The 247,427-nt window shown below is 34.5% G+C and overlaps 20 protein-coding genes across 34 annotated transcripts; 11 read left to right on the forward strand and 9 right to left on the reverse strand.

The window, feature by feature from the left end:
* The first annotated feature begins 13,228 nt into the window (after positions 1-13,228).
* On the forward strand, positions 13,229-20,699 carry LOC110823868 (UBX domain-containing protein). Its single transcript, XM_022054361.2, has 10 exons — positions 13,229-13,529; positions 14,220-14,347; positions 14,449-14,559; positions 17,498-17,690; positions 18,547-18,624; positions 18,721-18,789; positions 18,904-19,047; positions 19,142-19,244; positions 19,875-20,143; positions 20,307-20,699. Exons 1-10 carry the CDS (start codon positions 13,428-13,430, stop codon positions 20,469-20,471), a joined length of 1,362 nt encoding a protein of 453 aa, XP_021910053.2. The 5' UTR covers positions 13,229-13,427; the 3' UTR covers positions 20,472-20,699.
* Positions 20,700-21,760: 1,061 nt separating this feature from the next.
* On the forward strand, positions 21,761-23,937 carry LOC110823768 (uncharacterized). 3 transcript variants are annotated; one of them, XM_088213985.1, is made up of 2 exons: positions 21,761-22,592; positions 23,560-23,937. In XM_088213985.1, the coding sequence occupies exons 1-2, from the start codon at positions 21,950-21,952 to the stop codon at positions 23,859-23,861; spliced, it is 945 nt and encodes a 314-aa protein (XP_088070111.1). In that variant the 5' UTR covers positions 21,761-21,949; the 3' UTR covers positions 23,862-23,937. The 3 variants fall into 3 exon arrangements, with proteins under 3 accessions (XP_088070111.1, XP_021909932.1, XP_021909931.1); XM_022054240.2 differs by lacking the exon at positions 23,560-23,937 and adding an exon at positions 22,819-23,158; XM_022054239.2 differs by having other exon boundaries at positions 21,762-22,592; positions 23,548-23,937.
* A 2,710-nt stretch (positions 23,938-26,647) lies between these two features.
* Positions 26,648-27,223, forward strand: LOC110823576 (defensin Ec-AMP-D2-like). The gene is made up of 2 exons (XM_022053974.2): positions 26,648-26,807; positions 26,903-27,223. The coding sequence occupies exons 1-2, from the start codon at positions 26,744-26,746 to the stop codon at positions 27,058-27,060; spliced, it is 222 nt and encodes a 73-aa protein (XP_021909666.1). The 5' UTR covers positions 26,648-26,743; the 3' UTR covers positions 27,061-27,223.
* A 1,748-nt stretch (positions 27,224-28,971) lies between these two features.
* Positions 28,972-31,101, reverse strand: LOC110823879 (Pentatricopeptide repeat (PPR-like) superfamily protein). The gene has a single exon (XM_022054376.2). The coding sequence runs from the start codon at positions 31,036-31,038 to the stop codon at positions 29,191-29,193; it is 1,848 nt and encodes a 615-aa protein (XP_021910068.2). The 5' UTR covers positions 31,039-31,101; the 3' UTR covers positions 28,972-29,190.
* A 15,023-nt stretch (positions 31,102-46,124) lies between these two features.
* Positions 46,125-59,179, forward strand: LOC110823645 (uncharacterized). 3 transcript variants are annotated; one of them, XM_088213988.1, is made up of 15 exons: positions 46,125-46,392; positions 46,500-46,674; positions 47,909-48,451; positions 48,681-49,895; positions 50,055-50,382; positions 50,640-50,892; positions 51,004-51,220; positions 51,340-51,692; positions 51,863-52,399; positions 52,607-53,807; positions 54,254-54,607; positions 54,736-54,973; positions 55,449-58,048; positions 58,142-58,293; positions 58,618-59,179. In XM_088213988.1, the coding sequence occupies exons 2-15, from the start codon at positions 46,531-46,533 to the stop codon at positions 58,979-58,981; spliced, it is 8,499 nt and encodes a 2,832-aa protein (XP_088070114.1). In that variant the 5' UTR covers positions 46,125-46,392; positions 46,500-46,530; the 3' UTR covers positions 58,982-59,179. The 3 variants fall into 3 exon arrangements, with proteins under 3 accessions (XP_088070114.1, XP_088070112.1, XP_088070115.1); XM_088213986.1 differs by having other exon boundaries at positions 46,125-46,338; XM_088213989.1 differs by lacking the exon at positions 46,125-46,392 and having other exon boundaries at positions 46,518-46,674; positions 47,893-48,451.
* A 919-nt stretch (positions 59,180-60,098) lies between these two features.
* Positions 60,099-61,762, reverse strand: LOC110823884 (Protein prenylyltransferase superfamily protein). Its single transcript, XM_022054381.2, has one exon. The coding sequence runs from the start codon at positions 61,537-61,539 to the stop codon at positions 60,532-60,534; it is 1,008 nt and encodes a 335-aa protein (XP_021910073.2). The 5' UTR covers positions 61,540-61,762; the 3' UTR covers positions 60,099-60,531.
* Positions 61,763-62,425: 663 nt separating this feature from the next.
* LOC110823710 (PPR containing protein) lies at positions 62,426-92,396 on the reverse strand. Of its 4 annotated transcripts, XM_088213992.1 has the most exons (10): positions 92,237-92,396; positions 91,744-92,121; positions 90,697-90,820; positions 90,231-90,572; positions 89,708-89,870; positions 80,541-80,655; positions 80,161-80,226; positions 73,344-73,601; positions 66,357-66,448; positions 62,426-62,984 (listed from the first exon to the last, which is right to left on the reverse strand). In XM_088213992.1, exons 2-9 carry the CDS (start codon positions 91,924-91,926, stop codon positions 66,359-66,361), a joined length of 1,341 nt encoding a protein of 446 aa, XP_088070118.1. In that variant the 5' UTR covers positions 91,927-92,121; positions 92,237-92,396; the 3' UTR covers positions 62,426-62,984; positions 66,357-66,358. The 4 variants fall into 4 exon arrangements, with proteins under 4 accessions (XP_088070118.1, XP_088070116.1, XP_088070117.1 ...); XM_088213990.1 differs by lacking the exon at positions 66,357-66,448; XM_088213991.1 differs by lacking the exon at positions 66,357-66,448 and having other exon boundaries at positions 91,744-91,959; positions 92,237-92,394.
* A 13,703-nt stretch (positions 92,397-106,099) lies between these two features.
* Positions 106,100-113,347, forward strand: LOC110823706 (uncharacterized). 3 transcript variants are annotated; one of them, XM_022054143.2, is made up of 8 exons: positions 106,100-107,180; positions 107,825-107,924; positions 109,674-109,730; positions 109,976-110,093; positions 110,919-111,001; positions 112,196-112,251; positions 112,363-112,459; positions 112,877-113,347. In XM_022054143.2, the coding sequence occupies exons 1-8, from the start codon at positions 106,849-106,851 to the stop codon at positions 112,931-112,933; spliced, it is 900 nt and encodes a 299-aa protein (XP_021909835.1). In that variant the 5' UTR covers positions 106,100-106,848; the 3' UTR covers positions 112,934-113,347. The 3 variants fall into 3 exon arrangements, with proteins under 3 accessions (XP_021909835.1, XP_021909836.1, XP_021909834.1); XM_022054142.1 differs by having other exon boundaries at positions 106,101-107,180; positions 112,190-112,251; XM_022054144.1 differs by lacking the exons at positions 112,196-112,251; positions 112,363-112,459.
* Positions 113,348-114,006: 659 nt separating this feature from the next.
* On the reverse strand, positions 114,007-119,207 carry LOC110823727 (inactive leucine-rich repeat receptor-like serine/threonine-protein kinase At1g60630). Of its 2 annotated transcripts, none has more exons than XM_022054191.2 (3): positions 118,757-119,207; positions 116,356-118,383; positions 114,007-114,962 (listed from the first exon to the last, which is right to left on the reverse strand). In XM_022054191.2, the coding sequence occupies exons 2-3, from the start codon at positions 117,704-117,706 to the stop codon at positions 114,304-114,306; spliced, it is 2,010 nt and encodes a 669-aa protein (XP_021909883.1). In that variant the 5' UTR covers positions 117,707-118,383; positions 118,757-119,207; the 3' UTR covers positions 114,007-114,303. The 2 variants fall into 2 exon arrangements, with proteins under 2 accessions (XP_021909883.1, XP_021909882.1); XM_022054190.2 differs by having other exon boundaries at positions 118,503-119,207.
* Positions 119,208-121,505: 2,298 nt separating this feature from the next.
* On the forward strand, positions 121,506-121,868 carry LOC148268950 (2S seed storage albumin protein-like). Its single transcript, XM_088212271.1, has one exon. It carries the CDS (start codon positions 121,506-121,508, stop codon positions 121,866-121,868), a length of 363 nt encoding a protein of 120 aa, XP_088068397.1.
* A 263-nt stretch (positions 121,869-122,131) lies between these two features.
* LOC110823773 (zinc knuckle (CCHC-type) family protein) lies at positions 122,132-126,571 on the reverse strand. Its single transcript, XM_022054249.2, has 5 exons — positions 126,166-126,571; positions 125,832-125,954; positions 125,015-125,114; positions 124,502-124,614; positions 122,132-122,809 (listed from the first exon to the last, which is right to left on the reverse strand). The coding sequence occupies exons 1-5, from the start codon at positions 126,457-126,459 to the stop codon at positions 122,507-122,509; spliced, it is 933 nt and encodes a 310-aa protein (XP_021909941.1). The 5' UTR covers positions 126,460-126,571; the 3' UTR covers positions 122,132-122,506.
* A 494-nt stretch (positions 126,572-127,065) lies between these two features.
* Positions 127,066-132,338, reverse strand: LOC110823818 (glutaredoxin-like protein). Its single transcript, XM_022054300.2, has 6 exons — positions 131,009-132,338; positions 130,001-130,056; positions 129,667-129,897; positions 128,550-128,841; positions 127,828-128,024; positions 127,066-127,664 (listed from the first exon to the last, which is right to left on the reverse strand). Exons 1-6 carry the CDS (start codon positions 132,155-132,157, stop codon positions 127,511-127,513), a joined length of 2,079 nt encoding a protein of 692 aa, XP_021909992.1. The 5' UTR covers positions 132,158-132,338; the 3' UTR covers positions 127,066-127,510.
* Positions 132,339-141,342: 9,004 nt separating this feature from the next.
* LOC110823724 (transmembrane 9 superfamily member 2-like) lies at positions 141,343-146,294 on the reverse strand. Of its 3 annotated transcripts, none has more exons than XM_022054186.2 (9): positions 145,673-146,294; positions 145,358-145,577; positions 144,985-145,142; positions 144,514-144,554; positions 143,836-144,418; positions 143,610-143,747; positions 143,377-143,533; positions 142,792-143,276; positions 141,343-141,607 (listed from the first exon to the last, which is right to left on the reverse strand). In XM_022054186.2, the coding sequence occupies exons 3-9, from the start codon at positions 145,131-145,133 to the stop codon at positions 141,388-141,390; spliced, it is 1,773 nt and encodes a 590-aa protein (XP_021909878.1). In that variant the 5' UTR covers positions 145,134-145,142; positions 145,358-145,577; positions 145,673-146,294; the 3' UTR covers positions 141,343-141,387. The 3 variants fall into 3 exon arrangements, with proteins under 3 accessions (XP_021909878.1, XP_021909876.1, XP_088070122.1); XM_022054184.2 differs by having other exon boundaries at positions 145,358-145,583; XM_088213996.1 differs by having other exon boundaries at positions 145,358-145,437; positions 145,649-146,294.
* Positions 146,295-146,559: 265 nt separating this feature from the next.
* Positions 146,560-151,414, forward strand: LOC110823734 (transmembrane 9 superfamily member 2). Of its 2 annotated transcripts, XM_022054199.2 has the most exons (7): positions 146,560-146,814; positions 147,216-147,256; positions 147,924-148,509; positions 148,603-148,740; positions 148,858-149,014; positions 149,107-149,591; positions 150,863-151,414. In XM_022054199.2, exons 1-7 carry the CDS (start codon positions 146,663-146,665, stop codon positions 151,080-151,082), a joined length of 1,779 nt encoding a protein of 592 aa, XP_021909891.1. In that variant the 5' UTR covers positions 146,560-146,662; the 3' UTR covers positions 151,083-151,414. The 2 variants fall into 2 exon arrangements, with proteins under 2 accessions (XP_021909891.1, XP_088070120.1); XM_088213994.1 differs by lacking the exons at positions 146,560-146,814; positions 147,216-147,256 and adding an exon at positions 147,310-147,732.
* A 1,108-nt stretch (positions 151,415-152,522) lies between these two features.
* LOC110823756 ((1S)-1,7-diacetoxy-luvungin A aldo-keto reductase-like) lies at positions 152,523-154,954 on the reverse strand. The gene is made up of 4 exons (XM_088213997.1): positions 154,427-154,954; positions 154,081-154,321; positions 153,792-153,974; positions 152,523-152,883 (listed from the first exon to the last, which is right to left on the reverse strand). Exons 1-4 carry the CDS (start codon positions 154,762-154,764, stop codon positions 152,659-152,661), a joined length of 987 nt encoding a protein of 328 aa, XP_088070123.1. The 5' UTR covers positions 154,765-154,954; the 3' UTR covers positions 152,523-152,658.
* A 3,932-nt stretch (positions 154,955-158,886) lies between these two features.
* On the forward strand, positions 158,887-161,011 carry LOC110823830 (7-acetyl-epi-neemfruitin B aldo-keto reductase-like). Its single transcript, XM_088213998.1, has 4 exons — positions 158,887-159,253; positions 159,345-159,588; positions 159,690-159,869; positions 160,611-161,011. Exons 1-4 carry the CDS (start codon positions 158,952-158,954, stop codon positions 160,833-160,835), a joined length of 951 nt encoding a protein of 316 aa, XP_088070124.1. The 5' UTR covers positions 158,887-158,951; the 3' UTR covers positions 160,836-161,011.
* Positions 161,012-165,622: 4,611 nt separating this feature from the next.
* LOC110823829 ((1S)-1,7-diacetoxy-luvungin A aldo-keto reductase-like) lies at positions 165,623-168,192 on the forward strand. The gene is made up of 4 exons (XM_022054312.2): positions 165,623-166,008; positions 166,104-166,347; positions 166,445-166,624; positions 167,794-168,192. The coding sequence occupies exons 1-4, from the start codon at positions 165,707-165,709 to the stop codon at positions 168,016-168,018; spliced, it is 951 nt and encodes a 316-aa protein (XP_021910004.2). The 5' UTR covers positions 165,623-165,706; the 3' UTR covers positions 168,019-168,192.
* Positions 168,193-189,839: 21,647 nt separating this feature from the next.
* Positions 189,840-191,404, forward strand: LOC110823646 ((1S)-1,7-diacetoxy-luvungin A aldo-keto reductase-like). 2 transcript variants are annotated; one of them, XM_088213999.1, is made up of 4 exons: positions 189,840-190,255; positions 190,406-190,598; positions 190,694-190,873; positions 191,202-191,404. In XM_088213999.1, exons 1-4 carry the CDS (start codon positions 190,137-190,139, stop codon positions 191,253-191,255), a joined length of 546 nt encoding a protein of 181 aa, XP_088070125.1. In that variant the 5' UTR covers positions 189,840-190,136; the 3' UTR covers positions 191,256-191,404. The 2 variants fall into 2 exon arrangements, 1 of the variants encoding a protein (XP_088070125.1); XR_015817223.1 differs by having other exon boundaries at positions 190,351-190,598; positions 190,767-191,404.
* An 18,927-nt stretch (positions 191,405-210,331) lies between these two features.
* Positions 210,332-214,160, forward strand: BRL2 (BRI1-like 2). Its single transcript, XM_022054348.2, has one exon. It carries the CDS (start codon positions 210,588-210,590, stop codon positions 213,999-214,001), a length of 3,414 nt encoding a protein of 1,137 aa, XP_021910040.2. The 5' UTR covers positions 210,332-210,587; the 3' UTR covers positions 214,002-214,160.
* Positions 214,161-219,471: 5,311 nt separating this feature from the next.
* On the reverse strand, positions 219,472-222,501 carry SGR5 (C2H2-like zinc finger protein). The gene is made up of 3 exons (XM_022054350.2): positions 221,957-222,501; positions 221,468-221,867; positions 219,472-220,524 (listed from the first exon to the last, which is right to left on the reverse strand). Exons 1-3 carry the CDS (start codon positions 222,069-222,071, stop codon positions 219,771-219,773), a joined length of 1,269 nt encoding a protein of 422 aa, XP_021910042.1. The 5' UTR covers positions 222,072-222,501; the 3' UTR covers positions 219,472-219,770.
* Positions 222,502-247,427: the final 24,926 nt, after the last annotated feature.

Here is a 247,427-nt window from a genome sequence, read left to right on the forward strand (position 1 = left end):
TGTTTTTCTTATTAATGATTCTGGTATTCAAATGTCTACCTTCTGGTTAGTATTACTCCTAATATTTTTTATAATTTTTTTTAGGGTTCCATACTGTCCGTGTTGGATTGGTTTTAAACTATATCCTATTTCATATTAGTGAGGCCTAAGAGTTTATTTTTCTATGGCTGCTATTATACCAAAATCCAAGTAAGAACATGCTCTTTTGTTTTCATCACCTATTTCGTATTCGGTTTCCCGATCTATCAATATCTTTCTTCCCAACCCTGTTAATTTTCCTGGAATCTATTGTTGCTGAAAGTCTCACCAAAAGAACTAGATATTACTTCTACAATGGATATTAATACATTTGGCTAAGACAGAAAGTTTGTCTCCAATTTCTCCCATCATACTTGTTGTTTGAGGCACTTCAGCTACCCTCCAGCCATACCCTTCTCTGGGATAATTATTCCCCTAATTTTATCGTGACACTGGCTCCCACCACCCAGTGTTACTCACAAATTTCTTATAGATGGCACCGCCATTAATACATTTAAACCAAAACATAAATTATTCAAACCGTCTTTCTCTAATTTTTGGGTCTGTATGAGGAGAAATATTTATGTGAATTTGTTTTCTACATATACATGTTACAACGATAGATCAAAGAGGTAAATAATCCTTACATTCTTAAGTCTTTAGTGGTTGAGCTTTGATCACAGTGGTGATTTTCTGCTATTCCCTAAGCTGCACTCATACACATACAATAATCATGTCGTTGCGAAATCAAGTCTAAAAGGATATACACGTTTTAGATTCCTTGTAGGAAATAAGAAATGAATGGTCATCGTGATATCTGCTCACCCTCTCATCACGTTTGTAGATTTTTAATCAACAAACTATCACAATTTTTTGCTGTAATTTTAGAGAGAGAGGGCAAAAAAATAGAGTATGTGTATGCGGAGTTCTCTGTTTTCTTGTTTCTCTTAAACTGCAGAAATTTTTGGGAGGAAGGAACTAACTTTTTATTGATTGATTTGAAGTGGTATTTAAACACATAATTAAATTAGAGTCCTACTCAAAAAATATAATTCCAATTCTAACCAAAAATAAACTGTAAACACATAATTTAAAAACAATCCTAAACCGCATATATGTCGATTTTCTATATGTATTCTGCCACCTCTCTGTTTAGAGCTTTATTTCAAATAGATTTCTATTATAAATGAAATCCTTACGTCGAACACTCCTCCTTAAGGATTTTATTCATCCCAACATTTTCCTTAATTCTTCAAATTTGCCTTTCAGTAACGACTTGATAAAATGCCTGCTGCTTGATCTTCTGTCGCATAGTGTACTAGGCTTACTTTTTTCTCCTTTTCTGCTTCCCTTATAGCGTGGAACTTAACCTTTATATGCTTAGTCTTTCCATGCAACACCGGATTTTTTGCAATAGCGATTGCTGATTTATTGTCGATGTAGAGGGCCGTAGGTTCAGTGAAAAGCATCTGTAAATCATCTAGTATTTTCCTTAACCATTGAGCTTGATTTACTACTCCTGCTGCTGCTATGTATTCAGCTTTGACGGATGACTGTGCAACAATTTCTTGCTTCTTTGACGACCATAAAAACGCACTAGAACCAAGTGAAAAAACATATCCCGATGTGTTTTTAGCATCCTCCACACATCCTGCCCAGTCACCGTCCGTGTATCCTAGAAGCTCTCCTTCTGTGTGAGCTTGAAAATGGATTATCATATCAGTGGTTCCTCTTATATATCTTAGGATATGCTTAACTACTGCCACGTGTGATTGTCTTGGTGAATTCATAAATCGAGATAATAGGCTGGTTGCATAAGTTAGATCTGGTCCAGTGGCAGTTAGGTATAGTAAGCTGCCAATTTTACTCCTGAACTCTTTCTCATTCACGATTTCTTCTTCTTAAGCTTTTGACAGTTTAATATGTGGTATGAGAGGGGTATATACAACTTTGCAATTTTCAAGCTTGAATTTTTTGAGCAATTCCCTCGCATACTTATTTTGTGATATAAAGATCCCTCTCTCTATTCCCATAAAATAGGTTGCTCTCCCAAGGTTTGACATCTCAAATTCCTGCTCTAGTTGTGTTCTGAGTTCCTCCATTCTTTGTTCATCATTTCTAGTGATGAGAATATCATCAACATACAGTGATATGATGACCATTTTTCCATCATTTAGGTGTTTAACATATAGGGTTGCTTCGTTCTTGCTTCTTTTAAACCCACAGTGGAGCAGGTATGCATCAATTTTGCTATACCATACTCTGGGAGCTTGCTTCAAACCATACAGTGCTTTATGTAATTTATACACATAATCAGCCTTCTCTTCTACTTCAAATCCAATCGGTTGCTAGACAAATATATCCTCTTCCAATTCACCATTTAAAAAGGTAGATTTTACATCAAGGTGCAAAACATGCCAACCTCTTTTTGCTGCCACAACAAGTAGAAACCTTATCGTTTCATGTCTTGCTACTCTGGCAAATGTCTCCCCAAAATCCACTCCCGGCAATTGAGTATAACCTTTCACTACCAGGCGTTCTTTGTACTTATTGATTGAGCCGTCTAGGTTTATTTTGAGCCGAAAGACCCATTTAACTCCGATTGTATTTTTACCTTTTGGTTTGGGAACCAGAGACCAAGTGGCATTTTTCTTGATCATGTTCAATTCTTCTTCCATAGCTTTTCTCCAAACCTCATGTTGAGCAGCTTCTTAAAAAGTTGTTGGCTTTGCAACAGTAATGTTGCATTGAGCATAGATGTCATATAAGCTTCTTGTCCTTTTATTTTGTGATTTTTCTGACTCTTAATTATTCATTTCTTCATTTTTTTTTTGAGCTTGTTTTGAAGTAGAACTTAATCATCAGGGATTATCTTTTCGTCTTTTCAATCCCTGTGAGATGCTTCATCAATTACCACATCCTTTCTGGTCATAACTTTTTTAGTCTTTGGATTGAAGACCCTGTATCCTTTTATTTCTGTACTATAACCCAAAAAAATACAAATTTCTGCTTTGTCATCTAGCTTCTTCCTTTTCTCTTATGCTACATAACAGTAACAGATGGAACCAAACACCCGTAAATGCCGTGTACCCAGCTTCCTTTCACTCCAGCATTCATATGAGGTTTTTCCCTCAACAGCCCGAGAGGGAAGTCAGTTCAACAGGTATACAAAAGTGTTCATAGCTTCACACAAAAATTGCAACGGCAGCTGTTTATCCTTGAGTAAGCTTCTTGTCATCTCAACTACAGTTCTGTTCTTTCTTTCTGATACTCCATTTTGTTGTGGAGAGTAGGGGGCTGTAAGCTGTCGTTTTATGCCTTCTTTAATACAGAAATATTTAAACTCCGTTGAAATGAACTCCAAACCATTATCTGACCTCAAACACTTCAGTTTCTTTCCACTTTATGCTTCTATTTCAATTTTGAACTCCTTGAATTTTTGCAGAGCTTCATTCTTTGTTTTTATGAAATAGATCCATGTCATTCTGGAGTGATCATCAATAAACAGGATGAAATACCTATTATTTCTTAGTGACTCTGTACTCATAGGACCACATATGTCTGTGTGGAACAATTTAAGCTTGGTATTTGCTCTTCAGGAATACTTTGAAGGGAAGGGTTGTTTGTGCATCTTTCCAAGTTGGCAGATTTGATAGATCCAGTTTTCTCCCATGATTTCAGGGAGATCTAAACTCAATTTTAATGAGTTCATCTTCTTGAGGGCTTCAAGATACACATGTCCAAATCTTCGATGCCAGAGAATGGTGTCGTTTTGAGTAGCGCACCTTAGTTTTTCTTAAGCTCCTTGCAGCTTCAAGGTGAAGCTTCTGTTGATAATTGGAATGTTTGCAATTTCATACCCACGTGAGTCTTTTATGGAACATGAATTTTCCTTGAAGACCATGGTGTATCCCCTTCTGGTTATTTGGCTCACACTTAACATATTTTGCCTCTGGCCAAGCACATACAGGACGTCAGGTATGACCCTTTTTCCTTGGTTCATGGTTACTGCGATGCTTCCTTTTCCTTCTGCTCTTAATGCTTTTTCATTACCTAGAGTTATGTTGAGTTTTGTATCCTTGTTAAGATCAGAAAACATTCTTTCGTTTTTGCACATGTGGCTTGTACAACCACTGTCAATTATCCAGTGAGTGTCAACTTCCTTTGATTGCTCGCTGAGTGCCATAAACATTCACTCTTCTCCTTCGGTTTCTTCGGTATAATTTACTTCTTATTGAGACTAATTTTGAGTAGAAGAAGCAGATGTGTTCCCTTCATATTTTTTCTTCCATCGGCATACATTTTCAACGTGTCCACCCTTCTTGCAGTAATTTCACTTGATCGGGTTCTTCCCTTTATACCAGCAGTCTTGTTCTAGGTAGTTATTACGAGCACATATTTTGCAGTTTGGTAATCCCTTTTGCTTCTTATTGTTGTGCTTGTTTGAATTTTGTGTTGATCATGTAACTTGATCATCTTGAGTTCTTCTTCCTCCTCTTCCTCTGCCTTGATTCTTGCTTCTGCTTTGTGTAACTACTAGTGCTCTTTCAGTGGAGTTTGCTTCTCTCAAGGCTGTTCTGTGCTCCAATGTTTGTAGCTTGCCCAATAATTCTGCAACTGAGAGTGTTTTGAGATTGCACGTTTCTTTAATCACTGAGATTTTTGCCTCGAATCTTGCAGGGAGACTCACCAACATTTTTTCAACTACTCTTCTGTCTTCGAAGTCTTCTCCGAGCAATCTGATCTTGTTTACTATATCAAGTAGTTTGGAGGCATACTCCTTTATGGTTTCTGTCTCTGCCATCTTTAGTGTTTCAAATTGCTTTCTCAGATTCAGAACTTTCACCATCTTGATTCTTTCATTACCTTCAAACTCCTCCTTCAACTTATCCCATACTTGCTTTGGGTTTCTCAAGTTTATTATTCTAGAGAAGACCGAATATGATATTGCCGTATACAAATAAGACAGAGCCCGAGGTCTCTTAGAGATATCTTCTTCATCTTCTTTAGTTGGTTTATTGTTGTATCATCTTTCAATGATGGTGGTTTTGCATCGTCTTCCACAACCTTCCACAGGCTGTGGGCTCGCAGGTGCATCTCCATCTTTACTTCCCATACGTGATAATTTTCTCCTGTAAATAGAGGAGGATTTAGTGTGCCAGTCGGGTTTGTTGCCATGTTGTATTTTATTTTTTTTTTATTTCTTCTCACAGATCCCTTTAGATCATACAGCTCGATACCACTTGTAGATTTTTAATCAACAAACTATCACAATTTTTTGGTGTAATTTTCGAGAGAGAGTTTAGAGAGAGAGGGCAAGAAAACAGGGTATATGTATGTGAAGTTCTCTGTTTTCTTGTGTAGAAATTTTTGGGATGAAGGAATTAACTTTTTATTGATTGATTTGAAGTGGTATTTAAACACAAAATTAAATTAGAGTCCTACTCAAAAAATATAATTCGAATTCTAACCAAAAATAAACTTTAAACACAGAATTTAAAAATAATCCTAAACCACATATATGTCGTTTTTCTATATGTATTCTACCACCTCTCTGTTCAGAGCTTTATTTCAAATAGATTTCTATTATAAATGAAATCCTTATGTTGAACAACGTTGATGCTTACGGGTGACAAAGGCACCCTCAGCTTGGACCTCCGCCGCCCATGCGTACTTCTATTCTTCTATTCAGACTCGCAACACTTCCTCTTCTTTCTTCTCCTGTTGTCAACCATCTCACCCTTCCATCCTTTTTGGATCGTGGTGAATGATAAAATTTTAATGTATGGTACTTCACGGGTGTAAGATAATTATATTTATTTCAACTTATAATGGTAGCAAACGGTATCTGGCAGATAAATTTGTGATGAATTTTAAAATTATTGAATCGGTAGATTACATTTTTTCCCTTATACCCCCATATAACATACTTAATTCAATTTTTATCCTCGCAAATGAAAACCCTATTTTCTCTTTTTTCCTTATTCACGTTGCACAAAGGGAGGACCAGACAGCTTGAATCTTATTCTTCTCCGAACGATATCTGCTTATTCTTCTTCTTTGATTACTTCCAAATGTTGGGTCTTTGATTCTACTTCTGATTTGCGTTCTCCACCTTTTCGATCAGTAAATATTTTTGTATTTTTTTTAATTTTTTCAGGATCAAGTTCTTTCATTTTTTCTTTGATTTGCATGTATTATCTCCACATTCTACTGATTGTTTTTATGATTCTTGTTACGGTGGAGCTTTTTATTAGAATGTCATGTAGGATTGGTCCTAGTCCCATACATATGCTTTGCTTACACTCCATATATATGGTTACTTGTCTTGCAACAGAATTTGTTCCTTCCCTAAAGATTCTTTTGTCATTTATAGTGTTGGCATTTAGTTCCTATTATACATATCCTCATGAGTTAATTAAGAGTGTGGTGTGTGAATCAAGAGCAGAGTGAGTGTTACATGTGTTGGCTTCATGTATTATTTTGTTGTTGGCTGCATTTGTGTTTAGAAGAGTATAAAATAGAAAATGTGGACAGAATAGAGGTCTGAAAAATGCAGAAAAATAAAGGACAAAGAGCAGCTGAAAGTGTAGAAGAAGAAAAAATATGTGAAACTTGAATCTACTTCTTCATTGAAAAATAAACTTAAATACTTCTATTTGTCCATGACAACTTTTACATTCTAGAAAAAGAAAAAATGTAACATGAACCAAGTTAACTTCAATTAACATAAGCATACTAACAAAGGTTTGTCAACTGATACAAGCATCACAAAAATCATTATTCTTTAGACTAAAACCAGAGTTGTGACAAAACAACATTTCTCTTACTTGACAATGTCATGTGTTCTTCTTAGCTCTTCAAAGTATGTGTTTAGGTATTTTTCAAATTTATGTTATTTTTATGTAACTATAAAAAATTATTATAAAATTATATATATTTTGTGGGCTAAAATTTTAGTTATTTTAATTATCTAATTTAACTAAGTCGTTTAGCTGAGTTTTTTCTTTTAGAATAGTATGTTTGGATCACTATCATTTGTTAAGTATGAAATCTGTTTGCTTGAAAAATATGCTGTTGAGTCTTGAATTACTCTCTCCCTTGATGGCAGAAGGCATGACGATAGGGAAATACTTGTCCCAGTAGGAGGGTATGGTTGTTGGATATAATGGTGATGATCTGCGAAGTTTTTTAACTTCTTGCATCTTTGTTGGTTTAAAGTAACCATAAATAGGAGATTGAGTAGGGTCATTCTATATGTTAATTAAAATATATGTTTTGACTTGCTTTGATTTAAAATAATTATATTCATTGTTTCGTTTTGTTTCAGGTATTTGGTATCGTTTTTGTTCACACATTAGATAAGAAATATGAATATTTTGAGACGTATAGTTAATTTAGTATGCCAGTTTATCATACTTCTAGTAGTTCATAGAAGATGCGATATAAATTATAGGCTTACTCTTGAATCAAGACTAGAGGGAGAGAAAACTCGAGATAAGCTCATGCAAAATTTGTTATCAAGTGAGTTTTGTTGGCATATAATTATGATGAGAGCTTCATCTTTTATGAATTTATGTCGTTTACTAGTTATAGATGGTAGACTTAGGCATACCATTCGTGCAACTGTAGAAGAACAAGTACTTAAGATACTTTTCCTATTAGTATACAATGAGAGAAATCGAGTCATACCTTGAGTTTTTTGACGATCTGGAGAGACGACAAGTCACCATTTTCACAATGTGCTACGATATATAGTACACATGACCGATAAATTTATTAATCAGCCAAATGGATTACAAGTTCCTCCAGAAATAGCCAACAATCCCATATTTTTTCCATTTTTTAAGGCATATATATAAGTTATATATGTTTAATTAATTCTTTTAACATAAGTGCATGTTTAATTAATTAGTAAATAATTAATTTTAGGATTGTTTTGGTGCGATTAATGGAACACATACGTGTTAAGTGTCTAGAAAGATACTCCATGATTTCGCGGGAGAAAAGATTTTTCCACCAAAAACCTGTTAGCAGTTTGTACATTTGATTTGAAATTTTTATACGTCTTAGCTGGGTGAGAGGGGACTGCATTAGATTCAAGAATAATAAAAGATGCATTAAATAGAGTTGATGATCCTCTAGTAATTTTTTAAGGTAATTAAAATATATTTAACTTCAATATATAATGTATACTTTTGAAAAAAAATGTTATAATTTAATTTATTCATTGCTTATAGGTAAGTTTTACCTTGTGGATGTTGGGTTCATATTGCGGGGTGGACTAATTACACCATATAGAGGAGAACGTTACCATTTATACTTGAGGAATCCACCATGCAAAGCTTGTAAACTATTTAATCTACGACATGCTTCTTTGCATAATGTAATTGAATGTGCCTTTGGAGTTCTAAAGAAATATTTTATAATTATCCAAATCTTGACTGAATCTCATTATCAGATTAAAACTGTTAATACCATTATATTTGCTTGTTGCATTTTGCATAATTATTTACAGGGAGATGATTAAACTAATGAACTTCTTCAATAGGTTGATGACGAACTCCGCAACGTTTCTCCAGACGAACTAAGTACATGTAACTTTAGGGACAATACTGAGGAAATGAGAAAAGGCGAAGCAATTAGAGATGCAATAGTAACTGATATGTGGTCTAATTATATTTTGTATAATTTATGACATTTATAGAGTTTATGATGTTTGTATGGTGTATGACATTTTGTATGACTTATAATGTTTGTGTAACTTAAATATTTTAATTGAATGCTACAATTTAAAATTTATTTTTTTGTAAACATATTATATTTTTTTTGCATATGATTATATTTGGTGTTTTCATATGTGTTTTAGAAAATGGCTAGAAGGAACAGTCATATAGATAGAGGAAGTAAAATGATCCACTTATCAGATCACATGGATGACTTCTTAGTAAATTCGTTTTACTTTCAACATTTGTATGGTCATAGATCGGGTGGGACATTCATATCCCATGCCATTGATTGTGTACTTAAAGAATTGAGGAATGCATTTCTAGATCTGTACATTGATAAAGAGCGGATACACAACTACATAATAAATTTAAAGAGACAATTATCAAAATATTATGATGTTTTCAAACATAGAATGAGTGGTTTTACTTGGAATCCAACAACTGAACAATTTGAAGCATAAGAGGAAGTTTAGGAGTAACTAATAAAGGTAAATCTCTTAATTTATCATATGTTGTTTGCCATTTTTTATACTCTTCAAATATTAATATATTTATTCATTCTAAGCTCAACCTGAAGCAACGGAACTGAAAAACAAATGTGTGCGAAATTATGAGAAAATATTAGAAATGTATGAAAGTGATAAAACTAGTGGGTCTACAAGTGAGACATCTTTAAACTACTGAAGATAAAGGAAGAGGAGTAGTGATGAATATGGTATGGATGCTACAAGTGAGACACCACTTATCCAAGATTTAAGTGGTAATTTTAATTTTCATAGTCTAGATAGTTCATGAGGTGTAAGGATCTTTCACGAGGCTTAAACACCCGAAACTCCTACTTCGAAATTTGAACATGAGGTGCAAAAATCTTTCACGCAGAAGAAAGTGAGACGTTTGACAACAGTCTATGAAGAAAAATATTTGGCTGAAGTTCGAACTATTTCAAATTCAGTAAATAAAATATTAACAATTTCAAAAGCGTTTATTTTAATAGAATAGCTATATCAAAAGATTTTTCGTATGAGATTAGATCCCTTTCTATAAATAAAAGATTTTATTCTACTTATGAATAAACCGAACATGCCTAAAGTTTTAATGATTTGTCCTCCTGATCGACATAATTTTTTCATGACTAATTTACTTAATTTACCTGGTAATAACTAATATTACATCTCAAGTTCGAATATTTTTTATTTGTTATTACTGGTTTTGATTCTTTATTTTCTTTGAATTTTCAGATAATTAAAAATGGAGGTTTCTGTTGTTGAAATGCAAAACTATATTATGGTTTTAGGAACCTTTGTCAAACTATGTTGGATGTTTAATGAATGAATCTTATTATTTTCGTGGACTAATTTGTCGTTTTGTATTGATTAATTTATGTTAAATGAACCAATATCTTATATCTTTCTGTACTTATTTGTGAACAATATTTTTTACTATTTATATTTTTAAAGCAGTTTTGGTTTAATGTGGTATTTGTTTAATTCTCAAGTAAGTTGGTAATAGAATATAAATATTATTATATTATTGAATATGAATACAAGATATCTACATATGTATATATATACTGTATATTTTTGTTAAAAAAAATGAATTTAGAAGTTTGAAACTAATAAAAAGAATATGTTGCGCAGATAAAATTTTATCAATAATTAATTTTTTAAACAATATTAATTAATAAATTAACTCATGGTATGTGATTATTTCAAGCACATTTTAATTTTTTATTTGTTGAAATAATTTTAGATTTAATATAATAACATATAATTACAACCATTTGTTTCTAATATATAAATAAATTTATTTTTATTAAAATTAAATTAATGTGATAACATAAATAACTATTATTTATTTTATAAAATATACAAATTTAATTTGATTATGTGTAATAATTATTTCTTTAAATATAAATGTAATTATATTGGTAAATAAATTTTTTTATTACATATTTATTATATATAATTTACTATTACATATGATAGGTATGGGTAAATTAGTAATTTGACTAAAAATACAACCGTACTATTTTATCATCTAAACAAAAATATATCATTAACATATATTAATATATAATCATACAAACGTAAAAAAATTTTGTAATTCCAATATTGTGATATTATCATTCAGTCACTGTTATTGACATATATCAATTAACTATCACTAAAATTTATCTAAACAGACTGTTAGAGTTTTACTTTTTTTAATCTATTTTTTTGTCAAATAAAGTTAATTTATGTATTATTTGATGATTCGATCTCGGTCGTCCAATAAAAGGTGAGATATTGGTGGTTCAAATTTATTCCTCACCATGTAATCTGTCACATAATGTACGCGTGGCGAAATTAGGTCCATCCAACATGATTATGACGTGGTCTGCCGCTTGTCTCTCTCTGGTTGGTTTTTTTTAGGACACCCTAGCTGAGGTGTCAAACATTTATTAAGTATTTTAGTTTTACCATCATCTTGAAAATCTTATTCATTTAGGTCCTTCTTAAAATATAGATTTTTTTTTTTTTTCTTTTTAAATTTGATTTCTATGATATTTTTTTTAGATTAAGAATATTGAACTCTGAAATTTAATTTTGGATCATTGCGTAGAGTGCTACTAAAAATTGCTTAAGTGATTAAACAAAGGTTATGGGCCTATTTGAGGTCATATAAAACTTTATGAAACTTATAGATATGATTAGGAAATTATTTATAGAAAATATTGTGGGTTATTTCACGTACACATCTTCGTTATTATTCTCGTGAAGGAAAGTTTTTGAGATACCCAACTACTCACTATTCCATTGAGAAGAGACAATAAGAAAATAAGGGCCCAAATGGCGGTGTACTTGGCTACAAAACTAAAAGTATCTTTTTAATATATTCGTTCTTTTTTGTTAAAACCCTTAGCGAAATACTTTATAGCCATCAATATTGTTATTAGGGTGCTTCCTAATTTTAAATACAAATTTGTTCATAACTAAGTTATGATTATGAAGTTTTAAAACTATTGAGTGCAATTATTAAAGAATAAGTTAATTATAGTATTAAAAAATTAATAAATTAGAATGTAAAATATTCTATTATATTTTTCATATAATACATAGAAGAAGGTAGGAAAAATCTTAATGTAATTATATCACCAAGTTTTGGAGAGATCTATATGGGATGTACATATTAATTAAGGCTATAACTTTTGTGTTATCCCAAGCAAAACAACTTATGATGTACATATTGATACATATTATATTATTATTTAATCCAAAAACTACTTATAATGGACATAAACATTTTTATGAAGTACTTAATCATTATTATTTTTATGTGAACACAATTGTAATAACCAATAATGTACATATTAATTACCCAAACAAATTTTTTATTGTAATTTCCTGGATTATGATATTCAAAAAATTCATAGTGGAACTACATACAAAATATTGAATTTATTTTGATAATCATAATATATTGAAAACAAATAGAAACTGTAAAAATATTTGATAATCATAATATAGTTAAAAAATTAAGTCACTAATTTATTTATTTTTTTCTTAAGAGAATTACATCAAACTAATTTAATTGAATGGTCCAAGTTAAGATGGGCATAGTGGTGAATTACCTACTAAATCATGCCAATTTGTTTCTGATAAAATAAATATAGATTTATAAATAATAAATTACGAAATAAATATGAATATAAAATTATAAATTTAAAACAGACAGTATACGAATATAAATTTAAAAATGTATTCATTCCATACCCGTTATATATTTTATTAATAAAACTTTATTTTTATTTGTAGTTCTATTTAAATTAATTAAATTGTAATAAATAAATATTTAATGTTATTATTATATTTGTTGTTAGAGTTAATCATGTTTAAATGTTAATTTAAATTATTTTATTTTTATTAACACCTAATTTTTTAATTAACTATAACTACTTATATAAATATTTATAAAACTTTAAAAATTAAAAAAATTAAATTAAACGGATGTTTTCGAACAAATGCCTCTATAAATTTACAGTTTTGTATAGAAATGGACGTACCAGTCTCGTGCCCCGCCATGAGCTTAATTTAAGCCCAATTAAACTGTCCCTTCATATTTATTAGTAGTTATTAAATTCAGATATGCACAATTGAATAATTACATCATACCATGATGTCACTATTTGTAAAATCCTAGTTGCTTCAATTGAAAATGACCTCGCTTAATTATGATTAGCGAATTGTAATAACGAAGCCCGAAAACTAATAGTCACTGGCCCAAATGACCCAAAAAGTTTGGGCTTTTGGGCCTCCTCCGCAGGACCCGCCCCGCCGTTTTAACGAAAGACGAGAAGATATTTCCTTACGGTAACCTATAATTACTAAAATATCCTAAACTTTATGACCTAATTACACTCGTACCAGAATCACCTTTCCTAAGTAGGATGCGGATAAAATCGTAATTTCAAACACGCTTTAACAATTTTCTCAATTTCCTAAACGGAAAGGAATATCCTACCTCCTAACCCTATTTATGTCTTCCTTCCCAATCAATCTCCTACAGTTTTGATTTCGTCACTGTTCTTTATCTGTCGATCGCACTGAACTTCTCTATATATACGTGTATGACTTGTACCCTCTGAACATCCCTCAACTCGGCTTTTCTCGCTTACATTGACACTAAGAAGAAGAACAAAATATGGAGGACATGTTGTCAGCTAACGACGAGCAGAGTATGGTGTCTTCCTTCCTTGAAATCGCTGTTGGCCAAACTTCCGAGACAGCCAGACAATTCTTGCAGGTTCTTTTCTTTTTCTTTCATATCTTTGTGTATGTCTCTCTATGGTTAATTGGATTTCGGTTTTTCCAAGGCTACAGGTTTTGGAATGATAGATTGAATCTTTTTTTATGGATTGGCACTTTTTGCTGTTTGCTTTTGGTGCTTGGAAAGAATTTAGGTGATTAGCAGTTTTTGTGGATTTAAGGGGTGCTACGTGATTTCTTTTACTGATAGTTAGATATCGGAAGAGCAAGTGACTGGTGACGAGGGTTATGATCCGGATAGTAGAGGATTTTGATTATGAATGGTATTTCGGATCTTAAACGGGTCTGTTTTCCTTTAAGAATTTACCTAATAAACCGGACATTTATCTTTATAGCACTAGACAATCTAGTTTGCCACCAAGTATGCACAATGTGTGGGCATGAATGTTTTGGTTGAAGGTTCTAATTTAGCTCAGTGGTTTACTATCTTGTATTAGATGTTGCCACACCATTTTTAGAGCTTGGCTGTGTAACCCATATGTTGTTCTTTTGTTCAAATATTGGTGACATTATTGTTCAAACTTTCTTAAAACTGAACCTTTTAAGTCTAATTTTCTGCTCTATTTTTTTTATCTTCAGTTTTTCATTCCATTGGATTCTAGCTATACCTTATAACCTTAAATTATCTATTGGTGTATGCAACTTGATGGTGGAATTTGTGGAACAGGCGACAAGTTGGAAACTTGAGGAAGCTATTCAGCTTTTTTATGTGGGCAATGAAAGTGGCGCAATGTCAGCAGCTTCACCCTCTCCAGTTATAGACAATGCTGTTTCTTCAGCAGAACAATCTTTTAGGTATGCTACCTTTCTGTTAGTTCTATGGTTTGTGTCGTCAAGTTTGTTTCTTCTTCAGTTTTACAGTACTTCTTATTTTTGGTTTCTATTTGTTCTCTTAGAGGATTGAATGAGGCGGTGAATGCTAATGTGGAACAGATTGGTGAAGATCAAGTACGCGCGCCATTACCTGTCGTTAGGGAGACTCTATATGATAATGCCATGTTGTATGGGTATGTTTACTCTCAGTTTGTCTTTTTTTTCCATTTCCTTTCTATTGATTGTCCGATCTATATTTCTGATGCTTTTCATTGATGTTCATTGGTTATTTTTTAATGTCAACTTGTAAGTCTTTTCCCCTCTATTTCACTTGAAGCGTAAATTTTGCCTCTTTTTGGTGTAAATAAGGCAGCACTTTGTTGTTATTATTTTTATTGTTCTTTTTGTTATTATTATTTTTATGATTTATATTTTGGAGTTTCAGGATAGATGCTCTATTCTGTGGTTTTTCCATTTGGAAGGATAAATGTTGTCAAAAATGATCTAATTTTTCCTAGTGTCTGTATGAGTTTCAGCTGTTATATATGTATATGGCATGCTAATCTGTTTCCTTGTTCTCCAATTATTTGACTGCTGCATGTTAATTTTTGTATCCTTTTAACTGCTGCATGTTAATTTTTGTATCCTTTTAACTGCTGCAGATGGTTGATCATTATTGTAATAGTGTTTGGCTTAAGATAGAGCACAATGGGTAGAAACAAATATCACTCGATAGACTAAATGAGAAAATGAAGTATTTGGTGGATACAAATATGGACAGTACAAAGCAATATATAACTACTTGAATACTCTTTTTCTATTTAACTTTTATTCTGTATTTTAATATATATTATTTAATTAATATAATTGATGTACTTTAATATAGTTAGATGTAATTTCTGTGATGAATGTACAATCGACTAAAACTAATCATTATTAATTATAAATTTTATGAAAATCACAAACATTATACTTCTTTGATGTAATGCTCCTGTGTTTTCACAAAAATATGTATGTTCAATTTAAAAAACAACTTCAAGCTATTGTAAAAATTAAACATAGAATAAAAAGAAATAATAGTTTGATGCCACTTGAGAAGATTGGAGAGAAGGGGGAGGGGAAGAGAACTTTAGGAAAACATTGTTTGTTGTAATCAGAACAACTTTGTGATGTAAGACAAAGAGAACGCGAAGACAAAACTTAGAGAATTTTTATGAAGAACCAAAATTTTGGAGAACTTGGGCCTCAATATTCAAAATAATATCTCGATATTTGAATAAAGGAGTTGCATGAAGCTGGGTCTTTTGCACCACTAAGGGTTGTCATTGCTCTCATCCAGAGTCATAAGGGATAAAGTGCTTAACAATTTGTTATTATTCACCTATCTTCTAGTCATTGAGATTTCTCAATACCAAAACTTGTCATTCCTTCTCTCCATCGCCCACTTCCATAAAAGAGCCACAAATCCTAATATTTTTTTTGCTGGGCTATGCCGAAAATATGAGGATATTGGTCTCTGAGGGTTATGCCTTCCAACCACTGATCCTCCCCTAGTCTAAGTCTGTCCCCCTTGCCAACCTTCCACCTGATACACACCTAGAGCCTATCTCAGCCTATATCTATCTTGTTCCATGCCACCAAATGATATCTTCTTCTTCCTTCCGTGTCACACCATAAGAACCTGCTTTAAAGAGATTCCAACTTTTTGACCATATTCACTGGGATAGTCAATAGGAACATGTAAATAGTTAAGTTATCCAGTGTGCTTTTAATGAGTGTGAATGTCCCTCCTTTATACTCTCTCCCACCTGCTAACCTCTGTCCAAACCTATCCACCACCTGGTCCCACATTCTTGCCTTTTTTAAAATTAGCAGCAAGAGGTAAGCCAAATATTTGATTGGCAAATTGGCAATCCTAGAGCCCAAAGCTGTCGCCAAGCCATCCAAATCTCTCATAGACCCCATTTTTGCCATCTCTTATTTAACAAGATTAATGCTGAGCGCTGAAAGCGCTTGAAAACCCATCAAAATACACATGAGATTGAGCATAACTCTCCTCTTCGGTTGGGAAAAAGCATAATATCGTCAGCAAAAAATAAGTGGATAACCTCCTCAACATGATCCAACACGCCCACTTTTAGGCCCCTTAGTTAATCATATTCCCCGACTCTTACTAGCATTTTGTCTAAAACTTCCATAGCTAAAATGAAGAGCAAAGGAGATGAAGAATCCTCTTGCTTTGGTACCAATTGATGTAGAACAAGATAGAGCTTGACTAAATTTAGCGATTTTGAATCTTAATAGTTAAAATGATATCTCAATATTTGAACGATAATCATCAATAGTTTATTTAATAACTAAGCCGATGTATCTTATTTATAGGCATCAAAATATAATTAAAAATAGAAAATTTAAAAAACTTAGTAAAGAAGAAAATAAGTTGAATGGAAAGAATTAGGAAAATAGGAATCTATAAAATAGGAAAATAAGCTAAATAATTAACTAACCTATAGCAGAAAATAACTAAATAGCATCCTAATTAAATATGAAATAATAAACTCATACTAAAACAAGCCTATAGTTAATAATTCGTAAATAAGCTATCTACCTTAATAATAAATAAATATTACGATATAAATAAATGTATCTTATTGTATAAATATGTCCATTTTAGGTCCTCCCTGTTCTTCATCACTTTGTTCCACCATTTTGTGGTTACAAGATTGTTTCAACTTTTATTGTATTTTTGTTGCTATTCAGTTCCTACATGTTGCATAAAATAGGAGTATATTAATAATTCCTAAATAACCTATCTACCTTAATAATAAATAAATATTACGATATAAATAAATGTATATTATTGTATAAATATGTCCATTTTAGGTCCTCCCTGTTCTTCATCACTTTGTTCCACCATTTTGTGGTTACAAGATTGTTTCAACTTTTATTGTATTTTTGTTGCTATTCAGTTCCTACATGTTGCATAAAATAGGAGTATATTTCTTTTCAGTCCTGCAATTGTCATATTAGTAAACACTATCATTAGCAATTTTCATGTTACTAAACACTAATTATAGAAGTTTTTGTTTGTCTTTAGTAACGTTATGTTTTCTATCACCTATCTTCTTGTAGGACGTCAAGGCCATATACTCCAAACGAATCTAGTTCATTGATTGCATTTCGTAATTTTGATGAGGAAATGAAGCGGCCTGGGGTTTGGGAATCAGACCAGGGCACTACATCTACAGCAGATGCGCCTCGAGACAATCTTGCTTCTTTGTACCGTCCTCCTTTCCATCTGATGTTCCATGGTCCATTTGAAAAGGTAACTTTTGTTTTGTATCTGTTTATTATCTATATAGATATACACTAGTTGACTGAAATAGTAAGTTGTGTCAGATTTTAGTAGCTTTGTTATGTATTTTGTATCCATGGCCTGATCAGTTGTGAGATAGAAAAAATTATGTTTTAAGAATTGAAATTCATTGCTGATGTTCATTCTGGTGTTTGTGTTATTTGAAGTGCAGAGAAGGACATTGATATATTTCAAAAATCTATGGGGGTAAAAAATAATTGAATATATGCTAGTTGTATTAATCTAGCTTCAGATGTTGCTAGCAAAACCATTTTCAGGTTGTTAGATTTCGTTTTTTGTTTTTTATAATTAGTGTAGCAATAACTGTTGTCTTAGCAATACCAAGGACGCTAATGTTGTTTACAATTATATGTAATTACTTGAATCTTGATTTATGTACAGCCTGTGAGGATATATGTTGCATTGGCTATTTTACTGCTAGTGGTGGGATCCAGTTCATCTGTGTGTCTGTTATTCTCTCTCTCTCTCTCTGTGGCCCTCAGACACGGATTAGTCTTTATGTCTCATTGCTGATATTCATCATGGTCATTGAAGAACTCTAACAGGAGGATCCTTATCTATTGGACACTAATGTCCTCTTATTTATTTGTATATAATTGCTTTCGGAGCCACTTTCTTAGTTTCATTTTACAATCTGAGAATGTGGAATTGTTTGGAACATGATTGTTCCTAAAGCAACAGAAGATGGTATTTTATTTCATCTTTATCTGTTTCAATGCTACCTGGAACCTTTTGTTTGTTCTGCCTATATTTGCCCACCTTCTCTTTTCTTTCTAGTATAAATAAATTATCCAATGAAATGCAGGCAAAAGGAGCTGCATCTGCTCAAGATAAATGGCTGCTAGTGAACTTGCAATCTACAAAGGAGTTCAGCTCTCACATGGTAACATTTCAGTTGCTCCTCTTGTTATCAGGACTACCTCAATTTACTTTAAAATGTATGTTCTCACTTTTTGATTTTACGTGTTGCCTCACTTAGCTTAATCGAGACACATGGGCAAATGAAGCTGTTTCTCAAACTATTAGCACCAACTTTATCTTCTGGCAGGTTAGTAAAATGCTTTCAGAACCTTCCATCTATAGTTTTCTTCCTGGTATTTTCTTGTTCTATTTCCCACATTATTTAGATGTACATGGAAATGATAGTGGTATATCTATACAGGTTTATGAAGATACAAGTGAAGGCAGGAAAGTCTGCACTTATTACAAACTGGATTCTATTCCAGTGGTGCTTGTTATTGACCCAATTACAGGCCAAAAAATGCGCTTTTGGTCTGGAATGGTTCAACCTGAGAGTTTGCTAGAGGTATCCATTACAATATATTGGTAAAATTTCAAAATTTTAATGAGGATCAATTTGTATTATCTATATAACTTTTGAATTTTTCCTAATTGATTAGGATCTAGTGCCATTCATGGATGGGGGCCCAAGTCATCATCATGCAACTCTTTCTCACAAACGTCCACGTGGAAGTTCTTTGACTCCTCAACAGAAAATTAAAGGTAAGTTGTTAACATACCTTTTTCTTTTTCTCCTATATTAAGGAGAGGGGAATCATCAGATCGTGCATGTTTGTAGACATGTGAGGCATAAGATCAGAATAGTTAGCAAACAGTTACGTAATGACATCATATATAATTTCAGCTCAAATTTCCTGTTTTCCACTACTCACTAACGTGAGAAGATCTTTTTAAGGTCACATACTATAAGCGATAAATACTTTAGAATGTAATTTAATGCAAGCTCGAAACTAAAGCATATATTGTTTCTCAAAAAGAAAAAAAACAAAAAGGTAAAATATATCTAAATTATTATCTTGAAAAGAGGAAAAAGTTCTATACTCAAACATGGGTAATTCATATACTTACAGGTTAAAGTTGGGGTTTCTCCTCTTTTGAAGAGATTGAATAAGATTGTTATTTCATGCATGCAAACATGAAAAGACCCTGGTCTTTGGGGATGTCTGTGCCTTCTAAGTAGATCTCTGTAATATTTATGTATTGTATATCTGATGTACAAGCCGATATATATGAAAAGACCCTGGTCTTTGGGGATGTCTGTGCCTTCTAAGTAGATCTCTGTAATATTTATGTATTGTATATCTGATGTACAAGCCGATATATATGCAACAGTGTCCCCTGATGAGACTTATGACGAAGATGAAGAAATGCAACGAGCACTTGCAGCTTCTATGGCAGTAGAAGACAAGAAAGTGGTGACTTGCACTGATAAGGACATACCTGCTACCGCGGAGGAGGAAACATGTTCATCTAAGAAGCCGGAATATCCACCTTTGCCTGAAGAACCCAAAGGCGATAGAAACCTCCTATGCAGGGTTGGTGTTCGTCTTCCTGATGGACGCAGGGTTCAAAGAAATTTCCTGCGAACTGATCCAATACAGGTAAGAATATTTTGGGTTCAGTGTCTTTTTGCTACATCTGTCAAGCACACGTGTATCTAAGTGGAAAAAATTTGGAGGATTTGACAAACAGGCGATATTTTTGTTGGTTAGTATTTGGACTACATTTGATATGTGGTTGCTGATTGGCCTTGTTGATCTGCAGCTGCTGTGGTCATTCTGTTACTCTCAACTGGAGGAGGCAAAGACAAAAGCGCTTCGCTTGACACATGCAATCCCGGGTGCAACAAAGAGTCTAGATTACAACAGTAAATTAACCTTTGAGGAATCGGGGTTTGCCAACTCGATAATATCAGTAACTTGGGAGTGAATTCTGTCCTGGGCAAAGAGTCTTCAAGAGAAGGTAGAAGAAGAAAGGAGGAGCTTTGCCAGCGATGAAGGCCTTGGGTTTTTTAACATCTGCTATATGTTTTAATTTTTTTGGTAGTTGGTTTTGTTGCCTGAAAGTTAATCTTTGAAAATAATACAAGTTTATTTATAATTTGTAAATTCTCGATATGATGTTGGATAAATGAAATATTAGTGTTTATTTTGGTTACATTCAGAAAGTAGAAGCGCCGACAGATAATGGATAGGTTGGGTACGGAGATGCTTTACTGGATGATGCCTTAGAGGTGCTCATGGACTGAGTGGGTCTGTCTGTGGCGTACATAATTTCAATGATGCCCGAAACGCAACCACCAGGCCTGTCCCCATTGAGAGAGGGTTTAGGTCCCCACTGACTCAACGTTGAATGGGGGGGGGGGGGGGCATCAGTGGTGGAGGGTCCCTACGGGTATTTGTATTAAGTTACTCGGACAATTCCTTGGTTGCCCCTAAAACGGAGACAATGAGAAATAAGGAGGCACGAAGCCGAAGTCGTTTCAATTTTAAAATTTGGGATAAAAAAAAAATAAAATAATAAAAAGTCAATTTCACTTTTGAATTGATTGCTCCGAGTTGGGGTGTGAACGTGGGCTAATAAAAAGTTGGAAAGATACGGATCATCTCTTTCAGATCTCTTCTCTCCCAGCTTCATGTAAATCTTGCCACGTGATATTTTCTGCATTACGGGGTCCTCATTTTTGTCACCTTTGGGAGTAATGATTCAACCTAACTCCCCGTTACCATTTTTTATTCCACTTGTTTTATGGAAAAAAAAAATACTCATGTTCATACAATCTACTGTAACCATGAAAGCATACACAGACGACGTTTTGAAGAATAGTTGTGTTCTAATCTGTAATTATTGATGCATTGTACGAATATTAAGATCTTTTTTTTTTTTTTTCTTTTTTTCTTTTCGGGAAAATGAGTATGCGGAAAGATTCTAAAAGAATCGTATTGTGGGACGGGTGTTGGGTAAATTTTGTCAGATTAAAATAAAATTATAACAGATTTTCTTCCCAGAATATAAAACCATCTGTTGCCAATATTTCATTCATAGAAAAAAAAAAAAAAAAGCATCTTCTCATGTAATATGCCTACTTTACTTACCATCTAATCAAAAATAATAATAATTATACTTAATTTTACAATTATCGAGTTAATTATTATTAATCAAGACTTTTAAAAGTAACATAGTTAACAATGTTACCTTAAAGAAGATCGGCAGTACGGTTCGTCTCAGTCTCAGCCTATCAACACTCTAGTTTTCTCTTTTACTTCAAAAAATTGAAAAAGGCGAAACTCTCTCTGCTTGTCAGCACTCAGTCTCGTAACCCACAACACAAACCAACAAAACCTATTCAACTCCTACTCTTCTTCTTCCCTCTGTCTCTTCCCCCTTGTTATTTTTTCACAACCACCATGTCCGATCCTCCACCCCCTCCGCCGCCACTTCCCCCACCCATTACCTTCCATGAACAGCAGCCACCGCCACCCACCCACCAGCCCACCACCCGCGACTACCGAAAAGGTAACTGGACCATCCAGGAGACTCTAACCCTCATCACAGCTAAGAGACTCGACGATGAGCGCCGGACCAAACCCACTCCGATCTCCAAACCCGGAGAGCTCCGGTGGAAATGGGTCGAGAACTACTGCTGGGCGCATGGCTGCCATCGCAGCCAGAACCAATGCAACGACAAGTGGGACAATCTCCTCCGTGACTACAAGAAGATCCGTCACTACCATGACTCTTCACCTCCTCATCTCCCTTCTTACTGGTCGCTAGAAAGGCACCACCGTAAGCTCCATAATCTCCCCACCAACATGTCGCTCGAGGTCTTCCAGGCCCTACACGACGTCGTTCAGCGCAAACACCACATCCTTCCCAAGCCTCCTCCTCCTCCGCCGCCCCCGCCGCCGCTACCACCTCCTCCTCCTCTCGCTCTCCCTCCCGCCCCACCACCGCCACCTCCACAACACACCGCTGCTTCCCAACAACCCCCGGACGAAACCATCCCTCCGCCGCCCGACGTGGCTGCTCCCCGCGACGACGAAGCCTCAGGTCCTACTCTTACTCTCCTTGTACGCATCACATCACTTGCTGATAATTACTTTTGTTTTTTTAATTGTCTAAAGGCTAAATTAACAAATTAATTTAATCAGAAAAAAGAAAGAAACAAGTTTTTTTTTTTTTTGTTTTTTTTTTTTCTTCTTCTTCTTCTTCTTCTTCTTTGTCGTTGAGCTTTCTTAATATATTATTGCAAATTTTTTCTCGGTCAAACGTGCAGGGTTGAAAACTCTGCGACATTTATTAGGACCCCCCATTATTCTCATGCTCAAGTACTGTCAATCGCATTTTGATTTGATAAAGTGTAAAATATGTACCGTTGGATTATATGACTTTTGTTTTCTTTGTAAAGCGGCCGCTGGATTTGGACACAGACGATTTGTGTAAGAAGTAAAATCCGTGGGCCGTGGCCCTTATATATTGGATGTAGAATGTAGATTCTCCATGGTTAAAAAAACTGTGTTTTTTTTTTTTTTTTAATTTTCTTTTTTCTCATTAATTTTCTCCCTTGTCTTTTAATTAAAAATAATTAAATAATATCAGTAATTCAGTTCTCGAGAGATGAAGTGTGAAACAATCATTGTTTTTGCATAAAAATATAATTCTTCTATTAAAAAATAATTATTTATTTATTTTTAATCAGATTCTATTTTAGATTATTGATTAAAACTTTTTAAAGTAATATCGGTTGCTGATTCCAATTGAACAATCATTTTCTGCTTAAACTTTATACGATACACACACACATATATACATACATATTTACAATTCTTGAAAAAACACAATCATGCAAGCAGTTGTGTTTGGAACTTGAACTCTGGTGACAGCATGATTGTTAGTAATTTCTACGGCTGCAAGAAATTATCAGAGCTAAAACAAAAGAGAAAGAGAAGTAATCAGGGAAGTAGTTGTGTTGTAAGTAGTAATTAATTTGAATGTGGATTTACAGTGGAAGTTTCAGATTCATCAGAGACAGAATCCAGCGGAAACGATCCCAACAACGAAACAAAACGAAGAAAAGTTGGGAAGATAGGGGCAAGCATCGTCCGGAGCGCGTCGGTGTTGGCGAAAACCCTAAAGAGCTGCGAGGAGAAGAAGGAGAAGCGGCATCAGCAGGTAATGGAACTGGAACAACGAAGACTGCAAATTGAAGAGAGTCGAAATGAAATGAACCGACAAGGGATTGCCAATCTCGTTTCCGCCATGTCCAATCTTTCTGGAGCTATTCACTCGCTTATCTCCACTCATTACGATCAAACTTGACTTTTCGTCTTCCTTTTCATTCATTTGTTAAATACATCTCCGGCTGATCTTCTTTAATTAAGCTTCATTTTTCCAACGAATCTATCTATTATATTCTTTTTAAAAAAAAAAAAAACAAAAACAAAAAATCAGCTTAAGAAATATTGCTTAGTTAATGCTTATTTATGGTTTTTTTCTTATTAATTATTTCATCTCACATTTTCTCATTTGATCCTTAGTTAGGTATATATGTATATAATGCTATATATGCACAGTCCTTGATTAATCAAGATGAAGATGTTGTTGGTTACAAGTTCAGTTTCTCATTCACATGCATGCATGCACGAGCTATAGCTGGGACAAGTAGAATGAAGTCAGGAGAGCATAAAGGTTAATTTATATATCCCACAGTTGGAAGGATGGATATTAGAGGACGTATTAGCAAGTGCCTCAATTCACAAGACTCCTCTCTTATGTAGGAACTACTATATATATGTATAGAGGAAGATCTCTATGTATTCGATACATCTAGCTTAGTTTAATTAATGAAGGGACGCAAAAAGAAGAGAAAAATGCTTGAAAAAGCGCTTACCACAACAAGATAATAGGCACTAGTAATTCAAAGGCACCTTAATCCTCATCTTCTACAGTAAAAATTGTCAATTGGAAGAAGATTCTATTCAACTATCCAAACCCAGGAACCTTCTAAAAACCATGGAGATTGGAGAAAATCCAAATTAATTATGACTTACACGAAACACCATGGTGAGAGGAGACGTTCAAAATTATATTTTGTAAAGATAAAAATGTTGAATTGGGTAATTTTTTTAGTTGTCCGAGTCTCGTAAGAGAGTGGGATATTTGATGTTTTGAATATACGAAACTGGATTTAATAGGAAAATATAAAATATGATTCAACATTTAAAGAGATATATGATTAATTTGGGAACCAAGAGGAAAGATAAGACCCATGAGTTTTGGTCAAAATTATCTGGTGAGTAATGCCAAAATTATATGCTTTAATCTTCTTGCCAATGAAAAGGATTTGATAATTTTGTGGAAAATTTCATTCTTAAATCAACATCCTACTTATTCTCAATACTCACTTTTCATACAATTACCCAAATATCTCATAATAATAATGCTTTTTTTTTTTAATATAATTTAGAAAATAAAATACTTAATTGAGACATTATAATATATATATAATAAGAATACTGTGTTAGAATTTAAGATCATGACTTTTCATATGATATATAAAAGGTCTTCCAATTGTGAGTTTCTTATTAAGACATATATGAATTTAAAACAAGTCGTCAGTTCATATATTAATATTATAAGATATTATGTGATTCAATGACACATAATAACTCTAATTTAATTATATTAAAAGTGCATATTAACTTATTTTAATAAATTACAAAATTCTTTCTTAAGTAATATTTAATTGAGTTTTTTTTTAAATAATAATAAAATATATTCATAACAATATGAATACTTGAACCTCTATTGACCCACTATGAATTAGACTCATTCATTACCTTTAGTTTGAGTTAATGAAATTTAGACTTTCTATGACCACTCTTCTTGTAGAATAAGCACTTGACAATTCCTTGATGGCATTATCAACACCTCCAACATTACTATTGTAGAATTTCTATAGTTTTCAATTATTTTCAGTCTAGACTAGGAAACAAAATTTATTCTTTCTCAAGTACATATTGAGAGATTAACAAATCTAATATTAGTAGTTTTTATATGTCTAAAGAGTTCAACGCATATTGAAGAGAAATATCATATTTTTAAATTCGGATTAAATCTCTCAATTCTCTATCAATATTATATAAGTTTCAATTTTAAGAGCTTATAAATTTTGTATATTTTTTTTTAAAAATAAACTTATAAACTCTTATAAAATAAATTAGCTGAAATACCCCCCCTCAAATTTTCATTTTAGCTGTAGATTAAAATATACAGTATATTATTTTGAATTTATTACTGGTTCACAATTCTAGATATTAAATTTCAAATACACTTAAAATTACATGCATCATAACACTAATAACATTGTTTATAAAAATTATTTAAGTTAATAATTTATACTAAATATAAATAAATATTATATTTAAAACAAAGCATGTATAAATATTTAAGAATATGTCAGACAAAGCTTTGGGCTTAATTAAACTAAATGGGCTAAGGATGATTAATATTGAAAATTTGGTCAGCAAGATCAACTATTTTAGTTTATAATATGATTTAGTTACGAGAAATTACAAATAAGAATGAAAAAATTCTAATTAAGAAAAGATGTTGTAATTTCATCAACTTAAAGATACGTAGCAGAAGCACAATGTGAGTGTGTGTAATGATAATAAAACAGGTGTAAGCTGAATTTGGGATAGGCAGAGACCAGGTAGAAAGAAACTGTAGCTAAGTGGAAGCCAGATTAAAGGGTTCATCAAAAAATTTAAATTATTAAGAAGTCGTGTTATAAAAAATACCCTTTAAATTCATTCAGTTAATTATCTTATAATTAACTAACTAAAAGTTTATTAAATTAATAATTTTGTAATTATATTAGATTAATATTACAACATAGATATAATTAATAAATGTAATAATATAGAAATAAAAAGTACTTCGATCTGGAAAAAATGGTGAAAAGAAAAAAAGGCTGACACTGAAATAAAGATGAAACGCCATTAAATGCAGAGTCAGAGAAATACAGCGCACCAACGGGAAAAAGCCAACAGAAAGAGAATCATTACAATTTTGATTTCTTTTTCCGAAAAGAATTGCTCGAAATAATTCAGATTCCTCCACTAACCCCTTATATAAACCCCTCTTTGTGATTGGTTGTTTGTAGCTCTCATCATTTAATCTCAAATCTCTCCAAGAAGATGAATCGCCAGGGGAAGTTGTTTCCAGCTATCTTCGTCCTTCTCTTGCTTCTCGTTGCAACAGGTTCCTTTTTTTTTTTTTTTCCACTGAAATTCATATTAATGGTTCTCTGTTCAAATCTTACTCGTCTACGGTAACTTAAATCTGTTTGTTGACAGAGATTGGAGAAGCAAGGACATGCGAGTCGCAGAGCCATAGGTTCAAGGGAGCATGTGGGAGCAGGAGCAACTGTGCCGCTGTTTGCCAAACAGAAGGTTTCCACGGTGGTCATTGCCGTGGCTTTCGTCGTCGTTGCTTCTGCACTAAGCATTGTTAGTTCAATGAACTTGTCTTTAATTATTAATAATGTCTTCTTCATCAGACTTCTTCTTTCTCTTTTTCTGGATTCCTAATTTCAGTTTGTAATCTCGTTGTCTTCCACTGTATTGTGTATATCTCTGTGTCGTATGCATATGCCTCCTCTCTGTTCCATGCTTCAACTCTCTCCCTATCTCTCTCTTTCATTTATTTGCATTTAAGTTGAAGGTAATCCGTATCTCCTTGTTTTACAGCGGATTCAAAATGTTTTATGTTTCAAACAGTTGGTAATGTGGTAACCTAAGAGTTTTCAACTCCTTTGACAAGAAATAAATCAAGAAAAAAAACATTACCACTTCAATAACTGGTCAAATTACACTTACAGTGACCCTGTGCTGTTGACGAAATCTGGTCAAATTTAACTGGTAGACAATTTCAGACAAAACTAGGAAATAATGCAGTTGATGTGAACTCTGAAATTATCTGAAAACCCATTGGAAGAAATTAAATTGAAATGGGTATTTGCCAACTTAAACAGCAGGACCAGAAAAATTAAAATCTTGAGTTGACGGAACCAAGTTACAGGATTCACGTAGGAGAAGAAAGCTATGAAGAAATATACTAAACGAAGTGAGAAATTGAGCCATTCGAGGATGAATGAGCCATAAGAACAGCTACCAGAAAGATGAAACCCAATTGTGTAGACTTGGGACAGATTTTAAGGGTGCAATATAAGTGGGAGATGTTTTGATGCATAATTTCTCTGTTTTCTTCATCTTATCCATCCGTAATAATCTAAATAAACCATGTTTGCCTGCAACTTCATGTTCTTGTGTGTTCTTTTTCCATGTAAAAGACAAAAAAAGTTACAACAAATAACTTTTATCGTCATACGATGATATTGATCATATATAATAAAACCAAATCAATATAAAGAGTACCATTTAGAGGCGAAGAAAGGGAAAAGACAGAAAATATAAAACATTATTACATGTGCAGAAAAAACAAGAGAGATGAAGAAATAGACCGAACGTGCTTCGAGGACGAACAGTTAAACCCCTCCAACTCAAAACCAACTGGAGTATATAATAATGGGGAATATGAAACCATAAAATCTTTTAACATATTTGTTAACTCAGTAATATATTTAAATGTGTGTATATATAATGTTGTATAAAATGTTTAAATGAAAGGGTACCAATAATTTGATTTTAAATATCACTTCCTTTGTATCCAAAAAATTGTTCTGAGCATAATAATTTTTGTTACAAAATATACAGTTCAATAATTTTCAGTTAATACAAATTTACACCTTATAGAGTTTTGAATTTTGTTTCACTAGTTGAACATTTTTCATTGAAAGTTAGTACTATTTCAAAATTTAGCCGAGTCATCTTCAAATAAAAAAATAGTATTAAAAATTTAATTTCATTAGACACCTAGTAAAGTTCAAAACTAATTAAGAACTTACTTATAGATATCAAATAAAAAAAGAAAAAATAAAATAAAATAAAAAGCTCAATCTCATTCTTCATTAAAATATGTAAATTGATATTGTAACTGAGTTTTTTTTTTTTTTATGTCCCTTTAATTTAGACATTTATAATATCTAACATATTTTATATTTATTATTTACATAAAAAATATTTATGTATATATTATTTACTTATATTTCAACTCGGAAGGCATTAATTTGGGATTACCCTCTTCTTTTCTTGTGAAAGCCAAAAAAAAAAAAAAAGAGTAAAAAGAAACAAGAAAATAATTTCATAAAAATGGGGGGGGGGGGGGGGGGGGGGGAAGCCTTTCATCTTTTTTCATTACAGAGAATTCTTGGCTTGTCATCCACTTTACAGTGCGTGCAATATATAAAAGATATGGGCCATTTGGCTCTCAACTATCCACAAAACTAAAGTCACAGCACAATCCATTGTTGAACTCTTTACTACATTATATCTTTCGGTTTAATCAAGTGCTGGCAACACAGGTAAGATTTTAATGGCAGCACCTTCAATTGAATAATAGAAAAGAAGAATTTGGAGGTTAATTAATTTGTTGCTTCTCTTCCATTTCCTGTAAGAAAAAAAAACATGTAGCATTTCTCTTGTCTACAATCAAATATTGACAGCCAAAGCAGAGGATGAGGAGTCTATATTGCTTTGAAATTATTTTGCAACCATTTGACCTGCACTTGCAGCCCAGCATCTCTCAAAGCATTCAAAGCAGAATAATACAGCCTCCCATCCATCTGGGTTCCTTCACATTTCATGTCCTGCAAAAGCATCACCAACTCATCCACTCGACTCGTCTTTGAAAAAACACCCACCATGATTCCTGCCATCGCCCTATCAATTACACCTCCATTCCATCTAAACTCATAGTAATAACTCACACACACATCAAATTCCCTTGCCTTATTGTATGCACTTATCACACTTGTGTAAGTAACCTTGTCAGGAGCAACTTTTCTTCTCTTCATTTCCTTCCATATCTTCTCAACTTGCCTCAAGTTCTTGGCCCTTCCTTGCATATCAATCAAAGAATTGTAGATCCATACATTTGGTTGACACCCTTTTTGCTTCATTTTGGCTACAAGCTTCATTGCATCTCTTACCCTCCCTACTTTCCCATACATGGCCACCATGCTAGAGTAAGCCACTACACATTTATCAAACCCCTTTTGCTCCATTTCTAAGAATAACATTTCAGCTTTTTGGTACAGACCAAGACGGAAATAGACATTGATTATGCAAGTATAGGTCACTTGTCCAGGTTTACAACCTTGTGAGGTCAACTCCTCATATACCCTAATTGCGGCTTGATACCCTCTTCTTTTAGAGAAGCCATTAACAATTGCACATAAGATGCAATCAGAAACCTTTATGTTCAGATTCTTCATGGCATTAACAACTTCAAGAGTTTTCTCCACCAACCCTTCTTCAACATACATCAACACAGTCTTGAGAAATGTTTCAGGGTCCCTCAACAGCCTCTTCTCTTCTGCTTCTTTGAAAAGCTGTTCAGCTACCTTTACTTCTCTGATGTTAGCAAAAGAGCATATCAAACAAGAGTAAATTGAAGAATCCTCCAAAATCCCTTTCCTTCCCATGTCTCTAAAGTACTCAAGAGCTTCAAAAGCTCGACCTGATTTGGCCAAGGACTCACATAAGATTCTGTATATATCAGTTGAAAATGGGGTCAAAACTAGTTTCCTGCTCTCAAGCTCATGAAATAAACCTACCACCTTCTCTGTATCGCCAATTTTCTGGTATGCTTCCAGTATCTGGCAATAACATCCCGGGTTTGGAACAATTCCAGCAGATATCATCTTCTCGAAAACCAAGATTGTGCTCCTGAACATGTGCAATTTGTTGTAGCCTCTCATGGCAGAATCAAATGCGAAGACAACTGTGGTGTCATCTGATTCAAAAACTTGAAGTAGACTCTGCACAACTCTGAATTTCCTAGCTCTAATGCAACTACTAACCAATCTTGAACAAGTATAAGCATCAGGCAACACGTTCCAATTCTTAAAATCCTCAGAAAGATATAAAATTGTATCCCATTTCTTTGCTCGCACCAAGTACCTGATCAAATGCTTTAGTGTCGATTTTTCTGGTCTGAACTCTGGCCTTTCTTTTGCTTTCTCGAAGAACTCGAGTCCCTGTCGTCCATTTTGAGGATCCTGCAACAACCCACATAGAACTTGGTTCAAATCATCCTCATCTGCTGCTGAAAACCGTCCTGGCTCTTGAAAATGGAGCTCCAAATCCATGGTGGTTAACTCTGTTGACGTCGTTTCTTCCAGGATCGGAGACCAGCAACCAGAGGAGTTAACATGGAAAATCAAGGGACGAAGCTTGGAGGAACAGGGCGATGGATGAGAGAAAGCAAAAAGGTTTTTGCATGTTGGGGTGAAACCAATTATACGCTGAGCTCTCCCGTAGGTGTTAATGGACGCAGTTAACGAACGGTCAAAAGAAGTCGCGACTGCCATTAATGGAGAGATAACGAGCTTTAAGCAAAAGAAATATGGAAGTGACGATGGTTGCTGTATCGTATGGTAATTCAATGGTACACCTCAACGTCTATATGATGAATTCTATCATGCATCTACTGAACCACTCTGTAGATGACACGTGGAATTTGTGGCCCAATATTATCATAAGGAAATTCCAATTGCCTGTGCAAGTCTTTTTTTTTTTTTTTTTTTTTTTTTTTTTTTTGTTTAGAAATATTTTTCTTTTTTGAAATTCTTTTTTTGTATATATTTAGGAAAGATAATTTGGATGGATTAGATTGTTGCCATGAGGATTATTAGCTAATTGGTTTTTATTACATTTTAGTGTGAAAATTTAAATATTTTTAAGTATTAATATTAAAATAATTAATAATATTATAATTTTTCAATAAAAATGTATAAATTACACAATTTAACTTAAATATACCCATTAACAAAATAAAAATAAAAATATTCGTCATTCAATTAAAAAATAATTGACTTGGTTAATTAATAATGGTGAAATTTATTGGGGTTGGACAGGGCCTACTAATTGCTTTCTATACGTTTGGTTCTTTTTGAGTGTTTGGTTAAATTTAATAACATTGAATTAGTCTATCACATTAAGAGCATGTGTGGTTGAATGTAATAATCCTAATTTAATTGTTGAAAACAATGCACTCCTTTTAAGTTCTAATAGTATTTCGATTCAAATATACTATCCTTTTTCTATCTCTCTCTTCAATTTATTTTAAAAAATATGTACATACTAATTATTCTTTGACTAAATGATAGACAATTTTACTTTTTTATTTTTATTTTATGGGAGTATGAGTTTGGATCATGAGTTACATATTATTTATGTTAAGAAGTTGGGTTATGTGTATTTTTAGTAAAAATTGTATTTTTTTTAAATGCGTCACCTAATTAATAAAATATAAATTTTTATTTAAAAAATTATATATATTATAATCTCTTATGGTATCTTAATATCTCTATTTGTCTTAATTCTTAATATTATTGTTTGTACTAAAAAAACAAAAGAGAAATTTTACTTTATTATTAAATTGTATTATTTCATTAATATAATACTCCTTGGTGAATTTAGAATGTCTTTTTATATTCTCTTATAGATTTAAAGAAGTATACTTGACTACAAGCACAAAAGCTTAATTAATCTCCTTGCATAAAAACCTAAAATTTAATGAAATGAAAATATTGAATTGAGAAAATATAAGTAGAACATTTGAGAATTTTAGAGTTACATTCTTTGCACAGTTAAATCAGAATACCCAATAAAACTACGAGAATGCATCTTAAAAGAGATTAAAATAATAGAAATATAAATGCAACTAAAAAACTAGAGGGCTGACCTCCACAATGTAACTCTGATAAAAAATGGGAGGTAACCTTTAGTCGCTAACTTTTTTACTGTTCAGGATCAAGATCTTAGTCGTCTTGATTTGAAATGGTTAAATAAAAGGAATGAACTACACTAGTACAGTCAAACTACCAACACTTAACAACTTATACGAAAAATCAAATATTTGTAAAAATCATAAAATAATCAATAGAGTCATTTTCTCATTTTTTGGTAAATTCATTTAATTTTAAAAACGTAGTTCATACTCACCTTTTAGGTCCTTAAATAAGACTCGTGAAGGAAATAATTAAGGTAGTAATTCATTAGACATTCTAAGAAACAACAATAATCAAACTTTACTTTTTTTACTTACTTACTGATATTTCTGGGGGTCCATAGGGGTTCCTCCTATACATTGACTTAATATCAAATCTATTAAATAACCAGTCGTCCCCATACCCCCTCCGGTAATAGATGCCAAATGTACCACCATCTCAATACATTGTTTGGTATGAGAGTGAACAAATGCTTCCCAATCCCTTTTGGTATAGGACTTCTCAGCTCCGTTCGACTGAGATAATGTTCACGGTAGGGTTTGCCCTATGTACCAGGTCCGTACACCATTTTTCATGACACTCAGTAAGCCTTCCATATACATATCTTCATTATCAACTAATCATCAATTATATACAAAAATTTTATTTCATAATTTCATAACATTATAACGACAATATAATTTGGTACTTTAATCATTAAAAAAAAGTTGTCAGAACATTTATTTCAAACTAATCAACATATAAGGATAAAACAGTTAAGCTAATGAACGAGAAGACAATTAAAATTAATAAATTAAAGCATACAATATAACAGTAAGCAATTTAGACAACATAGATAAAAATAGGTAACACAAATAAACTATACACTGACCAACTACCGGCTCCATCGATGACCTGTATTTTGTTAATAAAAGATTGTCAATATTCACAAATTTCACCATTTATTATTATTTAAACTTTAATTAACCGTAATTGGAGAAAGGTGAGAGATTTTTACCTCGGGTCGGTATTCGAAACACCACTTTTTTCACTGAAATTCTTAGTGGTTCCCAGATTTCTTGAGTTTTTTCTGTAAAAATTGAAAACACGTGTCACATATCCTGAAATACCCAAAAAATGCAGAAAATAAGGGTTTTAGAATTTTTCAACTAGTTTAGGGTTCTGGCACGGCACTGGCTCTGCCCGCTACGACAATGTCTTCTCCCAGTTTGGCCAGTTTAGGCCGGTTCTGTGTGAAAAACTATAAAATTTGAGATTATGTGGCATCTGTTGGTCAGAAAAATGAAAAAAACTGAAGGTTACCAGCGGGGTGGTTTTTCGATGCGACGGCTTCGTCGTTCCTCTCTCGCAGCTGGGGGTTTCTTTTGGTCATCCTGTACCAAAAAAGGGTTAGAAATTCAATGATCGAAAAATGGAAGGGAACATGAAGGATAATCGGGCTCACCGGAGAGGTTTTGGGCTACGAGTGCAACGGTTCGACCAAGCTCTCCTCTCAGTTTTCGGCTTCACTTTTGGTTTTTCGGCACCAATATGGGTGTGGAGAGGCTTAGAATCAAATTTTAAAGTGAAAGGGGGAAAAAACTCACATCCTTGGTGTCGGCGGCGCCGATGGTGCGACAGCAACGGTGGTCAACATTCCTTCCGACCGCCCTTCTTCTTCTTCTCCGACGAGGTTAGGTGCAGCTAGGGGTAGGGTTTCTGGGAAGAGGAGTTTAAATACTCGTCTTCATTAAATTTAGATTGTCCATTCAAGGAGACATGGTTCATTCCCAGCTGTTGGATCGATCCTATCTAAGGAACAAATTTGGACTGCACGATCAGATGCAATCAGGGTCCTTCAACCACGTCTAAAGAGAAAATGATTTTTGGACCGTCCGTGCATGCGGGAGTATATATGGGCCATCAGATCTGTTGGCATGCGGATTGCCTGCGTGGCTTCCTGCGTGGATGTGTGTCCATGTGTCTGCCATGCGGCACACGATGATTGGTTGCACTGCTGACGTGGCGGTCATACGTTGTCTTTTTTTTTTATTTGCACTTTTACCCCGATTTTTTAATTTTCTTTTTAAATAGATCCTTTTTTATTTTCAGTTTGGTCATGACTTTTGAAAATTATTTTCAAATATACCTAAAACATAATTTTCTTCCAAATTTCAATTAAAAAATTAAAAATTAAATTTTTTAAATTTCTTTAAATTATTTATTATTATAATTTGATTATCCCGGGTTTAAATCCAAGCCCAGACGTTACACCTTGTATCATTTAAGTAAAAACCAAAATGAGATTTTCATGTTAACTTATTTCTTTATTATTATAGTAATCAGTCATTTCTAAATAAATCTATTGCTAATTCCATCTAAAGCTTCTTTGCCACTTGAATTTAGATATCTTGACATTGATATCTTGCACCTATCTAAAAATATATATTTAAAAGAAAGTGGTGAATCGTTCCTTGAAAGAGCTAGAAAAAGTTCTTCTCTATATGGGGAAATATAAAGTATATAGTACTAAGTGTGTGAATATGTAACAACTGAGAAGAAAATATATATATAAATAAGTGAATAAATAAATAAATAAAATAAAAGAGAGAGAGAAGAGTGAAAAAAGGGATGATGTAGATTAGGGAAACAGAAAGGGACGACTGGGATAAGGCACAAGGTAAGTATAAATAGGTTGAAGAGATAGAAAAAAAAAGGAAAAGAAAAAGAAAAAAAGAAGAGGGAAAGATGGACATCGGTCGATGAAGAAGGGAGAAGGAGTGTGCCGAAGAGGAGAAGTGAATTCAGGCGAATTGGAAGAGAATTATTATTGAACTGAGGATGATAGAGGCAAGAGGTAATGTAAATTCAAACATTATAAACATCAAAATGGAATTTGGCATTTGAATTTCTATGGTGTAGTAGGGACAATGTAGGGAATTGGAGGAGGAGACAGCTTCCCGAAGGAATAGGAGAGCAAAGGAAGGATTACGGTTATTGGAAGGTTCGATTAGGATTGTGAGTGAATAAGAGTGGGGGAATCCATGGGAGGAGAAGTAAATAGGTACGAGAAGGGTGAGTCGAGAAAGAGGAAGAGCCATTATGCAAAATACGTATAGGAGAGTAAAATTTAGATGATTACCATGGGGGAAGAAGATAAGAGATACGAGTATTTGGCAGAAAGAGAGAATGTGTGTGTGCTCTAACCGATCATAAGGAAAAGGGAGATATAGGGAAAATATATCGAAATTGGGTTACAGAAGGGGAACTGAGACACAGAGAGGGTCTAGAGAGGGTATTGGCGTGAGGAGAGAGACATTAGGGAGAGAGAGTCGGAACAGAATGCAGGGAGCGGATTTTGAATGAAAGAGTGGGGGGTTACGGGGTGATTAAGGATGATAGAGAGAAAAGTGCAATGGGGTGAGAGAGATAGAGGTGAGAGAAGGGAGATATAGAGTGTAAGAGCCCGAAACTTAAAAGAAAATAAAGTCATGAATTAAATGTAAAAGTGAAATAATAGAGTTTAGAGTTTACATTCTTTAAACAATAATTTAGAATGCCCAATAGGGTTACGAGAATGACCCTTCTAAAAGAATAAAGAAAACCAAAGAAATAAATAAAAAACAGTATGTTGAGCATTCTAGGACTACATTCGCTAGCTTTTGAAGAGAGTTTGGATAGTGAACTATTCACAATCCTCTTATTCATCGAGATCTAGGTCTTGATCCTCTTGATCTGAAATAGTTAGTGAAATGGTGAGCTACACTAGCTCAGTAAGAATATCACACTACTCACCGATACAGAAATTAAAAGTTGGTAAAAGTCATAAAAACAACCAATTGAGCTTTTAATTTAAGTAAATTTATTTATCATGTGAATATAAATGTTAGAAAATATGGAGATTTTCAGAAGTAGGGGTAAAGGATTGGGCTAATAATGTAGGCATTTAACTAGATTATATGCTTTGTTCTATGTTTGAATTTACTTTACTAGGCTTATGTGTGCTCATTATCTCTTATTTACAAATGATGTAGAACATAAATCAGGCCGGAACTTCTTTCCTCCGAGCTTAGCACTTAGAGGAGACTGCTTTAGGAGTGTGGATGTTGAATTTGAACTATTGTGTAATTGACTGAAAGTAGAGTATCTAGAGAGGAAAATTTGGTATACGTGACCTGTGATATGGATAATTGTATGATTGAGGAAGTTTGATATTAAATGAATGAATTAGTAACACTATTTTCATATAGATTCACATTGAACTGATTGATTTGAATTGTGAAATGGGATATGATCTTCCATGTATATCATGATGGGATCTCCGTAATGCCCGAGTTAAACTAGGGTCGTTAACACTAACACTGGTTGTTATCTTGCAAGTAGGCTAAGGGAAATGATGAAGATGGGCCGAGGCTGTCCCTGTCGGGAGCCCATCCCGATTTCACAAGATCCACCGATGACATTGCAACGAGTACCATCATTCCACCAAGTGCCCCTTTCGGCTTTTCAGGGGTCGTCCCCGTACCAAGTAAGCCCCCCCCCCCCCCCCCCCCCACCCCACAACAAAGACCCCAGGGTGCTCCACCGGCATCACGGGTGAGGCAATTAATGGCCTATCAGGAGGACTTTAACCGGATGTGCAGGGTGGTTAAAAGCTTAGCAATGATGGTCTCTGAGAGAGAACTACGCGCAGAATCATCTCTCTTTCTGAAACAAGGGGTAAATCATTGTGGAGTAGATACAAGTAACATCAAGAAATATCAAAAACAACCCCCCAATATTCAATGGGGGCTCTGATGCATTGGTAGCGGAGGATTGGATAAAGGAAACAGAAAAACTATTTGATGCAATAGAAGTGACAACGGAACAGAGGGTACTGCTGGCCATATTTATGCTAAGATGACTAGCAAAGCAATGGTGGAATTTGAAGAAGGGAGCCTTAATCCCTCCTATCACTTTGGAGGTATTTCTTGAAGCCTTCAGTGCATAATTTTTTCAGATTTTCTCAAACAAGGAAAAAGAGGCAGAATTTATGGAACTTAGACAAGGGAGATTGTCAGTAGCCGAATATGTAGAAAAGTATATAAAGTGGGCTGGTTTGCTCCCGAGGTTATGATGAATGAATCGAAGAAAATAAGGAGATTTGAGAAAGGGTTGAGACCCGAACTGTACCACTAAGTAGTTGTATTTGCGTTGCCCACGTATCAAATGGTATTATAAAATCCATATTGATAGAGACACTGCATAGAGAAGATGCTGAGTATAGCAGAAAATTATCTGACTATAGATGACCGCCACCAGTGCCTAAACAATAGAAAAAAGATAGAGAACTGTACAAGATCTAACTCCAAGCCATCAGATACTTGCAAAAAATACAAATTATGAGCAACGTGGTAAGAACCATGGAGATCATCCATGTATGGGTGGCAGTCAGTGTTATTACTGGTGTGGTAGTTCTCAGCACTTTATACGTGATTGCCCTCGGCCTAGGGAGCTCAACAAGCCAGTGGTTCAACGACGGGTGTTCGCCATGATGGCTCAAGAGGTAGCTGCGACTCCAGAAATAATACAAGGTACACTTTATAATTCGAGTTTTTCCACTAGAGTCTTAATTGACCCCGGGGCCAAGTATTCATTCATTTCATCTATGTTTGCATCCAAGATAAAAGTAAAACCAATAGTCCTAGATCGCATGTTTGTGGTATCCAAGCTAATTAGTGGCGTATTGTGTACCAATGTTATGTTTGAGTCATGTGGAGTAGAAATAGCAGGAAGAAAATTAAAAGTAGATTTAATTTTATTAGAGATAGAAGAATTCGATGTAATAATAGGTATGGATTGGTTTGCCGCACATCATGCCCATGTAGATTGTTTTTGTAAAAAAGTGGTGTTTAAGATCCCTTATGAGGAGTTTTTTACAATACATATAAAAAAATTATAAATAAATAAATAAATAAACAAATAAATGATTTTTTGTATGCATGCCTTTGTTGACAGGGGTGAGTAATATATTTAGTGATTGGGTTCCTTTTTCTCTTTTTTTGATTGGTATGTTTTTTTTATTGGTACGCATGGCAAAAAAATTAATAAATAAATAAGTAAAAATGGGTTCAAGATACTGTACTGAAGAGTCATGAATTAATAAATGTATAAAGTAAATGCCTTACGTGTGCCTTTGATAGGGAATGGGAGTAAGAGGCCTATGCTCCAAGAGATACCAATGGTGAGAGATTTTTTTGATGTATTTCCGGACGATCTTCTGGTCTTACCACTAGACCGAGGTCTAATTCACTATAGATTTGTAGCTCGGCACACAACCCATTTCCAAGGCTTCATACTGGATGGTGAGGTCAGAATTACTAGAGCTGAACAAACAGCTATAGGAGTTATTGGATAAAAAATTCATCAGGCTGAGTGTATCACCATGGGTGGCCCTAGTGTTATTTGTCAAGAAGGACAGAACTATGAGAATGTGTATTGACTACAGGGATTTGAATCAAGTGACGATAAAGAATGTTTACAACAGGGGTTAGGCACAAAGTTAAGTTTTAGTACAACCTTTTACTTACAAACAGATGAACAGACAAAGAGAACTATACAACTATTGGAGCACATGTTATATGCATGTATTCTTGATATCAGGGGTGATTGGGAAGATATGCTACCCTTGATGGAATTTACTTATAATAGTGGTTACCATGCTAGCATTAGTATGAACCGTTACAAGGCTCTTTATGGTAGGCCCTGTAGGTCGCTGGTTTGTTGGGATGAAGTTGGGGAAAGACAATGGATAAGTCTAGAGTTAGTGGAAGAAGCTACAACAAAGCTGTTAATAATACGAAAAACTTTACAGGCAGCAGAAAAATAGACATAAGGGGTATGCAGACAATCGTAGGAGCGATTTAAATTTTGAGGTAGGGGATCATCTATTCCTAAGAGTGTCTCCAATGAAGGATTTGTTGAGATTTGGGAAGAATTGAAAGCTAAGTCCCTATTTCATAGGGCCTTTTGAGATTCTTGAGAAGGTGGGTATTGTTATGTATAGGATAACACTCCCTCCATAGTATGACGGGGTTCACAATGTATTTTATATATCTATGTTACGAAAATATCAACCTGATCCGAAACACACTCTACAGTATGAGTCATCGCTGCTAGAGAAAGATTTGACCTATAAAGAAGAACTTATTCGTGTCCTTAAATGACAGAAAGGAAACTGAGAAGTAGAATAATACCTATGGTAAATAAAGTGGTGACATTACACAAGTGAGGAAGCAACCTGAGAATGGGAGGACGAGAAAAGGAACAACTACCAACAGCTCTTCGAGGTAATATACCGAAATTTGAGGGACTAATTTTTCTTTAAAAATGGGGGATAATGTAATAACTGAGAAGAAAATATATATATAAACGAATAAATAAATAAATAAAATAAAATAAAAGGGAAGAGTGAAAAAAGGAACAGTGTAGATTAAGAGAAAAGAAAGGGACCGCTGGGATGAGTCACAAGGTAAATATAAATAAGCTAAAGAGATAAAAAAAAAAAGAAAAAGAAAGAAAAAAGAAAAGAAGAAGAGGGAAAGAGGGACACCAGTCGAGGAAGAAGGGAGAATGAATGGGTCGAAGAGGAGGAAAGAATTCAGGCGAATTGGAAAAGAACTGTTGCTGAGTTGAGGACGATGGAGGCAAGAGGTAATGTAAACTCAAACATTGCAAACATTGAAATGGCATCTGGCATTTGAATTTCTACGGTGTCGTAGGGAGAGTGTAGGGAATTGAAGGAGGAGACAGCTTTCCGAAGGAATAGGAGAGCAAAACAAGGATTACGGTTACAAAAAATCGAGCCAGAACTTCCTTCCTTCAAGCTTAACACTTAGAGGAGACTGCTTTTGTAGAGGTCTAGAACTTAGAAGAAAATAAAATTATAAATGAAATGCAAAAGCGGAATAATAGAATTAGGGTTTACATACTTTACACAATAGTTTAAAATAGCTAATAGGGTTACGGGAATGTCTTTTCTAAAAGAACAAACGAAAATCAAAGAAATAAATAAAAAGTAAACAATTGAGCATCCTAGAACAACCTTCACTAGCTTTTGAAGGAATCCGAGTTGTGAACTATTCACAACCCCTTTATTGATCGAGATCTGGATCTTGGTCCTTTGATATCGAATAGTTAATGAATGAGTGAGCTACACTAGTCCAGTAAGAATATCACACTACTCACCGATACATAAACTGAATGTTAGTAAAAATCATAAAAACAACTAATGAAGCTCTTAATTTAAGTAAATTTATTTATTATAAGTAAAATCATTTATTGCATAATTACCATTACAAGATTTTCAAAACCGACCTATAGAGACAATAGCTCAATAATATCATAATTTCATATTCAAGTAAGTAAGAATAATAATTTTTTCTTTTTATTTGTCTACTGGTATCCATGGGGGTCCATAGGGATGTCCCACTATGCGTGAACTAACATCCAACCTTGTCAACTAATTGGCTGTCCCCATACCCCGTCCGGTATGAGCACCAAAAATACCATTCCTCAATACCCCGTCTAGTATAAGGGTGAAACAGGTCGTCCCCATATTTCGTCTAGTATGAGCGCCAAAAATACCAATTCTCGATACTCTGTTCGGTATGAGACGACGTTCATGGTAGGGTTTTCTATGTACTTGGTCCGTCCACCATCTCTCAGGATATCTAGTAAGGCTATTATTCATTCATTCACTTAACCAATCAATTTTATGTTTACATTTAATTTTTAGTTTCACAATTTAACCATAAATCAACGCAAGATAAACAATACATGTATCAAGAAAACCACAACTGAATCATTTCACTAATTCCAGTATATTATCATGTATTTAAAGCTGTAAAATCAAACAATCGGTTAAATAGAATAAACAATAATAAATAATCGGTTCTGCCTCCATTAGTAATATGTAATTAATTCTCGAAGTTTTTAAATTACGCAGAATACCTTATTATTAATAATTAAACTTCAATTCTATAATAGAGAATAAGGTGAGAGATTCTTACCCAAATTGGTGTTTGAAACACTGAATTTTTTACTGCGCCTACTAGTGGTTCCTGAGTTTCCTAAATTTTTATGCGGAGATTAAAACACGTTTCATGTACCTAAAAATACCCTAAAAAATCAAAAATCGATGTTAAAAATTTTTTTCAGCCAATTTTAAAATTTCGGCACAGTGGCACCGCCGTGCTTTGACGACGGCACCACTGCCCGCGGTAGCAGTTTACCTTGAACTGGCCGTTTTCGGCTAATTTTATATGCATACTTGTGAGAAAACACAGTAGGGGGTCTCGATTAACCCAAAAAAGTCGAAAAATAAAAACTTATCGGCAGTAAAATTTTTCGGTGCAGCGGCTCCGCCAGTTCACCTAACAGCTGAGTATTTTTTTTCGGTCAACTTTTTTTAGCGGTCGGACGTGGCTCCAGCACGACGGCGGGTGGCCGTCGGCTTTCTTCTCCGGTGACTGATTCTTCTTCTTTGGCAGGAGACTGGCGGCTAGAGTTTGGGTTCGGTGTGATGCGAGATATTTATACCTGTATTCCTTAAATCTGGACCGTTCATCGTGTTTGATCTCGATCTCGACTGTCCATCACGTTTAAAGAAGAAAATGAATCTGAATCATTCATCGCAACTTGATCTCGACCGTACGATCGCGTTTAAACAGGAAACAAATCTAAACCGTTCATTGCATTTAATCGTGATCATCTGTTCGCGCTTGATGATGGAACGGATCCGGACCGTCCATGCGCGCAGGAACGCATCCAGGCCGTTCAATCGCCGGCACGCGGATTATCAGCGTGGCCTCCCGCGTGTCACCGAGTCAGCGTGCCTTGCCACGTGGCGCGCTTTGGTTCGTCGGGCTGCTGATTGAGCAGTCCTACATGGCGCAATTTTTTTTAGTTGCGTTTTGATCCCTAGTTTCTGATTTTTCTTTCAACAATATCTTCTGAATCCCAATTTTTACATTTTTTTTCTAAAATTATTTTTAATTTCATCATCAACCTATTTTTTTTCTAATTTTATATTAAACAAAATTTAAAAATTTAAAAATTATATTTTCATATATTTTTTTAAACTTTAAAATTAATCTCAGGCCCTATCCCGAGTATTACAGTTTTGGGAGTGTGGATGTTGGATTTGAACTATTACGTAATTGACTGAAAGTAGAATGTCTAGGGGGTACAATTTAGTATATGTGACCTGTAATATAGATAATTGTATGATCGAAGAAGTTTGATATTAAATAAAAGAATTAGAACACTAATTTCGTATAGATTCATATTGAACTGATTGACTTAGATTGTGAAATGGGATATGATCTTCTATGTATATCAGGGTGGGATCAACGTAATGCTCGAGTCAAACTAGGGGCGTTACAGAATAGGCTGTAGAGACATATTTATAAGTCACATTTCTATAATACATCAAAGCTTCATAAACTTTTTATGCTATATATATATATAGTTTCCATTATTGTGTAATTAAGTTAAAATATTTATTCAAACATGTGGAATTTTTCATTATATATAGAGCTGCTACAATAATTAATATAATGAAATTCTATTTCATTGTCTTATTATTTAGATTTATTAAAATTCTAATTAAGCTTTAAACTATTTTTGTTACTGTTATAATTCTATTAATTAAATAATACTTAATTATGCATATATATTTACGTAAATATAATTACAGTAATTAGATTCATGATGGCATCTCCTGATACTACTACATGCATGCATCTGTGTTATAAATAATTAGTCCTAATTGAGGCTTAATCCAAAAATCTTAATATTGAAATAATAACAGTTGGACCCAAAATCAGAATTAAAATGACAAATCAATAATCTACTGAATTTTTATATATATTTTATTTACGCAATCAATAAAAGAACCGAGTGGTATTTCATTAATTACACAAATTTTAGTAAAAATAAACTAAATTTTATTTTATTTTATATTATAGTATATATAGTATTTTTTTTTTAAATAGCTAAAGTCATTAATAAATTATAAAGATAATACATTGATGTCTCTGAAAAAAACTCTCCCATACATGAAAATTAGAAAACGATCGAACAACTCTTACGTGCAACTTCATTACATTATTTCGTACCCATTTGAACATATTTTATAGTAGCTAAAAAGTTATAGTTAAAAATTTACGGTACAATTATAACATATGTGGTATTTTGTATAAATTTTTTTTTTTTTTTTTCCTTTTCACTATTGGAGTATATTATAAGCTAAACTAAAATACTACCGTCTAAAACAAAACGGTGCCGTTTCTTTCTTCCTGTGTACTCTTTTTAAATTAAGAAATTATATAATGGGTAATTTTCACATTATATTATCATTAGTGAGTTTTGTTTTCGAATGTTTTATTTGATAACTCCAATTTTTTCTTCAAGGGGACCGAGTAATTAATTATATATCGTATATATACATAGACATTATTAAAGTAATAGTCATTGGTCATAATCTAATTATTTAAAATAAAAAAAATATTAATATACAAATAGCTTCATTAAATTTTATACCAGTTAATTCAAAATAAAAAATTAAAATTCTATTAGAATTATTCTAATAAAAATTAATATATATATATATTAAAACATAATTTATTAATAATTCTTATTTTTTTATTATTTATGTTGGTTAAGTGATACTTTTGTATTAGAAACTCCAATTAAACTAAGTTTTTAAAGAAATCTTAAATATATACATTAGCTTTTTTAACCAAAGATATGTATATTTAAAGTTAATAATGTATTTAACTAATAATAAGATTCAATACTAATATGAAACCAATGTTATATAATGAATCTAATTATTTTTATATGCCAATTTAATTAATATATTATTAATAATGTCATTTTTAATTATTACATGTTTAATAATTGTTGTAATAAATTACTTTAATTAATAATATTCTAATTTAGATTTCTAACGTATATTGGAATCCGTTGTTGCTTACTTCATAGATTTTTAACGATAATAACAACATGAAATGTAAGGTATTATATATGTATACACGTGTGTATCAATTATAAATTATAAATTTAATATTATTACTGATATAAATTTTTGGTAATATAATATTAAACCAATGATGTTTAAAAATTAGCTACAAATAAAAAAAACAAAAAGAGTTATCCAATAAGAATAGTTATTGTAATGAATAGCATATTAATTATGATAAACAAAATAAAAATGCATAATTTTAAAATTGTTATAAACAATGTAATTATTGACACTAACTTTCGGTACATTTATTTATTTTCTTATATTATGGTGGCCAAAAAAATATTATGATATTATATACCGATATGCTATTTTTTTGGTTCCATGTGACATTCAATATACTAGTTTGTCATTTTATGATATGAATTTTTATTAATAATTTTTAGTTGGTCAATAATTAAATTACCAATATAAATATAAATAAATTATATTACAAGAATAATTACTAAGTTAGATACCATATTAATTACAATAAAAATAAAAATAAAAATAAAAATGCATAATTTTAAAATTGTTGTAACCCAGCATAATAATTTATATGAACCTCCAGTAAAAAAAAAAAAAAATTATTTTTATATATTGAGATTGTAAATAAAATTTTATTAAGATATTACATATCACTTAATATTTGATGTATATATATATATATATATATTTATGTGAATACTTTTATGAATTTTGGTTAATTAATAATCAAGTGGCAAATGAAAATTATATTAAGTTAATAACATAGTATTTAATATATTAACATTTTTATAATAGTAAAAGTTATTGAATTGAATAATATAAAAATAAGTTTTCAATAAAATATAAACTAAACATAATGTATATAATAAAAATATTAGTAATGATAAAATGGAATGAAAGAAAAAGTGACAGAATAAGTACGTATAAAAGAGAGAAAACAATATTGAAGAAAAAATCAAAAGTAGAAGATATGATAGAAAATTGTAATCATAATGAGATTTTTAATTACCGGATATGTTTGACATTTTGAGAATTTATAAAAAAAAAATAATAATAAAATAAAATGTTTAATTTTTTCAAACACAAATAACTTATAATAAATACATAACTAATTAAATGATACACATTTTTATTAATTAAACACTAATTATAATACCACATAAACCAATCAAATTATAAAGTTGGAAAAATAGTCATTACTGTGCAATTACCATCTTTTGGTAATTACTTTTCCTTTACATTGTTTGAGCTTATTACTTGATTTTTTTTTTTTGTTTTTTAACGGCGTTATATCATCGTGATGTCACATGATGACGAAATTTTCTGTCATTTTCTCTTCAATCCAACTATGAACTACTTTCAATAATCCTACACACTTCAAAGCAAATTTCTTTTTTTTAAAAAAAAAAAAAAAAAAAAAAAAGTTTGAACATAAACTTGCTTATGTAAAAAAATTTCAGATATTTTGATGCTCAAATTTTTTGCTAAATTTATGTGGAGGCAATAAATTTTTGTTATTTTTTAAACAAAAACTTTTTGTATTTGATTTTAATAAATGATTTAAAAATCAATTAATATACTTTTTTGAAAATGTAAAGAAAATTTAAAAGCCAATTGTACGGGGGGGGGGCGGGCGGGGGGCGAAGAAGGAGATGGAAAGACCCAAGCTTTAATATTTTTCTTTTTTCAAAGGGAAGAGACCCATTTTTTTTAATATGTCCAATGAACTTCTTCTTTTCCCTCTTTTCTTTTTGAGATTTCTCTGTCATTTCATGTTTAGAGTGATGATCATCTTTTTCTTTTGATCGAAAAGAGTACAGAGAAAGCTAACCAGCTACTATGCATGTCTCTTTCGTTTAATCAGTGTACTACAAATTCTTATTCTTAGTCGTTTACCTTCTCCATCACTTTGCTTTCCTGTTAAGAATTCCCATTTCCCTCATCATCATTTTAGCTTTTTTTTTTTTTCTTTGTTTCTCTCATTTCTATGGGTTTTAACTGAAATTGATACTGGTATTTTTTGCAGACAAGTAGAATAAAGTTATAAAAAAAAAAAAATGAACAGGACGCAGAGAAGGGGGATGATGATGAAGGGCGAAAGTTCGGGAAAACGATCGATTTTCTCTAATGATGATTTCATCAATGAGGTGTTTTCTTGGTCTCTCGATGACATTTTAGATGAAAATCTTTTCCAAGATAAGGTTTGCTACTTTCTTCTCTTACTTCTTATGGGTTTAGAGTCTATTGAAAGTATATTTTGCAGTTTTTGAACCATCACTTTATTTACCAAGTTTGATTATGGAGGTGTGTGTCTGCCGGTTTTTGTTCATTTTGGACGCAAGTGTTTCATTTGTTTACTTGTTTGATTGTTTCTGTTCAATCCTCTGTTGGGGATTGGACCAGACCAACCTCATTTTAACTTGGAGTTCATTTGGAGTACTTGAGATAGAATTGTATAAACTTGAGTTTCATTAATGTAAAGTTGAAAAAAAAAAAAAAAAGGAATTCCATTTTCATATTCGAACACAGTAGCTTTGTCTTGAAACTATTTGCATTCATTAGGCAACATTTGGTGCAGGGCAGAAGTCTTTAATTCTATGGAATGAGAATGCAACAAAATTAGATAGAAGTTTGAAAAAAATGTATTTAAAATTCATTTTCAAAATGAAGTTAGATGAATTTATGATTGCTAGCTATCAAAATAAGATCTGGAAATCCATTTTCAAGAATAAATTATAATCAAACAATCCTTAAGGAAAGATGAGAAATATAATACAATTCTATATCTCACTAATATTATCGTACTTAATTAGGATAAAGGAATAGGAAATAGATAAGGTAGGAATTGAACCAAACATAATATCAATGTTGCCCATTGAAGTTTTAGCATTGTCATGTTTTGTTCTTTGGTTCATATGTTCCTTGATTAAAAAGAAAAGACTAGCTTTGTGTATGTGGCAACATGCTGGAGGAATAATTATGTAAATTTCTATAGCACTTCTGTACATTTATATGTATTGTTGTGTATATTATGCTTGTTAATTTCACGCCTTTTGATAATTAACAGAACAAAATCTATACACTTGTAAGAGTGTATAAATTTGGTGATTTTATTCAAAACTTGGTACTTATTTATAGTAATTAGTCATATAGTTATTTGTATGATACAGTCAAGTTTTGAATAGAGAGTGAAACAGAGTTGAAAACAGGGGTGGAAACAGATCAGAGGACTGCTAACTGCTGGACTCAGTCTTTTCAGTGGTTTGGCTTGGGTCCCAGCAGCTGTGCTGCTATAGAAGAAGATTCCTATTCTGAATGGCACTCTTTCCTTTGGGTGATCTTATCTATAATTTGTGTTTTTCTCTTAATCATAAACGTTTTCTTTAAGATGAAAATTGATTTTTACCCATAACAAACAGTTCTTCTTTTTTGCAGGTAAAGAAGATTCCTGATACATTTGAGTCTGTTGAGCATTATATGGGATCCTATGTTTTACCGTTACTCGAAGAAACACGAACACAACTGTGTTCAAGTATGGAGGTCATATCTGCAGCACCTAATGCTGAAGTGGTTGGCTTTGAAGAGTCCAAGCCTCATGGGAGTTTATTATATGATTTTAGCATTGACTTCTGGAGAAACAGATTCAGTGATTGTGGCAAGGAGCCTTACAGAACATTGCCCGGAGATATCTTTGTTTTAGCAGATGCTAAACCTGAAACTGTTTCAGATCTGCAGAGGCCAGGCAGGACATGGGCTTTTGCATTGGCCACTAAAGTCGCAGATGATGAAAACGAGGAAACTAGTTTAACAACTAATTTTAAAGTGAAGGCATCAAAAGACATTTCAGAAAATGATGGGATGTATAAATCAATGTTTGTGATTTTTCTGACAAATATAACTACTAGCAAAAGGATATGGAATTCGTTGCACATGTTTCGGAACCTGCGGATAGTCAAAGAAGTTCTGTGCTCTTCTGTGGTAAGAATCCAGATAAGGTTATGGTATTTGATATTAATTTCAGTGGACTTGCCGTATCATAACTAGTCTTCTTGGTATATTTTTATTAACATGCGGTTACATGGATAATTTGGTATCCTGTGTACCATATGTGGTTACATGAATAGTTCTTCAACAAATTTTCTAAATTCTTTTATAATGGATAGATCAAATTTGATTTGAATTCCACATTCTGATTACTGATTTTTAGGTGGAAAGAAGCTGTCATATTTGTCCTCTACAGCCCAATGATACCTGCAGTGACAAGGTTCTCACAACCTTAAATGACTTGAACGAATCTCAAACTGAGGCTGTTTCAGCCTGTCTTAATAAACTGAGATGCAAGCACCAGTCCAATGTGGAACTTATCTGGGGTCCACCAGGTACAGGGAAAACCAAAACTATCTCGGCAATGCTCATTGTCCTCTTGAAATTAAAATACAGAACTGTCATTTGTGCCCCCACAAATGTCGCAATTACAGAGGTTGCATCACGTGTTTTGAAGCTGTTGAAAGAATATAGTGGAGAAGAATCTGGGGCAGATGCTTACTGTTGTTCTTCAGGTGATCTTCTCCTGTTTGGGAATAAGGAGAGGCTCAACCTTAAGTCAGATGTTGAGGAAATATATTTGGATCATCGAGTCAAGAGGCTAACTGAATGCTTTGGAACGATCACTGGGTGGCAACATTGTTTCAGATCAATGATAGATTTTCTTGAAGATTGTCTTCTCCGGTATACTATTTTCTTGGAAAATGAATTGCTCAAAGAGCAGGAAAGCAGTAAAGAAAATGAAGTAAAAGAGAAAAGGTGCAATAATGGAATTGATAGTAACAAAGCGCAGCTTAAGTCCTTTCTTGAATTTGCAAGAGAACAGTTTAGGAATACGGCGTTGCCACTCAGAAGATGTATTTTTACTTTATGCACTCACGTACCAATTAGCTACTTTGGGGATGATTTCCAAAACATTGCATCTCTTGTTCGCTTAGTTGACTCTTTCGAAACTCTACTGTTTCATGACAGTTTAACTTCTGAAGAAGTGGAGGAGATCTTCTCAAATCAGGAGTTGGTGCAGGGTAGTAACCAAATTCATTCAGATGAATTACTATTGTTGTGCTCGATGAGAAGTGAATGCCTTACTGTTTTAAAGAAACTTCTGAAGTCATGCAGTGAACTTGAATTTCCCAGTGCTCTGAACATGGGTTCGATAATGAAATTCTGTTTCCAAACAGCTTCATTAATTTTCTGCACAGCATCCAGTTCGTATAAGCTGCATCAAGTGGAAACTGAACCATTGAACCTGTTGGTAATTGATGAAGCAGCCCAATTGAGAGAATGTGAATCTACGATACCCCTACAACTCCCGGGTTTAAAGCATGCAATTCTTATTGGTGACGAGTGCCAATTGCCTGCCATAGTTGAAAGCAATGTAAGTGAAAACTACTAATTGTGCCCTAATGCTCCTCAAAAAGTTCGCATCAATTTTCCTGAACCCAGTTTCTTTCTCAAATTCCTCTTTATATACACATTGCTGATTGAACATACATGTATATATACATAAATACATGTATATGTGCTTCTTTTGTAGATATCTGAGGAAGCTGGGCTTGGTAAAAGTTTATTTGAAAGGCTGAGATTATTAGGTCATTTGAGGCACCTTCTCAATATACAATACAGGATGCATCCATCAATCAGCAGCTTCCCAAATTCTAGTTTCTATTTTAACCAGATCTCAGATGCACCCAATGTTAAGCATAAAAGATATGAAAAGCAGTATCTTCAAGGCCAAATGTTTGGCCCTTATTCATTCATAAATGTATCTCCAGGGAGAGAAGAACAAGCGGATGTTGGACATAGCCAAAGAAACATGGTTGAGGCAGCTGTTGTGCTGAAACTGCTAAAAAATCTGTGCAAAGGTATTCTAAATCTGGGTTATAATTGACATTTCAAAATACTCTTTTCTTTATTTCTTATATCTTTCTAACTGTTCCTTCATAATTCAACAAACAGGATAGTGGTTACTTCAAAGGCATATTATAACTTTCCTGCATCTATTGTTCTATCAAGTTAATAAATTTGTAGCTCCTCAAAATGATGCATTTCATGAACATTTTGTTGCTCCCTTAATTTATTAGGTTGATATTCCAAGGTTATTTATTGTTTCCACATGCAGCATGTCGCTCAAAGCAGAAGGTAAGCATTGGAATTATATCACCATATGCTGCTCAGGTAACTGCAATACGTGAAAAACTTGGTGCCAAGTATGATAAGATTGATGGCTTCACTGTAAAAGTTAAGTCTGTTGATGGCTTCCAAGGCGGAGAGGAGGATATAATTATAATATCAACCGTGAGATCAAATACTAGAGGAATGATTGGATTTGTAGCCAACCGTCAGAGAACTAATGTTGCCCTTACAAGGGCAAGGTATTGATTCACATTAACATGTTTAATATCATTTCTTTTATATAATTTGTGAAATCACCATTGTAAAAGAACAAAAAAGGGAGAGAAACTTAGTTTTTTACACTATCTCAGGCACTGTCTCTGGATTTTGGGAAATGGAAGAACACTGGCTAGTAGTGAATCCATCTGGAAAGAATTAGTTCGTGATGCTAAGGAGCGAGACTGCTTCTTCGATGCCGATGATGACAAGGATTTGGCAAAAGCTATATTGGAAGTAAAGAAAGAGTATAATCAACTCGATGATCTGCTGAATGGGGATAGTGTACTTTTCAAAAGTGCTAGGTGGAAGGTGTCTCCCATCTCTTCATCTTGTACTGTTAGTATCTTGTTATTAAAAATTTCTTGCTTCATTAGCTTTTCGTGCTAACTATTTGCACTTCTTTCCTTTGTATTTCTTCTCACATCCAGGTTCTTTTTAGCGACAACTTTCGAAAATCATTTGGAAAGCTTAAAACAGTTGGGAAAAAGATGTCTGTCCTGAACCTCCTCTTGAGACTTTCAAGTGGTTGGCGACCTAAGAAGAAGACTGTTGACATGATATGTGAGAAATCTTGTATGGTCCTGAAGAAATTTAAGGTTGATGGTCTCTATATGCTGTGTTCAATTGATATAGTGAAAGAATTCAGATACATTCAAGTATTGAAGGTTTGGGACATATTGCAGTTAGAGGATATTGAAAAGTTGGTCAAACGTCTTGACAGCATCTTTGATGCATATACTGATGATTTTATCAGTTGTTGCAATGAGAAATATTTGGAGGGGTAAGTTTGTTTTGTATTAAATTGGATATGAAACGTGATGGTGTTTCTAAACTAAAAAATTGGTAACATCTTCCTCATTTATGAATGAAAAAGAAAGTTCTATTTCATCTTCATGGAATGTTTTATTCTTTCACGAACCTTTTTTCTTGTTTACTTGTCTTTTCATCAAGGGATTTGGAGGTTCCAGGAACATGGAAACCGTCCTTCAATGTTGTCCGGTACAAAAGTAAGAGTCACAATGAAAGTAGAGGCAATTCAAATGCCATAGCTTCTGATGGAAGATGTTATGTTGAGAACTCAAAAGTGAGTGATAGCCTGTTGCTGATGAAATTCTACTCATTATCATCTGGAGTTGTGAGCCACTTGCTATCTGATCGTGATGGCAGAGAACTAGATCTACCCTTTGAAGTGACGGACCAAGAATTGGAGATAATTTTGTTTCAAAGAAGCACTTTTATATTAGGACGTTCAGGTACTGGGAAAACTACAGTGTTAACAATGAAGTTGTTTAAGAAGGAGCAGCTGTACCAAATGGTAAATGAAGGATACGAAGAAGGCCATTGCAGCACCTCTGAAGGTGTTTCCCACTGGAACAGTCTTGAGGATGTTGTGGTGGAGACTAAGAAAACCTTTTTACGTCAGCTTTTTGTTACAGTCAGCCCTAAACTCTGTTATGCCGTCAAACATCATGTTTTGCAGTTGAAAAGGTATGTGCACTAGCTTTTGAACTAGGAGTTGCTTTAGTTGGGGAATAGTATTTTGATTCCTTAATTCATATACAGGTCTATTTATGCTAACTTCATTGATTGCTAAATATATTATGTGAATTTTTGGTAGAAAATATACTTTGCTGCCTGGCTTCAATTCTGTCTTTCTCTTTCTTTTTGTTAATTAGTCTTGCTTAAAATATTCAGGTTTATATCTGATGGGAAATACTCTACAGAGAGCAGTTTGCCAGATGCATATGATTTTGATGATGCAACACCATTCAGGGGCATACCAGATTCCTTTGTTGATATTTCTCCCGGTTCATTCCCTCTTGTTATAACTTTAAATAAATTTTTTATGATGCTTGATGGAACACTGGGTGATTCGTATTTTGAAAGATTTCCTGATGCAAGGGAGTTGTTGCATGGGAATAATGGAGGTTTGGGATCTCTTGCCTTGCAGACTTTTATGAGAACGAGACAAGTTGACTTTGACAAGTTTTGTGTAAATTATTGGCCCCATTTGAATACTCAAATAACGAAAAAGCTTGATCCGTCAAGAGTTTTTACTGAAATAATATCGCATATAAAAGGTGGTTCACAATCAGCAAAGTCTTGTGATGGTAAACTCAGCAGGATGGATTATGTTGGACTTTCTGAGGGTCGGATGTGCACCTTAAACAGTCACAAGAGAGAATTAATATATGATATTTTTTTAGATTATGAAAAGTTGAAGTTGGAAAATTGTGAATTTGACGTAGCTGATCTCGTAATTGATCTTCATCGCCGACTTAAAAATGGAAAATATGTGGGTGACATGATGGATTTTGTTTACATTGATGAGGTGCAAGATCTTACCATGAGCCAGATTGCTCTTTTCAAGTACATCTGTCAAAATGTGGAAGAGGGTTTTGTTTTCTCTGGAGACACGGCTCAAACAATTGCAAGGGGTATTGACTTTAGGTTTGAAGACATAAGATCTTTGTTCTACAATGAGTTTATTTTAGAATCAAAAAGTGAAGGAAATGATGGGAAAAAGGAGAAGGGTCAAATATCCCGAATCTTTCACTTGAGCCAGAATTTTCGCACCCATGATGGTGTTCTAAGGTTGGGCCAAAGTGTAATTGATCTTCTTTACCGATTTTTTCCCTTCTTCATTGATGTGTTAAGCCATGAAACGAGTCTTATATATGGGGAACCTCCAATTTGGCTTGATTCTGGGAAAGATGAAAATGCTGTTGCAACCATTTTTGGGAACATTGAGAATGGAGAACGGAGCTTCGTTGGATTTGGAGCAGAGCAGGTCATATTAGTTCGGGATGATTCTGCAAAGAATGAAATTGTCAAGTATGTAGGCAAGCACGCCCTTATTTTAACTGTAGTGGAGTGCAAGGGTCTAGAGTTTCAGGTCAGTGGTGTTTTATATTTTTCCTGTACTGTAAGTCTTGCTTCAGCAATGGAATCAATTGCTTGCTCTATGTTTATCATTTTCTTACAACATGCATATTCTAATCATTACTTATTCATTCTCTTCTCTGTTTATGTTATCGTAATGATTTTCTTTCAATAGTCCTTTTACTGGGTAGTAAGGTGCAGCATTTACTTGTTGTCAAAGGGACGACTGTTTTGTTCTTTTTATTTTCTTCCTGATGTCTTTAATTTTATTTTTATCAAAATCTTGGCCTTTTGTCTTCACATTGTTGATTATTTCACTTGGGGCTGTGGTATCCAGTGTGCTTTTTAATTCCAACTGTTTGATACTTATCAGATAAACACTTACATTTAGGACCTTTGTTGGAGCTTCCCAATGCACATCATTCTCATTCCAACTTTTTGTGCTTTATTACTCTGCAGGATGTGTTATTGTACAATTTTTTCAGTTCATCCCCCCTGAGAAATCAATGGAGAGTGATCTATGAATACATGAACGAACAAGGGTTGCTTGATGGTAGTTCTCCCAGGTCCTTTCCAAGTTTCAATCGTGCAAAACACAATGTTCTATGCTCTGAATTGAAACAGTTATATGTTGCTATAACTCGCACTAGGCAAAGATTTTGGATATGTGAAAACATGGAGGAGTTTTCAAAACCTATGTTTGAATATTGGAAGAAAAAGTGCCTAATTGAAGTCAGGGAATTAGATGATTCACTGGCGCAAGCAATGCAAGTTGCAAGCACTCCAGAGGAGTGGAAGTCACGTGGTTATAAGGTCTGGTTCCTGTTCTTTCTTTATCATGTCCCAAGTAAATTAGATTTTCTGGCTTACTACGTTGATATTATTTACTTGTTGGAATTGAGCTGTATGAAAATTCTTCTCTTTCTATTCATGTCTGGCAGCTTTTACGTGAGGGTAACTATGAGATGGCAACAATGTGTTTTGAAAAGGCAGCAGACAAGTATGGGGAGAAACTGGCAAAGGCAACTGGACTGAAAGCGGCTGCAGATCGCATGCATTTCTCAAATCCTGAAATGTTCTCCATTACATGCAGGGAGGCTGCTGAAATTTTTAATTCCATTGGCAAGGCAGCTCTTGCTGCAGAATGCTTTTACATGTTAAAGGACTATGAAACAGCAGGTCCAACTTCCTTTCATGTTCCATTTCTTATTTTACTTAAATATTTATGTTTTATTTTTTAAATCACCATCCTGGTTTAATTTTGTGACACAGAGTACTTGCATACTTTTTACCTTCTCAATTCACATAAAAAGGAATGTGTCTTTATGCTTGTTTGCACGGAAAACTAGAAGAAAAGATTTGCCTATTGATGAACGGCAGTTGTTTCATGAATATAAGACTCTTTTCTTTGTGAATCAGAGTATCTTTTCTCCTTGCCTATTGAGATAAAAGTGGACCTCATATCTGAGTAAAAGCAGAAATACTCAGTCAATCTCCTTGTATCATTTCAGGAAAGCCAAAATGAGAGCTCATGCTAATCTATTTTGTTTGTTAATAATCAATCATTTCTAAGTAAAGCCGTCAGCATTTCTCTCTAGAACTTCCTTGCCACTTTTAATTCAGACATTGTGATACTAACATCTTGCACCTACAGGAAAAATATATTTGGAAAAATGCAGTGAATCTTTCCTTGAAAGAGCAGGAGAATGCTTTTTACTATCTAAAAAATACGAGTCTGCAGCAGAAGTCTATGCTCGAGCCAGTAACTTCTCTAAATGTTTATCTTGTTGTGCCAAAGGAGAACTGTTTGAAATGGGTTTGCAGTATATAAAAGACTGGAAGCAGCACACAAGCACTGATGATGAGCTGCTGAAAAGAAGAAAAGAGATGGAGAAAGTTGAGCAAGAGTTTCTAGAAAATTGTGCATCTCATTTTCATTTGCTAAATGATAACATAACCATGATGAAGTATGTAAGAGCTTTTCATTCCATGGCTTCCGTAAGAACATTTTTGAAGTCTTTGGGATGCCTTGATGACCTTCTAGCATGGGAAATAGAATCTGGGAACTTCCTGGAGGCAGCAGACATTGCAAAGCAGAGAGTTGAACTTCCTCTTGCAGCTGATCTACTTGGGAAATGTGGGCATTACAAGGACGCATCGATGCTTATTTTGTGGTTTGTCTTTGCCAACTCTCTTTGGTCAGCTCAGAGCACTGGGTGGCCCTTAAAGCCGTTTAAAGATAAGGAGGAACTTCTAGCAAAAGCTAAATCATTTGCGAAGAATGAGACAAACCAGTTTTATGAATTCATCTGTGCTGAGGCAGACACTCTATCAAGTGAGAGAAGTAACATACTCGTGCTAAAGCAACAATTGGACAGGGCACAAAGTCATAGAAGCATCAGAGGCGAAATACTATCTGCTCGAAAGATTCTGGACTCTCATTTTGTTATAAACACCTCGAAGTATGTCTGGGAAGATGAAATGATTTTTGACCTAACAAGACACTCAGAAGACATACTTAACGATAATCAGGTTTCTGTTGAGACACTGGTATACTTTTGGAACTATTGGAAGGATAAAGTGGTGCAAATTTTTGAATATCTCAAAAATGCTGGAATCCAAGATGTTACTGAATATAGAAGCTATGGAGATTTTTGTTTAAATTACTTGGGTGTGTGGAGGCAGTTCAACAATCTTGACACTCTCTATATTTTGTTAAAATCTAATGTTGAATGGGTCAGCAATGACCGAAGATTTTTGCAGAACAATGGGAATCTGTTTTCCATTGGAATCAATTGCTTAGTCTCCACTGCCCGAAATTACTGGCGCTCAGAATTATTTTCTGTTGGTTTGATAGTGTTAAAAAATCTTGAGGCACTTTATAAGGACTCAATCAAAAATAACTTCTCTTTTTTCCGACGAAGTTTGTCTCTAACTCACATCTGTGAAGTTGCGAACTTCCTTCTGAAACCAGAATTTCTGAGCAGCCGGTACAATGCTGGAACTCTGCAAGATTTTATTAGGATATCAACGAAGAACATCTTGGACTGCATATTTCATCTTAACTGGCAGGAAGCATTGAAAGACAACCTGATTCATCTGAGAGGAACTGAGACATTAAGGAAATTGCTTGAGGAGGTTGCATTTGAAATCATCAACTCAAAGAACAAGATATATTATGGGGAAATTGGAAGGTTGGCATTGATAATTCTTGGATCTGGTAAAGTTAAAAGTGAAATGTATCTGAAGATTGCAGAAAGGTTAAGATGGAATCAACCATGGAATGCTTTCTTCAAAAATCTCAGAAGAATTTCGAATTTTCATGAGGTTGTTGTAGATACTTATAATGCCAATTGGAGGAGAAACGACTATATCTCACCTGGTTGCTTCCTGTATCTTCTTGACCGTTATGTGTTTTTGTTGTCTTGCTTGAAGAAGGTGTACATATACACTACGAAGTTTTCCTTGATTGAGTGGCTTATTTGTCAGGAAGGGAACACTCAATCAGCAGATGGTTTAGTGGATGATGATCTGGATCAACAAACCTTGGAACATTTTCTCATATACATAGTAGAAACCATCTTGAAGCTTCTTTACAATGAGGAGGATACAGCACTCTGGATTAAACATCATCATAAAAATGTGAATGAGTGCTATTCTCTTCTGGCGTCAAGATTGATTGTTCTATTATGTTTGCTTTACCTGAATTTTCAGAATTGCTTTCCCTTAAATTTGCTTGTTGACTTGCTGCAAAAGAAACGATTGCCGTCGGGTTTCTTTGATGCTATTCATAGAGGACTGAATTATAGGAAACCAAATGAAAAATTGTTTGCAGAAGCATTTAAAAAAACTGGAAACCCTCTTGTGATCTTTTCGGTGGGGGAATTTTTCCCAAAACGCGTATGTACAAATGCCATTTATGTGGAAATGAAGGCTCAGCAAACAACAGAGGACATTTTAAAAGTCCTTGTTCCCCCAATCACTTCAGTTTCTAAGAAACTGACAGGACTTGCTGAGGTGAAAGCTACTAATTTGTGCAGAGTAGTAATTTCTACAGATAATTCAGAGAAGAGCTCCAATCACCTGTCTTCAAACTCAAGTTCCCTTGTTGGTCAAGGTTCGAGTAACTGTAACAAAAATGAGGGTAATTTGCGGATGAACCATCTAAAATTTTGGGAAATACTTGATGCTTTAAAGTCACAGGATAATGTAAAAGATAAAAGTAGCTCTGTAGTGGATGCTTCTGTGGTTAAGGTAGTCCTAATTCTAGTCTTGTATATGACTATATTCTAGGCCATGATCATGTCTTAACATTTACCCTTTTCCACCTCTCCGTTCATCTTTTAGGTGGAATTGGATCGGTGTATTAATGTTTTAATTGCTGCAACGAATGGATCTGCCCAGAAGTCTTCAGATTCTGTGGACCTCAAACTCATCGGTCAAATGAGATGCATGATTGTTGAAACAAAGGAACTTCGTGCTGCACTCCAATTGGATAGGCAAGTTTAAATACATTTTTCGTGTCAAATTCTTGCCTCCATGATTATACCCTAATAATTGTCTTGTTTTTATTGTTGATTTACTATATTTTCCATTTCAACAGTTTTTATGGGATATATGACGTGATAATCAGGTGCATGAATATATATATATGTATATATGTGCATATTATATATATATATATATATAGAGAGAGAGAGAGAGAGAGAGACAATTTAGTTCTTTGTTATAAAAGAACTGGTCCAGCATCTTCAATCATGAGGTGATTAAAACCTTCATAAACGTCTTGTACTAATGTTCTTGTTGTTTTCTAATTCTTTCAGTGCTTTCAGCGACCTGAAAGGTTCAGATAAGGTTTCAAGTGTTGAAGAACTTTGCAAGACGCTACAGTCAAGAAGACCTACAATGGAACCAGTATTGAATCAATTATACTTACAGCAAAATATTACAACTTCGGATGAAGACTCGGGCTGCCAGTTTTGCCCAGAAAATGGCAACGGCAAGACTGAGGAAAGCACAGGAAATGACGACAGCAAGAGTGAGAAAAATTGCAGCAGGGAGACTGAAGAAAAGGCTTCAAAAGTTAATGCAGATTCAGGTAACAACCAGGCAGTGGAGAAAAAAGGACAGGGTGGCGGCGGCAGCAAATCCAAGAAGAAAAAGAAGGGGAAAGGCAAGCGTAAGTAGAGCATTTGTATATGAATCATTCAGGAATCAGGCTATATTGTTGTCTGTAAAGTTGTACTCGTGTCTAGTCATAGTAACTTCAGAACATATACCATTGCCAAAAATGTATTACCGCATTTGATTTCTGCCTCTGAATTTTGATATGATGGTGGAAAACTGAAAGGTATCAATATAATCAAAAGAAATTTTTTTTCCTAATTTTTAGATCTTTCATCTTTTTAATTTCTGTCTATGTTTAACTTACATCCTCATCATTCAAAAAAAAAGTTTTAAAAAACAAAACAGTTGGACTTGGGGTGAATTACTTAAATTTTCAATTTGAATAACTTAAAAAAAGCACTCCAAAAAAGAGCAAAATTAAAAATTTTATACGAATTTTCTTGTTTGATCAGTTACCAATAAACTAGAAACTCTTTCAAAACAATCTGTTTATTGTTCTCCAAGGTTGCTTGCTAAAAGAATTGTGCATAATTCAATGTTTTATTGGATATTCAAATTATAGAATCCTGTAGACTTCTAGTGCAAAAATATTTAAGGAAGATAGGAAACTTTTGCCAACCACAAAACCATTTGGACACGTTTGGTCATTTCGCTTGAAAATGAAATTCACGTAGGAAGTATACGCTTTCTTTTCATCATTCATAGCAGCTCAAATTTTATTTTTCTTGGTCTGGGAAATTTTCTACTATCTTCATGCTCAACTGCTGGAATTTTTTTCTACCAGCAGTTTGTTCTGAATGAGATTGTGGATTTGGTGAAAGTGCGGAGTGAAGAAGAAAGGTCTTAATGAGGGAGATGGACGGCCTGCACATACTTGGAATAGAGTACAAGAATGAGTTGCAAAATGATAAAAAGTAGGAAAAAGAGGTAGCTAATAATAATTAATCCTTACTACTAAAAATATTATAGACTACAATTAACCCTTATTCCAAAATCAAGAATATTTTGGAGGCGGGTTTGTCTGGATGAAGTTCAGGTGGTGAAACTCGCTGCCAATTCAAGACTACAATAGTTTGTGATGTCATCATTTTACTCCATGGCTTTTGCTTTACATGGCAAACAAACAAAGAACATTTGACATCCATACGTTCTGCTAAGACAAGGAAATTATTGGATGTTTCAAGAAAAATTGGAATCTCCACTGTTCTTTGAAGTGCACAATTGAACCTCAAATGAGGAAAAGAAGATGAAACTACTACTCATCTCCTATCATAACATTTTCTTCTACAACATTGAACTATGAACATTTATCATCAAAGCTACTAATTAAAGCCCATGATGTAAAAAATACACATCTATTACATTCTATTTCAGTAAAAATCAGGAATTCTTTTCTATGATTTTCTAGAAGTTTGCTCTCCTTTTATTCCTCTAATACTATCACCACTGGTGAAAACTTCAAAGATATTATAATATCGGTTTCAAGTTTCATGTAAGTTTTGGAACACGAGTATTATAACTTTAACGGAGTACCTGTAACTCCTCTGCGATCATCCAGAGGAAAACTGTCTAAAATCTTTATTACCAAAAACTTGGAAACACCCACCAACTCATTTCTCTTCGTTAGATCCAAACAACTTCATCCTGGACAATGGGGTCCTCAAGTAACCTTCTACCTCATACTTCTTCGGTGAAAGCTCTCTGTACTTAGCAAACTGCTCTTTAGCTTCGGCATTCTTGTCGAGCAAGCTATATATCATCCCCCGGCAAAAGTATGGCCTGAAATCGTTAGGGTCCTCCTTTGTTAACTCCTCGTAGCTCCTCAATGCCTCTTCCACATTCTTCTGTAAGAACTGTATCTGTGCAATTATCAATCTCACGTCCCTTGCTTCCTTCACCTTCTTCTCTTCCTCAGCTATGGCTAGCGCCTCCTCCAGCCTCCGTATCACCAAATCTCCTTTCCCAGATTGGTCCATCAACAATGCATTCTCGAACAACGCCTCGAAGGATAGTGGGTTTTGAGCAAGGATTTCTTCGAATACATTGCGTGCATTTTCCGGCTGACCTAATTCGTTCAAGAGTCTGGCCATTAAGAATTTCCATTCGGTATCTTCCGGCTTCGCAGAAACCAACCGCTTCAAGATTTCGAGAGCATCCTCGTCCTCGCCATTTTCGAGTTTTTGTTGCAAAAGCGACCTTAGGGCGTCGACGGTTTCGCTATTAGACTCAAGAAGCTTGGACAATGGCGATGGATGGTCATCTTGAGAGTGGATCTTCCCGCGCTCTTCTTCTGCTTCTGCTTCTTCGAGACCTTGCCCCGTGACGGCGGCCGGAGACTCCGCTTTTGCAGGCAAATGTGAGAACTTTCCAACGATAGACACCCCGACGCCCATGAGAAGTACCATTTTGGCAATGGATTTGAGGTTTTGGATGAGAGGAGGCTTGGGTTTGTCGGCAACGGAAGTCGGCTTGTGATGAAGAGAGGTGACAGAAAGAGAACGCTGGGGTTTGGCAGTGGCAAAACGGACTGTTGAAGGCTGGGCAAGTGAAGGTGTCTTGATATGGAGGAAAGAAGAAAATGGCGATGATGAACACGAAGTGGATAGAGTAGTGTTCATGATTGTGTTTCTTTTAGGGTTTCGTTCCTCAGAGATGAAGAAAATTGAGAATTGAGAGGAGGATTTTGGGCATGGGTTCGGAAGTTTCCAGTATCAAAAGAGGGTTTAGGGTTTTTGACGATGCTGGTTGCGCCCTAGGTAATGAAATGAAAAAGAAAGTCAGGTGGGTTTGGCTAGCAAACTTACTAAAAAGTCTGATGTCATTGTAATAAGAAATGGATGCCCTGTAACACCTACCCACCAACTTGGGAAAAGCCTGATTAACTTTTTTTCTTTATTTTTTATTTTTTTTCAAAGCTTTTATTTTATTTTGGATTGAGAAAATCGTCCAAAACCAAATCTTTGCCTGAGTATTTTTCAAACATATATATATATATATATATCTCATGTTCAGAATCAGCGACAAGAACGAATCCACCAAACCATCCATGCCCAACTTTAATAAAGTCACGATCATGCTGACGATTTGGTAACTACCAACATACATTTACAAACGTTTATTGACTGCTACAAAGTTCCTTCGATGATGATTTTTTTTTTTTTTTTTTTTCTCTTTTCTTTTAATCTTCAGAAGTTCATTGCAGCTTTAATTATTTTGGAGAACCAAATGAACAAGATAAAAAAAGGGTTTGAGGGAAGAACAGGCGAATGAGAAAGAGTATAGAGCTTCAATTACTCTTTTTTTTAGGTTGAGAGGTTTAATTTAAAACCAACAGGGATGACAAGTCTCAAAACCTTGCAAAATCTTATGATAATTTGTTCTAAAATGAGGACACATAATCTGATAATGAAAAGCAAACTCATCAATTCAGTCCAGTCGGTCACTTCCCACCTCTCCTCTCCCCCGAAGAAACCAGTAATTACCCAACATCAGTCCAGACGATCATAAATGAACCAAACAGCTTTTTATAAATACCTAAATTAATGGGCAGCTCCCTGAAATAACCTACAAGAAACCAGGGTAAATTCTTCGTTCATCTTGCCCATAGTACAAAAAGGCATTTACATGAACAATGGTATCCCCCAAAATTTAGGCTTGAGGAAAAACAAGAATCTATAATTATGACTTTCATTTTTCTACTTCATGTTCATCCTATACTGTACATCACATCCTACCTATTATATACACCCATTTCCCACTACCAACAGCATCTCAATAAGCACCAGCAGATGCTTTACAAGTTACAAACGATTGAGGTTCACGCTATTGTGCGGAAACCATCTTGCTCAGCTGGCTAAATATATTTGCATGACTCCCAAGGATGAGGAAAAAGCTCGGAAAACCTCCAGTGTTCGCAATAGAAGAATGATGACTGGAACTTGGAAATGATGGAGAAAACATATCATATTCCTAACCTCTTCACACCGCATTCGGAGCAGAATTTGGAGGTTTCTCTTAGGTATGGCACCCCGCATTCATCACAGAACTTCGCAGGACTAGTTGGCTGAAAAGTGCAAACTTATTTAAAATCAGAGTAAAAAATAGAGATGCGAGTTATATGCAATAACTAATTAATACAAACTATTAGGGATTTATGCAAAAATTAAAGAAAAAACATAATAAAATTACAGGCACCGTACAAAAACTTTCCTTGTAAAATAGTAGAAATATCTTTTTGAGTTCTCTCTTAGCCAGAACAAAAAAAAAATATATATATTCTTCTCTTGGACACAAATACAGGTGTATTTTGTGTATATTACCTAGTGATGTGCTTTTTACAGATGAATGAATTGTCCTACTACTTTTATGCAAAAAATGAAAAATTCTTAAAAAGCAACAATCCCTAGAAAATTTAAATCTCTAATTCAAAAGATGTGTGTGTGTGTGTGTTTGCTGTTGATCTGCTTAAATATTTAACAGAAGATTTTTTTAGTTCATCTATCAAAAAGAAGACTAAAGAGATATTTATATTCTTAAGCTTTTTTTTATGTTTTTTCCATAATAACGCAGTTCGGTCTACTTGACCAACATGCACAGGAATCTCTAACATACTACAATAGTAACTAGTACAAAAAAAAACTGTAGAAATTTTCTTACATCCATGAATCCCGGTACCCTTTTCAATTTCAGAGTTTACAAAAAGTTATAATTTCTTACCTATTTATACAAGACTGAAGAATGTTACTGATATTGCATTCTACTATTTATTATGCATACCTGTTTAGATTATTCATTAGTGTCCTAGTCAAGTCTCATAAAACCGTATATCCTAATTAGTATATCCACATAATTGATAGGAGCATAAACTGAAACATTGTACAACTACAAAAATAGTTATTAAATCGTTAGCAGTTATAAAAAAAATTCCTCCTAGTTTAGCATTAGGAAGCAAAAAGCCCTATAATGGATTCTCCTTGGACTCAATATCCCCAATATTACAACCTCATAAGCAAAAGGAATACATTTTTTCCTTAGGTTTCAACCCTCCTTCATGAATGCTGAGAGAATAAAGTTTCCTTGCAGTGGAACTCTTCAACTAACAAATGCGAATGTGATGGCAGTTTCTCCTTCTTTTGCTAAATTAACTCTTCACTTCTGTTCACTTTGCACCAGTCATATTAACCAATATATACCAATACATTCGACAAACCAATTCTCCCAGTGAAATAACATCCTTGCTACAAGTAGTCAGTTATGTAGCTCCCAGTGGCAAACATCTTGATGATGCCATTGTAAGTATCAAGGCACGCTACCCCAACACCCTCAATCTTTAACTTCTCACAATTAGCAAACATGGTCAATGTTTCCACAATGCAAAAAGTAACAAAAAAATTTCTCTCCCTACAAACATGCAGATGGCCAATATAATCCATCACTTAACTAGAAACACCTCCACAGCGCTCTTTCTTACGAAAACGTTTTTAAACTAAGATTGCTTAGTTGTCAAAATCCTCTACAATCTTCTTCTTTCCTTTGCTCTTCTCACGCAGCTACTTAAAACTTTTCACATCCTCTCTAAAGACAAGGCAAATCCTGTGACTCTGACCTCTCTCCTCATGGTAATAATACTTCTCTCAGGCTGAAAATTTTTATGTGGCCACCCTATTTCTTCAATGATTCCTCTCTTGATGCGAACTCTATCTAACTGTTAATGCTTTCTCCCTATTGGACACTCTCTCCTTTTCCACAATCCTCTCATGCTCCTTAGCTGAGTAACCACATTATTAAGCTGGAACAATGTTCTACCAGTCGAAAGTGTTTGTAACAGTAATTTATGTGACTTGGGCAAAGAGCTAGTTGATTAAAAGAGTTAACATATTCATCAAGATTAGCACATGAGCACAAAGATTAGCTGCCTCATCCATTTTCAAAGTGCAGAGGTCCATTTTACACACAATTGGTTGGCTAACTTCAGCCAGTAATTGTTATTCAACTTGTCCCACAACCCCTTTGGCATAAAGATACTACATCTTGCTGTACTAATTCTCAAGATTCCCATAAAGATCAACACATGGTTGAAGTCACTAAACAACCAATTTGGTCATAAAATGGAGCTCTAACCCCTCTGGCATGGTATCCTTCATCTTGCTGCATTAATTCTCAAGAGCAAGTGAAAGCCTAGCTTTGTTAACTGCTTTTCTTTACAATTGATACCCAATCACAGTATCTTTCATCTCTTTGTGCGTTCCTCCTCAAGATCCTAATCAAAATTTTCTCACAGAAACACATCTTCTATTGTGCTCCTCCACAAGGTGAAATATTCTTCCCATTGAAGATTAAATATAGAATTTTACAGTATTCTCCATCACGTAACACGAAGTAACATCCTAAAAGTCCCAAATTGTTCCACGACCTCAACTGTAAAGTGATTTAATTGTTTTTAACAAATTTTAGGACCAGAACTTGAGGATGACAATGGAACATATTAAGGCTGGAGACTGATTGTAGTTCTTGGATACACCTGAAATATCATGTGTCGCTCTTTCTATCAGCATATTAGGTAAGTTATTGTTTTACCACAAAAGATTAGGATATCCTTCTTTTTCTACCTTTAAGGTTATATTTTCAACTTTATTTTTCAATTACAATAATGAAAACTCAAACTGCAATGTGTATGTGTACTTTTATTAATGTACTTATATCCCCAAATTATGTACCAATTTCATATCAGAAACCAAATTGTTCTATGACCTCAATTGTAAAATGATTTAACTCATTTTTTTACAAATTTCAAGACAAAAACTCGAGGATAACGATTGAACATATTAAGGCTCGAAACTGATTGTACATCTTGGACACACCCGAAATATCATGTGTCGCTCTCTCTATCAGCATATTAAATAAGTTATTGTTTTACCACAAAAGACTAGGACATCCTTCTTTTCCTACCTTTAAGGTTATATTTCCAACTTTATATTTCAATTACAATAATGAAAACTCAAATTGCAATGTATACGTGTAATTTTTTCTCCTAGCAATAAAAGAAACAATTTTCCTTTTCAATTGATCCATCGTGAGATTTGGGGTCCTTTAGATGTTTTTAATATTTTTGGATTAGATGATTTATTTCTTTTATTTATTTTTTTTATTTTTGAAATAAATTTATTTCTTTTATTGATGATTGTCCTCAGATAACTTAGTTTTTCTTATTGAAATCTAAAATTGAGTTTAGTCATATTATTCCTTAATTTTACACAATGATAGAAGTATAGTTTAGGGTAATAATTAAATATTTACGCACTGATAGTACCTAAGACTATTTTAACCAAACATTATCTTTCTCTTTTTAAAAAGAAATGATTGTTCATAAGTCCTTATGTGTCTATATTATACAACAAAACAAAATAGCTTAAAAAAAGAATAGTCATTTGCTCACCACTACACGTGTCTTCTTGTTTCAAAACCATGTATCCAAATATTACTGGGAAGAAAATTGGCATGCAAGCTTGTTGGCCCCTTGTCCCAAAACTACGATAGACAAAAGAAGACACAAATGTTTGACAAACGTGCTAAAGGTTACCTGGATAATTGTTGCATATCCGATTAAATATTGTCTATGCAATAAGTGTATAAATTAATTCATGCACAACCCCAAAGAAATCCACCTAAATGCTGTCTATAGAATATTCCACTACTTAAAGGGTACACCAAGGAAAGAAATCATGTATAAAAGAAATAATAAATTACTTCTTCGGGCCTACATTAATATGAAAAACGCCGGATCATTAGTGGACAAAAGATCGACTATTGGGTATTGTATCTTCCTTGGAGGGAACCTAATTACTTGGAGAAGTACGAAACATAATATAATAGACTAGTCTAGTGCAGATTTAGGATTTAGGACCATGGCTAAAGGAGTATGTGAACTTCTATTGTTAAAGAATTCTAAAAGACTTAAGAATTGAATGGGACGGAACTATGAGAATCTTCTCTAACAATAAGTTAGCAGTTACATGCTCATAATTCAATACAGCATGATAGAACCAAGTGAATTGAAGTTGATTGACACTTCATCAAAGAAAAACTAAACAGTGGATCAATATACACACTTTATATATCACTGCTTCACAACTTGCAAATGCATTGACTAAAAAGTAGAATAATTATAGGTTTTAAACCATTATTATGAAATTGGGAATGGATAATTGTAGGAAATCATGGATGAATTATTATAGGAGGATTTTTAGGATAGGAAATTAAGGGTAGTAATCAGATCCTAAAGTTTAGGAGATTGGTTGATTAACCCCAGATTCTTTCCTAATCTTGTGTAACAGAAAGTATATATATATATAGTGAAGGGGATAGCCTGTACATATACAGAAAAATAATAATACAATGTTAGTATTTTTCATGGTATCAGAGCCGTAAGGTTAGGATTTCTGGAAAAACTAGGGCAACTTACAGCCGACCATCATCGCAAGTCTAGCCTTAATTGGTGGTTTCTCTCTCAGCCTTCATTGCTGAACTTCAGCTGGCTTCTCTTTCAATCTCAATCGTTGGTTTCTCTCTCAGTCTTCACTGTTGAACCTTGACGCTTACCCTTATTATTCTTTAGGATTGTTCGATCATATTTAGTCATGGCGGATACCATAACTTCGGCTCAAACACCTTTGATAGTTGAGGATGAACATATTACCCGGGCCACAACAAAGCTTCAGAATATTCAGGTAGTGTACAGATAAAAAGAAAAAATTATTTGAAGTGGTCTCAATTGGTTCGAACCTTTTTGAAAGGAAAAGGAAAGTTAGGTCATTTACTGAAGCAGGGACCAGAAACCGGAACTGTTGGTGTAAAAGCATAGGAAATAGAAAATTCAATGATTATGTCTTGGCTATGGAATTCCATGACGTTGGAGATTAGTGACACATGCATGTTTCTGCTAACAACAAAGACAATCTGAGATGCTCTCTATCAAACGTATTCGAAGGTCAAAGATGCAGCTCTCATATATGATATCAAGATCAACACAACAGGGGCAAAGCAAGGATCGAAAACTGTGACCAAGTATGTCAATGTTCTACAAAATTAGTGGCAAGAACTGGATTATTATAGGACAATTGATCTAAACTGCAATAAGTGCGCGGTAACCATAAAAAAAATTATAAAACAAGACTGAGTATATGATTTTTTAGCTGACTTAAATTCTAAATTTGATCTTGTACACATTCAAATTTTAGGCAGACCTGAAGTTCCATCCTTGACTGAAACAATATCATTGGTCTGTGCCGAAGAGAGTCGCAGAGGCATCATGCTGGATCGATCTTCAAAAGATAATTCTGCCCTATTAAGCTCTAAGTCACAAGGGCTAACACTTGACAGAACTGCTGCAGATAGGTCTAACCGATCGAGTACTTACAATGATCGTGAAGAGATGTGGTGCATATACTGTAAAAAACCACGACATACCAAGGAACGATGCTGGAAATTACATGGAAAACCCTCCACAAACAGCCGTGAATGGGGACAGAAAGAAGGACAATTAGTATCACACAAGGACAAGCTTATATGTCCACTCAAGATTCAACCCAGGTCTTTGGAGGACTCAGTATGGATGAAATTGAAAAACTTAAATACCTGTTAGAAACTGTAGAAATACTGACACCAAAGTCCAGTCCTCAAACATCAACTCAGGATATGTGTTCATTGACACATTTAGGTGAGACTCTAATATATCTTGAATTGAATGCTTTATGTAACGAGTTTAGGAATGTCTGGATCCTTGATTTTAACGCCACTAACTATATGATTCATAGCTTTAGCCAGTTTAAGATCTCTAAACCTTACCCAAGCAACCGAAAAATTGGAGTTGCTGATGGTTCTACAACCATAGTAGCTGGAGTAGGAGATGTTCAAGTCACCCCAAATCTAATACTTAAAAATGTTCTCCATGTTCCTCAACTTTCAACAAATTTGATTTCAATACAAAAGTTTACCCATGATCTAACTGGTTGTATTATATTCAATGCTTCCTATCGTGAATTTTAGGACCAAGAGTCGGGGAAGAGGATTGGACTTGCTAAGGAGCATATTGGACTTTATTATCGAAATACACCAAGTCAACCGGAATTGAACAAACTAGCTTTGTTTTCATTGTTTTCTTCTTCCAGTACAGATTTTATTTGGCTACATCATAGGCGTCTAGGTCATATGTCCTTTTCCACATTGAAAATAATGTTTCTTACCTTGTTCAAGGGTTTAGATGTTCAATCTTTTCATTGTGATATTTGTAAGTATGCAAAACACACTCATATACCTTTTCCAATCAGTAATAATAGATCATCATCTCCCTTCTTTTTGATACATAGTGACATTTGGGGACCATCCACTATTCCAAGTATCTTAAGCCATAGATGGTTTATGAGTTTTATTGACGATTGTACAAGCGTCTCCTGGATATACTTGCTCAAAAATAAATCTGATGTGAGCTGTATCTTTCCTACCTTTCATGCAATGATTCAAAATCAGTTTGATACAAAAATAAAGAGTATTCGATCCGACAATGCTTGTGATTATTTCAACCAATTTTTGATCCTCTATTTTCAAAACGAGGGGATACATGAATCATCCTGCATTACCACTCCACAACAAAATCGAATGATAGAAAGGAAAAATCGACATCTTCTTGAGTGTACTAGAGCTTTATTGTTCCAACAAAATGTACCAAAATCTTTTTGGTGAGAAGCTGTCCTCACATCAACCTATGTCATAAATAGAATTCCTTCCAAAATCTTGGGGTTTAAAAGTCCACTCGAAATCTTATCTCAGTCCTAACCTGACATTCGAAAATTCTTCAATCTTACTACTCGGGTATTCGGGTGCACTTCTTTCGTTCACGTTCTAGCTATAACAGAGAGAAACTAGATCCTAGAGCTATTAAGTGTGTCTTCGTGGGATACTCCTCAACTTAAAAGGATTATAAATACTATCATCCTCCCAATAAGAAGCTCTATGTCTCAGCTGATGTTACTTTTATTGAAAATAAACCATATTTTTTTACTCCTTATCTTCAGGGGAGAGTTGCCTATACTTGAAGATAAAGAGTTAAGTCTGCCACCACTAGAAATGCCCTCACCCGAGTCACATAAATCACAAAATGGGCTTTCAGCATCAATGTCTCTTTCACAATTACAGTCTAAACAGTCACAAGAAAACTAATAAGCAGATGGAAAAATCTTTGATCATTTCCGGTTTGATCAGGTGTATACAAGGAAAATAAATCCTATTATGGCTGCAAGGCAGAAACAATTCACTAAACTGACTCCTGAAAATGAGATAACAATCTATGAACCGAATCTAACTATATCACAAGTAGATTCTCTTTTCAACAACGATCAACCTAACTTTAATCTAGATCTGCCTATAGCCTTGAGAAAACAAACCCGAGAATGCACAAAAAGGACAATAGATCCCACATCTCAATTTGTGACTTTTCAGAAATTCTCTCCAAGCCATCAAAGTTTTCTCTAAACCCTTAACACAAGTCCTATTCCTAACTCATTGTCTAAAGCATTATCAAAGAGAGAATGGAGACTTGCTATGGAGGCAGAAATGGATGCATTACAAAAGAATGAAACTTGGGAATTGATTGATTTACCTAAATGTAAGAAACCAGTGGGCTGTAAGTGGGTGTTTGCAGTAAAATTTAAGGAGGATGGATCTCTAAAACGCTACAAGGCAAAGCTGGTTGTTAAGGGATATATTCAAATATATGGGATGTATTACCAAGAAACATTTGCTCTGGTAGCAAAGACGAATGCAGTGATCATTTTATTGTCGTTGGCTGTGAACTTTGACTGGGAATTACAACAATATGATGTGAAGAATGTCTTCCTTCATAGTGAGCTAAAAGAAGAGATTTATATGAGTATCTCACCAGGGTTCAGTGGTGTTGATGATCACAAGGTTTGCCGGTTAAAAAGGGTATTATATAGGAAATAATCACCTTGCGTTTGGTTTGGACGGTTTGCCAAGGTAATGCTAGCTAATAGATACAAACAAAGTCAAGGAGATCATACACTTTTCATCAAGCATTCGGTTTCAAGAGGAGTCACGATATTAATAGTGTATGTAGACAACATCATAGTGACAGGAAATGATGAGGTAGAAAAGAAAGTTTTGAAGGAGTGACTAGCCAAAGAATTTGAAATAAAAGATTTAGGAAAGTTAAAATACTTTCTTGGGTTTGAAGGAGTTCGATCTAGACAGGAAATTTTTATCTCTCAACAAAAATATGTTACAGATATATTCAAGGAAACAGGAATGATGGCTAGCAAACTGGTTGGAACTCCTATTGAACAGAATCATAGACTAGGTGAAGCTTTTGGAGACAAAACAGTGGATAGAGAGATATATCAACGGCTCATTGGAAAACTCATTTACTTTGCCCATACTCGACCAGACATAGTTTACTCGGTTAGTGTCATTAGTCAGTTTATGCATGATCCTAGAGAGGTTCATCTACAGGCAGCCTATCGAGTCTTTCATTACTTAAACGCACATCTGGCAAAGGAATTCTATTCAAGAAAGTATCAAATATTGACCTTACAATATACACAAATGCTGCCTTTGCAGGATCACCAGTTGACAGACGATCAACCATGGACTATTGTATATTCCTTGGAGGGAACTTAATTTCCTGGAGAAGTAAAAAAATAGAGTGTAGTAGCAAGGTCAAGTGCAGAAGCTGAGTTCAGAACTATGACAACAGGAGTATGTGAATTAATGTGAGTCAAGATTATTTTAAAAGACCTGAAAATTTAATGGAGCAGACCTATGAGATTATATTGTGATAACAAGTCAGCTATAAGCATTGCCAGAATTCTGTGCAACGTGACTGCACGAAGCACATCGAGATAGATAAACATTTTATTAAAGAAAAGTTAAACAGTGGTCTAATTTGTACACTACATGTTCCTATAGGGTGTTAGCTAGCAGATGTAATGACAAAAGGGCTATATAATAACATATTTCATGAGAACATTAACAAGTTAGGAATGGTGGACCTTTATTCACCAGCTTGAGGGAGAGTGTAGGAAATCGTGGATGATTTATTATAAGAGGATTTTTAGGATAGAAAATCAAGGGTAATAAACAGATCCTAAAGTTTAGAAGATTGACTAATTAACCCTAGATTCTTTCCTAATCTTATGTAACAGAAAGTGTATACATATAGTGAAGGGAATAGCCTGTAAATATAGAGAAAAATAATAATACAAGGTTGCTCAGTATTTTTCAATAATATATGTACATCAACTTGATAGATAGTTTTGAAAAATGTAAAATATATAGTAAGCAGGGTAAATATATATTAGTAAAATACTCTTCTCATTGTAATTAAATGTATTTCCTTCTATTGCTCATGAAACTTGTATATATAAGGTCCTAATATTCAATAAAATATATATTTTACTCCCACAATTATTACTCTCTAAACTTTAGAAGCATACCAAATAGTGCCAGGAGATAATACTATGATCTGTAAGCTAGAGCATTTCATTGGTGTTAATTCTATTGAAGACTTCAGTCTGTTTAAACATTTTCACCTTAGAAAAAGCGATACCATCTAGAGAGCATGGGATAAGGCATAATCACATGGGTTGAAGTCTTAAGGTTCAAATTCTGAACTCAGATCTTGTGCCTAAACAACAAAAATCAGATTTATATTAATCTCATTGAGGTTTCTAGTAAAACCAAATTTCCACACACCTGGCCATCTATTTCTTTTAGTTGGATTTTCTATAGCTCAAAATTATAAACTACAACTAAATTCATGCACCACTTCTTGGGGCATTCTCAAGTTGATATAAGGTTTTATAATTTAATATCTAACTTCCCTTAGTTTGCCTTATGGATACCAATATAAACAACTAGTCACTAGATTCAGATGCAATTTACCTGTCAAATTCAATTTATCTCATTCTTTACAAAATCAATTGCAATTCGAGTTACCAAGTTTTCATTGAGAAACTTAAATCAAAATAGTATCATATGATTGATCACAGTCCATCTTGGTCGACCACCTATCTTAAAACAAAAGGCTCAAATTGAAGAACTTAACAATTTAACCGTGTTTAAGCAAAATACAACTACCATGTGTTATATGTTCAGCACAACAGTACCAACAGATGTGCTAACCATGAACTAATATGTATTAGTGTGTCAGCAGCCCAACATTTTTCTTCCTCTTACTTATGTTAGCAAGTACCCATTTGTACCACAATATCAACAAACAATTTTATTTATTATCATAAAATAATGTGAAGATGTACAGTGTTTCCAACGGAAGATAATTGCAAAAGAAAAACTTTAAGCTTTACAAAAAAATAAAAAGCATACATGATGTGGCCAACCATAAAAAACTCACCATTACATGCAATCGCCCTCCAACATGACCTCCCGCCAGAGGTTGTAAGCAAGCCATATGTTGAGAAATGGTCGGTGATTGATGAGCATGAGCAATATCAGGGATGTGTGAAGGTGGTCCGCATTGATGATTTTGGTGGAAATGAGCTGCATGTTGGCTCTGGTGAATTGGTTGATGATGGTTCTGGTGAATAGGATGAAACTGAGGCTGATGCGACAGAGATGGTAGGTGATGTTTATTTTGCTGCTGATTTTGAGGCTGCAAATCCGAAAAAAATTACACCTGTGATTAAATGAATACAAGAATCTGGTGGGCACAATTCAAGCAACAATTGAGAATATCATATATGAAACATGAATCAGGGGAAGTAAATCAAAAGAATCGCTTCTCTTCGTATCATATTGTGATGACATCATACATCAAGCACTACATCTTTGAAATTGATCTTTCCTAGAGTCACCTCAATTATTTATATAAGTGCTTTTGGTAAAAGAGACTCTTGGTGTCGTTTCCCGCCACTCAAGAAATATGCAAAGAGCAGATTATTAAAAAGAGAAGCCAAAATCTTATAGTAAATATAGTTATTTTTTCCTAACAATGAAGCAGTTGGTGATCTTTATTACCAAGAATAACCAATGTCAGATATGTGTGCATGTATACCATTAAAAAATTAACAAATTAGTTTAAAAGATATAAAGGTAAATTACACTTGTTTTACTTAATTATAATTTATTATTTATTTCCTTTTCCGTTTTAAAAACTTATATATATAGCTGTAATATTCAGTAAAATACATATTAAAACCATTCTTAACATATTATCAGAGTTTTAGATTAAAAAAATTTAAACTATTTTACAAATCGTATTTAGCCTTTATTGCCAAAAATAAGAAAATCTGGGAGGAGCAACTTTTATTGTTGGTCACCACAACACTGCCCACCGTCCACTACAGACCGATTGCCTTCACCACAAGCTGACATCATAGCCGGCCATCTCCACCGAGACCAGTCTTCATTGCCCAATCCAATTTGCCACCCAGATGCGCACAACTCCAGATACGGTCACACAATCGTGCAGTCCACCTAGACAAGCAACCCTAACAGCCACCATCTAAGCATTACTCGGCCATTGACACCTTCACCTTTGCACCAGATGCATCTACACCACAAACTTCACCCCTATCACTGATGCATGATATTGCCCTCTCTGTTGTTGAGTAGTCTCTGCTCGTGTGGTCATTGTTGACCGGCGATGCCCTAGCCGCCACGCAGCTCTCTTGGTCACGCACTTCAATCTTTTCCGCACCAATCGCACCACCAAATGCCTCTGCAACTAGACACAGACACGATCCTCTTTGTTCCATTATTGTCTGTCGTGACGCCTCCACTCGTAACTAGATGCAAATGCCATATCTAGGCATAATGTCAGCTACAGACAAATGGTACTCGCTATGAGCGACAAAAGATAAAAGCTAAAGAATGACCCTCTACTCCTGTCATGTCCCTGTGTATAGTGAGTCCCTATTCATGGTCCGAGTTAATTCAGTAAGTTCATAGTCTGAGTTGCCTCAGTGAATTAAACCAAGTATAAACAAATCAGTCGCAAGTTGCAGATTCCCTCCTTATGCAATCACGTGTTTTAGGTAAAATCCTTTCAGTAATTTTTGCTTTTCGACATTAATTACCATACAATTTTTAAATGATAATGGATGTAACATCTCTAGTTACTGGAGCAAAAACATGGTAGCTTTAGATTTTAGTAAATACAAAATGGAGTTGAAATATTAAGGACTTGAGCCTATGGAGAAACAAACAAGCACCAATCTACTGCCATACTCAGGTACGGTTTCTACCTCCCATAAATTAAATGTCTCAGATAAACCTTTTAAAAATTCTTAATCATATACTAAAAAATCACGGATTATACGATCAATACTTCTAAACTTTCCATCTGTATATATATTTCATGTCCAAGTAATAAAAATTGTCACTGCATAATAATTTCTTTAATACTATTGCAAGCAAGGGCGATATTAAGTTTAATCCTACCTTATCCTTAAAAATGTATTACAAGTTTTCAAACTGTGTGCTAATGTTATGTCGGTCAATAAGTTATCACAAAACTTGAACTGCAAATTAATATTTGACTCTTCTCACTGCAGCTTTTAGAGCCGGAATTCGAGAAAGATGATTGGACTTATTGAAGACAAAAACGGATTCTACTACTTAGATGCACATGAGGATCCCTTCTCTACTATTACTACCAACTCCACATATAAGATTTGACTCCATCATAAAAGAATTGAGTACTCATCATTTTCCATCTTAAAAGTTATGTTTCTTCATTATTTAAGAATCCAAACATGAAAATTTACACTACGATATATGCAAGTTTGCAGAACATAAGCATGTGACATTTTTCACTAGTAATAAACGAAATTTAGTTCCATTTTCAGTAATTTATAGTAATATTCAATGACCAATGTACACACCTAATATTTTAAAACTCGATGGTTTATATCATTTATTGATGATCACTAAGTCGCCTGACTGTTTTTACTCAAAAACAAATCTAATGTTAACCACATCATAACTCACTTCTACAACATGATAAAAATCCAATTCGAAACTGGCATAAAAATAATTTTGCATTGACAACGCTAAAGTTTTTTTAACCACACACTTTCATCATTCTTCCACCAGGAATGAATTCTCCATGAATCATCCTGCATCTATACTATACAATAAAACGGAATAATGGAACGCAAGAATTGTCATTTTTTAGCTGCCTCCAGAGCTTTCTTCTCCCAAAACGTCCCATAACAATAATGCATGAGGCCATTTTCATCACCACCTACATTATTGACCATCTGTACACCAATTTTCTTAACTTTAAAAGTCCTCTAGAAACGCTTCAAAAAATTTCACCTAATAGTAAGTATCACAAACCATTTGGTCCTTAAGATATCTAAGTTTGTTACCTTCATTCATATGTATTTCCATCAAAGAGGGAAACTTGATCCCTATGCACTTAAATGTGTATTTGTGAAGTACTCTTCTCAAAATATATACAAATGTTACCATCCATCAACCCAAAATTTCTATATATCCGCAAATGTTATATTTGTTGAACAAAAAACCTACTTAATTCAATCTTATTTTCAAATGGAGTCAATATTGGAAGATAACAATATGGAATTCTTAACAGACTTTATCCTACCACCTTTATGACAACTCTTTATCACACACTCCACCACCATCACCACAAGAAATCTTTTAGAATCCATAAGAAAATTCACCAGAAAATTCATCTACTCAAGAGATCATTATCAAACCCTAGGTTTCTTATATGTAAACAAGGAAGAAGATGTTGAATACTAAGGCTAATTCGGTTTAAGAATCCAACATTGATCCTGAAATTGAGGTAAGTCTCAAAAAATCAATATAATGTGAGATGTACATATTGCACTTTGTAAAGATACAAGAGAATAAAATAAACACTTCTTTATCCTATCTCACAGCTTGTGTCATTTGATTAATGTTTATCATTTTATAAAAATTTTCTCAGAAATTTGAATACTAAATTTATTCATAACATTACTTTGGGAAAAATTGAAGAATACACTTTGGAAATGCAAGCATTTGAGAAAAGCCAGACATGAGAAATGGTGAATCTACCAAAAGGCAAAAAATCGGTGAGATGCAAATGGATCTTTACTACCAAATATAAAGCAGATAAGACAATTGAAAGATATAAAATGAGATTTATGAAAAATGACTATAAACAGACATATGGAATAGAAGTATAAAGTGAGACTTATGAAAAATGACTATAAAGCAGATAAGGTATGTAAGTAAAGAAAGTTATATATGGACAAACAATCGTCAAGAACATAGTTTGGCAGGTTTGCAAAGGCTGACCATAGATCTAGAATTTAAACAGGCCCAAGGAGACCATACTATGTTCATCAAATACTCATAGACAAGGGGAGTTACAACCATCCTATCATACATTGATGAGATTATCGTAACAAGAGATGATGAGGAAAAAAAAATTGATACTAAAACAATGTCTTGCCAAAGAATTTGAAGCAAAGAACTTGAAAAATTGAAGTATTTTCTAGAAGTTGAAGTTTGCCCACTCAAAATCCAAAGTTTTTATTTTTCACCCATAAATACTTTCATGTATTATAAAGAGATACTAGCAAATTATCATGCAAACTAACTAGCATTCATATTAATCCTAATAATAAATTATGAATACTAGAAAAAGATATGTCAGTAAACAAGAAAATTTATCATAGATTAGTTGAGAGATTGATATACTTATCTCACACAAGATTAAACATCACCTATAAATAGTTTATAAAGTACTGTATTACCTTAAAGGTCACCTGAAAAAGGAACATATTCAAGAAGATTGATAAACTACTGGTAGAAGTCCATATTGAAGCAGATTATGTAGGGTCAGTTGTAGAAAGATCTACAATACGATATTATACTTTCTTCAAGATATGTGAATTATTATGGATAAAGAAAATTTTAGAAGACCTTAAAATCAATGAAAAACCTTATACATTTATACTATGACAAAAAATCAGTCATGAGCATTGTTCACAATCTGGTGCAATATAACCAAACCAAACACATCAATAGACACTTTATTAAAGAAAAATTTAATAACGACTTTTATATGCACCTGATACATGTCTACCAATTCTTAACTGACTAATGTGTTAACTAAAAATTTAAGTAACCAAACATTTCAAATTCTTATTGGTAAGATAGGGATGGACAACATCTACTCTATAACTTGACGAAAAGTGTTAAAGAAATGGTAAATTAGGTTAAATGGCATAAAAGTAAATTACACCCTTTGTGTAACAATCTAAAAACATGATTTGCATTATTGTGGTATTTTGCATTATTCTTAGGTTAATATACATTTGAGGTGATTTTGGCATGATTTGCATTATTCTTGAGTTAAATAGGGGCGAAGATTTCCACTCGTGAGTGAAAAATTTGATGAGTTAAAGAGGGAGAGAATTTCCCTGGAGAGAGAAAAAAAATTTGGAAGAGTTAAAAAGGGAGAGAATTTCCTCAGGAGGGAAAAAAAAATTTGGAAGAGTTAAAGAGGGAGAGGATTTCCTTTAGGAGAGAAAAATTGGAAGAGTTAAAAAAGGAGAGGATTTCCCCCAATAGAGCAAAATTAAAAGAGTGGACGAGGGAGAAATTTTCCCTCTGGCAAGAGAAAAATTTGGAAGAATGGAAGAATGAAAAATTTTCCCCTAGGTGAGAGAAAAGTTGGACGAGTGGAAGAGAGAGGAATTTTCCCTCAAGTGAGAGAGAAGTTGGAAGAATGGAAGAGGGAGGAATTTTCCTTTAGGGGAGAGAAAAGTTGGAAGAGTGTAGGAGGGAGGAATTCTCCTCCGGATGAGAGAAAATACTCTTGACTAGGTCAACTTTCTCCTTGGTCGAATGATGGCACCCTAAGGATAGGTTTCACCCCTTGATGAATTTGGGACACTTGGACAAATGATGGACACCTTAATGGCTAGGTATCATCACTTGGGTGAATTATGGACACCATAAAGATCATGTGACATCACTTGAATGAATTATGGATGCATGTAGAACACCTTGATGGCTAGGTGTCATTCTTTAGACAAAATTGGGACACGTTGCAAGCTAGGTGTCGGCCTTGGAGGGTAATTTTGATGGATACTTTGCTAAAAGTTATGTTTGAATTTTCGAAAAATATATGCAAAGTGAATTTTCGATATTTGTTCACCTTTACTATGGAGGGAGTCCTTTGTTCTCATCTGCTTCGGTGAAGGGAGTCTGTTGTGTCCATTCGCTTTGGTGAATGGAGTCCGTTTGTGCCCACCTATATTATGATAGGAGTCCATTTGTGCCATCCATTTTTATGGTGGGAGTCTATTGTACCCATTCACTTTGGTGGAGAGAAGCTTACCCATTAGAGCAATTTGTGTCTATCCACAATATAGTGGGAGCCCGTTGTGCCCTCCATGATAATGGTGAAAATATGACTCATCGTACAATGTTGCAAAAATGATTTTCGAACTTACGAAAAATATATATGTGCTTTATGATTTTGAGCTTGAAAAGTATATATGCCATAAGTGCTATGAACTTTTAAAAAAATAAATATATATTATGATTTATTGTAATACTCTAAAATCCTTGTTACTATTATATTATAGTGTGCTACTTATTGGGATTGTGAATCTCATTAAAATTATGACCATTTCAAATACTGTTAATACTTAAGTGAAAATTTTGGAGACTAGATTTTGAAGAGTTTTAAGTGCTATAATATATCCACGAAGACACTACGGTTATTTTGTGTACCTCTTTTCAAACTATTATATTAATTTAGAGTCTTGTATGCAAAATATTTTGTAAGACTTGAAAAGCGATGTATAAACACTTCTGTAAACATTGTGTAAAATTAATATGTATATGTTGATATAATTTAATTCTTAAATATTTTTTTTGAAAGAATTTAATTTTTAAATATTATGAATTCGTGTGCGCCAGTTGCACCCCGAAAGAGTGTGAGGCGTGACATTTTGTAATTAATTCTAATTTATTGTCTATTTCCTTTTTGTTCTAGAAATATATAGAATTATAATATTTAATAGAATATACATTAAGATCATTCTTGACACGTACATAACCATATGTAAATAAATAACTCTTATGAGAACACCACCACCTAATTTGGTCCATGCCAATTCATATGCAATGAAGCAAAAAACACATTCCCAAATGAGTTGAGTGGGAACATCTCTTACCTCACTCCCAGAGCGAAATCCTTGTGAACTAGTCATTGTTGAAGGATTATCTGAACCAGGAAATGTCTACAAACAATATAGGATGAAAAACAATTACCATCACCCTAAATCTGGCTGGCAATGCACATTAGAAGTTAATGAAAATAGCATATCCTATGTTCTAAATTTCAAATAACAGAATTCAAGCAACCTTCTAAAAAGATCCCACTATGTGTGAGACTAGTTCTGCTTCAATTGTGTAATTAGTCCCATTCTAGAAGACAATTGTATTTAAACATTATAGTTAAGTTCCAAAAACATGGAGTATATATGTTTATAACTACGTGTCTTGGAAAATGAAGCACATTAAGCTAACATGCAAGGAAAGGGTTCAAACATACAGGCAAACCAGGAATGTTAGATGATGTGACACGCCTGTACTTGTGTCGTGGTGAATAGAATTTATAGTCTCTAGCAAAGATAGCCACCTCATTGCGACCCGTCAACCGTTTAAACCTGTACTAGGAAGACACTTGGGTTAAAAGTAAATAAATAAACAGAACCCAAAACTTGCCAATGACCAAAAGAGAGATAATAACAATTTAAGGAGAAAAGGAAAAGGAAGAGAATGTAGCACACTTGTTCCCTATGGGTAGAGCCTTCTTTATCTCCCCATTAAGGGAATGGCTACATCTTTTGCTAAAACAAATGATCATGAACAGATAAAGCAAAATATGATGTGCTTGTTTTGGAACCATTAGGAATATGTATTACAGTACAGCAGTTTTACCATGAAGCAAAGTATATAACTTAGTGACTAATAACTTTAAGAAAGAAAATAGTCCATAAAACTAGGGCCTTTCCCATTTCCCATTATTGGAATGTCTATATCTTTTGAAAGAATAAATGATCAGGAACTGATAAAGCAGGATATGATGTGCTCGATTTGGAACCCTTAGGAATATGTAATACGACACAGCAACTTTACCATGTAAGCAAGAGATATAACATAGTCACTGATAACTTCAAAAAAGACATTTCAAAAAATAACTTCAAAAAAGAAAAGATAATCCACAAAACAAATACCTGGTGCAAGGAGATAAAATGTGAAAGGAGAAACACATTGTACCATGTCAACAATAAGCCAGCAAAGTTCCCATATATTTATTTCTGTGTAACATGTAAATGTTCATACATTTAAATGCACTTTTAAAACTCAAGAATATTATTTTCTCAGTAGAATTTTGGAGTTAATGCAACACTCTTAGACTCCTAATTGTCCCGGGCAAAATTTGGTGGATTCATTAAAATTTTCATCAGATCCTTAAATAGTTTCTTGCATAAGTTTAGGTCAAGAGGCCCTTATGGTGCAAGTCTTTGTAGGTATTAACGGGAGGAGTTTGAGTAATGTATTCAATTTTGGAAAGACATCTAGTAGGGCTCTTCTTTCCTTAGGAACCAGCACCTTGCTCTGTTTTCCTTGGTGGGAAGGAAAGATGCTTCTGGATATTGTTTTTCAGTGGTTAACAGCCAAGTGGATCTAAGGAATCCCAATGACAGGGAGGAGGAAGTGGCAAGTGGAAGTTCTTAGGAATTTTAATGACTGAAAGGTAAATGACTATGTGCCACTTCTAGGATCATTGTCGTCTGGAGGTTCAGAGGAAAAGGATGATCAACCTATTTGGAGTCTAAACTACAAGCCGGTCATTTTCAGTTGGATTTTTCTACAAATACTTGGTAAAGAATGTTGTTGAGGAGGATAAATTCTCATTCAGACAAATTTGGAAAGTAAATGTTCCACCCAGAATTGCATTTTTTGTTTGGGAAGCAGGTGTAGAAGTATATTGACTATAGATAAGTTGATACGAAAAGGTAAAATCATTGTCAATGGCTGCTACCTTTATAAAAAGGCAGATGAGACTTGTGATCATATTCTACTTCAGTGTCCTTTTGTGACCGAGTTATAGAAAACAAAGTATAGGATCTTAGGTGTTAATTGAGTAATGTTGGGCAGTGTAAGGAATGAGTTATGGGCTTGGAAGGGAGCAGAGTGGTAGGAAAAAACATTTGAGTCTTATTCTTCTTACAATCTTCCGGGTGGTGTGGGAAGAAAGAAATAGAAGGGCTTTTAAGAGAGTAATGGAGGAGGTTAACAGAATTAGAGAAAGTTGGTATCACAATTTGGGTTGTCTGGTTACTGGTAATTTGTTTTCCGCTATTGAGGACTTTGATAACCTTGTTGAATTTGGATGTGTAAATATCTTTTGTGTACGGGTTGGCACCTCTTGGTGCCCGTAGTTAATGAATATACATAGACTTTTTATTTCAAAAGCAGTGGTCAGGTGGTGTGAGGGATGGAGATTGGGAGAAACCTGATGATTGAGTGGGGGGAAGATGATGACATCTGGCTACGTCAAACTTGAGTACACACAGATGAATGTGTTGTTTGGAATCCATGCTTTTAAAGTACTTTTTTAGTAGGGCTAACTATAATATTCCACCAAAGGTTTGTTATATTACATATAAACTCCTCATTTTTAAAACTTAACAAAAGACACTATAAATTATTGACTAATATACAATTTACCCTCTTGCTATCAACATTATTAAGATTCTATAAAGTTTTGTTTGCCACTTCATAAAATATATTAGAAATATTTAGAATATTCTCACTTTTTTTATGAATACAAAGGTTAAACTGGTTATTGTCCTATTCTGTCTACTCCAATTAAAGGAACCTAACTATCATGAAATATTTTTTTGGCCTAAATCATAATAACTCACTGAGAAGAAACCCAACTTTCATTATAACTCCACTATAAATTTAAGCCCCAAGTCCACTAAATTAAGCATTATGGGTCTCTCATGCATAACCCATAATACCTTATGGCAAGCTCTATGTTTTCAATGAAGTTTGAACTCGTGAGGTATTCGGATTTTAACCACTAGATCACTGTGTTAACTGTAAACTATCTCCCACTTACTCCTTAAAACAATAAAAAAATAGACAATTGATCTATTGTAGAGGTAACTTTTTTAAAAACTAAAAGTAAAACAGTATTATTAACAAAAGTAGCAAGTAGGTACATCCATATATTAGTAATTACAAGTCAATCAAAATATCAAAAACAGCTCCAAAATCCTCGAGCTCTTTAATATCATGACCCAAAAGCATAGAACCAAAAGAATGGATCCAGTTATCTTTAATAACAGTAAACTCTTTCTCAATACCTTCAAAAGTTCTCAAGTTCCTTTCCTTCCACACCACCCAAAAAACAGAAAGTGGAATTAACCGTAACAATTTGTTTTTTGTTACACACACCATCCCAAGCCCACAATTCCTCCCTCACACTCCCAGCCACCACCCAGTTTAACCCCAATAATTCGTAAACCATAGACCAAATGTCATAGGCAGCAGGGCACCACAGCAAAATATGATTACAAGTCTCCTCCTCTTTTTTGCACAAGAAGCATCTATTAATCAGAATGTTCCCCCTCCTTCTAAGCATGTCAATGGTTAAAATACACTCCCTGGCAGCTTCCCACGCAAAAAAAAGCCACTCTCGGTGGAACATTCGATCTCCTGATTGTTTATGCAGAAAACAGCCAACCTCCCCAATCCCCTGACCAGTTAAATGCTTGTAGTAAGAGGACACCGAAAAAATTCCATGTTTGCTCAGTTTCCAAATTCTTTCATCCTTTCCGTTCCCCAGACTGAGGCCAGCCAGTAAATTAAGTAGATTGCAATACTCTTCCACCTCCCAGTCCTGAAGGTTTCTTCCCATCTGCACACACCAATCCCCACCCGTACCAGATCTCATATACAGCTCATGCACAAAGACCTTCTTATTCATAGCAGTTGCAAAAATGGAAGGAAAAACGATCCTTTAAATTAGAATCGCCCATCCAAATATTATCCCAAAATCTGATTCTGTCACCACTGCCCAATTTCCAGTTCAAGCACTCGAAAAATTTGCTATAGCCCTTTTCTCCACATATTCAACCCATAAGGTCTAGACCTACCAATCTATGCATAACCCCCCACCGGTCTCCCCCAACCTGGCCTGGACAACTCTTCTCCACAGTTTTCCTTCTTCCCTATTAAACTTCCAAAGCCATTTTCCTTGTAAAGCAGTGTTCATCTCCCTGATTGATCTTAAACCCAAGCCCCCAGCCCTCATGGGCTTTTTCACCTCCTCCCACCTAAGTAAGTGATACTTCCCTTCCCCTCCACCTCTCCCCACAAGAACCGACATTGTATCTTTTCTATTTTTGCAGCAATGCTAGCCGGTATTGTAAGTAATGAAAGAAAATACACAGGTAGATTAGAGAGTGTACTTTTTATCAAAGTGAGCCTCCCCCCTTTAGAGAGAAAGTTCCTCTTCCAACCAGCTAATCTTCTCTCCAATAAATCCAGAACCGGATCCAAACATTAACATTCTTATACTTCGCTCCAAGCGGCAAACCAAGGTATTTGATAGGTAATGTAGCAACACCACACCCCCAGAACCCTAGCCAGTGTTTTCTCATCAGTTCTATCTCCTATTCTAACCAACTCCGACTTCCTTAACTTAATTTTCAAACCAAATACGAGTTGGAAACATAAAAGGATATATTTCAGATGCAACAGTGCAGATATGTCAGGTTTACAAACAATAAGAGCGTCATCAGCAAAAATTAAGTGTGAAACCACCACCAAATCTTCCCTCCTACCCACCAGAATGACCTCAATAATTTTGAGATCAACCGTTCTTTCCATTAACCTGCTAAAAGCCTCCATCACAATGATAAACAGCAAGGGGGATAACGGGTCACCTTGGTGTAACCCTCTAGATGCCTTCAAAAAAGATGATGGGCCTCCATTCACCATCACAGCAAAAGAGGCAGTGGATAGGCAAGTCTTGACCCAACCTCTCCACCTTCCAAAACGAAGCTTATCAAGCATATAATCCACAAAGTCCCAACAAATATGGTCATAAACCTTCTCCATATCAAGTTTGCATAAAACACCCTCTTCTGCCCCACCAGTTCATCCACAACCTCATTGGCCATCACCACCACGTCAAAGATTTTGTCTTCCTTCTACAAACGCATTTTGGCTCTCCCCGATCACCTCATCAAGCACCCTACTCATCCTTCTTGCCAAAACCTTAGCAATTAACTAGTACATACAACCAACAAGACTTATCGGACAAAACTCCTTAATCTCGCTGGCTCCCTCAACTTTGGGAATTAGAACCAGGAAAGTAGCATTAATGGCCCTGACAAAGGAGCCCGTCCTGTGAAAATTCTCAAACACATCCATTACATCAGCCTTCAAAACATCCCAGAACTCTTGAAAAAATTTCATACTAAACCCATCGGGTCCTAGAGCCTTGTCCCCATTACAACATTTTAAGCATTCAAACACCTCATCCTCAATAAACCTACCCTTGATCCCCTTCCTACTCTCGGCACAAATCTGGTTAAATCCCAGATTATCCAACCTCGGCCGTCAGCTCTCTTTTTCCTCATAAAGCTGCTGGAAATAACTCCTAGTCATATCCCTCATCTCAGCATTTCCTCTGCACTCTTTCCCATATATGGTAATCTCCTCCACATAATTGCATTTTCTTCTATAATTTGCTAAACAGTGGAATAATTTAGTGTTGCGGTCGCCGTCTTTAAGCCACTTTTCTTTAGCCTTTTGTCTCCAAGAAATGGCTTCTAAATTTAAATTATGAGTGATTTCATTTTTGACAACATTCCTTCTATCTTTGTCATTAATACATAACAGTCCATTCAGTTGCTTTAAATCCAAATCAGTCAACTCTTGGATATATGCTTCAGTACTCTCCTCAAGTTTGTCACCCACTTCCTTAGTCCATTTTTTGATTTCATCCTTAAGCATCTTAAGCTTAGAATGGATGGTAAAACTTGTTGTACCCTTCACTTGCACTCTTTTCCAATACAAATCCACCATTTCTCTGAACTCATGAAGGGAGCCGGTCCCCAATCGATACCATTTGGCTTAAGACAGAGTGGGAAATGATATGAGATAGTGCCCTGCAATATCGTTTGGCACAGTCCAGGGTGCAGGCCAAACATCTCATAAGATAACAGAAACCGATCAATTCTCGACCAAGTAGGATCCTCCCTAGAATTAGACCAAGTCCATTTTCCACCCAAGAGAGGTAAATCCACCGGGTTCAAATAGTCCACCATCTCCCTGAACTTTTCCACCTCCCCAATGTAACTGCCCCCACCCGAGCTCTCGTTCCTATTCAGGATCATGTTGAAGTCCCCCCAACAACCCACCTATCACCCCACTGCATCTTACATTCCTCCAGGTCCTCCCTCAATAGCTCGCTCTCCACCCCCTTACCCCAACAATATACTCCAGTGAAGACCCACTTCCCCCACTCCCAATTTCCTCAAATTGGCAAAACAGCGACACCCTGCCAAGCATTGAATTCTTACATCTGATCAAGTCCCCATTCCAAGCAATTAGGATACCACCAGCAGCCCCAATAGCTGGGAGGCAACTCCACTGGATGTTGTGTTCAGCCCACATACTGTGGATAACCCCCTGCCCAATTTCCTCCATTTTAGTTTCTTGAAAACAAATTATCACAGGCTTCCATCTCTTTAAGTAGGCCCTAATTACCCCTCTCTCTTTACAATCATTCAAACCCCGCACATTCCAGGATAAGATCTTCCCTGTCATTAATTCAAATTCAGAGACACCCCACACCCAACCTTCCTTTTCTCCTTTCTCCCAGCATAGTTCACAGAGCACTGTAGTCTCTTCAATTCTCTGCTACCCCTTTCTCCTTTTTTCCTACTAGATATCCCACTCGCGTTTGTGTCACTCCCATCCCCCACAAAGCTATTTTCCATTTCTTGTATTAAGTTCAAAATTCTTTCCTCAAAATTCAAAGAGGCCCCAAGTGTTTTGCTTACCTGGGCAAAATTTTTCATGACCCAATCAGCAGATTGTTGTTGCATCCTTTCGGCCATCACCGGATTGATATGGAGCATCAACTTCTCAGCATCCTCACACTGGATCAGTGTCACGTCCAACACCTCCTTTGAGGCGTCATCCTTGACCTCCACTTCGACCAATGAACGCTCATCATCCACAGGATTGGCCGAAGGAATCCCATTATTTGCCTCCGCTGGGCAAAACACCTTCACACCATGCACCTGGGGCTCACATAACGCCAAGCCAGCTTCACTAGCCAAGATCTCATGTTCCTCTTCACCATTGGTAGTCAGCTCCTCTTCTCTCTGTATAGTCTTGAATCTTCCATCCATTTCCCTAAGCTCCACTTCAACTTCATCCCGAAGCCCTAACTCTGACTCAACTGATCGAGTCTCCCTTTAGCTTCACATGTTTTAACTATTTCATTGCTCGGGCTGGCCCTTCCACAAATCAGTCTCCACATAGGCTTCTGTTTTAATCTCCGGCCCACCATTTCACTAGGCCCACATTGGCCCACCCATTTTCCTTTTTCTGCCCACATATATCTCATACTGTCCTCACGGCCCAAACCTTTCCTGTTGAATGGCCCACCTGATATCCTCACCCCATTTTCCCGCCCAATCCTCCTCACGCCACTGATTTGAATATTAGATTGTACCCGACCCATTCCTGCCAAACCAGTCAAAGTGTCTGCCCTACCCGACTCAACGTTTGTGAACGCAGTACTTCAGCAAACGTCAAAGCATTCCCCATCTCCAACCTAACACCTAGCTCTAGATTACATCCTGGACATCGAACAAGCAGTCCCACCGTGGGATTCGACTTAGTTGCACAAGAAATTAAGTTATTTCTATTTTGAATCTATTGTACAAGTAACTTATAAAAAACACAAGAATATACATGATTCAACCAATCGTGTCTACTTCCACAAGAAAAATGAATCTTAAAAGTCAGTATAGAACAATTCTAGAAATCATAAATGTATTTTTTCTTTCAAACCCCTCAACACTCATACAAAATTTCATAGAGAAAATGCTAAAATAACCCATACAATACTGCAATATAGAAAAGACCAAGTCTGCTAGTATTAATCTTGTGATACAACGCACATCTTAGCATGATCATTCTTAAAAGAAAAAGAAACAATTATTATATTTCTTTTACTGGCTGAATTTGCTTTTTGTCATCTTCTATGCTATCAATGAAGTGATTCATGCATCTTAGACATGTTTCTTTGTCATTTTTTTTAATATAATAAATCCCAAAATTTGTATAATAATTGGTAAAATAAATTAATTGTTTTTTTTTAGATAAGTAAAATAAATTAATTGTGTCTAATTACTTTTTCAAAATAGAGTTTTTGTAATACAATAAACCTAAGAGGACAAGTTATAATTTGCTATTTCTATTAAAATTATTGAATCTTCAACATGATTAATCCCTCCATAAGAACTTCCTTCTCTCATTAGAAGAATATTTGGAGAAATGCTTCTTATAGAATAGCTTTATTTGGCTTGGCAAGCTTATTTGTGGACGTATCCTCACAATCAACATTTTCATAAAGAAAGGCAAAGTCCTAGTAAATAGGTTTCTTTTTAGGATGAATGCAGCTGAGACCTCATATCATCTTCCTCTAAAATGACCTTTTATTTATTATTTATGTTCTATTGTTTGGATTTTCTCAAAGTGCAGCGGCTAATGGCTAACTTGTGGACTTGGAAAGGTAGCTTGGGGATAAGAGGAAGAAGAAGCTTGTTTCACTTATCCTTCATCTACTTCTTATATCATTTGGAAGGAGAGAAATAAAAGAGCTTTTTTTTGTCCAAGGGTCATCAAATATTTGACAAAGATTTAAGGACTTAGTAAATATATTTAGGAATCTCTAAAAATTTCTTTTCTGTATATATCTTTCCTAATTGGCTAGCACCCCCTTTGTGCTCTTTAATGAATTTTTTACTTTTAATTTTCAACAGAAAAAATTTCTTACATAAATTCATCCTTGGCACTATAAAAGGGAACAGATAAGAGGAAAGGAAATAGTAGAACATCCTTTAAAGTGTGTTTGCTATTTATTTTGCGAGGAAACTTCTTTAGTATCTCATGGTAAATCTGTCTTCTAGGTTTTTCTACACCAAAACTGTACCATATACAGCATAAGAGGCTAGAAAAATCTTCAGAATAAAATAGCTGTTCTCTGTGGTAAATGGGTGGGAAATAAAAGCTTGTACTTATCCCTAATCATGCATCAAACTTATGTCTGCATCTTTTCAACCCAAATTTTTTTTCCTATTAGCAGCCCTAATGGCGAAGGCTTATCAGAAATTCAAAATTTTATATTACTAACAGACTACAATTATCAATCCTTTCACAGAAGGAAAAAGATAACATAGACAGCACAACATGTGTTCCTCTATTAGCATGGAACAATCCTTCTATTTGTAGCCAACAGTGCAGCTTAAACGGCAGTAGCATGAGATTGTCTTAACTTGAGGATGGGAAGAAAACACTGCAAGTGAGATGTAAACAAAAGAAAGCTTGGGAAAAAAGAGATGCCTCACAAGAAAATAGGATGAGAAAAATTTGAAGTTCAATGGTATAACCTACCATTCAGCATCTTCAATAGGCATGTTATTTGGTTTCTCAACAATATCTAAACCATTGACCACCACAAAACGAACTCGTTTCTCTTCTTGTATAACTAATTCAGGAAACCTAGTCCTTGTTTCAAGAGAAGTTGCCAGCTCTCTTCTTTTATATAGACAAGAGCCTGTAGAAAATACAGAATATAGAATTTAACAAAGTTAGATGTCATTCTCAAAAGTAACGAAAGGAGATTTCCACAGATTTAATTCTGTTGTTTTTACCAACAAGGCACTGACTATTAGAAGTATAACATATGAAATGGATTTATCTAACCAAGAGGCATTGGCTCATTTCTCTCCACCAATTTAACTGGGTGAAGTTGATCTAGGTTTCAAGCCCCTATTAAACAGTTGCGTCCTTAATCCAAAACAAGAAGACTCATCTAAGTATTACTTGGACAAGAAAGCACAAAAAAGGAATAAAATTTAATGGAGGATATCATCATTTTGCTAAAGCGCACACAAGGGAAATCATTCGCTAGTACCTTTTTTAGGAAATTTCTTAGCCAGTCTTCTGTACAAACCACCAGCTGCCTCAAGGGCCACCCCGATGGTCTTCTCTCTTCCACCATTCAAGGAAGCAAGCCTCATGTTTACCTCATTAACTAGAGTCTCATACATATTTGCAACATACATTAAGGGCAAAGCAAACCTTGAATCACCTTCATATTGAACTTCTCTTGTCTTCCTCTTGTGCAATTTATCTTGCCCTGACTGAGTAGTACAGTCAACCTCAGTATTAGCCACTTCAATCAAATGATGACTGATAAAATAATCCACAATAATTTGCAGAAATCTTGCCCTTGCCGATTCTATAGGAGAAACATCTGTGCTCAAATCCAATTTAAACTAGTCAAGGCCACATAAGATATTATTAGTAACTCCAATCAAGATTCCCAATCTTGAAGTCACCAATTGGCATTTACATGTCTAACGGAACTATTCTATTACCCTGAATGGTCAAAATATCACAAGCATCTGTTGATGGCCCTCCATCATCCAAACTTGAGCGATCGTCTTCAACCCCCACATTATGAAGAGGCAAAGGATTTCGATAGGATTCATGCATGCAGTCCTGGAAGAGTCCGAGTTTAACAGGATGCAATTATTTGTCCATACAAGTTAAAATCATAAAATCTAATTTTCTGCACTGCTCAAATGAAAACTAGGCTAGAAGAAGTAGAGTATTGGGAAAATGAGTTTAAGGAAAAGGAAAATTGTTTGGACATTTTTGTCATCTTCCCTTAAACAAATAATAGAGAATTGAAAAATGCTAAACATGGGGCACATGACAGTATGTGGGAAGCACACAGGATAGTATCTAAAAAATCCAAAGCAAGGTATACAATGACAATCCTATAAACCAAGTAGCTCACACTGTTCCCAGTGCCTTACACTCTCTGGTAGACCAATATTACATCCACTGCCTTAGGCACAATCCATATACTCCCAAAAGTAAGACAAGAAGTAGACCAAACATCTGTTCCAACGTGGCAGTACTAATGGATTTTTTTTTCAGATTTTTTATAAAGGTGAAAAAAGGATGTTATCTGTTATTCTTTCGCTATACTGAACATTATGAATAATTTCCCATTTTGATCAAGACAAGACGCGTGAGTATATATGGATAAAGTTATATGTATACAAACTGGAATGTGTATGCGGAATGAAATGGTTGTGCGTACCCATCCTATACAGAAAGGTAAAGTGTCATATATCTTAACATGCAAAATGATCTCTATCGAATGGTTCTACATTTCTAGTCTCAGTAAATTCGGTTTTATCAATGATATAAAAAAAAAAAAAAACCTTATTTTTATTCCAAATAAGACATCCTCGGACTTCATGTTCATCTACACAGTCCTCTTAGCAACCACCAAAAAAAAAAATAACTGGCATGCAAAAACTCATACTCACAACTGAAGCAGAATTCAACAATAAATCACATAAAAAAAAAAAGAAGACGAAAAAAGAAAGAGAAGCTGAAAGCATACTCACAACAGCACTGGAATCTTCGTCGTTGTCCAGGCTATCTCCGTCAACAGCATCGCGATCAACGTCCGAGATACCTTCCATATCGGTGGGACGAGAATCGATGGTGTTGAGATCATGCAGAGAGCTCCCAATAAATGAACTGGCCGATCTTAAGTTGTAGTGCTGTACCGGAACCCTAGTCCCCATTTTCTTCCTCTTTTTCCAACACTTTATATAGATCTAAATTCACGCCCCAAATCAAAAGGCACAAAAAGGAAAATCAAAATTACTAGTGATGATCAGCCACTTTAGTTCACGAAAAAATCCTTTATGCTGTATTAGTTTTTGCCAGTGAGAGAGGCTTTAGGAGGAGACATTTCGAGCTGTTAAATTTTACACCCCCTTTTTCAAGTGAAGAAAAAAGCACAGAAGAAAAAGAAAAATAGTTAACGGCTATACATACTGAGAAGACGAAGGAGAAAGCAAGGAAGTACAGAAACCAAGCCTGAGAACGTACCTGAGCGATCGGACACAGAAAGAAGTTTCCCGAGCCTGAGTCCGAAGCCTGTAGGGTTTGACACCTATTCAAGCAGTGGCAGAGTCTCTTTACTTGCTATTTTGAATCTGCTTTTGTCTCCGATTTGGGCTCCGCCTGCCATGACAAACTCTGTTTATCAAATTTAATTTTAAAAATTCTGAATATGATAAATAAATATTTCTTAGGTACGGCACCAAGAGCAAATTACATATTGAATTTATTGTATTGCTAAAATTTTACTGAAAGTAGTATATTACCTTTTGATATTTACCAGCTGAAAATTGTGTTACTTATTTAATCATTTTATAATGTTAATATTTAGAATATCTTTACCATTTAAAAATTGAAAATCATACAATCTTCATTTAAAATATATATACATATTCTTATTCTCATACTTCTTTTATAGAGGAGTAAAAGTCACAAGTCATTATATTTATCTTTATTTTTATTTTATTTTTATTGGTCTTTGACTATAAAATTAGTGAAGCTATTATGTTTACAATTTAAAATGTATTTATATACACATCTGAGTTTTATATTAAATTTTAAAATAACTACTTGTAAAGTTGCTATTCTAAACCTCCTACCTCTAACACATCTGTTATCCTAACATTAAAAATGTTCTACTAGATACCCTATATAAAATTATAATTCAATAAACTTAAATATCTACTCAACAGAGTAGCCAATCTCTCATCAAACGTATTTGATACAGCTTTATAACGGCAACAAATATTATTTTATATAGTTACCGATTTTTAGGTCACCCATCAGGATTTACAAACTCTTTTATTTTTATAATTGTGTACCTTCGCGGCTTCATGAGCTACTTTATCAATTGCAGTACTTACACCATTTATTTAAGGTCCTAAAATTCACCTTCATATATCATGCATACTCCATAAAATTCTCATAAATACCCACATATCTTTACTAATAAGTAATATATCACTAATCTAATAAACTCTAGTGATAACATTTCTTTTTATAACTGTTAACTCAAGTATCAAATAACTATCTGAAGTACACTTCCAAGAATACACTAAGTAGTATTTATTTTATATATTGAGGATAAAGAAATTTTGTAATACTCGGGCCTTAAATTTGGCCAATGATTAATTTTTAAATTAAAAAATATATATAAATATAATTTTAAAATTTATAAATTTTTATTTAATGTGAAATTAGAAAAAAATATGTTGATGATGAAATTAAAAATAATTTTGAAAAAAAAATGTGAAAATTTGGGTTCTGATGGTATTTTTGAAAGAAAAATCGAAAACTGGGAGTGAAAATGCAATTAAAGAAACTTGCGGCAAGTAGAACTACCCAGTCAGCAGCCCCGACCAACTGGAGTGCGTCGTATAGTAAGGCACGCTGACTTAGTGCCACGCAGGAGGCTACATTGGCAATCTGCGTGTCCGCGATTGGACGACCCACATACGTTCCCGTGCGTGTGGACGATCCAGATCCATTCCCTCCTCAGGGGTGACCGAATGGTCGTGATTAAATGCGATGAACGGTCTAGATTTATTTTCTCTTTAAATGCTATTGTACGATAGAGATCAAATCACAATGAACGATTTAGATTTATTTCTTATTTAAACGCGATGAACAACCTAGATTTAAGGGAGACGGATGTAAATATCTCGCATCACACTGAACTCAAACCCTACCTGCTAGCCTCCCACCAGAAAAGAAGAACCAGTCGCCGGAGAAGAGAGCCGATCGTCGCCTGCCGTCGCGCCGGAGTCACCTCTGACTGCCAAAAAAGGTAAAAATTCTCATATCCGCTCGAAATTTGATTCTAAGCACCCCTATAGCCATATTGGAGGAAACAAAATGGTATATAAGCTAAAAACCGTGGGTAAAGCCCAGTGGCGCCACCACAGGAAAAACTCAAAACTGCCTCCGATTAACCCTTTTCCGTTTCTCGTTTGGTACAATTTTTCTACAATTGTGTTCACCGTTATGTCTTCTACAGGTTGACTGAAGAAAAATGTTCAATCGCGAAGGTGAGTTGGCAGAGCTGTTGCACCAGAAAATTTCACCACCGGTAGGTTTTTATTTTTTGACTTTTTTCGGCTAACCGATGCCTTCTAATATGTTTTCTCGCCGGGATTGGTATAAAATCAGTCGAAACTGGCCGAAACTAGCCGAAAACGGCTAGGCCGAGATAAACCGCCGCTGCGGGCGGCGGTGCAGCCATGTCAGAAATTTAAAATTGGTCGGAAAAGGTTTTTAACACCGATTTTAGATTTTTTAGGGTATTTTTAGGCACGTGAAGGATGTTTTAATCTTCACATAAAAATTCAAGAAACTCAGGGACCGCTAGTAGGCGCAACTGAAAGTTATGTATTTCGGACATCAATTCGGCTAAGAATCCTTCATCTTATTCTTTATTATGAAATAGAAGTTTAATTATCAATAATATGGTATTTTGTGTAATTTAAAAAATTTTGAGAATTAATTATATGTTACTAATAGAGAGAGAATCAGTTATTTATTATTGTTTATCATGTTTATCCGATTGTTTGATGTAGCTTTAAATGCATGATAATATACTGGAATTGATAAAATGATTCAGTTCTATTTCCTTAATGCATGTATTGTTTGTCTTGCGTTGATTTACGATTAAATTGTGAAACTGAAAATTAAATATAAATGGAGAAATGATTGGTTAAGTGAATGAATAAATAGTAGTCTTATTGGATATCCTGAAAGATGGTAGACGGACCGGGTACATAGGGAACCTTACTGTGAATATCGCCTCATATCGGACGGAGTATCGAGGATTGGTATTTTTGGCGTTCATACTGGACGGGATATGGGGATGACCCGTTTCACCCTCATACCAGATGAGGCATTGAGGGATGATATTCTTGGCGCTCATACCAGATGAGGTATGGGGACGACCGGTTAGTTGACAATGTTGAATTATTGTTCACGCATAGTGGGTCATCCCTTTGGGCCCCAAGGATACCAGTAAGCAAATAAAGATGAAAAGTTACTATTTTTACTTACTTAAATATGATATTATGATATTGTTGAGTTATTGTCTCTATAGGTCGGTTTTTAAAATCTCGCAATGGTAAGTATGCAGTAAATGATTTTACTTATGATAAATAAATTTACTTAAATTAAAAGCTCAATTAGTTATTTTTATAATTTTTACCAACCTTCAGTTTCTGTATCGGTGAGTAATGTGATATCCTTATTGGGTTAGTGTAGTTCACTCCTTCGTTTAACTTTTCAGATCAAGAGGACCAAGATTCAGATCCCAATTAACAAGGGAATTATGAATAATTTACCACCCAGACTCCTTCAAAAGTTAGCGGAGGTCGTCCTAGGATGTTCAGTTGTTTACTTTTCGTTTATTTCTTTAATTTTTATTTGTTCTTTTATAATTGACATTCCCGTAGTCTTATTGGGTATTTTAAACTATTGTGTAAGGAATGTAAACCCTAACTCTATTATTCCACTTTTGCATTCAATTTATGATTTTATTTCCTTTTAAGTTCGCAGGCCTTTACAGTTAGTATCAGAGTCGCGTTCCTCGGAACCATTCCTTACACAAAAATATTAGGAAACACCAAAAAAATGAGTTATCATTCAAAAATTTCTTGTGAAATACAGGTACAGATAGATAAGGAAAGAAGACTGCCACTAAATCGAGCAGTCCGCGAGGGTTCGCTTTGAGAGGATGTTGATTGACTATTTAAAATACTGGAGAGACTCATCGCTACCCAGTAAGCTCGGGAGGAAAGGAGGGAGCTACCTGACCCTCCCCTACTGTCATAGGTTGAGCCACCCCTGCAGCGGCAGGATCTTGAGCCACCCCGGTACGACCCTACTCCTCCACAGTACCATCTGACACCACCACAGTATGGTTCGGTGCCCACCCCGCATCACCTAACACCACCACAGTATGGTTCGGTGCCCTAATCGCATCACCTGCCACTACCACAATATACCCTGATGCCCCAACCGCATCACCTGACACCACCACAATACAATTCAGTGCCTTCATCGTATCGTCCAGTATTACCATAGGGTCATCCGATCCATCTCCAGCACAATCCAGTCCCTCTTCTACGGGACCCAGTTCCTCCTATAATAGATTCATACTACATTAAGAGGTATAAAAGACTAAACTGATCTATTTTTGTAAGGGCATCCTCATTTGAAAAGGTTGAGTACTGATTAGCTGAGACAGATAAGGCCTTCACGACTTTTGGGGTGATTCATAAACAAAAAGTCATACTTACCACCTACATGATAGTGGGAGAGGCAGACAACTCAAGCAGGTCACCCTGCCCGTTCCAATCACTTAGGAACAGTTCTTGATGACCTTCAATGCAAAGTACCTTCTAGAGCATCTCCGATATCTGAAAGAAATGGAGTTTGCACACTTGGTTCAGGGTAATATGACTGTGTCAGAATATGCCTGAAAGTTCCTAGAATTGAGCCAGTATTCCCCTGAGAGCATGATGGATGAAGAGAGAAAGCCAAAAGAGTTCAAGTAAGGCATCCGTCTTAAGATTAGATAGCAGTTGTATGTGTTCGAGCTCAGTACTTACTCAGCCATTCTGGCCAAGGTACAGTTAGTGGAGAGGAAACTTCGTATTTTTTCTCCAATAGTAGGAAATCTCAGGCCCTCGATTTTACACCGCAAACCAACACCTACTGCACTTGTTCAACAGAACAAGAGATCTAGGCTAGTGACTCAGGCTCCTTCTCAGATTCTGACAACAGGACGCAGTAGGACTTGCTAACACTGTGGCAAGGATCATGGGGACCGACCATACTATCGCCTCAACAATACTTGTCATATATGTGGGAGTGCCCAACATTACGCAAGAAAGTGCCCGAAGAATCAGAATTATGCCAGACCTCCTATCTAGGGTAGGGCTTGCAACCTCACTCAGCAAGATACAGAAGTCAACTCATACGTGATACAGAGTACGTACACTATCTATAATCATCTTGCACATATTTTGATTGATGCTGGTGCCTCATATTCATTTGTTTCACATGTTTTTATATCAAACTTGAATGTATTATCTAAAAGACTTGATTCTGTATTGTTTGTGTCTACTCTTGGGAGTAGAACACTACTGAGAGAGGTTACATACAAAGCTTGTATCATAGATACAACAGATAGAAAATTAAGTGTGGATCTAATAGAGATTGACTCGGGGATTTTGATGTAATCCAAGGAATAAATTGGTTAGCAACGTATCACACCACCGTAGATTACTTTCACAAAAAACTTGTATTCAACCCTTCTAATGAAGAATCATTTACAAATTAATAAAATTCTTTAAACATTATTCCCTCATGGTAATTTTCCTATTACTAAGTGCTTTAACTAGACTATTTTCTCTAATTAAGCAAATCTAAGAAAGAAATTTGTATTCAAGAAATTCCAGTAGTCTGAGACTTCTCGAATGTGTTCCCATATGAACTACCCAGACTGCTAGTAGACAGAGAAGTTGAATTCACTATAGATCTTCAGCTAGACACCTAGCCTATTTCGATTTTCTCTTACCGCATGAGTCGTATGGAGATGGAGAAGCTGAAGAAACAGATCAATGAATTGCAGGATAGTGGATTCATTCAGCATAGTGTGTCCCATTTGGGTGCTGGAGTCATATTTGCAAGGAAGGAATATGAGACATTAAAGTTATGTATTGACTACAAAGGACTGAACATGATCACGATCAAGAACAACTACCCCCTCTCCAAGATCGATGACCTTTTTGATCAGTTGCAGGGTGCCCAGGTCTTCTCCAAAATAGATATACGTCAGGTTACCATCAGGTAAAGATCAAGACAGAAGACATTTCTAAAATAGCTTTTCGAACCAGCTACAAACACTATGAGTTTCTGGTCATGTCATTTGAACTAACCAATACACTAGTCATCTTTATGGATTTGATAAACATGATTTTCAAACAATTTCTGGATCAGTTCATCATTGTATTTATCGATAATATCCTAATCTATTCAAAAAGCAAAGAGGAATATGTTCACCATCTAACTCAGGTTTTGTAAATTCTCAGAGAAAAGAAGTTGTATGCAAAGTTGAGTAAGTGTGGATTTTAGCTCCAGTAGATTACCTTCCTAAGACACATCATATCAAGGGATAGAGTGTCAATAAAACCTGAAAAAGTTGAGGTAGTACTCGGCTAGAAAAAATTAACCTCGGTCAAGAAGATTCATAACTTTCTGAGGATGGCAGATTACTACCATAAGTTTGTGAAAAGATTTTCTAGCCTAGCTATTCCTTTGATTCGGCTCAAAAAGAAGAACGTCAAGTTTGAGTGGAACGAGAACTATGAAATGAGTTTTTTAAAACTAAAGAAGCGGTTAACTACTGCACCAGTGTTGACCTTGCCGAGTGGGACAGATAGATATACAGTTTATAGTGATGCCTCCTACTTGGGGTTGGGTTGTGTTTTGATGTAGCATGGGAAAGTCATAGTCTATTGATCCAAGCATTTGAAGAGTCATGAGAAAAACTACCCCACCCATGACTTGGAACTTGCTGCGATTATCTACGCCTTGAAGACTTAATGTCATTACTTGTATGGGAAGACTTTTTATATCTATACCAACTATAAGAGCTTGAAGCACATATTCATTCGAAAGGATCTCAACATACGTTAGAGATGATAGATAGAACTCCTCAAGAACTACGATTGCAACATCTTGTATCACCCGGGCATGGGCAACGTGGTTGCCGACACACTCAGCAGAAAAAGTATAGGTATATTAGCTCATCTAATGGTTTCAGAGTACAGGGTAATAGGGGCAGCACAACAGGTACGACTTCAGGATCTAAAGAAAGTTACATGTTTGATCCACCTGACTGTTCAACCTGATTTGATTCAGAGAATAAAGGAAGTCAAATTCGCCGATTCCACCCTGGTAGCCCTAAGGAAAGATGCAGAATAAAGAGTCTCTGCCGATGGGTTACTCAGATTTTAGGACATGGTGTGTGTTCTATGTGACAGTGAGCTAAAAAGAGATATCATGATTAGAGGCTCATAGCTCAAAATTTATTGTGCATTCCGGAAGCACTAAGATGTATCAAAGTATGCGACCCCGATTTTGGTAGAACGGGATGAAAAGAGAGATGACTAACTTTGTTTCCAAGTGTTTGGTGTGTCAGCAAGTCAAAGCAGAACATCAATGCCCATATGGACTACTTCAGCTATTACCGATTCCGGAGTGGAAGTGGGAACACATCATAATGGATTTCGTGACATGATTGCCTAGGGCACGGTCAGGACAATATGCAATTTGGATAATTATTGACTGGTTCACCAAGTCTTCCCACTTCTTGGCCATCAAGATGACCGATCCCATTGAACAAGATAACAAAAGTATATATATGGGAGATAGTCAGGTTACATAGAGTGCTAGTGACAGTAGTATCTGAGAGGGGCCCTAGGTTCACTTCTCAGTTCTGGTCTAATTTTCAGCAAGTTATGGGAATGAAATTGTTCCTTCGTATCGTATTCTACCCTCAGACCGATGGACAATTAGAAAGGACGATCCGCACACTGGAAGATATGCTTTGAGCTTATGTTCTTGACTTCGGGAGCTATTAGGATGATCATTTACCCCCTAATAGAGTTCGCCTACAATAACAGCTACCAAACAAATATCGGTATGGCTCCGTACGAGACGTTATATGATCGTTCATGTAAATCACCGATCTGTTGCGAAAAGGTGGGTAATAGAAAATTATTCGACCCAGATCTTATGGAGGAGACTATAGTTGTAACACTCTAATTTTTATTTTTATTATTATTATTGGAATTATTATAATTTTATTTTTTAAAATTTTTTTTAATTGATTTATTTGAGTAATAATATATGGTTTTAATTTAGTTTAATTTAATTTAATGGAAATAAAAATAATAATAATGATAAAAATGAATAAAATTATTATTGGGGTTTAATTAAAAATAATTTTAGGAAAAAGGGGTGAAAATTCGGATTATGGGGGTGTTTTTGAAAAGAAAATTAGAAACCGGGGGTCAAAATATAATTTAAAAAAATTACACCACGTCAGCAGCCACGTCAACAGCTCCGGCCAACTAGGACACGTCGCGTGGTAGAGACCCTGACACAGGAAGGCCACGCGGAACGTGCCACGTGAGTGATCCGCATGCGCGCGATCGAACGGCTGAGATCCGTTTCCGTGTGCACAGACGGCCCAGATCAAACGCGCGTGCGAACGGCCCAGATTGCACGCGTGCGGACGGTCCATATTGAATCATGCACGGACGGTCCAGATCGCATTGTGATGGATGATCCAGATTCATTTCTAATTTAATCGCGATTGGACGACCCAGATTAAATCGTAATGAACGGCTCAGATTAAAAGGAGAAGGTTATAAATAATCTCATCCACACCCAACCACAAACCCTAGCCACCAGAGCCCTCGCCGGAGAAGACAGCCCAGCCACCGGAGGAACCGACCGCCGCCACCCTCCGCCGCACAAGAGCACTTTCTGGCCGGTAAACGAGGTAAAATTTCTCCCTTTGGCTCAGATTTCGATGTTGAACCCCTATATTGTCAAATCGGAGCCAAACCATCGGCCAATTGGCCGAAAAATACCGTCGAAGCCCAGCGGCGCTGCAGCAAGTTTTCTCAATTTTTGCCTATGATGAGGCCCTTTCCGATTCCCGTTCGATGTAATTTTTACACCACTGTGACTACCGTCCTTTCCTCTACAGGTTAACCAGAGCAAAACACCAAATCGCGACTCGCGCCAGAGAAGTCACCTCACCTGAGAGCTCCGCCGCCGGTAAGTCTCGGTTTTCTTTATTTTTTTGTCCCACCGAGGGCCCTACATGTGTTTTTTCACAGGAACTGGTGCTAGTTTGGCTGAATTCAGCCGGAAACGGCCGAAAAAAAAACCAACCCGAGGCGGATCACAGTCGTGGGCGACGGCACCGTCGCCGGAGCACGGCGGAACCGCCGTGCCAGAGTTCTGAAATTGGCTGAGGAGGCCCTGGGTCTGATTTGGAGTTTTTTAGGGACATGTGCAGGTACCGGAAGTGTGTTTCAGTTCCCGGAGAAAATTTCAGGGAATCTAGGTACTGCCCGTAGGCACAATGAAAAATCGATTTTAGATTTCGAATCAAGTAAGGATCTCTCACCCTATTTCCTATCACGGTATTAAAGTCTAATAAATGATAAAATAGTATTTTATGAATTCATGGATATGTATAATTAATTAAGCTTGCTAATGGAGTCCGAATCTGATATGTTTTTCAGTCAGTTCCTGTTTGATTTATTTTACAGTCTAAATACAGTGTAATATCTGATTTGTTTATTATGTGGCTTTGTATGCATGATTCACTGTTTAATTTATTATGGTTTGATTATTGTGAACCCAATATTATGTTTGCCTTGTTTGGTGTTCGTTACTGGTTTACGTATTCATGTTTGATTGGGTAATTGAGACTAAGAACAAATAGAAATGGGATTGAGTTGATAAATGAATAAATCCTAGGAGATGGTAGACGGACCGGGTCCATAGGGAACCCTACCAGGAACGTTGTCTCTCATACCGGACGGGGTATGGAGACTTTAAATATTTTGGCGCTCATACCGGACGGGGTATCGGGACGGCCTTAGAGTTAAGTTATTAAGGTGAATGGTTCACGTGCAGCGGGGACCCCTATGGATCCCCATGGATACTGGTAGGCTGGTAAAAGAAGAAATTTGTTACCTAATGATTAAAATATTAAAAGTATGATATGTGTTATGTTACGGAGTGCGTATGATTTCATGATATTATAATGTTATTGTTTTCATAAGTTGTTTTCATGAATCTCACCGAGGTAAGTGGACAGTAAAAGGTTTTATTATTGATAAATGAATTTGTTATAAATTATGCTCTATTGGTCGTTTTTGTTTTCTACCAACCTTTATCTCTGTGATAGTAAGATAGTGTGACATCTTTACTGGGTTAGTATAGCTCATTCCTTACTAACTATTTTAGATCAGGAGGACTTGGTTCTCGAACCCATTCTGCAGGAAGACAGCGAGTAGATGCTTAAAGATTTTATAGTTTTTCCTTATAGTATTCATTTCTAATATTTACTTTAGTTAGCTTATTCTTCCATACATTAACACGTTTTGATTATTATGTAAGGGATGTTAATCATAATATTTTATTTTGCTTCTGCACTTAAAATTTTTATACATACGTTTCCTTTTAATTTTCGACGCCGTTACAATAGTCAAAATAGTTAAGATCAGGAAGAACATACAAACAACTCATAGCAGGCATAAGAGTTATGCGGACACCCGGAGGAGGAATTTAAAATTTGAAAAAGGTGATCGAGTGTTCCTTAAGGTCACTCCTTTCAAGAGAATCAATAAGTTTGGCAAGAGGAGAAAATTAAATCTCCGATTTATTGGGCCATTCGAAATCTTAGACAAAATTGGTACCACTGTCTACTGATTGACACTACCTCCAGAACTATCCAATGTTCATAATGTGTTTTATGTGTCCATTCTACACAAATACAACCCGGACCCCTATCATATCTTGGCTCACAGGCCTTTTTCACTCCAGGAGGATCTGTCCTATGAGGAGGTACCGGTAGATATTGTGGACTGAAAGAGCAGAGTACTCTACAACTATAAAATTTTCTTTGTTAAGGTCCTATGGAAAAATCACACAAAGAGAGAGGCCACATGGGAGCTAGAATCCAACTTCAGAGCCTAATATCCCCAACCATTTGATTGAGTGAAAGAAAGACAAATTTGAGGGACCAAATTTTTTTTTAAGGGGGAGAGTAGTAATACCGGGGCCCAGAATTTGGTCCGGGATTAATTTTAAATTTTAAAAAATATACAAAAAATATAATTTTAAAATTTATAAATTTTTATTTAATGTAAAACTAGGAAAAAAAATAGGTTGATGATAAAATTGAAAATAATTTTGGGAAAAAATGGGTAAAAATTTGGGTTCGAATGATATTTGAAAGAAAAGTTAGAAATTGAGGGTCAAAACGCAATTAAAAAAATTACACTACGTGGGACCGCCAATCAGCAGCCCCGACGAACCAGAGCGTACCGCATGGCAAGGCAGGTTAACTCGATGCCACGAGGGAGGCCACGCCGGCAATCCGCATGCCCGCGATCAGACGGTCCGGATGCGTTCCTGTGCGCATGGACAGTCTGGATCCGTTCCCTCCTCAGGCGCAATTAGATGGTCATGATTAAATGCAATGAACGGTGCAATGTACCACATTTTATATTATTTTTATAGATTATCATTTAATACTTGCAACTTAAATAAAAATTTAGAGAAAATGCAAGCATCTCAATTTAGTAAACTTCAATCTTATTTCGCTTATTTATAATATAACTTGATTTTTTGTTAGATACATACAAAAAGATATTGTAATCTAATAAATAGAGGGAGATGAAATCTAAATAATTACGAACTTGAAAATTCTAATTAATTTATTAAAAACTTGGCAAAATATCTTTTTTGTGAAAATTAATCTCTTAAAAAATGATGAGTATTAAGTGCACTTATATAAACATACGATATATGAATGAATATATGCATGATTATAGCCCGCATGGGGCCGTAACCCCCACATAATAAACACACGTACATGCACAAATATATATATATATATATATATATGTAATAAAACACAAAAACCTTGTATTAATAATGTTTAACAATTGGAAAAATCGATAGATAAAAATAAAAGTCCCATTTTTATGTCACTTATTTAGAAAAATATTAGTAATAGAAATCCACCGAAATTAGTGAAAAATTAGCTTAAAACTTAGAAGGGGGAAAATAAAAAGTTATACTTGAAAGGTACCTAAAATTTCATAGAGATACAATATAACTTACCCATTTGTCAATTATAAACAACAATATTTACACCCACAAAAACAAATTATCCACATTTTAGTTGAATGATTATTTATAATTTGGTGATTAGGATTATAATTTTATTTTTGAATAATTAAAAGTATTTCTTTATTTTTTGGTGTAAAAAAAGTACTCATCTTTTTATTATTGGTTCTTGGTGCATATAATTGGATTTCGTTATCACAATCACTAAAAATTAAACTATATTATATAATTTGTATTGTCCTTTTCAATATATATATATTTTTTCTTCATTGCTTTTCTTGTTCTTTCAGATGTTTCTTCATTGCCTTTTAATTGTACTAATAATAATAAACCAGATTTTTCAGTATTTTTTTGTTTCATTAAAGAAATTAATTTTAGAGGTGGAAAAGGGTTTTTTTTTATGTTCTCGGCTCTATGTGTCTTTGTCCTTTCTAATTTGTTCCAATCCATTTACTTTTTTTGAATCAAACAAATTATGTATATTCCTTTCCTTATTTAATCACTTTAAATTTTTCTTTTTATTATATATATATATAATATTATAATTTCTTTTATAAATTATTGCAATGACTAATAAAATATTGAAGTTATACAGTTTAGGCAAGAGATTGTTGTTGGTGTTGTTTTTTTTTTTAATATTCTTTTTCAAATTTTTTAGTCAATAATATATTTTAAGCTCAAATTAATAATATGTTTTGTTGGGTGAGCAATAAATTTAAATGTTAGAGAGTTATCTTTAGATTTAAGCCACAACATAATTATTTTTTGACCATAAATTTAAATAAACATAAGTAGTTCATTTCCAAAAAATCTTATTTATTTTTATTTATTTCTTAATTATTTTGACAATTTCTTAATTCATGAGTATTTTTTTATTGAATATTTACAATCTATATTAAGTTTACGAATTATCAAATAAAATTTTAATTATTTTAATAATTTTTTTTTAAATCAACTTGGAATAAACCAAAAGTTCATGTAATTAGTTGTACATAGTTTGTACGGTAAGAAATAATTCACCAAAAATATATATTAAAGATATATATCGTTATATTATTAATATATATATAATTTCAATATTTAAAATTTTATTTTTATAGAAAATATTTTAAATATTTATTTTAGGGTCGTTAAATCTAAAGTTTTACGAATCAAATATATATAGTAAATATTTAATAAGAAAAAAAAATAAAATTTATTTCAAATATAAACTGAAATTTTAAAAATAAAAATAAAATATTTAAATTAAGAGTTGAGATTTAATTATTATATTAATTATTAACTTAATGAATGATTATAGTTTATAAATGGTAATATTTAATTTAATTTCTATTGATTTTATTTATTTAAAAATGATAATATTTTTCAGTTTCAACAAAACTGAACTTTAACCAAATTATAATGTACTTTATATGATATTTAATCTAATCATTGATTAGGAGATATAATAATAGAAAATGATTAATGGTGCTTCGTGTAATGAGTATCAAAGATCAATTATTCTTTTTTAATTCTTCTACATAATTTCACAAAATTCGTTAAATCTGATCAGTTTCCTGAAATGGAAATAAAAGATAGATAGATATGTATATATATATATATATGCATGGATAGTCATTATTTACTCTCACTAACTTAAACAAAACCTTTGTATTTATGAACTGAAACTTGGAGGGTTTTCATTAAAATTTGAGAGGGGAAAATAAAATGGTAAGGAAAAAGATAAAAGGAAATAAAAAGGAATAAAAAAGGGAAGGCGGAGAGTCCAGAATAATTGGCATCAAATGCTTATAGGGATTCGCACTGTTGTTGAATTCCAAGATCTGCAAACAACAACTCCTATATAATATATATATATATATATTGAAAATAAGAAAAAAAAAAGGAAATTGGAATTTAAATTTTCTTTCTCTGTGTCCCCATTGGCAGAGCAGACTCCTAAACCATCACTTGTCTCTCTAGCTAGAGAGAGAGAGAGATAGAGGGAGAGAGAAGAAAGAAAAGAAGGCAACATACATAAAAGGAATAGTGGAAATAGTAGCAAGCAGTAGTTTAGTGAGAGAAAAAGACAGGCAATTAGGGTACCCATCGGAAAAGTTGCTCACAAAAAGCTAACCTCTGTCCCCCCCTTCCTCCTCCTTCTCCCACTACTCTTTCATTGGCTACTGCACCTTCCAATTCCTTATCTTTGTTTTCGACCATTTTAGTTTCTGCTATTCGGGGCCTCTTTTACTTGGGTTCTGTCTGAGTCAGACAAGAGGAGGAAGTGAATCACTCGCCTATTATTGGGCTTTGCCTTTGATTCTCTTCTCTGCCCAAGTTCATGCTATGTTCCCATCTTTAGTTTCAGTTTCTGCGGGGGACAATTCTAGGGCTTCTATCACTGGATTTCAGGTGTCCTTTTGTGGGGTAATTTCAAGTGTGTATGACAACTGGGTTACATTTGTGTTGGTTTTCAACTACAATTCATGTCCCACATATGGATTCTAGGGATTTTTAGGTTGCTAAACTTTCTTCAAGACACAACCACTTTGGTGGTTTCTAATATCTGAGAAGGCGGTGGTTTCAGCGATGTAAAATTAAGACCTTCTGCTTTCCCGTCTGTGGTATTTTGCTCTGGCCGTGTTTCTGTGCTGTTAGAGTATTTTTCTTTCTTTTTGTGGGTAAATATGGCAACTGAATCCAACACTGGTTTTTATGACGGGACGTTGAGCTCTGTGATGAATCGTCATGCCATATCCTTTCAATCGGCTGCCATAAACAGCACGTCTGAGATGATTCCCATGGGGACTTACATCGGGGTTAGTACCAGTCCCGCAGGATTGATCTTGCCAGGGAATTCGAGTATGGTTACTGCTGCTCCTAGTACGATTATTCAACCTGGGAATTCTTCTGCGGCTTCTCTTCTTCTTGATTCAGTGCCTGGACTAAAGCATGAATCTAGTTTGGCCGTTGAATGGTCTGTTGATGAACAGTACAAATTGGAGGAAGGCCTTGAGAAGTAGGTGCTCTCTTATCATTTGTGTATAGTTCACCCTATGGTTTATCTAAACGTGGTTCCCGTTATGGTTATTTGTGCATGATATATGCATGTAGACTGTAGAAGTGCTCTGATTGTATAACGATAAGCAGATACAGAGACCGAACTTTTGTTATTTAAAATATTAAATTTTACCTCTTTTTAACTAGTGGTTTTAGATTGAATTCTCCTCGGGGAACTATGGTACTTAACCGTAGGATATTCATTTTTGATGCATCACCATATGAACTTTGTTTCATTATGTGGTTAATCTTGGAAATCTTCCTTTGGTCACATGTGGTTTTTCAATATGCTTCTTGATTGTATTTTTGGGTCCAAACAGACTTGTTTTGACTTGTGAGGACCACTTTGTGCTCTGCTTTGTGATTAATTAGTCCAGTCCCTTGCACAAGTAGAAACAATTTACATAGCTTCAATTATCACTTAGAATCAGAGAATCTTTGACAAACTGACTGTTGTTATTTGCCTCATCTTGTAATTTTGATCCTTCTTTATGATACAGCATGAAATCCTTGTAAATTGTTTGGTTATCGTAAATTCCACTTGTCTTATCTGTGATTTAAATATTGAAGCTTCAATTTCTATTCTTTTTTATAATTAAACAGATTTAAAGATGAACCAAGTATTATGAGGTACATAAAAATTGCAGCCACTTTACGTGACAAAACCGTACGTGATGTCGCACTAAGGTGTAGATGGATGACGGTAATTTCCTCACTCTTAATTATGCCTTTTTCGTTATAAAGATCTTAAACATTTGTCATGTACTTGTTACTTTGTCAGCTACATGTGAAAAGACGTTATAAACTGCATGTGAAGTATCTTATGAACTATTTAACTATATTGATTTTTCATTAAGTGGATCAACGTCAAATTCCTTGGACCAGCTAATTTCTTTTGACATGATATTACCATTCTAGTTTTTGCATTAGCATTGAAAGCGAATCTGTAATTTATAACTTGTTAAGAATTCACCATAAGAACATAAAACTAACATTTCTATAGATATATTTAAGCTATTGTTATGTGAGTTCAAAATCATCTGATTATTAATGTATCTATGATAGGTTTGGCCGTTTCCTATCACCTTAAAGCTTGACAGAATATTACCATAAAAACATAAAAGTAGCACATATTTTTGTAGCCATATTTAAGCGATTGTTATGTGGACTTTGTATCATCTGAGTATTAACGTATGAGGAATAGATTCGACCATTTCTATCAGATTAACCTTTTAGGATAATTAGTTCAATTTATTATTTAAAATGATATTAGACTTAGAGGTCTAGTGTTTGAATCTTAATCATTATCTCATTATATTAATTAATTTTAGTAAAAGGTAAGTTGGATATGGGCTTGATCTGTGAATAGCAGCTTAGCGGGCTTACATGTGAGAGACATGTTAATGTATAAATAATAGAATTGAAAATTTCCTATTATCTTAACCTTGTGGAAGGTCGATCACAATCTATTATCTAACACTGATTATATCCTTTAGGGATTAGTTGATATCACATGGTACAAATTTAAGTTAGGGCTTCAATTTAGAACATATTACAATTTTTTTTTTGAAATAAAAAATATAAAATATATAGAAGAGTACCAAGGGAGTGCAACCTGTGTACAAAATTATTTACAAGGTAGCTAGAACATATAACAAATAGTCGTTACAAATGGAGCTTGTAGAGGCCCCTCAAAATTGATTTCACTAATCCAGATCTTTGATTTTTCTGGCTAATCACAAGGAGTACTTGAAGGCTAGAAGTCAATTTTGGATTTTCTGTACAATTTGCCTTCATGGAAGTCCTTGTTTCTTGGGTAATAACCATTAACCAACACAAAAGCTGTAAAGTTCTTTTTCCCCCCAGGAAACGTCATTTCTAAATTCCTGAAGCCTCTCATTGTAGAACTTGACTAAAACTTACTGCTTGCAATGTCCATTATTAGTAGATAAAGTGATTTCTTTTACGTTTGAATCCCAAAAAACTTGATTAGGAATCAGTACACAAGGTTGTTGATTATTTCTTTCTATATCTCAACTATGCTTGAAAAGTAGATTTCAGTCTTGGTGAAATCATATCTTGAAAAGCTTCAGATGTTCTTTTGTTAAAAGGGTTGATTTTTTTTTTATCTTTGACTGGTTTTTCATTTGAAAATATGGCATTTTTCTAAAGCTTCTAAACATATGATAGGTTTTAAAGCAAATTTTCAGCTTAAGAAGTCTATGATTGTGAAGAATATCCATTTTGTTTTATAAAGCTTATACTTGATACTTAGTTGTGCATGCATTATCATATAGTTGATGTTTCTAATTATTAGTGATATATGTGCAATTGCAGCAGTAAAATTGTTAATGATAGACGTATAATTGCATGATAAATTTTCGTCCATTAGAATTCAAACCTGGTCTTTTATTTTTTTGATTTAAAAGAAAATATGTATTTGTTTTCACAGCGAAAACGTAGGAAACCTGAAGAACATAATTCTGGAAAGAAGTTCAACACCAGAAAGGTATGGCAGTATAGTATTTTGTTATTAGATTTTATTTTTCGGGATTATGATCTTTCTTGGTAATTTCTGCAGTTAAATGAATAATAACAAGAAAAGGACACTTAGTATATTGCATAAATACAGATAAAGTTATGTGAACTGTAAAGGGACAGATGGAATTCCTATTTTAATTATTTAATCAATTAATGTCTTTAGGATATAATGTTGATTGAAGAACCAGTTTTCTAAAGATCATGCTTCTTCAGGATAAGCTTGTGGAATCATCCGCAAGGGTGAACTTACCTTCAGCTCTGCCACAGAATATGGCCACCTATCCTCTCATGATGCACAATATGGGATCATCAGAGCTTGCAGCTTTAGAAGGTTTGAGTTCTATATATTAAGAAGACATCTTCACTGTCCATTCACAATCTGATTTATCTGTTCTTATTTGTATCCATTTCCTTTTTGGGTGGGTATTTAGAAACATTGTTTCTCATGCAGATATTTAGTTCAAATTTAGGACTAGTTACTTAAGGTGGGTCATTTTAGGGAAGTAGTGTAGATAGGAATATAATGTTGACTTATTATCTTGGATATTCTTTTAACGGTACCTGGCATCACTTTTCTAGACATGTTTATTGAAAGAACAGTTGAAAAAAGCAAAGGAAATATTAAAATTGAAAAAGACAAGACCTTTCCTGTCTATCAAAAGTGATAAAGTCTCCAAAAGAAGTTCTTTTCCTTTGTATTGGCAATTTTGGATGTGGGAAGGAGATAATGGGTCCAGAACGTATCTCTTTTTCTGAGGTACCTACTTCATAATGATAATAGTCAATTCAAGGTAGTTCTTACTTTGATTCAGATGTTCAACGATCTTCAGGTTGGTGGAATTCTTTGAATAGATGTATCTATCCAGCAGCCTCTTAGAGAATTGATGACAATTGCATGGTATCCATTTGGCAGTAGGTTGAATGAGAATTTTCTGTCCTTCATTTTTTTTTGGAACATTGTTCGTTATTTGATTCAGTTTTTCCAAAGTTCATTGATCTTTTCTTTTTTCTTTTACCTAATTTGTCTGAGACCTGCTATCTAATTGTACTTTGATTTCTATGGTGCCATCAATTTATTTCCTGTTTAGTTTTTTTCCTTTCTAATTGTTAGTTGTCTAGTATACAGTCACATCTTTTTGTTAATGTGGTTACACAGGATTAAGTGGTGCTGCGTTGCATCTTCTGGAACAAAATGCTCAAGCTTTCAGTCAAATCACATCTAACCTTTCTACATATAAGGTGATTACCCGATTGCCGAGTTTATATATTTAACTGTCAATTGGCAAGGTATGTTGATTTGGTAGCACTGGCTTGCTTGCTGGTAACATACTGTGACTTCAAAGTTTTTACTGGCTTGTATTATTTGGCAGCGCATGTGTGTGCCAGTCAATAGAGATGAGTAAACTAAGACTGGATTCAGTATTTATTACTTGTGATTCTTTTTAAAGTTCCACTGCTTTTTAAGAAAAAGATTAGTTGAGTATGTGAATACCACTTCCTGAGTCCCTGAAATTGGAAGAACAAGAGCATGCACCCAATTTCTTTGTTGTTTTCTTTTATATTTCATTTTTACTATTATCTTGTTATCTAGCCTTTTATTGTATGCACATACAAGGTCCCTTGGAAGTCTTTCACATTAGTAGCCAAAATATGGGATAGATGCATGTGCCTTGAACGTCTCGTGTTACTAAATTGAATCATGCATATTACAACTTTCCATTATTTTTCAAGAATAATTAATTAATCCTTCAATAAAACTAGAAAATATTTTACTTATTCACACAATAGGTTACTTTACATCTTTTTTCTTCTTACACTCAACAGTTGTGTTTTCTCTACTATATAAACCAATTTTTTTGGGTTCGAGTTGCTTGTTATTTTGATTTTTCTTTTTAATTATTTCAGAATCATTTGATTGACACGGGACATATTTAACCATCGTTTGGTATGTTAACAGACTTGCCTCATATTGAAAAATATGATTGGTATGTATGGGTTAAGTTAATATTTGCAAAAAATGATGGATCAGTTTGTAATTACACTCAAACCTCAGGGACCTCAATGTAATTTGCCCAAAAAAAATCGAACAGAAAATTATCAGAGCGGGAAAAACTATAATTTTGATGCTGGAAGGATTTAACATTATGCCATAACAAGACTGCAAATCAAACCTGGGAATCATCTTACTGTTGCATTTTATTAAATGCATGTATTTTTGGTCTATCTTGTTTACTAAGATGTGAATCAAACTGGTGAATTATCTCACGTTTCCATGATATTAAATGCATGATTTTCTGTATCTTTAAAGAAAAAGTTTGAGAGAAGATAGATTGTTGAGAGAGGATAGAGTGTTTTTTCTGAATCTTGTTTAGTAAGATCATTGTGGATATTGAGGTTAGGATGATGGAGTAATAATTTTACAAACAGTTACAGGATAACATTGATCTCTTTTGCCGGACAAGGAACAATATTATTGCCATCCTAAATGAGTACGTGGGTTTCTTACTATGCTCAATTTGTTATAAATTGCATTGTTCCCACTTCAGTCTGTAATGGGAGTGATAGCTTTGTTATTGGATATGCTACCTTGATTGTTGCAGCATGAGAAATATGCCTGGCATAATGAGTCAGATGCCACCATTGCCGGTATCAATTAATGAGGATCTTGCAAATAGTATATTGCCTAATTCTACTCAGGTAAGCTCTCCTGCAAATTTCCCTGATTTATGCAGTTAAGAAGAGTGTGTCGGAGAGAGATTTGAGGAAGTGGGGGCAGGTGTATGTGGAGGAACCTTCTTCTTGTTGTGAATATCTCTTAGGTTCTTTTATTCTTTATATTCTATGCATAATGTTGAAACATATTACAATGTACTGATGATTATTCTAGGCCTGAAGGGGAGGGACAGATCATCTCTATTCTTTTTTCTTTCCTGATTTATTTATGATTTTTTCACAATTTCATCTTCACTCTTAACAGCATAGTCAAAACTTGCAAGCTAATATTATTGTGTTGCCAGTGATATTTTTGATTTAACAAAAACAAAATATTGTCAAGTTGTGAGTGTTCATCACCACGTTTCATTTAAATGAGTTGTGTTTCTTTTGTATCTGCAGTCGATAATCTATGGCTTGCCTGGTGGTACCCATCTGAAGCAAGAGCCGAGGTGCTGATGGAGAAATCTTTTGAGGTATGGTATGGATGTATCTGCTTTGTGTAAGTACCCAAAATTTCTACCTGTAAATGCATAAGAAGCTGGTAGGAGGTTCTTCTTTCCTTCATATTACAGACGGCACTCATATTGGTGCCACAGTGGAAAAAAGAAAAAAAAGAAAAAGAGATTGTAGAGATCCCATTTTTGGAACCAAAAATGTTTTAGCATGCCAGATATGAAGTCCCAAGCACCAGATAATAAGAATGCAAACGGCCTAAATATCTCCTGGCTCCATGGAGAAAATCTAACAAGATTTTAGCTGAATTTTGAGTTGAAGGTTAGTGTGTATAAATTGTGGACAGATAAACACCTTGGAGTGGATCCTTATTTTGGTGCTTCATTTATGGCAACCTTTAAGAATGTTATTTTTCAACTTTTCTACCTTCATTAATATGCTTGTTATGATATACCATTTCAAATACTTGGTGGGGTTTTTCTTTGTTTGTAAAGGATATGACTTTGAATCCATGTATTCATAGGCACCGGTAAAAATATCTAACATTTACCCAAAAAGTGATTGATTATTATAGAACAGTTAATTTTAAAAAAGGTATAAAATTACTTGAAAATTTTATCAATTTAATATTTTTCTTTTCCAAAAACCGACTGTTATGCCTTTCAGACTCTACATATTTTTACTCTATAATATAATGTAAATAAAAGTATTTAAAGCAAATAATTTGCTTAGAAATTTGAGCAAATTTATTTATTTGGTTCAACATACTCAATAAAATTATATTAGGTGTTTTATTTCCAACTTTGATTAAATGAATAGATATAGCTAAAAAAAAAATATGAATACATGTTTTATATTTCAGTTTCATGATTCAACTGAGAATAGATAGAGCTTTTGAAAAGAGAAATACAAATGCATTTTCCACAATTTAATAAAGAATTTTATAGAAGGAAAACAAAAACTATCTGCTTGACTTAGAAATTAGTTTACTCTTCGGTGTTGGAGAATGCTATTATTCAAGAGACCAGTTTCTGTTTTTATCCTTCAATATCGGCATTGAAATGAAAGCTTATGGCTAAACAAAACCAACCAATTCTGTAACTAGAACCATACATGAGCCTAAAGATGATCTCAAACACATTTTTGTCCAAAACTCTCTCATTTTATCACAAACTCCTGGACAAAAATTCACTCATCCCTACAACCCAATCATAAGTTGTGTACATAAATAAAATCTTCAACTGCTGCAAACCCATTACCAGATATTCCAAAAACAAATTGAATGTAACAAAACTTTACACCACTTGATTCTACAATTCCTACCTCAACAATCAAAAGAATCACCCAACAATGTAGTTATCTCACAACACTACTCATATGCTCAAATGTTCTTCCCTAGGCAAGCTCTGAACAGTATCCGACCATCTTCCCGGTGAATGATCACTGCTGTTAGACGAAAAATGAGCCTCGGCCCTCGTATCTCTGATCATCTTCAGAACCTCCCTCATTGTAGGGCGATTTTCTGGTACGACTGACACACAAACCACGGCAATGTTGACAAGAGCTTGAAGTTTCTCCTCTGATGCCTCATTGCCCGAGTTAGGTTCATCACCAGATTCGGTCTCTTCCTCTCTGACTGACCGGACCCATTTGGGAATATCTGAACCATGTTGTTGGACAAGGTCCTGGAATGGAGTTTTGCCTGTTAGGAGCTCCAGGATTAGGACCCCAAAGCTGTAAACATCAGCCGGCTGCGTGGATGCTTTTCGTGGGTCGCGACATTCAGGAGCTCGGTAAAAGAGAGTGGTGGCACTTGGTTCTTCTAAAGAATCAGGATCTCGAAATGAAGCAAGTCCATAATCAGTGAGGCAGGATTCAAAGTCAGAACCTAAGAGGACATTGGAAGATTTCAAGTTGCCATGGGTTAAGCCAGGGTTCTGGTGAATGTAGAGCAGTCCGGTGGCCAAGTCCTCCGCTATTTTCAGACATGATGTCCAATGAAGAGGCTTTCCACCACCTGATGTTCTTGTTCCTGCAACAACATTGACAAAAAGTTAATGCAGACAACAAGATCTTCTCTTGATTTCCGTACTAATTGAATAATATCATTAGAAAACAACACAATCAGGCTTCAAATTGTTAACTATACAAGTAAGTCATATAATCAAAATATGCTTCAGTTTGTTCCATGCACTCTTTGGAGAAGAGATGTAAGGATAAAAGCTTTTACTTGAGTTTTTTTTATTAGAAATCAAAGTGCATAGTGGGTGAACTTTTTGTCCAATAATAATAATAATAGCAGCAAAAAACAAAAGCTAACATAAACTTCTCCCATCAATAACTCATACAAGTTAGTACATAAATTATTCATCACATAAATCACTCCTACTAAACTTAAGCATTACGACATGACTAGTAAAATATCTCATAATATATCTGTAAAAAAAAAAAAAAAAAGATAAATTCTACAGAGTGAAACTCCAAAATCAAATAATCTTTGAACATACCCGTTGGGAGTTTTAGTTTTAAGTGATTGAATTATTCTTTTACAATTTCAGGCATCTAATCTGATGTCGCTTTCAAATTATTTTTGCAATAATAGATGTCCCCCCATCTAATAATTTCGTTTCAAGCGAGAAAAAAATTAAGTTTTAATTATGAGTTAGAGGCAGGACAGACAGCAACATGGGCTATGAGTTGTTGTCAATAATAATAAACGTACAAAACAAAAACCCCTGCTCCTATTTTTTATTTATTTAAAAACAAAACATGTCCTTATTTACCTAAAAATAAATCTGACATTTTTCATTATTTAATTCTTTTCTTTTTGGTTTCTGTTTCTCATTTTTCAGGCAGTACACGTGGACTTGACTCTTGCCTCAAGGAAAAAAGCACAACAAAGTCCCCCGCGTGTACAATCCCCTAGAGATCAGAATCGTTGATCACGGTGGAGATTATCAAGTGGTCAAAGCTTTTGACCATATCTGGAGCGAGCTTATTATTCATTTTTAAATAATGTCAAATTTTAAATTTTACTCATTAAAACAAAACGACAACAAAAAATATACATAAAATAATAATACTAAAATATGGAAAATCAGACAACTGCAACCAATATTGTCCAAAAAAAAAAAAAGGGTTCCAGTTAAATTTGATCAAAGAAGTAAAAATTAAAATATTAACCCATATAACAATTTAAATAATTTCCTTTTATTCTGTAAGGACCATTTTATACTCGCTGGGATGAAAAGCTGATAGTCGGAATAATGGAATTGATCTCTCCCCACATGCATATACCTAACTCCTCCTACATATCATAAAACCCTCTCCATTCTCGATGTTACAGATATATATATTTTTTAAAATTTATATTGGAAAAGTAATGTAATAATAGTTAACAGGAGAAAAAGAGGGCGAGTGTGTACCGTGAATGAGAGAGAATAGGCTGCCGTTAGGGAAATAATCGTACACGAGCAAGCGTTCCTCTTTCGCCTGGAAATACGCTCTAAGTGGGACCACGTTAGGATGTCTTAGCCTACCAAGCACGTCCATCTGTCTCCCGAACTCCTCCAATCTAGGGTATCTAGCGTCCTTCAATCTTTTAACGGTCACGATGAATCCTGATTCCATCACCGCTTTGTACGTGCTCCCCATCGTACCCCTTCCCAGTGTTTCTGCAGATGCCTTCAGCAAATCTTCCAAGCTATAACTCATTTGCTGATCCCCTGCGCCCAGGAACACCAAACTACCCAATCCCTCCCCTTCCCAAGAAAAACCACCCTGTTTTCCACCATTATTACCACCCATGCCACTCACCCCTGATCCCTCTCCTCTCTCCGCCGCTTCACCGCCCACGTCGATGCCTTTGCTTCTCGTCTCCGTTGATTCCTTTCCTTTCTCGCTTTTTTTGCGTACTAAACACACCAAAACGACGCCGGTTAAAAGCAGCACCACCACCACCAACCCGCCTACACTCCCTGCTACGATTTTTATCAACTTGGCTCGCTTTGATGATGACGATGACTTTGACGAGCGTTTAGAATCAGGGCTCGGTGCAGGTCCAAGATTAGTATTGCTACATGGGTTTTGGATTTGTTCGCCGCAGAGATCAATGTTGCCTAAAAACGACGACGTATTGAACCTAACCAGAGCTGGGGTGGCTGGGATTTTGCCCGACAGTTTGTTGTTTGACACATTGAAGAATCTGAGACTGGTTTGGTTCAAAGGAGGGATGGTTCCCGTCAACTGATTGTCTTCCAAATACAGGATGTAAAGCCGCCGGAGTTTCAGCAATGAAAGTGGGATGTCACCGGAGATTTGGTTTCCGGCGAGAACAATTACCTTCAGACGATGAAGACCCGAAAGGGATTCCGGGAATCCACCGGATAATTTATTTTCATTGAGGTAGAGTGACTTGAGATTAACCAGACCGGAGAGAGTAGGAACGGGGCCTGAAAGTGCATTGCCTTTGAAACTCAACACGCGAAGCTGGTCTAATTGGTTGATGCTTCGTTCGTCGAGAGTACCGGTCAAGTTCAAGTACTCTAAAACCAGTTTGCTCACTCTTCCGTTCAAGCATTCTTTGATCCCTTTCCAGTTGCAGACGTCCTGGTTTTTTTGCCATGGCAGCGAGTTCAAGGGATCAATAGAGGATTTCAAGCTTAAAAGCGCCTCTGCATCGGTTGATCTGACAGGGGAAAGAAGAGAAAACAGAGAGAAGAAGAACAAGAAGAATAAGGAAAGAGGGGAGTACCTTGAGACATTAACGAGTTCCATAAAAATACTTGGAACTTTTGACTCGTTTGAAATGGTGAGAAAAAAATTAGAATGGGATCTTTTCAGATCACGCTAATACTAAATCAGAACCCTGTTGATTTGATTTGAACAGGCCAGTTTCCATAAACAGTTACCAAAAACCTAATCGAGACATTAACCGAGAATCTTCATGCACATAGAATCTGCAATTGCTTCCTTTTTTGGCGCTTATACACCGAGTCACTATCAAAACCTAAATCTTTCAGATCTCCAGTCTTACATGCAAAACCCAAACCAACACATCTCCATCATCACTTAGTCCAAAAATAGCGCCAATCCGGATCATTCTTCTTTTTTCCTTCTTCTTCTTCTTCTTCAACGCAGCTTTTTTTTGACCCAGAAGCTACTATGACTAGAACATTGCTGCAGTGCGAATGCGCAGTCTGTCTGTCAACTCACTAAAAGAGTGTGTGTGTGGGTGTTAATAGCAGTTAACCGGTAGAGAATGAAGGGCTGAGAGCTGGCATTTGAGGGGAGAGGGATGGAGTGAAAGACAGAGCTCCAATAATGGGGAATTCGAACTCAATCACTCCCTCCCATATCCATGAAATGGAGAGAGGCGTCTTTCCTCGAACTCCTTGCTCTCAAAACCTCACGAACAGTACAGCGTAGACTTCACGTGAACCCATCTCTGAAACCTGCAGACGAGAAATAACCTTTGTTTTCTGCTCTCTATGATTTCTATAATATTCTTAGATTAACAGCCATTATTGTGTACAGAGTAAAAATAATAAAACAAAGGCACACGCAGACTCACCCTTGTTTTATTTAATTTTCTCCCTTGCTTCTGCTAAATTTCTCGGAGTTCTCACTCTTTTTAGCTCTTACTGAAACTTATCAAGTCATGGGATCCAATACTTGTTCCCATTTCTTCTCACATACTACAATCAATTGAATCCCAGAAAACTGAACTCAAATCCTTAACCCTCTTTCCTTCCCTCTTCCCAAAATTATCAGAAACTCAAGATGTTGAAATTTGATAAATGTTTAGAAAAAGAACAGAAGAATTACCCAAAAAAGATTAATGAGAAGTAGAGATTGGCAGCCTCTAAAACTCAACAAAACCAAGAAATGTCGTAGACCCATCATCTCTCTGTACACGGTCCTGAAAGAATAATAATTCAAGTGAGAGAGGGAAGGGTGTTGGGCTTTACAACAACAGGAAAAAAGAACATGTCTGTCTTCAAACTCTCTCAGGAAATCGGTGAAACCATTCAAGGCAGAGAGTAGTAATAAATTGTGGGGTTCGATCTGATCCCATCTGATACTCATCTGACACGTGTGACAAAAAGTAAATAAAAACGTTAGGAGAAAGTGATAGTATATAGTCGAGTTCACGTTAAAGTCCACCTAACTTGCTCCGACCAAAATCAAAGGCCAGCTGGGAGTTTCAGTAAAATCTTGAGGGGGGGGTTGCCGGAAGACTTTTCCAGTCGAAGACATTGCCGGAGATCTAGGGGTAACGTGTAAGCGACTACCATTATATGGGTTAGTTGTTTCTTGTTGTTGATTAACTTTAACTTGACTGGTACTTTGTTTACGGACACAGAATATTGTTTGGCTTGGGGACCCTTTCTGATTTGTTTGGTTTGATAAATGAAATATTAGATTTTTTCTATTTTTTTTTAATTAATATTTGGAAATAATTCTGAATGCTCGTTACTCATTGGCTCCTACATAATTAATTAATGTTAAGTAAAGAATTAATTAATAATTCTGGTTTTTTTTTTTTTTTTTTTTTGAGTAATGACAGGTCAACAAGGACAAATTGACCCATCTACTTTTTTTTTTTTTTTTTTTTTTAAAACAAAAATTTTTTAAAAATAAAAAAACTTTTATTATCAGCACTTTCCTCTCTTTTTCCTCTTTTTTTTTTTTTTTTTTTTGTTTTTTCTAAAAATAATTATTTTCCTCCGTTTGTGCTCTGTAAAATCCTCTTTTGCCAGAAGATGATGTTATGAAGAAATTTATGTTTAAAGAGACATACATTTGCCAAGAAATATTATGACATATTACGACCCATGTATGAAAATGAAATTTGATCCCAATGTAAATAACATATATCAATAGTAACCATGTAAATATGTTTTCCCATCCTACATTATCCGTAAGTAAAGATTAAATCTAGTTATTTACTTAAAAAAAAAATTGAATTTGAATCCAAAATCGTACATAATTGTAGCAATGATCAGGGTTTCACTAATTTAGTTCTCTTTCAAACTTTATTTTTAGTTCAAAGAGTGATATAATAAGTTAGATTTGGAACGAATTTTTTAAAAACCAAACATATTCTAAATTTGGAATGAGTTGAAAGACATAATTTTTTATACTTTTTTTTTCCAGATTTATAGAGTTTGTAAGTTAAATCCGCACACCTCATCTCCCACCTGCCATAAGAGTCAATATTAGAACTCAAAAGCTTCTCTGGGTTTTTGTTTATTTTAATTAAAAATTCAAAGTATGTATGGTATTTTATACGTAGAGAGTATTGAGTCGAATTGGAACAAATTTTTCGTAACTAAATCTGAACTTAAACTATTCCGATTAGGTGAGATAAAAAAACCCGTGTTCGAGTTGGATCCAGTTTAAAATCACAATGTATTCAACAAATGGGAACAAATTTGACAGGTTACAGTTTTTTGCAATTTCTAATTTTGGTAATTTGGAGATTTCTTTCCCTTTCAACATGACGATAAATTGAAGGTAAGAATCTTTGTTCGCTTGTTTCAATCAAAAGATTATCTCAAATCTCATAAACTATAACCTAAATTGATTGTAAGTACATCTAAAAATTGCTGCCTCATGCAAGTGGGTTATCTTTTTTATAGACTGACCGATAATAGGAAGATGCACTTCTCCAAATTTAATATTTAGTTAGAATCCAATGAATCATACAAATTGAATGGAATCCAATTCAATTTAAAATTACTTACAATAGATCAATCTATATAACTCCGATTATAAAATTATCGAATTGAAGCACAAAATCCAAGCATATAAAAATTCTGATAACGAATAGTAAGAATTCACATTTCCGGGTTAGAACCATAAAAAAATAAAAAATAAAAAACTGAATTATTTGTTCAGACCTTCAGGAACTAGAAAAATCAGTATACTTGGTTTCATCTTAAGTCTGATTAAAATGAACCAGTTTCAACCAAATATATATAAAAATAATAATTTTAGTTTTAATTTTTTCATTTATTAATTTTTGAATTAACAATTTTTTTTTTTTTTATTTAAAAAAAAAAGAATTTCAATAGGATGGAATTGAACCCAAAAAAACATTAATCCGATTAGACTGAATTTTCATCCTTAATCAGTTCTCGTTCTTGTTCGATACTAAACCGATGCCATCTCTATCTACAATGATACCCAGGCTCTACGCTCATCAATAATAATTGCCGCAAGGAAACAATAAACGAATGATTACAAGGTGAGCAAATACATAAACACTTACAATTCACGACTCACCACATCACTGTCCCTGAAAACATGACGATGGCGAGTCTGCGAACTGCAACTAAATTTCCAAAACCCCACATCCTTTGCATGGCGGCATCTGCATGAAATAAACTCTCAGGCAGAGACACCACGTGGAACCGTAACATCAGATCTTTGAACCACGTCGACACTAATCCCACCCATCAAAACCTCCACGTACGCACTTGTCATGCAAAATTATATTTTCAAATGAATGAGATCGACAACCACTCTGCTTCCGCAATTACGTTTCATTTAATCCGAAACAACAAAAACAATGGCGAAACTTAGACTCCTAGCATCAGGTCTTTTGGCGCTCATTGTTCTCACAGCTTTAAGCTGCACAGCCATGGAAACTGAAGGCTGTGGCCCACAGATCGAGAGCCAGCACCTAACTGAGTGCAAGAAGTTTTTGACACAGAGGTGCTGGGTTAGTTGCCGGCGGCATCTCCCGGAGTGCTGCCAGGAGATGAACAGACTGGATAAGCAGTGTGTGTGCCAGGGTATAAGAAAGTTGATGACGAAATTGCAGGAAAAGCAAGTAGAACGGCAGTATGATGAAATGAAAGAGATCTTGCAAAAGGCTAGGAACTTGCCTGCTTTGTGCCGGATGGGCATTGGCCGTTGTGACATTTTCTGAGTAAGCTCGCTGAGTCTCTGCGTTAACATGTATTGAATCTCTGCAGAGCATATATTGCATGTGGCTGCGTCCGTGAGTGTGTGTATGTGCGTGTGCGTGTGCGCTTGTGGTCCTTTATGTTCTAAAGCATGTGAATGTTTCTTTGATTCGAGCTTATGTAGGGTTAGTGCGAGCCCTTTAGAGCCTCTTCTCCTTCACAGTACCCTAGTCAGTAGTCTGTCGTCCGACAAAACTGAGCATGTTAAACTGTTCCATATTCAATGTAGAAATAAACTTAAAATAAACCAAAGCAAAATTGGCAGCAAGAAGCCAATAAGAGTTGCTATTAATACTTGAACAAGTTACAAGGCTTGCCCTTGATCCATTAATGACTACTTCTCAAGTCACTTCAGTTCTTGGAGAAGAAATTTGATGATTTGCTGATCCACGCATCAAGATAAAATTTAAACTTCCCAGTTTGAAAGAATAGCTGTCAAGACCCTTCATCTGAATATACATCTCTTTCACTACTCAAGTACAAATGCAGGATGTCTAATCATATCTCAAAACTAAGATATGGGTTTCCTTCAGATAAAAAGGGAGGGAGACGTGCAGATATTTGAATTCCATGTCTTGTAATAATAAAAGTCCAACAGATGTCAAGTTGCTTGTTGTGAGCGTGCCCGAGCTGCAGCTCTCTCTAATGCCTTTAACCTGTTAGCTTCCATACGAGCTTTCTGTTCATCTGTTATCTGGATTTTATTGGAGGAGCTAGCTACAGGTTTCTCTAGTGCCTTCGACCTGTTTGCTTCCATACGAGCTCTCTGTTCATCTGTAATCTGGATTTCACTTGAGGAGCTCGCCCTATTATTTTGTTCAGGATTTCGTGATTCTTTCCCATAAATACCCACGGAATATTCATTGGCTCTGTCAACCTCACCATGCAACATTTCAGATGGTTCCTGGTAGTCCAAAATAATTAAAAAAGAAAGAAAAGAATCTTCATTGTCCGTAAAACAGTCTGCATAACAAGTTAAAATTACCAATTTATCTTATCAAAAAGACCAAATACATAGCCGATGCATTAACGGGTGCTTGGGATATATGTATATGTATAGCTACATTTGTCAAGGCACTACAGAAAACAAATGTTCCATTTGGTCCCATTTCCATTCAATTCCTCCGTTATTCCTCCACTTAATCGAACTTTTATGCTTAAGCCACCTCCATTCCAACCTCGGACTTTTAGAGGTGGATTTCCAATTCTTACTTAGACCAAACAGCCATTCTCTCACTAAAAGCAAGGAATTATGATGAAAGAACATGGACTGGTGGCAACAGTAGGATTATCAAGAAACATATGCTGTCAAGACATAAGAGATAGATAAAGAATACCTAGGGAACTAGCTTGGTAGTTTCAAGATTCACTTAGCCTCGTAAAAAGATTGGAAATGCTTGCAATCGTAAAACTAAAGTAGGACCATAAGAACAGATGAAGAAAGACTAGGGAACTTGAGCTTGCTATTTTTCAGATTTGAGAGAATCGTAAGTTGTTGATGCTTATTCAAACAGTGCAGGCAATGGTAGCATATGATAACATGAAGATTGATACAAAGTTTCCTGCCAGTGATGTAAAATTTTCACCGAACGGTTATAATCCACTTTACAGAAGAGGGCATCTTGGTGCCTCGTACAAAATTAATAGCATTCCAGATAAACAAAAATTACCTGTAGCCTCAAACAACGACATTACCTTCATTTTTCTTTTTTGGATCGAATAGGAAGAATACATTAAGTTCGGATGAAGAAAATACAGAAAAGGAGAATGAGACATCCTCCCAAAGAAATAAAATAAATAAAATCTAAACAAAAAAACCCAACAAAAAAACACCGTACCTTCAACTATTCTCAACAAGAAATATCTATCCTTATTGGAGAAAATTATAATTTATAGAGCACTATGATGAAGATATTACTTATTTTCCAAAATGTTAAGCATATTCTCGAGGGAAACCTTGAAGCAGCTATTCCAGAAGATCAAGCAGGACTGACAACAGCAAAGAAAGAATACAAGGAGAAGAAGATTAAAGGTGCAAGAGCAGTGAGTTCTCTTCACTAGAGGATAAATAAACCTATTGTTCCTCGAATTTCTATTTCCAAAATACATTAAAAATTTTAAGAGAATAATTTAGGAATCATGATAAACAATCTTTATTAGGCTCCAAAACTTATGGTGAAAGTTAAAAAATTTGTACATAAAAAATAATAAAAATATGCATTATTATTATTATTTTTTATTTTCTTTCATGAATTACTTATCAAACAGCCACAGTAAATTTTGGACCATAAAAGATCTTACGAAGTCATGAAAAATTAGCCGCACTCTGCATCTTTATCCATTTCTTTTGAATATTATCTTCACCCCTTTTTGCTTTAATATTAAGTTACCTTGACAATTAAGTTGGCCTCATGGCCCTTTTTTTTGTGGAAATACAAATTATTTTTAACAGGATAATAATAACTTATAGTAAATCACAAGCATCTACTTTGATAATGCTAACCAACGAGGAAAAACAAAAATAGATTAAAAAGCCTATTTAGCCGATATAAACAACAAAATGTAAGATCTAGAAAAATTAGATAAAAATGCTTACTTCAATGGCTTTCTCATAGATCTCGTTAAGCATGGCTTCTTGTAAATCACAAGCATCGACATCTTTTGACGAATTCCCAAGTTGATTACTTAGTTCATCAAAATTTGGGGGACCTGCAGTAGTTAAAAGGCATAAATCCCTGTGACTAAGATGGCAGTACTTCTTTATCCAATATATAAACAAGTGAGACTACCCATAGATGCATACTCTATAGACCAGCACTATACATAAGGTTATGAATCACATATTACCAACAAAAGATTATAAAAGCTCACTAATTACACCTGATTATCAATTTTAATCTAATGTGTCAGTCGATCCAAGGAGGTAAAAAGACATGCAGTAATCAAGAAAAAAATTCTAATTCATTTACAAGAGGTCAACTAGACTTCAGCATCGAAGAGTATCACCATGAATTGGAATAATCACCAAGCAATTGAGGAAACTCAAATGCACGAACAGCAAAACTGACACATCCTTCAAGAGAGAAAAATGGCAAGATAGCTTATGTACCTTGTTCATCATCTGGAGCATCATCCTCTCTTGGAGGCTCATGCAATTTTGTAGGATCTCCTCCTCTGGCAACTCTTTCTCTTAAATCTTTAATAACATTCTAACAAAAATAATATTAAAAAATTAATACCATGATATTTTCATGTAAATGCTTGATACTTTTGAGCTCTATTTGGTTCATTTAACACTAAATTTCTAGCTAATTACTACCTCTAATTTTCATATTAGTATCGATATTCATAATTGGAGAATGCTCCGTTTTGTTTAACTTATACCATCTTGAGTTCCAATTCCTTGGAAGTGAAACTCAATTTCCAATTCTCAATTTTCTCGCCATAGAGAATTAAAGGTGGGAAAATTAATTAGTAAGTATATATATATATATCCGCGCGCGCGCGTGCACACACACACACAGATATATATATATATCAAGACTAATATGAAAATTATAATGAAAACTCAGTTAGGAACTAAAAAGAGATAAATCCAAGAGGCTCATAAATCCCAATTATTTAAAATGCTTTATGTGACCTCCCACATTGCAATACAGAAATTACGTAAAGAAATCATACAGGAGAAAATTATCTCTCCTTGGATGCTTAAACATAGGACCATCTCCTATGAGATGCATTATTAAGGATTGGAGATAATATTTATAGTAATAATAATAAGGCATTTTAAATACATTTATTTTGGGTGATTGGCAAACACAGAAGAAGGATAATTGAAGATGGTTGAAAGTTCTTGCTGTGCTACTAGAATCCTCAAAAAATGCGTATTCGGCAAAGATTATAGCCAAAGTTATTAAATCTATTACCTTTACACGCTTGGTAGCAGCAACTTGTTCCACCTTATGTACAAACTGATCAAATGAATAATAAGGGAGCAGATGAGAGTGCCATTCCCTGTATAAGCGAATCAAATTCCCCAAATCTTTAACCTATAAGAGTAAAACACTACTTTTAGAAAATCTAGAATGCATCATATAAAACTGGATCGAAAGGCATATAAAAATTGGGTACATGCATAGGCAATTAATCGAACGGATGGGGCGCATTTCTCTTAAAACGAGAAGGGAAATGTTATGCGAAGCACACAATCGGCCGAAACTTACAAAAAAAAAAAAAGGAAGGGGAAGAATCTAGGGTTACCTCCTGACCGCGGCCTCGGTACCTGAAGGCGCGAGGGAAGTGACGGAGAATGTAGCCAAGGCCATCTTCGGAGAGAAGGAGTTCAGGGGTAAGCTTCGGCCTGGTTCTCGGCACCTTCTTGGGCTTCTCTATTCCAGACTTTGGAGCACCAGTGACCGTGGCGTTAGCAGGGTAGTTGTTGTTATCCTTGTTGGTAGAAGAGGGATTTGGAGCGGAGGAAGAACAGTCGCGCGACCAGTGGCCTGGACGGCCGCACTTGAAGCAACCAGTGGGCGCTGATTTTGTGTTGTCCATTTCTCTTCTTCAGCTTTACTGAGTGCGGGCTGTTGTTTGGACGCCCTGAATTTGTGGCTTTGACGTATTTCCTCTTCATTTGTTTTGGCGGGAACTGGAGGAGGGTGGATTCAGTTTTTCCCTCCTTTTTCGATTTTACATTTTCTCTATTTTTTTTTTTAATTTAAAATTGTACATGTGCTGCATAACACATTATTTTTTAAAAAAATTATATAAATAATATAATTTGAAGTAAAAAAAAAATGATGCATAAGTTATAAAAATTAAATAACTGATGAAGAATATATATAATATATAATTTTAGAATTTATAATGAACGAAGAATTTAAATAAATAATTACTACGTGCGCCAAAACTAATACCCTCCCAATAAAGCTTTTATGCACCACAGCTAGCTGTATGACTTACAGGCATCTTTATAGGTAAATGTTTTACACGTGTTTATATTGCTGGAATTAAACTATTCATGTTCCCACACCTTAAATTATATGTACAAACTCCGAATAATGTATGAATTCATTTTATTAGTATGTAATTTTTTCTCAAATCATTATTCCAATGCATATTCACTGCACAAATAATTTCTAACATTTAAACAATCACATATTCTCTCCAAACAATTCACTCTTGACCTGATTTGCATTTTACATTTCGCTGGGTCTTCAACAAATTAATGAGACCTGGTATAAAACAGACAGTAGTGAAGAACTTGTTTCATCATTTGCAATTACACCATATATTCCTTCACCAAAAAAACTGTAACATATAGTCAGGATATGGAATAACATTGATTTTCCTTCCTTCCTTCCTCAGAATCGTGAGACATCCAATCAACAAAATCTGGTATATGATCTCTACCTGTATCCTATAATTCTCCTACAATCCATTTTGGTGTTGTTCCGCTGAAAGGCTGAGAAATCATGATGAGTTATTTGTATTTACAAGATCCCCTTCCGATCCATGAACCTCCTCTAGCCATTTGTTGTGCATCAAATCCTTTGTTCCCTTCATTTTTCTCACTGGCTTGTTACTATAGTTTATTGGTATGAAGTCAAAAATTCACAGACCAATCATAGCCCTGATACGAAATACTAATGGGACCCCCATCACCTAAAAGATGTGTTAAAAGCCCTGCTTTACTTGCATCGAGGTAATCGATGATCCATTTCAATACTTCTTTCTCTTGTCCAAAATCCCCACTGGACCTACATTTTTAAACGTTATAGGACAGGACGCAGGAGTGTGAGAAATCTGATTTACAAGTAGAAATTCTAAGCAATAATTATACACTACTGTATCAGATAGCTAGCTCTTTTTTCCTTTTCTTTTAGAGAGATCGAGGCAGTTAATTAGTCTTTGATCACTCACCACTTGATGATCCGTGTTAGATAAACTGTTCTCTTGTCCAAATTCACCTCTATCCCACCCATTTGAAAGTAATCCCTGGCAGCACGTCTCAGCTCCACTTGAACCCCTTGTGGAGTGAAAAACCTCACCGTTGGGCTTGATCTTGTCCCGTCACAAACTCCAAAATGGATTAATGGGTTCACCTTTGGAAGAGCAAACTGCCATTTACGGATGCAATTGTTAGAAAACTTACCTGCATTATACAAGCACACAAAACTACAAGCTACTTTTTACCTTTCTTTTTTCACTTTGCTTTCAAGACTAGTTGTGCTAAGACTAGAATACATTGCATCATTTTTTCATCAATCTAATTAAACCACAACTCAATTAAAATAATTTTACTTGTTCGTTTATAACTTTACTTTGTTTATAACTTATTTAGAGTAAACATTAAATTTTTTTTTTAAAGATCACTTAAAAATTTCAATTTTTTTTATAAAAAAATTACTTAAAAATTCATGTGTCAATCTAAAAGTACAATTCAAGTAAACTAAATTATTTAAAATTTTTTGTACATAATTAGTTCTACTTGTTCCTTTAGCATTTCTTTTATTTATATGAATAAATTTTAATATATTGATATGTTTGTAATATGCGTTTTTGGCTCCACCAAGAAAAATTTTCTATATCAATCACTAAATATCACTAGCTATAATCTCCAAAAGACATTAAGGAAAATTTACCTCTAAGCGTCTATCGGAGTTGCTAAAAGGCTTGATCAATGCAAATGTTGGTCTCTGATTGCTTCTCAGCACCCCATTCTTTATGTTACTGAGGGAATAGGAATAACCTCCAACTATGTAATGGAAATCAGAAAAAAAGGATCTGCTATCAATCACGCCTTCTGGGCATCCTGTCCTAATTATAGCATGGATGACCATGGCATTATACAAGTTCAAGAAGAAAGCCAGCTTCTCATCTTGTGAGAGCGTAAGGAGATTCACCCTTTGAAGTTCTTGAACCAAATTAATATATCTGCATTTATTATCACAAGAGGTAGAAAATTGCACTCAGCTTAAACGAAATTTAAAAGGAAATTATGAATGTCCATGTGCTACAATGTTATATCATTAAAATTTTCTTCTCGTTTGTGAAGGAATAAGAGGATAAAGTTTTCTGCTTTGTTCTCCCCAAGATTGGAATAAGTAATTTTGATTTTCGAATGACAAAGTTTGATATATTCTGATCAATAAGATATGGAGAATTCAATGGACACATGGAAATAAGATACCTGGTTAAGCCAAAGATACGATGAGTTTCAGGTGCCAACCTACTTCGAATTTGAAATACGGGGAAAATGCAGGGAGCTAATTATGTTATCACTGCTGAAGATGTGGTTGGTACTGGATATATTGTCAACGAAAATTGAATCCTCTTAAGAAAAGTAGAAGGTTTCCTTTAAGTACTGGTAAAAACACTAAAGATGAACATGAGATGGAAGTACCCAAATTCACAAATCAAACTGTCCCTGAAAATACATGTAATCAATATAACTTGAGAGGGCATGGGAAAACAGAAAGACTCCTGGTTGGATCAATATGGTAAGACCAACAGGTGGTCAACGAAGTCGTGAAGGATTGTATGGAGAAAAGACTGAACATTCTCATTGGTGGCAGCTCACCTAGGAATACAACCGAATGTGCCGAAAATGGTCCTCTTAAGACTTTTCCTAAAGTGAAATTATTGATTAACTAGACCAATGGCCATGTCAGGTGCAGGGGATTACGTACACAATTGATGTGTGTCTTAGCCTGGGAAGGAATACCAAATAAGTGTGCGTTAAAGAAAAGCTAATAATACCTTCGGAATTCCTCACTTCTGCTGATTCCCAGATAATCAACATGGTACCTGTCATCAGATGCATATGCCTCAAGTATCGCAGACATAATTTTTCGAAGCTCCTGACCTAAAAAAATGGCTGCTTTGGGCTCACTATCATTGGTACATCCTCGAAAATTGTAGCATTTGGGAATAAATGGTTCGTGTTCCAGGAAACGGTAGTAGTGATTTCCATCTTCAAAATCGTTTTCCCTACACATTGTGATGAACATAACAATGAAAGAACTGAACATCAGACGAAAAATATCATAACAAACAAAATATTTCGTTATGATATAAAAGAAAATGTTGGTACCCAAAAACGTGATGGATGAAGTGCTTCCTCGCCACCTGCCTTCCAACCTCAATGGCCTGTGCACAGAATATACCATTAAGAGTTCTTCGAAGTTAAAGTAAAAATTACCAAAACGATTGTAATCTACTAGTAAATTTTACTATATAAGCAGCAATAAATGAAGATACTTCTTTATCTAGTTTCATAAGGGTACTATATTTCTAGATTTGTTTAAATAGGCCCATAAATTGGACCCAACAAATAAATGTTGCTTGACTTAGGTTCCTACCAAGAAAAGCACCTCTTACGGCCCATTTGTCATCTATAGATATATATATTATATACATATAAATGCAAATGAGAGTAATTTCTTACGAATATGGAATAGAAAAGAAGAATTTAAGGAATCATTATTGCTCGAAAAGCAAACATAATAAATGAGTGCTAATTCCCACCTCCCTTGTTAGGTCCGAATCATATTGTCATCTTCAACAAACACAATATATGAAGGGAAAGTCCATAGCCCTACTCAAAAGAAAAGGGAAATTCCATAGCAAAGAATTAATAAGACCATTATTACTTCCATAACGCGGCACTGACGTAATTACTGTTTATGGATTAATCAAATAATTTTCAGCAAACGATGCTGGTTATCGCATCAGGGTGCTCGCCATCATGACGGTTGGCTATCGATAAAAAAGCAAACTTCAAATAATGGTTTGACAGAAAATATGAAACAATGTACCCGGCTGAAAGTTACGGCAAGGGTAATATCGTCATTTCAACAAGAGTAATGGCTTTCCTTAATCTGATACCAGGTCAACGACTAGTGTCGATACCCTTCAGTTTTCGGAAAAAGCAGTCGACAGAGAAATCAACGAGAAGGATAATAATCGACGGTTATGATGAGATGGTGAGTTCATAGACAAAATAAACGTGAGGGCGATATGCACAAAACCAAGTTACGACGGAGTGCAGAATAACAAACAGAGCATCATAAAAGAGCGTAATACGCGCCCGTTCAGTTACCTTCTTCCTGCCGCAGTCCAAGTGGTGAATGAGAACCTCCACCATTTCCCTTCCAGAAAAGCAATTTTTAACTATTTTCATCTTCATCAGACGGTCCTGAATGGGCAACCTCTGCCTCAAAACCCTAACAATTGCAACCATCTGGTCCATCACTTCTTCTTCCTCATCGTCGAAGCCGTACACCGGCGGTACAGGCGCATCATCAGAACATTTCTCACGAAGCAGCTCCCCCAACATTTGGTCAAACCCACCGCTGTTCCTCAACGAGTTCAACGCCACCAACCCACCGAAAAGCTTGTCGTTGAAAAATATCTGAGGCACCTGTGAGCTTCCGGCCCGTTGGATCAACTCCTTCTCTCTCTGTGGATAAACGTCGACGTTTATTTCCACAAACTTGAGTCCCCTCTGCCTGAAGAAGGAGCGAACCGCAGTGCAGTCCCTACAATTCGATCTCGAGAAGAAGGTTATGCGTCCCCTTAATATTTGCGTGTTCGACTTCTCCTCCTCTTCCCCCTTGACTTTGACTACAACCTTGAGCCCCGATATTTTGAACTCCGTCACTGCCGGCGACCAGCCTTCTCCGGCAGTCTCTTTTAGCGAGGAGAATCGCTTCACGATAGCGTTGCTTCTGTCCCGAATGAATTTCCCGATCGACGGCATCTCCACTGAGAAATTCTCCTGGCGTTGCTCTTTGTTTGGCAGCGGATGATGATCATGTGCGAGCCCCGGCGGCGCCTCCGGCTTGGGAAGCTGACAGTGAGGTTCGATAATCTTTAGGTAACCCTCGTATCCGTTGGGGTGCGATACTCGTATCATTGGACGATGGACGTGGTCTCCTCCTCTCTCGTCGGTGTCGCCGGAGGATTGAGATAATATTTGTTCTTGTCCAGAATCACGAAGGTGCAAGTGCTCGAAGGATTGAGGAGCTGGTGGTGGAGTGATTATATGGTGGTGGCAATCAAGCTGATTACCGTTGGGAGGGGACCCGTGGGCGTCTCCATGATAACCGCTATTGTTCGAAATGGAGGAGGAAAGGTCGGGTTTGTTTGTTGAAGACACCTTAACCTTCTGAACGGCACCGTTTTGTAATGAATGTTCATCATGTTGCGGTGGGATTTGATGATTGAGACCGTTTGATGTCAACTCCATTTCTGCGGAGAAACAGGGAGGTGATCACGGAAACGAGGAGCCCATTTGGGACAAAGACGAAGAAGAAGAAAGAGAGGGTAGCGATAATATCGGAGGGGGATTTAGTTATAAAAGTATTATTCTGTTGGATGCGAAGGGATACGGGAGGTTTAACCGAGAAGAACAAGTTGATATGGAAGTCTTTTTTTTTCCTTTCTTTTTTTTTTTTTGTTTTTAAAAAGGGAAATAAAACATTTTAAAAATATATTTAAATCCATTGTGGGGGCCATAAAATTGAATTGAACCGGCCCATTCTCATCTTACAGTTAAAGCGCCGGCCCAGCGGGAGCTATCGCGGGACCCAGTATCGCGTATTTTATGGCGAAAATGGGAAAAAGAAGTGGACTGACTAATTTAACCCTGGTGATTTGAGGATAAAATGGGGGTATTTACGTAATTTCGACGGATTTGGCGCCACGCTAATTGACTGGGCCAAAAACCATACTATAAACTGATTGGCTGGCTATGAAATCCAATTGGCGGCATGATATATGTTGTAAAATTAATTAGGATTCCTCATATTATTAATTGTAAAGGTAATTACCAAACTTGTAAAACGTATTAATTACTTTCTTAAAAAAAAAGAAATATAAAGGGGATGTTTTTGGGTAATTCCTAATTATAAAATTTGACTGGAAAAAATGTAATTATAATAATTTATTTTACTTAAATTTAAGTATGAATGTAGAATATATATATATAAATAATTTATTTGTCAAGCTGTAATTATTCCGAAAATTTAAAAGAAAATACATATAATAATCTAGTGCGGATGCGAAATAAAAGATTAAGGTTAACATCCCTTACACAATAACTTAAAAGTACTAAACAACATCACGGAATAAGTTTTTTGAGAAAAATACGAGAAATAAAAAAATAAAATAAAATTATAAAGCATATAACATTTACTCGTAGTCTTCTTGTGGATCGGGCTCGGGAACCAGGTTCTCTTGATCTGAAATAGTTAAATAAGAAATGAGCTATACTAGTCCAGTAAGGACATCACACTATATCACCGTCACAGAAGAAAAGATTGATAAAAAATAAAAAACAACCAATAGAGCACAAATTTTAAACTAATATATTTATTTAAAATAAAATCATTTACCATTTTTCTTACATTTGGAGAATCTGTGAAAACAACTTATAAAGACAATAACATCATACATATCACAATTTCATGCATAATCAGTGACATAAAATATATCATAAATCCGTATTCATTAACAATAACTGATTATCACCGTTTCTCGTTTTCACCAACCTACTAATATCCATGGGGATCTATAGGGGTGTCTCCGTTGCACGTGAACCATTCTCCTTAACAATCTTAATTCCAGGGCCGTCCCCATACCCCGTACAGTATGAGCGCCAAGACATTAAACCTCAATACCTCGTCCGGTATGAGGGTGAAGCGGGCCGTCTCCATACCCCGTCCGGTATGAGCGCAAAATGATCAAGTCTCCATACCACGTCCGGTATGAAACAACGTTCACGATAGGGTTCCTTATGAACCTGATCCGTCCACCATCTCCCAAGATATCTAGTGAGGTTGTCACCTTATTTGTTTTTCCTTAGTCTCCGTTACCAAGTTGAACATAATCACATAAACAATAAACATGCACCCAGTAATACAATCATATCATAAGTTCCAAAATCACACAATGGTCAAGTAAAACAGTAATACATGCATTTAAAACCATATAATAGATAGACCAGATACCATAATGCATTTAAACTGTAAAATAAATTAAGTAGGAATCGACAGAGAATAATGTCCGGTTCGGGCTCCATTTGCAACCTTAATTAATTATGCATATATATTAATTTGTACAAAATACAGTATTATCATTTATTCAAACTTCAATTCCATGATAGGAAATAGGGTGATGGGGTCTTTACTTGATTCGACGCCGAAAACTAGATTGTTACTGTGCCTACAGGCGGTCCCTGAGTTCCCTAAATTTTTTCTCGGGAACTGAAACGCGCTTACGGTACCTATACATGTCCCAAATAACCCAAAAATCAGACCCAGGGTCTACTCAGCCAATTTTAAAATTCCGACACGGCGGCTCCGCCGTGCTCCGGCGACGGCGCCGCCACCCATGGCGGCGATCCGCCTCAGGTTGGCTGTTTTCGGTCGAATTAAGCCAAACTTGCATTGGTTCTTGTGAGAAAACACACTTAGGGCCCTCGGTGGGCTAAAAAAACGTAGAAAATCGATACTCACCAACGGTGGGGCTCTCCAGCTCACGTTGCAGTTGGGTGTTTTGCTCCGGTCAACCTGTAGAGGAGGAGATGGTGATCACAACAGTGAAAAAGTCACATCGAACGGGAATTGGAAAGGGCCTCATCGGAGGCAAAAATTGAAACACCCTGCGGCGGCACCGTTGAGCTTCGGCGGCGTTTTCCAGCCAATTGGCCGGTTCTTTCACTCCGATTTGGCCATGACTGGATTTGGAATCAAATTCTGAGCAAAGAGTAGAATTTTTACCTCGTTTGGTGGTCGAAAATTACTCCAGTGCAACGACGGGTGGTGGCAGTCGGCTTCCCGGCGGTTGGGCTGTCTTCTCCGATGAGGGCCTCTGGCGGCTAGGGTTAGGGTTTGGGTGCGGATGAGGTTATTTATACCCATCCGCTTTTGATCTGGGCCGTCCATCACATTTAATCTAAACCGTCCAATCGCGATTAAATAAGGAGTGAATCTGGACCGTTCATCGCGATTCAATCTAGACCATCCGTGCGCGATGCAATCTGGACCGTCCGTGCGCGCGGGAACGGATCTTAGCAGTCGCGCACACTCGGATAACCCACGTGGCTCCCTCCCGCATCAGCGTCTCTGCCACCTGGCACGTCCTGGTTGGTCGGGGCTGCTGACGGGACAGCTGACGTGGCGTAACTTTTTTAAATTATATTTTGACTCCCATTTTCTGTTTTTTCTTTCAAAAATACCCCCATAACCCAAATTTTCATTTATTTTTTCCAAAATTATTTTCAATTAAATCCTCAATTATTTTTTTTACCCTTTTTATTATTATTACTATTATTTTTATTAAATCAAATTAAAATAAATTAAATTAAATTCAATTCAATTCAATTAACACATATTTATATTTATATAAAAATAATAAAATAACATAAAAGTAATAAAAAAAATAATTGGGTGTTACAACCCCCTCCCCTCTTAAAAGAAATTTGGTCCCTCAAATTTGCATCTTACTCTCGATCAAACAACTGGGGGTACTGAGCTCTAAAGTCTGATTCTAGCTCCCATGTAGCCTCCCTTGGTGTGTAGTTCTGCCATACGACCTTTATAAATGATATTTCCCAGTTACGGAGTAATCTGCTCTTTCGATCCGTAATGCCGACTGGTACTTCCTCGTAGGATAAGTCCTCATGGAGTAGGAGAGGTTCGTGGGCCAAGACATGAGAGGGGTCCGGGTTGTACTTGGGTAGCATGGACACATGAAACACATTGTGGACCTTAAAAAGTTCTGGAGGCAGTGCTAGCCTGTAGGCGGCGGTACTAATCCTGTATAAGACTTCAAATAGTCCAATAAATCAGGGGTTCAGTTTCTCCCTCCTACCGAACCTACTAATTCCCTTGAAAGGAGTGATCTTAAGGAACATTCGGTCGCCTTTCTCAAACGCTAAATCTCTCCTCCGAGTGTCCGCATAACTCTTCTGCTTGCTTTGAGCCGTTTGAATGTTCTTCCTGATCTTAATTATTTTGGATGTAGTCTCATCTACCAGCTCTGAACCGAACAATTTTCTATCGCCCACTTCTTCCCAACAAATCAGCGATGTGCATGAGCGCCCATATAACGCCTCATATGGAGCCATGCCAATACTCGCTTGGTAGCTGTTGTTGTAGGCGAACTCTATCAGGGGTAGATGGTCGTCCCAATGGTCCCCAAAGTCAAGGACATAACCTCGGAGCATATCCTTAAGTGTACGGATTGTCCTTTCTGACTATCCATCAGTCTGAGGGTAGAAGGCAGTATTGAGGGACAGCTTCGTTTTCATGACTTGCTGAAAGCTACTCAAAAACTGAGAAGTAAACCTGGGGTCCCTGTCGGACACCACTGTCACTAGGACTCCATGCAATCTGAATATTTTTCGGATATACATTCTTGCCAACTTGTCCAAGGGATCAGTCATCCTAATGGCTAAGAAGTGGGAAGACTTGGTAAGCCGATCAACAACTACCCAGATGGTATCATGTCTTGAGCGTGTCTTAGGTAACTCTGTCACGAAGTTCATGGTGATATGTTCTCACTTTCACTCTGGGATCGATAAAGACTGAAGTAACCTGTTTGGGCGTTGATGCTCTGCCTTGACCTGTTGACATACCAAACATTTAGACATAAAGTCAGCTATGTCTTTTTTCATCATATTCCACTAAAACCGGGGTCGCATGCTTTGATACATTTTAGTACTTCCGGGATGCATGGCAAATTTTGAGTCATGGGCCTCTGTCATGATGTCTCTCTTTAACTCACTGTCACCTAAAATATACACCCTGTCCTGGAATCGGAGTAATCCCTCGGCGGAGACTCGGAATTCTGAGCTAATTCCCTGTTCTGTATCGTTCTTGAGGGCTACTAGGGTGGGATCAGCTGACTGAATTTCTCTTATTCTCTGAATTAACTCAGGCTAGACGGTCAGATGGCCCAAACATGTGACTCTCCTCAAGTCCTGAAGTTGAACCTGTTGTGTGGCCCCAATTTACCTGCATTTTGAAACCATCAAATGGGCTAAGATACCTGTATTTTTTCTGCTGAGTGCATCGGCTACCACGTTACCCTTACACGGATGGTACAAGATGTCACAATCATAGTTCTTAAGAAGTTTTATCCACATTCTCTAACGCATATTGAGATCTTTTTGAGTGAATATGTATTTCAAACTCTTGTGATAGATCTGAAAGGTCTCTCCATATAAATAATGACGCTAAGTCTTCAAGGCGTGCATGATTGCGGCAAGCTCTAAGTCATGGGTGGGATAATTTTTCTCATGACTATTTAACTGTCTGGACCCATAGGCTATGACATTCTCATGCTGTATTGAAACACAACCCAGGCCTAGATAGGAGGCATCACTGTAAAATGTATATTCCCCCGATCCATTCAGTAGGGTCAGCACAGGTGCAGTAGTCAGCAACTTCTTTAGTTTTGAGAAACTTCTTTCACAGTCCTCATTTCACTCAAATTTGGCATTCTTCTTTGTGAGTCGGGTTAGGGGAGCAAGTAGACTAGAAAATCCTTCAACGAACATGCGATAATAGCCTGCCATTCCCATAAAGCTATAGATTTCTTTAACTGATGTCAATTTCTCCCAGCTGAGCACCGCTTCAACTTTTCAGGATTCACTGATATTCCATCCTTTGATATGATGTGTCCCAGGAAGGTGGTCTGCTCAAGCCATAATCCACACTTATTCAACTTTGCATACAACTTTTTTCTTCTGTGAACCTATAAAACCTGAATTAGATGGTGAACATGTTCCTCTCTGCTTTTTGAATAGACCAGGATGTCATCGATGAACACGATAACAAATTGATCTAAGAATTGTCTGAAGACCTTGTTCATCATATCCATGAAGATGGTTGGGGCATTGGTTAGCCCAAATGGCATGACCAGGAACTCATAGTGTCCGTACCTGGTTCGAAAAGCCGTCTTGGGGATGTCTTCTGTCCTTATTTTCACCTGATGGTAACCTGATCGCAAGTCTATTTTGGAGAAGACCTGCGCACTCTACAACTGATCGAAGAGGTCATCAATCCTGAGAAGGGGATACTTATTCTTGATTGCGACCCTATTCAATCATCTGTAATCAATACATAGTCTCAAAGTTCCATCTCTCTTTTTGACAAAAGTGACTCCGACATCCCAAGGGGACACACTATGTCTGATAAAACCACTGTCTTGTAATTCAGTGATCTATTTCCTCAGCTCCTCCATCTCAACGCAGCTCATACGGTAAGGAGAAACTGAAATAAGCTGGGTGTCTGGCTATAGGTCTATGGTGAACTCGACTTTCCTGTCCACTGGTAGTCCGGTAGTTCATCTGAAAATACATCTGAAAAGTCTTGGACTACCGAAATCTCTTAAATATAATTTTATTTCTTGAGTTTGCCTAGTTAGAGAAAATAGCAAGGTTAAGGTACTCGACAAATAAGAAAACTTGCCATCAAGGAATAAGTACTAAATGATTTTATTAATTTGTAAATGGTTCCTGATTAGGAGGATTGAATACAACTTTCTTGTTAAAATAATCTACGGTGGCGTGATATGCCACTAGCCAATTCATCCCAAAAATTACATCAAAATTCTCCGTGTCTAATTCTATTAGGTCTACACTCAATTTCTTATTTACTATCTGTACGACACAAGCCCTGTAGATAACTTTTTCCAATAGTGTTACACTCCCAGCAATAGACACAAATAACATTGAATCAAGTTTATCAGATAATACATTAAATTTGGATGCAAAAACAGGTGAAACAAATGAATGCGATGCACCAGTGTCAATCAAAACATAAGCAAGATGGTTACAGATAGTATACATACCTTGTACTACGTCCGGGTCGGCTTCGATATCCTACTAGGTGAGGTTGTAAGCCCTGCCCTAGATAGGAGATATGCCCCTGATTCTGGTTTCTTGGGCACTCTCTCGCATAGTATTGGGCACTACCACATATGCGGTATGTGTTGTTGAGGCGATAGCATGGTTGGTCCCCATGATCCCTGCCGCAATGCTGATAGATCTTACCACGTCCTACCACTGGAGCTTGAGGGGGAGCCTAGATCACTGGTATGGGCCTCTTGTTTTGTTGGACAGATGCAGTAGGTGCTGGTCTGCGGGGTGGAGCTGAAGGTCTATAGTTCCCTACTGACTGAGAGAGGGTGTGGAGGCTCATCTCCACTAACTGTGCCTTGGCCAGAACGGCCGAATAAGTCCCGAGTTTCAGTACAAACAAATGCTGCTTGATCTCTAGGCGGAGGCCCCACTGGAACCTCCTAGCCTTCCTGCCCTCATCCATCAACGTCTCAGGGGAGTATCGGCCCAACTCCAGGAACTTACGAGCATATTTTGACACAGTCATGTTCTTTTGGACCAACTGGACAAACTCCATCTTATTCAGATGTCGGATGTGCTCTGGGAGGTACTCTGCATGAAAGGCTGTTAGAAACTGTTCCCAAGTAGCTGGAACAGGCAGGGTGGTCAGCTTGAGTTCCCACAAGCGATCTGCTTCTCCCACTAGCATGTAGCTACGGGTGACCCTCTGCTCAGGAGTCACTCCTAGGGTCTTGAAGGCATTCTCCGTCTCCGCCAACCAGTACTGGGCATCTTTAAAAGAGGATTAAGCCAAACTTGCATCGGTTCCTGTGAGAAAACACACTTAAGGCCATCGGTGGGCCGAAAAAATATAGAAAACCGAAACTCACCGACGGTGGGGCTCTCCAGTACGGCGGCTCCTCCGGGTCACGTTGCGGTTGTGTGTTTTGCTCTAGTCAACCTGTAGAGGAGGAAACGGTAATCACAACTGTAGAAAAATCACATCGAACAGGAATCGGGAAGGGCCTCATCAGAGGCGAAAACCAAAACACCCCGCACCGACGCTGCTGAGCTTCAACAGCGTTTTCCGGTTAATTGGCCGGTTCTTTCACTCAGATTTGGCCGTGGGTGGGTTTGGAATAAAATTTTGAGCAAAAGGTAGAATTTTTACCTCGTTTGGCGGCCAAAAATTGCTCCGGTGCGGCGATGGTCGGCTCCTCGGCGGTTGGGCTGTCTTCTCCGGCGAGGGGCTCTGGTGGTTAGGGTTAGGGTTTGGGTGCGGATGGAGTTATTTATACTCATCCGCTTTTGATCTGGACCGTCCATCGCATTTAGTCTGGACCGTCCAATTGCGATTAAATAGGGAGTGAATCTGGACCGTTCATCGCAATGGAATCTGGGCCGTCCGTGCGCGCAGGAACGGATCTCAGCCGTTCGATCGCGCGCACGCGAATCGCCCACATGGCTCCCTCCCGCGTGGCCTCTCGCGTCAGCGTCTCTGTCACCTGGCGTGTTCTGGTTGGTCGAGGTTGATGACCTGGCAGCTGACGTGACATAACTTTTTTAAATCGTGTTTTGACATCTGTTTTCCGATTTTTCTTTCAAAAATATCATCAGAGCCCAAATTTTCACTATTTTTCCTCAAAATTGTTTTAAATTAAATTCTCAATTATTTTTTTCCCTTTTTATTAATATTATTACTATTATTTTCATTAAATCAAAATAAAATAAAATAAAATAAATTAAATTCAATTAACACATTTATATTTATATAGAAATAATAAAATAACATAAAAAATAATAAAAAAAAATAATTAGGTGTTACACAAGCTCTTTGTAAGTGGAGGTGCTCCTAAATTCATTGTATTAAAATAGAAAAAGATTAGATTAGACCATTCTATTCTACCTCTTACCAAGTCATTTTTTTTTTTTTAGTATAAGATGTTTTTCAACTATTAAATATTTACATTTTTTTTTATACAAAAAACACTGAGTTCAACCAAATATCTAAATCATTTAGTTAAATAAATGTTTTAAATATAAATAAAAACAATAATAATAATAATAATAATAATAATAATAAAAATCATTTAAATCAAAGCCAGCAGCCTATTCCATAAATTTGACTTTTTAATAATGAATGATGATGTATCTTAATTATCCAATGTTTAATCAACCAAGTTGCACTTGTATTCTTGGACTAGATTTATACGATTATTCATCCGCCCAAAACCATGTTTATTTGAACCAAAAAATTTTTGTAACTCAAAATTGGAACATGGGAAACCTGTTTAGTCCAGTTAATGTTTTGTCTAATATAAAATAATATTAAAAAATAAAATAAAATAATTAAATAAAACATTTTACTAACTATAAAATTAAAGAGAATAATATAAAATACATATACACTTAAAAAATAAAACACTGAAATAATGAAAACAAATAAAATATAAATAATACACATTTTATTTGACCTTGTATCTGCTCATTTCGCCAGAGCATAAGCTGCATTATTTAATGTTCACTTAATCTTGTTTTTGTTAAAATCTTTTCAAACGCAGTAAAAATTAAAAAGCTGTATACCGTTTTAAAACACTTAAATAGGGTCTTGTGCATTGGGGATTCATGCATTAATCAAACTTGATAGATCCATATATATGACGAATAAATAAGAACGATGATGTAAAACCAACAGTACCAAGCATGAGGAACATGCCATAGCTGACACAAGCCATGTAACTGAAGAAGAAAGAGATCTGCAAGAGACCAGACCACTCTGAGCTTGAGAAGTAGTAAAAGAAGCAGTAGCCATACACGTAGAGTGCAACTGACCCACCGTAAAGAAAAGACCTGAGGGATTCAACAACCAAGATTAGGCACAGAACAAACTAATCAAAGTTTTTGCCGCGGTTCATTAACAAATTGATGTTTAGTCTTTTGCTAGATCTTATCTGCAACATGCATAAAGAATAAAGTAAAAGACTAGCTCAATCAAAAATATGAGATAATTAATTGAGACATATTCAATAATCTATTTCATCCAAATAATATCATATGAACTAAGATGTAATCAGGGATCATATGCTAACAGCCACAAAAGTTTACAATCAATCAAAGACAAATTCAAAGTGATGGAAGTTACAAGACATGCTCCATGTTCGAGTCCTCTATTTGCTATTGTCAACTGATCTAACATGACTGAGTTGAAAGTAAACTTCAGTGAAAATGCCTCCATTACAGTTGAACTATAAGGACTAGCATCACTTTGATGCATCCCTGTGTTCACAAGCTTCTTTACCTACCGACTTAACCTAAAAAACTTGAATCCTTATTTTGCATGTTTAACCATATATCTAAGTCGTCTTTCCTTTATTAATATTTCCCATTTCTATTTCATCACTTAATGTCTTTTTCTATAAATAAAAAATATATTATAGAAAGTGTCACAGCTCTATTACACTCCTGTTGTATATAATATTTGCACGATGCTATCAGTTTTAATTTTTGAAAGTGATTAGTTGTTTCAATTACTAAGCTAAAGCTAGGGTAAAAATATAAATCCCAACAAGAATGTCATAACTAAGACCCAGATCATTTAATTGATTGAACATTATTCTTTTTCCGGCATATGCTTTTCTATGCTAACAATGTTATAGCAAGGTCAACATGAATTAGGAATCAATACAAGTATGTATAAAGTTTACAGAATGGATCAACATCAGATAAAGGAATGAGTAGAAGTCACTTAACTGAAGCACTCAATTTCATTTAGCTAAGTATGCATATTGTAGTTTGCAGCATGACAATGAAGATGGAAAATTCAATGTTTTAAATTTAAACAAGCAATCATTTAACAGGTAAGAATCTAGTTATTTTTAGAAGAAAAAACTGAAGCAGAAGACATGATTTATGATATGAAACTACATCTTTGGGATATTATTCCAGTGTGATGTGCAACCCCCTAACTGGTATAGTTTCAAGTTATTTAAGGAGGAGCAAGAAATGGGGATATGAATGTGTAGGAAGTCATTTACCTCCACCACCACTGATGATTTCCAACAGCAAGCTGAAAGTAAATCAATGCTATGGTGACCAAGCTGGTGACAATAAGAAGAATGATGAAGACGATAACCAAAATGGTGTAGATAGTGTAGATCCTGTGACCCCATAGACTACCAAATATATAGTATAGCTCCGTATAGATGACACCAAAGGGTAAAATTCCTGCCAAGGCCATTTGGGGAAGAACATCCATGTACCATGGGCCAGGAGGTATAGCACTTGGAGAATTTGTGGTGCGAAAAGGAGTTTGGTTTGTTGCCTTGACTTTGCTTCCAACAATCCCACAAAATGTAAGCAACGGTAAAGCTACTAGAGCCCATACCAGAACTAATAAAAAGATTGTGCCAGAGGGCATTGCTGCAGTTGCTTTGTAAGTGAATGCAACATAATTTAGGAAGCCGAATGTGAAAATGAGGGGTCCGCAAAAGAGAAATCCAGTAAGCAGAAAATTTTTCGCCTGTCAAACAAAAATTTTTAATCTCCAATACAACTAGAACTTGGTTGATGCATCAGGTAAACAATCAAATTTATGAAAAGGAACAAATAATAGCACATACCCATTCCATTCCCTCAAATTGACAATAAACAAAAGCTGATGTATATCCAGCAACTCCAGAGGTACTTGCATATGTGACCACAAGTGCTGTCCATAGAATCCCTCGGTTGCATGGATAAAACACTCCAAGTAATCCAAGTATCAAAATAAATGCAGCACTGGAAATCAAAACCACAAACATTTAGGCCATGGGAGCCAACATTTATGATTTATATACAGTCTTATAATGCTCACATTGTAAGTAATTGAGTGCCAGAACCAAGGGCAGCAGCAAATAACAACTTGTAGTTTGGGTACTGAAACACATCTCCATGTATGTTTTTCCATCCTGTCTTTTCTTGATTGTCAGCCAATTCCTCATCATGTGAAGAACTTCAAAAGAACTCAAAAAGAAACATTACGTAAGATAAATGAAGATAATTAAGACTGTAGATATCTAAAAATTCAGGCTGTTTCTTACTTGAAGGCTTTCCTAATAACTTGTATGTAATAGGTCACGAGGCAAATGGTAAGAATGAGAGTGATCACACTTGAGTTTGTGATGGAAAATTTGTGCTCTTCTAAGACATGTGGCAACGAAGATGATGCTGAATACTTAATCATCCTTTTCTCAAAAGGAATGCTTGTTTTGCTCCACTTTACAGTATATATAAACTGGATACATAATTCCTTGTCCTCATTTAGGTCTACCACATCATAGGAATCTGTCCTAACAGTAATCTCAATAACACGGTCCTTGTTATAAAATACCTCAAAAGTTAGATGATTGAAAATGGAATAATTGTTCTGGTCTGAATCACCTATCCCCGGCCTGTCCATCTTCCCTAAGAATCCCCATATAGGTAAGTCATCATAGTACATCTGAAAATAATAATCACTACTGACAGCTTTTCGGAAAAGTGAAACTTCTTTCTTGGTCAAATTTTTTCTGCAAGCAAGTTCAAAATCCTTTCCCACAAGGAATTCAAGTTTATATGGAGCACTAGTAAGACGATCTCCATGCAACACCTCACCAAGACTTGCCTTCTTTTCCTTCACATTGTCTGCCATTGAGATTGAACCAGTCTTAGAAAAATAAAATATACTTTTTAAGTATAAACATAAGACAAAAATGAGAAACAGAGCTGGAGATGTATACCTGGGTGACAGAAAGGAAAATCATAATAGCTGTAAGTTTCACTGCTTGAAAAAATACATGCACAATTTCATTAGTATATAAAGAGTAAGAAGCTCTCCTCATTATTTGAATTTCAGAATCCACCAAAAACCAAAGAAACGTACAAATCAAACTAAGAGGAAAGCTGCTGGTTACTAGACATATCAATCCTTGGTAGTTCACATCATGAGCTGTAACATAGAGCATTGAAATAGGGCTACAAACAAGAGACTATTCAATTCCTTCATCTAACTTATCATGTCTTTTGCATAACTACAACATAATATGAAGTGAAAACTTGTTTGGATCTAGAGATCATTAAAATTACACAACCCAACTTTGCTGAAAGATTTAAGATCCAAAACTGTCAGAGAAACCGACAACTTTCGTCATGGACTAACAAAATCAATACTTTCAAAAATCATATCAAAGAAAAAGCAGTCTACTAATTACCTGGGGTTGTGAAATGGACCGACTAGGTTTACATAGATAGGAACCTTATCTCCAGGTTTATATCGATGATTGGAGCCATCTGCTCCGACTTGGCCCCAAAAACACAGACCAAGAACAGAAATGACAAGAAGCAATTCAGGTTCCTCCATTTTATCTTGCTGCAAAATGTAAATGCATCAAAATTAGTTACCTAGTAGATAGGCATACGAAAATGAATATGAAGATAGAAGAACGTCTTTTTAAATCTGAAGTTCTAATTCAGTTAAGCACCAATTTGACAGAAAAAGAAAATGCGAAATTTAAAGAACAGAAGAGAGGAAAAAAAAAAAGAAAAAAGATGAAAATAGGTTGAGATCCCTAAATTGTTTCTTACTTTCCCCTCTTTTCTTGGGAACCATGCAGATCGCAGGACAAGCTTAGCAAGTCAGCAACCTTTAATGAGTTTCATCTTCTACGAGGAAAGAGAGAACTCCGCCTCTGTATGAAAAAAGAGTGAAAATGTGAAGCACGGTCGACTGTCTGGTTGTCTCAGTCTCCAGTTGACTTGGAAGTTGACGAAGACAAACAACCAACTTATAGAGTTTCCATCCGCTCTGCAGCTAAGACAAAAGCCAAAAATCAAATGTTTGAATACTCAAGCTTCTTTTTTCTTGATCCAGTTTCCACAAACAGGCTCCGGCACTCTCACCCTCAGCCTGATCCTGATCTTGACCCTGAAGGAAAAGGGAGCTACATACAAAGAGCCTAAGCTCCTCAGTCCTCCAGCTTCTTGTACAGGGCGGATACATTAAACAAAAAAAAAAAAAAAAAAAAGAAACTTGCGTTAGAGTAGAAATGGGTTGGCGGTCACTTCATAGTTTTAAAATAATCAAATTATATTTACCGAATTTGTTAGCTCGTTATTTTTTAGACATGTTTTAGAAGTATGTTAATACAGAGACAAAAACACAAACAGTTGTCATGCAATATATTAATATCATCTCGCACGAGAAAACCATCATGAAGAACCATTCACTCAAACCATCATCGACCTAGAAAACCAATTCTATATCTGGTTAGGAAAAAGGAAGAATATGAAAAGAAAACGAACTACAAAATCCTCAATTCTAAAAATTTCAAATAACTAATAGAAGAAGATAAAAGTAGGTAAATATCGATAAATTTTCTTATGTCTCCTTCACTTTCTCGTGTTTTCTAGGCAACCATGCACAACATGTTTGCCCCCAACTAAACTTGAGCGATTTTATCTGCTCTGATGAAGGTGAAAGCACTGCAAATAAGTTAGAGAAAACAGCGAAAATGTGAAGAGTGAAGAAGGTGACGAGTGAAAAGGGTTTCAGCTTCCCTTCAGCCCAGGCCCAAATCTGGCCTCTGGGCCGCGACATGATTAACTACCTAACAGATAAAAGAAACCATAACAAATAATAATAATAATAATTAATTAAGTAAAATAATGAAATGAGAAAACAAAATTTAAAATTATCAAAAACTCGAATTATTATTATTAATTGTTATTAATTATTATTTTAAAACAACTGACTCTGGCTCTGCTCTGTTTTCTCATATTATATATTCTTCGTTTTTGCCTACCTTGTATTTTCTTCACTTCCGTAAAGATTTCATCACTTCTCTCCCCTTTTCTTTTGTCTCATTTCAGAAAAGAGAAAATAAAAAAAGCATGATCAAATCTTCTGCGTTCATCCTCCTTCTGGGAGTTTTAATTTCCTGCGGTGTGAGCTATGTGAGATCTGATGCATCCGATCACCGATACAAGGACGGCGACCCGGTTCCTCTCTATGCCAATAAGGTCGGCCCGTTTCACAACCCCAGGTAACCTTATCTTAACCCCCATTTCTGCGTCCGTTCTTCTGCTTTGTTGGGTTTAATTGTAGGTTAGATCTGATTTGCATAGGAGATTTTCCTTCGGATCTCAGGACGGGACTGCATAAGGGCCTGTTTGGGTTGAATTTGTTTGAATTGCACCTTTTTCTTTACAAACATATAATGACAGGTGAGAAGAGCTGGAAACTTCGGTAAATTCGGGAAGCAAGAAGAAAATGCTGCCAAATTTGTTTTGGAGAATCTTTTTTCTTCTTTCTAAAAAAAACATTAATTTCCTTGTACAATTTATGTGTGGGATTTTTTGTTCTTGTCATTTTATCTCATCGCTGGGATTCGATGGGTTGCTTCTGATTGCTAATTTTGTTTGTATTACGCTTTGGTGATTTCAGTGAAACGTATCGGTATTTCGATCTGCCCTTCTGCGTTCCAGGTTTTTATCTTAAAACTCCTGCATAATCGTATATACATAGACATCTATAGACATGCTTAGACACGTGTGCAATTATATACAAGCACGTAGTTACAAATGGACATGGTTATGTATTTGAATACTCGTAATAATTCTTTGTCAAGCTTGGTTGCGGGAGAAGGGGAAGCTCTATAAGCTTCCTCAGCTAGATGTAATCTGGCCAATCTGATAAATTCCCATGTTCTCATTTGTAGTAAAAATGATAGGTTGGCATCTGTGGTTTTTGTTTTAATGACAGTTTCTGTTTAAATTTAAATGATAATTCTATCTCCACTGTAGATGGAAATTGGTTAAGCTTTATCTCTCTGAGGGTAAAGCATTCATCTAACTAAGTTTGTATTCTATCTAGCCAAGCATAAATTGGTTGCAGCCTCCCATTATTGGGTTGGTCAACCCCCCTTCAACCGTGTTACTCCAGATGCAGTTCCAACCTACAGGTTGGGAGCATTCAGAACATAAGCAATTTTTTAGTATTGAGCTGATTGCCTTTCCTTTAACCTAACAAAATGGTTCAATATGGGTTTTCCAAAGTGTTATAGAATTGTGTTCAGATGGGTTGATTCATTAAGGATTCTTGTTTCTTTAGTGATTTTGTATCTCTTACTGGGTGAGTGGGCTTAAATTGCAGAACATTTGAAAGAGAAGAAAGAAGCTCTAGGTGAAGTTCTGAATGGGGATCGGCTTGTTAGTGCTCCTTATAAACTCAACTTCAAAGAAGAGAAAGACTCTGCTGTTGTTTGTAGAAAGAAGCTTACCAAGGAAGATGTTGCTCAGTTCCGAAAGGCAGTTGAAAAGGACTATTACTTCCAAATGTACTACGATGATTTGCCCATCTGGGGCTTCATTGGAAAAGTTGACAAGGAAGGCAAAGCTGATCCAAGCGAGTACAAATATTTCCTTTACAAGCATACTCAGTTTGATGTTCTTTACAATAAGGACCGTGTAATTGAAATCAGTGCTAGAATGGATCCTCATTCCCTCCTGGACCTCACGGAAGACAAGGAAGTTGATGCTGAGTTCATGTACACTGTGAAATGGAAGGAAACTGAAACTCCTTTTGAGAAGAGGATGGAGAAGTACTCGATGTCATCTTCACTGCCACATCACTTGGAAATTCATTGGTTCTCTATAATTAACTCCTGTGTCACTGTTCTCCTTCTGACTGGTTTTCTTGCAACAATTTTGATGCGTGTCCTGAAGAACGATTTCATGAAGTAAGTTTTAGTTGTACACCTCCATTTTGACCTCATGGTTTTCTGTTTCTGTCTCGGTTTATCATTTGTTCTGTACTTTCTTTTTCTCGAAAGGTATGCTCAAGATGAGGAAGCTGCTGATGACCAAGAGGAGACAGGATGGAAGTACATTCATGGTGATGTCTTTCGATTCCCAAAATACAAATCCTTATTTGCTGCATGTCTTGGTTCTGGAACCCAGTTGTTCACTCTGTAAGTTTCTTAAGGACTGTTGATTTGCTTCTGCTCATGATGCTCCATTTTTTCCCTGTGCTTCAATCTTTTTTCTTGATAATTGATGGCTCCCTTTTCTTTAACTTGTTTCTCCAGTACCGTGTTTATTTTTATGCTCGCTCTGGTTGGTGTCTTCTATCCCTACAATCGGGGAGCTTTATTTACTGCTCTGGTGGTTATTTATGCCCTCACTTCTGGAATTGCGGGATATACAGCAGCTTCTTTCTATTGTCAGCTTGAGGGAAAGAATTGGGTTTGTGCTGATATAATTTACAATCATTTGAGCTAGGACTTCTCAATAATATTCATCCCTGCTGTGAAGTAATATTTACTTTTTCTTGACAGGTCCGGAATCTTCTGCTCACTGGATGCCTATTTTGCGGGCCTCTGTTTCTTACATTCTGCTTTCTGAATACTGTTGCCATTGCCTATAGTGCAACTGCAGCTCTTCCTTTTGGCACTATTGTGGTCATTGTTCTAATATGGATGTTAGTGACGTCACCACTGCTTGTGTTGGGTGGTATTGCTGGAAAGAATAGCAAGGCTGAGTTCCAAGCCCCTTGCCGCACCACAAAGTATCCCCGAGAAATTCCACCATTGCCCTGGTATAGGAGTGCTATCCCTCAGATGGCAATGGCAGGCTTTCTTCCTTTTAGCGCTATCTACATTGAGCTCTACTACATCTTCGCAAGTGTATGGGGTCACAGGATTTATACCATCTACAGCATCTTGTTTATCGTCTTTATTATTCTTCTAATTGTCACTGCATTTATAACTGTGGCTTTGACGTACTTCCAACTTGCTGCTGAAGATCATGAATGGTGGTGGAGGTTAATATTCTCGAACCTTTTTAGTCTGTTATTGCTGTCTTTTCTTGCTATGTCAAAGTAGTTTATCTGGTTTTATCTTTATATATTTTTACAAGTTTTGCTTTTCATTTTTTTGGTTCATAGTATCACAAAATTTTTTTAGAAGAAAATAAATACGCTATTAACAAGGGACTGGGGATGGGTGGTTGCTATCTTTTTACGAAATAATTGATCTATAGTTTAGTCAAATTGAGAAGTCCCTTAAATGAACCTCCCTATTGAGTGGACAAGCTATGAACCTTAGGAAAAGCATTTGAGACCAGTGATCTTTAATTCTGGGGAAAGGGGAATATGATCTGTTGAATGCCCTTATTTACCTTTCTTTCCAAATGACTGGAAGGACGGATAAAGAAATAAGGGCAAGGTGTATCTGGCTTCTCCTTTCTATCCGGATTCCTCGCGAAGCCATGTCTCTGAACTAACAGATCTCCCAATAATCAAATTATATTCTTTTGTGATTTTTTTTTAGTTGAACAGTTGATAAGATAACAACGTAAGTCTATTATTTGTTGTTTCTTGGAAGAGATTTCATACTAACATTCCTCTAAAACACTAATATTCCTTATAGTAAAAGCTATTGCTGAAGCGTTCTTATTTTGAAAATTTTATTTGGTATAGGATTGTGTGCTTAACTTCTCTTTTGGTTAAAGGGCACAGTTTCTTTGGAGTGGTTTCTTTTCCTTACTTTTGGGAGGAATTGGGTTGCGATTTCGTATTGATGCTTTGGTTTTCTCTGTTTGTTTCTGTTTCTAATTTGCTTTCGTTGAGGATAGTTTATCCTCCTCTAGATTGTCTTTTCCCTTTCTTCCTCAAATATATTATTTTTTCTGTAAAAAAAAAAAAAGAAATAATTGAAGATGCAAAAACTGAGCAGATTATTGAATGGTTACTGAAACATACTGATAATGTTATTGATCCTTATAATTAGTTATCAAATACATACTATTATTTTTAGATATACCAATGTTTGATGTTCCAATTTTTCTGGTGGTTGAACCTTTACTTTTAGTTTCATTATTGATTTGTTCCAAGGCTTCATGGTTGATCTCTTTAACTTTCTGGTGGCTTCCTGGTATAATTCCAAGCAGCCAGCTTGTATTTGATGCTGTTGACTCCCTTAATTTTGTTGATTTCAGTTTTTGTTTGTGTGTTGTCAACCAAACTGTGAGTAAGTTTCAGTAGTAGCATTTGCCGTAACTGTGGAATAATCCCTGTCTTTGGTTTGATGCCAGGTCTTTTCTTTGTGGAGGATCAACTGGGCTGTTTATCTATGCATATTGCTTATATTACTACTATGCACGATCAGACATGTCTGGTTTCATGCAAACCTCCTTTTTCTTTGGGTATATGGCCTGCATCTGCTGTGGTTTCTTCCTCATGCTTGGGACTGTGGGTTTCCGTGCCTCGTTGCTGTTTGTTCGTCACATATACAGGTCAATAAAATGTGAGTAATGGGTTGAGGCCGTTGCTTTTCTCTTTTTTTTTTTTTTTTTTCATTAACTCCGTCGTAGGTGATGATCTATGATTTTTGGCAGAACTTAGGTTAGAGAATGGCCTGCAAATGAGGCTAGCTAAACAAAACAGATTAGCCACTTTAGATGGTTATGTTGTTTGTTGGCTTGGTCTTTGAGAGCCTTTCTGGCATTATGGGGTATTGATTTTTTGGGTATATCTAATTATGAAGATATGGGTTTATATAGGTAGGCGCTCGTATTGGTTACGTGTATCTTTTAATTTTCTAGAGGAAACTTGGTTCATTTCTATGCGATAGAAAGTTGTCTTCATTTATAAATTCATGCAGAAAGTTATACTCTTAAAAAACTTTGGATACGGGAAATATAAAGTTTAGAAAGGTGCATTTCATAATGTGCATATAGTTAACAAAAAATTTCTTTTTGAAGAGCAAAAATGGCAAACCTTAAAATATCTATAATTTTTTTGAGAAATTAAATTTATTTACAATTATTATCATAACTAACTTCATCAAGAAATATTTCTTTGGGATGGGTCTTTTTCCACATTTACCCCAAAAGTATCACTCGTATATATTCCTTCAACCCTGGAAGGAGATTTATAATAGGGGAAGTTTATTACAATTATAACAAGAATATATGGGCAAAAAAAAAAAAAGAAACGTACTTTTCACTTGTAATTGTTACATTTCTTGTTGGTGTTCATCCAAAAATTGGTCTACAGTTGATACTAAAGAAAAATAGTAACACATTATGAAAACGAGAAAAGATAATAACAAAAAGCAAGTTAATACATGTTTGCATTAACAAAAAATTATTTCCAAAAATATTTGGTCCCACATCTTCAAAGTTGAGAGAAGAATTTGTAAATGAAATGATTTATTATAAGGATTTGGCAACTTCAAAATACACCTATCAAAGAGTGTCCACCTGCAATTTCCTAAATAATTAAGTAATAGTAGAGCATATTGCCCCCCCAAAAAAAAAAAAAAAAAAAAAAAAAAAAAAAAAAAAGGGAAAAAAGGTAAGCAAGAAATGAAAATAGTAAAGTAATTAATATGGAAAAGCAAAATGTGGTGGTTGGACCATATCTTTATGTATGATTAAAAAAAATTATCTCATAAAGTGGATAAAAAAATTTCTCCAAGGTGTATGGATAGAGACAAAAAATTTTTTATCATCACAAATTATTAAATCTGGTCGAACACTTACACATCAAAGACTTTTAAGCTAAAGGAAAAGGAAGAGGAAAAGCAATAAAGTAAAGAAGTAAATGGAAAAAGAAAGAACTCAAGGAGTAAAGTCAGAAAGTATTTTGGCCCATTCCTCTTGACATGGTGTATATTGTCTCATTATTTTTAGAGAATTTCATAGTTATTTAACTTAAAATATATAAGATAAATATAGTTTTAGTACCGCATACTTTGAATTCATTGTCAACTCTTATATATATAAAACTTTATTACATTATTAGCATAAAGGAAAAATATAATATTTATGTGTTTTTCATAGATTAGAACATAAATAATTAAAATTAAATTTATTTGGGTAGAACATCAAAGCTCTCCATCCCAAAGTTCCATCAAGGATTTGAAAGGACCTTCTTCTGAAACATATAACTCTGCTAATGATCCTCTGTTTTGTGGGATCTTGGCTATCTCTTCCAAATCTTCTGCATTGAGTTCCCAATCTAATAACTCAAGGTTCTCTTTCATTCTTTCCTTGTTAAAGCTCTTTACAAGAACACTTGCTCCTTGCTCATAAACCCATCTCACACAAACCTTTAAATCCATTAGATACAAACACTTTGATTAAAGACAATTAGTAAGACAAAACAAAATTATCTTTTTCTAAATGTTGATTACTTATATAAATGCAAATTTTGAATTGTATTTACGTTGGAATTACAATATCAAAGTAGTTGGAAAGTAGATGTAATGTTTGTTTTGTATTTTATTATGTGTGTTTTTTTTTTTTTTTTAAATTAAAAATATATATTTATTAATAAATGATATACATACATAAATTACTATATTATTAATAAAAATTTTGTTGCCGGCTTTGACTACTTAATCGAGTCACAAGTCACCAGTCCCCAACTTCAATTACTCTAATTAACGAAAGTTTCGCAACGACTTGAAATTATTAATTGTTGGAATATAAGTTTATTGGTGGATTATCACATGTATCAGCATAAATTATAATTCAATTTTATTTAATATAATATTAAATCACATATCTAATCTTCGAATCTAATTCTCCTATTAATTTTGTATATATATATATATATATATTTATCGATATGACAGAATACAACAAAGGCTTCCTTTTCCTTCACTTTCAAATTTGTAGGATGAGCAAAATTTCCAGATCTTGGTATGGGTAGAAAGATTCTTCTGCCGTTCCAAATTAACCACATAATATATTTGATACAAAATTAAATGAATAATATATTTTAAATTATTGGTAGTCCCATACCACACACACACACACGCATATATGTATATATATATATATATGTGTCCAAAAATTGTCATTTTATTTACTTTCTTTACAAGTTTAATATAGATTTTTTGTTTTTTATATGAAAATTTTGTATAGAAAAACATAATTTATTTTTGTTTTATCCATATTATGTTCTTTTGTTTTTTTTTGTTAAATTAATAAATTTTTATGGAAAAACATGTACCTGAGCTACAGTTTTTCCTCTAGTAGAAGCGATTTTTTGAAGCCGCTGTTCAGATTCCATGAGCCGCTGGTTTCCCCACGGCGTTCCTTTGGCTCCCAGCGGAGAGTATGCTGTTATGTGTATTCCCTTCTCCTCGCAGAATTCTTTCAGTTTCTTCTGCTGCCATAGTGGGTTCATCTCCACCTTCAAATTTAAAATTTTAAAAAATGAATTACATGATCAATTTAATCCCTTTCTTCATCAAACTATACGTATATATGTATATGTTAGTTGGTTAATGACGACTGACTTGATTAACAGCCGGAGGGATTGTTGCAGAACTGAGAAGCTTGTCTAGTTTCTTGCATGTGAAGTTGCTAACTCCAATAGATTTTGTCAGACCCAGTTTTTGACATTCTTCCATTTTCTCCCAAACAGACTTAAAATCCATCCCTACAATTTCATCTTTACCAAATGGGTATTTAGCTCCCTCCTTCAAGCTCACCGGAAAATGAATCAAGTACAGATCCACGTATTCCATACCAAGATTCCTGTTATTTTCGTGCACCAAACTCAAACCCTCAAAATATGTATCTATACACTACTTATTATGCAATATGTAAAGATCATATCTATGTAGTTGGAGTTAAGATTACCTTAGAGTTGTTTGAAGAGCAGGAACGACGAGGTGGTGGTGGGCATCGGCAGTCGAGAGCTTTGAAGTGATAAAGAGTTGGTCTCGGGACTGAATTAAGCCACGGTGTAAAGCTTCATTAATGGCTTCTCCGAGTGGCTGCTCTGACTGGTAAACAGCGGCCGTGTCGAAATGGTTGTAGCCAAGCTCGATTGCGTGGAGGACTGCTTCTTTAATGGCTTCCGGTCGATCGCCAAATGGAAAGTCGGCTGTTCCAAATCCTATCAGAGGAATTGTTTTGCCGCCGGCTAAGCCGAGACTTGCCTCTGGGATTTTGACCGTCTGCTCTGAAATTTCCATCTCTAGCTTAGAAGTTTGCTCTGCAATTTCTTAATTGTGGTGGATACAAGATTTATATAGTGGCTTTTAAGTCAAAGAAAATGAAGAAATGTAGTAGCCAACGGACAATAAGATAGAGGCATTTTGCAATAAATAAGTACGTACTTGGGAAAATTATATTGATCTCATGGTTTGATTCCCAATGTCTACTTCTAGACAATTACATACGACCCCTTTTATTTTGAAAGAAAGACAAACATATAATTTGATATAAATGTCTTCTTTTGTTATAACACTACGCAAAAATGAAATGAACTTGAAGGAAAAAAAATTATGAATAGGAGGAGCCTTTCTGTTCATCATCTTCTTCTCCGATGAGGAGTAATGAGATTATAATTATTACAATACCGAAATTGTGATTCATGTTTAGGGAGACCATGAATCAGCATTTCAGTTTCTTGATAATACTTAAATTTTTATTTTGAGTCAATTATACTTTTGATGTACATTATTTTATATCTAATGTACTATTATTACCTTAAACAAAATTATTATGTAACTAATACACTCCCACTTTTAAGTAAATGTTCAAATTTATATATTGGAAACAAACAATTCATAATTTTTTAAAAAATTAAATTTTAGGTTATATTTAAAAACCATAATTTATTAATTTTTATTTAATACTAGGGAAATTATTGTGCAATTAATTCTTATTTTTTTTACGTGATTATACTATTTATTAATTGCTATATTTTTTTTAATTTAATCTTATAAAAATAAATAAATATTTCCCACAGCAAAGCAACCATCAAAATTAATCATTGTAATAATTATCTGAAATAAATTATTTCTTAATTCGACACACAACTCTTTTTTAATGGATAGAGATTTAAATTAATTTAAAAAAATTACTGTAACAGCCTCGGAAATTAAAAGAAAAAGTATAAATTTATTCTAAATGCGGAAGCGAAATAAAATAGATTATGATTAACATCCCTTATACAATAATCCAAACATATTAAAGATATCAAAAAATAAACTAACTAAAGAAAATATTATGAATGAATACTATAAGGAAAATTAATAAATCTTTAGGCTTCTACTCGCCGTCTTCCTGCGGAACGGGCTCGGGAACCAAATCCTCCTAATCTGAAATGATTAAGTAAGGAATGAGCTACACTACCCCAGTAAAGATGTCACATTATCTCACTGTCACAGAAGTAAATGTTGGTAAAAAACAAAAACGACCAATAGAGCATAATTTATAACAAATTCATTTATCAATAATAGAACCTTTTACTGTCCACTTACCTCTGTGAGATTTATGAAAACAACTTATGAAAACAATAACATTATAAACATCATAAGATCGTGCACACTCTGTAATATAACACATTTTATACTTTTGTATTTCAATAATCAGACAACAAATTTTCTCTTTTATCAGCCTACTAGTATCTATGAGGATCCATAGGGGTCCCCGCTACACGTGAACCATTCACCTTAATTCCAGGGTCGTCCCATACCCCGTCCGGTATGAGGGTGAAGCGGGCTGTCCCCATACTCCGTCCGGTATGAACACCGAAACATTTAAAGTCTCAATACTCTGTCTGATATGAGAGACCCCGTTCCCGGTAGGGTTCCCTATGGACCCGGCCCGTCCACCATCTCTCAGGATATCTAGTGAGACTGTCGACTTATCCATTTATAAATTCACATACCATTTTTATTTTTTTTAGTCTCAATTACCCAATCAACATGAATACGTAAACCAGTGATGCACACCAAATAAGGTAATACAATATCGGGTTCACAATAATTCAAACCATAATAGATTAAACAATGATTCATGCAGAAACCACAGAATAAACAATCAAATACTATACTGCATTTAGACTGTAAAATACATCAAACAGAAACATACCAATAAATACATCAGGTTCAGGTCCCATTAGCAATCTTAATTAATTATACATATTTATTAATTCATAAAATACCGTTTTATCATTTATTAAGCTTTAATGCCGTGATAGAAAATAGGGTGAGGGATCCTTACTTGTTTCGGAGTCTGAAATCGGGTTCTTACTGTGCGTACAAGCAGTCCTTAGATTCCCTGAATTTTTTTTGGAAACTGAAATACACTTTCGGTACCTGCACATGTCCCCAAAAAATCCCAAATCAGACCTAGGGCCTATTCAACCAATTTCAAAATTCCGGCACAGTGGCTCCGCCGTACTCCGGCGGCGCCGCCACCGCTTGCAACGGCGATCCGCCTCGCATTGGCTGTTTCTGGCCATTTTCAGCCGAATTCGGCCAAACTTGCGTTAGTTCCTGTGATAAAACACCTCTAGGGCCCTCGGTGGGCCAAAAAATTCAGAAAACTGAGACTTACCAGCAGCGGAGCTCTCGGGTGCGGCGGCTCCTCCAGCGCGAGTCGTGGTTTGATGTTTTGCTCCGGTCAACCTGTAGAAAAAAGGACGGTGGTCACAGTGGTGTAAAAATTACATCGAACAGGAATCGGGAAGGGCTTCATCGAAGGCAAAAACTGAGAAAACTCACGGTGGCACTGCTGGGCTTTGGCGATGTTTTTCGGCCAATTGACCAGTGGTTTGGCTTTGATTTGGCCACAGGTGGGTTTAGCATCTAAAACCGAGCCAAGGAGAGAAATTTTACCTCGTTTGGCGGCTGGAAGGTGCTCCGGTGCGGGGTAGATGGCGACGGTCGGTTCCTTCGGTGGCTGGGTTGTCTTCTCTGGTGCGGGTTCTGGCGGCTAGGGTTTGGGATTGAGTGTGGATGAGATTATTTATAACATTCCTCTTTTAATCTGAGTTGTCCATCATGATTTAATCTGGGCCGTCCGATCGCGATTAAATTAGAAATAAATCTGGGTCGTCCATCACGATGGAATTTGGGTCGTCCGCACGCGTGCAATCTTGGTCGTTCGAGCGCGCGTTTGATCTGGGTTGTCCGTGCGAGCGGGACGGATCTCAGCCGTCCGATCGCGCGCACGTGGATCGCCCACGTGGCTTGTTCCGCGTGGCCTTCCCGCGTCAGTGTTTCTGCCACGCGGCGTGTCCTGGTTGGCCGGAGCTGCTGACCGGGCTGCTGACGTGGCGTAATTTTTCTAAATTGTGTTTTGACTTACGATTTTCGATTTTTTTTTCAAAAATACCTCCAGAGTCTAAATTTTTACTCATTTTTTTAAAATCATTTTCAATTAAATTCAAAAAATAATTTTACTTATTTTTATCATTATTATTATTATTTTTATCTCTATTAAATTAAATTAAAATCATATAATTATTAATTAATAAATTAATTATTAAAATAAAATAAAATCAAAATAATTTTAATAATAATAAAAATAAAAATTTGGGTGTCACAATTACAGAGCGAAAGAAAACTGGAGTTGCCTTGGTGTGTAAAAGGAGCTGTGGGGGAGTGTCGTTTACTCTGATCATAAACTTACGATTTATAAGTAGGATTTGTAATTACAACGATAAATATATATATATATATATATATCTGAAATTGAAGAGATAATGTTTTCAAACCGATTGAGAAGACGACGTAGCTTGTGGCTGGATAAGATTTGAGAGGCCCTTCCATGCTTTTTCTCTTTTTGCATTAATTAGCTTCCCTGCTTTTATATCTACGTACCGCCTTCGTTCTGGCCCTTCAATATAACCACTGTTATCATCTATGCGTATCAACTTTTACTATCTGAAATAAACTTTTAGCAGACCTGAACTTACAACTAATCTTTGGATATATATATATATATATATATATATATATATATAAAACTCTCCTGCGTTGCTTGGAGCCGGAAACATAATGTTATATATTTCGACATGATACTTATATATATAATTATTTTGCGTTAAAAATTGAAATTAATGTCAAAAATAAAGTATGACAAAAAATTCAACTGAAATAATAACAGACGTGATGTATTGGACCTTATTATATAATTCATACCTTTTCTCTCAAAAGAAAAAGAACATCACGTCATTTAAAATGTTACCAAACAATAAATATTATATACATACGTACATATATATATATATATATATATATATATATAATTGGCAATTTGTCGCTTTCTTCAAGGTTCTACATATAAAGAGGCTTTCCATTAAAACCAAACAAATACCAAATAAAAGAAAACACTAGAAGTGATACCATTAAAAAAAAAAGAGAAGATGCAAGGGGTTTCAGGTAACAAAATTAGCATTCCCCGTTTGGCTTTTGGAACAGCTGAATACCCATTCGGATTATCGGCAAAAATCCTGAAAGAAATCATTCTTCATGCAATCGGATTAGGTTACAGACATTTTGACACAGCTGCTGTCTACCAGTCAGAGCAGTATCTCGGCGAGGCAATATTAGATGCTCTTGCTTTTGGTCTCATCAAATCTAGGGACGAGCTCTTCATCACTTCCAAGCTCTGGTGCGCTGATGCCCACCATGATCGTGTTCTTCCTGCACTGCAGAAAACGCTCAAGTAAAACCTATCCATATATGTACAACTTTCGTATATATAATAAATTTTGATTAATTAACATGTTCATTCTTTGTTCGATTTGTATGTTTAGAAACTTGAAACTGGAATACCTGGATCTGTATCTTATTCATTTACCAGTCAGCATGAAACCGGATGAGTTCACTTTTCCATTTGCGAAGGAGGATATAATTGCTATGGATTTCAAGTCAGTGTGGGAAGCTATGGAGGAGTGTGTGGAGCTGGGTTTAACGAAAGCAATAGGAGTCAGCAACTTCTCGTGTAAGAAGCTTGAAATAATATTATCCACAGCAAAAATCCCTCCTGCTGTCAATCAAGTATATATATGTTGCCTTTTTTAAGTAATTTTAGTTTCAGTTTGATAAGAGAAATAATTTTATGTATTAAGCTACGGATATCATTGGACTTGTTTTGAAAGGTGGAAATGAACCCAGTTTGGCAGCAAAAAAAGCTAAGAAACTTCTGCGATGAAAAAGGTATAATTGTTGCAGCTTACTCCCCTCTGGGTGCCAACGGAGCTCTTTGGGGTACAAATCGTGTTATGGAATGCAATGTGATCAAGGATATTGCTTGTGCTAAAGGAAAAAGTATTGCCCAGGTAACTTTTTTTTTTTTTTAAAGAATGGAAATTGATTAATAACCCATCAATGATTTCATTGTTCATAGTAATTTGTTGATAATCTACTGATAAACCTCAACATAATTGCTTCTTTCCATATTTCTTAGTGTTATTTTCTTATAGTGAATAATATAGAGGCTTTTTTTATGTTGTTATTGCTGTCTATTGATTCTTTTACTTATGGTGTGATTAGTGTTATAGAAAGATAAAATTTAAATATATTTTCTTTTATTGATTTTTATAGAATTCAAATTTTTAGTTTTCATTCTAAATTATAGAGTAGAATATATTAAAAGAGAACACTCCTCAATGTTTAAGATCATATTTACCTATTAGTTTAGCTTCTTATACAATTCTTTTTTGTATTCTCTCAATTTAGTTATAAACAAGATTTACCCATAAAAATAAAAATTTTACTAGTTTATTTACTTATAACACTCAAAGTGTTTTTTTTAATCTACATTTATAACTAATTTTTACAAAAATAAAAAGAAAAAAAAGAAAATTTAGTTTTTATTAGTTTAAGGTCAGTCATGATTCTATATATATATATATATATATATATATATATATAGTTTAAGCAACTGTATAATTAATCACAATACTTCATTTAATTTGTAATATCTACAAGTTAGATGATATCGATATTATATGTTTTGTTTTATTTTGTTAATCTCATATCTTGAGTAATATAGTGTTTTTTTTTCTTATATAACGCAGATATGTTTGAGGTGGGCTTATGAACAAGGAGTTGTTGTGATTGTAAAGAGTTTCAACAAAGAAAGAATGAAAGAAAATCTTGATATATTTGACTGGCAGTTGACTTCAGAAGAATTACATCAGATAAATCAAATTCCACAGCAAAAAGCATTTCCTGCCCTAGAATTTATTCATAGCGAAGGGCCTTACACGACTGTTGATGAGTTTTGGGATGGAGAAATCTAATTATTCTTACAAAATTATATGTATTTGATTGATTAATTAATATTTTTATGAAATAGTTAATACTCATATATGTCCTTAAACTAGTGGTGTAATAATTTAATAAGACATGATCATGTAATAATGTTAGTTAGGTTATTAAACTTAAGCAATTAATAATAAAACATTTATTGTTGTTATGATATGCTCGAAAATTATATTATATATATGATTTACTTTATTAATGTATTATAAAAGTTCTTTATAATTATTAAAAATGTGATAGAAATCATAAGAACAAAGTGCCAATATTGTCACAATGAGGACAATGTAAGTTAAAAAAAGATTCTATAAAAATAAATTTTAAATTTTGAAATATTTTTTTTAAGTTGTTACTAATCTTATTAAAAGTGAGACCATATGCTAACAAACTTAATTGTTCTAATATTCAAATATTTAAGTCACGAATGAAATCTGATAAGAATATGTAAGGATTTTACACGTGATATATGCTAAATAATAGAATAATTTGTATGCAAAATTAATTAAAAATTTGATCAATAATGCATGTGTATGAAAATGTCACTCATTCATAATTAAATCTATTAATTAATTTTTTTTAAAAGACATTAGGAATAAGGACATGATTGATTATTTGGCGTCAATCCATCCTCTTCTCTTATACTTTTTCTGTAACACCCTAAATTAATTTTTTATAATTTAAAATTTTATTATAAATATAATTTTTAATTTTTTAATTTTAATTTACAGTAAAAATGAAATAAAATTGATGGAGAATTAAATTGAAAATAATTTTGGAGAAAAGTGGTGAAAATTTAGGTTTTGAATGTATTTTTGAAAGAAAAATTAGAATTTATGAGTCAAAATGCAATTTAGAGAAGTTTCGCCACGTCAGATGCTCAGTTGCAGGCCCGATGAATTAGGACGTGTCGCGTGGCAGCGGACGCTGACGCAGTACCACGCGTTTGATCCGCGTGTCAGTGATCGAACGGTCCAGATCCGTTCTCGCGCACACGGACGGTCCAGATGCATTCCCTCTCCAAATACGATCGGACGGTCCAGATTAGATCGCGATAGACGATATAGATTGGATCGCGATGAACGGTCTAGATTCACTCCCTATTTAATCGCGATCGGACGGTACAGATCAAACGCGATGGACAGTTCAGATCAAAAGTAGATGGATATAAATAACTACCATCTACACCAAACCCTAACCCTAGCCGCCAGACCCCTCGCGGGAGAAGAAGACCCGACCGCCGAGAAGGAGACTGCCGCCGCACCGGAGCTCCTTTCGACCGCCAAAAAAGGTAAAAAAATTTCATTTTGCTCGGAATTCAATTTTAAACACACCCATAGCAAAATCAGAGCAAAAGGATTGGCTGATTGGTCAAAAAACGTGAGCAAAGACTGGTGGCACCGCCGCGGGGAATTCCACAAAACGCCTCTGATGAGGTCCTTTTCGATTCCCGTTCGGTGTGATTTTTCCACCGTTGTAATCACCGTTTCCTTCTCTACAGGTGACTGGAACAAAACACTCAACCACAATGTGAGCCAGAGGAGCCGCCGCACCAGAGAGCCTCGCTGCTGGTGAGTTTCGATTTTTTGTATTTTTCGGCCAATCGAGATCCTTTAACATGTTTTCTCACAAGAATTGATACGAAATCGGCCGAATTCGGCTAAAAAGACCGAAAACAGCTTACCCGAGGCGGACTGCCATTGCGGACGGCGGCACTGTCGCCAGAACATGGCGGAGCCACCGTGCCGAAATTCTGAAATTGGCCAAAATGGGCCTTAAGACTGATTTTGGATTTGTTTGAGACATTTGTAGGTACTTATAGTGCGTTTTGATTCCCGAAGGAAAATTCAGGGAACTCGAAAACTGCATGTAGGCGTAGTGAATAACTTAACTTTTCGAGCACCAAATTGAGTAAGAATCTCTCACCCTACTCTCTGTTATACAATTGAAGTCTAATTATCAATAAATACGATATTTTATATAATTTAAAAAATGTTCATGATTAATTACGGATTGCTAATGGAGGCAGAACCGGAAACAATTCTCTATTGCTTTTTATTAATTGTTTTTACAGATTAAATACATGATAGTGCCTTATTAATTTATTTTATAGTTTTGAATGCATATATTATTGTTTTACGTGTTTACGGTTGAATTGAAAAAATGGATGTTAAAGGTAAACGGAAAACTTGTGTGATTAAGTGACTAGATGAAACGACAACTGAACATCCTAGGAGATGGTGGACGGATCGGGTATATAGAGAACCCTACCGTGAACGTGTCTCATATCGAACAGGGTATGAAGACTTGGTAACTTGGCACTCATACCGGACGGGGTATGGGGACAACCCGCTTCACCCTCATACCGGACGAGCTATTGAGGTTTGATAATTTGTGGCTTATACCGGACGAGGTATGAGAACGGTCCGTAATTGAGAACGTTAAAGGAAAAAGTTCACGCGTAGCGAGGACATCCCTATGAACCCCCATAGATATCAGCATGCTGGTGAGAAAAAGGAAAATTATTATTTGAATATGAAAGTATATTATGTGCTATGTTGCCAAGTATATGCGGAATCATGATATATATAATGTTATTATTTTCTATAGGTTGTTTTATGTAAATCTCACTACGGTAAGCGGACGATAAATGGTTTTATTATTGATAAATGAATTTGCTTAACTCAGTGCTCAATTAGTTATTTTCTTATTTTTTTCTACCAATCTTCTTTTCTGTATCGGTGATATAGTGTGATATTCTTGTTGGACTTGTAATTCATCACTTATTTAATTATTTTAGATTAAGAGTACCAGGATTTAGAGTTTGACCCACAAGAGGATTGAGAGTAGATACTAATTTTCTTTATTTTTCGTTCGTTTTCTTATTTCTTATATTTCTTTTAAAATGGTGAATTCCGTAATACTGTTTAGTACTTTAAGTTATTGTGTAAAGAAAGTACACCTTAAACATTTATTCTTTTTCGTACTTTAATTATCATTTATTTTCTTTGAATATTTTCGAAATTGTTATATTTTTTTTGTTTTTTTTTTAATTTTAATCAAAACGACATCATTTTGGCATTAAAGACAGGGCTCTCCAATTTGATCGAATTTAAATGGAGAGCTGGATTTAAGAAAACTAGAAATTGGGTTTTGTGGTTTTGTTTAGATTTTAATTAAAATGCTTGAAGAGTTGGGGATTCTAAAATTGAATGGTGTGAAGTAGGGTAGTTTAAAATTTAGATGGGCTTGGGAAATATAAAAGAAATAAGTGTGGGACTAATTGCAAGTGGGTTTCTTTTATTTGATTTTTCTCTCTTTTTTGTATTTTGTATTTTGATTTTTCTCTTTTTTTTTTTGAATTTCTCTCTCTTTTTTGTTAATAATAATAATCTATTTTCAACTCTTAAGTAATATGGACAAAATTAATGTACTATAAAATCTTAAGTCCTCTAAGCAGTAGTGAAATTATATATAATGCTATGTTTGGTTTGTAGAACATGTTTGCAATATGTGTAATAATACTGATATTATGATTGATGCTTAGGGAGACCAAGAATCACCATTTAGTTTCTATTAATTATACCTTTGATTTGCATTATTTTACATCTAATATACTCTTATCTTAATATAACTAATACAATCCACCTTAAATAGATGTTAAAATTTATATATTGGAGATAAAACTTCCTAGTTTTTTAAAATTAACATTTAGGTTGTATTTTTAAAAAATTAGACTCTTCATTAAGATTATTTAAAATATATATGAAATTTATTAATTATTATGTAATTGTGTTATTTTATTTTGTTGTATTACATAAATCTAAAAATGCATCTAGAATGTACGTTTAAATCAAGTACAATAATAAAGGTAGAAGTTGTCGACCCACAATAAAACAATTATCAACCTCCACATTGCTTCTGTATACAACCATAAATAGAAAGAAAACAAAAGGCATAGATTTGGTAAATTACCTGCAAGAATAAATTGTTACTTAAATTAAATGATTAGGACTTTCATTATGAAATATATTATACATGTACTAAAATAATTATAGGATGCCACTAATTTTTAATGATCTTGTTTAATTTTATTTTAATAATTATCTGAAATAAATTATTTTTTAATTCCACACACAACTCTTTTTTAATGGATAGAGATTTAAATTAATTTAAGAAAATTACAGAGCGAAGGAAACTGAAGTTGCCTTGGTGTGTAAAAGGAGCTGTCGGGGAGTGTCGTTTACTCTGATCATAAACTTATGATTTATAAGTAGGATTTGTAATTACAAGGATAAATATATATATATATATATATCTGAAATTGAAGAGATAATGTTTTCAAACCGATTGAGAAGACGACGTAACTTGTGGCTGGATAAGATTTGAGAGGCCCTTTCATGCTTTTTCTCTGTCTGCATTAATTAGCTTCCTTGCTTTTATATCTACGTACTGCCTTCATTCTGGCCCTTCAATATAACCACTGTTATCATCTATGCATATCAACTTTTACTAATATGGATGTATATATATATATATAGACATACATAAAATATTTATATATTGTATTATTTGACGTCAAAAAAAGTAGTAATTAATGTCAAACAAACAGATTGGCCAAAAATTCAATTGAAATGATATAATTCACACCATTTCCCTCGAAAGAAAAAATATATCACACCATTTAAATGTACCAAACAATAAATATTTTAATATATATATATATATATGATTGGTAGTTTACAACTTGCCTTCTAGGTTTTCTATATATAAATAGGCATTACAAACCATCAAAACCAAACCAATATCGATAAGAGAAAACACTTGAAGTGATACCATACAGAAAAAAGATAAGATGCAAGTGGATTCAGAAAATAGAATTGGCATTCCACGTCTAGGTTTTGGAACAGCTGAATATCCATTTGGATTATCGGCAGAAATTATGAAAGAATCCATTCTTCATGCAATCGTATTAGGTTACAGACATTTTGACACGGCTGCCCTCTACCAGTCAGAGAAGTATCTCGGTGAGGCAGTCTCAGATGCTCTTACTCTTGGCCTGATCAAATCTCGGGAGGAGCTCTTCATCACTTCCAAACTCTGGTGCTGCGATGCCCACCATGATCGTGTTCTTCCTGCACTGCAGAAAACGCTCAAGTAAATAAAACTTACCCATATGTATACAACTTTCATATATATAATAAATTTTAATTAATTAACATGTTCTTTCTCTCTTTGATTTGTGTGTTTAGAAACTTGAAGCTAAAGTACTTGGATCTGTACCTTATTCATTTTCCAGTCAGCGTAAAACCAGGTGAAATCACTTTTCCATTTCCGAAGGAGGATATAATTTCTATGGATTTCAAGTCAGTGTGGGAAGCTATGGAGGAGTGTGTGGAGCTTGGTTTAACAAAATCAATAGGAGTCAGCAACTTCTCGTGCAAGAAGCTTGAAATAATATTATCCACAGCAAAAATCCCTCCTGCTGTCAATCAAGTATATATATATATGTTATCTTTTCAAGTAATTTTAGTGTCATTTTAAGAAGAAAAATGGTTTTACTTATTAAGTTATGGATGACTGGCTTTGAAAGGTGGAGATGAGCCCAGTTTGGCAGCAACAAAAGCTAAGAGACTTCTGTGATGAAAAAGGTATAATTGTTGAAGCGTATTCCCCTCTGGGTGCCAATGGAGCGCTCTGGGGTACAAATCGTGTTATGAAAAACGATGTGATCAAGAATATTGCTCTTGCCAAAGGAAAAAGTGTTGCCCAGGTAACTTCTTCTTTTTCTTTTTAACTCTACAGTTTTCAACGACTAAAAATTTGTGATTATAGTTTAAATAAAATTCAAAAAAAAAGTATATAGGTCGAAATTACTAATTTTTTTTATAAATTAAATAGCGTTACTAATCTTATTGAAATAGACAATGATAAAATAATTATATATCGATGATCATCGGTGATTATGTTCATCCATAGATTTAGAAATATAATCACTTGTTGGTATTCTTGTCATTTAAAATTTTTTAGCATGGAAATTGATTAATAATCTATCAATGATTATGTTGTCCGTAGTAATTTGTTGGTAATCTACTGATAAACTTCAATAGTATGGATGGATTCTTTCTATATTTTCTTAATGTTATTTTATTATAGTAAATAATATAGAGTTCTTTTATATTTTTGATGTTATATATGTGTTTTGTTTATTTATTTTCTTTAATGAATAATTAATTCTTCTATTTTAGGCAGTTGATATATATTGTGGGAGCACAATTAGAAAAATAACATTTGAGTACATTTTTTTTTTATCGATTCTTATAGAATTCTCATTTCTAATATTCGTTCTAAGTTATAAAGCACTATATATTAAGAGAGAAAACTCCTCATTATTCAAGATCTTAGTTACCTTTCAGTTTAATTTCTTATACAATTCTATTTTTTACTCTCTTAACTTTGTCATAAAATAAGATTAACCATAAGTGTTATGAAAGATAAAAATTTTACTACTTTATATAGCAATAACCCATAAAGTCTTTTTTGAAATAATTGTTAGTTATATATGTCCTTAAACTATTGGAGTAGTGAGTTGATAAGACATCATTATGTAATAATTTCAATTAGGAAATTAAACTTAAAATTTTAATGATAAAAATATTTATTGTTGTCATGATATGCTTGCAAATTATATTCCATATATGATTCAATTTATTGAAATATTATGAAAGTTCCTTGAAAGAAACTTTTGGTTTCTGATAGAAATCATAAAAAGAAGCACCAATTTTGTTACACAAGGATAACATAAGATAAAAAAAAAATTACAAAAATTTTAAATATTTTTAGAATAACATAAGGTTAAAAAAAAAAAAGTTTTTATTTTTTATTTTTTTGATCTTACATTGTGAGTAATACAATATTTTTTTACTTATGCATATACTGTAGATATGTTTGAGGTGGGTTTATGAACAAGGAGTTGTTGTGATCGTGAAGAGCTTCAACAAAGAAAGAATGAAAGAAAACCTTGACATATTCGACTGGCAATTGAGTTCAGAAGAATTATATCAAATAAATCAAATCCCACAAGAAAAAGCATTTCCTGCCCTAGAATTTATTTATAGCGAAGGACCTTACAAGACTGTTGATGAGTTCTGGGATGGAGAAATTTAATTATTTTCATAAAATTACATATATTTAATTAGTGAATATTTTTGTTAAATAATTATTAGTTATATATGTACTTAAACTATCGTCATAATAATTTAACAAGATATGATTATGTAATCATCTTAGTTAGATTATTAAACTTAAAAATATCAATAATGAAATCATTTATTATTATTATGATGTGTTCAAAAATTGTATTACTCGTACGATTCGATTTACTAATGTATTATAAAAAATCGTTTATATTCGTATATATTTAAGTTATAAGTGAAATATAGTTAAAATATGGGAGAATTGTAAAGATGATGTTATGCTAAATAATAGAATATTTTGTATGTATATGAAAATGTCACTAATTCATAATCAAATCTATTAATTAAATTTTTTAAAAAAGACATTAGGGATGAGGAGTAAATTATATCAGAAGGGACTTTTTTTCCTCTTTTGGCGTGTCAAACTTTCTCAGCTGCCATGCTCGTTTTTTCTTCTCTTTTGGTGCCGACCCCACCTCCCCTTGGCTTTTTCTGCCGACTAAAATCCACATCTTGCATTTCTTAGTTGTTTTTTTTGTTTGTTAATTTTAATTGAAATGAGGTCATCATGGCGTCAGTACAGGGTCGGGCTAGTCTCTGCAGATGGGTCGAATTTTAATGGACGTCTGGATTTAGAAAACCAAATTGGGTGTTGTGGTTTTGCTTGGATAAATTTGAGTTGGGATTTTAGTTAAAAGGCTTAAAGAGTTGGGGTTTAAAAATTGGTTTGAATTGGATGGTGTGAAGTAGGCTTGGGAAAAGAAGAAACAAATTTGGGTTTCTTTCATTTGGATTGTTCTCTTTACCTCTTTCCCTTCTTCTCTCTAATTTTTCTCTCTCTTTTTTGACATAATAATAATAATAAACTATTTTCAACTCTTAAGTAATATGGACAAAATTAATTTACTATAAAATCTCAAGTCCTTTAAAAAATTCTCAATTGTGGGATTACAAAATTTAAACATTTTTTAAATCTAATTTAATGTGGTATACCCTATGTTTATGTAAAGTAATGTGATTGATACCATAAATCACTAGTATGATCGATAAAATAGCAAGTGGATTGGTGTTTATTGAGGAATAACTTCATTCACTTAACTCGCATGGATTCTTAAAATCAAATGGAAGCCTAATAAAATTACTCAAGAAAAAAATAAAATAAAAAGAAAACCTAGAAAAAACTATGTAGCCAAAAGGATATGGAAGGAACTTCAATAGCAAAAAATGATTGTTACAAGAATTAACAAAGCAACCACCTTTTTACTCTCTGATCATCTTTGTCTTCTCCAATGAAGTGTGATCTCTAGAGGGGTGGGGGTGGGGGGGGGGGGGGATTAAATTAAATATTTACTTAAAAAAAACCCAATTATATACACCAAAATGGTGATTAAAAAAATCATTTTGAATGCAAGAAAACTGACTAAAAAATACGCTAGGAAGGTGGCAGTTTTGAAACTGTAATATAATATTTTATAAATCAAGCTTTTTCTTATCATATATAATAGTGGTTCATAAGTTTTGCACTTAGGAAATAGTAAAATCCAGTCCAAATAAAAAATTTGAACTGGACTGGTTCACACGCGGTTAAATTCTTTGTTCAGGAGATTAAAGATTGAAGATGCCGAGTTGAATTGTTTGCAAATATATATATATATATATATGTATATAGTAAATCAATTAAAATTAATTTTTATTATTTTTTAAATCAACATATATTTTAAGAATTAAAATATTTGATCAATGGTCTACCATTGGCAAAAAACTCTCACAAAAAACCTTCTAGTAATACATACCTTATTACATGATTTCTAGTTGGATAACAATAGAATTGAAAAATAAAATGATGCTAAGTTTGATTTGTTGAATATATTTATAGTATGTGTACAATATAGTGACTATTACGTTAGGCTCGTATAATGTTTGATTTACTTGAATAAAAATTCAAACGAAATTATAATTGCAACACTGAAATTGTAATTCCACGAATCACCATTTAATTGTAAGTCGACTATACCTTTAATTTATATTATTTTATATCCGATATACTCTTTGTAACACCCAGGTTCGGAATTTAGGCCCGAGATAATCAATTTTAATAATAAATAAATTAGAAAAAATTCAATTTCTAATTTTTATATGAAATTTTAAAGAAAATTGTATTTTGGGTGTATTTGAAAATATTTTCAAAAATCATGGATAAAGTAGAAATAAGAGAGAATCTATTTGAAAAGAAATATGAAAAATTGGGGTAAAAATAAAAATAATAGAAATTTGGCCATGTGGACTGCCACGTCAATAGTGTGACCCATCGTTGTGCGCTGCGTGTCTGCCGACAGTCCAGATCTCCTCCTACACACATGGACGACCCATATCCGTTTCTTCTTCAAGCGCGATTGAAGGCTGGATTTAATCCGATCGTGTCGCCCAGATTCGTTTTCCAAATAAGAGTGATCCGACGGCTGGGAGTGGGCCACGAGTCCTTGCATGAATGACTCAGATCAACGCGGAGATAATATTTAAACGTCGCTTTCCAGAAAGCCCTAAGCCTATGTTTGGTTTCTTTGGGATAAATTATGCTATGTTTTTTTTCATCTGCGAATGCATTTAAATACATAGAAAGCTAACTGAAATTCCTATTTCTACGCTACATGATTAAACAAAAATCAAAAGAAAATCACAATAATTAAGCAACGACTAGAAATCTTAATTGAGCAGATTTTCTGGGTTGATTGATTCTTCTCTTGATTGCTTATTTGGGGTCTGTAACATGGATAGTTTAATCCATATATTTTGGGTTCTTACGTGGCAGCCTAAGTGATCTTTGGGGCTTATCATTGCTCCTCTATTAGGGAAGAACTTTATCCCCAAGATTCAGTGAACCAAATTGCTCTATCAGGTTTTGTGTGATCTCCTAGGTGGCTTCTTCTATGGGCAAAATTTTCCATTTAACTAAACTCTTAGACCTTTTTTTTACCCAACACGTGTCCAGTATTGTTTTTGGATGAAGGATAACGTTGCTCTCCTTAATAGTGGCTAACACGTCTTTAATTAGTAAGGTGGAATCTCCAATTTTTTGTTTGAGCAATGATATGTGGAAAACGGGGGGAATGTGAGACCCTTCTGGGAGCTTGAGTTTTTATGCCACCAGATTGATGCATTGTGTAATTTGGTAGGGTCCGTAATAACGACATACTAATTTTTGGAGTGCTATCTTGAAAACCGTTTGTTGGTGGTAAGGTCGGAGTCATAAAAAGACTCAATCTCCCTCTTGAAATTTAACATGGCGTTTCTTGGTGTTTACGGTTTGTCACATACAATTATTAGTTGCATCGAGGTTGGCTTTGAGTTATTGGAGGAGGTCATTCCATTCTGTCAAGTGTTGGTCAACATCATCAACTACAGTCATGCCCTTTTGGTAAAACAGAATGCTGGGAGGAGGTCGTCCGTATAGGGCTTGAAACGGTATCATCCCAATCGATGAGTGATAGGTAGTGTTATATAAATATTCTGTCTATAGAAGGAGGGACTACCATTTCCGAGGTCACTGATGAGTTAAGCATCTATGGTACTGTTCTACACATCGATCGATAACTATCGTTTGTCCATCTGTTTGGGGGTGATAAGCTGAACTCATTTTTAGTTTTGTTCTGGACATCTTGAAGAATTGATTCCAAAAATTACTAATAAAAATTAGGTCCCTGTCAGTAACAATTGTTTGTGGTATTCCATGGAGTTTAACTATGCCTTCCATAAATCTTTCGTTTACGGTCTTAACGATATAGGGGTGTGTCAATGCCAGAAAATATGCTGATTTGCTCAATCAATCAACGACAACTAGTATAGTATCCTTATCTTGGGAACTTGGTAATCATTTTATGAAGTCCATGGTGATGTCATCCCAAACTTGGCATGGGATAAGTAGCTACTTGAGCAGCTCGGCTAGTGCAAGAGTCTCGATTTTGGCTTTTTTACAGGTCTCACATGCTGCCACATAGCGTTGTACGATCTGTCTCATAGTTGGCCACTAGAATTGTTGTGTCAGACGTTTGTATGTTCTTAGAACTCCTGAATGTCCTCCTAGTCGAGAGTCATGGTATGCTTATAGCAATTGTTGGATGATCTTGGACTCTGGAGGAACGATGACAAGGTTTTTATAGTGTAGGAGTCCACTTCTCCACTTATATGGTTTGTCGGGGTTTTCTTCTGCCAAGTTGCTTATTCTTCGCATGTATGGGTGGTTTTCTGCTTTATTTTTTATATTTTTCCAAATTTGGTTTTCACAGACAAATAGGGCATTTAGGGAGGGTCCTTCGTGTTGTATGGATAGAGCATCTGTTGTTTTGTTCTCTTTCCCTGGTTAATCGACGATTTCGTAATCATACCCAAAAAGCTTGGATATCCAATTTTGTTGTTCGGATGTGGTGATACATTGATTCAATAGATGTTTCAGGCTCTAATGATCTATTTGAATGATGAATTTACGGCCTAATAGATATGGGCTCCACGTTTGAATGGCTATCACTATGGCCAGCATTTTCTTAGTATATGTTGACCATTGGTGATCCCTAAGGCTCGACTCATGCAGGTGATGGGTTTCCCTTGCTGAGTGAAGACAACCCCAATTCCTTCTTCAGAAGCATCTGTTTCTATGGTAAAAGGTTCATTAAAGTTTAGAAGAGCCAAAGTCGAGGTGGTTATCATGGCCTACTTTAGTTACATGAATGCGGTCTCTGCTTCTTCTGTCCACTTGAATTGCCCCTTCTTTAGTAGCTGCATGAGGGGTTTGACTAATATTCCATAGTTGAGCACAAACTTTTTGTAATATCCAGTTAGTCCTAGGAACCCTTGTAGTTTAGCGATAGACGTTGGCCTGGGCCAATCCACCATGGCTTGAATCTTTCTTTGATCTAGCTTAACCCCTTGTGGAGTGATAATGTACACTAAATATTCCAATTTTTGCTACCCAAATACACACTTCTTCATTTTGACGTAGAACTTATGCTGTCTTAATATCTCAAAGGTTTACAGCAGGTGCTCCAAATGTGAAGTCCAGTTATGACTATATACCAATATGTCATCAAAAAAACCACGACAAATTTCCTCAGATGTGGTCAGAAGATGGCATTCATAATGGTCTGGAAGGTGAATGGCATATTGTAGAGGCCAAAGGGCATTACGAGGTATTTGTAATATCCATTGTGGGTTCTGAAAGCCATTTTCGGAGTGTCTAGAGGGTGGACCCTGACTTGGTGATATCCTGATATTGAGTTTCGTTTGGTGAAGAAGGTAGCACCATATAATTCATCCATCATATCGTTCACTGTTGGTATGGGAAAACCTTCTTTGGTAGTGACTGTATTCAAGGCTCGATAGTCGGTGCAGAACCTCCAAGTTCTATCTTTTTCCTTTACAAGTAGAACTGGTGAGGAAAATGGGCTGATGCTCGGCTTAATCACTCCCATCTTCAACATACTTTGTACTTGCCATTCAATATATGCCTTTTGGAAATAAGCATACTGGTAAGGTCTGACATTTACAAGTTCGGTCTCTTCCTTTAATGTAATCCGGTGGTTGGTTTTCTATGCCGATGGGATCGACGTGGATTCCTAAAAAATATCTACGAACTCATCTACTAGCACAGCCTCAGCTGCTGGATTCTGTATACTTATTGCAAAGAGAAATGGGACTCTCGTAAATCTTTATCCGACACACACTGTTGTGGCCATTCAACCTCTCCCTGCAATATACTCGATTGCCCATTCTAAATGAACTCCATATTCATCTTTTTCCAGTCACAAATCACTGATCTTAATTGTTCAAGCTATTGGATTCTTAGCACTAAATCAAGGCCACTTAGTGGTAAAGAGTAGAAATTCATAATAAAAGACATACCTTAGACGTCAACCTTGACGTTCTCGAACCTCCACTGACATTTAAATGGCTGCCCATTTGCTACCTTGACCAAGAATGAAGTTGTCAGCACCACAAGAAGTTGTAATCGGTGCGCAACTTGATCAATAATAAAATTGTGCATGGACTCGCTGCTATCATTGAGAGCCACAATTCCCTATCTTCGGATAATAGCTAGAACACATATGGTGCGAAACGAAGACCACCCAATGAGGGCGTGTAATGAGATTTTCGGTTCTTTGTTCGCGATATCTTCTTATTCTTCTCTGTTTTCATCATTCCTGGCAAGCAAGAGCAACTGACGTTTAACGCATCGATGGCTGGTCGTAAACCTCTCATTGCAGTTGAAATAAAGCCCTTGGGCTCGTCGACGTTGCATCTCCTCCCACGAGATGTGTTTTGGTGTAGAGACTATGGTGGCTAGGCTTTGAGAATGTCCAAATCGGAACGACTATCAAAAAAGGTAAAAATTCTCCTATTGGCTCGGAACTTGATTCCGAGAACCTCCATGGCCAAATAGAAGCAAAAGAAACGACGGATGAGCCAAAAATCACGGGCAAATCCCAGGGGTGTCACCGTGGGAAAAAACCGCAACTGCCTCCAATTAACTCCTTCCCGATTCCCGTTTCATATGATTTTTCTACCATTGTGATCACCGTTCTGTTTTCTATAAGTTGACCGAAGGAAAACGCCCAGCTGCAAATGTGAGCCAGCAGAGCTGCCGCACAAAAAAATCTCACCACTGTTAAGTTTCCTTTTTTTGGGCCAACCGAGACCCCCTAACGTGTTTTCTCGCAAGGATGGGTATAAAACAAGCTGAAATTAGCCAAAATTGACCGAAAATGGCCAGACACAGGCAAATCGCCGTCGCGAACGGCGGTGCCACCGTACCAAAACCCCAAAATTAGCCGAAAAAGGGTTTTTAACATCGATTTTGAGTTTTTAGGTATTTTTAGGTACGGAAAACGTGTTTCAATCTCTACAAAAAAATTTAGAAAACTTGGGGACTCCCAGTAGGTGTAGTAGAAAGTTCAGTATTTTGAACACTGATTCGGGTAAGAATCCCTCACTTTATTCTCTGTTATTGAATTGAAGTTTAATTATCAATAATACGATATTTTGTGTAATTTAGAAATTTTCAAAAATTAATTACAAGTTACTAATGGAGTAAGAACCGGTTATTTATTATTATTAGTCATGTTTAACTGATTGTTTGATTTTACAGTTTTAAATACATGATAATATATTGAAATTGGTACAATGATTCAGTTGTGTTTCGTTTATGCATGTAGTTTTTGTCTTGCGTGGTTTGCGGATGATTTGTGAAACTGGAAATTAAAATGAAAACGAGAAATTATTTGGTTAAGTAAATTAATTGATGGTTGTCTTACTGAATATCCTGGAAGATGGTGGACGGATCGAGTACGTAGGAAACCTTACCATGAATGTTACCTCATATTAGACGGGGTATCGAGAAATGATATTTTTTGGTGCTCATACCAGACGAGGTATGGAAATAGCTCGATTTACCTTCATACCGAACGGATTATTTAGGGATAATACTTTTGGCGCTCATACTGGATGAGGTATGGGACAGGAGATTAATTGATAAGGTTCGATATGGGTTCACGCGTAGTAGGGCATCCCTATGGACCCTCAGGGATATCAATAAGCAAATAAAAAGGGAAAATTGTTATTCTGACCACTTGAATATGAGATTATGATGTTGTTTGTGTTATTGCCTCTATTGGTTGGTTTTAAAAATCTCGCAACGGTAAGTATGTAATAAATGACTTTATTATGATAAATGAATTTACTTAATTTAAGAGCTCTGTTAGTTATTTTTAAAATTTTTAACAACCTTCATTTCTATATCGGTGAGTAGTGTGATATTCTTACTGGGCTAGTATAACTCACATTTTCATTAACTATTTCATATTAAAAGGATCAAGATCCAGATCCCGATCAACAAAGGAGTTGTGAATAGTTCACCACCTAGACTCCCTTTAAAGGCTAGTGAATGTCATCCTAGGATGTCCAGTTGTTTACTTTTCATTTATTTCTTTAATTTTTCACTTGTTCTTTTATAAATGTCATTTCAGTATCCCTATTGGATATTCTAAATTATTGTGTAAGGAATATAAATCCTAACTCTATTATTTTGCTTCCGTATTCAATTTATGATTTATTTCTTTATAAGTTTAGGGCATCTACAGTTGGTATCAGAGCCGTGTTCCTCGGAACCATTCCTTACACAAAAAATTAAGAAAACACCCCAAAAATGAATTATTGCTCAACCATTCCTTATGAAATACAGGTACAAATAGATGAGGAGATGATGGCCCCCACTAAATCGAGTAGCTTGAGAGGGTTCGCTTAGAAAGGATGTTGACTGACTCTTTGAAATGCTGGAGAGACTTATTGCTTCTTAGCCGTCACGGGAGGAAAGGAGGGAATTACCTGACCTTCCCCCGCTACCACAGTTTGAGCCACCCCTACTACGGGAGGATCCTGAGCCACCCCGGTACCACCTTGCTCCTCCACAGTACTATCCGGTACGACCACAGTATGGTTCGGTGCCCTCACCTCATCGTTTGACACCACCACAGTACAATTCAGTGCCTCCACCGTATCATTCAATACCACCACAGGGCCATACGGTCCCTTCTCAGCACAATCCAATCCCTCTTCCATGGGATCCAGTTCCACCCATGATGGAGCCAGACTATATTGAGAGGTAAAAATGACTAAATTCATCTACTTTTGCAGAGACATCCCCATTTGAAGAGGCCGAGTACTAGTTAGCTGAAACAAAGAAGGCTTTTATGACTATTGGGGTAATTATTGAACAGAGAGTTATACTTGCCACTTATATGCTGGTGGGAGAGGCAGGTCGCTAGTGGCAGCTCAAGTAGGTCAACCTGCCCGTTCCAGTCACTTGGAAACAGTTCTTGATGACCTTCAATGTAGAGTACCTCATAGAGCATCTTCGACATATGAAGGAAATGGAGTTTGCACACCTAGTCTAAGGTGATATGACTGTGTCAGAGTATATCTGCAAGTTCCTAGAGTTTGGTCAGTATTTTTCTAAGAGCATGATGGATGAAGGTAGAAAGGCAAAGAAGTTCGAGTAGGGCCTTTGCCTTAAGATTAGACAGCAGTTATATGTATTTGAGCTTAGCACTTACTCAACTGTTCTTGCCAAGGCACAGCTAGTGGAGAGGAACCTTCATATTTTTCCTCCAGCAGTGGGGAACCTCAGGCCCCCCGTTTCATACTGCAAACCAGCACCCACTGCATCTATTTAGCAAAACAAGAGACCTAGGCTAGTGACTCAAGCTCTCCCTCAGATTCCAGCAATAAAACGGGGTAGGAATTGCCAACACTGTGGCAATGATCATGGGGATCGACCATGTTATTGTCTCAATAATACTTGTTGTATATATGGGAGTGCCCAATACTACACGAGAGAGTATTTGAGGAATTAGAATCAGGCCAGACCTCCTATCTAGGGCAGAGCTTACAACCTCACTCAGTAAGATGCAAAAACCAATCCATATGTGATATAAGGTACACATACTATCCGTAATCATCTTGCATATGTTTTGATTGATACTAGTACCTCACATTCATTTATTTCACATGCTTTTGTGCCAAAATTGAATGTATTAGTTAAAAGACTTGATTCTGTGTTGTTTATATCTACCCCTTAGATTATGACACTACTGAAAAAGGTTATATACAGAGCTTGTATCATAGATACAGTAGATAGAAAATTGAGTGTATATCTAATAGATATTGATACGGGGACTTTGATGTAATTATAGGAATGAATTGGCTAGCGGCATATCATGCCGCCATAGATTATTTTCACAAAAAACTTGAATGAAGAGTCATTTACAAATTAATAAAATCTTTAAACATTATTTCTTCATGGCAATTTTTCGATTTCAAAGTGCTTTAACTCAGTTGTTTTCTCTAACTAAGCAAACCTAAGAAATAAATTTGTATTCGAGAGATTCCGGTAGTCCGAGACTTTCTGGATGTATTTCCTAATGAACTACCCATACTGCTAGATAAAGAAGTGAAATTCACCATAGATCTTTAGCCAGACACCCAACCTATCTTGGTTGCCCCTTACCCCATGAGTAGTGTTGAGATGAAAGAGTTGTGAAAATAGATCAATGAACTATAGGATAGTGGGTTCATTCGATATAGTATGTCCCCTTAGAGTGCTGGAGTCACATTTGTAAGGAAGGGAGATGGAACATTAAGGTTATGTATTGACTATAATAGACTGAATAGGATCATGATCAAGAACAAGTATCATCTTCTCAAGATCGATGACCTTTTTGATCAGTTGCAGGGTGCTCAGGTCTTCTCCAAAATAGACTTTTATTCAGGTTACCATCAGGTAAAGATTATGTCAAATAACATTCTCAAAACAGCTTTCTAAACCAAGTACGAATACTATGAGTTCCTGGTCATGCCATTTGGACTAACTAACGCATCAGCCATCTTTATGGACTTGATGAACAGGATTTTCAGGCAATTCATGGATCAATTTGTCATTGTATTTATCAATGATATCCTAATCTATTCAAAAAGAGAGAGGAACACGCTCACCATCTGACTCAGGTTTTGCAGGTTCTTAGAGAAAGAAAGTTGTATGTAAAGTTGAGTAAGTGTGAATTCTGACCCGAGCAGACTACCTTCCTAGGGCACATCATATCAAAGGATGAAGTGTCAATGAATCCCAAAAAAGTTGAGGCAGTGTTTGGTTGGGAGAAATTGACCTTGGTCAAGGAGATTCGCAGCTTTCTATGAATGACAGGTTATTACTGCAGGTTTGTAGAAGGGTTTTCTAACCTAGCTGCTCATTTGACCCGACTCACAAAGAAGAACGTCAAGTTTGAGAAGAATGAGGACTGTGAAAAGAGATTTATAGAACTAAAGAAGTGGTTGACCACTGCACTTGTGTTGGCCTTGCCGAGTGGGTCAGGTGGATATACAGTTCACAGTGATGTCTCCTACTTGGAGTTAAATTTTATTCTGATACAACATGGGAAAGTTATAGCCTACGGGTTCAGGCAGTTGAAGAGTCATTAGAAAAACTAACCCACCCACGATTTAGAACTTACCACGATTATCCATGCCTTAAAGACTTGGCACCATTACTTGTATAGGGAGGCTTTTCAAATCTATACTGACCATAAGGGCTGAAACATATATTCACTCAAAAGGATCTTAATATGCGTTAGAGATGATGGATAGAACTCTTCAAAGACTACGATTGTAATATTTTGTATCACTCGAGAAAGTGCAATGAGGTAGCCGACGCACTCAGCAGAAAAAGTACAGTTTTGTTAGCTCACATAATAGTTTCAGAATGTAAGGTAATATGGATCGCACAACATATACAACTTCACGACCTGAAGAGAGTTACATATTGGCCCACCTGACTGTTCAACCTGAGTTGATCCAGAGAATAAAAGAAGCCTAATTTGCCGATTCCATTCTGGTAGCCCTCAGGAAAGATGTAGAAAAGGGGGTAAATTCAGAATTTCGAGACTTTGCAAATAGGTTGCTCAGATTTCAGGATAGAGTGTGTGTTCCATGTGATAGTGAGCTTAAAAAAGATATTATGACAGAGGCTCATAGCTCAAAGTTTGTCATGCATTCTATATGTACTAAAATATATCAAAGTATGCGACCCTAGTTTTCGTAGAACGGGATGAAAAGAGAGGTAGCCAACTTTGTTTCTAAATGTCTGGTGTGTTAGCAAGTCAAAGCAGAACATCAATGCCCAAACGACCTACTTCAGCCATTACCGATTCTTGACTGGAAGTAAGAGCACATCATAGTAGATTTCATGACAGGTTCGCTTAGGGCACGCACAGGATATGATGTCATTTGGGTCATTGTTGACCAACTCACCAAGTCTTCTCACTTATTGGCCATCAAGATGATCGACCCCTTGGACAAGTTAGCAAAAATATATATTCGAGAGATAGTCAAGTTACATGGAGTGCTGGTGACAATAGTATTCGACAGGGACCCTAGGTTCACTTCTTGGTTCTAGTCTAGTTTTCAGCAAGGTATGGAAACAAAACTGTCTTTTAGTACCGCATTCCACCCTCAGACTGATGGACAATAAGAAAGGACGATTCGCACACTAAAAGATATGCTCCGAGCTTGTGTTCTTGACTTCAGGAGCCATTGGAATGATCATTTACCCTTAATAGAGTTCGTCTATAATAATAGCTACTAAGCAAGTATCGGCATGGCTCTATACGATGCGCTATATGGCCGCTGATGCAGATCGTCGATCTGTTGAAAAGAGGTGAATGACAAAAAATTGTTCGGCCCAGATCTTGTAGAAAAGACTATAGCCAAAATAGTTAAGTTCAAGAAGAATATCCAGATGGCTCAGAGTAGGTAGAAGAGTTATGCGGACACCCAGAGGAGAGATTTGGAATTTGAGAAAGGTGATCAGGTGTTCCTCAATATAAACCCTTTCAAGGAAATCAGTAGATTTGACAATAGAGAAAAACTAAATCTCCGATTTATTGGACCATTTGTAATCTTAGATAGAACTGGTTCCACCGCCTATAGACTGGCACTACCTCTAGAACTATCCAGAGTCCATAATATATTTCATGTGTCCATGCTACGTAAGTACAACTCGAACCCCTATCACATCTTGATCCACGAGCCCCTTTCACTATAAGAGGATTTGTTTTATGATGAGGTATTGGTGGGCATTATGGACTGAAAGGGCAGAGTAATCCACAACCAAAAAATTCCATTCGTTAAGATCCTGTGACAGAATTACACGTAGAGAGAGGCCACATAGGAGATAGAATCAGACTTCAGAGCCCGGTATCTCCAACTGTTTGATTAAGTGAGAGGGAGATAAATTTAAAAGACCAAATTTCTTTTAAGGATGGGAGACTTATAATACTCGAGACCGAAATTTGGCACGGGATTAGTTTTAAATTTTTTTTTAAAAAAGTATAAAAATTAATTTTAAAATTAATAAAATTTAATTTAATGTGAATTATGAAAAAAAAAATAGGTTGAGTACGAAATTAAAAATAATTTCGAGAAAAAAAGGTAAAATTGTTTATTCGGATGGTATTTTTGAAAGAAAAATTAAAAATAGGGGGTCAGAATACAATTAAAAAATTACACCACGTAGGATCGCCCAGTCAGCAGCCCCAACGAACTAAAGCGCACCGAGTGACAAGGTACCCTTACTCGATGCCTCGCGGGAGGCCACGTTGGCGATCCGTATGCCCCACGATCAGACGGTCCGGAAGTATTCCCGTGCGCATGGACGGTCCGGATCCATTCCCTCATCAGGCACGATCAAATGATCGCGATTAAACGCGATGAACGGTCCAGATTCGTTCTCTCTTTAAATACGATTGTACGGTCGAGATTAAATTGCAATGAAGAGTCCATATTCATTTTCTTTTTAAATGCAATTGGACGGTCAAGATTAAATGCGATGAACGGTCTAGATTAATGCGACAAGGGTATAAATATCCTCATATCCCACTGAACCAAAACCCTAGTCGCCAGCCTCCTGCCAAAGAAGAAGAACCAGTCGCCGAAGAAGGGAGTCGATCGCCACCACGTCGGACCCACCTCCGACTGCCAAAAAAGGTAAAAATTTTCCTATTGACTCGAAACTTGATTCCGAGCACCCCCATGGCCAAATTGAAGCAAAAAGAACGGTGCATGAGTCAAAAACTGCGGGTAAAGCCTTGCGGCGGTGCCGCAGGCAAAAATCGCAATCGTTTCTGATGAGCTCCTTCTCGATTCCCATTTCAAGTGATTTTTCTACCATTGTGATCACCGTTCTATTTTTTACAGGTTAACCGAAGAAAAACACTCAGTCGCAAAGGTAAGCTGGCAGAGCCGCCGCAACTAGAAAATTCCACCGCTGGTAGGTTTCTGTTTTTTTATTTTTTTTGGCCAAGTGAGGCCCCTTAACGTATGTTCTCGCAGCGATGAGTATAAAACCGGCCGAAACAAGCCAAAACTGGCTGAAAATGGCTAAGTTGAGGTAAATCACAATCGCGGGCGGCTGTGCCGTCGTCAGAGCACGATGATGTCGTTGTGCCGGAACCCCAAAATTGGCCGAAAAAGGGTTTTTAACACTAATTTTGGGTTTTTATATATTTTTAAGTACGTAGAGTGTGTTTCAATCTCCGCATAAAAATTTAAGAAACCCAGGGACAATAGGTGCAGTAGAAAGTTTGGTATTTCGAACACCGATTCAGGTAAGAATCCCTCACCTTATTTCCTGTTATGGAATTAAAGTTTAATTATTAATAATATGGTATTTTGTATAATTTAGAAAATTTTGAGATTTAATTGCCGGTTACTAATGGAGCAAGAACCGGTTATTTATTATTGTTTGTCCTGTTTAACTGATTATTTAATTTTACAGCTTTAAATGCATGATAATATACTGAAATTGGTAAAATAATTCAGTTGTGTTTTCCTGATGCATGTATTATTTGTCTTGCATGGTTTATGGTTGATTTGTGAAACTGGAAATTAAAATAGAAACGAGAAATTATTTGGTTAAGTAAATTAGTTTATGGTTGTTTTACTGAATATCCTGGGAGATGGTGGATGGACTGGGTACGTAGGAAATCCTACTGTACACGTTACCTCATACTGGACGGGGTATCGAGAAATGGTATTTTTTGGCACTCATACCGGACAGGATATGGAGACGGCCCGATTCACCCTTATATTGAACGGGATATTGAAGGATGGTATTTTTAGCGCTCACGGATACCAGTAAGTAAATAAAAAGAAAAAATTATTGTTCTAACCAATTAAATATGAGATTATGATGTTGTTTGTATTATTGCCTCTATAGGTCGATTTTAGAAATCTCGCAACGGTAAGTATGTAATAAATAATTTTATTTATGATAAATGAATTTACTTAATTTAAGAGCTTTATTAGTTATTTTTATTATTTTTACTAACATTTGTTTCTGTATCAATGAATAGTGTGATATTCTTACTAGGTTAGTATAACTCACCCTTTCATAAACCATTTCAGATCAAGAGGATCAAGATCCAGATCTCGATCAACAAGGAGGTTGTGAATAGTTCACCACCCGAACTCCTTTCAAAGGCTAGTGAAGGTCATTCTAGGATGCCCAGTTATTTACTTTTTATTTATTTCTTTGATTTTTTACTTGTTCTTTTAGAATGATCATTCTCGTAATTCTATTAGATATTCTAAATTATTGTGTAAGTAATGTAAACCCTAACTCTATTATTTCACTTCTATATTTAATTTATAATTTATTTCATTTTAAGTTTTGAATCTCTACAAAAAGAAGCCTAATAAAATTACCCATAAATAAAATAAAATAAAAAAGAGACCTAGAAAAATTTATGTAGCCAAAAGGCTAGGAAGTTCAATAACAAAAAATGATTGTTACAAGAATTAACAAAGCAACCACTTTTTCACTCTCTGATCATCTTTGTTTTCTCCAATGAAGTGTGATTTTTAGGGGGAAAAAAAGGTACAACTGTATTAACCTTTTGAAACAATTTTAAAATTTTGAATGCTAATTTGTAATAATAATAATTCAAATTTTAAATTGAATATTTACTTGAAAAACCCAATTATCTACACCAAATGGTGAATGAAAAAATCATTTTAAGTGCAATAAATCATTGTAATATAGTATTTTATAAATCAAGCTTTTTCTTATCATATATAATGGTGGTTCACAATTTTGGTATGAATGATAGTCATAAGTTTTGCACTTAGGAAATAGTAAAATCCAGTCCAAATAAAAATAGAATTGGAAAAAAAAAATGATGTTACGTTTGATTTGTTGAATATATTTATAGTATTTATATAATATAGTGACTATTATGTTAGACTCGTATAATGTTTGGTTTTATTTGAACCAAAATTAAATGAAATTACAATTGCAATATTGAAATTGTAATTCCATGAATTACCATTTAATTTTAAGTCAACTATACCTTTAATTTACATTATTTTATATCTAATATACTCTTTGTGTAACACCCAACCTTTCCCTTTTTCTTTTTATTTATTTATTTTTGTATGAATATAATTATTTTTTATAATTTTAATTTAATTTAATTTATTTTAATGAAAATAATAATAATAATAATAATAATAATAATAATAATAATAATAATGGGTAAAAAATTATTTAGGAATTTAATTGAAAATAATTTTGGAAAAAATGGTGAAAATTTGGGTTCTGTAGATATTTTTGAAAAAAAAATCAGAAATCGGGGGTCAAAACATAATTTAGAAAAATTGTGCAACGTCAACTGCCCGGTCAGTAGCCCCGGCTAACCAGGACGTGCCAGGTGGCAAGGATGCTGATGCGGGAGGCCAGCGGGAGGGAGTCACGTGGGCGATCTGCATGCGCGCGATCGAATGGTTGAGATCCGTTCCCGCGCGCATGGATGGCCCAGATAAAAAACGCTCACGGACGGCCCAGATTGCATCGCGCATGGATGGCCCAGATTGATTCGCACACGGACGGCCCAGATTGAATCGCAATGAATTGTTCAGATTCATTCCCTATTCAATCGCAATCGGACGGTTCAGATTAAAAGCGATTGATGACTCATATCAAAAGCGGATGGGTATAACTAACCCCATCCGCACCGAAACCCTAACCCTAGCCGCCAAAGCCCCTTGCCGGAGAAGACAACCCAGCTGCCGAGGAGCTGACCGCCGCCACCCCCCGCTGTACCGAAGCAATTTCCGACCACCAAACGAGGTAAAAATTCTATCATTTGCTCAGAATTTGATTCTAAACCCATCTATGGCCAAATTGGAGCGAAAGCACTGGCCAATTGGCCGAAAAACACCGTTGAAGCTCAGTGGCATCGCCGCGGGGTGTTTCAATTTTTTCCTCTGATAAGGCCCTTCCCGATTCCTGTTCGATGTGATTTTTCCACCATTGTGATCATTGTTTCCTCCTCTACAGGTTGACCGGAGTAAAACACCCAACCGGAACGTAAGTCGGAGGAGCCACTGCCCCGAAGAGCCCCACAGCCGGTGAGTTTCGATTTTTTACGTTTTTCTAGTCCACCGATGGCCCTAAGCGTGTTTTGTCACATGAACCGATGCAAGTTTGGCCGAAAATAGCTGAAAATAGCCAACCTGAGGCGGATCGCCGCCGCGAGCGGCGGCGCCGTCACCGGAGCACGGTGGAGCCACCGTGCTGAAATTTTAAAATTGGCCGAGTAGGCCCTGGGTCTATTTTTTGGGTTATTTGGGACATGTGTAGGTACTGTAAGCGCGTTTCAGTTCCCGAAGAAAAATTAGGTAACCCAGGTACCGCCCGTAGGGCAGTAACAATCTAGTTTTCGGCGTCGAATCAAGTAAGGACCCCTCACCTTATTTCCTATTATAGAATTGAAGTTTGAATAAATGATAATACTGTATTTTGTACAAATTAGATAGAGATGCATAATTAATTACGGTTGCTAATGGAACCCGAACCGGACATTATTCTCTGTCGATTCCTGTTTGATTTATTTTATAGTTTAAAAAGCATGATGGTATATGGTTTATCTATTTCATGATTTTAAATGCATGTATTACTACTTACTTCACTACTGTTTGATTTTGGGAATCTAAGATATGAATGCATTGTTGGATGCACGTTACTTGTTTATGTATTTATGTTTGATTTGGTGACGAAAACTAAGGACAAATTAGGAATGGGATGTGATTTGATAAATGGATAAGATGACAGCTTCACTAGATATCCTGGGAGATGGTGGACGGACTGGGTTCATAGGGGACCTTACCGTGAACGTTGTCTCATACCGGATGGGGTATGGAGATGTGATCATTTGGTGCTCATATCGGACGGGGTATGGTGACGGCCCGCTTCACCCTCATACCGGACGGGGTATTAAGATTTAATATCTTGGCACTCATATCGGACGGGGTATGGGGACGGCCCAGGAATTAAGACAGTTAAGGAGAATGGTTCACATGCAGCGGGGACACCCCTGTAGATCCCCCATGGATATTAGTAGGCTAATAAAAACGAGAAACGGTGATAATCAATTATTGTTAATGAATACAGATTTATAATATGTTTTATGTTACTGATTATGCATGAAATTATGATCTGTATGATGTTATTATCTTTATAGGTTGTTTTCACAGGTTCTCCAAGGGTAAGAAAAATGGTAAGTGGTTTTATTTTAAATAAATGTTTTGGTTTAAAATTTGTGCTCCATTGGTTGTTTTTTGTTTTTCTACCAACATTTACTTCCGTGACGGTGATATAGTGTGATGTCCTTACTGGGATAGTGTAGCTCATTCCTTATTTAACCATTTTAGATTAGGAGGATCTAGTTCCCAAGCCCGATCCACAAGAAGACGGTGAGTATATGCTAAATGCTTTATAATTTCCTTTATTTTTTCTCACTTCTCGTATTTCTTTTAAAGAACTTATTTCGTGATATTATTCAGTACTTTTAAGTTATTGTGTAAGAGATGTTAACCTTAATCTTTTATTTCACTTCCGCACTCAGATGTTACACTTTGTAACGCCCGGGTTCGGGATTTAGGCCCAAGATAATCAATTTTAATAATGAATAAATTAGAAAAAAAATTTATTTCCAGTTTTTATTTGAAATTTTGAAGAAAATTATGTTTTGAGTGTATTTAAAAATCTTTTCAAAAATCATGGCTCAAGTAAAAATAAAAGAGGATCTATTTGAAAAAAAATTTAGAAAACTAGGGTAAAAGTAAAAATAATATAAATTTAGCCACGTGGACCACCACGTCAATAGTGCAGCCCATTATTGTGCACAATGTGTTTACCGCATAGCAGACACGCGGACACGTGTCCATGCGAGAAGCAACTTGGGCGATCTACTTGCCAACAGATCCAACGGCCCAGATCTCCTCTTGTGCACACGGACGATATTCGTTTTCTCTTCAAGCGCGATTGAATGCCCAGATTTAATCCGATCGTGCAGGCCATATTCGTTCTCCAAATAAGAACGATCTGACAGCTAGAAGTGGGCCATGAGTCCCTGCACGAACGATCCAAATCGACGCAAATATGATATTTAAACGTCACTTTCGAGAAAACCCTAACCCTAGCTGCACTTGACCCCACCAGAGAAGAAGAAGAATAAGAAGGGCGACTAGAAAGAAAGCTGACCACCATCAATGCCACACCAAAGCCGCCGCCGACACTGGAGAAGTGAGTATTTTCCCCCTCTTGCTTCAAAATTCAATTATAAGCATCCCCACACTCATATCAGCGCTAAAAAACTGAAAGGAAAGCCAAAATTTGATAGCAGAGCTCGACCGAGCTGCTGCACCCGTGACCCAAAATCGCTCCGGTGAGTTCGATCCCGCTTCTCGTTTCCTTCTATTTTCTGACCGTTGTGCCCCTAACTCTTTGCTGGTGCAGGTCGACCGAAGAAAATCGCCGATCACGAGAGAGTAACAGCGGAGCCGCCATACCAAAAAATTACCCCACCGGTAAGACTCAATTTTTCCCTTTTTTCAGCCAAGAGAGGCCACCTAACCTCGTCTTTTGCAAGTTTTCGTACAAAATCGGTTGGAACTGGCCATACTAAGAGGAGATGCCGCCGTAGGCGGTAGAGCCAATGCTGGAGCACGACAGTGGTGTTGTGCCGGAACTCTAAACTGGCCAAAAAATTTTAAAACCCCTATTTTGGCTTTTTTTTTGGTATTTCGGGATATGTAACACGTGTTTTCAGTTTTCGCAAAAAAAATCTAAGAAATTCGAGAACTACTAGGAAGTGCAGCGGAAAAGGTGGTGTTTCAAACACCGACCCGGGATAAGAATCCCTCTCCCTTTTTTTACCGTTATGGTTAAGTAAAGTTTAATAAATAATAACGGTGTAATTTGTAAATATTAAAAACTTTTAATTAATTAAATACAGATCACCAGTGGAGCCGGTAACTAGTCAATACGAAATTACTTATTTTATATATACTGTTCATTTATTGCGAGATTGTTATTGTTTACTTACCGCATGTACTTTAATTCATAGGTTTATTTGTCTTCTCGTTTATTGATTTACTTAACAGTTTATCCCTTTCTGTTGATTAGTTTAAAAATAAATGTCCTGATCACATTTTTTTTCTTAGTTGTTAAAGTATCAATTATTACTGCATGTTTAATTGTCGCTCTATTGTTATGTAAGTATGGAATGAGATGATTGTGTGTACTTGGAGGCTGGTTGATGATGTGAACATATATATAAAAGGCTTACCGGGTATCATGGGAAAGGGTATACGGACCCGATACATAGGGCAAACCTTACCATAGAAATTATCTCAGTCGAATGGGGCTGAGAAGTTCCATACCGGAATGGATTAAGAGGTATTTGTTCACATTTATACTGGACGGCGTATGGGGACGGCCGATTAATTGATAGATCGGATATTGGGTCCACGTGTAGGGAGAACCCCTATGGATTTCCAGAGGTACCGGTAAATAGGTAAAAAGGTAAAATCTAATTTTTATTGTTCCTTAGAATGTATAATAAATTACTATCTTAATTATTGACTTCATAAGTCGAAATTGAAAACTTAAAATGTGGGAATGAAAGTTACGTTTTTACATTAAATGAATTTACCTAAAAAAAAAAATGAATCTATTAGTTGTTTTGTAATTTTTACCAACTTTTGATTTTCTGTATCGATTGTTAAGTGTTGACATTCTTATTGGACTAATATAGTTCAATCTCCTTATTTAATTATTTCATATAAGAAATATCAAGATTCGAATCTTGAACAGTAAGAAAGTTAGTTGCTAAAGATTGTCTCCCGCGTCCCATCGGAGTTGTCCTACGAAAGTTGACCTTATAGGATTTTATCTATATTTTTATTTCTATTATTTTATTCTCTTTCAATGAACATTCATGTAACCATATTGGATATCATAATTTACTGTCCGAGAAATATAAACTTTAAATTCTTAATTGCTTACGCTTATGTTTCATTAATTCAATATTTTCATTTTATAAAATTTTGGGCTTCTACACTCTTACCTTAACAAAATTATCACCTAACTAATACACTTCCCACCTTAAATAAATGTTAAAATTTATATATTGGAAACTAAAAATCCATAATTTTTTAAACATTTTAAAAAAAATTTAGACTTTTTATTATTTAAAATTCTTTATGAAATTTATTAATTTTTTATGTAATATTAGAGAAATCTAGTTATTAATGATCATGTAATTATATTATTTTTTGTGTGATATATTATTTATCAATTGAATTATATAATGTAAAAAAACTGCAGTTAAAATATACCTTTCAATCAAATACAAACAAAAGATTGCTATAATTGTAATAAATAAATAATAACGGTGTAGAAGGTGTTCCTAATTCAATTGAAAGCTTTGTATCCTTGAGAGATGAACGTTTGCGTCCCGCAACAAAATAATTATCAAAGCTTTGTCTCTTATTATTATTATAAGACAACTGATTAAAAATAAAATAAAATCATAATAATTCAACATTACTTTAATCATAAACTTATGATTTATATGTAGAAGGAATATAATACCAATTTTAGATGGATATATAATATATTAAAATAATTTTCAGTTAAATATATACCTCTAAAATTGAAAAGAATCAAATAACTATAATTAATGCGGAACAAACAATCTGCCCAAAATCCAACTGAAATAATAACATAGGTGAATGTATGCAATTCACACCGGTTTCCCTCATAAGAAAGAAAATATCACACCATTTAAATGTCACTAAACAATAAATAGTTTACGTACGTAATATATATATATATATATATACAACTACCAATTGGCCACTTTCCTTCCTGGCTTTTTGTATAAATGGGCTTTCCATGAAAACCGAACAGATAACAAATCAGAGAAAACACTGGAATTGATACCATCCAGAAAAAAAAAAGATGCAGGTGGATTCAGATAATAAAATTGGCATTCCCCGTTTGGGTTTAGTAACAGCTGAATATCAAATCGGTATTATCAGCAGAAATCAAGAAAAAAATCATTCTTCATGCAATCGAATTAGGTTACAGACATTTTGACACAGCTTCTATCTATCAGTCAGAGCAGTATTTGGGCGAGGCAATCTCAGATGCTCTTGCTCTCGGCCTCATTAAATCTCGGGATGAGCTATTCATCACTTCCAAACTCTGGTATACTGATGCCCACCGTGATCTTGTTCTTCCTTCCTACACTGCGGAAAACACTCAAGTAAACAAGACGTACCCATATATGTACAACTTTCATAGATATAATAAATTTTGATTAATTAACATGTTCATTCTCTCTTTGATTTGTCTGTTTAGAAAGAAAATTGAAGCTAAAGTACCTGAATCTGTATCTTATTCATCTTCCAATTAGCATGAAGCCAGTTGAGCTCACTTTACAAATTGTGAAGGAGGATATAATGGTTATGGATTTCAAGTCGGTGTGGGAAGCTATGGAGGAGTGTGTGGAAATGGGTTTAACAAAATCGATAGGCGTCAGCAACTTCTCGTGCAAGAAGCTTGAAATAATACTATCAACAGCAAAAATTCCTCCTGCTGTCAATCAAGTACAAATATATTTTATCTTTTTAAATAATTTTAGTTTCATTTTCAGAAGAAAAATGGTTTTATCTATGGATATCATTGGATTGACTTTCAAAAGGTGGAGGTGAACCCAGTTTGGCGGCAAGAAAAACTAAGAGACTTTTGTAACGAAAATGGTATAATGGTTGCAGCTTATTCCCCCCTGGGTTCCCATGGAGCCTCTTGGGGCACAAATCGTGTTATGAAAAATGATGTGATCAGGGATATTGCTCGTGACAAAGGAAAAACTGTTGCCCAGGTAACTTCTTCTTTTTCTTGTTTTTTACTCTCTACAGTTTCGGGGTGTAAAAACAGGTAAAATTCTAAAAAGTAGTGAATATATCAAAATTATTAAAATAAATAATAACAAAATAATTACATATGGATGATTGTATTGGTGATTGCCTCCACCTATAGACTTATAAATATAATTCATTGTCCACTGTTTTGTCATTTACAAATTTTTAAGCACGAAAATTGATTAATAATCCATCGACCTGCAGATAAACTTGAATAGAATAGCTTATCGTGAATAATATAAAGTTCTTTGATATTCTTGATGCTATATATTGATTCTTCTATTTCAGACAGTTGATACCAATGGAGACGGCCGGTTAATTCACATATTTTTGTTTTCTTGAGTTATAGAGCAAAATATATTAAAAGAGAAAACTCATTAAGATTCAAGATTATATTTACCTATTAGTTTAGTTTCTTAGATAATTCTCTTTTTAACTCTCTTAACTTAGTCATAAATAAGGTTTAATCGTAGGGGTTGTAAAACTCTCTTTTTAACTCAATATTTTATTTAATTTGTAGTAATTACAAATTAGATGATATGGCATTATAATTTTTGTTTTGTTTTTCTAATCTCAAATTATAAGTAATATGGTTGTTCTTTTACTTATGTATATAATAAATATATGTTTGAGGTGGGCTTATGAACAAGGAATTACAATCATAAATAGTTTCAATAAAGAAAAAATAAATAAATAAAATTTTGACATATTTAATTTGCAGTCAATTGCATAGGAATTATATCATATAAATTAAATTCCACAATTAAAAAAAAAAAAAAACATTGTCTAGTCTACAATTTATTTATAGTAAAAGATCTTAGAAGATTGGCTGTGAATTTTGGGATTGAAAAATTTAATTATGCTTATAAAATCACATGTATTTTATGAAATAATTATTAGCTATATATATGTCCTTAAACTAGTGAGATAATGATTTGATAACAACATTATGTAATAATCTTAATTAAGTTAAAATATTAATAATAAAAACATATATTATTGTTATGACATGCTTGAAAATTATGTTACATATATAATTCAAATTATGAATGTATTATGAAAATTCCTTATAATTATTAGAGAGAAATTTAGTTTGTGATAGAGATCATAGAAATGGGCACCAATTTTGTAACAATAAGGATAACGTAAGGTAAAAAAATATTTAAAAACGAAACGTAAGGTAAAATAGTATTTACCTATTTTTAGATTTGTCATAACAAGAATAACATAAAGTAAGAAAAGTTTTGTTTTTAACCTCACATTGTAAGTAATATAGTGTTTTATTTTTCTTATGCATATAATGTAGATATGTCTGAGGTGGGTTTATGAACAAGGAATTATCGTGACTGTGAAGAGTTTCAACAAAAAAAAAATGAAAGAAAATCTTGACATATTTAATTGGCAATTGACTCTAGAAAAATTATATCAGATAAATCAAATTCCACAATAAAAAATATTTTCAGCTCTAAAATTTATTTACAGTGAAGGACCTTACAAAACTCTTGATGAGTTCTAGGATGGAGAAATCTAATTATCTTTATAAAATTATATGTATTTGATTTGGTTAATATTTTTATCAAACAGTCGTTCATGATACATGCCCTTAAACTATTGGTGTAGTAATTTAATAAGATATGATTTACATGCAAAAATTAAATAAAAATTTTGTACTTGAAAATGTTACTCGTTTATAATTAAATCTATTTAATTAAATTTTTTAAAAGACGTTAGGAATAAGAAATAAAGTACACGAAAAGTGAAAATAAAACTATCTCAGTTTTTTTCCCTTCTTTGTTTTATTTTGTTTTTAGTTTTCCTTTTTCAATTCTAATTGAAACGACGTCATTTTGGCGTCAAGATGGGGCTCCGTCTGGGCTCTTCAGATGGGTCGAATTTAAATGGAGAGCTGGATTTTTTTTTTTTTTTTTTTAAAAAAAGAAAGACAAATTGGGTTTTGTGGTTTTGAGTTTGGATTTTAAATTAAAAAGGGTTGAAGAGTTGGGGGTTCTAAAATTGGATGGTTTAAAATTTAGAGGTGAAAATATTTGTTTCTTTCACTTGGTATGTATATGTCATTTAAAATAATTATATGGTAATCAAGAAACGATACACATTATGTATTAAAACAATTATAGAATGTGTGCATGTAATGCTGCGTTAAAAAAGAAAATGAAAAGTGAGCACGCCAAAGCTTTGAAAAGACGGTTGATGCCTTAAAGATTCAGACATATTTGGAGAGCTGCCAATCATTTGGATTCTCTACATTATTTCTTCGAACATTGGTTCATAGGCGTGCCAACCTCGACAATTTTCTTCCTTCTTTTCCTTTTGAACTCCTTTGCATAAAAAGTCACACCCCAATCCAACTATATATTATTGATAATAATAAAATTCAATATATGTATATGTACAATACATTGTTGTGTATTAACACGCCTAAGAAAATTTTCAATTATATATTATTATGTGTTTGAATTATTATTTTTTTAAATAAAAAATAATGCATTTCATTAATTAATTTATTAATAATAATATTTTTTATATAATAAAAATACACACCTCATGATATAAATGCACATCCTCATCTAATTTAAAGATGTGCCGTGATCAAAAATATAAATTCCGAACCATATAAAGATTGGTTTGATCCAATCTATATTTTGTAATTTTTTAGTAAAAATTAAACGGATGATGCATATTTTTTTTTTAAAATAAAAAATAAATAATGTACTAACAGAGAGTGATCTAACAATAATTATTTCATAATTAGATGTGATATTTGCATGCTAATAAGAATACAACCAACTCTACGATAAAAATATCACAAGTTATTTCATAATAAAAACATATCTGATTCAAACTCACTTTTTTTTAAAAAAAAAAAAAGAGTAAAAATATAATTTTTGAATTAAAAAATAATTAATATATGTACATAAAAATTAAATTATGAAAAATAATAAATTTGATATTTCATTTATACGATTTGACCAAATAAAAATAAATAATTTGAACTAGCTTCTCATGATTGCCTGCCATTTCATATTGAAAATAGTAGATAGTTTGAGGAATTGGAGGACGAGTAGTGGTCTAGGGCTATCTAAAGATAAAATCACATGAACAAATAATGGGTTGAAAAGAGTTTTTTTTTTTTTTTCTTTTCTTTTCCCCCTTTTTGGCTAAATAAGAAGGGTTGAAAATAGTAAATTAACAAGAATTGAGTTTGGAAAAGTAGGGTTCATCCATTCAATTATGAGGTACGACCACGTTTTTCAAACTTGAGACTTTTTTTTTTTTTTTTTTTTATTTTATGTTTTGGGTATGTTACATAAGTATATTCTATATTTTTGAAGTACTTGGTTGGTATTTAATTTTGTAAATAAAATTGACAAATTTTTTTAAAAAAATATAGAAGATTGAACTTAAATTCAAATTGTTAACTTTAGAATAAAAATATTATGTCTAATTTTACCTAATTAATGGAGACCCAATTATAATTAAATTGAAAATCTTAAGGTCTTTTTTTTTATTCACTCATATCTCCATAGAAGTCTCATCTCTAAATCAATTATTCTTCTTTTATGAAAACGATTGGGAATAACTCCCTTTCATTTTGTATATTTTTTAACATCACCAACTTATTTTATAATTATATTTGTTCCTCACTAATATGCCATGTATATAGTATTTCATATTATTAGGACGGTTATTATATATATTACATTTATATATAATATGATCGTTTAATGTTTACATTTTATTGATTTCAGTCAACCAAATTTGGTCAGTTCAACTTTACTAATAACTTTCAAAGTTTAAAATAATATCAAACAACACTTTAAAGGTGATGGGTTTTTAGTAGTTTTTAAGTCATGTTTTTTTTTTTTTTGGTTAGTAATAACATTTTATTACAAAAAAAATCCATCATATATATACATATATGAAAAAAACTTGGAGGGAAAAAAGTGTATTTCCTTTTGTAATGATGGAAATGATTTCACTTCTTCTCAAGTCAAACTGACATATATGTACATATATATATATATACACTCATCCGAAATTGTCTGACGACAAGGACAAATTTTTTTTATTTAGAATTAAGGCAAAAGAAATTTCTAAATTTTGCTTCAAGAAAGTGCGACTATCGGCATGCAGCAGAGTTTCCCGTTAACAGGCCCCATAACAATGATTATACGAAAGGCCCACCATTTTCAACACTAAGTAATTATTTATTAATTATTATCATTACTAGTTTTCAAACATATTTTGTTTTTACCGTCAAAATTAAATTTTAGTAAAGTAATAACTCGGTGAATTAAGTGGTAAAATTGAAATTAACACGTTTTCATTTAATAAATTATACAAAGTTTTCATTTTAATGACTAAATAATTAAAGTTAATCATCTCGGTTGATTAAAATGAGTTGAACAATAATATCACTAAAAATGGGCATGGGGTCTAGATTAATTAATTAATTAATTTTATTTTTATTCTAATTTACAAATTTTTTGACAAGCATATCAGAATATTATTCAACAACACATTTGTGTGTACTCATTAAAAAATTATAATTTTTTATTTTTTCTTTATATTATAAACTCAATCATCTATTTTGTGTGTACTCATTAAAAAATTATAATATGTTAATTATATTGTTATTAGTATATATTTACTATATAGTTATTAAAACTATCTGATACATCTTTCATTTTTTTTGTTTCTTTTTTTAAGCCAGTAAGAATAAACAAAAATAAATAAATAGAGAAAAAAAATCATCCTACAAAATAAGCGTATTCATTTCTTCAAGAAAAAAAAAAAAAGAATTATCTCCACGTTTCAAACACTTATGTGATCTGACATCATAGATATAATATATATATATATATATATATTACATAATTATCTCCACGTTTCACACACTTATATATAATGACAGATCACATAGTGTTCGTGTGTATATATACATGTACCCACAAACACTATCTTCTGGAAATGCACTTTTACCAACTAGCAAGAAGATCAAGGCATTGTGGAGTTGTTTCCTTCTCTCAGCAATTATTTACCAGTCAAAACATAACTATTTACACAGTCCATTAATTATTTATTTAGTTAAAAAAAATCATATATAATCAATATCTAGGCTGATTTTATTTTTTTATTATTAGTTTTTATTCTAATTACTTATTCCCTCAATTTTCATTTAAATCGGTTTCTACACTTTTTTTAAAAATATTGATTTAGTATTTCTCTTTAATTCACTGTTAACTCATCAAATCTATTATCACATGTTAAATCTGATATCAGATGACACCTTATGATTGAATTATATACAAATAAATATTGTATAAGATCTAACATGATATTAACAAATTTTGATATACAATGGTTCAAAGTGGGTTATAAATTTAAAAAACCTTACGAGTATGTCTCTTGCAACTTTAGCTCTAATGAACTCAAAATCTTTTTGCTTAGAAGTTTCATTTTCAATGGAGAGAAGAGGAAGATACATTATTTAAGTTTGCATACTTAGAGACAGAGATGGTGAATCAATACTTACTTTGAAGAAAAAGTAACCACGGCTCTTGGTGTACTAGTCACCGATGAGGACAGTTCAGACCATCGAGACTTCTCAAATAGCAACCACTATCTAAAACAGTATCATTTGAATTTGATAACCACAGAGTAAACCTTTGACTATGACCATTCACATCCATCATTTGCACCAGCAATGAGATTTGCATTCTTCTTAAACAAGAATAAGAAATTGAATAGATAGGCAAGAATATTTTTCCGAACTCTCATATATTTTTCACTCACAAAAATATATTTTTTCTTTTCTTTTTTATTATGCTCTCAATCCCTCCCCTCTTCCATAATTTTCTCATGTTTTTTAAAAATTAGAAAATTTCTTATTTTGTAGCTACATTTGCTCAATTCCTTTATCTCACCGTGTGACATCCCAAGTGTCAATTAAGGTAAATGAGTGTCAAATACATATTCAAAATAACGAGTGTATGATAATATTTATGTAGCAGAATCAAATCTTAACAAATTCCTTACAAATATAAATATATATATATATAATGTTCCAAATACATACATCACTGAGGCTAGAAGTGGTAGTAAAATACAAAACATAAGGGTCACTTCTTTCACTATGCTATAGGAATTCATCAGAGTGCAGGAACAGTCATGCACTCAGACTTGTGGATCCACCGGATCCTTATAGATTTTTAAGGGTAGGTCTGCCTGCAGTTCCTCATTTTCTTCATCATCTGGGAGAGATGAAAAGAGTGAGTTGTATATGCTCAGTAAAGAAAATAGTATTAAATTAACATCGTAAGATTTCAAAAGTTTATTATTTTATCTCACCGTTTAGTTTTCTTATTTACCTAACACATCATTAGAGAATGAAACCATTTATTTGAAAACCAAAATAGTACTTTAGCACATAAAATTAAATATACATATATCATGTCAAATAATAGAGAAAATCAAATAAATCATGAAATACACAGATATTTCATGTCATGTTTCGTGAAGTCATTCAAACTTCCATCTCTGTGGTTAGGTACATATTTCCAACTGCCCAAGTGGAATGACCAGATCAGATATAGATACGGAAATTTATTCAGACCCACTTCCGCCTGGCCAAACGATGGTACGGTATATGACCACGGTCATGCCAATCATAGTGGTCATAACAAATATCTATAGTCATGACATTACTTAGCCACATGTGATCCCTACAAATAGTGTGATACTACTTTCGTCAAAGGGCACGTTGTAACATCCAAATTATTTTTTTGTATTATTTTTATTTTTATTTTTGTATTTGAATTTTTTAGATTTTAATTTAATTTAATTTAATAAAAATAAAAATAAAAATAAAAATAATGATTAAATTGGGTAAAATTATTATTTGGATTTAATTAAAATTGATTTTGAAAAAAAGGGGTGAAAATTTAGATTCTGGGGGTATTTTTTTAAAAAAAAATCGAAAACCGGGAGTTAAAACGTAATTTAGAAAAGTTGTGCCACGTCAGCAACCCGATCAGCAGCCCCGGCCAACCAAGACACGCCGCGTGGCAAGAAAACGCTGACACGGGATGGGCCACGTGGGCGATCCGCGTGCGCGCGATCGGACAGTCCAGATCTGTTCCCGTGCGCACGGACGGCCCAGATCACATGGCGATGGACGGCCCAGATTTAATCTCAAATAAATCGTGATCGGACGGTCCAGATTTAATCTTGAAGGACGGTTGAGATTAAAAGGCGAATGGTATAAATAACCCCACCCGCACCTGACCACAAAACCCTAGCCGCCAGTGCCTCGCCGGAGAAGAAGAACTAGACGCCGGAGGAGCCGGCCGCTGCCACCCGCCGCCGCACCGGAGAATTTTTTGACTGCCAATCGAGGTAAATTTTCTCTCATTGGCTCGTTTTTCGATGCTGAATCCGCCTATGACCAAACAGGAGCCAAACCACCGGCCAATCGGCCAGAAAACCCCGCCGAAGTCCAGCGGCGCCGCCGCGATTTCCCTCTATTTTTGCCTCCGATGAGGCCCTTCCCGGTCTCCGTTCGATGCAATTTTTATACCACTGTGATCACCGTCCTTTTCTCTACAGGTTGACCGGAGCAAAATATCAAACCGCGACTCGCACCAGAGAAGTCACCGCACCCGAAAGCACCGCTGCCGGTAAGTCTCATTTTTTCGTGATTTTTTTGCCCACCGAGGGCCCTAGGGTTGTTTTATCGCAGGAACCAATGCAAGTTTAGCTGAATTCGGCCGAAAATAGCCAACCCGAGGCGGATCGTTGCCGCAGACGGCGGTGCCGTCGCCGGAGCACGACGGAGCCGCCGTGCCGAAATCCCGATATTGGCCGAAAAGGGGTCTTGGGTCTAATTTGGGGTTTTTGAAACATGTGCAGGTACCGGTAGCACGTTTCAGTTTCCGAGAAAAATTCAGAGAATTTAGGGACAGCCCGTAGGCATACTGTAGAGCCGATTTCAGACCCCGAAACAATTAAAGATCCCTCACCCTATTTTCTATCATGGCATTAAAGCTTAATAAATAATTAAACGGTATTTTGTGACTTTATAGATATGTATAATTAATTGAGGTTACCAATGGAGTCCGAATCTGATACATTGTTGGTCAGTTGTTGTTTGATCTATTTTTCAGTATTAAATGCAGTATGATAATTGATGTAATTATTTTATGGTCTCGTATGCATGAATCATAGTTTCTTTTATTATGGTTTGTATTATGGTGAACCCGATACTGTGTTGTCTTGTTTGGTATCAATTACTGGTTTACATATTTGTGTATGATTGGATGATTGAGACCAAAGAAAAGGGTAAAAAGGTTATATGAATTGATAAGTGGATAATGTGGACAGCCTGACTAGATATCCTGAGAGATAGTGGACGGACCGGGTCCGTAGGGAACTCTACCGGGAACGTGGTCTCTCATACTGAACAGGATATGGAGACCTTATGTGTTTTGGCGCCCATACCGGACGGGGTATGGGGACGGCTCGTTTTACCCTCATACCGGATGGGGTATTGAGCTTTATGGTTTTGGCGCCCATACCGGAGGGGGTATGGGGACGGCCCTGGAATCAGGTTATTAATGTTAATGTTTCACGTGTAGCGGGGACCCCCTATGGATCCCCATGGATACTAGTAGGCTGGTAAAAGAGGAAATTTATTATCTGATTATTGAAGTGCAAAAGTAGGACATGTGTTCTGTTACAAAGTGTATATGATTTTATGATGATTATCATATTTTTATTTTTATAGGTTATTTTCATGAATCTCACTGAGGTAAGTGGACAGTAAAGGTTTTTATGTTAATAAATGAGTTTGTTATAAATTATGCTCAATTGGTCGTTTTTGTTTTCTACCGACCTTTACTTCTGTGGCAGTGAGATAGTGTGATGTCTTTACTGGGCTAGTGTAACTTATTCCTTACTTAACCATTTCAGATCAGGAAGACGTGGTTCCCGAGCCCGTTCCGCAGGAAGACGGCGAGTTAGACGCCTAAGGACTTTATAGCTCTATTTATAGTTTCTATTTCGAGTATCACTTTTAATTAGCTTATTCTTTCATGTTTTGAGTACGTTTTTGGTTATTGTGTAAGGGATGTTAATCAAAATTTTTATTACGCTTCCGCATTTAAGATTTTTAATACATACATCTTCATTTAAATTTCTGGGGCCGCTACAGTTAATATCAGAGCCAGGTTCCTCGGACTCATCCCTTACACAATAATGCTTAGAGAAATACCCACCGATAAATCGTTACTCAACTCTTCCTTGTGAAATGCAAGTGCAAAGAAATGAGGAGATGAAGACCCCTACTAAACCGAGCAGCCCGGGATGATTCGCTTCGAAAAGATGTGGATAGAATATTTGAGATGCTGGGAAGGATCATGGCCGCCAGCAAGGTCGAGAGGAGAGAAGGGAGTTACCCGAACCTCCCCCACTACCACGGGTTGAGCCACCGCTACAGCAAGCGGATCCCGAGCCACCCCGGCACGAGCCTGCTCTACCACAGTACCACCCGGCACCACCGCCGCAGTACAATTCGGTGCCCCACAGGGCCCCCCAGTCTATCCCCAGCTGGGCCCAGTCCCTCTTCCACGGGACCCAGCTTATTCCTTGATCGACCCAAGCTACATAGAGAGGTACAGGAGACTGAACCCTTCCACTTTCGCAGGGGGATCCTCTTTTGAAGATGCCCAGTACTGGTTGGCGGAGACTGAGAGAGCTTTCAAGACCTTGGGAGTGGTTCCCGAGTAGAGAGCTGCCCTTGCTTCCTACATGCTGGTAGGGGAAGCAGGTCATTGGTGGGAGCTCAAACAGACCACCCTGCCTACACCAACCACTTGGGAGCAGTTCTTAGTGGCCTTCCATGCGGAGTATCTCCCTGAGCACATCCGACACCTGAAGGAGATGGAGTTTGTTTAGCTGGTCTAGGAAAATATGACGGTATCAGAATATGCTCATAAGTTCCTAGAGTTGGGTCGATACTCCCCGGAGACATTGATGGATGAAGGTAGGAAGGCCATGATATTCCAGTGGGGCCTACGCCCAGAAATCAAGCAACACTTATGGGTACTGGAGCTCAAGACATATTCAGCCGTTCTAGCAAAGGCACAGATTGTGGAGAGGAGTTTCAACATCCGTCCTCAGTCAGCAGGGAGTCACCGACCCTCGGCTCCACCCTGCAGACCAGCACCTACTGCGCCAGTCCAACCAAATAAGAGGTCCAGACCAGTGATCCAGGGCCCTCCTCAAGCTCCAGGGGCAGCACGTGGAAAGATCTGCCAGCACTGTGGCAGGGATCACGGGGACCGACCATACTACCGCCTCAACAACACCTGTCACATATGTGGTAGTGTCCAGCACTATGCGAGAAAGTGCCCGAGGAACCAGAACCAATGAAGACCTCCTTTTCAGGGCAGGGTTTACAACCTTACCTAGCAGGATGCTGACGCCGACCCGAACGTGGTACAGGGCAAGCCCAAGAAGGAAATTTATATCCAGGATGCCGATGCCGACGCCGACCATTCGATCGCGCCTGAGAAGGGAACGGATCCGAACTATCCACATGCACGAAAACGCATCCAGACTGTACGATCCCGGGCACGCGAATTGCCAGCGTGGCCTCCCTCGTGGCATCGAGTCAGCGTGCCTTGCCACACGGTGAGCTACGGTTTGTTGGGGCTGCTGACTGGGCGGTCATACGTGGTACATTTTTTTCTAAATTATATTTTGACTCCCAATTTCTGATTTTTTTTCTAAAACATTTCTCGAACCCAAATTTTCACCAATTTTTCCAAAATTATTTTCAATTTTATCCCCTACCTATTTTTTTTTCTATTTTTACATTAAATAGAAATTTATAATTTTAAAATTTATATTTTTATATATTAATTTTTAAAATTAATACCGAGCTAAATTTCGAGTCCGGGTATTACAACTCTCCCCTTTAAAAAGAAATTAGGTTTCTCAAATTTGTCTCTCTTTCACTCAATCAAACAGTTTGGGATACTGAGCTCTAAAGTCTGATTTCTAGCTCCCATGTGGCCTCTCTGTGTGTGTGATTCTACCATAGGATCTTAATAAAGAGAATTTCTCGGTTGCGGAGTACTCTGCTCTTTCGGTCTACAATACCCACCAGTACTTCCTCGCATAACAGATTCTCCTAGAGTGAAAGGGGCTCGTGGGCCAAGATGTGAGAGGAGTTCAGGTTGTACTTGCGTAGCATGGACATATGAAACATATTATAGATCTTGAATAGTGCTGGAGGTAGTGTCAGTCTATAGGCGACGATGTCAATTCTGTCTAAGATTTCAAATAGCCCAATAAACTGGGATTTAGTTTCCCTCTCTTGTCAAACCTACTGATTCCCTTAAAAGGAGTGATCTTAAAGAACACCCGATCACCTTTCTCAAATTCTAAATTCCTCTTTTAAGTATCCGCATAACTCTTCTGGCTACTTTGAGCCGTCTGGATGCTCTTCCTGATCTTAACTATTTTGGCTATAGTCTCCTCCACAAGATCTGGACTGAATAATTTTTTATCACCCACTTCTTTCCAACAGATCGGTGATCTGCATGAGCGGCCACATAACGCCTCGTATGGAGCCATGCTGACACTTACTTGGTAGCTGTTATTATAGGTGAAATATATTAGGGGTAAATGATAATCCCAATGGCCCCCAAAGTCAAGAACGCAAGCTCAGAATATATCTTCCAGTGTATGAATTGTCATTTTTGATTGTCCATCAGTCTGATGGTGGAATGCAGTACTAAGGGACAGTTTTGGTACCATGACTTACTAAAAACTATACCAGAACCAAAAAGTGAACCTGAGATCCCTGTGAGATACTACTGTCATTGATACTCCATGTAACCTAACTATCTGCTGGATATACATTCTTGCTAACTTATGCAAGCGTCAGTCATCTTGATGGCCAAGATATGAGAAGACTTGGTGAGCTATTTAACAATTACCCAAATGATATCATATCCCGAGTGTGCCCTAGGCAATCATGTCATTAAATCTATTGTGATATGTTCCCATTTCCACTCCGAAATTAGTAATGGCTGAAGTAGCCCGCCTGAGCATTGATGCTCTATCTTGACTTGCTGACATACCAAATACTTAGAAACAAAGTTGGTCACATCCATTTTCATCTCGTTCCACTAAAATCGGGATCGCATACTTTGATATATCTTAGTGCTTTCAGGATGCATGACAAACTTTGAGCTATGAGACTCGGTCATGATATCCCTTTTCAGCTTACTATCACATGGAATATACATCATGTTCTGAAATCTAAGCAACCCATCGGTAGAGACTCAAAATTTTAAATTAACTCCCTATTCTGCATCTTTCTTGAGGGCTGTTAGGGTAGAATTGGCAGATTGGGCTTCTTTTATTCTCTGAATCAACTCAAGTTGAACAATCAGGAGGGCCAAGTATGTAACTCTCTTTATGTCCTAAATTCGTATCTGTTGTACAACCCCTATTGCCATGCATTCTGAAACTATTAGGTGAACTAATATACCTGTACTTTTTCTGCTGAGTGCATCGGCTACTATGTTGCCCTTGCCTGGATGATACAAAATGTTGCAATCGTAATCTTTGAGGAGTTCTATATATCTTCTCTTACGCATGTTGAGATATTTTTGAATGAATATTTTTTTCGAGCTCTTATAGTCGGTATAGATATGAAAGTCTCTTCATACAAGTAATGACGCCAAGTTTTCAAGGTATGGATAATCGCAGCAAGTTCTATGTCATCGGTGGCATAGTTTTTCTAATGACTCTTTAACTACCTGGACCCATAGGCTATGACCTTCTCATCCTGCATCAGAACACAACCCAATCCCAGGTAAGAGGCATCACTATAAACTGTATATCATCCTGTTCCGCTCGGTAAGACCAACACAGGTGCAGTAGTCAACCACTTTTTTAGTTCTGAAAAACTTATTTCACAGTCCTCTTTCTACTTAAACTTGACGTTCTTCTTTATGAGCTGAGTCAAAAGATCAGCTAGGCTAGAAAATCCTTCCACGAACATGTGGTAATAACCTTACATCTCCAGAAAGCTACGAATCTCCTTGACCGAGGTTAATTTCCCAATTGAGCACTGGCTTAATTTTTTTGGGGTTCACTAACATTCTATCCCTTGATATGATGTGCCCTAGGAAGATAGTCTGCTCGAGTCAGAACCCATACTTACTCAACTTTGCATACAACTTCTTTTCTGTAAGAACCTACAAAACCTGAGTCAAATAGTGAGTGTGTTCCTATCTATTTTTTTAATAGACCTGGATATCATCGATAAATACAATGACAAACTGATCCAGAAATTATCTGAAAATCTTGTTCATTGAATCCATGAAGATGGTTGGTGCGTTGGTTAGTCCAAATGACATGACCAAAAATCATAGTATCTGTACCTAGTTCGAAAAACTATTTCGGGAATGTCTTCTACCTTAATCTTTATTTGATAGTAACCTAAACACAGATCTATTTTGGAGAAGGCTTGGGCACCCTACAACTTATCAAAAAGGTCATTGATCTTGGAAGGGGTACTTGTTCTTGATCGTGACCCTATTCAGTCCCCTGTAGTCAATAAATAACCTTAATGTCCCATCTCTCATTGCTTGCAAATGGGACTCCAGCACTTTAAGGAGAAACACAGTGTTGGATGAACACATTGACCTGCAATTTCTTAATCTATTTTCTTAACTCTTTCATTTCTACATGACTCCTTCAGTAAGGAAAAACTAAGATAGGCTGCGTGTCAGACTGAAGGTTTATAGTGAACTCAACTTCCCTGTCCATTGGCAGTACGAGATGTTCATAAGGAAATACATCTGAAAAATCACGGACTACCGGGATATCTTAAATACAAATTTCTTTCTTAAGTTATTATATTGTAGAGAAAATAACTGAGTTAAAGCGCTATGTACTAAGGAATTTGTTAGAGGAGAATAATATTCGAAACTTTTATTAACTTGTAAATAACTCTTTGTTAAGAGGCTTAAGTACAATTTTTCTCATAGAAAAAATCCACGGTAGCATGATACGTCGCTAACCAGTTCATTCTTGAAAATAGATCAGGGTCCCCCATGTCAGTCTCTATCAGGTCCATCATGGGTGAAACCGAGTCCCGTGGAAGACGGGCCAGATGTTGCTAGGGAGGGACCTGATGGCCCTGTATCAGTGCTGGATGATACGGTAGTGGCTCCGAATTATATTGTAATGGTGTCGGATGATACCACGGAGGAGCAAAGTTGCATCGAGATGGCGTTAAATCCTCTCATTGTAGGGATAACTCATAGTGTTGAAGTGATGGAGGATCAAATAGTTCCCTCCTCACTCCCCTGACCCACTGGGCAAAGATAAGTCTCTTTAAAATCTCGAAAAGCCGATTAACATCCTCTCGAAGTGACCTATTTCAGGTTGCCATATTTAACAATGGATCTCATCTCCTCGTGTCTTTCTACTTATTTTTCACAATGAAGAATTGAGCGATAGTTCGTATTTGGTGTTTTAAAATTATTGTGTAAGAAATGGTTCTGAGGAACGTGACTTTAATACCAACTGTAACAATTCGAAACTTAAAAGAAAATAAATTATAAATTGAATGCGGAAGTAAAATAATAGAGTTAGGATTTACATTCCTTACACAATAATTTAGAATACCAAATAGGGATACAAAAATGACCCTTCTAAAAAAACAAGCAAAAAATCAAGAAATAAATGAAAAGTAAGTAATTAGGTGTCATAGGACGACCTTCACTAACCTTTCAAGGGAGTCCAAGTGGTGAACTATTCATAACCCACTTATTGATAAGGTTCTGGATCTTGGTCATCTTGATATGAAATAGTTAATGAAAGGGTGAGCTATACTACCTAGTAAAAATATCACACTATTTACCGATACAGAAATGAAAGTTGGTAAAAATTATAAAAACAACTGATAAAGTTCTTAATTTAAGTAAATTCATTTATCATAAGTAAAATCATTTATTGTATACTTTCTATAGCGAGATTTCCAAAAATTGACCTATAGATGCAATAACACAAAAAAATATTATAATCTCATATTCAATTGGCCAGAACAACAACTTTTTCTTTTTTATTTGCTTACTGGTATCCCTGGGGGTACATAGGAATGTCCCACTATGCATGAACCTATAACAAAACTTGTCAACTAACTGGCCGTTCCCATACCCCGTCCGGTATGAAAGTGAATTGGACTTTCCCCATACCCCGTTCGATATGAGCGTCAAAAATATCATTCCTCGATACCCCGTCCGGTATGAGATAACGTTTATGATAAGGTCTCATATGTACCTGGTCCGTCCACTATCTCCTAAAATATCCAGTAAGACAACTGTCTTATTCATTCACTTAACAAAGCAAATTTTTCATTTACATTTAATTTTTAGTTTCACAATTTAACAGTAAATCACACAAGACAAGTAATACATGCATCAAAGAAACACAACCGAATCATCTTACCAATTCCAATGTATTATCATGCATTCAAAATTGTAAAATCAAATTATTAGTTAAAACATAACAAACAGTAATGAATAATCGGTTCCGGCTCCATTAGTAACTTGTAATAATTATCAAAGTTTTCTAAATTTCGTAAAATACCGTATTATTTATAATTAGACTTCAATTCCATAACAGGGAATAAGGTAAGAGATTCTTACCCGGATCGATGTCCGAAATACTAAACTTTTAACTGCGCCTACTAGCGGTTTGTGGGTTCCCTGAATTTTTCTTCGGATATTAAAACACACTTTAAATACCTAGAAATACCCTCAAAAAATTCCAAAATCGATGTTAAAAATATTTTTCAGCCAATTTTAAAATTCCGACACGGCAGCACTACCATGCTCCGGCGATGGCAACGCCGTCCGCGACCATAGTTTGCCTCAGACTGATTGTTTTCGGCCAGTTTTGACCGATTTTGATTGATTTTATACTCATCCCTGCGAGAAAACACGTTAAAGGGCATTGGTTGGCCAAAAAAAGTCGAAAGACAAAAACTTATCAGCGGTGGAATTTTTTAGTGCGGCAGCTCTACCAGTTCACCTTCGTAGTTGGGTATTTTTTTCGGTCAACCTGTAAAAAACAGAATGGTAAATATAATAGTAAAAAAATTACACGAAACGGGAATCAGAAATGGGCTCATCGGAGGCAATTTTTAGTTTTTCCTGCGGTGGCGTCGTTGGATTTTACCCGTAGTTTCTGGCTCATCCGTTGGTCTTTTTTATTCGATTTGGCTATGAGGGTGTTTAAAATCAAATTTCAAGAGAATAAGAAAATTTTTACCTTTTTTGGCGGTCGGAGGTGGCTCCAACGCGGCGACGGGCGACGATCAGCTCCCTTCTCCGACAACTGGTTCTTCTTCTCCGGTGAGGGGCTAGTGGCTAGGGTTAGAGTTCGGTATGAAGTGAGATATTTATACCTGTCTCTCTTTAATCTAGACCGTTCATCGTGTTTGATCTCGACTGTCTAATTGCATTTAAAGAGAAAATGAATCTAGACCATTCATCGCGATTTGATATGGACCGTACGATCGCATTTAAAGAGAGAACAAATCTGCACTGTTTATCGCGTTTAATCGCGACTGTCCGATCACGTCTGGGGAGGGAATGGATCTGGACCGTCTACGCGCACGAGAACACATCCAGGTCGTCCGATTTCGGGCACGCAGATTACCAGCGTATCCTCCCGCGTGGCACTGAATCAGCATGTCTTGTCATGCGGTGCACTCCGGTTCTTCGGAGCTGTTGACTGAACAGTCCTACGTGGCTTATTTTTTCTAAGTTATATTTTGATTCTTAATTTCTAATTTTTTTTTTCAAAAACACCCCCGGAACTCAAAATTTCACATATTTTTTCTAAAATTATTTTCAATTTTATTTTCTACTTATTTTTTTTTTAATTTTACATTAAATAAAAATTTACATATTTAAAATTTATATTTTTATATATTAATTTTAATTTTTAAAATTAATCCCGGATCAAAATTCGGGACGAAGTGTTACAAATTTTCTTAATACCACATAAAATGTCATGTAGTATCTAACATGACATTCACTTGTACCAAATCTAATCATAAATACTTTGACAAAAAATAATGAGATTAATTAGCTTCATGTAGGAGAAAGCATATTAATAAGAGTAGACATTAGGAGTGGGATGGGTTTGATTCAAGGTAATTGTAGTTGATAGCATATGTATACATATATTGATATATATATATATATATATAATTTAATGAAGAAAGGAAAAGTAAACTAAATCTCCAACTTGAATTTTTTTTTTAAAAAATAAAATGATTATTGAAACAGCTGTTTAAACTTCAGCGACTGAAAATATTACTTATGTAAATAATTATAGATTTAAATACTAATCCCTTCTCAAAACTTCAAAGAAAGTAAATTTAAGAATGCTAAAACTCAAATGTGATTGGGGCCAACCCAGGATTAGAGTTATAATTAGATGGCACAAACACCATTGATTAGGTAATTGCATAGGTTTTATGCAAGGAGGAATTTAAGAGTGTTTAGATATACATAGGTCTATATTTAAATATATATATATATATATATATATATAGAGAGAGAGATATTTGAAGAATAAGATTGGTCCCATACCTAGCTAAAAAGTAAGTTTTAAAGTGTAAAAAAAACACACACAGATGTTTATCAAGTGTGGTGTATAACAGTAAATAGAGGTTTAATCTTGTCAACCACCAAAAGGAAAAGGGTGAAGAAAGTGGAATCATCACCTCCCACCACACCTTAATTGATGTTGTTTCTATTGTGGGCCCTTTTTATTTATTTATTTATTTATTTACAGTTTTACAAAATATCTCTCTAACCTTTTTTTTTTGTTTTAAATTTAAAAAAAGAAAAGAAATCAACAAATTAATTGATACCCTCGAGTCACTACTAAGTGAACTGTATCATTGATTCTCCTCCAAAATTCAGCAGAGATGGGACCCACACAAGTGATACCCTTTATTAATTATAAAAATTCCATAATTAACCTAAATAAAATAATATTAATTAAAGGTAAATATTAAAATACATCATCTTCCCCTCTCACTACAAATGTACATATATACTTACATACATGTATCTCTCCAAGGGCAAGGGAACACCTTGGTTTCTTGGACCACACTTTTGGCCATCATTTTTAGATGTAGAATTTTCTGGTTTCTTTAAAAGGGTATAGAAGTGAATTGGGTGAAGTAAGATAATTTGATAGTATAATATATTAATCTTATGGGCAATATTTTTATCTTTTTTGAATGATTAGCAAAAAAACTAAATAATATAACATAAATATATACATAATTTTTTTTTTATTAATTCATATTAATAATTAATGATTATATTAACATAAATGAGAATGATAATAATAATGACAAAAATAGAACAGTAATAATAATAATAATAATAATAACAATACTATTAATAACTATAATAAAAAAATAAAGTGATGTTAATAATAATAATCGTAATGGTAAGAGATATATATATTTAAATATATATTCACTTTTTATCTCTTTTTAATATATTAAAAGTAGCATGTAAATTTATATAATAGTAAAATTTGTATAAAAATAGATAAACTGAAGAATTCTTTTAAAAATAATTCGGATATTTATCAAAATGTCAACTCATAAAATGGTTCTTGTGGATTCTTATTATTGTTCGAAAAAGACCTTATTAAGAATCGGATTCTCAAATATAATTAACCTGAAATATTCCTATCAAGTTGCTCTAAAAATCCCATGTAATGAATCTCAGCAACTCCCTCTTGGATCATACAAAAAAATCAAATCAAAACTAGTAATTAACCTAACATTAATGCATTAATTAGGAAACTACAAAATTTATTAAGTTTATAAAATAGGAAAGTAAAACCAAGTTGCGCATAATGATGGAGAGAAGTGCGTGAGTTGGTTTTTTGGTATGCAAAGTCGCCTACAGTGATCTGTGCGAAAAACATTCTCTCACGCTGCTTGTCAGAAAATGACCCTCGGATCAACAAACCGCAGCCTTCTTTTTTATTTTTATTTGGAGAGCCGATCTTAGATAGACTTGTGTCTGTGGGTCCCATCCCTTTTGACCATAAGTCAAATCGCCCGAGACCCTCTCCTTCTCCTTCTTCTATAGTTTCTTATACTCTTCACCCACGAACCGTATAACTAAAACTTATATTTGAAAATTACATATAATAATATTATTATGCACACATTGCTTAATTATTATACCATTATTTTATAATCTTATGACTTCAATAAACATATATGATATATATCATGTGCCCCTCTCCTTTCCCTTTTCTCATCGCTCTCCTCCTCCACCTTCCCTCCCTTTTTCATTTTATAAAAAACTCTGTAAAAATAAAAGCAACTTCCTTTTCTAAAGCTTCTCTTCCTGCTTTGCAACAACTACTACTCATCATTTTCACCACTCTTTCTCTCTCTTTCATTCACTCTTCCTCTTTCCCTCTTCTCCAAACTCTTCTCTTTCTCTCTCTCTTTCTCTCTCTCTTTCTCTCTCTCTCTCTCTCTCTTTCAGAGCAGAGTTTCTGCAACTTTCTTCATCAATGGACAGAAACCCAGTTCAGTCTTTGTATCATCTCGCTCTCTCTCTTCTATTCCTACTCTACTTTTTAGTTTCTGCAAGTGAACAAGGATCACCCACTACTCCTTCCGTCAAAACAGATGCAGCGGCTCTACTTTTGTTCAAGAAGATGATCGTGAAAGACCCAAATGGAGTACTCTCAGGTTGGCAACTCAAAAGGAATCCATGCAATTGGTATGGAGTTACATGTTCTTCACAAAGAATCAATCAAATTGATCTTACTGGCTCTAATCTTATGGGAACTATAAATTTTGAACCTTTTTCTTCTCTAGATATGCTCTCTGTTCTCAAATTGTCAGCTAATATGTTCACTGTAAATACTACTTCTTTGCTTCAACTTCCATCTGGTTTGAAACAGCTTGAGCTGTCTTCTGCGGGACTTGTAGGTCTTCTCCCTGATAACTTTTTCTCCAAATTGCCAAATTTGGTTTATGTCAATCTTTCTTTTAACAATATAACAGGGTTTTTACCTGAAAATCTTCTTGTCAACGCTGATAAGTTGCAGGCTCTTGATCTTTCTTATAACAACATAACAGGTTCAATCTCAGGTTTGAAAACTGAGAATTCTTGCAATTTCTTGTTGCACCTTGATCTTTCTGGAAACAATATAATGGATTCCATCCCCAACTCTCTTTCGAATTGCTCAAGCCTGAAAACATTGAATTTATCGTTTAATTTCCTCACTGGAGAGATCCCAATGTCTTTGGGAGATCTCACCAGTCTTCAAAGATTGGATCTTTCTCACAATCATCTTACTGGTTGGATTCCATTTGAATTGGGAAATGCCTGTAATTCACTGCAAGAGCTGCAGCTTTCTTACAATAACATTTCGGGCAGAGTCCCTGGTTCTTTATCTTCCTGTTCTTGGCTGCAACTTTTAGATTTATCCAACAATAATTTATCAGGTCCCTTGCCAGATTCTGTTTTTCTGAATCTTGGCTCGTTGGAGACCTTGTTGTTGAGTAACAACGCCATTTCTGGTCCATTTCCTTCCTCCTTATCGTCGTGCAAAAGTTTGAAAATTATTGATTTCAGTTCCAATCAATTTTCTGGGATAATCCCACCAGATTTATGCCCTGGCGCTGCCTCGCTTGAGGAGCTTAGAATCCCAGATAATCTGATTATAGGAGGAATTCCAGGCCAATTATCTCAATGTTCACAGCTAAAGACGATTGATTTCAGCTTAAACTATCTCAATGGATCAATCCCAGCAGAGCTGGGAATGCTGGAGAAGCTAGAGCAGCTGATCGCATGGTTCAATGGGTTGGAAGGAAAAATCCCACCTGAACTAGGAAAGTGCACGAAGCTGAAGGATCTTATTCTCAACAACAATCATCTTAGTGGTGAAATCCCACTTGAATTATTCAATTGCAGCAATCTTGAATGGATATCTTTAACAAGCAACGAACTCACTGGTGATATTCCAAACGAATTTGGCCTTCTGTCCAGGCTGGCTGTTTTGCAGCTGGCCAATAATAGCTTGACTGGTGAGATACCAGGGGAGCTAGGAAACTGCAGCAGTTTGGTTTGGCTAGACTTGAACAGCAACAAGCTCACCGGAGAAATCCCACCTCGGCTCGGTAGACAGCTTGGTGCCAAATCTTTAAGTGGAATTCTCTCTGATAACACTCTGGTTTTTGTCAGAAATGTAGGGAATTCATGTAAAGGAGTTGGAGGGTTGCTGGAATTTGCAGGAATTCGACCAGAAAGATTGCTGCAGATACCGACCTTGAAGAGCTGTGATTTCACCAGAATGTACTCTGGCGCAGTTCTGAGCCTTCTAACCCAATACCAAACGTTGGAATACCTTGATCTTTCATACAATGAACTCAGAGGAAAAATCCCAGATGAAATTGGGAATATGGTGGCTTTGCAGGTTCTTGAAATAGCACATAACCAGCTTTCAGGAGAGATTCCATCAACACTTGGTCAACTAAAAAACTTGGGTGTCTTTGATGCATCTCATAACAGGTTGCAGGGTCAAATTCCTGAGTCTTTCTCTAACCTTTCTTTCTTGGTCCAAATTGACCTGTCCTACAATGAGTTAACTGGTCCAATTCCACAAAGAGGGCAGCTAAGCACTCTTCCTGCAACCCAGTATGCTCACAATCCAGGACTTTGTGGAGTTCCATTGCCTGAATGCCGGAACAGCAACAATCAACCAGCAACGACCGGAGATGTGGATAGCAGCAAAGTAAATCGAAAGCCTCCAGCTGCATCATGGGCTAATAGCATTGTCTTAGGCATCCTCATTTCGGTTGCTTCTGTATGCATTTTAATCATATGGGCAATTGCAATGCGTGCAAGGCGTAAAGAAGCAGAGGAAGTAAAGATGCTCAATAGCTTACAAGCTTCTCATGCAGCTACGACATGGAAAATTGAGAAAGAAAAAGAGCCGTTGAGCATCAATGTAGCAACTTTCCAAAGACAGCTGAGAAAGCTCAAGTTTTCACAACTCATCGAGGCTACAAACGGCTTCTCTGCTGCAAGTCTAATTGGGTGTGGAGGTTTCGGAGAAGTGTTCAAAGCGACATTGAAAGATGGCTCAAGCGTAGCCATCAAGAAGCTGATACGACTGAGCTGCCAAGGTGATCGAGAATTCATGGCAGAAATGGAAACTCTTGGGAAGATAAAGCATAGGAATCTTGTCCCTCTACTGGGTTACTGCAAAGTAGGAGAAGAAAGGCTGCTAGTCTACGAGTTCATGCAGTTTGGAAGTCTTGAAGAAATGCTCCATGGAAGACCCAAGACACGAGACAGACGAGTTTTGACGTGGGAAGAAAGGAAAAAGATCGCAAGAGGAGCAGCTAAAGGACTCTGCTTCCTGCACCATAATTGCATCCCCCACATCATACACCGAGACATGAAATCAAGCAATGTGTTACTAGACCACGAACTGGAAGCTAGAGTTTCTGATTTTGGAATGGCGAGACTCATCAGCGCCCTCGACACCCATCTGAGTGTCAGCACACTTGCAGGCACACCCGGGTATGTCCCGCCGGAGTATTACCAAAGCTTTCGATGCACGGCAAAGGGAGATGTCTATTCATTTGGGGTCGTCCTGCTTGAACTCCTGACCGGAAAGCGGCCAACAGACAAGGAAGATTTTGGAGACACGAACTTGGTGGGTTGGGTGAAAATGAAAGTAAGAGAAGGTAAACAGATGGAGGTGATAGACCCAGAAATAGTTTTGTTGAGTAAAGGGAGTGAGGAGGATGGAGAAGTAATACAAGTTAAAGAAATGGTGAAGTATTTGGAAATTTCACTTCAATGTGTTGATGATTTTCCATCAAAGAGGCCAAATATGTTGCAGGTGGTGGCGATGTTAAGAGAGTTAATGCCCGGATCTGGAAATGGAAGCAGCAACAGTGGTTAAGTTATTGTTAGGTTTTCTTAAAAGATTTGATTTTAAGAATTTTGTTGTATCTATTCTTGTCTTCTTTGTTTCTTTTGTTAATTACTACTGTCTTGACAGGGAGTGTAAGCTTGTTGTTATATTGGCTTATAAATGAGAAAAACTCAGTACAAGCGCCAATTATCTTTAATAATTGTAATAAATTATTTTTAGTAAATTAATTAAAATAAATAGAAAAATACAACACATAGGGAGGTTATTTATGCTAAATATAAAATTAGAAGACTCCATAGAGAATTAAAAAAGAAGTATAAAATATGATTATTGAATTTATAAATTATTTATTTTCTATTTTAAATTTCGATACGAGACTTATATTGTGAAGAATGATAGTTAGAAATTGTCCGATACCTTTTAATTATTGAATTATTTATATTAATACAAATGTGATTTCGAAGTTACATTAGAATTTGATAATAAAATTTTATTGATTTTTCAAAAAAAAAAATACAAAGAAGAAAAAATATGTGATTTTTTTATCAATTATTTACTTTGTATTAAACACATATTTTTGTCAAATTAATTAGAATTGCATATTCATAATGTTTTCTTACAAATATATAAATGTTGTAATATGTTTAATCATCACTTGTTTCTTTTTCTCATCTTTTGCTCTATTATTTTTTTACTTATAGTCGAATGTATTTCTCGCTCAGCGTTAAATATTATAATAATTAAGATGATTAAATCGAATTGAAAATATTTTTATTAAATAAAATTAAGTAATAAATAATATTATTCTATAAAATTTAGTACTTTTATAAATGTTTCTTTGAATCGATACTAATCAAACATGGTTTATTGTTAATCTTAATACTTAATGAGAACATATAATATAACTACAATACGTTTAATAGTGTAAAGTACTTCACATTATATTGATTTAAGTTTATACTATTGGAAAAAAATATTTATTAGCAAAGTAAAATTTTTTGTGGTCTCTAAAATACTGTTTTCATAAGTTAATTAGTTAGATATATTTATTAAGTAAGTAAATAAATGCTTAAAATACCTCTCTGCGAATCATTAAATAAACAAAAAATTGAGTCTTTAAAAATTGAAAGAGAAGCAAGACATCATTAAGGCCCATGGTGTAGTTCAGCCTCTTTAGCCCACTTCAAAGGTAGCCCACCTTATTTCTCTTACTTACAATTAATATTAAAAAATTGTGGGTTCCAATTCCACTGTCTATATTTTTTATATCATTGTTAGAAGGTTGTGTTACGATTAATATATATATATATATCATTATATAATTAGTAAAATGTATAATTTTTTATAAAAAAAAAACTCATTTTAACTATTTTTTGAAATTTCAGACAAACTAAAGATACATATACAATTTAAATTATCTTGTTATTATTTCTGTATTAAGATCATTATATTTTCCTTGTCTTTTCTCTTTTAAATAACTATATTTAGTTTTTCTCATTAAAAATTGGTTCTATTTTTATCTCTTTTTATAATAATATTATAATTTTAAAAAAAATAATAATAATAACTTTTTATTTAAAATAATTTACATCTATATCAATTTACTATTTATATCATTCAGTACAATAGGTTATTTTACAATGATTTAAGTTGTAATGTTAGAGCAATATGCAAGGTGTATATTATTATTGTATTTATTTTGCGAATGTTTCGTATTATTGTTAAAATATATAAATAAAATAATAATAATGAGAAAGTAAAATATTATAATTGACTTTTTTTATTAAAAAAAAAAAGTTAATAAACATCATAATATTTTAATGATGCAAATTATATATATTTTTTATTTTTTTTTATTTTTCTCCTTTTGGAATGGTAGGGTGTGACGCCACATGACCTCACAACAAGCAATTAGAGCACCGATCACTTTTGTATTCTTTACTAAAAAATTGTGTAAAACAACAATTATTAAAAATGGCAGCAAAATTATTTGCACACGTGCACGCACGCACACACAGACAGACATATATATATATATATATATATGTCAAAATGTAATATTTTCTTTACTTAATGTTTAAGTGATTCTACATATTTTATTATTTATTTAATATTTCTTCATTATTAAAACATCTCAATAACATAATAATTTTTTTACGAAAAATTATTTATCTTGAATTTCATGGAAGAAAATTTAACTCATCCAAGATGACTTCCCAAGTCAAAACACAATGAGAATCAGGCATCAATAGTAATTTATTTATTTTTTCGTTTGATCTTTTTATTTTTTTACAATTAATTCAGAAAAACAAAAAAAAAAAAAAAAAAAAACACTTTAACCACCAAAGAACAAAGTTTTTTTAAATTTAAAATAATTTATTAATAAAAATATTAATATCATCTACCTATTAAATTATTTTTATTTTTTTATTTTAATTAGTTGAGATGAATTTATCATTCCTAAAAGAAGTAATTATTATTAGATGGATAAACAAGGGTAGAGAAAGGCCCAATTGTACTATTCAATTATGAATTGATTCCAGAATTCACGTTTTGTGTCTCTAAGGAAGAGTGGAGCCAAAATAGTAAATCGCTATCATTCATAAAACAATAGAGGCCCAAACCACACAACTCCATCATCTTAAATTTTGACAATATATGCCTACCATACATTTCCTATTTTATCTCTTTTATTTTCTTTTTCTAATTTCTCATTTCTTATTTCTTCTAAGGATGTGAGATTTGATGTCAAAGGAATTTTTTTTTTTTAAATAAAAAAAAAAAAAAAACCCACTAAAATACTTCTCAAATTTTGTTAAATTATTGAACATAATTCAATTAAGTTTTAAATAAGCAGATTTATGTGGAGAAGTGTGATGTTTATGTTTAGTTTATTTGGTTATATATCGTGCTTTTCTCTATATATATATATATTTTTTAAAAAAAGTTTATATTCTGTTGATTAGCTGCGGGAGCCAAATGTTGTGGATGTCTACTAGGAGTTTTGAGGGGGACTCCCTATGTTTATTCAGTTTAATGAGGTTTAGCATGTTGATTTAATCATTTGAGGCTTTGTGTGTGTGTGTGTGTGTACGTATAGGGTACATGGGAGATATTTAATAAAAGTTATGTTTAGTTTCTTAGATATAATTGACTATGATCTTATATTAATTAATATTCTCTGCCTTCAATAATAATAGATTATTTATTTATTTCTACTTACATTACCATAAAAATTAGAATATGAATATAGTTGAATTAAAATCTTATTAATTATAATTAAAATACATAAAGTTATAGGTGATTATTAAAAACAAAAAAAAAATATTAATTTTTAAATAGATGAAATGATAAAAGAATAAAACAGTGATTTACTTTTGTATTTAGTGTTAATTTAATGATTTTATATTTTTATGAAGATATATATATATATATATTCATAAACGTAAGTTGTATGTTTGTGGAGGTAGGGAAGTCATTTTCTAAGTCTTCCATGTGGAAGAGATTTTCTATGCTATCTATGAAGATTAGGACATAGAGACAAGCTTACTTTTTATCTCACTTTTTCAAGCAATTTATTTTTTTTTACAGAAAAAACCCAAATATTAAATTAAAAGTATCTAACTTACGATGATAATTAATCTTGTTTTGGGCTGTGGGTTTGGGCTTTGTGGAGGGAAAAAGAAGAAGTCGGATGGACCGGGAGAAAATAAGAGCTATATATATATATATATATATATCTATCTATCCATCTATCCATCCAGTGGACAAAAAGAGGAAGGTGCATTAAAAGGTGGGGAAAGAGGAGCACGTGGTCCCGAAATTGAAAAAGCAAAGAGAGAAATACAAACCCTTTTTGGTGCCTTGGCTTTTTTGCTTTGGTTTAACTTGTGAAACAAATATCAACTACACCCACCACCATTCTCATCATCTATTTTCTTTCTTCTCCTTATCTTCTTTATAGTTCACCATTATTTAACACGTATGTATGTATCTAAAGAAGGAAAGAAAGAAGAAAGAGAGAAAGAAAGAAGATGATGAGAAAAGGGTTGGTGATGAAGGTAAAAAAGAGAAGAGAAGAGGGTAGAGTGAATGTTGTATGTATGTAATGAAATGGGTATTAATGAAAAAGGACTGCTTGTGTTGCTGGTGTCTCTGCAAGTCTATCAGATTCTGATAAAAGTGAGTGAGCGAGAGGTGTGTGTTGTTTATGTATGAGAGGGACTATTGCCTGCGTATAACCATTCCAACTGTGGCACTGAAAAACATGGTCTTTTTATAAGCATTTAAAAGGGACAACAAATGCAGTGAAAATGACAACCCTCTTTCCCCTCCCTCTCCCTTTTTTTTCAAAAAAAAAAAACTCTTTTTTCTTCTCATATATATATATATTACACTTTCTCTCTCTATATATATATGTTTCTCTCTCTCTCTCTCTCACTATATGTATATTGGGTCAGCATCTTTGAATGGCCCTTCCTATTTTTTAGCAAAATGGTCCCCAACCTCAACCAGCGTAATCTAATATCCACCCCCATAATACATATGATCCATGTGGTTTTGTTTTACCCTCCATTAAAACCATGCAAATTAGCCCTTCAAGATCCATACTTATATCCCTGGAGCTACACCATTTTACACCAACACTGTACTTACATTGCATCTTCACTACTTAATTGGCTGTTTCTGAATCAACACCACACAACCATATATAAAAATTCATATATACTAGCTAGCTAGCTAGTGATATAATAATGAACGCTCATAATTACAAGAACTTGTGAGTAATAATTCTTCAGTCAGCTTCCTCAGTTTTTCATGATTACGCTTTCTCTAATTTCAAACAAATCAACCACATATATATGTATGTACGTATGATGATTGCCCTTCAAGCTAAAGGTCATAAATTAACCACAGGGTGGTAAGTATTTGATTAAACACGTACGGTATATGACTTAATTACGTGAGAGAGGGATTACATGTATATATATCATGTTAATCTACGGTTCTTAATTAGGTATAAGTAGAGATTTGCATGAGTTTCTTTTTTCTGGTTAATTAATTATTAACAGTCTCCTGATCACGATGAAATAAACTATTCTTTGGGTCATGATGAAACCAGGAAACAACAAAGTCATATCACAAGAAAAGGTCATATGTTCATTATAGCTTTTGTTGTATTACTGTTTCTTTTCAGCACCAAGAGCTCAATATTCAAACTAGTGCATTTTAACACAAGCACTCAGTACTTCACCACTATCAACAAAAGAAGAAAATTAAAGGAAGGGTAGTAATTGGCCACATGGGCTTCACAATATAAACCTGCTTCTGTGTTTTATCTAATTATGCATCATCTTTTTCTACGATCTGGGAATCGTATGTAAATACACACACAAATACATATATATATATATACACATATAAAATTGTATATGATACTGCTCCCAACATTAATATTGACTGAATGCTAGTTACAATGCATACATATACTTTGGCCTTTAAAACAAATGAAGATATATTAAAGCCATTCAAGAACCAGTTACAACTTACAGTATCCATTTAATCATCAACACCGCAACAATTAATGGTCAGAGATAAATAAAACCTACTTGACATAGCCAAAGAAAATCAGTAGGCATAATCAAATATACAAATACCCCAAAAAAAATTTTGAAAAAAAGATTGAAGAGCCTTGTAACGATATAAGCATGCATCTTGAGCTGAAGAGATTGTTTTTTTAATCTTTTTCCTTTAAACTATAACATACATAGTTGCATGAGGAATTCCAGTGCTGTTTCACTCTCCTTCTCCTTCGGTGGTGGCCGAAGACATATAACTCATAGCAAGCGAGGTCTCGTCAGCTGCTGCGGCCACCGTGGCAGTGGACGCTTGGAATTGTTGCTTGCAGGCTTGGCAAGTGATTTGCATCATAGTAGCACCGATCTTCTTGGTTGCTTGCTCTTTCAAAGCTTGAGCCTTTTCAAGTTCAGCCTGTGCTTGCTGCCTTATCCGCTTGGCATTCGCGAACTCAAGCTCAGCCATCTCAATCTGTCGCTTTGCTTCTTGTCTAGCTTCCTCCGCATATGCCTTCTCGGCCACCGCCAATTGTAACTGCTCGTTAGCAAACTCTTTTAAACGGGTGGCTTCCATCGCCGACTCACTTGCACTCTTCTCCAGCTTTTTTCCAGACTCAAGATTGTGGTCACCGTTATCACAAGATCCAATTGAAAGCTTCAGACGGGTCTCGAAATTCTCATCTGAATTTGATGATGGGAGGAGCTGGAGTTCAAGATTGTGTTTTTTGAGATGATGATCAGAGGCAGCTGGGTGGACGTTCTTGTTGTTGCGATCCGAGTAGAGGAAGACAGGCTCAGTTGGCTTTGGCGCCAGTACTGGCAGTCCAGGCAGTGGGGCTCTGCTAAAATTGGCGTCACTTGACGGACTGGTGCTCGATGCTGTTCGAGACGAGCAGGCTTGTTGCAGCGACTGTAACTCGGGTTGGACTCGACGGACTGTGCACGAATCTTGGTGTTCAATGAAACTCTCCACCCTGAAACGACCACGTTTTCAGCAGGATTCTACTTGATGTTTGTTTACTAACGTACGTTAAAGAAGCCGCTTGTTCTTGAACTTGAGAATATCTCAATGGTCAAGTTTCATGACAAAACATATATACGTACACACACACACACACAGAGTAGTAGGTCAAGGAATAATAAGCAAGCAGCTTACAAAATCTAGTTCATGCAGGGTTAGCAAGAAGCAAGGGCAATATAAAATTGGTTTAAGAATCTGAACAGTGGATTACGTGACTAGGTTTACCAAATGAATTTATAAATAAATTATAAGCTAAAGAACTCAAAATGGGGTCTATCTATCCTTAAGTGACTAGTGATATATACATATATATATATTATATCATGGGTATATTTGCGTTTTATAATTTTAGCCAACAAATACTGTTATTGGGAACAGTAAGTGGCAACAACACCTTGAACCACCATTGGCTAATATACATGATATAAAAACTTTGAAACATGAGGTCATGTTTGTACTGTAGATGAAATCATTCTTGGATTTGGGATGACTACCAAAAAAAGTTTTGTTTGTTTAAAGAAAATAATAAGCTTATACTTGCTTGAGGATCATGATAAAAACCCCAACAAAGGCAAGAGCAAGACTCGGACAGAAAAGCTTGCAATTCTTGTACAATTGAAAATTAGATTTGTTAAAATTCTATTTTTGGGGATTTTAGGGTTTCAGACCTTCAGTGGAGGTGGGGAAACCAGTACAATTTAAGAAAAACAATACCCTTTTGGATTTCCTTTAAAATTTTTGATTTAAAGCAAAAAAACAAGAGAAAAGGAGTTATAAAGAGAGAGAAAGAGAATCAGAAAGAGGAGAAAAAGTAGTATGTGAGTGATAATTATTTATGGGTATTAATTGATTTTCTGGTATATATGAATATAAAGAAATAAGAAAGTAATTAAAACCTGGAAAACACACGGCCACAGTCACAAGAATGGCCTCTGGTACCACAAGTCTTGAGATGTGCCTTGTAATCGGACTGAACAGCATATCCTTTGGAGCATTTCTCGCACACCCACTGCTTGTGATTGCTATGCTTCCTCCTGAAATGCTTCTTTATGCCAACCAGATCTCCCAAAGCATGGCACGGGTCATGGTGCAAGCAGCTTGGCTCTGGACACACAAACACTTTCTTCTTCACCTCCTGCGTCTCTCTCTTGAGCAACTTCCAAGGGACCTTGTGCCGCCTCCTGTGCATTTGCAGGTTCTGGTCTCGCTGGAACCCTTGATTGCAGATCTCACACACGTATCGATCTGATTCCAATAAGGTCTTGGGCGATAGAGAAACGACCTCTGCATCCGGATCTGCAAAAAGAAAAGCCATCAATTGAATCGAAGAAAGAAGGATGAGGATGATGAGGAAGGCAATAGTGAGTGGGTTTTGGCTTTTTTACCTGGTGTACCAGCAGGCCTTCTTTTCCTTTTGTTGGTGACCCCATTTTCAGAGGAAGGAAAAGGATCAGAAGAAGAAGATGGAGCAGCAGAGGAGGAAGTTGTTTTGTCTAACATGGGTTAGTGCTGGAATCTGTGGCTTCTGGTGGACTATATGTTGGGGGTGAAGAGAAATCAATCAATCGTTGAGTGTACAGGTGATGATGAGAAGTTTTTGCTAGTAGTGGGTGTTTCAGCTTTAGCAAGAGAAAGAAAATGGGTGGAGAAAGAGAAAGAGAGAAAGAAAGAAAGAGAGAAAGAGAGAGAGAAAAGCTAAGATTGCTTTCTGCAATCAGCTTTCTTTAAGCTTTAAGCTTTTTAGCTTTTTTCTTAATTTCTCTCATGGAGGCTTTCTTGGCTTTGTTGTTTCATTGACCCCCACCTCGAGCAAGTATGGTTGTGGCAAAGTCTTGCTTATAAAGCTCTCTGTACAGTGTTTATACACACAGAGCTCTTCGGCTGTATAAAAATTTGAGAGAGAGAGAGAGAGAAAGAGATGAACCAATCACAATGGCTTGAAACTCTGAGCCCACACACACACAATAAGCACAGGCATTTGGACAGAAACAAAAGAACATCCTCTCCATAAGAAAACAAACACTCATTATTCATATCACACAGTAATTTGCATGAATATTGCAGGCCGGGGCCTCTCTTACACGTGATCTCTCTTCCTCCTCACGTGACCTCATCCTCTCTCTCTCTCATTAAAGTTAAAAAAAAAAAAAAGAGAAGGGTAAAAGATTTAACTATGGTATAATAATAATTACTAATTACTGACGCAAGTAACTGCAGTCTTTTTACTGAATAATGATGGTGAAGTAAATTAAGCAAGATTAGTGTATTTGAAGCAGCCTTTTTAAAGGTGAAGGAAGCACGATTAGTCACTTTCAGGAATGCCGTAATGATTTCTTTTACGAGGGGTTTTCTTTTTGTTTTTATTCTTTTTTTTCACCTCCCATTTCAAGTAAATATTGCGCCATTCACTTCTTCTTCCCCCCCCCCACCCACCTATTATTAGCTTCCGTCAATTTCTTTATATATATATATATATATATACATACACACACTTACATATCCATACATACACATAAAAATATTACTAGTAATTTGGATTAAACATTTTGTATATTAATGCCTATACTTGATGACAATATTTTTTCAATTTTTGCTAATTACTTAAATTTTCATTTCCATTAATTATGACAATAAGTACCACGTTACATTATTATAAATAAAATTAAATTTTATGTACACCCAAATTTAAGCTGTACTTACAAAAAATATAATTGAACATGCCCATCAAAACGTTACATTGGGTAAACTCTCTTACTCTACTCAATGTTTGCAAGTAATTGTTTTATAAGTCAGGTAAGATATTACCCATCAAAAGTCAATAATATTATTCATCACACGAGAGGTAAATAAATTCAGTGTCAATAAAATTTTCAAGATAGTAAAATAAAATATATAAATTTTTATTTTAAAAAAATATTAAAAATGAAGTTTATAAATTTTTTATATATATATCATTTGACAGAAATTCTATATAATCTTCAACTTCTTATGTTACTCATATTGTATTATAATATTTTCTTTTGTCAATACTGTAGTCGTCAACTACTATTATTGTCACATTCATCTCATTATTATCACAATCACAGTGATTTTTATCGTCACTATCACGTTTACTATATTACTATTATTACCATCACAACTATTATTAATATCACTTCTATTATTGTCATTTTGTCACACATTACCTCTTGTTATTGTTGCCATTGGCAATTCTGTTGACTACTAAAATCAAAATATCACACCATTGTAACCACTCTCGTCATTGCTGCATACTTTGCAGCTATTGTCACCACTTTTCCATTTTCATCATCGACCATTACCACATTATTTTTACTGTCATTGCCACCATTAGCACTCTTATTATCATCTGTATAGCCAACGTAATTATTTTTATCACTACTACTATCGTTATTATTGATCTTTTTTAATAATAAAAATTAGATTTTATAATACTTACACTATTAATTAATTCTACATATTTTTAATATTACTACTGTTAATTCTATTTGTGCAGTATCATTATTGAAATTGAATATTATTATTATTGTTGTTGTTGTTATAATTGTAAGTATCGACATTAAAAGTAGTGAATATTAATATAAATTACAAAAATAATAATGTAAATTATTATTTCTAGTCATTCAAATATATAACAAATTACCCACAAAGAACTTATTTACCCCAAATTACACTAATATTTGTTACAAACTTAGAGTAGAGACTAGTTAAGGTAGCATAGCGAATATCCCTTACAAAGACAAGGGAGGAAATTTCAACTTTGCTGAATGATTTTAATGTTTTAAATTAAAGATAATATTTTGATACACAGTAATTAACAAAATTATGCTATTTATTTTCTTTTATCCAAACAAAAAGGACAAGAAGCATTTGTTTTCTTCTTTCAATTTTATATTAATCTTGTTTTATATACATAGACACATATAGATAATGTGCTAGCATCTGTCTATGCGCATCAACACTCCATTATTATACACCTGCAACGCAAATTTAATTATCTTGTCTTAGGAATTTGACTTCATTAATTAAAACTCATAGTACGCAACGCAAATTAATTAAGCACATTTTATTCCAAGTTCAACAACAGATCAAGAATTGATCTCCTCGTAATTATTCTACTAGAACTATTAGGAAGAAATTGTACGTAGGAAAACTTGTTCGATGTATTTTTTAATAATGTTTATTGTTTAATTAATCAAGAAATCTTAAATAGACCATTAAAATTGACATTTTTCTATAATCAATTATCAAATATTGCTGAATGCAATTCTTGAATATGGTATACTGATAAAATATTTATCTTTTATTAATTTCTCAATATCTTTCACTTTGAAAATCTCTACCGTTTATGTTAAATAATATATAAGCCAATACTCATTTGCTACATCAACTAAAAAACCTATTTTTTTTTTTTAATAAAAGACAAAGGCTTTTTTTTTTTTAAAGAAAAAAAATACTAAGAGCAATTTATCAAGAATAGTATGATTTTTTTTTTTAAAAAAAAAGGATTTCGAAAATTTAAAGGGAATATACACTAGTTTGACAATATTAGGTTATTATGCACATAAGGTCCATCATAAGAAACAAGAAACTAAAACAAATAGAAAATGCAAAATTGAATAAACAAACACCAGCAACATAGTAGACAACAGTTATGGGAACCTAAACGCTTAATAGGATTTAAATGTAGTAGGATATGGCCCTCAAACCACATTCTGGGAACAATTCTCACAACATTGTGGTCTAAGTATGCTTAGTAATGTGCTCAAAAACAAGCTAAAAACCATTTTCTCATGTGCCATTGTCTCATATATAAAGTATTGAATGTCTCATATATAATATATTGGATGACTCATTTAACAAGCACCAACAGTTGGGCATTATGCATTAGTATGCACTAACAAAAAAGACCAAAGTTTTGCAACTAAGATATATCCACCTATTCTTATAGTATAACCAAAGACTAGTATGCACTCAAGCACATTTAATTAATTTCAATAAAGCCTTCCAAACATATTCGTGAACAACACGTGCTGATAGAGTTCAGGGTGAGCATGCCACCATTATAACAACATAAATAAAGCAAGTTATCGACCACCCAAATAGTTATGTGAATAAGCTTGATATGGTTACACCATAAAACAATCCTCACAGACACTTGGAATGGTATTGAATGACTTTCTATAATAAGTTTATAGTAGCTACAATTGGAGCAATTGTTAGATGTGGAGTTGTCATCCAAACAAGTTATTTCCAAACCATAATCCATTTTGGTCCCTTCACAACATTGATTTATATATAAATACATGCCTTGTCTATGTCAATAACACTATACACAAAAAAAATAGTTATAACTACCAGCCTTCAAGTCATAAGAAATAACACAACGTAATAATGAAAACTCCCTTTTTTATTGGGCGATTATGTAACGGCCCGAACTCTCATCCATAGTCGTAACCGAATGTCCACAATGTCATGACAAAATAATCTATAGGAATATTTCGTGCAACAAATTTTAAAATAATAAAAAATACATCTCTTACATACTTAGCTCAAAATATTTAATATCCATGAGGTATGTCTAAACTCTAAACTAAATACTCACTAAAAATAAAATAATTAACATTAAGTACAATTTAAATTAAAATAAAAATTAAAAGACCTCTTAGCAGGTTTTTCATTGTCCAGGAGGGGGATTCTGAATATCTTAATATGGAAAAAATGAATAATAAATAAGGTAAATTTAATATGCTCAATAAGCATGTAAGTATCAACAAATAATAGAATAGTCTGTGTAAGTTGGTAGAAAATATAAAACTATCGACAGAAATGGTTTAAAAAAATTTTCTCTTTAATTCAAAAAACACGTGGTATCTACACCCTAATTCATTAACTAAACCTTATAAATCAGTTTATTCAGTAAACATTCAGAATTCATTATTTCAGTATCATAACTTAAGGTATAAACAGTTTAATAAATAGTATAATTTAGTATTCTGTATCACAATTTAGATAGTAAGCAAAATAGTAGATATTAATTCAGTATTTTAGTATCATAAACGTTACACATGACTTTATATTCATTTTTATCAGTTTATATCATATTAATAATAGTTTCATCACATGATCCATTTCTACTGGTATCAATGAGGCCAGTAAGGATCCCCTCTACTATGTGAATATGATACAGTTCAGTTCACAGTTTCACAGTACTTGTCGTTTTCTCACATTTGGCTAAAGTCGTAACCACGAGTAAGGTTCATGATAGTAAAGCTACACACCCACCCACCCCTCGGTGATAATAGTTAAATAGGTTTTACACGTCTTTTAATATTTACTTATTAATTAATACTCACTAATAAATTTCTTAATTTTTATTATTTAATATATTCTATACCTATAGCATACATACTGTAACTATTCATCACCCTCAACTCTTCTATATATCCTTAATATACTCTCAATTACATAGTAAACAGTACATATACGAATTCAGTTAGCAAAACATAGCAAAATAATTCATCAGCAATTTCAGTAGTAAATATAAATAAGAACAGAACAATCAATAGTAAAATATCGTTAGAATCCTGCGCCTAATTATCAATTACTAAATGTCATAGTTTTAATATCTTAGAAAGATTAAATTACATTTGTAAGCGCTTACGCACGTACTTGATTTATGTCTAAGTCTCGTTCGTGAAATTATCTCTGATGTAAAAGATCAACATACCCGAATTAGGTTCTTAGAACTCACTACGCGTAATCACCATAAGTTTGCGCACCTCCACACGCACCGCCACTAGAGCATCATAGCCACCATGCACTCGGTCGCTGAAACCAGCAAGCACCGCCATGCTTCGGCCGAAAACCATCACAGAATGAGCCACGCATGCAGATTTGACCTAGATATGGCAGAATCATGCTGGAGAAAGGAGTGGATGTGTGAAACCGCATCTAGCCTCCATTATTGTTCTCTTTCTTCTCTGAGCGCACTGTCGCGTGTTCTCCATCTACGGCTTTCTGGTTTTGGGTCTCTCTATTATACCACACACTGCATGCACCAGACCTGCCTCGCCACCAATCTGGTTTGTTCCCTCCCTCTCTCTCTCTCTCTCTCTCTCTCACTGAGCTATTTTTTCTCTTTTCGTGACTCACTTTCTTTTTCTCTACTCGTTTGACTATATTTCTCTCATTCTTCCTAACTTCTTCCTTTATTTTTTCTTTAATAGGTGGAAGGATAGAGAGCTGTGAACGTCTCTTCTTCCTTCTTCTTTGGCATGTAAGTCTAGGCTTCTTCTTCATCTTCTTCGACTGTCAAAGGCGTATATGCCTCTGGTTGCCCTATTTTTTTTCTTTTTCTTTCATCAAAATGACAAAATTTTGGAGTTTTCTAAAACGACGTTGTTTTGGCCCTTCTTACTCTTGATGCCCAGCTTCTAAACGATGTCGTTTTGAAGCCTGGGCTTATCTCTGTTTCTTTGAGTCGGGCTGTTACAATCTTCCCCCTTAGAAAAATTTGGTCCTCTAAATTTGTAGTGACCTGGGGTTTGGAACATCTTTACATGTTTTATCTTCAACCTATTAGTTTCATTATAATGTTATCATTGATGAGATCTCTTTAGTTCGCAATCAGACCATTTCTAGCTCCCATAATTAAGGTGTACTTACTAAGAGTGCATTTCTCAATTCTAAATATTATTTATGAATTTGGTAAGATATGAGGGTTTTCAAGAGCTTTTCCCTTTCATATTTGAGGTCTTGATGTCTACATAGATTGTCCTTTAACTAACTCGTACAATTCCTTTAAGTCTGTCAAAGACTAGAAAATTCTTAATATACCTCAATACTTGATCAACTTATTCCTAAAATCCTTTTAAGTAAGCGATTATGAAATTCCTACTTCTTACTGAAAATTATTAGGAATCTTTGATAGAGTGGTCATATAATGGCCTAGCTAAAATTGATTATATTATCTACCTATTCCATTCTTTTTATTGTTAAGTACTACACTTTTTGTTTTCCAATGTTGCAAGTGATTATTCTTAGGCATGACATTAAGATATGACTCGTGGGTTTGTGGTATTCTCCTTTAGTCTTTATTAAGTCCTGACTGATGCCCACAATATAATGATAAAACAATCTATAGGAATACTTTGTACATCAATTTTTAAAATAATAAAAAGTACACGCCTCTGGTTGCCCTCTTTTTTTTCTTTTTCTTTCATCAAAATGGCATCATTTTGGAGTTCTCCAAAATGACATCGTTTTGGTTCTTCTTACTCATGATGCGCAGCTATAAAACGATGTCATTTTGAAGCATCGGCTTATCTCTGTTTCTCTGGGATGTGGTGTTACAGATTGAGTGTTTAATGTTTTTACCACCACAACATGCTTCAAAGGAGTTTACAAAGAAGTCTAATCGAAATAACATCCAAAAGTAAATAATCCTAGAATTAGAGGAACATTAAAAATGCCAAACATAAACAACAATGGTTTATCAACGACAAAAAATGTCGTCAAAGCAAATGATAAAGAGAATTGATAAACAACTAGATAAGGCTAATACACAACATTATAAGAGAAGACTAAAAGAGTTGAAGATGATAAGATCAACGTGATCATAAAGACATAAAGATACATAAATGAGATTCTTAAAGAAGAGAAGACTGAAAAATAAGGGTATAAGACCAAGAATAAAATAGCGAGAAGGTTATAAGATAATTGAGATAGAATGAAAATAACTGATGAACTTGAGAAAGACTATTGAAGGGTATAAATTGGGAAAGAACTTGTCAAAGAACATGGTTTGGTAATAAAATTATCAAATGAAGGAATTGAAATGAAACATAAGAAGAATATTAGGAAAGTTGAAAAACATGGACTAGAAATAAGATGAAATTGAATTCATTAAAAGAACATGAGGCGAAAAATGAACATCCAAAGGGAACAAATAATGAATTAAGACTTAGTCAAGAGTATATGAATAGGAGAGAGTAGAATCACCAAAAGGTCTAAAATTATCAAAGAGTGGATCAAAAGTGGATAGTTGACTGGTAAAAAATAAAGAATTAAAAAATTTAATAGTAGGACATAAAAAAAAAGCTACTAAAAGTGAAAAGAACTACTGGAAAGGTTTACAATCAAGAAGGGAACAATTGAAAGGTACAATTTTAAAAACTAAAAATTTAATCAACATAAAGATTGAAAATGAAACCACCATAAAGTGTAATTTGAAGAGGAAAAAAAGGGTTCATAAAGCATAAGAGGTAGAAAAAAGACACATGATCAAACAAAGAACATTGAGGAGCATGGATCAAGGATACAATTATAGAATTGACATGTGAAAGGAAATAAAACTACAAAAAATGCCTCTGAGTTGAGAAAATAACCACCAAAAATTTGAATGAAGAAGATATGACTAAAGAGGCATAAGAAAATATGTGAATATTGATACCGGATGAGACAAAGTATAAGATAGTTCACATAAAGCCAAGATATAAAATCAAGGGAGAACCCTAGGAAAGAAAGAAGACAAAACCATCAAGAAAGCTTAAAAAATATAATGAAAGAAATCCAAGGGAATATCATGCCAAACCAAAGCCACCAAACAAGCATCTATATTCAGGTTGCTGGAAATGCACTCAAAATGAGATAAGTGAATAGGCAAGATGAATAAACGAGTCTATTATAAAAAAAAAAATCAATGGACAAACAAGTTCATACGGAAAGAATACTAGATAATAGCATTTAAAATTAAACACATGAAATTTTTAATTGAGTGCACAAAATGGCTCATCATGATCCCAATGGGTTTATTGAAGTTTGTGATATAAAAAGTTAAGCACACAAAGTCATCCAAGTTTCATTTGAGATAATTGAAGCCTAAATGCATTAATCATAGAGGTGGAGTGTTCTGTCATTGAGTGTCCATGTATACAGTTATACTCAATCTTTTACTCTATTATGTTTTTAAAAGTTTTAAATAGTAATAGCAAATTACACCTAAGTGGAGGCAAACTATAAGCATGTGTTTTATACATATGGCACTAAAAAATGTTTAATGATGAAATTCAAGCCAATGATCAATGCCAAAGTTTATTAATGAATGTTTGATGAATCTTCCCACTTTAAAAGCATGCACGTTCTGAGTGCATGAGGTAGGAAAGGTTTGACTCTAATGGGTGAAGTTTAAGACTCAAATTGGGCATTCTAAGTGTGATGTGTATCCCTTTACTAACATTGACATTCTCCCACCACTAGCGGGTATATGCCCATCATGGAGAGCATCATAAATTGAAAAGAAAAATACAAAAAAAAAATAATAATAACTTATGATGACATTATGAAAAGTAAAGAAAAAAAAAAGCCTAAGATGGCATTAAGAAACGAGATAAAAGCTTATGATGACAATAAAAATAATAAAATGCATAGAAGAGAAAATTACACAAAATGTAGCTTAGGTAATTTCTCCTCATCCTCAAGCAACAAAGTTATGTTATTCTCTGAGAAATTTTGGAGAAAAGGTAAATTGATGCTTTGTTGAAATAATAACTCAAATTAGGCTTAGTCTTACCAAGGGCAAAATCCTACAAAGGAAAAGAGCAACAATTTGTATATAACTTGAAGTGGAATTGAAGGCTGAGAGAATGATTATATAAAGTCTAGGAACTAGACTCTAAGACTTGTTAGAATTAGGTTTGAGTAAATCCTAGCAAATAAAAAAATTTAATAAACTCACAAGTACTTAGAAAAGACTAAAACTAAGAGTAAGTAAAAAGTTAAATTAAAGACTTTAATAGGACATACATTTTGTAAAAAATTCTTCTTTAAACATTAATTTTTTAGTTTTTTAATCATTTCATTCTATTTTACTTAATTCATTGCTTCTTTATTATCTATATCATCTGCAAATAAATTGGTACTTGACATTCCTTAGTCATGACTATGACTGTTAAGGAATATAATTATATAGATCAAAGTAGAAGGGTTTGCACTACTTTGTATACTTATTAAGCAACTCTTATTAGCATTATAAAATTTTGGATATGATGGTATTAAAACTAATTATGTATCATAATTTTGTCTTACTTAATATTATGGTGATAGTCTATCCATGTATGTTCTATGCCTTGCATATTCTATCATAGCTCTTCACAAAGAATGGCTGTAAAGGATGTATTCTTACATGGACCTAGTGTGAGTATCAATACTAGTTTATATACACTGACAATTTTTCCTAATGCAATATGATTTTGGGTAAGAATCTAAAAACCACTACTTTCCTGATCTTAGAGCCTAGCTCTTCATGCTTCTTGTTTTCTCATTTTATTCTTCTTCTTCTATTTTCTCCTTTGAGAAGTATGGGCTAAAAATGGTTTGGCTCACTCTGTTTTGCCTTTTAACGTGGTCATGATGATAATTTATTTTAACCTCTCCCAACCCCGCTTCTTTTATTTTATTTACTATTTTTTTATATTATATTTATTTTAATATTTTTAACAGTAATACAGTATTCATGAATTATATAGATACGCAATAAAAAATTATATTATAATATCATTTAAAACTAAAATTAAAATATTAATTGGCGTAATATTTATTATTTTAATTTTTATAAGAGCTAATTTAATTTTAAATCGAATTAATTAATTTCTAAAGAATGTATAATTTGAGTGTAAGAATTTGACCAATAAATCTAACTGCGGATTTGATTTATTAGTCTCCGAAAATTCGTATATGAGCTTGAGTTAGTTATTGAAGAAAAATAAATAAATCTGGAAGATGAAAATGCTAGATTCCTAATTACAGAACATGAAATATGGATATGGCGTAACATTCTTATGTTATGTATTAAAGGATAAATTGGTGGACACATTTGAATTTCGGATAATCATATTAGGGTAAGCATAAGAGAGCATATCAAACACAATCAACCGACTAGATATATACATATATATATATATATATATTAAATATATATGATGGTGCTATTAGTTATGGGACTGAATATTATGGAAGATATGTGTGCCAAACATACCCATTTAAATACATAATATCCAAAAGTTAGGCAAGAGTCTTGATTCTACACCAAAAGTGGTATTATTGAATGAATGAATGAATAGCTTTGCAGGCCCCATGTGAATGGATCAACTATATTTGTAATTATATACACACACATATCTATATACATATATGTATATATTGTCAGCCAAAAAAAAACAAATAATCAATCACACAAAGAATATAATATATTCATTCCATTGAAGTGATTTACATTTTTTTTTTCTTGAGAGATAAGATGAAATGTAAATTCATTATATATTAATAAAATTTAAATAATATCAATTATTTTTTAATAAATAGTTAATAATTTCACTCATTTTTATTAGAGTGGTGCCTCACATTCCTCTTATTTATACTATATTAATTATAATATTACTTCAATAATTCAAGAATCACATTTTTAAAAAGAAAAATTGCAGTAATATTTATTAATAGAAACAAATGAAAAGTCTAAGACTACTCATGAAGCTTAATTTTGAGAAATTTTTATGGGGAAAATGATTAATTTATTATTAATCATCTAACAAAATATCAAAGGTGTACAGTATTATCCAGCATACACACACACACACGGACATATATATATATGTGTGTGTGTGTGTGTGTGTGTGTGTGTGTGCGGATTTTATGAGATATGAGCCATAGTACAACCCTGTATGATTACTATCAACTTAAAGCAAATTATTAGCTGGAATTATATACACACACACACACACACATATATATATATATATATAGTCTAGAATATGGAACAGTACTTAATATATCTTCTTCAAATACATGATTAATAATTTAGTTCATAGAGATACCAAAATTGAATCACGTTTCAAAACTATCATTAAATTATTCTTTTTCTGCCTATTACACACAAGTAATTAATTAACTACGTAAATCAACTCTAGTTAGAACCATGCATGCATGGAAATACCCAAAAAAAAAAATATATGTAAAAAAACATTAAATATAGTAAATGAATTCGCATTTAAGAATTAAAATTAATTATAATAGTTTTTCGTACTACGATATTAAGGGATATATATACATATATCCGCCTATATAATACTGAACTTATAAATTGATGAAGTGATTAATGATTCGCTCAACATGGTAAAAAATAAATCAGTATTATAGTATGACATTTGTATAACGATGTGTTGTGTTGGTAACTGTATATGTATGTATGCGTACTATATATATATATATATATGTAGTTAATGGGATTGAAAAAAGGGGACGAGCTGATAAAATAATTTATGCATGTGAAAAATGTAATCACTTAAACAATATTTTGTAAATAAATTTGTATTATTGAAGGGTAAATAGTGGTTCGGGTGAAGATGGCATGGCAGTGATGCGGCGACAACATTGGCGGTCTATGTTTGTAGTTTGTCTGGTGATCATGATTGTGTGGATTTTATTTCATCGTACCCACATTAACCAAAAACATATTTTCATTACCAAAAATTTTACTTATAATTTAAAATAAATAAATAAAATTTCAGCCCATTCATGAAATCGAAAATCTCTTAGATTTTACTTTTTATTTTATTTTTAAGTTCAACTTTTGAATTAGCCTTCATAAATATAATTAGATTATAATAATTGTTATGAGATTAAGAGAGATTAGAGAGAGTAAATTGAACTTAATGTTATAAATAATGCCATGTAATTTTCCCTTTGTAAGTTCTGATATTATTTTTGTGTGCCGTTGTGGTTTATAATTGTTGTTAGTAATGATATATCTTTTTTCTTCTAATTCTAATAACAATACTCTTATTTCTTAGAGAGAAAAAAAAAATGGAATTGCCTCGGTGATGATATATATTTTTTCTTTTAATTTTGTAATGATACTCTTATTTCTCATAGACAAAGAGAGAGTATGGAAATAGTGGAGCCAAATACTTCTCATGAAAGACAGTTTATGCTTACTAAGAAAAGCTAGAATCAGCAGCAATCTTAATTAAAAACCTTTTATAAATCTACGTAGATAGATTAGATACTTTATTATTTTCTTTAGCCAAATGCATTATTTCTTTAGAACTATGAAAGAGTTTGTGATATCTATAAATCAAGAAAACCTATTCTTGATACAAATGTCTGTTTTTGACTTTATAAAATTAGATCGTATTGGTCATAGGTTGAGAATGAGAATTGAACTCTATGATATCTAATCTCCCGTTGTTCCTCAATAGCTCAATAGTAAAGTGGTCGGTTGTTAATTGACTGATCATAAGTTCGAATATTACTTGAGAAGATTTGATTCATTTCGAATTAAAAAATTCAGAGTGTCATAACGAAAGAGTTTGCTTTGACTGTTACGAGGAGGTAAATCGTTCATGTAAGCATCCTATGCTAATGATTTGTTTTGTGAAAGAGAAAGATAAAATAAAAGCTAAAAATAGTTGACATTGACTAAGTTTCTTTAACTCAATTCAAGTCTTACTTCAAACAAACTCTTTAAGAAGGACAACTATAATTCATTTATAAATTTGGCTCGGGATGGTGAAATGTAATGTCTTTTCTAATAATAAAAATTTTGGAGTTTTTATTTTAATTACGTTTATTATTATTATTATTTTAGAAATATGCATTTTAGCAATTTCTGAAACAATTTTCAGAAAACAAAGTTAAACTGTAAATAAATAGGGTTATTTTTTAAAAAAAAAAAAATTGAAAACAAGGGATGATCATATAGGATGATCATGTCAGTAGCACGGCGAGTCAGGACTCGCCGCATGGTGGACACGCTGACATGGGCTCCACGTAAGAGCCACGCGGGAAATCCACATGCCAGGGCGATTGAACGATCCATGTCCACTCCCGCGCGCACGAATGATCCAAATTGATTCCCAAATAAGCGCAATCGAACGATTCGCTCATCTTCAATCAAACGATTCAGATTCATTTTTCTAATAAACGAGATCTGACTGCTGAGGATGATCCACGCAGGCCCAGATGGATGACCCATATCGAGGGGAGATGGGTATTTAACCATCGTTTCAGACGACCCCCAAAACCCTAGCCGATGTCTTTCACCAGAGAAGAAGAAAAAGGACAGTTAGAGGAAAAGCCCAGCCACTGGACGATGTCGGCGCCGCCGCACCAGAGACCAAAAAACACTTCGGTAAGTCGTATTTTCTTCATGTTCTTCTAATTTCTCCGCCCTTTAGTTGCCTAACACATTTTTGATGCAGGGTGACAAAAAAAAAAGTTACAAACCGTGAGGGAGGGAAGGTGAAGCTCAGTTATGTCTTCACACCGAAAAACCAAAACCACCGGTAAACACCTATTTTTTCCCTCTTTTCGTCGAGAAACACCCCCTAACCATGATTTAAATAGATTTTCACCAAGAACTAGTCGAAACTGGTCTGACAGAGAGGAAGAGCCGTCAGAGAAGGAAGACCAGGTGGCAAAGCACGACACCACCGCCGCACCGAAACTCCAACCTGACCCTTAGTGAGATTTTTTGTCCTTCTTCGCCGTTCCTCTCGTATTTTCACACAATTTTAACATTTGTTGCATCCTTATCAAGAAAACTCAAGAAATTCAATAATCAAAAACTGTCGAAAAACGTAGTAAAAAAGACAGTGTTCTGGATACCGACTCAGGATAAGAATCTTTCACCCATTTTTCCTGTTACGGTTAAATTGAAACCAAATTAATATTAAATGTGAATTTTAGATAATTGCCAATCTCTTGATTAATTAAGTATAGGTTGCCGATGGAAACAGTAACCGATCAGTTTATGATTGTTATTAGTTTAATTGTGTTAGTTCTTTCTCTAGTCATTTTATTGTGCTTATATATTTACTGTTCCATAGACTCTAATTCATTCGCTTTAAATCTATGGTTAACATAATATGATTTTTTAATCTATATTTTTCATTGCTCAATTGTGCATAACACGTGTCAGTCAGCATAATACATATTTATTCTACTAAGATACTCTGAAATATGAATTTCGTAGTCTTGTGTTACTTGGAGTGCGAAGATACGTGTCATTTAAGATTAAATAGTAAATAAAAAAAAATATATGCGTGAATTAATAGTAAATAAAAGGACAAATCAGGTATCATGAAAAAGAGTGTATGGACTTGGTTCATAGAGTGAACCCTATCGTGGACGTTACCTTCAATCATATAGCGCTGGAAAGTTTTATACCGAACGGAGTTGAGAATTGGTTTAATTATACTCATACCGAATGAAATATTGAGCCGGTTGTGTCTTATAGTGCCCATTACCAGACTGAGTATCGGGATGATCATGTGATTACAAATAAAATATTTGTGTCCAAGTGTAGTGGGGATCTCTATGTACCCCCCAGTAACACCAGTATGAAAAGGTAAAATAATAGAGTAGAGATGAATATGGTAAGAAATCCGATTTTGGGAAAGAGAAATGGTCAATTGTTATATATCTTTTGGAAGGTATACTATTAGATTGTTATTATAATTTTTATCTTAATGAATGACATCTAAAAAGTAACAGGTTAATCGAGAAAATGCTAACGTTTTCAATAAAACGAATAATAAATGTATTAGCATTCGAGTTTTATTAAGAATGAGCTTCATTGGTTGTTTTATATTTTTTACAATCTTTTAATTTTTCGTATCAGTGGTAAGTCGTTAATATTTTTATTGAATTAGAGTAGCTCACCCCTTTCTTATTAACCATTTCAAATCAGGATCAGATCCTGAATAGCAAGAGACTAGTTAAGAAAATTACATCTTCTGCTTCGTCAGTTTCGAGTAGATGTTAACCATATTTATTTTCTTTTATGTTTTTTTCATTTAAGTTTTAAAGACATTTTCATAATCCCTATTGGGCATTTTAAGTAAACGTGTAAGTAATATAACATTCAAACGTTAATTGCTTCTGCTAAATGATAAATTTCAATATTGCTTATATTACTATTACTAAGTTATACAATCGAAATTTCTAATAGGAGTTTGGGCTTTTATAATAAATGTGTATAGGAATGGTTTGCAAGCTTTTATCTATTTTCTTAGTTAATAGGAATGTCCTCCAAGAGCTAACTTTTAATGGGATGGAATTTCACTTGGATATGAAATATGATTGGCTTCTCTTTTATATAGTAAGGAAGTTCAAAAGTTATATTTCATTTTTAAAAATATGAATTGAAATTTAAAAGTGAAAGAATAAAAAAAAATCTCATGCACATTGAAGAATGATTTAGTTTTAGCTATATTCCAATATGAAAATAGGGTAAAGGTAAAAAAAGAGATAGAAAGTCATTCCAAGTTGATTTTCATATTTTGGGATATAATTCAAACTTTGAGGTTAGGCACCAAAGAACTTAGGTCTCAAACCTAATAATATAAAAAAAAAATTAATTGTCAACTGTTGATGTAAATTTATAAACACTACTTATCTTGATTCTATGATAAATATTATTGAAAAACAAAATTATTCACCGAAATTTTAATGTGGAAAACCATCCCATAAGCGATTCAATTATTAATTTCTGGGAAGAAGTATGAATCTATGTAGAAGAGATATTAAAGCTAAATCAATCATAAAATGACATGACATAAGTCTTTTTATGATAATTGAAAAGGTTTTAGCAATGTGGTACCTAAAAGTCCTTGCATCTCTCTCGAAAAACTTTATAAGCCAAATAGAAGTCGAATGAGTCTAACACTATAATCAACTCCAACCAAGAGTATTCCAATTAATTAATTAGGTTAGAATGACAAATTTCCCTAGTTTTATTATTTTTGTGGGTTTTTTTAGTAAAAAATAGAGAAATGAAGAAGGTTAGGCTTTAGGAAGGCTTTCATAAAAAATGTTAATAAGGTTTTCATAAGTACAAAATATGTTGATGCCTTCAAAATTAACCTTGATATTTAAAATAAGCAGCACTTTAAATTAGCATTAAATTTATTGAACAAAACGAATTATGTTATTGATTTTGATGAATATTATAAACTTATTTTTGTGTTAATAATGCTAATTGAGTTTTTAAATTAGTGAGCGCAGTGCAACATAAGAAAGTAGAACATATAGCGAAAGATTGTAAGAGTATTAATAAGAAAAGAAGTAGATTGAAGATCAAACATAAATCTTCCGTAAAATCTATTTGTCTTCTATGTTAATTATGTAATTTATGATTAACAGTTAAGGAGAATTCTTTTTAATTTTTAAAAATCCTTTTAAAAATATATTTTTCTTTAAAATTATTTTTAGAGAGAAAATTTGGATTTAAATTTTTCTATATATGTTTAAATTTTTTTTAAAAAAATGGATCCATTCATCGCATGAATAGCTTTTAAGAAAATCGCATGTTAGTAGAGGAGATTCTAAAAATTATTTTTATAAATATATAGAATATTATCTTAAACGGTTAAATATGTCATAAAAAGATTATTTAACAGAATAATTGTTAAAATACTCAAAAATATGATACAACATGTCTGTTTTCCATATGACTTCATAAATCACACAACTTTAAAGTCAAATTATATATTTTTAATATTAATTAACACCAATTCATGTTGTTATTTACATTAATTTTATTTTATACAGCTTTTATTAAAATTAAATTTGACAAAAGATATAATTTTTGCAAATTAAGTTAAAAGATTAGGCAGATTTAGAATAGACGACTTTATATGGTAAGTGTGATCTACATAATCACCTCATACAAAAAAATTTAAATTTTTAAATAATATGAGTTTAGTCATTTTAAATGTCAGATTTAATTATTGAAATCTTTTAACGACTATATTTGATTTTCACACATTTAAATAATTTTTTACTATTGATTTTACAAGAAAAGAGAGAAAAAAAAAGATTGATTGTAAAACAAAATGAAAAATCTTATTTTCTTGATCGATCTTTGAGTCTTATAAGTAAACGTATATATATATTAAATCAAGGTATTTTAATTATAAATTATATTAGATATATAGCATAAAAGTAAATATATAGACTTAAAAACAAAATAAAAAAATTAACTAAACAATCGAGGCAAAAAAAATTCACTCATCTTCGTTCACTCTTTTTTTTTTTTTTTTTTTTTTTTTTAAAAAAAAAATTAAAAAATAGTAGTAACGAAACTATAAGGCATAAGAGAAAATCAGTAGATATATTTTTCAATTATAATTAATGTATACAATTATGGTAAATGTATGTATATCAGTAAAAATAAGTACAAAGAAAATCATACCAACTCTTAGACAAGAAAAATTTAAATTATAATTTGAAACATTATAATAACTTATTATTTAATTAAATGTGAATTATACAATTTCGTAGAAAAAAATAAAGAATTTTTTTTTTTTTTTGAAATATTATATTCCAAATTCTTAAGAAAATATGGGAGAAAAAAAGAAAATCATATTCGCAATTGCTGTGGGCCACCATTGAGTTCAGGTGTGTGTAAAACTAGTAGGCTTCATGGGTCAACAACTGCACATGCACACATTAAAGGAGAATTTAAAGTCGCTTTTACATTAATATTTATTTATACGAAAAGTGACATGAAGTAAGCAGGATGTCGTGTGTGTTTTTAAGTATAATTAATTATATTATTGTTATAATTGATGTAAATCCAACGGTTCCGAACTCAACTCTGTTATCCTTTTAATTATTTCTTTTCCATATATATATATATATATATTGTTCACTCATTAGAAGATATCTTATTATTTTCTATATATATGAATATACGCACCATTATTTTTAAAAAGGTTTAGTAGTATTAAAAAGTAAGTGTAAAATATAAAATTATAATGATTCATATTTATTTCATAAATTTTTTTTTTATAAAAAAAATAATAATTGGGTTGACGTGGTACTTATTAATATTATATTTAGAATAAATTAACTCATAAAAAAATATAAAAAATTTATTTATAAATTCACACGAAAATTCATATAATATACTAAAAGTTAACATCACGTAAAATTTTATATGAAACACTTCAAATTCCACAAAATATAATAGGGTTTAGAATTTATTGCTTCGCATATACATAAATTTTATATAATGTTAACTTTTGTTATTTCTTCGTATGGATCAAATGTGTATATATAATCGTAAATAAACTCTAAAAAGTTGAGGATTTATGTTCGGCAGGCAGCTTAAGGATAACATGTAATATAATACATAAAGAAAAGAAAGAGAAGGAGGGAGGGAGGGCGAGAGAGAGGGAGAGAGAGAGGAAAGGATGGTAATTGAGTTGAATAATGAAAGAACGATTTAAAAACACTATTAATTTTGTTTTTTGAAAAAAAGGAGAAGATGCTTATAGTTGTTGAGTTGGAAAGAATGGGAAGATGATGGAAAATGGATTCTCAGCACATGCTGCATCCATAAAAGGCAAAGTAGGAAGCAATCATCTCTCCCAAGCGTTCTTTGATTCCAAATCCACTCTTCTTTTTTTAAATTAATCCCAACTTCATATTCTTTATATATATATATATATATATATATATACACACACTATTTCTCTTGATTGACTTGTGCCCCTAGATCTCCATTCAAGCTTGGTTTTACTTCAACTTTACTTTTTCTGGAATTCACCCACCATCTGTCTATCTACCTTCTCAAAAAGCAACACCTTAACAGTACATGCTCATTCTTTCACCCAAATAGTTTACCCATGCATGGGAAATCATTATTTTAACCTATTATAAATTAAAAAAGAAGAAATGGGTAAGTATTTAAGTACCAACCCAGTAAAGTTAAGTGTATTGGAGTATGAGATGGTATAGATTCCGAGTAATTTAGATAAATAATTTAAAATAAGTTAGGGTAGGGTGAGAGGGTTCAATAATTTGATGAATTAAGAGAGGGAGGTGAGTGATGGCCATGCCTGTTATTTAGCACTGAAACCTGAGTCATTTGTCTGGTTTAGAGTTGTTTGTATTAGAAAGAGTTGGCATTTTTATGGAGACACTGAAACCAAAAAATCACAAATTCTAAAAAGTAGAATCCAACATCCCACCCCCTTAAACCCCATACATAGTGAAATTTTGTTTTTTTCTTAACCACATTAATTGTTTGTTTTCTCTCTACCTTCATCGAACTTTCATTTTTGTTCTCTTATTCTTGTGTATGTTTGGCAACAAAGAAAATTTTATTAAATCAAAATGAAAGAAATCAATTGAGTGAGTGGCTGACAAGTTGTTTGGTGGGACAATGTTTATTGTCAGGTCCTGAAAAGTTAACCCAACCTCTTGTGTAATAACTAACAAGGAAAACACAATGGGAGGGGGGGGAATAAATATTTACCCAAAAGGTTAAAAAGATTTTTTTAAAAAAAAAAAGAAAAGGGGAAGAACCCATTTTTTAAAAAGAAGAAAGAAAAAGAACCCATAAAGTGAAAATTAAAGTAAGACAAATTTGCTGGGTCTTAACTGAGATGCCTAGAAAGTCAATAAAGTACATTAGAAGTTTGGCCCATTTTCTCAGAGACAAATATACCCACATACAGCCTCTTTATTCATATCCAGTCCTTACATTTCAAAAATACTACTCAGTTTTACTTTCTAATTAATCTATCAACAGTAAATACATATATGTACATATATATTTGAAAATCTCAACCGTTGAATTAATCTAATAATTGAAAAAAATTCCTTATAAATTAGGTAAAATTCATTATCTCAATTTGATTATAAACAGATCATGTGTGTCAATATTAGAATTTTTTTTTAAAAAAAAAGAAAAATTAATGACTTTCGGGTAGAAGAAAAAGAAGAGCAAAATGTGAAATTGTGGCATGAATAATTAAACAATAAAGAAGAGAAATTAGACAAAATTGGATTGACAGATTTGGAAGGAGAAGACAATGACTTGTAATTGGGTTTCCGTACTTACATAATTAAGCCGCTTGAATTTCAGTGCTATTTCAATTTTTGTATTCTACGGGTAAGATTGAACGCTCCCACACCTAACGCCTACTTGCTTGTTAATGGTATAAAATTTTATTTAATTTTTTCTCTAACCAATTTTGTTTATTTTTATTATTTAAACAAATCCTTAATTAAATTTCATTTAAATTTTTTTCTCCATGGGTGAATATGGAAATATAATTTTTAAATAATAATTGTAACATCCCGAATCTCAATATTAGTGGGTACAAATATTACTACAACGTTTCCAACTAATTAAACAAATAAACATTAAACATGCAGTAAAATTATAATTTAATACATATCCCTTATGATAGAATAATTATATTTTTACAGTAATTGAGGCATCTAAACTAATTTGTAAATCTAAAATATAAATTAATAAGGTTTTCTTCACTATCTTCTATTGATATTAGACTTATTTTTCTTCTTCTCTAACTTGGATATGAGTGAATTGGGATGAGTTTCACGAGCTCAGTAAGAAAAATAATTCTATAACGAAAATTTGTGTACATATATTCGCGCAATATATAAAATGTAATAATATTTATCATTAAAAAAAATGTCAAACAAAGCATCACAATCAAAATATACAATAAAACAAATCATCACACGAAATATATTTTAATCATCACTCTTATAACCTAATTTTTATTCTTATTTCAAATCAAACTTACACTCGAAATATTATAATACACTCGGAATATCACATCTAAGGTTTCATCGCGTAACACCATTTATATCGTCATCGAAGAGAGGCGAAATGAATCCTCCCATCGCATGGATAACACACACAAAAATTTCACAATAGTCATAGCAAGTACGTTTTCTACGTGACTCACGCTCATAAATATCTATTCACATCTGGACTAGTTTTCAAACTATATCTATGTGCAGGTTCACTATGCCTACTGAACTTCAGTCAAACACGCACCCTCGCCTCCTCGATTCAAACTAAATGAATTGGTATCCAGGGTCCTTACACTCTACACTCTTTTTAAATGTCTCTTGTTGTGTGATCTAATACAGTTTCACAAGAAATCTGAGTATCTTGTGCTTGCTGTGTGATCCGGTACATGATGATTCAGAAAGTGGTTTGAAATATATGTCTTTGATGTGCGTAATGATATCGTGTATTTTGTGTGTGTGTTTGTGTTTAATTATTCATAAAAATTAAGATCTTAAATATAAAATAAATGAGTTAGAAATGAAAGATATTTGGAAAGAGTGTAGAGTGTAAGGACACTAAATACCTATTTGTTTAGTCCGAATCGAGGAGGAGAGTGTGTGTGTGGCTGAAGTTCAGTAAACATGGTGAACCTGCACATTGATAGAGTTTAAAACCTAATCCAGACGTGGATAAGTATTTGTGAATGTGGGTCACCTAGCAAACGTAACTGTTGTGGCCAATGTGAAATTTTGTGTGTTTGTTTCCATGCGATAAAAGGATCTATTTCTCCTCTCCTCGATGAAGATATAAACGATATCGCACGATGAAATCTTAGATGTGATATTCGCAGTGTATTGTGACATTTCGATTTGTGTGTGATATCCGAGACGATATGTGATTTTCGAGTATAGAAATATTACGAATAAAGAATGTGAATCCATAAGTGTGATTTGAAATAAAAATAAGAATTAGATCATAAAAGTAAGCATTAGAATATGCTTCGTGATATGATTTATTTTATTGTATATTTCGATTGTGGTGCCTTGTTTTGATATTTTCTTGATGATAAATATTATTACATTTCATGTATTATGTGAATGGATACACGTAAGTCTCCATTATAAATTATTTTTATTACTGAACTTGTGAAGTTCACTTCAATTCACCATCATCTCGGTCAGATGAGAAGATAAACAAGACCAAGATTAATGGAAGATGACGAAGAAAATTTTATTAGTATTTATTTTAATATTGTAAACTAATTTAGATGCCTCAATTATTGTAAACATATAATTATTCTATCACAAAAGATGTGTATTAAAGTATAGTGCTGCTGCATATTTAATATTTATCTATTCCACTAGAATGAAAATATTGTACTAACGTCCGTACCCACCAAGATTGAAGTTTGGAATGTTACAGGTGGTATCAGAGTACACATTCCTCGGAACCAACCCCTGTGACATGAGACATAAGAACTTTAGGAGGCGTAGGACCAACAGAATTTAGGAGAATGACTCTTAAGAAATGTTTTGGACGTTCTCTTAAATATTTTTCAAATAAAAAATAGGAGAACAATATTCCACAAAAATAACGATAAGAACCACATAGGTTATTTTCTAACAAACTTAGGACTCCACATATTAGGGGTTCAACCTGAAGTTAATGGATGATGATAATTAACCAACCACCATCGTTGAATTTCACAAGTGTTAAGGAAAACTATCAGAGCTTTAACCTTTTATTTATCTATTGACATCATAGAGTTAAATGACTGCAACAAAACAGTTAGGAAAAGGTATATAACTTCTTTAAGGATAATAAAGTAGTTCTTAAGGGGGGAGAAATCTCCCAACTAAGAGAAAATTTCCCATGAATGGGAAACACTTTCCCATTAGGAGAAAAATTCTCATCCAAGTGGAAGCCTAGGGAATCTCACCCATGCTACCACAAAGGTCACGGTATCATTGTTGATGGAGAAAATTGATGTCTATGGTTGCACTGTTAGATAGTGTTCATAGATAACTCGTGGATCCTTGGTGAGTGTATGCATGAAATCATTAGGGTAAGTGAATTTTGCTTAGTCATTGTTCATATCAATGAGTTGGAACATTTCTGTTGATCTTCAAAGGTTCTGGAGGCGACCAAGTAAGGCGTGATAGCTAATGGATCTACTTAAGAATCATATAATCACACGGTTCTTCATAGATTGAGAAATGTAGTTTTGAACTCCGTCAAAGAATGAAATCGTAGGGAGACCATTTTCTAAGTTAATAATCATGTCCTCATCCTTAATCGCAAGATCTTTCATTTTCTTCTCGGAATGCCTAGTGTTTGTAAATTTGTTTTGAAATGAGACTCTTTCACGACTCTGGGTACCATTGTCCTGTGTTCTGTCTCTTTCTACTTCCACACAATCCTCTTATTCGATAACAACAATCTCTATGTTTTTCGCCTCATCCATTTCATCATCACCTGCATGATGATATCTGGTTTAGGGTTTTAAATACATGTATTATTGTCTTACTTGACTACTGTGTGATTTTAGAATCTAAGATATGATTGTATTACCGGGTGCATGTTCATTATTTATGTGATTGTGTTTAATTTGATAACATAGATTAAGGAGAAACAGGAAAGGGATGTGATCTAATAAACAAATAAGGTGATAGTCTCACTAGATATCTTAGGAGATGGTGGACGGACCGGATTCATAGGGAACCCTATCGTGAACATGGTCTCAGACCGGACGGGGTATGGAGACTTGGTCATTGAGCATTCATACTGGACGAGGTATGGGGACGATCCGCTTCACCCTTATATCGGATGGGGTATTGAGGTTTAATGTCTTTGCGCTCATACTGGACAGGGTATGGAGACGGCCCTGAAATTAAAATTATTAAGGAAAATAGTTCACGTGTAGCAGGGACACCCCTATGGATCCCCGTGAATACTAGTAGGCTGGTGAAATGAGAAACAATGATGATTAATTATTGTTAATAATATGAATTTATGATATGTTCTATGTTACTGATTATGCATGAAGTTATGATCTGTATGATGTTATTGTCTTTATAGGTTATTTTCACAGATTCTCCAATGGTAAGAAAAAGGGTAAATGGTTTTACTTTTAATGAATATATTGGTTTAGATTTAGTGCTTCATTGATTATTTTTGGTTTTCTACCAACATTTACTTCTGTGCCGACGATATAGTGTGATGTTTTTACTGAGCTAGTGTAGCTCACCCGATCTGCAAGAAGATTGCAAGTAGAAACTAGATACTGTATATTTTCTTTTATTTTTCCCATTTCATGTATTTTTTTCAGAGAATTTATTTCATAATGTTTGTTTAGTACTTTTAAGTTATTATGTAAGGGATGTTAACCTTAACCTTTATTTCGCTTTCGCACTCAAATTATTATATGCATTTCCTTTTAAATTTCTGGGGACGTTACATAATATCTAGTCGAGTAGCTATCAGATACATTAAACTACCTTTTATTTGCTTATAATAATAGTTATCCACCCTTACTCCATCCTCATCATGCATCAGTTTAGAACCTAGAACAATTAAATTATAAACTGAGTTACATTTATCCATATCAAACCTTTTTAGTACCTACTGTGTGTATCTCCTCTTACAAATAAAAATGTTTTTTGACCTCTGCAACACTTTTATGCCAAGAAAATATTTCATTTTTCTAAAGTCCATCATGTCGAATTCATGCATCATTGATGACTTGAATTTCAAAAACATATGTTCATCATTGCCTGAAAATATCAAGTCATCAACATTTAAGACAAGTAATTAAAATTTTACCTTATTTTCCTCTTTTGATGAACAAAACATGCTCATAGGGACATTGTTCAAAACCTTCCTTAGTAAAATATGACTCTATTCGACTATACCAAACTCGTGAAGCTTGTTTTAGTTTGAATAAAGCTTTCTTTATTTTGTATACTTTATATTCATCACCTTTCTTCTCATAACCAGGAAGTTGCTCAACAAAAACCTCTTCACTAATCTTGCCATGGAGAAAAGCAGATTTTACATCTAACTAAAAATTTGCCACATTTTTTGAGCTGTAAGAGAGATCACTATTCGAACTGTCTCCAAACTACAGGTATAAAAAATTTTGTATAATCTACACCATACTTTTGATTGTAGCCCTTTGCAACTAAACAAGCTTTGTACTTCTCCACTTCACCATTTTCATTGAG

The sequence above is a fragment of the Carica papaya genome, chromosome 2 (genome assembly GCF_054855325.1).
Source record: "Carica papaya isolate Zhongbai chromosome 2, ASM5485532v1, whole genome shotgun sequence".
Classification (NCBI taxonomy): domain Eukaryota; kingdom Viridiplantae; phylum Streptophyta; class Magnoliopsida; order Brassicales; family Caricaceae; genus Carica; species Carica papaya.

Excerpts from the sequence above, each read along its gene's own strand:
- LOC110823756 (XM_088213997.1), bottom strand. The coding sequence starts at position 154,764 with ATGGAAATTTCAGAGCAGACGGTCAAAATCCCAGAGGCAAGTCTCGGC. Across the intron at positions 153,975-154,080 it reads TCCCTCCGGCTGTTAATCAA|GTGGAGATGAACCCACTATG; the intron begins GTCAGTCGTCAT and ends TTAAATTTGAAG. Across the intron at positions 152,884-153,791 it reads GAGGAAAAACTGTAGCTCAG|GTTTGTGTGAGATGGGTTTA; the intron begins GTACATGTTTTT and ends ATGGATTTAAAG.
- LOC110823645 (XM_088213988.1), top strand. The coding sequence starts at position 46,531 with ATGAACAGGACGCAGAGAAGGGGGATGATGATGAAGGGCGAAAGTTCG. Across the intron at positions 50,383-50,639 it reads GCTAAAAAATCTGTGCAAAG|CATGTCGCTCAAAGCAGAAG; the intron begins GTATTCTAAATC and ends TTCCACATGCAG. Across the intron at positions 50,893-51,003 it reads GTTGCCCTTACAAGGGCAAG|GCACTGTCTCTGGATTTTGG; the intron begins GTATTGATTCAC and ends ACACTATCTCAG.
- BRL2 (XM_022054348.2), top strand. The coding sequence starts at position 210,588 with ATGGACAGAAACCCAGTTCAGTCTTTGTATCATCTCGCTCTCTCTCTT.
- LOC110823706 (XM_022054142.1), top strand. The coding sequence starts at position 106,849 with ATGGCAACTGAATCCAACACTGGTTTTTATGACGGGACGTTGAGCTCT. Across the intron at positions 107,925-109,673 it reads TAAGGTGTAGATGGATGACG|CGAAAACGTAGGAAACCTGA; the intron begins GTAATTTCCTCA and ends TTGTTTTCACAG. Across the intron at positions 110,094-110,918 it reads AGAGCTTGCAGCTTTAGAAG|GATTAAGTGGTGCTGCGTTG; the intron begins GTTTGAGTTCTA and ends GTGGTTACACAG.
- LOC110823727 (XM_022054191.2), bottom strand. The coding sequence starts at position 117,706 with ATGGAACTCGTTAATGTCTCAAGGTACTCCCCTCTTTCCTTATTCTTC. Across the intron at positions 114,963-116,355 it reads CCTATTCTCTCTCATTCACG|GAACAAGAACATCAGGTGGT; the intron begins GTACACACTCGC and ends ATGTTGTTGCAG.
- LOC110823710 (XM_088213990.1), bottom strand. The coding sequence starts at position 91,926 with ATGGGGACTAGGGTTCCGGTACAGCACTACAACTTAAGATCGGCCAGT. Across the intron at positions 80,227-80,540 it reads CTAACATTCCTGGTTTGCCT|ACATTTCCTGGTTCAGATAA; the intron begins GTATGTTTGAAC and ends TATTGTTTGTAG. Across the intron at positions 62,985-73,343 it reads GAGGGCGATTGCATGTAATG|CCAACTAGTCCTGCGAAGTT; the intron begins GTGAGTTTTTTA and ends TGCACTTTTCAG.
- LOC110823734 (XM_022054199.2), top strand. The coding sequence starts at position 146,663 with ATGATCAAATCTTCTGCGTTCATCCTCCTTCTGGGAGTTTTAATTTCC. Across the intron at positions 149,015-149,106 it reads AGCTTGAGGGAAAGAATTGG|GTCCGGAATCTTCTGCTCAC; the intron begins GTTTGTGCTGAT and ends TTTTCTTGACAG. Across the intron at positions 149,592-150,862 it reads GATCATGAATGGTGGTGGAG|GTCTTTTCTTTGTGGAGGAT; the intron begins GTTAATATTCTC and ends GTTTGATGCCAG.
- LOC110823868 (XM_022054361.2), top strand. The coding sequence starts at position 13,428 with ATGGAGGACATGTTGTCAGCTAACGACGAGCAGAGTATGGTGTCTTCC. Across the intron at positions 17,691-18,546 it reads TCCATGGTCCATTTGAAAAG|GCAAAAGGAGCTGCATCTGC; the intron begins GTAACTTTTGTT and ends AATGAAATGCAG. Across the intron at positions 18,790-18,903 it reads CCAACTTTATCTTCTGGCAG|GTTTATGAAGATACAAGTGA; the intron begins GTTAGTAAAATG and ends ATATCTATACAG.
- LOC110823773 (XM_022054249.2), bottom strand. The coding sequence starts at position 126,459 with ATGGACAACACAAAATCAGCGCCCACTGGTTGCTTCAAGTGCGGCCGT. Across the intron at positions 125,115-125,831 it reads CTGCTACCAAGCGTGTAAAG|AATGTTATTAAAGATTTAAG; the intron begins GTAATAGATTTA and ends TATTTTTGTTAG. Across the intron at positions 122,810-124,501 it reads TCTATGAGAAAGCCATTGAA|GAACCATCTGAAATGTTGCA; the intron begins GTAAGCATTTTT and ends TTGGACTACCAG.
- LOC110823768 (XM_022054239.2), top strand. The coding sequence starts at position 21,950 with ATGTCCGATCCTCCACCCCCTCCGCCGCCACTTCCCCCACCCATTACC. Across the intron at positions 22,593-23,547 it reads CCGCGACGACGAAGCCTCAG|TGGAAGTTTCAGATTCATCA; the intron begins GTCCTACTCTTA and ends GTGGATTTACAG.
- LOC110823724 (XM_022054186.2), bottom strand. The coding sequence starts at position 145,133 with ATGGAGGAACCTGAATTGCTTCTTGTCATTTCTGTTCTTGGTCTGTGT. Across the intron at positions 144,419-144,513 it reads TTTTCCTTTCTGTCACCCAG|ACAATGTGAAGGAAAAGAAG; the intron begins GTATACATCTCC and ends TCTCAATGGCAG. Across the intron at positions 143,534-143,609 it reads GGCACTCAATTACTTACAAT|TGCTGCATTTATTTTGATAC; the intron begins GTGAGCATTATA and ends TTTGATTTCCAG.
- LOC110823879 (XM_022054376.2), bottom strand. The coding sequence starts at position 31,038 with ATGGCAGTCGCGACTTCTTTTGACCGTTCGTTAACTGCGTCCATTAAC.
- LOC110823830 (XM_088213998.1), top strand. The coding sequence starts at position 158,952 with ATGCAAGGGGTTTCAGGTAACAAAATTAGCATTCCCCGTTTGGCTTTT. Across the intron at positions 159,254-159,344 it reads GCACTGCAGAAAACGCTCAA|AAACTTGAAACTGGAATACC; the intron begins GTAAAACCTATC and ends TTGTATGTTTAG. Across the intron at positions 159,589-159,689 it reads TCCCTCCTGCTGTCAATCAA|GTGGAAATGAACCCAGTTTG; the intron begins GTATATATATGT and ends TTGTTTTGAAAG.
- LOC110823646 (XM_088213999.1), top strand. The coding sequence starts at position 190,137 with ATGCTCTTGCTCTCGGCCTCATTAAATCTCGGGATGAGCTATTCATCA. Across the intron at positions 190,256-190,405 it reads ACACTGCGGAAAACACTCAA|CATGAAGCCAGTTGAGCTCA; the intron begins GTAAACAAGACG and ends TCTTCCAATTAG. Across the intron at positions 190,599-190,693 it reads TTCCTCCTGCTGTCAATCAA|GTGGAGGTGAACCCAGTTTG; the intron begins GTACAAATATAT and ends GACTTTCAAAAG.
- LOC110823884 (XM_022054381.2), bottom strand. The coding sequence starts at position 61,539 with ATGAACACTACTCTATCCACTTCGTGTTCATCATCGCCATTTTCTTCT.
- LOC110823576 (XM_022053974.2), top strand. The coding sequence starts at position 26,744 with ATGAATCGCCAGGGGAAGTTGTTTCCAGCTATCTTCGTCCTTCTCTTG. Across the intron at positions 26,808-26,902 it reads CTTGCTTCTCGTTGCAACAG|AGATTGGAGAAGCAAGGACA; the intron begins GTTCCTTTTTTT and ends GTTTGTTGACAG.
- SGR5 (XM_022054350.2), bottom strand. The coding sequence starts at position 222,071 with ATGTTAGACAAAACAACTTCCTCCTCTGCTGCTCCATCTTCTTCTTCT. Across the intron at positions 221,868-221,956 it reads AAGGCCTGCTGGTACACCAG|ATCCGGATGCAGAGGTCGTT; the intron begins GTAAAAAAGCCA and ends TTCTTTTTGCAG. Across the intron at positions 220,525-221,467 it reads TGTGGCCGTGTGTTTTCCAG|GGTGGAGAGTTTCATTGAAC; the intron begins GTTTTAATTACT and ends TGGTCGTTTCAG.
- LOC110823829 (XM_022054312.2), top strand. The coding sequence starts at position 165,707 with ATGCAAGTGGATTCAGAAAATAGAATTGGCATTCCACGTCTAGGTTTT. Across the intron at positions 166,009-166,103 it reads GCACTGCAGAAAACGCTCAA|AAACTTGAAGCTAAAGTACT; the intron begins GTAAATAAAACT and ends TTGTGTGTTTAG. Across the intron at positions 166,348-166,444 it reads TCCCTCCTGCTGTCAATCAA|GTGGAGATGAGCCCAGTTTG; the intron begins GTATATATATAT and ends TGGCTTTGAAAG.
- LOC110823818 (XM_022054300.2), bottom strand. The coding sequence starts at position 132,157 with ATGGAGTTGACATCAAACGGTCTCAATCATCAAATCCCACCGCAACAT. Across the intron at positions 130,057-131,008 it reads TGGACTGCGGCAGGAAGAAG|GCCATTGAGGTTGGAAGGCA; the intron begins GTAACTGAACGG and ends TTCTGTGCACAG. Across the intron at positions 128,842-129,666 it reads AGAAGTGAGGAATTCCGAAG|ATATATTAATTTGGTTCAAG; the intron begins GTATTATTAGCT and ends TAATAAATGCAG.
- LOC148268950 (XM_088212271.1), top strand. The coding sequence starts at position 121,506 with ATGGCGAAACTTAGACTCCTAGCATCAGGTCTTTTGGCGCTCATTGTT.